The sequence below is a fragment of the Nesoenas mayeri genome, assembly GCF_963082525.1.
Source record: "Nesoenas mayeri genome assembly, chromosome: 3".
In the NCBI taxonomy this organism is placed as follows: domain Eukaryota; kingdom Metazoa; phylum Chordata; class Aves; order Columbiformes; family Columbidae; genus Nesoenas; species Nesoenas mayeri.
Window position 1 is genome coordinate 77,041,872 of NC_137544.1, and position 288,358 is coordinate 77,330,229.

At 40.0% G+C, this 288,358-nt stretch overlaps 1 protein-coding gene across 1 annotated transcript; it reads left to right on the top strand.

The window, feature by feature from the left end:
- Positions 1-15,314: 15,314 nt before the first annotated feature.
- Positions 15,315-197,219, top strand: DISC1 (DISC1 scaffold protein; the record flags this gene model as incomplete). The annotated part of the gene is made up of 13 exons (XM_080341259.1): positions 15,315-16,304; positions 19,934-20,003; positions 56,957-57,107; positions 60,580-60,703; positions 64,683-64,918; positions 80,009-80,063; positions 84,569-84,671; positions 96,563-96,751; positions 151,834-151,894; positions 174,117-174,360; positions 180,095-180,139; positions 189,869-189,979; positions 197,064-197,219. Exons 1-13 carry the CDS (start codon positions 15,330-15,332, stop codon positions 197,217-197,219), a joined length of 2,520 nt encoding a protein of 839 aa, XP_080197385.1. The 5' UTR covers positions 15,315-15,329.
- Between the last annotated feature and the right edge of the window lie 91,139 nt (positions 197,220-288,358).

Sequence of the window (288,358 nt, forward strand, 5' to 3'; positions counted from 1 at the left end):
ATAATGGAAAATCAGAATCAAATGATAGCAATGTTTTCAAGGCACCTGTAGAAGATGAACTTTGACAATGGCTTAGTGACTTTGCTGATGATGAGGTGAGCAGAGTAGTCCCTAGCTCAGTTCATCTATCTGGCAGCACTTTGAGTTTAAATTGGCAGTCAGGCTTTTGGGTCTGACAAGTATGTTTTGAGCATTGAAGGAAACCATTTTTAGGGTCTTCTTGTTTGTTTTTGGAAAACCACAAAGTCTCCAGAGAGCTTGGGAAGTAGAAGGACACATTTTTTTTTCCTGCTAGTAAGCTGCTTTCTTGCTGTTTTAGTGGTCTACTGAAAATATTTTGGTTCCTATCTTTAATGATAAAGCATCCTGGTAAGCATCCTTTCCACTGACACATCAGCTTTGTTTTATGGATTATCGCTACTGCAGATATACAGACACCTGTAATGGTGCTGGTGGAGACTACTTGCAAGGCCAAATGCCTACAGCCACAGGGTTTTTTCTTATATTGTGCTTACCTAATTCTTGTGGCCTGGTTGTTCCCCTTTTCACATGCACAAATGTTTTACTTCAGGGAAACACACTGAGGTTCCAAGGAAGGAGCATCACCAAGCCTGTTCATTGTGATAAGTCCAGGCAGCCTCAGCCCTGTAAAATATCTGACTTCTTTTTGCAAGGGCTAATATGATCATATCAGGAAGGCCTTGTTTTCCTGTGTTGTTGGAGAGCATTGCTTTGAGGACAAGAGCTTTTTCTTCTCCACCAGGGATGGTGGTAGGGATGAGGTTGAATTTTATGCACTGGGCTAATGTCCAGGTGCTTCCTGTTGCTAATGACCCACAGAGACCCAGGTGGTGGGGGAATAGGCAGCACAGCTGTTTAGTGGAGTTTGGCTGTTCAGATTGATTGAGTGCATTAACCTGTCAGTATTTGCACTGATAGCTCAGGCTGTGATTAGCAGGAGCTGAGCTGTGGATGTGTTGCATTCCCAGCTCTGTTCTTGAAGAGCGACAGGCACACCAATCTCATGAGAGCAGGACAGACAGCTGCTGAATTTGGTGGTGTCTTACATTGCTGTAGCAAGATTTCATTAATTTAAACATATTTTTGGTTGCTATGTCCCCAGTGGAAGTGACACAGAAGGGATGCTGTACATCAGCGGTGGTGTGGAGCATCAGGGGCATGAGATGCTCATGGACACCCTGGACAATCCGAGGCTATGTTGCCACTGTGGTGAGCAGCACTTTTTTGACAGGGTACTGTGCTGAAACTTTGCTTGTGTCCTGCCAGAGCCCTGCTTTGGGAGACCAACACCTTTTTATCTGTTTAGAGCAGTGAAAACCCTGAGGAGACCTGCTCTGAAATTGTGTGAAAAGGGCCTGGTCGCCATTGCCTGGAGTGCAGCAGCAATGCAGCTGATCCTGTGTGGTTTTGTGCCCAAACTGGTTAATAATCAACTGGTATTCCTGCTGTAGTGTTCCCATGCTTGTGGTCTGCCAGGGTCTTGTACAGATGTGGCCATGAGAAGGGCTGCTGCAGTTAATGGTTCTCTCTGAGCCGTGCAGTGATGCTGGCTGGCTGCTTCCTGTGAGAATGAAGATGAGGGGCAGGTGTGGGGGTGTGTGTGTAAATCCTGGTCAAGGGGTCTTGAATTGCTGTAAGGTGAGAGAAGACCAGGTCCTGCTTCTTCCCTTGTATGCAGTGAGCACTAGCAGTAGAGTGTTTGCTCTTTTAGCAGTTAGGAAATCTTCTGTCTATAACACCAGCTTTTGTCAATGACAGAATTTTCCATGGCATTATCTACTCCATTGCCAAGTAAGAAACAATTTTGTGTTAGCCAAAGAGGTATTCTTTGTCTGTCTGGAGTATAGTTGTAATGCTTAGTTTTTTTAGAGGTACATTTTTATCTTTTCCTTTATGAGGTAGCACTGGGAACTAATATCCAGTGTTACTGTTTTGGGAAGGACTTCTGATCATCCTTTGTGAAATCCACTGGCTTGCCTTGTTTTTGTTCAGGGCCTTCTGTTTATTCCTTAGAGTGTGGCTGGTAAGGTTTTTACTCTTTGCTGGGTTGAATGGACTGGGTATATTTATGCCATTCACCTTCCAAATTAATCTAATATAATTTTAAAATAACTTAGCATTGTTATAACTAGTGATAATGGTATGTAACAACACTTCTATTGGGTTTCATGTGCGCTTAGTGTAGCACTGAATTTCTTGATGAGGGTCCAGACATTTCTACTGGATCTGGACACACAAACTTCTTAATGTTAGTGCTTTCTGTGCTGCCAGGTCTTAGGGAAACTCTGCATGCTTTGCCTGGGCATTAAGGTGGAAGCCTAGGTCCCAAGTGTGGCCATAGTGAATGTAGAGCAGCTGTGGTTTTAATATTGAGCAGCCAGTATGACTGTTCAGTGCAGGCAATATGGGAAGTACACAGGGTTGTTGTCTTTATTTCAGGTCTTTGCTTAGGAGCAGTTGTTCTAAGTTAGCTGTCTAAAAATGATCTCTAATCACTTGCAAATCATGATATAAAATATGAGAGGAGTTTAAAAAGGAGGATTACAATGTAAAGTGCTAAATAGGGCGTAAAAGAAGTACTACTACAAGGTAAAGACAATGCAGAGGACAGCGTAAGTGTGTTCTAATAAATTCCGTGTAGCAGACTGGGTAGTGTAGAAGTGGTATTCCCTGGGCAGAGGTGGTCCTTCTCCTTCCTTTGCCAGGAAGTTTGTGTGAGAGGCAGGTTTTGTTGCAGCTGTTCAGAGATGATGTTAGATTTTTTATGTGTGTGTAATGCCCCTGGCACCATTTCAAGGATTATGTCTTTGAAAGTGTCTTCAGACAGTTACAGTCTGGCAGATGGCTCCATCCTATCCTCCAATTGGCAAACATCCTAGGAAAAGGTATCAAAATAATTTTTAATATACCAAACTGAATAACATCTTGAGATAAATGCCCTCCAATGTTTGTTTAGCCAATAAAAATCCTCAGCAATAAACGTTTTGTGAAATAACTGCAGTAGATCAAAGTGACATTTAAGTGGTGCTCATGAGCAACATTTAATCACCAGCTAACTATGAAAGGTCTGTTGCTGTGGAGCATCAGGGGTTTCCTATGTTATGCCATATTGTCCATGTCTTCCTTAAGGAAGGACCATCATTGAAGCTTGTGTTTTCTCTCTGTGTATGTGTGGATGCTGGATGCTTAAACACTGGTTGAGAACCCATTTATTTCAAGTACTGGATTTTAATCTTAGTTTTGTTACTAGAAAGTCAACTGTTCCCAGCTTCCAGGATGTGATGAAACTATTGTTATTGTGACCCCTTTGTGGAGTTAAATTGCATAAATTGCTTTCTTGCAATGTTGGATATGTCTTCACAGATGAAACTCTTGAACTTTTGTTGCATGTAGAGATAACAAATAGAATGCTACAAATCCTGAGACTTGTATGTAAAGCTTAGATGTATGATAGATAGTTTGTGTTGCAGGATACCTCAGGAGGTCCCTGCTCAAAGCAGGGCTGCCTGAAGTTAGACGAGGTTGCTTAGGGCTTTGTCCTGTTGGGTCTTGAAAACATCCAAGGACTACGCAGCCTCCCCGGGCAGCCTGTTCTGTAGAGCGAGATAAGGACTAAGCAAAACAAGTCAATTCAATGTGAATCACGCTAAGCCATTTATTACAGAAACAAGTCTCCTTATATACGTAACTATATTCTAATCACGTGTCCACGCTCCAAGCATGGATTTGTTAAATGAGGATCGTGGGCTGTCCGTGTGCTGGAGTCTCACTGATGATACGTCCGATGATTCACGCCATGCCAGGACCCCGGTGATTGAGGAACGCCCCTCTTTCTCACAGCAGAGTCTGTTCTCGAAGTGGCCTTGAGATACCTTTGAGCCTGACTAATTCAGCAACAGGTCTTAATCTACCAAAACCCATCCACACTGTTCCACTGCCTGGCTGCCCTCAGGGTGAAAAAGTGTTTCTTTGTACCTAGTCTGAACCTCTCTTGTTTTAAGTTATGCCCACCTTTTTCTCCTCCTCCTGCCGTGGGCTGCTGTGTGTGGATTGCTGTTATCCTCACTATTGGTCTGTCACGTCTCAGCAACGACCTTGCTATTAGAGGGTAATCAGGTGCCGTTTGTAACATCTTTTTAAGTTTTAGAGTACCACATTTGGCATTCTTTACTTTCCTTCTTATAGCATCAAATAGCACTGGGTTTGCAGAAATTTACTGTTGCTGCAAATATATCTTTATACCCAAAGAGGGCATTCTAAGCTTAAAGATATCCTTAGTTCTGTCTTCATGTCTCTCTGGTACAGCAGCCCTTGCTTATAGCTCTGACTTGAAGGTAATTTATGTTTAAGACATTTCATATGTTTTTGTTCAGTAAAGCACTATGACACTTTTATTGTACAGAAATGAAAATCCATGTGTCTTCTCAGTATCTTTCACAGTTTTACTGGCACCTCTTCGTTTTTGTAAGGCTGTTCATGCAAGATGTTCTTACTCTCTGAGGGCTGGAGGGAGAAGATGCTTTTTAGGTTGTGAAGCTTTTGCAAGTCCTTTCAAAATCCCATGAGTTTTCCTTTTACTAGTCAGCAGAGGATTTAAAAGACTTCCAGCTTAAAGGTAGCATTGTTTTACTTGGGAATTAAAGGAGTTAGTCAAAGATCTCCTTCTGTCTATGGACTATCATTCTGGACTTACTTGACACAGATATTTTATAAGTATACTTTCATGTATTAGATATATAGATTAGTATAGACTTATTTAGATTTTGAGTACAAAAATGTAGGCAGGCTAGAGTCATGTTAGTTAAGTTAAGGAGTTACCTAAATACGATGTTTCTATTTGCTTCCAATTTCTGTTACACCTGTTACAAATTTAAGTTACACTTGAAGTTTCCAATGAAATTTCTCTGTACAGAATCCCACATGGAATAGCATTATTGCAGGATCTGCCTTGGGGCGGACCCATGACTCCAAGGTTTGATAGTTTTGAGAATATTAATGTAAAATTATGTCTAAATGCTGTTTTTTAAATCTCCAATACTTTCAATGAAAACAGGATTTCTAATGGTGCAAAGACTTCTGTGTATTCTTATAGTGAAAATCCTTTTTTCCTAGTTGTCTGTCAGGAGTCCTGTGCAAGTCCTTAGCTCTTTCTTGGGTGTGTTTTGAGATGTGGGTAGGTCATGCAGCTTCTCACGTGATCTGTTTTAACCACAACCTAATGCATCCGATTACTGCTGTACCTCAGGACTGATGAGGTCAAATGTCTATGAAAAACCACTTTGCTTTCTTAGAAAGGAAGCTGCAGCAGTTCTGTCTGCTGCTTTTTAATATTAATACTTGTCAGTAGTACTGTGTGTGAACCTGAAAGAAGCAGGGGAAGGACGCCCCACTGCTACAACCCTAATACTGCCCAGAGGTCTGACTCAGACAACTGAAAGGGACAGGCAAATGTGAGCTGCTACCTCACCTATGACCCTGCTAATCCTGGATTCTGAGTTCAGGTTTTCTAAAGCAAGTAATAACTTTTAAAAATAATATCTATATCTATAGGAAATAAGGAGTTAACTATCCATATTTATTTTGGAAAACAATTTGAATGACACTCAAAGTTTTCCTCTGCCAAGCTTTTTGTTACCAAAGCAGGTCTTTTCAGGTGTGCATGTTTAACTCTATATGATAGAATCTGCACCTTTTTTTAATCCATTTTAAATGCTAAGATGAATTTGGAATATGTTGACCTGAAAAACTGTTTCATTAGCTTATTCAAGACAATCTTCTTTTTATATGGAGAATATTTTTGAAAGGTCAGTCTGATTTTATGTTTACTTCTCTTTATTTTTTAACTTGAAGTGTTTTGCTTAAGACTTTGCTTCATTACAATATCACTTGCAATCTTTGGTGCTCAAGAACTATCTGCAAGCTATCTCATGAAAGGGTACAAGTTCTTTGAAGGTTAATACTGTGCTTTAATTTACTTGGGTAATAAGAGCAGACAGGTAAGGGTCAATAAAAGATGGCAGATCCTGTGGCCTTGTACTTAGGTAGGAATACTTAAGTGAATTACAAATAGCATGTGACAGAAATAAGTTTAAAAAACCTCTGGCAAAAATCTGCTTTTGTTGAGCATCATAGGCATATGTTAATAAGCATAATCTGTGTTATTAGTTAATATATGTTAGCCTGGGGAGACTGTCAGAGTAAATTGTGGCAGGTAATTGTCTTGATTTCCTAGACATGAATAGCAGTGATTTACAGTCTTGGGGAAAGAAGATATTACAAGAGCATCTTCATTGAGGTGGTCTCAAAGGGAATGAGTGGAGCCAGTGTCTGTCTGGCTTTGAGCATTGTTTTGGAGCTTTATGGGTTGTTATCACTCCAGAATGTGCAGTGTTAAGTGTGACCCATGTAGAGTTCAGTCAAAGGTCCAGATCAGCAATTGGAAAGATTTCTGGTTCAACTGTCTGTTTCGCTGTTGGTTTGTGAGAACTACTTGGGGGCCAAGAAGATAAATGCAGTGGAAGTTGGTGGAAAACAGGGTTTGATGGCTGCAGTGGAAAGCATGTGCAGCGTTGGTATTGGCAGAGTTGGGATGGACACAAAACCAAGTGACAATCAAAGTAGATCTGTCAGTGTTGATGGTGTGCTTTGTCAGCATGGAGTCTGGCTGGCTGCTACTTGACTGTATCCCCTGATCCTTGTCTCCTGCTGGTGGGCATGGCTTTCAAATCTGTGTGGAGACAGGACTTTGGTCCTGTTGAGTCTTTAGTCTCCAGTTGTGGTGTGAGGTACTGAGCAGGCAGTTGCTCAGATCTTGTCTGAGTTGTCACTCCAGTAGTCTGTTACAGAGGCAGTGGTCCTGCAGTACCTGGTGATGTGGGTTGGAAATACCAAGTTTGGCCTCTAATGCCTGGACTCTTATCTGGGGAGTTACAGCCTGCGAGCTGTCTATCGCTGGTGGGTGCTGCCTTTGAGTGCTCTCCAACCTTTTGTGGAGGTCTTCTCATCCCTCATGTAGATTACCATCGTTGCTCTGTAGTGGCACATCTGCCAAAATCTGTAATCTACTGCAGTTACCTTCTAGAGAGAAACTATATTCTTTACTGGAATGTTAATTTGTTGTTATTATTGGGTATGTTTGGGGTTTTTTCTTTTTTAGATATCTAATTTGCTCTAGGTGGAGTGACTTCTGCCCAACCTTATTTAGAAGGAGCTGTGATTTGTGGGAAAAGAGAGGTGTTTGTGCCTGTAGTTAGTATTCTGCTGCAGTTTCAGCAAAATCTGATTCTTCCACAGTTTGTTCATAAGATAATCTCATAATTTCACCTAACGATCTACTTTTCTCTTTCATGGTAGAGGAAAAGCATATAGCTAGTATCTTCACTTCTATGTTCTCAGGCCCAATAAAACAAACTTCCAGCTTCTGTTTTGTCTATCTACAGGCTTGAGTAAGAGTTGTAACAGTTGAGCCATATTGTCACTGAACGTTTTAAAGGGGATATCATGTGCATCTTTGCTGCTTATTAGTGTAGGTCTCTAAGGGAACTGCACTTGGCTTGCTGGAGCCCAAAGGCTGACCCCTTGCAGGCTATACCATCAGCAGACTGATGATGCTGAGTAATCTGCTGGCTGTTAGCATGCACTTGCGTTAACTGAAGTTGTCTGTGTAGCTGTTGAGGATTGGAGAGCAGTGCTGCAGCTTGTGTCAGTGCAGGTCCAGCTGAGAATCTTTATCTCACCGCTCAGAGTGTCGATTTATTGTCAGCCAGCAAAAGCACAATCCACACAATTGCTGCTGCAAAGAGCAGAGAATGCCCGAGTACAGAAGTTCTGTGGGAGGATGAAGAGTTGCGGGGGTTGGTGCAAAGCCCTGAGATTTTCTTTTCAAGGGAATTGGGGTGAGGGACCTGTGCTACTTGTTTGTTGCCTTCTCACTACAAGTGGGCTCTGTGTCCCACGCGTTGCTGTAACTGCAGTTTGTGTACGTCTGGCTTTTGCAGTATCTTGTATTTAAGCTGCATCTTGAGGTGCAGTGCTTTCTGTGGGAAGTTATTCCTCAGGTTTCCTGATGTCTGGAGCTCCATTTCATCTCCATTGTTGTCTAGGCAGCATTGACATCGCATCCTGACAGCCCAGCTGGGGCTGTAAGGTAAAATTCCTTCAGCAGGCAAAGGAGGAGCATTTGTCCTGGGACTTCAATATTAAATTGTAAAGCTCAAAGCATTCCGACTCCTCACCCTTGGCAATATAGGAACTGCCATGTTGTTTTATTTTCATTATATGTGATCACTGCTGAGCTGTTAAGAGAAAATTACTTTCTATTTCAGTAAACTCAATTCTGATTTCAGACTGACTGTGCATCAGATGCTTAATTTGGAACCCACTCTCTTGGTGAAATTAAAAATTCAAATCTCCAAGCTGGAGCACTCAAACTGTGCTTGAATTAGAAATTGACTGCTGTCAATGTGCTCTCACACTTCACTCTCTCTTCTTATTCTTTTTTTATTTATTTTTTTTTAAATTCCTGTCTTCCTTGCCCCCTGATGAGTTTTATATTAGAGTCTTGCTGTAGATGATCTGACTGAGCAGAAGTAGTGGGAATCCACACTGTCACTCCATAGACAGAGTGATGAAAGAGAAGTGTGGTGTGTTAAATAGACCATTCTTGAAAAGGACTGCTGTGTACTAGTTTCGTAATTACATACATGTTTGGTGAAACACTTTTAGGAGATATGACTGCAAGCACAGTAAGTGTTAGGTGCAAATTAATTTAGGACCTAACCAAACTTCACAGTTTCTATGCAAAATCTTTGCTCCCCTATTTATGTGTAATATTTAAAGCTGTTTTCAGATCTTGACTGTAGGAACTGAGCTTTGTCTCTACTTGAGACATTTGCATGGACTGCCTATACAGACTTTCCAGCTTTCCAGACAAGTGGGAACAAGAGTTGTTTGTGGTTTTTTTTTTTGTATATGTGTTTGGGTTTTTTTTTCTGCCCAGGAAGAAAACTAATGACAAACCTAACAAGGACAAACCTAACAACAAATAAACTCACAAAAAACCCAAACTAAACAGCAACAACCTTAAAACTACAACAACATCCCCTCCACCCCTAACCAACCAAACCAACCCCCCAAAAAACCATCAACAAAAACCAACCAAGCAATTGCAAAACAGAACTCCTGAAGCAAGCTTCGGTTCTCTATTCTGAGTGTTCTCTATAGACTTGCAACTTCGATGTCCCCGTGCCTTTTTGGAAAATGGATAAATTATTCTCCATTATTTAGCTATAAGTTAAAAAATAATTATGCTGATGGGTGTAAAGTAGATTGGGGTTGGATATTGTGGAGAAGTGAAGTGTCTTCTGTTATTGGTTGTGCTGCAGGTACACAGTGCTGGTACTGGCTTGTGTTCTGCCCAGGGTGTTTGGTTGTCCATCAGTGGTGCAGGGGTTGGATTGCAGAGATGTGTGAAGGGGAAGCAATGACTGGGGAGTCTGAAAAGGCATCTTAAGTCAGGTAGTTGATTATGTGAGTTGGGCAGTTTCAGCTCTCCTAGGCTGATAGCAATGGATTGGGTGAAATATATGAGTGAGCTGTATAAGGAGATTGGGAAACACCTGGGGCCGAGGCTTGTCAACCAGAGATGAATTTTGAATATGAGATGTGGTAACAGCTGGAGAATGAGGTATGTGAGGAGTCTCTGGAACAGGATTATTCTGAAGTTTGTTGCAAAAGTCTTAGGCTTCTCTGGCTTTATCTTTTTTTTTTTTTTTTTTTTTTTTTTTTGGGGGGGGGGGTGCGGGGGAAAGAGGGACTTCTGTAATAGTAGCTTGTTGAGGGGGAGAAAAAAACCTGCAGACATAATTTTTTTTCCACATTATTGTGCTATCTGCGTGGTCCTATTTTCCTGAGACAGCAAGGAGTCACTTGGCTGTTCCAGAGTGAATCTGGCCACTCATTTTTCTGGTCAACAAAACTGAGTTTTCTTGTAACACTGCAGTGGAGAGGTTGGGTGGTGTAATTTTCATTCAGGCTGAAGGAATGCATTGGGTCTCAGGTTGCCAGCCATAGGGTGTTGATTAGTTATCAAGGAGACCTTCACAGTGCAACTGCGTGCTTTCACAGGCTAGGTAGTTACCATATTTTTAAACTTAAAAAGGTCAGAAAGGCATATTTCTGTTCTTTTTGTCACATTGAGGTGCTTAGGCCCTGATTCAGCAAGGAAAGCTTGAGAAAAAAGCCCGCTTATGTGCGAACTCAATGGACTGCTGAATACTGATGGGTGCAGATGTAATTAAGAAAAGGGGTGTTTCTTTTATTCCCTGACTAAATAGATTATTGTTACTGATACAAGAACTGTTTTGATATTTACCTGCTTACTTTTTAATATTTTTTTTTTTCTTGGTGTTTAGGCAAAGTGAGGTTTAACACACTTTTGTTTTTTTTCTTGAGAGGAAAAAATGTTGATGGGTGTATTAAAACTGTTATTGGCTAATGTGATTCTAACTCTCTCTAGGGATGCTGTGATTTCATCCAATGGCTTAAAATAAGTTGTTGCATTAAGGAGGTGAGTGGCTCAAATGTAACAACACAATGACAGATGCATTATGGGAGTGTGTCAATAAAAATATGATTATTTAAACACTGGCTAAGGAAGCCTACTCTGACATATAAAATGCACAACTCCTTGAAGGTTGTGGTGGTGGTGGTGTGGTATGTCTGTGTGTGATTTTTCTTTTTTTTTTTTTTTAAATGAAGAATAGAAACTGACATGTATTTATTGACTTCAGAGAATATTTTGTATGTGACATCTTGGAAATTTAACAACTGAATAACTGAAGCCAGCCTGTGATCCTAGAAATCATAGGAACCCTTGGTGAGGAAATAATTGGTAAATGGTATCATATATTATGTGGCTCAGCCAGCGCTTTTCTTCTGAAGGTTGGGTAAATCAAAGTGTAGTCAACATTCAGTAGGTAAAATGAGAAACCTGAATGAAACATTTGCATTTGAAGAGTTATAAAAATATGTATTTAAAAATAACTTTCTTTGAAAGCTGACTTGTGTAAAGAGATGGTGCTGGTTTGTTTTAACATAGGCTGCATTGAGATGAGGGCTGTCTTATTTTGAATATTTTGTAGTATTCTCAAAATTCAGCAAATGAGTAAAAATATAACTAATTAGGAACCTGCAATGTTATACGTATTTTTGATGTAGGACCTGAGCAGTAATGGTTATTGTTATGTCAGACTGATCAATTTCTCTGAGAATTATTTGGTTTTGTTACTGATATGTTAAGCACTTGTGTGTCTCTGTAAACAATAAATATTTTCATCTCACCTACTTTCTTTATGTACAGTTTAATGCAGGTGTTTAAGGCTTCCTTAATAGAAGCAGCACTACAGAAATTGCTCGGAGCAGTGCTTTGATATTTGGCTTTGAATATGACCAAGTATCTTTTCTTTCGCATCACAGTCACCACCCAAAAATACTCTAAAGGTGAATTTATTATTCTAATAAAAAACAACACTGTGTAACATAGGTATATTCAGATAGTTGAGCTCTCTTTAAAACTGCATGTATGATTTCTCAGTTACTTTCAGAGAGAACTTAATGAGCTTGCAAGCATTCTGCATTATATGTTTAAAGCAGGGGTGGGGAGGTAATCACTTCAGAGTGTCTGTGCTGATCTATAAAATCCTTGTGGACTTCATAAAAATTTAAGGTCCATCCGCCTGTCCGTCTACAGATGCTACTAGAGCATTTGATCAAAAACTGAACTGCCATTTTTGTGCCTGAAAACAAAGACTGATTATGTAAAATAAATTAGATTACTGTTCTGCTCTGCTTTAGCATTAGGCTGGGTACAAGAAAATGTGCTCTTTCCATCAGTGGGAAATGCTCTTTGGCTTCATGTCTCCCTCTTTCGTCTTAGTGGTGCGACTAAGACATGAACAGCATTGCTGGTCATGCCTTGCTTCAGAGCAATAAACTCTTCTTCCCCACTATCCCCCCCACCCCACTCTATGATTCTGAGTTGTCAGTCTTTATGAAACATTTGCCATCAGGAAAGATTGTTATGATGAAAGTTGTTATAACTAAGTTATTTTTGGGCTTTCACAGTATGGATTTGAAGCAATTTTCACATAATCTGACATTAGAATATATATGGTATCATCTTCTAGGATTGTAACATTTTTAAAAATTGATTTGTAATATTGCAATTGAAAGGACCTTCTTCCATTTGTGACCTTTCTCTTTTTCTGAGTGCTTGTCTCATCCAATGCATGACACACTATAATGTAGTTTTATTTTAATTACCTTCAGTTGTTTCACAGCGTTCCAACGTACCATTTTGATAATCTTGTAGTTAATTGCCATCAGTTATTTGATGTGCTTGAAACTAAGGGAATTATGAGGAAAAAATTGAGGCCTGTCTTTTTTTAATGAGCTAGCTGAATTGGTTCAGTGTAGTTTCTCTATCTGATGTGCAGACAAAGTGAGCTATGGTTGGAAGACTATGCAAAAAAACTAGAGTCATTGTAAGTAAATTTCAGATATATGATGGTAAACAACTGAAATTATCCTGAACTTCAGAAAAGCAACATTAAAGAAGTGTAAATGGCATGCCAACAGTGAGCCCGAAGCCATGGCACCATGCTGGCTGGATGTTGTGATGGCTAAGAGTGCTGTGACTGCCCGCTGGCTGGAGACAGGGCTCTGGCTGCGGCCACCTTCTCCCTCCTGTATCCTTTGGGGAAAGCATGGGTGTTCGTGTTGAGATGCTGCTCCCAGTTTTGTGTCTGTCCATCCTCTCCTTCTCTGCCTTGTGCTCAGGAGCGGCTATGCTGACACTAAGGACCTACCTGCTTTTCCTCATAGCATGCTCTGAATGACTCGTGGCTCCAACTACGGTCATGGGTACAGTTTGGGCTTGTGGTGCCCCTCTGGTAGCCAGATGAGGAGCTGGTGCTGCTGGGCTCACCAGGAGGCAGCCAGGACTATGTAAAGGAGCTGGATGGTAAACCGTTCTGGAGGATTTCCTGAAAGTGTGGGGAGGAGTGTGGAGGTGTGTCGTTCTTGTTCAGGATGTGGGCTAGTTGAGGACACTGGAATTGTACCACTGCGACCCCAATAATTTTTAGAATTGCATCTGGTTTGCTTGGTGTAAATGTCTAGCCCTTTGGCAAATTTAAACCTTACTTACATTAGCTTAGTTTAAATGTGGTGTTTAACGAGCTGTAATTATCTGTCTGCTTTTGAAATTCATAGTGATTTAGTGAGATCAGTTTAAAACTGATTTTAATTAAACCAAAGAACCTTTTCCATTTTTACAGATGAGGCCTCTGACAAGCCTTTGTAAACGGCGATAAAGTATATCCAGTCTTAGAATGACTTTTTTTCTACATGACTGATTTCTACTGAAGGCAAATTTAGGCTGTTATTTTGTATATAAACGAAAAGAATTAAATTCTAAAGAACATTTTGTTCAATTTTTATTCCTTTAGTTCAAGAGTGATTCCCACTTGTTAAGACTTCTATTAAATTGTTCCCAGTACAGCATTTTACTGTCTTTTTATAGTAGACAAGGTGATGGACTCCATGACCTTTTTTATTTCTGATTTCTCTGATGCTTTTTCCTCTGACAAAAGAGAATGTAAGGGACAGCTGGGGTATTCTAATCTATGGTGGTAGGAAGCAAAATACAGAAACATAACTGCAGTCCCATGGCGAGATGTGCCATTATTGTAGTGTGTGGAAAAAGTATAAATTGCTTCTGTTGAAGGTTATTTGGAGAAGATATAGGAAATGTTGGGAAAAGTCTCCTGGGAAGTTTCAGGTCTAGTGCTAGTGTTTGAATAGGATGTTGTTCTAGTGAGATGTGTACAAGACCTGGGTTAGGAGTTGCTGAGATGTGTTTAGATTATATACACATCTGTCAGTGTAAACTGGTCAAAGGGTTGTGATTAGAGATTAATATTAAATATATTGCATGTAATTTTTTTTTTTTTCCCCCAGAAACTTGTGTTTCTCAAAGACTTCTGTGCAGGTGATTACAGTATTCCTACCACCTGAGATTCTGGCATTTGATTCTGTTTCAGTGAGTAGAGGGCAGCTAATTGAGGGCATAATTCAGCTGGTCACGAAATTCCTTGGAAGAGAGATTCTGGCAAATAGGCCTGGGCAATATGTTTTTGTGTTACAAAATGGATGATGGTGCAGAGCTTGTATTCTCATTGATTCTGTACAGGACAGAAGGATGGAATATCATTTGATTAGCAGTGAATCCATAAGAAACTGAAAGTAGTCACCACGTAATCTTTTACCCGTAATTTCTTCTTGTAGAAATATACAGAAAACAAAGACAAGATACCATATTTTCATCTCTCACTTTTAATATTATTTCTCTCTCTTTTGTTTTTGTTTTTTGTTTGTTTATCTTGGTTCTTTCTGTTTTGCTCTGCAAGCAGCAAATTTGTCTTTTCGTCTGTGTAAGTAAGGCGTATATGGAGAAATTGACCTATTGAGGAGAGGCCCTTTCTTAATGATGTTAATACTGCAGTAATGTTAGCAAACATATAGTGGCTTTTGTTTTTTAGGACTGATGGTACTGCATGCAGGACTTTAACTTTACATTTTGGACATCAAATAGTACAGTAAATCTTAATGAAAACTTACAATCTCATTAGACTGACATATGCAGCCACAGACTGTTACAGGGTTGCATCTGTTCTGGAAGCAGAATCTGAAACACTTGCTGGTATTAATAAAACTTGTATATGAACACAAGACACTGGCCATGAGCAACAACAGATTATGTGCAAAATTTATTTGTAATTATGATTCTTATCTTTTTGAGTCAGATTTAGTCCTATCCTAGATGTGCTTGTAAATCTGAAAATAATTCTGGATCAGAGAGACTTGAACAAGGTCTGTGCTTTAGTGTACTGCTAAGCAAATTCAGAATGAAGTAGTTCAGGGAGTTGCTGTGAATAGGGAACATGATACGATTCATCGTACCCAGGTTTGTGTCCTGATGGATGTGGCTATGTTAGCGAGTTCGCTTAAAAGTGGTGCAAGCTCTTTAGAAAGTGAATGAATGCACACAGTGTTCTCTGGCAATAACTTTTCTCCTCTACCTGCAGTATGGTCAGTGTCTTTGCTTTGTTGAAATGGAAACTGATTTGCTGTTTGAAATTCCTGAAAAAATTATTTTCGGATGCTATGATATGTTAAGCCTAGAAAACTGCAGAAACATTTTAATGACTTTTTTCTCTCCCTCTCCTCCAGATGGTCAGGAGCATTTAATGCCTGCAGGCTCTTTTCGTAAAAAGAAACTGGCAAAAAGACCTGGATATATGAGGCCAGAAGCTCAGCGACAGGCAGAGTTTCAGTCCCTGGGTGCCTGCAAGCCGTTCAGCCCAGAAGAGTTCAGCCATGGCAGGCAGCATTGTGGAGACTTTGAGAACTGCTCTCTATGCAGACAGTGCCAAGATAACTTTGAATTCTTACACAGTAGTTCAGTTGCAAATAGTTCTGTAGTTCCTGCTAAGAGGGTAACAGCGTTGGCTGCTACTGGAAACACACCAGGGTGCTGCAAAAGTCTTCCATGTTGTAAGAGTCCATGGTCAGAAAACACAGCGATTGGGGTTTACCCTTCTGCAACAGCAAGCAAAGGAGATGTTTCTGCTGTATGCTGTACACGGCAGAAAAGCCACGGTGCTCAAGTGAGCAAGCCTGCAAACATGTATGCTTCGGATCAGACAGAAGTGAATAACAACTGTGAATATCAAAACAGAGACGTGGTTTCTTGTTCTGTTGGTGCACACGATAGTTTTAGTTCGAGTTTCAGCTTCATACAGCTCTCCCTGGACTCGGCCTCTGCAGTAAGTGATGCTGAAGGCAAGTCAACTGTCGAGGAAGCCAAGTATGCTCTGCATCCCAACACTGCTGGAAATCTGCAGAAGCCAGAAGAGATGGTACAAACTCGTGAGGACTTGGGAGCTTCGCATTGCTTCTCCAGGCCTGGTGAGGATTTGGAATATGAAACTGAGACCACAGCAAATGATAAACTACAGGACTGTGAGACTGTTTCTCTCTCGGATACAGATGCAACATTCTCATATTCTACAGATTCCTCAGATGCAGCATCTGCTGGCTCTTCTGTCACTTCAGGCTATGAAAGTAGCTTTACTGTTAGTGACCATCGCTGGGATACTTTGATGAAGAAATATGAACCAGTGCTACAGGACTGCCTGCTTGGTAATCGCAGTGCATTAAAGGTTAGTAATGTCACTTCATCTTTGATTCCTCCCCCTCGTCCTCAAAACATTTGTATTTATAGAGCCAAAGTCAAAGTTGGTGTAGGAGTTGGGATATTAATGGATTTTGCAGCATTTGTTCATAGAGGTTTACAGTAGCAGTCTGCATGATAAAAATAAGAGAACTGTTTGTTCTTTCTTTTTGATTCTTTAAAAAAAGGTGATGATGTCGCAGTACTTGATTCCTGTGTTCTACTGAAACTGTGATCCTCTCATTTTTAATATGTCGCACATCAGTTTCTGAATTCAACAATACCATTTTCTTTCACAGGTAGCTGTTTTGTCTGTAGTTTGGGGTATATGTAGTACAAAATTAAGGAGTGATAAGAACTCTTTTCTTGAAGCACCATGACCTAACAACACTAAACTTTGTAATTGGTAATGTGTAAGTTTAGCCAAAGATTTCTTGGAGTGAGGCACCTGTATGAAAGTAGTCTGTACTCTAATAGATGGGTGCTCTCCCTGCATGAAGAAAAATGGGCGTCAAGTCTCTGCTCTAACGCAAACTGGGAATTGAATCTTTTGGTTTTTACTTCTACCTCAGAGGAGTACTGGGCTGTTGAATCATGAGTCTTTCTTTTTGCGTGTGTGTTTACCTACATGTATACCTGCCATATATACAGACAGTCTCATTCACTATGTTCTTCATGGGAGAAGGGTGGGGAAACTTTAAGAAAGATCAGTTATACTTTTTTTTTTTTTTTAATACAGTTTTTGGAATGGTGCAGTGAGCATTAGAGGGAAGCCATTCTGAGTGTACCTATTGCGCATGCGGGAAGCAACAATCCAGAGATTAATGCAGACATGATAGATTTCACAAATTTGCTCAAGGTGTACTAAGTGGGTGGTGGGGTTTTTCTGGTGTAGTGGTTTTTGTGGGTGAGTGTGTTTGTGGGGTTTTTTTGTGTGTGTGTCTCACTAGTGTCCTGAGTTTCTGGGATGCCTTTCAAAAAACAGATTCTTGTCATTTCTCAGCTCAGATGTACCTGCTGAGATGCACCGTATTGTCTTTAGGCCTGGTCAAACAAACTGCCATGGGGAGGCTTTGCACAACCCTGCTGTCTGGGCAAGACAGAATGTCAAGAATCTTTAATTCTTACTTTACTCTCTGTGACATCTGACTGGGCTTATGATGCTCTCTAATACTTATTTTCGTAGAGGATGCTTGTAGGACTCACACTAGATTCTGTTATTTACAGACTTCGCATGCATTGATGTGGAGCAGTTTCTTTGGCCTCAAGCCTAGAGTGACAATGTGCCTGTAGTCTAGGATGGTTTGGGAAATCAATTTGCTGCAAATGTAGGAATATATAATATAATCAAAATAGGAAATTATTTTTATGTCTTATTTGATAGGCACAAAAGAAACATTGGTATCTTTAATTTTTGTATTCACTAATTCATTGAATGGAGAATTGGGGATTTGTGCCCTCTGATGTCTTTGCCCTTGGTTAGCCAGCTGTGTATGTTTAATTGGAAGCACCTTCCTATTGTAATGATAATGAGCAAGACTCAGACTTTTCAGAAAGGAACAAAGGCATCTGTAGTCAAGAAAAGAAGACAATACTGATTTTTATTTTTTTAATAAGCATGGAAAAAGGAAAGTAGTCATCACATGGTACAGATATAGGACATGCCACGCTGAAGCAGCTCTGATTAGTTGAGCTCCAAACATCTTGCCAGCCTGCAAAGAGAAAGCACTTTACTGTGACAGCATCAGTTGGTTTGCCGTGGGCATGCCTGGGCTGTGGTACCCAAACAGACTTTGATTCACCTGCCACTGAATGTGTGATGGGATAAACACTACAAACAGCAGCAAAGCTGTACTCTGGGTACAGATGGCTGTTACACATCAAATATATGAAAAAAGTGTTATTTGAACTATTCCTACTGCAGACTTCTTTAAAACTCTATCAAAAGTATGGTGTAAAATACAAAACATAATTTATGATGAGGATTCAGAGCTCCTCCCTTCAATATGTTACATGTTCCTCACCAGCCTCAGAGAAAAAAGATTGGACTTCCAAGATGTGAAAAATAAAATAAAGCCTTGAGAGAAAGGGAATGTATACAATGTTTCTGTTTGTTTGCTTTTGTTTTTCCTCTAGGGGATCCTATAGCCTATTATTAATTAAGCATTTTAAAAAATTCTTTCCTGGCTTTATTTGTATAGTGCTTTTCTGACTAGTCCACTTTCACATACCATATTTAGAAGGGATACCATTAATTTAAATGTCTTGTCTAATTTGTGTGTTGATTGTGTAGTCACGATAGAGTGTTTCTATTAAGTTGTTGACTGGCTGTAGCTATTTTTCTTCATGCAACTGAGAGTTTAAATATAGGGATTTAAATGTGAAAGAGTTTCAGGGAAGAGGGAAATCTTATGTAAATGCAGGATGTCTAAAGTATGGATTTCCTTGTGTTGGAAAATGCTTTCCCAAGTACTTTCAGGCTTTGGATAGGAGTTGAAAGGGACCCACAAGGATCATCGAGTCCAACTCCTGTCCCTGCATATGACAACTACACAGTTCACACCATATGTCTGAGGGTGTTGTCCAGTCTCATCTTGAACGATGTTGGGCTTGGGGCCATGACACCTCCCTGGGGAGCCTGTTCCAGTGCTCCACCAACCTCGTTTGGTAGAGGTCATGTATAAATATAATAAGAAAACAATTTTCATTCTTGTAACTTTAGCTGTGTTAGGCTGTGGTTGGCATGGCAAAGAAGAGAAGACTGACTAGCTTCTAATTAAATTCTTTTAACAGTAAGAACTTTTAATGGCTTTTGAATGCACAGCTGGCCTTATGAATTTTTAGTAAATTCAGAACTTTGGTCCAGACCCTTCATGTTAACAGAGAGAAGCGGTAACTTTTGAAATAAAGCTTCATTATGGTAAGTTTCTCTTTGGGTGTGGAAGGGCATGCTCTATGTGGTATAGGTGTTTTTGGTGTTTTGCTTTTTTTCCCATCTAGCATTTGCAATGTGAACATTTCTGAAAATGCAAACATCGATGTTATGTAGATGAGCCTAAATTATATTTAAATGAAACTTCATTGGCAGCATGTGAACACAGCTTTCTGTGCCATAACATGAACATACCTGTTCCAAAATATTCATACTGCATTTCTTTTTTTAACTTAGAGAAGCAGAAGTGGTTTGCATATGGAAATTCTCTATTTGTTCCGTGCAAAACTCATATAGGCAAAAAAATTGTTAGAATGGGCTCAAGAACACACTGTTGAGTACAATATGATCAGGAGTAGATGTCATGCTGACAGAATACTTTAATAATCCTTACTTTGATTTATTCAAAGGGCGAAATATATCCAACTATCACATGATCTCTTTGCTTTTCAAGAAATATTTTTTGTTATTCTCTGTATGTGTTTGGACTAGAGCCGTGCTTGGCTCACATAGCTGCAGTTCAGCTGATTTCCAAATCAGTTTGTCCACTTAAATGTTGGGCCTAACTCTCAAAATTGGGCCATTCTAGCGAAGTAATAATCCATTAAATATATATCATCCTAGTCTAAATAGGTTTAAAAGCAACTTCATAATAATTATCTTTATTTTTTTTTTCTCTTGCATAGATAAAATCCTTAATCTTCCAGCTACAGAGGCTTCAAGAAAAAGCAATAGAGGAAGATGACTATGATAGAGGTGAGAGATGCTCCCCCCTACTTCCTACTGGATCATGCTGCTTGTTTTTAATTTTCTCCCTCCTTCATCTACTAATTTTATTTCATATTTGCTATGTAGCAATGGTCAGATGTGGAAGACTAGTTCAATGAACTGTATTGTTTATTCTGTTGCATAGCAGGAAACAAATTAAAGAAAAAAGTAGGTCAGCAGCAGGTAGCAACAGTTTTTTATTTTCTTGAGCCACATCACCATGTGGAAAGGTTGAAATCTGAATATCCACCATCTGGATCAGCTGTTTTGAAGCAGCATGACTTTAAAAAATGCAGAAATGAATGAAAGCTTTGAAGGGAGAAAGGACAGGCGCTGGCTGCTGACAGTGTGCTTTGTTACTTACCACATTTAGTCATAACACTACAGCATGGCTCAAACACATAAAGGAGGTCAGTAGCTATTTTGAAAGTGAATGATATTGTCCTGTGGGATTAACTTGATGTCCACTGAGTTGAATCAAAACCAGATACGGAATATGATGGTGACACAGCTGCTGTCAAATATCTGTATTTCTTTTCAAATGCCTTGGCATTTCTGATAAGCTCTTTATGTGTTCTCATTAATAGTTAGAGCATCTATTAACACAGATCTCAGGTTTCTTATTGTTTCTTTTCATAGTACTCTGTCTTCATATACTGATCTTTTGATAATCTTGAGGTTCTAGATTAAATTCTTCCTGCTAGATTGATCTTTGGTTGGGAAGCTCTGCAAACATTTCAGCAAAATCTGTGTGGTTGCTTCAGAGAATAAGGCTGGTAAAAGTAGTTTATTTCCTGCTACTTTTTATTCTCAGCTTTTAGGGGTTGGAGAGTGGTCAGACTTGTGGTTTGCCTTTCAAAATTTATGTGTGAAACTTTGCAGATGCACCATGGCTCTGTTTCTCTACACCCAAAGGTGTCCCCCAAGATTATGAAAATGTGTTTTAATAGTGTCTGAGTAGTAGATGTGTAGCCTTTTGCAAGAGTGGTTTTGTTTGCCTCTTAAAGATCTGCCTATATATAGGAGAAAAGTCTGCTACTGTTGCAAGTCATATATTTAGTGTGGCATTTCCCAATGGGGAAAAACTTTAGGTATGTGAAGAGCTGAGGATGTTGTACATATTCATGGGTTTAATCTCTGTCAAATAGACATTATTGATATGTGTGCTTTACATGTGCAACACTCATAGCTCTTCTTCAAGTGCCTGTGGGTTGAGTTCTCAGTTGGAGACTTCCCGACAGCTGTTTACTCAGTGCCTGTGGTTCCCACAGATTCCAGCTGGGATTCTCTGGGCAGCCAGGCACTCCGACAGCAGTATTTTATGCTATCAGGTGTGACATCTGCATGCGATGCCATGTAGTCATTGACCACAGTGGAAAAAGGTGACTTGTCTAACCTTGCACAGAAAGCTCCTGTGTAGTTTTCCTGAGTGCTAGTCTTGTTTCTTCAAAACAGGACCATCTTTCTGTTGATCATCATTTTATCAATTACTCTTTTCAGTTTCCACACCTAGTTATCAGGCATGTAGCACGGAGGCCAGTTTGCAGTCTTGCATTAATTCCTTTCAGGAAAATGGTCTCGCTGAAATGTGATTTCACCAGGTGTTGTGGGCACAGCTTGCACAGAGCAGAAGTGGCAACAGTACAAAGGTGGAGAGCAGCATCCACAGGTGGGATTGCTGTTTGCTGTGCTAAGTCTAGCATATACAGGCAGAAAGCATTTGTCCTGATATGGGACTAGATACTGAGGTGCTTGAGAGACTTTGCCTTGAGTTCCTCCATCCCTTTGAAAACTGGAACTCTATCTTCACACAAATGTTCTCAGAAAATGGCATGTTCCCTGTACACAAGTGACCATGCATCCTCAATTTTATCAATTCCTCATTTTTATCAATTCCTCATTTTTTAGTCTTTGACCCACTTTTTGTCATACTGGTCTTTGTTCCTCTTGTGATACAACTGTCTGCCAGTATTTTTTTGTAATTAATTTTCATTGTTTTCCTCATATATGAACTGGCTTAGTGTTTGTGTGTGGTGGTGTTTATTGTGTTTTGTGGTGGTGTGTGTTTTTTTTTTTTTTGTGAAACGTGAGCAGAATATCTCCAGGGAAAGACTCACAGAATCACAGAATCCACTGGGTTGGAAAAGACCTCAGAGATCATCGAGTCCAACCCTTGGTCCAACTCTAGTCTGTTTACTAGATCATGGCACTAAGTGCCATGTCCAACCTCACTTTAAAAACCTCCAGGGACGGCGAGTCCACCACCTCCCTGGGCAGGCCGTTCCAATGCCTGATCACTCTCTCTGTAAAGAATTTCTTCCTAATATCCAGTCTAAATTTCCCCTGGCAGAGTTTAAGCCCATGCCCCCTTGTCCTATTGCTGACTGCCTGGGAGAAGAGACCAATCCCCACCTGGCTATAACTTCCCTTCAGATAGTTATAGAGAGTGATGAGGTCACCTCTGAGCCTCCTCTTCTCCAGACTAAACAACCCCAGCTCCCTCAGCCTCTCCCCATAGGTCTTGTGCTCAAGTCCCTTCACCAGTCTTGTTGCTCTTCTCTGGACCTGCTCCAGCACTTCAATGTCTTAATAGAGAAGGTGCACTGGTGCAAGAAGAAGTAGAGTTGTGACCTTCCATCCCATCTTGCAGTGTCAAGCTTTCCACCTTTGCTTTTAGAGCTACATCACTGCTCCTGGTGGAGAACAAAGTCTTGCGTGGTATGAAGTTTGAAAGCTTACTAAAGAACTCACAGATTGGCCCAGTCCCAATTTCTGTCTGAGTGAAATTTCTAATTGGCCTTCTTTAAATGGAACTTATTGCCAAATATTGCTAGCAGGGAATAGAGTTGCTAAATGTGCAGAGCTGTGATGTGGGGTGTAAATGGAAATAGATTATCAGGCAGTGGGAGAAACCGACATGGTGTACATGGAGGGCTGAGAACATTTTAACTATAAGAATAAAAAGAAAATTGTCCTTGTAGTTTGGGGGACTTGTTTGAGTACAGAGCTAGTTCTCTGTTAAGAGCAGAGCTGTTTGGAGCCAGAGAGTGCGGTAGCGCTGTGTATGGTGGTAGCGCGGGTCTGGCTGATTTGGGTGTGCTGCAGGGAAAGGGGAGGTCTAGTGTGATGCGAGTAGCTGCAAAGTGCCCTGAACATGTGAGACATAAGGGAAGGAGGGCAGGCGGAGCAGGTGTGTGGGTGACTGTACCCCTGAGTGCAAAACTAAATTGTCAGTAAATACATTATTGTGTGTAACTATGTGTTACTGCTTCATTGGTAGAGGGTCTTCTCCAGCTTCAGCCACAGACAAGAACTCAAGAGACTTTCTGACCTCAGCTCTTTGAGAGCCATCTAGTCTTGCAGGAGAGGGCTTGGTTTTTAACAGCAGTTCTGTGAGAGGGAGATGTGTTAGCACTTAACACTCCACAAAGTGCTCAGGACTAGTTTCTGCTGTCTGACACTGCAAATGTGGCAACTTAAGGAAAACCAAGCATCCACTGCCTAACATTGCTGCTTTCCTGTTCTCCAGAGCTTTTTGAAAGCTCCCATGGCTTACGGTAGCTTTTGAAACTGAAGTGTAAGTAAAGTGGTGCCCCTACAGAGAGGGGAAAGTGATACACTGTGTTTTTGGTTGTGGCAATGAGAGGAGGAAATGACACAGAAATAAAGGTAAGTTTTTCCCACTACAAAGTCATGGACAAATACCTTGTTGCAAACAGTTCAGGAATAAGGATATGTTTGTTTTTTTCCTTTGGCAGAAGCACAGAACACATGCTTGCTGCTTGGGTCTGTTAGAGAACATGTATGTTATCCAAGTGCATACTAATGAATTAGCATTTTTTTCCTGAACAGGTGATGACTTTTATCTTTTTTTTTTAAGGGATATTTGGAGCGAGAGCCCTGTGTTGTTATTTAGGAGAGAAGTGAATGCCTGTTTAAATCTTCAGCTTGTTTCTTCCCAGTTTTTCCTTTCTTCAGATGAATCTGTTTGTTCCATCTTCCTGCTTCTCTCAAGCTTGGGTGGAGCACAGCAGAAATGGCTTTTGCCATTGGTTGTTTATCTGTGCTGTGCCTTCTTGAACACCTGCCCTGGTATGGTTAGTGTGTTGCTGTAGAGGAGCTTCAGTCAGTCATTCAAACAACTACAGTTTTTCAGTTAAGTTGTGGCAGTGCCATATGTATGCAGGGGGGTATTCTCATTCTCTTGGGACAGAGGCTGCCCTCCTGTCCCATGTTCCTGCCCATCTGCAGGAGCTCACTGAGCGAGCACAGTGCTGCGAGGTGCCACCCGGGCAGCTGTGGGTTGTTTCAAATGCACCTTCACTGCAAGATGTTTGTGTCCAATGCATATTCAGTGAGACAAATCTCCTCCTCAGTCCTGGTTTAATTTTAAATAGGATACATTGGGATGTGACATATTTTATTGCTTATTCTGGTTTTGTAGGTGATGGAATATTGGGAAGCAGCTTATTTTTTTCTATATTTACTTGTGGTCTCCTCTTGATGGCCACATTACTGTATATTTTCAAAGCAGGTACAGTACCATGGGAATATGATAACAATGTTTTGCCTTGCATAGCATATAGTAAAAATTGGTCTATTTTCCAAGGATCATTTGGAGTGTTGTCATGGCTCATTTTTCGTGATGGAGCTTGACAGCTCCAAGGTTAAACACACTGGTACACACACTACAGGAGGGGAAAAAAAAAGGCAGCATATTTCTGTGTTTGTGGGAGTTGTGCTTGCAGTGGAAGCAAGTGTATTCTGCTTAGTGCAAATCTATTACCCAAATGTTTAGAAAGCCTTTTCCAGGTCTTTGCTTCTTGAACTCCTCAGCCTTACCTGGTGCAAGGGGCAAATGGATTGGTAACTAAGTGTCAGTGCTGAGTCGTGCTGCTGAACTCCACTTCTAGTTCACACGCCCTCTTGTTACTGAGAAATCTATCTGCAGTACTACTGTGGTGTGTTTTGGTGTGTTGCTGTTGTTTTTTGTTGTTGTTTTTTGGGATTTTTTGTTTGTTTGTTTGGGGTGGATTTTTGTTTGTTTGCTTTTTGTTTTTAATTCCTGTATGCAGGAATGTGAGTGTACAGATTCACTGCTTGCAGCCGGTAGGGAATAGTAACTTCCCTGTGCAATCAGGTTACATTTGGAGTTAGGGTTCTCAAGTGAAGGTCACTGAGTAGATCAGAGCAACTCCTCATTAGTCCAGTATGGCAGCTAGAATACAGAAACATTTATGCTTGTCATGGCAAAACCTATCCTATGTTGGCAGTGAAAATTCGTGCTGTAGATACACTTAACATCATGTGAGCCTTCAGTTATTTTAGCTGAGGTCTCAAAGCTTGAGCCACGTGAGTTGTTGAGCTGCTATAGGCTTACGTATTGTATGCTCTGCAGAAAAAATAGTATTTTTATGCTGTTTCTTTTTTATTTGCTTATGCTCTTTGAGACCTCTTCCTACCAACTGACCTTTCCATGTCTCAGGATCTACAGGGCATTAAGGACAGAACCCTATGCTGTGTAGGAGTTGAGGAGTCTCATTTCACACATTTTCCATTAATCAGAAGTGTAGGAAGGAAAAAGAAAGACTTTTTAGCTGTTAGCCTTCTGTACATGTGCACTAGAAGAGATGCTGTTGCTTGCTTGAACCAGCTATTTGTTTTAAGACAACTGCAGAGAGAGAAAATAATATAGCGTTGATTAATATCTGAGTTGAAAATGTCATTTGTTAAATGGTATTCAGAGGGAGGTCTGTGGTACTCACAAATGCTGAATTATGCAATAACCTCAAACTCCTGGCCAGATGTACAGTTATTTCATCTTTCAAATTTTCTTTTTGCAGTTTAAGCTGAAAAAGTGTGTTTTTTTCTGGTTTAAAGTGTTATTTCTGGTCATAGCTCTTAATCTGGTCATAGCTCTTAAACATTTGAAACCATTTGGTCTCCAAGGTAGGTGTTGGTGGTGTTGTTTTGTTCATAGTGGTGTGGGTTCTTTTTGTTTGTTTTTGTTGCTTTGTTTATTTTTTTCTGGAAGACTTATTTGCAGATAAGGGTTGGATAGAATCCCTGCTTTACTGTACTTCTATTCTTTTGAACAGAAATGCTTGCTTGACAGATAACTGTTATAACAGGACACAGAAATGAATGCAAGTCAACTTCTTCCTGAGGAATGACAGTGAATTTGAGGGAGAAGCTGCATCTGGAAATAACTCTCAATGAACGTGTTACTTTGGATTGTACTTGTTTTGGGAGATTGTGTATGTGTAGAATTAAAATCCCTAAACCCAGCTGTATGTTGAGTGAAGCTCAATAGCTGAGGATACTGATTAAATAAAAGGTGATGGGGCAGAGCAGAGCTTTTGGGACGCAGGAGACTTAACTGGGAGTTTGTAACCTGCAGTTGCAGGCCATTGAGTTGGAAACGAATTTGGGATGGATGGACAAATAGGGTCTTTCTGTTGTGCTGTACTCTCAGAGTCTTATTTGGTCAGAAGCTTGTAGAAGCTTCCTGAAGTCTGTGTGTAAGTCTTCTCAGGTTTCATTTTTCATTTCTATAACTTTCCAGTAAAGCTATTAAGAGGATGAGGGGGAAGGGCTTATACAAATTCTCAAACCCAAATCTTCTTTGCATGGATCTTGTTTATCCTGTCTTTCTCTGACAAATTCAAATAACCACCACAAAAGGGTTTGGGTGGTTGAGGAAAGCAAGTGCTTATGTGAGGAATAAATTGGACTTAATTTTCCTTGCAACAAAGCATAAGCAACACAAGCCTTGCAACTCTTCCACCTTGTCTGGGTTTCTCTGTTTAAGACACCAGTTTGAAATGAAAAGATAAGACTTTTTGTCTGTGTCTATTTATTGTTTGGTGCTAGCTGAAACTGTAGACCAAGATGCTCTCATTCAAATGCTTGGTCCTGGCTTCTGTCTAGTAGTAGCACTAACAACATTGCTGTTTCCTTTTGTGCAGCCTATGTTTGTAGTAGTTGGTTTTCTTCCTTTTTGTTTGTTTGATTGTTTGTTTGTTGTTTTCTTTTGTTTTTAAATCACAAACTTGGGACAGGAGTTGGGCCAGGCACAATTTAAAGGTCTGAAATTCCATATCTTACTGTCAGGTAGACAGCTGGAAAACTCTTAAACTTTTTTTTTAATACTAACAGAATATCGTAATAGCCAATGTTTGCTTGAGGGAGGCCTGGTAGATGTTTCTGGTACTTTCTCCTCCCATGTATTACATATGTAGCACATGCATCTTCAGCAACTTCTTGAAAGAGTTTTTGGTGCGAACCCTCATTTTGGCTCTGTTTTTCAGTTTCCATCACATCAGAGGGTGTCTTTGAAGTACATCAGGGTCTTGCTGTGGGTCTGCTTATGCCCACACATTGAAAATCCAGTCATGTTTTCTGCATCTTTAATTCCTTAGCCAACATTGAAGACAAGCTGCTGTAGTCATGCCGTGTCTCACTTCGACTGTGCAGCCTAAATATTTTTAGGAAGTGGTAGTATTTTGCGGGATTCTACTATGCTCTCTTATTTATTTAAATCTTGGCCAGCGTGAAGAGGTTCAGCTACATCTTGTGTTTCTGGAAGCTGCTTGACAAAAAGAAAATTGTTGAAGTTTTGGCATACCATGTGCTTGGAAGCTTTCTATACTCCCGGCCATCTGCTGTCTAAAACTGACACTGCGGGCTACCCCTCCTCTGGTAGCTGGGCTCTATTTCTCAGTCCATGATGCAGCCAAGCTGTTCCCAGACAGCCTGGCTAGTCTTTTACAAACAAACAAGCAATGAAAAATCTGAACAAAAAAGCAGTTATGGATAATCTAAGAGCTTGCTTGCTGATTTACAGTTTGAAGCATAGAGTTCTGATGGGTGTAACTCGGGAGAAGTGTTGATGTGCTATCTGGACAGTACCCACTGAGTGAGTGACATGGCTCTCCTGCTACCCAGCCCATCTGCTTGCTTTGCGCTTGCAAAATCATGCAACCCAATTTTATATTCAGGACAGACTTAATTTCCTTTACTTTTTAGAAATACTAACTCCAGATAAGAAAATTGTCTGTATTTTCAATGTGACCACTGGATGACTATTAATTCAGCCAACAACTAGAAACTGTTTGTGTTGCTATTGTCTTATCCTTACTGTATAAACATTTTAAGGGACTGGGAGATGCACCTGCTCTTTTTAATTATCGTCTGCTTAATACATGACTGAACATGGACAGAAACTTCTAGATGGCATGGTAACGCAACTTCTGTGTAATCTGGAATTAAAATATATGCCAAATGACTGTGACTATTATTTGAAAGCAAATATGAAAGACTTCCAGCGTGAATCCTCTGCAGGGAACTGATAACGCTCCTTGCTGATTGCTGGGTGGTGTCTGGTTGAATTCCTTAATAGGATGCTTTTATTGAAGACCTCTGCAGACCTTCCATTGCTTGTTGAACTCCTCTGCAAAGTGGGATTGCCACAAGTCAATTAACTTCTCCTTTCTCTTGAGATTTCCCTCCTGTCCGCATGCCCAGACCCAACTACCCACGCTGGGTCTGTCCATAGTACCGTAGGCATGTCTGCCATCTCTGATGCTTCCCCGCACTCAGCATATGCAAGCTTTTGTATGTTCCTTTCTTATCTTCACCCCATGGAAGGTAAAAGTAGTAAAAAGTGCTGGTTTATGGATGTCTTTAGTCCTCTTGGGACAGTGACAGGGTTATAACAATGAGCATTAATCAAAAAGGTGAAGAGGAGAAATTTCAAATTCTTAGTACTTATACAGTAATGTGCTTTGGACAAAATGTTACCAAGACTGAAGGAAATGTTGACAGTGGGAGCTTCCAAACTGATGCCAGGTAACATGAGTTTTAAACGTCTGCTATTGATACCATCTTGCCAGTCTAATACTAGTCAGGATTCCTGGTAGATTTTGATTTGTGGAGTGGGAAGTGATTTGGACATCTCCCTACTCACTGAGATTTTTTTTAAAGCATGAAAAACCAGTCCAACTCATCAATTTGATTTACTTTAATGTAAGGCAGAATTGAACGAAAAGCCAAATGCTGTGTATCAGAGGCATAATTCAGACATGGTAGTGGGACCAAATGAAAAAAAAAAAGATGTACAGCCTCTTCAATTGCAGAATGTACTGTTAATCTGATTTACTTGTGGCTGTTAATTTATCCACGCTTCTGGCGTTCTAGAGTGCCTCTGTGTGTCTCCCTGCTAGTGACATTTCACTAAAGTAGCATCTTGGAGGACAGACTGTAATATCTGAGTTGGTAGAAGCTGTCCAGGATTCATTCAACTTCTTGAGGAACTGTATCAGCGGGGATAAAGAGCAAAACCAGGCTGGATTTGTATGTGCTGTGGTGCCATACAAAGAATCTGTTGCATTGCACCCAAGTGTCAGGAATAGTGTTGCAAACTAAGGAACCTGGGATAATGGTCTCAACAAGAAGACCTGCTTATAAATGGGTGTGTCTCTATTAGATTTTTTTTTTTCCATTATGTGCTTATCTGAAATATTTCCATGCTGTCTTGATGCCTAACCCTAAACTTGGAATAGGTACAGCTGACCTAAGATCTAGAATTACAGAATCTAAATTTCAGATAGTCTTGTTTTCAGTTTCTACCTCTACCTGAACAAACTTTCAAAAGGCATGTTGTAAGGAGGTACCAACTGATGTGTCCAGAAAAGCCAGTATGTGTGAGGCATACTAAGTGAAAGCACACAGGAGACAGAGGCTTGAATTTGATGTGCATAACAACATAACTTGTCTACTTAATAAGCATTCTTGAACAGATGGGTTTTGTAACTTCCTTTTCTTAGATTTAGGATTTAAATTGTGCAAAAGATGATGTGGGAAAGTTTTTTATTAATTTTCTTCCTGTTGTGTTGCGAATTAGTCAGGTAAAATGAGGCTAGATTTGTAGACACAGGTGTTCACTCTCTGGAGTTAAGTGAACTGATTTCTTGGGGTGGTATTTTGCAGGGCCATTATGATTTCCAGACAAGGTTTGTTGCTAGGGGTAATGTCTTTAGGAGTCTAACCATAATTAGATAAGTTTTTGGACACACCAGTTTGAGGAAGGGCTGGTGTTCATCGAAGTAAGTCGAGTTATTCTAACTTAACTAGTTGCCTTAGCTGACCAGTTAGCAGGACAAGCCTTGTGCTACCTATTTCATGGTGTCATGGTAAAATGCATTGTAAGCAATGTTGTATATGATGCGGTATTGTGATGTATGTGGGGGAGAAAAACTAGTTCTAGCTTTGTGTTACAAAATGGCGGGCTCAGTGCTTACCCTTGAGCCTTCATGCTGAAAATATGACAGTTGCTTCTCTAAAAATGTCAGATTACAACTACTGCAAAGTATCAAAAAAATGGTCGTGTTGGTAGAGTAATGGGACAAAACTGAAGTTCTGTTTTGCCACTATTATACTCTGTACATACAGTTCTGGTCGCTGCATCTCAAAAATGATGTGGTCATCTGTAGTCATCAGGTCCAAAAGAGGATAGCAAAGATGTGCTAGTGCAGCTCTTTTTCTGTTACTGCTTAAATGCAGCAGGCAAAGTGAGGTAGAATTAATATATGCATATACAATGTGTTCTTCAAATGAAAAAAAAAATATATATATTTCTATGAGCTAACAGGTGAATCTGGAGTAAGTAGTTCAGAAGGGGAAACAATTCTGACTGTCTTGGAATAGCAATTGATAATAAGCAAGTTATAAGATCTACCAGCTTCATTACATCTGCATAAGCAAGAGAATGCATAGATAACTAAAATTTTCAACTAGAAAAGGTTTATTTTTATTAAAAATAATTTGTCATTATGTATTAGAAAACTGGAAATTCAGTAGAAAGTAGTTTGGAATTTCTTGTGCATGCCAATAGCAACAAAAGAAATGCTGCTGGATTTAAAGAGTTGGTTTTTTTTTCTTTTAGAGTCTTCTGGATGAATTATTATTATTAAACTGTTTGTTTTGAAATTGTACACGAAGTTCTCAGGTGTATCAAGTGCCAGGGAAGCTATTTCAGTTTTGGTTTTGACTAGCAGACATCTTGGAAAAGTTTTTTGTTTGTTTGTTTTTGTTGTTTTGTTTTTTGTTTGTTTGTTTGTTTTTTTAAGATAAAGTAGCTCTGTAGAATTAAGACCACCTAATTCTGAAAGAAAATAAAAAACATCTGTAGATGAAGAGTACATCCTTCAGGCTGTGGGATTTCTTTGGAAAGCACGGATGGAAGTGGTGGTAGCGCTCAGTGTGCGTCTTTTTAATTTCTAGTTTTCTTTACAGGGTGAAGATCAGCCATGCAGTCACACTGATGATCTGTCACTTCGAGAATTGTACATAATTTGAAATGAGTTGTGGCATCAGAAAAAGGCATATGAATAAGGGTGTGAATATCAGTCTAATTCTTGAACTGAATTATGCTTTATCTGGTTTTGGATTAATTCTTTTTAATCCCAAGAGATTTAATAGTTATAAAGGAAAACCTATGTTTAAAAGACCTGCCTTCCCCAAACAATACAACCTCTAAGTGCATTTTGCTCATCGCCAAATGCATATGAAATCCTCTGATGTTACTGGTGGTCTAGTATTTTCATATTTCACCAATGAAACTTTCCTCTCTTCATGTGTGGTTTTTCTGTATTTATGTTTTGTGATAAGAATTTCACTAATAGGTAATTATTTTTTTCAGAAAACTGCAAAGCAACTTACTTAAATGTAAGTACATACAGTGTTATCTGCTGAGGATGTGTTCCCAAACAGTATGTCACTTAGCAATGTGATGGATAGGAAAAAGTGTTTGTTTTTTTTTAAATCCCCATTAAAATGAATATAATGAGGGCTTATGAAATATAGTGTAAATTTACAGGGACAATGTAGATAATATGGCAGACAGAGATGCAGAAAGGACTGTCACCCTCATCAGGTGGAGGAGCTGCTTGCTTTCTGGAACGGATTGCTCTTCTGAGAGTTCTCTCCTGCTTCAGCTGTGAGACTGCGTGCCTGCCCAGCCACTGCCCTTTTCTGTCCTTCACTCTTAATTGGCTTTATTCTGAATCATTTTAGAAAGGTCATGAAAATGTAACGGTTAGGAAAGACGCAACGTGAACACTTTGAGTAGACGAATTGCAGAAACCTTTAGTCTCAGGTGAAGCAGCTGAGAGCTTTAAGAATGATAATCTTTTCAGAAAAGGCAGCATTTCTTTCAGCTGACCATTCTGCTGTTACCACTGTGCATCTCTTATCTTCCACATCATGTGTACAGTCCCTGTGCACTTCAACTGTGTGTTAAGTCCCTGCATGCATTCCCCTCTCCATTACATCAAGTCTTAGGGAAAAAAATTGCTTTGTTGTCTGCTCACCACAGCCATTTCATTTGTGCAATTTATGGCAGCTTGTGGAGTAGGATATGAAATCATTACTGATGGAATGATTTAAAATAATGGAGAGAAATGGCAGAGGCTCTTGTGGTACAGCATAAACCACATTTGGTTTCTTCTGAATAATGATACAAACTACTGGTCTGTCAATTCACAGTCTTCTCAGTCTCTGTTGGCTATGGTACTGCATTGAGCTGTTTGGTTCTGCTTTGGTTGGACCTGGCATTCAGCAAACTTGTGGTAGATTTGAGCATCAAGACCCTTGTTAGAAAAGAGGTGGGGGGCAGTCCTAGGTGAGAGCTATATGTCTGTGAACATGTGTGCACTGGAGGAGATGGCAGCATTTGAACATCTCTTATGATTACGGGAGGAGAGGAAAATCTCTAGCCAGGAAGCATTGTTTATCATTTGCTTTAAATCTAGAGGTTGAGTGAAGAACTATATGTATAGATCAGCACTAGATGCGGGTGTCAATTTATGTGCATCTCTAAATGAGGTCTATATTATGAGATATCCCAGGTAGGCTTCAGGAAGGGGTGAGATGAAGGTGGGTTGTAGGAAATCGTCAGCACAATTGGATTTTGTAGAAGCAAAGAAAATTCATGGAGCTTTAAGACTGCATTGGATCAAGCCTACAGAAACTGTGATGTATGTGCTTTTCTATTTGTTAGAGCTCAAATAGCTGAGGCTGTGGTTCTGCCCCCAAAATGACATTAAAATGTTTTACTAAATATGTTTTTTTTCTTTCTTTTTGTGTTTTGTCCATCACCTGCTCAGTCTCAAGGGCATGGGTGACTCCTAGTGCTGCCAAATACTCTGGTGTTGAAGTGGAATGACTTTTGGCTGCTGCTCTGCTCTGAGTTGAAGCTGTGTGCTTTTCAGTCTGAATCCTGAGTAACAGTGAGAACTTTCTCAGTAGCAGTCAGCTGAAATTAAATCACTCTTTTAGTGATGACCATATAGAAATAAAGAGAGAAAAGGTCCTTGCTTTACACTATAATGTAGTGCAAAGACTACCAGTGGGGTTTATTGCTGAAAAATCCTCACCTATCAAATACCATTCAAGGGGAACAATTTCTCAATCCTTAATATGAGCAAGAGTCAGACTGCTGAACTGGAAGCAGAAAGCTCAATAGCACATTTTTAATTCTATGGAGGTCTTATGTTTACAGGTTTAAGGTCTGGTGACTTAAGGGTGCTACACTGATCCTGACCTTCTCCAAGTGTGTATGAGAATTATCTTCTATATTCATAGGCTGAATGTTGCGCTTTGCCCAATTTCATAGAGAATCTGCTGTCCTGTCCTTTCAAAGAACAAACAAAAGTAATAAACCAGAAAAGCTCAGCTCTTTTAAGTGCACAGCAGCAATTAAAATCAAACACCAATTCATATTGAAGTGCAGAGGTGTTGGTTTGAAATATTTTAATCGTGACTGTCTCTTGCTGGAGAAAATACTTGTGAGCAAGAGCTGACATCACCCTAGTCACAGGGAGGCCTTAACAGCTGGTTATTCTGGTGTCATCTAGCTAATAGCAAGAATGAAACCAGTGAGGAGTTCTGAACAGACAGATTCCAGTTATGCTTCGTCACCTGTTTTGCGGGACATAGGGTTAGAAGAGTCAAGATGTACTAGCATTAAAAAAAAAAAATTAAAAAAAAAAAAAAAAAAATATATATATTATTCATGATTTTGTGTAAAATAAGGTCTTCCAAGGTTAAGAAACACTGAATATGGTGAGAAGTAGGAAGAATGAGAAATACTTTGGGGAAAAAAAAATTCTGAAGTAGAATTATTCAGAATTAAAATTTAATTCTGTTTCAGAGCACTGTGCCTGCAGAAGCACTGCTACTGGAGTAGCTTTCTGATATTAGTTATTCTTCAATCACAAGTCGGTTCATCTCTCCCTGTAGATAAGTCTTCTGAGTTTTGTGCTGTTTTATATTTCCTGTCTTGGATGCTTTTCACCCAGTGTAACTCCCAAGACTTGTAACAAGGAATACACAGGATGGTGTTATTTCATTTAAATGACCCTTACATTTCTTCTTTTGGACACTTTCAGAAACAATCATGCAGTTCCAAATAAGAAGGAGAGAAATCTGACAGAGGAACAAATAATCTTCATTCCCCATGCACTCTATTTGTACTATTATCAAATATCTTCATTTTTTTTCATCTATATGCCACTTTGCTTGTTGGTTGAACCTGCCTGTTTTGTATACAAGAGGTATTTTGTCTCTTTCCGTCTTCTGCTTTCAAAATACTTGGGCTCTGCTTGCCTATAGCTGGTGTATTGACTGACCCATTCAATCTGAATATTTAGGGGCAGCCTCACATGCCCAGCAAATCTATTTCATTGCCATTATTCTCCGGGCGGGCGGAAGAAGGAAATAAGCCGTTTCCTTTTAAATCAGGCAAGGAGAAGGCAAGGCTGCATGTCTGTGTGTGAACAGCTAATGCCTCCCCAGCGTAAACAGATGGGAGTTACTTGGAAACAGTGTGGGCAGCAAAGCAGCTGAGCTGTATTTGACTTACTCTCTTCTCTTGTGTCACACTTATTTGTTGAATGCAGGAAAAATTATTTGTTTTGTCAACAAATGTGAAACAAAGGGGTGGTTTTTTTTTTTCACTTGTTCAAACTGTCAGAAAAAATGCTACTGTAACTCAGATGAGGGAAAAAAAAGAATTCTGTTCCTATCTAAGTTGGAGCTCAGTTATGTGATGGCTACAGGAGGTGTAGGACATGTAAGGGCTGGAATCATGCGAAGGGTTATGCAGCAGGGCTGGTTCTGCTGGACAAGTATCCCATGGCTTGTAGCTTTAAGGATGCAAACTTGGACTTTGACTTCAACAAGCCTGTGGCGAGAGGTTTCTTGTATATGTATGCTTCTATAGGGACTATGCTATTAATATTAGTGGTGCCAGCCACATTTCCTGGCATCCTTTGTATGCAAGCAACAGCATTGTGTCTCCTCTCTCTCTGGAGTTAGAGGCCAACTCTGCCTTGCATTGTGTGCCTGCTTTAATTTGTCTAGAAACCCTTTCTTTGCTGCTTTAATTGCATAGGGTATAATTGTTTAATAGAAACTTCCTTGCTAAGTGCTTCTAGTTGTTCAGAGTGAGTGATGTTAAGAGCAACTAATAAAGAACTGAATGGTTGCCTCCAAAATTAATTTTTATTTCAGAAGTTAGGAGGGATGGCAAATTTGTCCTTCAGAGAAACTTACACTGGTTGCTTCTGAAAGCTTTCCTGGCTTTCCCTTCCCTAAGCAGCAGCATTTACTGTATTTCTATTAGAAAAGTGAACTTTTGCGATCCCACTTCCCTGCTCCAGAGTTCAGCATGCTGCTTGGCCTTCTCTATGCTTGCCAAAGTTACCTCTTTCTGTAGCAGATGCAGGCAGGTCAGTGGCTTGTGTATCTTCCCCGCTGCTGAAGGAGGGATCTTAGAAGCTGGGGTGTTCGTAGCCAAAATAGTTGGGTTTTTAAGTTTCTTTCATGTAAGCCAGATGCCTGTGGGGTTCATATTTCTTTGTCTATAGGAAGATCTAAAGGACTGTTGTTTGGATGGTTGGTAGTTCAGTTATGTGTAGTCAATGCCTGTTAGTTCTAAGGAGTGACTTTTTATACTTTTTTTTATATGATCTTAATTTCTTTTCCCCCATCCAGTACAAAGATACACTGTATGTCTGCCTAAAATTACCAAATACCTACTATCTCCAATACCTACCCAAAAGAAATATTACTAACTGTTACCTGTGGCACAGAATTTCTTGAAGTACCCTTGGGAAAAAAAAGAAAGCATTTACAGAGCCCTGGTAGGCAACCAGAAAGGCTACCTATACCAAAGTAAACTGGATAACCTTTGGAAAAATCAATAAAACAGTGTGAAATACTAGATTAGTTTTTTTTTTTTTCCAGTTTTCATCTGCAGGCCAATTGACTCTTGACAGTTGGAGGTCTTTTTTGAAGTGATGTACAGCGCACAAACCTATCATCTCAGCTTCCAAGCGAGTAGACAGAAGATACCAGGGCCAGCTAAAGGTCATGAAAAATACCAGTTGCCCTTTCCATGTAAAGGGTTTTAAAGCAACAGCCCAAAACAACTTGCAGAAGAGAGATATAGAGAGGCTGGATCTTCCTTGATGTTAATATTCTGCTCAGCTAAGATTAACTGACTGCTGCGGATTTCTTTTGAAGGTTAAGATGAAGCTGTGGCAATGCATATTTCTAGTCAGAGAATGTTCTTCTCGGCAGCTCAGAGTAAGGTCAAAAAGTTGAATGAGTATTTCATCACTGCCAACTCTCACAAAATTCATGACTGTCCTGCTTCTTCCTATTAGTGAGGAGGCTATTTTGGCCTCAGGTACCTGTTTGAGAAGGATACTGTAGATTTGGGATGCGTTTAGCAGAATTATGATGTCTTCAGTGACATACTGCCTGTGCATGTCCTTTGTGCAGGTAATGCTCTTGCCATGCTTGTTTTCCAATCGTTATTTAAACAGCCTATTCTTTATTGCTCAGCTGCTTCTAAGCATAGGCAACTGCTTGTTACTGAAATCTGTGGGAATGACCATAGTGAAAATGGAGTGTTAATTACCAGGGTAGCCCCAGTGGGAAATACAGATCTGTCAGAACTGCTGTTCCTAGGTGGATTTGTCCTTGGGGGTTTTTCAGTTGTATTGTTGAGAAATACACTGCTTGGGGTTCCTTTCTAGCAAAAGAGCTAACAAATGGCTTTTCTTTGCTGCTTTAACTTTGGCCATGGGGAGTTATCAGGGTTCCTATTGTGCAAATTTGGCCCCAGCAGGTGCTGTTTTCATAAATTAAGATTTCCAGGCTATCAGGCATGGAATTTGTGCAGGAAGAAGAATGCATCCTCCATGCACAAGAAGATATGAGGAATTTTAGTGATTGTAAGGCAAGAAGCTTGCTTTCCTGTGTCTCCTGCTTTTATGTTCTCTGTTCCCATGCCCTCATCTTACAACATTAGGATATTTCCTAGAAGTAACTTCTCTTTCCTCCACTTTGTGTTTTAGGAAGGTGGTTGGCAAGTGTCTTTTGTGTCCTCTGCTGAGTTCCAGGTTCTTTCTATCCTGTGTCCTTCTTATGTATTTATTCACCCTGCAGACATTGTTAGCCTGTGCTGCTGCTGTTTCTACCTGTCACCTGGTGAGGAGGGCTTGAATTTGCTCCTCACCTGCTAATTGTGATGCCTTGAACGTGGTAGTGGATACTATCAATGTACTGCTGTGCTGCAAAACTGTCCTCTGGGCTGAAGGCTCAAAGCTGGTGCAAAGCAGTCACTGCTCTCTCCTTGTAATCTTGAAGTCAAGATGGGGGCATGGTGTCGAGGTGCATCTTCCTTGTCCCCTTATCTCAATGAGTTAATTTTCACCAGACTGGAAAACTATTGACCTTTTCTTCTCAGGCGATGTTTTCCTGCATTCCTTTATTTGCAGCAGTGCCCCAGGAGCCTGAGGAACAGTGGTGTGTGTATGAAAGGAGCTGGAGGTCAAGCCACTGTGCTCTTTAGTATGGAAGGCAGCCTCACACAATGTATCTGCTTGCATCAGAATTAGATGCTGGTGGTTTCAATCTGTGCCCTCTGGAAGCTAGTAAAAATTATTTGGATGATGGTGCTGTGTGTTTCTGTGTGTTGTTTTTCTGCTGGCTGTGAATGGTTTGAGTCAGATTCTGCAAGGCCATCCTCAGCTCCTAACCAAATTCCCTGCCCCTTCTTGAGGCTTCAGACTTCTGTGTGCGATTGAAGGAGAATAACTCTGGCAGGAAGGTGTAGTGGGAAGAGCCTGGTTTAAAGTTACCCCTTCACTGTCCTGGTTTGTCCTAGGAGTGAGAGAGCAGTGGCTTCTGGCTTGCTCTTTACCTATACCTTTTGTCCTTGGGCTTGTCAGAGCTTCCTATTTTAGAAGAACAGTGGGATTGTTTTTGTGTGTGGTGTTTTGTGTTTGTTGGTTGTGGTGGAGTTGTTTTTGTGTATGTTGCTTGTTTTTTTTAGCACATATTTACTTTGAACTGTGTAATTTTTGCTCTCTTGTTTTGCCAAGAGATGGAGTATGCATGAAATGTTTAGCCTCAAATACTCTACTTTTCTTCTAGCTTTCTTTCTGCTTTCTTTTATTTCCCAGCCTAACCTCTCACCTCAGATCACATTCCTTGAAATCTCTCTGCCCACTGCCTGCAATCACTGTCTTTTGTGTTTTCTGCCATACCTTCTACTGCAGCTGGCAACATTTGCACCTTCTTAATGATTTGCATCACTGCTCCTTTCTTTCCCTCCTCCTTCTCTGTTTCTATAAATCCCATGCAGTCACTTTTCTCCCCCCAGTATCTCCAGGAAATTCCCAGGCTACCTTTGGTACTGGGAGCGGAGCACCCATGTTAACCTATTGCGGGGCATCTCTGCTGACCGGGCTTCTGAAGCTCACACACAACTTTTGTTCTTCTGTTCCAAGTCCCTGCCTGGAGCCAAAGCTGCTGGTGGTCTGATTGTGTCCTTAGTCCTGAGGTGATGTCAGGCATGCTGGCAGCCTGCAGGTCTGGGGTTCAGCTGGAATCATGCCTTGCTCTAACCACATTGGGGGAGTGCCCTGATGAGAGCTTTGTGGCCAGCTGCCAAAAAGCTTTTAATCCCCTTTCAGTCCTTTTTGCCAGAATTTGAGAAAATCTGTACTCATTTCACAGCTAGGGCTCATTGTTGGTGGATTTAGGTAAATAAGCCAAAGACTTGTTTATATGTGATGGAAATAAAGCCAAGCTAGGAGAGAAGAAGAAGCTGTAGTGCTAGAGAATATATTAATCGCTAAATATCTTAATCCTTTTCTCAGAAAATAAGTAATTTAGGGAGCTGGGTTAGTACAAATGATGGTTTGTTGAGTTCTCAAAGGAAGATTTGTGAAACTGGATGCAATGACCATGAATGTCTCAATTGGAGAAGATATGGTTTTGCTACTTACAAACAATTTTATTTCAAACTTTTTGGGAGTTTTATGTTAATTCTTTTGTCTAATAACAGTGGAAGAAGAAGGTGAATATAAAATAGAATTATGCTAGCAGTCTCAGGGAGAACCTCTGTAGAAACTAATAAAAAAAAAAAAAAAAAGGCTTTTGATCTCCAGTGAAGCTCATTAACAGGGTTATAATGTAGGAGACAAGGTAGTTGTACAGAGAAAAATATTCTGTAGGAGTTTTCTGAAAGAATAACATTGAGACTTTTACTTTCTTTAAAACTTTATGCAAATACTTTGCTTTTTTTTTATTATACTCTTTCATGTATTTGATACATTATTATACATGATTGCACCTTCTACTTGAATCTGTTTCAAGAAGTATTTATGGAAAAGGTTTTTTAAACTCAGCACAGTGGAATTTTATTTGGGGGTTTATTGTTTAACATTCTTCATAGCATAATTGCATTAAGTATCGGATATGGCAGCCTGGTAACTCCTGGAGCTCGCTGAAGAGATCCATAGGATTTCCCAGCACCAAAATATGTGCAGCATTCCAGAGGCTGGCAGGCTGCCCCTCCAAGACTTTCTCTCCATCCTTTGAAATGTTGAAACATCCAGGCAGCACTGCTGCAGGCAGCATCCTGTGCTGGATGGACCCGCATCTGATCTAACCTGGCAATTCTTGTCACTTCAAGACTGTTTTTGTTTCGTTTGCTAGTGTAATATGCCTATCTTGTGTTGTATGTACTTACATGCTGCTGCATTGTGCTTGGAAAGGTTTAAGGTACTACCTGTAAATTTTTCTTTGTATTCCTTTATAAAAAAAATTAAAAAATCAAACATGTTTCTTCCCCAGTTTAGGCTCATATACTCACTCCAGCCTGCAAATAACCTGCACACTTGAAGATCCCACAGACTTCAGTGGATATCACATTTTTTATATTTTGATTATCAAGTATGGATTTTTAAGCTTTCATTTCTTCAGGTAGGAGACAGCTGGCCAAGAGCAAATTTTGTTTACACAGTAATACATTTATTTGATGAAGTTTTCAAGTAGATATAAATAACATTCTCCAGAATGGGGGGAATATATTGTATTGCGTTAATGCAGTTACATTTAAAACATCCATATCTCAAGGGGCATTAGTCAAACACAGTCCTTTGTTAACCTAAAAGTAAAAGACTTTAAAATGATCTTTTCCATCTTTTACTGAACAGCTAGAAAACAAAGATATTTGAGACTAATTTTGTCTTCTTCTGGATGTGCTTCACTGCAGCTATTTGCAACCTAACATTGCAAGGCTGCCATTGTTTATAGTCCTTGTCACTGAAGAAACCTACAATTACATTATGGCTTTCTAAGTTCTTGATAGTGTTGTTATTGAGTATCTTTGAATAACTAGTTGAATTTGTCACACTTAGGAAATGTGCCAGGGGGTAAAACAAACGTCACTCCCATTCTTGCATGTGGCAGCTGAAGTGGCAGTGAAGAGGTCTGTGAAGAATGCCACCCCATCCCTTGGCCGCCTTCCAGCCTCCCCTTCCCTGTGGAAGGGAAAACCTATGAAAGGAGCTGTGTGTTACTATGCTGTGCCAGATCTTTTTTTAATGGAGCAATAATGCTTTGAAAGAGTAGTATGTGGCTTCAAATACCTGTACAGTATCTCTTACAGTACTTATTGACAGGTTGGCCTGGCTCTATTATTAATGTTGGTGGTTAGAATTTCCATTAGCCTCGTTCTGGAGATATTTGGGTAGTTAATGTTGATTCTGTATCTTAGAGACAGAGTCACAGCTGTCTCCTGTTAAATTTTGTTAAAGAAACAAAAGTTATTTCTTCTTGATTTAATCTAAAGCTTGCTTAGGGTGCATACAGTTCTTGGTTATACTCATCTGCAAGTCCAGAAGCCCAGTGCTTACAATCAGAGCACTGATTGCACACTATGCTGAGAAAGATCTTTGGCTTTTTTTGCTTTTAAACTATTTCTGCTGCACTTCCAAATAACTGCAAAATTTCTTCCAAACTTGTTTTGATGATACAAGATCTGAATCTTATGTGCTAGTGTTCAATTTTTAATCTTTCATTAATAATGGAAACTGAGAGTACACTGACTTGTATAAGAACTGCTTTTGGATTACTGTAGTGAGATGAGGTGAACCTGAATATCTTCCCTCTCCTCTTCCATCATTGTGCAACACAAACCAGGTTTCCTCGGGTGATGAGGGTCACGGGTCTGTAAGTTAGGTAGTTGCTCACTTAGCCTTAGGATTTCAGCTCCAGCTTTGAAGCGGCTTAATGCTAACTTCTGTATTTGTATACATTAATTTTACATTTCAGTGATGCTGTGGTGTTCCAAATGGTAGAGTGATACTTTCTGGAGAAGCAGAAAAAAAGTTTTTATAAGAGAGAATGAATTATACAGGAATAGGGAACTAAAAAAAAAAAAACCACCAAAAAACCAAAAGAAAAAACAACATAAACCCAAACCAACAGTTTTTGGAGTTTCAATTAAAGATTCTAAAGCCCATTGAGCTACTATAATGCTTGGAGCTTCAGAGTTGTAAGGTGTTAATGTAATTAAATGTCGACATTTTAATTTTCATGTTTTTACAGAGAAGTTGTCCTCGTGTAACTTTGTGTATTGTAATGGATGTACTTGTGAAACCTATAGAGCCTGTAGGTTAAGCTGTTCTCATTAGACTGTATAGGCTACAAGAAAATGACAGTAATGTTAGTTTGTCATGGAAAAATTGAAGGATTTGAACTGCCTTCTTTTTTTTCCTCTATCATGTAGATTACAACAAAGTTATTTTCTGTAATAGCAATTATTGGATGGAGTGACCTTTACCAATTTATGACACTGATGTAGTGGAAGGGACATTTTTTCCACTTGACCTTTATGCGATGTGTCGGCTTGTCCTGTAGCACCAAATGAGTTGCAATTGGCAGATTTGATGGAACACTAACTTGACAGGAGCTTATTGCTTGGAAGAAGATATGTGTTGAAAAGTGTAGCTTCTAGTAAATAACATGATAGAAGATATTTGCATATCCTCTGTCACTAAGGAACAACTTGCTTAGAAATGACCAGTGCCTAAATTGCAATTTGAACACTGATTAACAGAGATTGTAGTAAAACAGTCATCAAACAGTAATATTTCAGTGAAACTTAATTTTTTAAATCTTTCCTTTGTTTTGTAACCAAATAATGATATTTTTTCTGTATTTTAACCTTGCTTCTTGTCTTAATACCTCTGTTCATAAAAGGAAGAGGAATGAAAGTCAGATAAAGAGTATTCACTATACAACGAGGAAAACATCTCCTCATGTATGTATGTATACATTAGAAATGTAGTTTGTTTGGTTATTTATCTATTAAAGAAATATTGGTGATATATAGTTGTGGGAAGAGAGAAGTTCTGGTTGTGGGAAGGAACGAGGAGCTATGGGCATGCCATAGGGCGAGGATGGATAGTGTAAGGAGGACCATAAAGGAGGAGTAAGTTGTCTGTACCCTACTGTTCCAGTTGGGAAGTGCAGAGGAGAGCTGAACTGCGGATCTGTTGAAATAAAATGGGTGTGTGTGTGTGTGCTTTTTCGAGGAGAAATTTAAAAGCGAAGAACTTGTTATAATCCTCTTTCTGCCCTGGTTGAAGGATCTGGTACTTCCTGTAAGTAAAATAATTCCACTTACATAATGGATGAGATGAAATTGTAGTGGAACCCAGGATCCATCTGAGACTATTCAAATAATGAATCATCATGGCTTTTTGAAACTATTGAGCAGCAGGACTGATAAAAGAGCAGCAAATACCATCTGTCTGATCTACATATTTTACCACAGTTCTTCTCAAGCTGCCCAGCTGAGGTAGAGTAAAAAGGAGCTGAATGGGTGTGGGAGGGGAAAGCAGCTATCTTCTGTTGCATTTGCAGGAGGTATTTGGAAAAAATGTAGAGGTTGCTGTTTAGAAACATTAATCTTTACTCCTTATTTCAAAGACACACTGCTCAAACAATATCAGTAACAGAGGATGCTGCTGGACAGAATCAAGGCGAGAGGCTGGATGGAAACATTTATCTTGCTATAGTAAAATCACTTAATATTTGTGTAAAATTATTGAGCTGTTGGGGGTGTACTGCCATAGAGTGAAATTCATAGCAGGAGTCACTGTTGTAGTGATACTGTTTAATTGTAACTTTTGAAGAAGGTAGAGATTAGTTATTGTAAAAATAATGCTAATAATATTTTTGGCAGTGTGGTCATGTGTGGCTAATGCATGCTAAGGGAAGAGAGTAGGCTTTAATGCATTTATTTTACATGCTTACAGATGTGTAGAAAGCTCAGCTGCAGGGCTGCAAGCAGAACCTGCATCTGGTGAGTGGCAATTCTGGGGCCTGCAACAGGATCACACTTGGAAGATGGTCCTTTATTTTGCACGTGGGTTCATATTAAAAGGGCAAATTCTTCATCCTTTCCAGAGCTCCTGCTTTTTGAACCTCTTTGGGAGACCATGACAATAGCCAAACCTCTTTCCTTGAACTCTTTTTCCAGCAGGTGCTCCTGCATTTGCCCCTGCATGCCAAGTCCCATCAGAGTGTGACTGCTGTTCTTTCCCCTTTTCTCCTGGCTCTGGTTTTCACCTGGCTCTCAGTCAGCACAGATACTGGTCTGGGAGCTTTAATTTCCAGGCTGAGGGGCTCTGATGAGCAGGTGCAAAGGCTGCTGGAGGCAATGGAACTTCATGGGCTCAGGCTGGAAGGAGGCAATGAGCCTGTATTTAAAATTTTCAAGTGCAATAGCATGAAGCAAAGAGGCTAGTGAAGGTGCCTTGGCACTGCTGAGCTTCGCTCAGGTTGGATGTGTGAGAGGCTCATCTGCGAATCTGTGTGCTGGAGGAGGTTGGGCTTCTTTGCAGCGGCTGGTGTTGGCTGGGCTCTGCTCCTCTGATGTGACCGCAATCTGGCCCAGCCTTTTGACTGCATTTGGTAGTTGATGGGATATTGTCCGTTCATAACGGTGTCCACCCCAGTGAAGTTAAAGGACCATGGAACTTACCTAAAGAGACTTTCAGTTTTCTTCCTGGTGACCTCTGCTGAGATCCTTCTGAGCAGCCCTGCCCTGTGTTCTTGGGGGATAACTCTTGTGCCTGAAACGCTTTCAGGAGCTCTGTGCTGGGACAGTGGGGACAGCTGCAGAGCCCACATGAAGAGAACATCAAAACACTGAAAAAAGTAAAGCGTGTGTGAAAGGGAGAAAAGTAAGGGAATGATCATTTAAAATGAACAAAAAACATAACAAAAACCCCACAAAACAAACAAACCCCAAAACAAACCAACACCCCGGCTTCTCCCTCCCGAAACTCCAGGGTCCCTTTTGTTCAAAATAGGAAAGAAAGGCTGGGCTTTATCTGTATTTTGAAATTAGAATATTAAGAGGCGACTGCAGGAGGCAATATTCTTTTATAGGGAATGGAGTCCTATAAAAGAACAAAAGGGCACTAACTCTTAAGAAAAGGTCAAATTATGAAAGAGATAGTACAAGGTTTCTTATGCAAGAAGCAGTTCAGATTGTGTAATTACAGCAATCCTTTTATCTGAAGTTCTCACACAGGTGTTAATTAAGCCTAATGAGGCCCCTATAGTGCAATTGTCCTATCTACATTTTTACAGACAGAGGATCTAGAAGCTGAAAGAAATTGGGTTATTCATTTGAGACTGTGTAATGCAGCATTGTAGAATTGGTGCTCATGGGAGAATAGGCAGACTGTGACTTGAAGCTACCTGGCACAGCAATGGGCAGAACCATTTCCATGAATCTGTGTATCTCTACTTCTTCTTTTCTTTTTTTTTTTTTTTTTCCCCTCCTAAAAATGTATGTATGTGTAAATGCATCAAAAGAAACTGTGGACTAAGGAAGTTACTCTTTTTGATGTGCTGTCTTGATTATGCCTGCAACTACTCCTGTGTTTGTGTGTTTGGTTTCCTTTTTCTTCTTTTTACTTTTTTTTTTCTTTTTATTTTTCTTCTTTTTTCTGTTCTCCCTCTCCTTCCCTCTCCTTCCCTCTCCTTCCCTCTCCTTCCCTCTCCTTCCCTCTCCTTCCCTCTCCTTCCCTCTCCTTCCCTCTCCTTCCCTCTCCTTCCCTCTCCTTCCCTCTCCTTCCCTCTCCTTCCCTCTCCTTCCCTCTCCTTCCCTCTCCTTCCCTCTCCTTCCCTCTCCTTCCCTCTCCTTCCCTCTCCTTCCCTCTCCTTCCCTCTCCTTCCCTCTCCTTCCCTCTCCTTCCCTCTCCTTCCCTCTCCTTCCCTCTCCTTCCCCCCCGCAACATTATGCTTGAAACTTGCAGGTTCCTGTGATGTTTTGGATAGCATTCAGTGTTTTGAGAGCCTTAGGGGTTCTAGCAATAGGAAAATAAACTTATGTTGGTGAGGTATTGTATGATAATTCCTTTCATGTGTTCAGTCTTTCCAATGTAGAGCAGATGGATAGATTATTTTGTGAGCTCCCTACAGGGAAACCAAAGAACTCTGTACAAGTGCTGGTGGATGTGTGAGGATGGGAAAACACAATTTTTAGATACTCTTAGAAGACTGTTTGTAGGACATTGGGCTTCTGAGTGAGTCTTCTAAGCGTTAACTGCTGTATTTGACCACACTGAACATAGTGTGGGTGGCTGCCTGTTTTGTACTTGTTCACCCTCTGGGCAAATCCATCATTAAGCCTGTCAAAATTGCTACCTTCATTGTGTCTTGGAAGGCTCAATAACACATTGAATGCAGTGGGTACGTTTACACCACTGCTACCATGATGTGTTGATATGTATACAGGGGGATGGTGCCCCTGAGTCACCAGCTCTGTTTTCCAACCTATTGTCCTACTGCATGGACTGGATCACTTATAAATTACTGTGCTCTGCTGGAAATCTGAGTTCTTCAAGGCTTTGTTCTTCACATGCACAACGCACAGCTACTGTTTCAGTGGAAGCATGTTGTATCTGCTCATCTTCCATAACAGAGGCTTGCAGGCTGTGGAAGGGGAAATAGCTCAGCAAACCAAAGTAATTTTTAGAATAAGAACCTTCTGGGCTGGTTGTTTTTTAGTTTTTAAATGGGTCTAAATGAACAGTAGTCTGTGAAATTATGTCACTTCCAGTACAGAGTCATTGTCTGAGAAGGGGTATCTGGGACCTCTGCTGGTAGACAGCTATCTGTGCTACTTGTGAAAACATAACCACTTGGCAACATAATGGGTAGGAGTCTGTTTTGGAAGACTTAGAAAATATTTAGAGGTGAAGACTGATTGGGCTTCTGTGCCAGTTAAGGGGCGGTGGTCTCATTTTCACACAGCAGAACAGTTCATGGCAGTAAGGTGTTGGTGTGAGGGCTGTAACACGTGTAGGGAGGGGAAGAAGTCTTGTTTCAGGGCAGTGCTGTGGCAGAAGGTGATGCCTTGTGGTGCAATACATGACACCACTGCCAAGCTGCTGCTGTGAAAAGTGACTTGATAGTAGAGGAGGTGCCTACTAGAGGTCTCCTACTCTGGAGGCATTCAAGACCTGCCTGGATGCCTTCCTGTGTAACCTCATGCAGGTGTTCCTGCTCTGGCAGGGGGATTGGACTAGATGATCTTTCGAGGTCCCTTCCAATCCCTAACATTCTGTGATTCTGTGCCTCCTCAGAGGCTGCTGCAGTGAGGTGTGGCTTTGTTCCAGTTCAGCTTGAGAACCCATGTCTACAGATAGGTTTATTTTCCGTGGTGCTCTGAACCCCACAAACGTACTGAATTTTTTACAGAATTTGCTGCTACTTTGGGAATATCAGTAAATATTGAATATTTGAAATTGAGGGGTTAGGGGTCAATTGGACAAAGTATGCATGAGATAAAGTTTCCAGGGGGGAAAAAAAAAAAGAGAAGGGTTTACAGCTTTTACATTTGACTTTTTTTTTTTTTTTTTCCCTTCCAGAGTTGCAGCATCCGATGACAGTTGTCACTGCCCCAAATTATTTAAATTGCTTTGTGTTTGCCTCATATATGTTTTGGTACTAAAAGCAGTCTTGGGAAAGCAATGTTGAACATGGTAGTTAGGAAATAGGCAATATCTTAGTATTTTGTATCTATAAACCAAATAAAGCATGTGTAGGTCAAATAACTGAAAAGCTTTATTTTGTGTGGCCTTGTGTCTCTGTGCCCCAGCAAAAGTTAACTTTATTCAAACATTCGTCTGAGGTGGAGGGTGTGGTTAGGCAAGAGGATGAAGGGACAGAGAAACAGAGTGGGGAGAAACTGGTGTTTAAGGTTGTCAGGGTGACTGTGAACTGTCAAGAAGAGGGCATTGGTTTGTGAGGCCAGGGTCAAAGGGAAAGGTAGGAAGTAGGTCACCAGATAGTAAGTCAGCAACCATTCAGTGTTTAAATGGTTTTCTTTGCTATTCAATTCAGATTCCATGATCTGGTGAAAATTACTGGATCTGACCAGATGTAAGGAAGGAATGGTTTATAATGATGGTGGTCAAATGCTGGAATAGGTTTCCCAGAGAGGTGGTAGATGCCCCATCCCTGAAGACATTCAAGATGTGGTTGGATGTGGCTCTGAGCAACCTGATCTGGTTGAAGATGTCCCTGCTGATTGCAGGGAGATTGGACTAGATCTTTGAAGATCCCTTCCAAACCATTCTATGATTCTATGAAATTTTAAAATTTGTGAATTGATTTTTGACTTGCAGCAGGCAAAATAGCCTGAGAAATTACAAACATGGTAAACTGTTCTCCCTTATTGCTTGCTTTCTTAGAATATGGCCTTTTCGGTGTAAAGTAGAACAGCATAACTTCTGAGTGCTAGAACAGTGATGGATGGTAGAATTTGGAAATGTGGCTAGGCTCAACTAAGCTGGCATCTTTACCAGTTCAAGTTTTGTGTTTTACATCTACTGATCCAGAGTGCTTGGGAAGAGTATCGGCTTAATTTAGTGGTGAAATTTTAATTCTTGAAGAACATTGGGATTAAGGAAGGAATAATGAGAGAAGAAATTAGATGTATATATTTGAGATTATGTAGGGTACTAAATATAGGAGTGGAAACCTGGAATACAAGAAAACATTGAGCACTGTTGTTGGAACTCATGAAGGGTAATGCAGGGAGCAAGGGGAAAAAATACATATTTATTTATTTAACCAAAAGCAGAATTCTGGCATCCAGGTACTCATCCATAATGAATGGATGTACTGTTTTCAACCCAGTTACCACAAATACTTCCTTTATCTTTTCTCTCACCTTTTGTTTCTCGAGCAAAGTTTCAAGTTTCCTTGCAGAGTTCCCCACTGCAGTTTTCAGAGCAATCAGTTTAGGTTGTGTGCATGTATTTATATTCTTGTTATAATTCTCTGTGTGTAATATCTATTCTATAAGAAAGAACATTTGATACTTTTTCATCAGTGTGCCTTGCCACAAAAGGAAGATAATGTTGTCTAGTTGCATTTTTGTTGTGCTGATCTGTAGCTGGTGGCTTAAGCAGAGCTATAAGCTGATTTCTTCACATATTATATTCTCCAGGGAAAATCCCACAATTTAATAAACAGCATGCTTTAAAATCTGTGTTATTTTCTCCAAAACTTCAATGTAAAGCAACTCTACACCTACTTGTTGATGTTTCTTAGCCTATATTTTGTGCTGCTTTGTTGTGTATTTTTACAGCATGGCTTTTAAAAGTATGAAGAAAAATCTCTGTGGAAAACTTTGACTTCTATAGTATATATATGTGTGTGTGTGTATATATATATATATATATATATAAATCTTTCAAATGGTGTGCTTTAGGATGGTATTCTCAATATGTTCAGGTTAGGCAATAGCAAAGGAGTGTTTTCTTTGTTTGACAGCTGGAACAAAACACTTTAGATTCACGATAAGTACTTCAATAGTCTAGTACAAAAAAAAAACCCAAACCAAAACAAAACCAACATAATCTGACTGTGTTTCTAGTCATAAAATCCTGGCTAGAAAATCCCAGATGTAGTCCACCAGATTTCTTAGTGTTTTGTCAGAATATTTAGAATTTGCTTTATAAAAATTACTGGTATCTCACAATACAATGCAATTAGTTGTAGAGTATTGCATCGTTTTACTGTTAATTGACTGGCCTGTCTTCTAATCAACCCATGGCATTTATTCAGAGGCAGTGAAGAAAGGCAGATGTTGGCTTAGAGATTCCTGGAGCGAGGAAAAGGACACAGTGAACTGGGATTGAATTGTCCTCAGTCAACATTAATATATATCTGTCAGTTGTTCATGTATGTGAACTGTGCTGATTGGAAACCTTTACCAAAGCTCTTTCTCTATCTCCAATAAATAAGAAACTATTGCAAGCTAAGGAGCTCTGCATTGATTTCTGCTAGCTTTCTTGTCTTGAGGGATCTTTTTAAGAGTGGAATTTAATTCAGAATAGGGATCTATGCCATTGTGCTGCATAGCCTCACTTTTAAAAAATGCAGATTCATCCTGGAATCAGCAGTACGTGTTTTTGTTTATTTCTGTACAATTTCATATGTAGTGATAGTACTGTCAGCACTACTTACAAAATCATGTTGATATCAAAGAAATTGCACCAGCAATCAGCTTGTTTTTTTCTTTACTATATCTTTTAATGTTATTGTAATTTATTTTTACTGTGAAGTCATACTAGAAATGTAGGCATCTTGGTGGTTTCATTGGAAATTTGATGTTTATGGAAGAACATGAAAAGCAAGCAGTCAACAGGGCACTGTTTTGTGTTGTGACTTGACTAAAACAGAAATTATGTCTCCAAATGTCCCTATACATTTAAAGCCATGTGCTGTTCAAAGGAATTTACAAAAGCAGCAAATCTGAAAATAAGGACTGTATGGCATAGACACTGTATAGAATTGTACCTTTATTTTAGTGCAGTTACAAAGATGAATAAGGCGTTGCCACACACAGAAAACAGCCCACTATTTCAGCGACTTTTAAGCATGTCAGGCACTTTAAAAAAAAAAAAAGTCATTACTCCAGCATTTGGAAGATTGTGGAAGTGGCTAGTTTATGCTGTAATGTAAACTACTTATGAAGCTCTTACTTTCGAAGACTTTGCTATTAAAAATACTATAAAAACTTAATGTTTTTCGGAAGCATCTGATTAAAAGCAGTGACGATTGAGCTGTTTCTGGTACACTAAAATTATCGTACATCATTTTTACCCAGAGTGCATGTCTGATACTTCATTCTCTCCGTTTATCATCTTGGCTGTCATTTGTTTTGTTGATTGTAAATCTGTTGATGTAGGACAACTGGAGACTGCTCTGTGAGCTGATAGTGGCAAATAATAACTACTTTGCTTGCAGGATAGTCATGTTACAGGAAATTTAGTGTGGGTTTATCCAGATAGTCCTGATGTGCCTCAAACTCAGCCCAGGAAGAACAGCTGTGAGAATAGTTCAGCCTACATCATTGTCAGGTGATAATGAGAAAGAAACACGGGAGAGCAACATTTTTCTAACACTGGTCAAGTAACTTAACAGATTAATCACTCAAGTCAGGACTCCAACATTTCCCACTGGGCTCTCGCCATTCCTAGAAGCGTGCTAGAAGAACCTTTCTGGCTTTGTGGATCCTTAATAATCTTCCTGCTGATGTTGAAAGTAACTGTACCTACACCTTCACAAAACCTACTGACTCCTATGGCTTGTATCCATAAATCATGGCTCCATTTAACTGTTATTACTGAGAGACAGTGAACATGTTACAGATCTGAGTGACAATCTGTCAGTGGTGTCGCTGCTGTGGATGTTCTATGAAATAGAGGCACTGATCAAATTTATGCTGAAAGTCCACACTAGGCTTGCACTGGTGCCCTTCTGGGAAGAAATTTCATATATAGCACAGACTGTGCAGTGTTAAAATATAAACTAGGTGGGAAAATTGGTGTTGTGCTTTGGGGGAAGCATCTGTGAAACTTCTCAGAATTTAGCTTTTTGTTCAAAGCCTAAACGAATGCTCTCAAATTCAATATGAATTAGAGGGGGAAAATCAATATCTGCCAATGTGTCATGCTCCTTTTGTAAGAAGTATAACAGCCGAAATGTATTTGTTCTTGTATTTATGAAACCTTTCAGACTTCCCAACTCTGCTGCAACACTGACATTCAGTACCTTCAATTCTGAAATGTTAGATATGTTTAAAGGATGCAGCAATTTCCCAGCTTGTATGTGATACAGACTGGTGGGGGAAAATGCAGAGTTTGCTGGGAGGCAGAGCACCTGCTTCAGCAGTCCTTGCAAGAAATCCTTCAGACACTATTCTCCATTGCTTCTCTTGCAGGGTCTGTTTCAGTCACATACCAGATTTCCTTCGCTTTCCTCCCCTACCTGGTCTCTCATTGCTAGGGAAGGAAAAAGAGTGGAGAGACGGTAGACGGCTGATGTTGCCTGCAGCAGAGGAACCTTGTGGCATTAAATGTGATGTCAGGTCATCATCATATGTTTTGGCTGCTCTGATGCCTTGAGTCTGGCTGGGAATGCAGGAGACCTATTCTCTTGTACTCTTCAGGTTACTAGTCTTTTAAATTTAAATAGCACCAGAATCAGAGGCAAATATTGTTCTAGTATTTAAGTAGAGTAAAGCAGGGGTTAGAATGGTTTGTCAACTGTACTAAGAGTACCAAATAACTGAGGGATGCACACAAAACAAAGAATTATGGAGTTGTAGCACTCTACAGATCTTGGCTGTCCTGCTTTGAGGTAAATTCTGTAGCAGTTGCTTCCGACTCCAAAGGGTGTTCAGCAGCCAGGAGTTTGATTTGCTCAGCTGTTCCTCTAGGTTGTATTGGTAGTTCAGGAGCACAGCTGGAGTGCTGAATTTCACAATGTTGCCTTTTGGCTGGAGTGGAATAAATTAAGTGCTGGGTAAGCAGAGTAATTTAATTTTTGTTTTGCTCCAGGAGCCATTACACTCTAGCCTTTTATGAACTGAACATGAACATCTGGCTGTGGTAACCAGGGGGTTATAGCCTTGTCTGGAAAGCTTTAGCCTCTGCTGGCCTTTTCAGGAGCTACTTTTTCCACTGACTGCTGCAAGCATTCCACCTACCCTGGCTCAAACAGCATTTTAGTTCAGATGAGGTGTGAGAGCCTTTGAAGGGAATCTCCCAGTTGTCCCGTTTACCCCACTTCTTTTTGCATCATGGAGCAGTCTTGGAGTCCATGGACTGGTTTTCTTTCAGGTGGAGCAAAGTCTGAAGATGTGCTCTAGAGGTGTACCTGAGGGGCTCCAACTACTAACTGGCCTTTGGTCCATGGGGCTACACTAAACCTAGTCTGAAGTGCTGACGTTGGTTGCTCAGTGCTGAACTGTTTTGTTCTGCAGCTGTGTTCCTGTTGGCCTGTGCGGTCAGAAGAGCAGGCACAGCTCTGGGGTACAGCTGCTGCTCCTGTTACTCCAACAGGCTCTTCCACTGTCTGTCCCCAGCCCAATGCCTTCTTACCCAGCCAACCTTGCTTGGGTGTCCAGTTGTACTCTGCACTGGGTTTATCTTTTTGGTTTCCACATCCAGGGCTGAATGGAAGGCAGAAAAGCTTTTGCTCTGTACCACTGACCAGGCAGCACATGGTAAGGGCTAGCTGTTCGACTGCCCAAATGTAACTTGCAGCTCCCTTTTACACATAACTGGGGTGTTAGGACTTGCAAGGAATATCTTCTACTGTGTATCTCTTTGATACTGTTAAATGCTGAATTATTTTATTCTTAATTAAGAGCACATGCATACTCCGGTTACTTGTAGTGCCTTCATTTCTGATCACAGTACCTGTCTTTACATGTCAAATTTGTATATTAATTGGCCTACATGTTCTCCCGCAAGCAATTTTGCAGGAGGCCAATGCTAGTAATTGGGCTGTAGACACCTTGCTTACTAGTCTGTTCTCCAGCTGTATTTTAGTCACGTATTCAAGCTCTGCATTAGACTGCTTGCATTCTAGCCTTTGTAGCATTGCTTTAGCTAATGCAATTCTCTCTGTCCTGGCAAATGAGTGATACAATGTGAACATGGCAATGTCTAAGTTATTAATGTGCAGGGCATGTGAAGAAGGAATATTTTGTTTTATTTACAGAAATAAAAAAAAGGAACACCTTATAAGATCATCAGACCTTTGGTTTAAAATTACCACATGGGGTACATGTTTGTAATTCATAATTCCATTTTGAAGTTCTCGGTCATAGTATATTTTGGAGACCAAAAGCATAGATAGTTTGAGAAAAGGTAAGTTTCTGGTGGATAGATGTGCACCAGTTGGTGATTTCCCTGTGTCCCCCCCTGCCCTCCCAAGCAGTGCGGTGATCTGGGAGTAGTGTCTTGCATAGGAAGTCTTTCAGTTGACAAACATCAGAGTCAAAGGTTCAGGACCAATATCAAGGTAAATGAGCACCTCACACCTTGGTTCTTAGTCAGTTATTTAAAGGCCTGCTGCCATGTGCGGTTGGAGGCAGACTGCTAGAACACAGGTCTTTGGATCTGAAGCTCGGACTTTTTCAGTTCTTACAAAAGTGGTAGCAGTATCTTTACTGAGTATACAAAACTACTCTCTTCAAAAGAATAAAACCAATATCAGAATATGTAAAAGGTAGAGGGGTAGCCAGATGTTCTCATATGATCAATTAAAAATTATGGAAATTGCTACCCTTGCTCAAAGCTATTACAAAACGTGATCTTTGGAGGCAGTGCAGTTCTCCAACTGCTGTCAGTTTAGTTGAGAACAGCAGTTACTCATCATCTTTCAGACCTGTACCCTAGGTTGGCTTCAAACTGAGTGGGATGTCTGAAGTGCACCAGACAGTAACAGATTGAGATGGAGGGTAATTTAAGAGTTGACTCTTGGTGTCTGGTAGCAACAGAATAAAGTGAAATAAAGGGCTGGTAAAGAGAATTAAGCTTTGTGTGTGACGGAGGGAGGTATCAGATGGTGTGTGGTTTCTTTCAGTGTCTCAGTCTGTCAATGAGCTCTGGGATCCTGTGAAGGTCCTTTCCATGTTGAAATAATGTGCTGGCTGTCCCAAGCATTTAGGGCTTTTCTGTCTCTAATGCTTTTCCTCATCTCCTTTGCTGCAGCTCAGGTTTGTTACTGAGGACTCAAGTTCTGAGGAGAGGTGAAAAGTATTGTATTACTGCTTTCTTTGCACCTTCCTGATATGTAACAGTACTGGAAGTTACTCCCCTCAGCCTTTGTCTCCACTAGATTGAGTAACCCTGCTTATAGTTGTCTTTTTAATGTGCCCTGTTTTCTTGACTTGTGATCATTTCCATTACCTCTGCTTGATCCAGGTCTCTCTTGAGTTGCGGCACTGAAAGCTGGACTGAGATGAGCCTTATTTGCATGGTTCCCTCCTCTGCAGCTGGCACTGAGGTGCATTAGTCTCTCCATGCACTGTAGACATCAGCCAGGTCAAACCAAGGGGTCTCCTTTCCGGGAGATGAATGTGAAAACCAAGTGCTGCAGTGTTCAGCTCAGTGGTGGTCGAGTGTCTTGAGATGTAGCCCCTAACCACAATGCTGAAAGGGCAAACCATCATTTAGAGCTGAGAGATGACGAGCAGATATGGCCAGCAATAGTACTTATAAAATGCCAGTGAAACAAATTATTTAGAAACGTCTGTTAGTAGAAACTAATTGAATTCTGTGTAGACTGGAATGTAGAAAGTAGGATGCAGCCAAGAATTAATGAGAGAGAGACTGAAGTTGGCACGTGGATCCCCTCATCTGCTTTCCTTCTCAAAATAGCCTGTTTCTAGGGCCAGGATGGGTAGGACTGGAACAGTGAAACAACTGGACACACAAACACAGAGAGAGCATAATTAAGTCAAAGAACAATGACAACCTTGTTGAACGGCTGTAGAGAATTGCCACAACTCCTGCTTTGGTAATGCAGGAAGCCTGAGAGTGAATGGTTTGAGTAAAAGGAGGTGTTTCCATGTGTTTTGTCATTCAGTGGTCATTGGTCACAATCCAACACTTAGTTTTCTGTTGTAACAGTGGCTGTGTTCGAAATTCCACAAGAAATGTGAATTCTGATATGTTTTTTCTGGTCAAAGTATGGGTTTGGAAGTCTCATCTGGGCCCAAATTCTGTTTTCCTTGTGGTGACAGGGAAGGATACATCTGTTCAGCTGTGGTCCCTGAGAAACTCCTTGCAGATGTGGTTCACCTCCACTGCTGAAAAAGTGTTTCTCCTTTGCAGGAAGAGTACACGCACGTGTATATGTGGCTATTGGGGCAAGGCCTGGACCCTGCAGTAACTTGGGTGGTAATCATTTCAGCTAGAGCCTTCTGGCAGCATTTCGTGCCCTAATAATTAACAAAAACAAAATGAGTTTAACTACCTTGGAAGGGTCTGCTTGCCTAGTGAGAAGATCTAGTACATTCTGTGTCTTCATTCTACCCCGTCCTCACAAAAGCAAAAGGGAGATCAATATTATTGATAGATTATTGTACAAATGAATAATTTCACTAAAATGGCAAATGTAAACAACCTGTTTTCTTATAACTCCTTTGAGGATAAAGAAAGAAAATAAGCAGTGAAAAGACCGCACAGAAGGATGTTATTCTGATGGTAACATGTTGTATTGAAAATGTTAGAAGGAAAGGAACACTAATAATGCAAAATTGTAGACAACATGAGGAAAGTACTGAACTGTCAAGGTTTTCCATTTGTTGGCTAGCTCAAAACTCTCTAATTTCAGTCATGTATTGATAAAAGGTATTCTGTCTTGGACCAGCCAGACTTCTTCTCTGTCATTTATGTGATTTTGCCAGTATACTGACACTATGGAGAATATACGTACTGGAAATAATATTTTGTAATTTGAACTCTGTAGAAAACTTTGTTTTCTGCAGAGGAACAGCAAAAAAATAACAACTGATTTATAGAGAAAAGTGTTTAAGAGATCTATAGTTATGATAGAGTCAAAGCAATCTCTTTAGGTCGGTTGTTATCTTTTGAAGTTGAAAGTAAATAATTTTGTTGGATGATAAAGTAAGCCTAATTCAGGAGAGCCTGGAATGAGAGAACTCTTTACTATAATTGCACATGGATTTTTCTGCTGAAATATATTGCTGAGATATCGTCTGTGATTCTTCAGTTCTTGAGCTAATTACAATGAAGTTTTATAAAATGTCAGACTTTAAGTGTGTAGCTACCATCTAAGATTGTCTTAAAACTGGAATTGTGAAGAGTACGTGTTTTCTTAGCTTGTCCTAGAGTAACAGTTTGAAAAGAAAAGAGCACAGATGATAACTTTGAGTCAGTTCTTCGGAACCTCACCAATTAAAACTCTGAAAATGCTGGGAAGCCTGCAGATTTGTCCTTGTCATAGAAGAAAGTAGCTTAACATCCTGGTTATCTGATAGGTTCCATTGTAGTCTTAGTACTTCATCCTTGAGCAAAACAGACATATATTTTATCAAAAGGGAAACAACTGTCTCTGATGTGGATTTGACTTCTTGTTGATTGACCTTTTTTCTTCTTCAGGTAAAATGGAACCTTTTTGTCATTTAAGTAACTTTTGTTTTGTTTTGTTTTATTTTCTAGCTGATAAATTTAGACGGAAACTGGAAGAACTGGAGAAAGAGAAGAATTCTTTAAAATTTCAGCTTCCTTCAAGGCATCCTTCAGTTAGCAGTTTTTTGCATAGGTTCATTACCCAAGTTCAAGCAGCATTGCACTGGGCTGCTGAACATCGGTAAGTTTGTTAATTTCTTATTATGTAAAATGATGCTTCTGTTTTCCTCAAAATACAGAATACAATTTAAGAATAAATTTTGAACAATTTTAATAAGAGTTTTAAGGACCTTCTAATATATCAGTGTGGAGCTTGTTTATGGAAACCCTCCCTTTTTTTTCTTTCTTCAATTCTTTTAGAATTGCCCTAAAAACATTGATTGTGATGAACTGGTGAGTTAAATGGAACTTTTCTCACTGATGTCGACTGGGAATGAGACTGAATCCTTGACACGGCAGCTTGAGCATACAACGGCAAGGCAGCTTCAGAAACAGTTCCCCATGGAGTTAATTCTGATGCTCCTTTTCAGGCAATGAAAAGATATTTAAATATAAACTAAAAGCAGATTCTTTTTTTATATGAATAGATCTTTTGGAGCTTCCTTTTATGCATCTTTTGTTGGGTGGCAGTAATGTGCTCAGCGCTGTACAAAGTAACAAAAATAAATTCTCAGCCTTCTCTTGAAGGGATTAAAATCTTCAAAGATTGGGGGAATGTGAGATATGTTGGGTGACCCAAGGGAGGTAGTTAGCTTAGGAAGCAAAACTTGTCTCTACTTCTAGGTTTGTCTTCAGCTATGTCACTGGTTAATGTTGTTAGAAGTAAGAATTCTTCATAGGTATTAGAAACTATTCTCAAATATAATAGCACAAATGAAAGAAGGAAAACCTTTTGTTTTCTGGCACCTTGTACATGTAAAGGATGCAGTGTACATTTGGGTGTAATTTTTGACAGACATGAAGATTATATAAAATCAGTACAGACAGTAGGATTTTATTGTGAAATTTGAGACTTTTAAGGGTATTTTAGCCTCTCTTTGTAGTATTTAGTAATGACGCAGGTTTAAAACAAACCACACTTCTTCAGAGCTGTTTCCTTCTACCTCCTGAGGCCCTAAGAGGCTGTTTTACTGTTCCTTAAAGATTACAACATTCTGTGTTTTGTCATTAACACACATTTGATCTCTGCATTTATTTGTAATAAAGATTTCGGTTTTAGTGATGGTGTTGTCTTAGTGTTGTAGAAACTATGTCACTAAAGCATCCTTGTCTGTTTATTTATATATAATATATTTATATTTATATTTATATTTATATTTATATTAATATGTATATGTATATTTATATTTATATTTATATTTATATTTATATTTATATAATATATATAGTCTGCTTATGTATATATAATGTATTTTCATATATAAAATATATGTCTCATATAATACATACATTTATGAAAGGTTCCTGTCCTTCGGATGATTATATCTGTAACTCTTCTCTTTGCACAGATCTGAGAGCAGTGCCATTCTTCAGGGTCAGATGAATATCTTCTTCATTTTTCTGTCTTGGCCACACTCCTTTTTTTGAGCTTGACTTTGACTGTTGTTGTTGTGACACCTATTCTTTTTCTTACTTGATTCTTGTAGCTTTTCACACTGCTTTGACTGTGGTCTGACTCTCTTCTTGATGCAGCAAAAGGATACACTTGGTCTTCAATGGATGTTTAAAATCTTTCTGTTCCAATAGTATTTTTAAGCAGTACAGGGTGGAAAACATAACCACTTCTTCAAGGGAAACTTGTAGGCTTCAGTTTTTATTTTCATTTTGAATCAGGAAAAAAACCAATATACCCAAGATTTCTTTTTTGACCTGGAAAGTTAAAAATACAATCAGACTAGCCACAGAAGACCAAATCATTGCAGTTTTACTGTAGTTAAACCAGTCGCATCTTTTTGCAAATAAAGAACTTTTTTAATGAAAAGTGTGCATAGCAGAATATTTTTTTTACTACATGAGACTGGAATTCATACCCCAGTTTTGTTTGACTTAAATTATGGGGTGAATTTTTAGGTGAATGCATTTGGTGTCAACACAGGATATTTGGGGCAGGTGGTAGGAGCCAGATTTGGTTATGTTTAGCTTAGGAACAATGCTGTGTTTGTGCAATCACCCACGTTTGGTTTGATCAGAGAGATCTTGTTTCTGTTTCCTTGGTACCAAGTAGACAGATCCCATGTATTAATACATGGGATTTCCAAGGAGGTTCTGAGAATAACCCATGTTTATCGTGGAATGTTTCCAAAGTTTTCACTAGCTACTCAGGAGCTTCTAATGCATACAGCTCTCAGAAAGACACAGCCTTGCTAAAAGAAGGCAGCTTCAGGGCTGCTGGGCAGTGTGGTTGGGTGGAGCTGCAGCAACCTATAATGATTGTGAAGCACATATGCAGTGATGGCCTAGCACCTCCTGACACAGGTGTCTATTTGATCTGTGTTGTTATTACAGAAACACAGTTACACTGTCTTTATGTCTATTTTGTTGGAGTATTAATACTATCTGGTTTAGTTCCAGGATTTATTTTGCTTTTTCAGTACATTCTTAAGCCCACAGAGGGAGTAATGCATGTGTGTCTTCTGATGGTCCTGTAGAAGAGATGAGAACCTCTTGTTCTACACACTTGTTAAACAGCTGTGCATGGAGATCATAATTGTGTGATTAATCATGCCTAAACCAGACTTGTGATGCATGTTTTGTATGTGGCATGGACCTGTTTGCTTTGTAAGATTACAGTTGGAAATCATGGTTCAAACACATGCTTTGTTTGAGACAGTATTTTTTTAAAAATAAGATATCGAATAGCATCTGTACCCTTTATGTGGAAATGCACCAACTTGTCTCTAGAGATGGACAGAAATGCAGTTGGCCTTGTAAGCTCACATGCCCTTATGCAGAAACATGCAGGACAAAATCAGTTTGCATTGTTTGCAGGTGCATTTTGAGAGGCTGATTATAGACTTGACACTTAATGTAATGCACTGATTACCTTGGGGTCCAATCATGCAGAGATTTACAGCTGAGGGTTGTACCGACCACTGTGAGGAATCCCACTGACTGTGATTTGGAAAGAACTTGCTATGCAAGGGTGAAGTAAGATTTGGCATTGTGGAGCAAACACTCCAGATGATCTCTAAATGTAATCTCTTAAAGCTGACAGAAGCTGCAAATATGGCTTTGGCAAATTTCTAAACTTCTGTCTGAGAGTGATTTTTTTTTTTTTTTTTTCCTTTCCTTTCCTGTATTGATAGAAATGACATGCCTTAGTTTTGTCTCTTTCAAGGCAGTGATGGATAAATTTCTGAAATATGAAAAATCTGGGGGAAGCCTGAAGCTGTACAAGTTTTCCTTTTTCCTTCTTCAGTGTGTTGCAAAAACAGTGTAAATGTTTGAGGTAATAGAGGAAGATATGCCAAGGAAAAATCTCTTGTTCTCTAACTGTATCCGTTTACAGTGTAATCATGTTATCATTCTGGTGATGGAGTGTTATGACTCTGAAGGTAACATTGTAGCATTCTGATCTGCTTAATCTTTGAGATGTTGATACTCAGTGATAATTCTAATTTTTAACTTTTTTTTTTTTTCCTCCAAATGGTTAGACATGAAGAAACACAGCTTTGGCATGAAAACGAACACAAACTTTTGAGATCCGCTTACCAGGAGAGAATGCAGGTTTCAGCCACGAAACGAAACCAGCTTTTTCAAGAAAAGAAATGGTTGCAGGTAACAGGACTGCAAAGTTGCCTATAAAAAACAGTGCTGTGGGGGGAAAGCTTGTAAGCTGTCACACAGAATTAAATAAATTTATTCTAATAGTGACTTTGCTTCTGTGCAGCAATTATAGCCTTGGCTGTAGTCCAGTTGATAATCTAAGTGATGATTGGAGATGGCAGCCACAGGAGTTGTGTTAATCTCATTACAGAGAAGCAGAACTGGGAGGCTCGGTGGCTTGTGTTTGTGCTTTTAACTTCACTCATTATCTTTTTAAGTGTGCTCTTTATGTTCTAATTTGCCATTTTAATATTTCTCTGCTCTTCAGAAGTTTTGATTCAAAGACAAAAAGTTTCCATCCTTTTCTGGTTAGCATTGACTAGAAATACATGATTTCCTAGCTTTTGTTCCTGAAAGATGATTGATGCATTTCATAAGGATGAAGGAATCATCATGGAGGAGTCAGCATTTGCCAACAATAACTGTACAGTGACACGTGATGTCACAATGTGGTAATTTGGCAAATGGAATGTTTTTAAGATGGCTTCTCTCCAATTAGAAATCTGTGAGCCTTTTAAGCAAAATTTAGCTCTTTCTTTTCACTGTCCTTCAAAAATCTCAGTTTACTGTCCAGTACAAGTCTTTGTTCCACCTCCTTTTCAGCCTGGGTGATCACATTTGGCAATATGACACTTTGGAGAGCTAATAGGTCTGGTTTTCTTCTTTTGTGGTCTTGTCTTGAAATCTCATTATTTTTGATGCTTTTCTTCCTTTGGTGGATCTGATAGTATAATCATCTGTGTGTTTATGTACACAGAAATGTATCTATAAAACTCAGAAAGAAATACAGAAAAGCATCTTAAATGGCTATTGCAAAATCTTAGGTGAAGAAATGTCTTCTATATCCTAGACATTGCCTTTGTATTGTTTAGATTTATTTCATCAACATTTAAGAGGAGACATAGTGTAGTTCGACATTCAGTGTTCAGAAAACTATTTTTGATAATCTAGACATCCAGGCAGTCACCTCAGGATATTCACGTGAAAACTCCTGTACTTAAAACTCCAAGCCAGTTAATGATCTTATATGTGCTTCAGGTAAATCTTTATTTCCATGTAGTTATACTAGAGACAAATTAAACACATCATTGTACAAGCACAAAATTGATGAGCATTTGATCAAAATTATAATGAATTTGAGCTTCTGGAGAAGCTTCACCTCTAATGTTTGGTGGTTTCCAGCATCTCTTAAGGATTGCTCCTGCCCAAAATCTCACATGATCTGAAGTCATTTTTTCCTCAGCCCTTCACTGATTTTCATTTTCCTTCTACTCTCTCTCCTGTTGGTTCCACGTTTGTCTTGAGGGATTTGAAAGCCTGTGACAGTATCTAAAATTTACCTTATTAATGTTTCTACTGCAATCTATGCTTCCTGTAGAACACTAGCCTATAAGTGAAGCTGGAGGTTGACAATCGGTACTTGATTCGCCATTGTGTTAGAAATCTCAGCTTAAACTCAAATCCACAGAATAAGACTCCAGCTTATGTTTAGTGAGCTGAATATCATATGTTGCTCCATGCTAAAACTTTAAGTCCTTTTTATCTGTCCCTGGAGGCTGACCAAGAGCACATTAAAGGCTTCTTGGCATTTCTGGAGAAGAATGCGGAAGAATTCCAGTTTACTGACTAAAATTTCCATTCTCCCAAGAATACTTGTGAGCTATTCCTGAGCAGAACAGCTTTGTCTCTATGAAAGCAGATTGTGTGCTTCTGCTATCTATTTATGTTGTAAAAACATTTCAGTACTAAAAGTGTGTTTATAAAACCAAATTCTGTTCATCTCCCTTTCTGTTCCCATGCAGGTTCCTTTATTGCAGTGATTGCAATTACTACATTTTCACAGAATATGAAGGTCTTTGTATTAAGTAGGGCCTATTAAGATTTTGGCAGTGTTCCCAAACCAGTAATACAGAGACAGAATTGTCCTTTGTGCGTACTAAAAGCCTAATTTGAGATTGAAAGAAACAAAACTGATGTTTTTGGCCTGCTGACCTTTCTGTCCTTGGCAAATGCCTGTGGGTTGAAACACGGGCCACTGTGTTCTCTTGTCACTAAATCTAAAACCAAAAAAGGAGGAAAATATTTGACGAATGTAGTGCACAGCTCTAATATAAATTGAAAATTCTGAGCCAGTCAACCTTTCAACATGCAAGGACCGTTTCTTTTTTTAAATGATGCTCAGGGAGCTTGTTGTGGTGCAGCAAACCTGAAAATGTTTGTTAACAAAACGAGCATTAGTGAAGTAAACTTAAATTACATTAAGAACATTAAAAAAATGTTAAGGTTTCAAAGTGAAACACTCAAAAAGCAAAGAAGTGGTGAAGTCACTTATCTGTGCATAGTATGTGTGTTTTATGAGAATCTTTAATTGTATGAGCATGCCATTTTTTTTTTCCTGGATCTCTGTCTCCTACATTGCTGAAGATGGAAAATGCTTGTTCAGCTATTCAGAATACTGTTTTAATCTTAATTACTCGGTATTCGGCCCCAGAACTCTTCTACCATATGCCACTCTAACCCTCTTTTGGATGCAGATTTATTAATTTACGAGTGGGCTCTTTTTATAGCATTAATCAACATGGCATCTGAGTGATTCAAAACCATTTAATTTTATCTCCATAACATCACTTTGGGTGAAGAGATATTCTTACTGCCATTTAACAGATAGAGGGTGAAGCAGTGAATTACCCTAAAAAGCAATATGGTCGTGCCTAATGGTCTAATGTCGGTTTTGTAATGCCTAGTTATTTACATGAAAAAGGTGTGTGTGTGTGTGGGTTTATTATTATTATTTTTAAATACATTTTTATTTTTAGCTGGACTGAATGTGGTCAGAGCATGGAATTATATGCTATGATTTCTGTTGAGAGTCTATAGATAGTACTTGACAGACCTCTGTTGTTGGTTGTATGGAAAATGGTAAACATTCAATATGTGGCTCAAAATGTGCTTTAAACATTGACACTGTAAAAAATGTAGAATCAAATTCTCCAGTATGGCATTCAACTACTTTGACAGCAAGTAGTTCTCCTTTAGGGTTTTTGTTTTGTTTTGTTTTGTGTTTGTTTTCTTTCTTTTTTCTTTTTTTAAATTCACTTTTCAAGTTCTGGGACAAATGAGCCAAGGGCAGTATATTAAATAGCTTTATTAGCTCTGCAACCTAGACTCCTTCATGAGGTGCTCATTCCTTGGGTGTAAGGTATCTGTTGAGTTTTCAACTAAAAATTAGAAAATGCTTTTGAAAGAAACATCAGTATTTTAAAGCATAGGCTTTGAACCTCTGGCAAGATAAGTGCAACTGAGGTTGAAGCTCTGGTTATTTTAAGTCAAGGGAAGGATTTTGTACTTTTAATTAAAATTAGATATTAGTAATCAAAAGGACTAGCCAGACAGTCAGTGATTTACCACTTGCATCCTGTGCCTGATGTTGGGTTGGAAACCTAGAGGAACTATTGCAGGGACATTAGATGGTTGATCACTTTAGCTGCCAGTCTGTAACAAGAGTGTTTGCTGTCATTGTTGACTGTGATGTTGGTTTTTTTGGTGTGGTGTGGTTTGTTGTTGTTGTTTGGTGGGGTTTTTTTTTGGGGGGGGAGGGGGGGTGAGTAAACAAGGGGGAAGTTTTTAACTTGGGAAATACCCATGTGTTTTAAAGGTAAAAGGTGGCTGAGAGTTGGTGTTGGAAAAAGGAACCTGAAATGTGGTGTTGAAATGGAGGTGGGGAGTTTCTGACTGTGGAAGCACTAGTTTCTAAATACAACAAACCTAAGAATTTTTGTGTGTCAGCAAAATAATGTCTTCTCATTTTATGTTGTGCTAAATTGGACAACCTTAATTCATGCCACTTCTGAGACTTGTACTGCATTTTTCTAGGGGCAGGGGGGTTTATCTAACAGGGTTCAGAGTAAACTTCGTTTTCTGTTCTCTACAGAAAGAAATTGAAGACCTCCGAGCGAGACTGACCATATTAGAAGAAAAAGATCAACAGCTAAGAAGAGAAATTGAAGAGCAAGACAGGCTTATTCAGTCACAAGACTGTGAACTGACGGCTTTACTTGGCTGCATTTCTTTGAGAGAACTACAGGAAATAAGCAAGGCTGTGCATGACACTTTAGCATCCTCTGACCAAATTCCGTTCAGTCTGGATCTTCCAGGGACAATAAAGAGGTATTGAAATTTCAATATGTTGTCAGTGATGTAGAGTCTTGTATTTTCCCAGTGTACTGTTGAACTGACTGTCAGTAGTTTTCTATGTAATTGTGCCAGCTAATTAGCTGGATTCAGACACTTTAAAATTTTCTAAGAACAGTTGAAGTTCTAATATTAATATACTTGCTCAGGAAGGAAGACTTTGAAGTTATTTGAAGGTCTTGCACTTAATAGTTCTAATGGTAAAAAGCCACCTAGAGAAACAATGTGTATCCATCAGCTGTTCATACCTATCACCAGTTTCACTTTTTTCTCGTTAACTGGTGGAATTTTTTCTCCATTTTGGTAAAACAGTAATTACAACATGTTTCTCACAACCTGAAAGTGTGTACCAGGCACCGTCCAAATAAACATTGGAGACGCTTCTTGCTTCAGTGAACTTCCAATTGTAATAAAGTCCAATGTGATGAGTCAGTGGACTTGAGGTAGCGGAGGAAGGGATATAGTGTGGAGACTTTTGCGACACCTACAGTTAAATGCACAGCGTCTGGTTCCTTTAAATGAAAAAGTAGCTAATCTTGGTAACCTTTTGGAAATAACCGCATCTTTATTTACAAAAGCAATAGAAGTGCTTCAGGGCCTGAACTGTACTGGCAGTCAATGGGACGTTAATGATGGAACTTTGAAAGTGCTACTGCTGCACCAGAACAAAATAAAGTTCCTGTTTGTCCTAACTTGCATTTCTTCCAGATAAGCAATAACTATGTTGCTTGCATTTTTTTCTCCCTTCGGGTTTATTGGATTTAGTCTGGTTATATTAACATTCATGAGAAATTGGTGCTCATGTGTGCTAATTTATACACTTTTTTTAAAAAGTCAGCAGAAGCTTTCACAGAGGACATATTCCTCTCTTCTGAGGTTTGTTTAAAATTTTAAATAAGGTTATAGAAATTAAGTTTATTTTGTTTTAATGGTATTCTGTGATTCTATGATTCTGTGATCTTACACCTGTGTTTCTGTGATTGAGGAATAAAAGGTCTCAAGCAGTCTGTCTGAGAACCTGTGCTTTGATGTGAGTTTTCATTTAGTTTTGGATTTGCTTACTAAAGAATATTCAGATTTATTTTTTTTTTTTTCTCTCACATTGCTGATGCAACATTTGAGTTGCACTTTTTGGGAATTTTTTTAAAGGTGAGTTAAATTAGTATTGACTCTGGAGGAACTTGCTCCCATTTCTTCACTCATCAGCACCATGAATAACACAGTCAATTGAGGGAATATGGGCATTCATTATTTGAACTGGGTTCAGAACTTTCATGAAGATTTAGAATTAATTTCTTTCCTTTCTGTTCATTTTTACAAGATGCATTGAATGGAACTTTCCTGTTTTAGTTTTGTTTGTTGATCAAACCTTGTGTCACCAGGGCCCATGATCAAGTGCTTACGCTCTCTTCACCATAGCTGCAGTTCCCCTGTTGCAAGTGGGGACAAATAAATGCTGGTTTGAGCTGCACAAGTAAGCACACTTAAGCAGGCATCTGTGACAGTCTTTGGGAACAGTTTAAATCTCCTATGTCAGTTTGTAGTTGTGTGCTCTTGTCAAATTCCAAAACCTTTTCTGACCAGAATTAATGGCAATGGTGTAGATGCCCACCTATGGCATCGTCATGTGGTGGTGAGAGTCCGTGGTTCAGGAAGTGAACGTTTAGGTCATCTGCAGCCTGTCTGGATCTGAGCCTACAGTCTCAGAGCAAGCTCTTACCTGCCAAGGATTTCAGTGTCCTGGCAGGGAGTATGCTCCATCACAGTTCTTAAGCTGGGCCTAAATGTATACAGGAATGCAAAAGCAGAAATCTGTGAAAAGGCCAGAAGGCTAACGGCAAGAGGAGATCAGATGCAGGAAGAGTGACAGTGGAGAGGATTAATAGTTGTAGCACTCAGCTGACATGAGAGAGAGACCTGGTGGTCACAGTTGTTGAGGGAGTTGGCAATTGTCCATTGATGAAGTGCTAGATTTTTGTTTGTTTGTTTGTTTGTTTTTTTTGTTTGCCTTCTCTTCCCAACTTAAAAGCAAAGTGGCAGGAACGTCTCACAAGCTGGCTGATGCAGACTTTCAAAACAGCAAGGTACCACTGCCTATTCAGCAACTTCTCCCAGCAGGAGATGATGTCTCTTTCTGAATTAAAAACACCTTGTAGGTGTTCTCTTTACATGATGTGGCTTCTTGGTCTCGTAAATCCCATTCAGAATCTGCTCAAGTTTGTATATGCTGTGCCTGCTGCTTTATTGAAAAATGTACAAGCTGCTTGGGAGCACAGACTGAAATCTCCAGTCCAGCTGTGTGACTCAACCACTTGACTTTATCATCTGCCTCCTGTCTTGCCTTTAGTTCTCAAATCTCTTCCGCTCAAACCACTTGCTGCTTTGGGTGGCTGATAGCATCCCCAGAGCTGTGCTTGTGTGATGGTCAGCAGGCACATTTCCAGCATGGGTTCCATGCCACTTCGTGCTTTGAGGGCAGGCTATATATCCAGAAGGGCTGAGGGGAATAATATCCTTCTACAATGGTTGTGGTTAATTAACAATGCAAATTAAGGTCACTGTTAAACTGAAGAGAGTCATGAGTGTCTTCCTTTTCAAGCTGTGCAGTCCATCATACCTTACGTACAGTGATCTTACGTCTGCATCCAGTCATGTTCTCTTCTATCTTTCTGTAAGATGAAAAAGCAGAAAGCAGATAGTAAGACATCTTGTGTGTACATACTTCCCATGTGCCTATGGGCATCCCCTTCATTGTCTCACAATTATAGAATAATTTAGGAGGTCATCTTGTCAAAACCCTGCTCAAAGCAGAGCCGCAATTCCCAAGTGAGATCAGCTTGCTCAGGGCCCTATCTGTCTGAGTTTTGCATATCTTCAAGGATGGAGATTTTGAGCCTTGCTAGGCGTCCTGCATGTCACCACTCTTGCTGTGAAATGTTTTTTCTCTTATCTAGCCAGAATTTCCCTCATTGCAACTTGCATTGGCTTATCTTAAATCAGTACTTCTTGTGAAAGGCAATTGTACAATGAGGTAACAGCTTAAAATACTTGATGGAGCCAATTCAGCATATTGGTTTTAAATCCCAAAGTCTAGGGATATTTAATGTGAAAGAGATTTTTCTGGAAATGTACACTTTATTTTATGAGTTATTGCAGAGAAAATAAAATAAGTCTTCTAAAGGCTGTCTGTGTGAGAAATGAAGTTATTACTCATGCATATACACTAAAGATCAGTGCTTATGTAGAAAGTAATTCATTATTGATGGGCTGTAAATGACAAGCTTCTGGGTATTGGATTGCAAAATAGTGGGTATTGGATTGCAAGATACTATGTATTTATTCTAACTGTATTGTGCTAGTCAGTGAAGTACTGCTATAATGTGCTTTTGCATAATTATTTATTGGGTACATGAATTGCGTTCAGCACTGGAACAACATGGCTGATTCGAAGCATCTCCTAAGACAATCTGTGCTATAATGGATCATATTGAGTGGCTTGCAGCTCACTATAAAATACAAATTATTTTGCTTTTCTTGGTCTAAATGCCATTAAATAGCAACTTATTAAAGCAAACTTCAGGGAACATGAGAGAACATCTTAAATGAAGAATAATTGCCTAGATAGAAGTATGCAGAAGCAAGAGAGCAAGTCAGTGTAACGCTGGGCTGAGCATTGTTTCTAAGCGTATTTTTCTTGTCAAACATTGTTATTTTCAGGAAGATTAATAACTCTTTGTTTTGTTTATCTTTGGTATGTGGTGTTCTTTCTGAAAACAAAAAAAATCGTCAGTAATTATAGAATGTTTTAAATTTGAAGAACTGAGAAATATTGCCCTGCGCCCTTTCTTCAGGGCTGTTGGAAATTGAGGTTAAAACCTGCCTATTCATCTGCAAATAGATACGCTAGCTTGTGTTTTGATATTGTATTCTCATGGAGGTTTAGATCACAGAATGTGGTCATTTTGCCCATCCAGACGGGCCTACTTGTTCTTGGTAAACTGAAGGATGTAATCATTATTATAAAACGAGGAAAATGCAATGCAGAAGCTCAGTTTGCTTGCATTGAGGTTGCATGGAGATGTGTTTAAAAGGTGAGAGCAGCTGGTGTTGTGTGCCCCACCATGTGTCTGTGTTTTAACTAAACATGGCATATTGAAATCAGAGTAAAATAGGTCTGAGTGTTTCAGTGTGAACTACTTACTCTGGAGACTGCAAAAGGTACCAAAATATATAATTTCCTTATCTTCTACTGAAGAGGACACCATTTCAGGAATATGTTTTTAACTAGTGATTCTTCTGATTATAAAATAAGACTGTGTTAATTATTCAACTTATTCTTTTCAGTACCTGTTGTTTCCTTTTCTGTTTATTTTCATTTCACAATGAAAACTGGGGAAGTCTGTTATACTTCTGTTCATATTCAGTTTCACTTAGCATTTTCTCTTCTGGTTTTATCTCTATCTACATATGCATGTGACTGTACAGCATATCATCCTTAAAATAAACTGCACAGTTCTGTCTGGACTATTGTCTGAGAACTGAATGCTGGTTGAAAGAGATTAAATATCTTTGAGCACTCCACCTCTTCTTCCACTCTTCCCATGAAACAATTTTTAATTAGTAAGAATTTGTTCCACAGTAGGTATGGGGGTTCTTCCGAAGACAGGGACATTCTCTATTCCTTTATATTAGTTATTATAGTGCTGTCATGGCCAGTGGTGCAAGGAACTGAACTTGAAGCTTTATGCAACCAGTTGACTCTGCTTTAGTGATGCCTGGAGCTCATCTAACAAAGATTAATTCAAAGTGAAATACAAATGCTCATGGGGTTGAAAACCTTATTAGTTGGAATATACTCAAAGCATTCAGCAACTTCAGTTGAGGCCAAAGCATTTTAAAGCAAATAAAGGTGTTCCCTTTTTTTTTTTTTTTTTAGAGATGTTTGTTTAATTAGGAAAAAATGGAAAAAAATACTTATACATAGTTTCACATATAAACTTAGGAAAAGTGCCATTCAGAATGGGCTGTCATGTACTGTCATTAGGAGAGACTGATTTGTACATGTACAGTTGTCCTTCAAATTATATGTCCACATGAATTTTCAAGTCAAATTAGCAGCTAGGAAGCTATGTGAAATTACTGAAGAAGTGCAAATGCAGCCTTATTTATTCACATCAGCCTTTCAACAAAAATCTTAGCTTTAAAGAATTGTATTTAGAAGCAGCAAAACAAATTGCACCCTATTGTTTCAAAAAGATATCTGTTGTTTGCTACATAACATGCAGTCTATCCAGGAAAGACCTTTTAAAATACATTGTTTGAGGTTTTCTTTGGCTATTTCCATGAAAATGCGTACTTATCAAAAATATCCCCTAGAAATAAAAGGATAGCACAAATACAAAGAGCAGATGGGTGAAATGGCTTTATAGCATCAATAAATTTCTACTACAGTGCCCAGGCTGCTGATGTTCCTGACTTTTTGCTGGGCCTGTGTGTGAGAGGGCAGAGAACTGAACTGTACTTTTAATGGGAGTCTTTACCTTCTGAGTTTGCTTCTTGGGTATTTGGGTTGTTGTGAGATTTTCTGCTGTCTGCACTTTCTCCTGATTTCACAACCTTAGTAGTACTTAATTACAAATAGAAACTGACGTTGGTAGGTAGGTTAGAGGCAAAATAATTTAAACTTTTAAAAAGATCTTCCTGAATATTTTCAGGAGAGACTCCTATGCTGTGTTATGAGTTGGACCAGTATTTGCCTTACTGCCTTGACTTAGAGCCCTTTCATGCTTCTCTGTTTGTGTTTTGTTTTGTTTTGTGTTTTGTGGTTTTGTTTGTTTGTTGTTTTGTTTTGTTTTGGTTTTTTTTTTTTTTGGAAAAAAAAAAAAAGAAGCTTAATGCAGATTTTTAAAACTGTGTTAGGACACATGTCTCCATGCTACAAGAGATGAACCAAAATACAATTATGGGGTTAAAATACAGCCAATACTACTGCTGCTACTAGAGCTAGGTATACTAAGGATGATATACTGCCTTGTTTTTTTTTTTTCAATTGTAGTTCTTTTGTTTAGTGATCCATTGATCCATTTTATTCTGCATGCTACAGCTTCACCAAACTTGCAGGAGTGGGCATGCAGCAGAGGAGCAGAGCCAGAGAGTTTATTCCTCTGCACCTGGGGAGGGCTCTGCCCTGCAAATTCCCTGGCCCTCCTGCCCTCAGAGTGACTGGCCGCACAGCCAGCTTCCTCTGCCACATGGGGCTTCTTGAGGGGAACTCCAGGTTTTGTGTCAAATGTCATAAACCAGCCTGAGCTTTGCTAATAAAATTGTCTCATTTTTCAGCTAATCCCATGGCCAGGTTTGTGCTTTGAGGAGGTCATTGTCTCAGCTTTGTCCAAGAAGTTGGCTGCAAGCTTTTGTGAGAGGCTAAGACAAGTCATAGGTGAAAGGAGAGGTCTGCCTCTTCCTTTGTGATCTGACCGATTAGGAGGCTCAGCTTTCTTTTTGTAGATAGGTAGGTATTTTCCTCTCTATTTTGTCTACCTAGGATTAATTTTGTTCCGTTGTTCTCTCTAGGATTGAAGGGTAGACTCCTTGGGCAAGTGGTTTTGTTTATCTGGGGTTTTTTGTTTGTTTTTCACTTGTTGGAGCAACTCTAGAGGAAACTGTCTACTGAAATACTGTCATGCTGTACAATGAGTTTCAGCACACGAACTGAATGTACTTCTTGCAAAGGTGCAAAGGTTATTGGGGAAGAGCTGCCAGAGTTTGAAATTGTGTCAGAGCACTTTTTGATTGAGTTGCCTGTGTCTGAGCTGAGTCCTTTATTCTGTGACTTGGCAGTTCGTAGTGACTCTGATCCTATTGGGGCTGGTGGGGACCCCCTGTTGAAGGGGGGAAAAAGAGCTTCTGCGAAGTCTGGCTCTGCACCACAGGCACTGTCATTCCTTGGGAAGAACAGGAGAGGGTGGAAACACAGCAGGGAAAGGAGAGAGAAAGTCTTCCAACTTGGAGGACAGAGCCACTGCTAGTAACCTGAAATACTTTTGAGCAATCTTGGAGGCAGTTTTTTGTCTTCTCAAGGAGCATTATAGAAGGAAAAAGTCACAGCACAAAGATGAGTACTATCTGCCTGAGTGCCTGCGTGTGCATGGTAATGAGGAATCTGGTTTTCCCAGCTGAGCATCTGGTTCCCACTGCCTGCCTAAACAGCATCCAGTGGGATGTAGCAGCCTATGAAGTCTAGGCCATGTTTGTGCTGATTCCTCTGGGTATGCACACAATGAGATTTATTTCTCTTTAGGGGAAAAATGACCAGCTGTCCCAATCATTGCATGATACTGAATTCATTTGTATATGATAAAGAGAAACAACTATCAATGATATCCAGAGACAGACCCTTTTGGTCAGTGTAGTACAATGGCTGTTAGGAGAATAATTGCAGATGCTGTGAGCACGCTTTAGTTTTTGAGCACTCCAGACAGATGTAGCAGAAGAATGGGGATCTCTTAACACATCAGAAAATCTGGGCACAGTGTTTGGATGCACTGAACTGCTACTGCAGAGAGCTGTTTGATTGTGCCTTTGTTTTCAATCTGATGCTCCTGTTTCAAGTAGCATCTGGAACAACAACTGCCACAACCACTCTGCAGCAGCAGCTGACGCAAGAGCGGTGGGGAAATACAGCATCATGCAAAAGGTTGGTTGAAACAGGCAGCCAGTTCGTTTGTCTGAATGGTATGTTATAGGACCAGAAGATTTCTCAATACCTGACAATGAAAATTCAGCTTGGATTCATTGTTAAAGATGCTAGCAGCATCTTCAAGTTTCTGTTGGAGTGATTTTTATCTGAAAAAAAAAACAACAACCAACTACCATACTACACAGACTGAGGTGCTGCTTCAGTCCTCCTATTGTAAGCATTAAAAAAAAAAATAAAATCCTTATTAATCATTCTTACAAAAAATTGTGAAATGTCATCTAATGCCCTGATTTTTCTGCAAGCCACTTGTAACTGGGGCTAGTGTCTGGCAGCACTGCAGGACATCAGGGTCGTCTCAGTTTAGAGTTCTTGTGTATGTAAGAGCTTCTCGGCAGGATGATGAGCTATTATAGTCCACGTAGTCCGGGTATAACTCTTTGAGAGTCAACAAAGACAGGTGCAGTAACCCAGCAATCCATGTGTCAATGGGAAACGTTTTTGGTAAGCTGAAGTCATACAAAGACATTGGGAAAAAGTGTACTTGTAGTTCTGCCTCTTGATAAACACTGAGTGGAGGGGGAGCACATGTATTGAAGCCATTCTTGACATAAAGCAACAATGAAGAAATACTGCTCTGCAAATGATAGCTGGAAGAAAAGCAAATTGCTGGAGCAAAATAATCTCTCTAGTGTTTCAGAACTAGGTACATAATTTTGGGTTCTTATTCATATTGCTTGGAGAACTCAGTAGATCAAAATATGCAGAAGATCCAATGCTCCTGTACCTTAAAGTACATCTCTTGATAATTTTTGTCTCAGATTAGACTAATTTTTGGGGTTGGAAGCTTTCCAAGGTGACACTGCATTCTACTTCTATTTCAGGTGACTAGTCCTTGCAACTACTACAAATTTCATTTTCAGGGTGAATTAAACAAAACTTTTCTCTCTTTCTATTAGTGTCAAAGTCCACGCCTCAAGAGCAATGACAGGTTTAGACAGAGAAATTGGATTTTCACCACATCAGTTCAGCAGAAATTTTGTGTTTTTATCATTGTTTAACCAGCTCTATTGTCTTACAGAAGTTTTCTGTGGGTTGCGTTATCTAGGGAAAAATTAGGGTTTGTCTGGAAAACCTTGACTTATGTTTAGAAGATGATTTTGCTTCCCAACATGGAACTGTGAAAATACCGTTGTTTAAAATCCCATGCGTCCTTGCACAAAGATGGAAAGGAACTTATGTGCTTGAATGAAAAATTACTTTCCTGTTATGGTAATACCCAGATATGCAGCTCAACCAAGCTTATGAATAGATCACATAGAATGAAAACCTTGTTATCCAATGTCTTATTTTATTAGGTAGAATCAAACTTTTTGGTGGAGACTTTAAAAAGAAGACAAAAAGTACTGCGTCACCTCAGTGGATTTAGTGCAGTCTAGCTCTGAATATATTTAACTGAGAAGAAGTGTAGGACTGACACCACCCTTGTAGGTTTTTTCCTGGTAAAAGAACTGCACATGGTATCTCTAAATAATGAACCTGTTGATTTGACTCAAGAAAACTTCAGGTCCAAGTATGTTTTCTTATTTTTTATTTTAGCCTTAGTTGTTAAGTGTCTGGCTTAAAGCTGCATCTTGTTAAGTATAGTTTTGTTCGAAAGCTTTTCTTTCCTGACTTGTCTTTAAAGCTCTCTGAGATATGCACATCAAAGGAACTGTAAAAGTACAAGAAAGCTATTGATTGTTTGATTTGAGTTTATATTTTGTATTTCTTCCTTAAAGGCCCAGTGAAGTTCCTAGACTTAAGATTTCTGGTGGATTTTTGTTGGATTTTTGCCTTGATGTAGACTGTAGCAGATGTTTATGGCAAATGTTCCCTGAGTTGCACTTCTGATTTCTTTTGCAAAGGACTGGACAAAGGCTTTTTCGGAAGGTCAGCTTCTGTTTACTGTTAAAAGCAAGATTACAAGTGTAGGGCTTGGTATAAGTATTTTCATCTTCTAAGAGAGTACAGCTTCTTGTGACTTCAAAATCAGAGAAGGAATCATGTTAGAAGCCTTCAAGTTGTAGAAGTCATGCTCTGTGCAAGCTGTGACCATTAGAATGAGGTTATCCATTGCAGGCAGTCTCATTACTCTGGGCCAAATTCAGACATACTGCAAACTGTTTAAATTTGCTGATAGCCAAGAAAATTCTCTTTAATCATTTTATCTAGGAGGAAATACAAATCCATATGAAATGATAGTTCAGCCCATCATGCTTTCGCATATGTGTACAATCTGAGCATAGGCTTCTTGGCCATTGTTCTTGAATTAAAAATTCAAATATGGATAATTGTGGAGGGGTTTTGATAGATAAAGACTTTGTTGCTGAATTAGTCTGGCTCAAAGGAATCTCAAGGCCCCTTTGAGAAGCTGGGAACAGAATCTGCTGTGAGAAAGAGGGGCGTTCCTCAATCAGCGGGGTCCTGGCGTGGCGTGAATCATCGGACGTATCATCAGTGAGACTCCAGTGCATGGACAGCCCATAATACTTATTTAGCAAATCCATGCTTGGAACTTGGACGCGTGATTAGAATATAGTTGCATATATAAGGAGGCTTATTTCTGTAATAAATGGCTTTAGCGTGATTCACATTGAATCGAATTGTTTGCTGAGTCCTTTATCGCTCCAACAGATAATTTTAGTTGTTCTGAGCTGTGCTTAGTTTTAAAGAAATGAAGGTGTTTTTTTCTTAAGTACTGTATTGTGGTGTGGACAGGGAGTGAAATAACAGCATCTAGAATAATCTTTTAGATGACAACAAGGTAAGGAAAAATATTTGCTGTTAAAGGTCATCCTTTTGTCTTTCAGTCTCTTCAGGAAGACATTAGAGATGGCAGCTCAGTTTCTGTAGGAAAATAAGAATTTCCAGTACAGAATTTATTTATTTATTTTACACTTGTAACACACATGTATGTTCTATTTTGCAGTTATGGAAATTACATTCTGACTACGTTTTTTTTTTGTCACTGTATATATATTTTGTCATTAATACAGGAACTGTTTCTGTTTAAGCAGTATGTGTGTTTATATAACTTGAATGTAGAGAACAGCATGGCTTGCCTTTTGCCCATTTTCATTCTTTGAATTTTTTCTTAGGAAGCAAAACATAAATATACAATAGCCTGGAATGCAAAGGGAAGTATACTAGCAAAATGGAAGGAAAGACATTCAGAAACATGCTTTCCTGTAGTAGAAAGCCATTCTTCCCAGTATTGTGCTAGTCAGCCTTCCTCTGAACAAAGCCACTTCCATAGCATCTGTAATTCCTGCATGTAGATCATAACTTCTCAGAATATTCTTTAAAAGCCTTTTTAAACATTATCTCTTATATCATGACATTTTATGTCCTCTGTGGTCATTGGGAAGCCTGCGACAGAGTGAGGAATGTGTGAGCCAGACCACTCAATTCCCAGTCTTCCTTCTGTCCTCTGTTGCACTGAATTGGCTTTCTTTATTTTGCCAGCACATCATTCCTGAGTACGAGCACCAATGTCTCAGCAGGATCTAACTGTGTTATTACAATTCAACATACTCAGTACCTATTTATGCTCACAAAAATGAGATACCTAAAAAGCACTGGCCTGCCTGAAGTATTTGGATCTTAATTTTTTTCCCAGAGTCTATTATTACATGCCGAGTCAGCCTCAGCTCCCGAACATGCAGAATTCCCACATCCTTCTGCAGTTCTCCAGCTGAAGTCCATGTTTTGCCAAAGTATTACTTCATTTGTCATCCAGAAAGGGCAATTCCTCAGCTCCTGCTTTCCTATTCTAGTGCATATACGAGTCTACATTCCTTTTCTTCTCTCCTCATTATGGATCCTACTGTGAGTAAATCCATTGCAAGCCATTTAAATGATAGGCCTACATGGCTATCTGTGTGACTGAAGAAATTACACATGATGTATAGATTGCTGTCAGTTCTGCAAGTGTTAAAACCCTTTATTTTCCTACATTTAGTCAGTTAAATTTGCGTTAATTGAATTCCTGTCTTATTCTAGTCCTTCCTTCAGCTGGGTCAAGAACTTTGCTTTCTCTGTGATGGAGTTAGCTTATATTGAATTCAAGGAATAACTTCTGAATCGTCGCTATAATAGATTGCAGAGACTGTGAAGACAACCAGTCAAATTCTTGATTAGCTCTTCTGCTAGAGAAGAATAGCAATGAGTCAAAACTATGGACATCTTCCTAAGCAAAAATTTAGTGTTATTCCAAGGAGCTCTTTTTAAAGCCATTTTTCCTGGTAGTCATAAGTAAAGCAACTTTTAAACAGACAGAGTAACCCTCTTAAAATGAAATATGATGCTCCAGGGTAGTGGTAAAAGAAAATACTGTTTCTGGTTCAAGTCACATGTTAAGATCGTTGCTGTTAAAGCCCTTTGTTGGTAGAATGAATCTGTATTGACTGCTTGGTTTCTCTTGTGGGTCATTAGCTTGTCAGTTAATTGGAAAGCTTGTGAGGGGCTTCTCTGTGACGGTGGTTTATGGTAGAAGAAAATGACCCAGGAATAAATAGTTAAAAGCTCTTCTCTTGGTAAATGTGGCTGGTTTGTGCACAGTTTTGATTCCTGCATGTGAATTATATCATGGGATAATCTCTAAAAGAGATAAGGGATTTCTATACTATCTCTCTGAAGACTAACAAGGATCCAAAACGGGATACTACTGTGAAATTCATACCATAAATAATACAAACACACTTGTAAGAGTCTGCATGAGTGCTGTAACTGTAACAAAAGGATTCTTTAGATTCAAGTCTGTGGTTAATGTGGCTATCACTAGCTTGAGGCAAAATGATGATTTACTAATTATATCCTTTTTTATATGTGACAGATTAATACATAATTCTGTTAAAACTATAGTTCTGTTGTCACTGGAATGTCACTATGCAATTCCTTATTTATTTTTCAGTGACTCAATAGGTGCTCATAGAAAGGAAAACTGGGTACAAAAAGGGTATTTTTTTCTACTCAGCACCTGGATCTGAAAGCCCACGTATGCTTGTGCATCCTTCTTAGCAATATGGACTCTACAACTGGGTCTTTGTCTGTAGTGCTCTTTTGATCTAAAAAATTAAAAATTTATCTCTCTTTCTGTTAGCTATGTGAATTCTCCAGAGGAGTGAAACATCTATGAACCTGGGGGGTGGGATTTCTGTGAGGAAAATAAACAGATAAGAGGAAAGGCACATGGAAGAGATTTATTAAATAGAGGTGCCATCTTTATACTGTTATTCTTCTGGCTATAACTGCACTTTACGTTTTATTATGGCCTGGGTCTTTAGAGTTGACTTTTATAAGGCAGTTACAGAACAATTGGGTCAGTCACCCATTATTCATTCAATTGCACACTGCAGCCTTGCTGCTCCCTGGTGACATCTGTACACAAAGCTCAGCTCCTTTTTACATAACCTGACCAGCTCAAATGCCAATTGTGGGAGATGCTGAAAGTCACTGAGAGCTCCAGCGCCTGAGAAAAGAAATGGCTAAATAGTTCATTCCCTCTGGCATGCCCAGAGGCAGGCAGGGAGCTGATAATGGCATCATTACACATGTAATGTTTTGTGTTTTGCCCATATATTATTGTAGAAAAGGGAGAAATTGGAGACTGCTATGTGGGAAATCTTGTTAAACCACTTTTATGTAGCTAGCCAGCTGTATTTCTGTTTGTTGCCTTACACAGGCATTGACTTACGCTATCATGAGCTATTTCTGAGGGGTCTGCCTCATCTGGGGCTGGAGGGACCCCCTTGTGCTCTGATGGTAATGAGGTGGCTGGCCTTGCTGGGCTGTGGACTGCAAAGGTGTGTGCACCATGAAGCAGGGGGTTAGGGAAAGCAATGCAAATAGCTGTCTCATTAATGTGATCAAGTGATACAGCTGAATTCTGCCTCTGAGACTGTCTCGTGCCTCTGTGCAGCCAGGTGAGGTGCTCCAACTAGCCTTGCTCTAGGTGGTCAGTAGCTGAGTGCGAGTCCAACACTGCTTTGAGGTTCAGACTTACATATGTGCTGACTCTTGAAACAGGACTTAATTGGTTCCATGCTTGGAAAATATGGAGGAGCAAATTCTCAAAAGAAAACAGAGATGCACAGAGATAGGGAGCAGGGACTGTGCACATGTCAAAACGGGCACTCAGTTGTAACATGCCTCCTGAATAACAGTGACTTGTGTTTCTGCCAGCTGTAAAATGAACACAATGCTGCCATATCTTGCAAGAATTATCATTGAAATAAATCCAATGATGTTTCTGAAATGTTTGGACACTTCAGTGCTGAACACTAAAGAAAAGCTCAGAAATAAATTAGTAGTTCTTTATTTGGGAAGAACATCAGCGGTAGGTCTTGAAGTACAATTTTTACAATGCAGCTAAAAGGAAGCATTGAAATGCTGCTGGTGGGGGGTGCTGACTGTCACGTACACTGAATTGAAGTGATTTTCTTTTCTTGTGGAAAAGAAAATAGCTTGTGATAAAGTAGATGAATACTGTATAAAAGTGTATGCCTGCAAAGTAGGAGGGAGGGAAGTATTAAAGTTGCAAAAATAATCTCTATATTCCTAATGATTTTACTTGGATTTTTGAACTTTGTTAAAAATTAACTTGTGAATTTATTTACAAGCACCAAAGGCGCACGTTTACATTAGGTTTGCTAATATCAAAGTAATAAACCTACCTGGTTTTATATGTGGAAGAAAACCTTGGATTTGTTTGTATAAGCATTGACGATGCCTCAATTTCAGCTCACTGTTGAATCAATTTGGTACAAATATTTTGTAGGTTTTTATTAAACTAAACAAACTAAGTAGTGATATTTCATATAAAATTACTGTGAGAGCAAGTGATAGCTGTTTGAACTTTTCCTGGCAGGGTTGGAAGCTGGTTTATAAGAGAATAGTTAACTGCAACTGTCTGTGTAAGAAATGCCTTTGTGTCAGGTGTTTGGATGGTAGCTCAGGAAGGCACTGGTCCTGGATGCTGCTGAGAACTTCTAAGATATTATGGTTACACAAATGATCATAATTGTGTTTCAGATGGTAAGTAAAATGTGTATAAACTCATTAGTTAAGAACTGTAAAGCTAGTGTACAAACCATTTTGCAAACATGGAGGATTAAGTGGGTAGAAGTTGGGTGGAAGAAATATTGGTTAGTCACAAGCAACAGTGAAACCAAATATACAGATTTTATATTGGTATTGGCTCTTTTGTGTTACTATGAGTCATCTTAAAGCCTGTATACTTCCATATGAAAATGTGTCTTGTGTAGCAGACCACGATGAGCAAAGCAGAGAAGGTCAACTTTGTTTTATTTTATTTTAATCCCTTCTAGCCTTCAGGAAAAAGAACAATCGTTCAACACTTCCATTAAAGAGACTACTGCCAAAGTAAGTACAGAATTATTATTCAGAATATTTATAGAAGGAGATAATAGCTTGCATCTTAATAGATTGTGTATGTTTTAGAAAATTGGTTTTGTGATGTTTCTTCTGAACAGATTTTGCATGTAAATATTTTTACGCATACACTCCGAAAAACCTACTCCAACTTATATTTGGACAGGCCACATAAATTTTGCTTAAGGAAGCAGATTGAGTAATCTGATGTTTCTCGGCTTGTGTTCACTAGTGGTCGGTCTTCTCACAGGTTTCCATTTAGGAACAGACTCCTTAGCCTCATATAATGAAAGCGAATTCTGGTCAAGGTTGAATGTTTTCACTCTTGATGCAGAGCCTCTTACTTTCCTAGCTGACTGGCTTTGTTGTTGTGAAGGAAGAGAATAGATGAAGTACCTCTTTTCTCCACCCTTTCACTAATAATGAACTAGCAATCTAATTCTCATCCCACTTTAAAATATGAAGAAAATTGATGTGGCATATTTGGCATACATTTTGTTTCTAACCAGAGATGTTAATACTTTTCCTTTTAATTTTCTTATTTCTCATGGCCTCCTTCCAAGAAAGAAACTACTAAAGTTTTCTTTTTTATTTCAGAATTACTCAGTGAGCCACAAAGCATTTTTGCTCCAGGAGTGGTCTAGAAAAAGGCCTATTTATTGTAGCTAATTCATATAAGTCTACGTGGAACAGGGCATGGAAGACATTTCTGGGTTTTGATCAGTAATGAATTTATACTCTGAAACTAGTTCATTTTTCATGTGCTTTTTCTAACAGCACTCACCAAAATTAGTGAAAAACTTATCCTTTGTTGTCTTCTAAGTCACGTGGATCAACACTTTTAGCATGCACTGTTAAAAATACCATTTAAAGACTGTGTCTCAATACCTCTCCATCCTTCTCTCTTCTGCTTTATTTTGAGCTCATTCTCCTCTATTCCTTGGTTATGCACCATCTTGGAAAAATTAGTGTAGACCATTATAATATGATGTTCCTTCCTGTATATTTAAATTACTATAGAAAAAGCATCAAGGAAAATATTGTAACTGACCTACTACTCATCTACTAAAATGAATGAGACATTTGGTACCTCAGAGTGCTGTGTTTTTTCAAGCTATCTGCAAGCTAAAACATAAGTTACAGATTTTACCCTCTGCTCTGAAAATGTGTGCCTCTTGGACTTTTATTTTATAACTATAGTATCTAGACACTTTTTCAGTAAGAGTTGAAACATTGGGTAACAATTGAGAAGTCTCTAAGTTAGAATTCCACAGCCTGTTTTTTTCTTTAAATATTCAATAGATAAAATATTATTTTAATTTTATTCCATTCCTATGTTATGGCTTTTATTTATTGGAGCAGATAAATATGAAGCATGTAATAATACTCATCCAAATAATTTATTATTTTACTTATTCAGATCATCTCATCCTATTATTTTCTTCTCGAACTGAATAGAGCTGGTCTTTTAAAGCTCTTTGTTTTGTGGGGAAGACACTAGTTTGTCAAAGGTCTTTTCTTTCCCCATGTGCCACTAGTATTTATGTGGCCTTTTCTGCCTCATCTGTGTTGTTTTCAGCTGAGGCTACAAAAGCTGAGATTTACCTGTTAGTGAAGGGGGCAATCTACCTTATCCACCTTCTTCCTTCAGAAATTCGTAGGTGCTTTTGCTAATGGCAAGATTGCACTGTATGGGAGATCCAGGTGTGCTGCCCTTTTCTTCAGGCAGCGTAAAGAGAATTTCTGTGTTTTCCAAGTTACTGTTGTAAAGAAATGTGAAGGCTACTCAAAACTTTTTTTTTCCTTGACGTGTTTGGAGGAAGAGTAAATTTCAGTGCGTTAGTTGGTGTCCTTGTCCCTGTTTTTGCTCCTTTAGATCAACTTTATATGCTGGAGAGACGGAAGAGGATGACAATGGGCAAATTTGCTTTTGATATTTTGCTGCTTTTCATCTTGATTTTTCATATCTTTGCTAACCAGTGTCCTACTGGTTTCAGAGAGACTTCTTTGTGTCTGAACACAGATTTGTAAGGTATAAATCTAAACAAAAGTATTTTTTTTCTTTTTTTTTCTTTTTTTAAGTTTGAAAAAAAAAACCCCTGCAAAGCACTGAAGAGGATTTTGGAATTATGCAGTAATATTTGCCTGTAAAGAATTCCCTGAAATGGAAAGGGAGTTTTTTTAGACTTGAAGCTCGCTGCTCCATGGGTGGCAGCAGAGCTGATCACTGTGAACAGTCACAAGGCATTGCTGGTCGGAGGCACAGGCGCTGGCAGTCAGACTGGTCAGGGGAGGATAGCACATTCCCTGGGAGCAAAGGAGGCTTTGTGAATGCTCATCGTCCTTGTTAGCTAAAAAATAAGCTTTCCTTAGTGATTTTAAAAGCTACTGTAATGAATAACAGTAACTGTTATTAAGATAAAATAATTAGGAAAAAATGGAAAGAATTGGAGCTTGTAGAGTAGAACTGATGTAATGTGGAAGCAGTGCTATTAGTTTAGAGGATGTTACACTATTTGCCTCTCCCAGTTGCTCATTTAGTTTTGTTGAACTATGCCATATGATAGTTCTGAAGATTAATGTGGTTCATTTATCTACAGAATACATGTGACACAGATACAAGCAGAGGCTCTGAAACACACTTACCTAATGTTCCAGAAGAATCAGCTCCAAGTCAGAGGAACTGCCTTTCGGCCTCTGATCTCTGCATTTGGTCCATTAATAAAGCACACCAGTGAGCTTCATTCTGACAGTCGTGCTTACAAAGTGGACAGTGTTCACTAGAAACTGATTAAACCTCCCAGCTTATTTTGCGTAATCGCCAAACAGCTGTCTAGTGGTAATGACTTTAAGTTACTACCAGCATGGGATATATTCATGCAGTTTTCCTGGAGCTGAAAGAGCCCCCATCTAATTGCAATTCACTGAGCCATTCAGTACCCCTAAAGAGAGAGCGCTGCTTCAAAAGAAGTCGTTAAAAACTTTCAGATTTATTTTAAAGATGTGAGACTGAAATGGCCTTTGGGTTCTTTAGGTACGTTTATTCACCTCTGACAGGTTTGGATTTTTTAAAGCATTTTAAATGAATTAGTAGGCAAGTTGCTTAGGGGATACTGAAACAAAGTGAAATATCTGGGAACTGAAAAATTATAGTAGGTGCAGAAGTGATGAGATATATGTGTTTTTAAATTAATAGAAAGACTCTAAAGTCTTTAGATAGTAACAGTTACTGCTTGAAGGATAGTTCTGTTGACTCAAGAAAAAGATATGACCCTTTTATGGCTAACAGATGCTCGCAGCTAAAACAAGAGGATATTATCCATTTAAAAGGATTTACAGTTAGTGTCATATCTGAATTATTATAATTTAATTGTACAAACAGATAAGCCATTACAGCTGTAAGGCTTTTGCTCTTAAAAAGTGAAGTGATAGCTATGCTTCTGTTAATAAGCATGGTATATACACTTATTTTTGAGGGGGAGGTGTGGAAAAAGTCAAGGAGAGCAGGAAATCTTTCCTCTGGAGACTTCATTTCACATTTCATCTCTTCACAACTGGCCTGTGCTTCTCTTGATTATTGCTTTACCCTTGGTTCCAATGAGTGCAATGTTTTCTCAAGTGTCAGCTACAATTTTAAGCAAGTGTTTGACGTCTGCCTTCAGAACAAGTGGTTTGCCGTAGCTGGATGAGGATTTTTTCTGTTTGTTCATTTTGCTTTCCTTCATAAATGTGGAGTAAGAACCAACATCTTTTTTGTATGTGGGAGTTGTATGAATTGTGTATGCTCTATAAAGTCCTTCTGAGGTGGGTAATGTACAGTAAATGTAAAGTACAGAAACAGTTGAACTTTCTTTCTTTTTTTCTTCACCATGTTATTAATACTAGTCCTGATTCGTTGCTGAAGGAAATTCCAGCTAAAAAGATAAAAAAGAGAGAGGGAAAGTCAGAAACCTGACGCCCCATCAGCTGTGTGGTGAAATAAGTACAGTATTGAGCTGGTATAGCCTTGTTTGTTGCCTTTGCAGAGAATTAATGATGGATATTTTGCCTTTTTTTTTCAGTTAAGATGTGCAGCATGGTGTATTTTGTGGAAAAAATGCTGTATATTCTGTATTATGGTATTGAAAACTCCAAACATTGACTTATTTACGCTCTGCTATAGGCATCACTAATAATGCTGAAATAATTCCGAATTTGTTAGATGGCCTTTCTTCTTCTATGTAGAGCCTCAGTATCTAGTAGTGAAACTTCTTCTCTCATGCAGCTATCTAATGCTAATACCATTCCCTGTTACAACAGAATGTGTGGCAAAGCCTGGAAATTTTGATTCATATTGGGTATTTCTGTAGAGACATCATTTTTTATTAAGCTTCTTTACCTGGCTGTAGGATGTTATATCATGTCTGTAAAGCAAGAACATTTGCAGCCCCATTTAAGTTACCTTATACTTTTACATAACTGAATTATATGTATCATGGCTGTCTGCCTCAATCTAGGTTTGCACAAGTCAGAAACTCTGCAGTACTTTAAGGAGGAAAGTGAGTGATATCGAGACGCAACTACCAGCTCTACTTGAAGCCAAAATGCTGGCCGTTTCAGGTAAGTTTAAAGTGATGAGAAGGACTAACATTGATGAGTGGTCTGTCAGAGCACTCATTGACCCTATCATGCCTGAACGACTTGCTAAGAAAAGTCACTGATGTGCATTTGTGTTGATCCCTTGAAGTCATGGCAAGTTCAGCAGAACAGGGCTGTGTTGTATCTTGTGTAAGGTCCTTCAGGCCCCACTCCATGGTTGGGAACTACTGGCAAGTGGATGCTGTGTGGTAGGCAGTAAACATGAAAGGAACACTATGTTTTTCCATAGGTGAAGTTGGTAAATAATTATCAGTAGCTCTTCCTGGACCTTATAAGTTATATGTCTAGAGCTCTATAGCTAAGAACATAAATTTATGACAAAGGTATAACAATTAGAAGTGTGGCTTTAAATGACGCTCTCAAATGGGATACAATAATTGGCAGCTTCTGCTGTTCAGACCGTTAAACAACTAATGTTGATGGCAAAAGAGCAATTTGGTCCTTGGAGCACTCGTGCATGTTATTACAACCAGTAAAACACTGAAATGTGATTACAGAGTCTGATACATAAGAGCTTTACATGCCACTTAGTTGGGATTACTGCACTGCTCACTAAGAAAAAAGGTAAAGCACAGTTCTGCCTCTTAAGTTTGAAGAGGTGGATTTTCTAATTCAGCCGATTACTTGCAGATATGTAATTAGGTGTCTCTTTGCTGGACACCTGTCTCAGAGAAGAAGCTGAATAGGAGGGAGTGTGGACTTGGATGCAAGGAATTTTCCAGTGTTACACCAAGAAAAGAAAGGCTAGAGGGTTTTGAATACATCAAGGTGACATGTTGTAGCTATCTGTTGGTGATTTACCTTCTCAATTAGGTACAAGAATCTGGTACCAGCACACATGAATTATTTTAAAATGAAACCTTGTGCCATGTCACATGGTTTGCTTGCCAGAAATGGATAACGTCAAGCTCGAGCAAAATCCTAAAGGAAATTACGGATCAAATCTTGTATTGCTGCTGAGCACACTCAATTTCCTTACTTCTCATAACACCTTTTCAAAATGGAAACCCTCTCTGTTTCTCTGTGTCCACCTGTGAGAGGTGAGCTGAGCTATCACCCTTCTCTGCCCGTGGGCTGTTTGAATGTAAGTAATTTTCTCACTTTCAGAAACGGAGTCGAAGTTTTCCCCAACCATTTTATGACTTTCTTGGGAACAAAATAGCCCATAAACTGGATGTGCAACTGTTTCACACTGCCAGCAGGAAGCAGTTGGCCAGAAAAGATGTAACTCAGTCTGACACTTTGAGAGAGTAAATGACAACTTGAGGACTATTTCCAGAACATTCAGAACAATATTTTATACTTGTTAGCTCTTAAAAAGAGGTTGTTTGTTTCTGGAATGAATTCAAAAGACAACCTAATGCTGATGTTTCTATAAACTGTTTTCACAATATTGTGACTATGATTGCTTTTCTGTGCTTTTTAAGAAGTAGCAGTGCTCTTTCTTAGTACTGATAAGCATTATTTTCTTTTTTTTTTTTATTCTTACTCTGAAAAACTCGTACTTCAGGGAATTTTAATGACTTTGAATGGTACAATCCTACATTGTTACTAAGGCAAAATTCTGGAGGAAACTGGTTGAAATTCAAGGACAAAAGGTAATTTAGTGACAGTGGATACTGTAATTTCTTTACGTCATTGTAAGAAAAGGATGCATTTAGTTGATGCGATGGCACTCATCTATGTTAAATGCAGAGTAGTATCAGAAGATATAGGGGAAACTTAAGAATAAAAAAAAATAGCTCTCTAAAGACCTGAAAGTAAAAAACAAACAAAATCTGAGAAAATTGAAATATTTTTAGTCTTGGAGCATGTAGTGATAAAATCAGAAAAGCTAGGATGCAGAATGAATTGCACCTAGCAGAGAAACAAGTCAGGAAGAAAAGACTTGGTATATGCCGAAGAGGAAGGAGGTGATAAAAATAGCTTTTTATTTTACTTAACAATGTGGAAACAGTGAGCAGTGGATAATATAGAGAAGGCTGAAGCATTCAGTGTCTGTATATTCCTGTGTTAGGCATAAATTAATGACACCTCTTATATATGGCATAATTAAAAAGTGGGTCTTAACTTTTTAAATACTGGTTAAAATTTAGGCAAGATACTGTATTCCTGTAATCCCTGAACTGTCAGGCAGCTAACAGTATGTTAGTCAATAGCCTGAATATGTGAAATCATTGGTAGGTGAGAGAATCTTCAATTTGTTAATATAAAATTATTTAAGAACAATGTCAGAATAGCATGAAGTTCAGAGGAAATTATAGTGTATCTATAAATATGCAGGTAGAATAAAATTTGGTGGTCATAATTGGAGGTTTTACTTTAGTTTGGAAGCATCACGCAGGGATAAATATCTGTTATTTCTGCTTTTTTTTTTTTACCATAGCAGTTAGATCATTCATTCGAACAATTTCCTCATACAACTGTACTGATGGATACCAAGAACAACTGTTTTTGTCTAAATAGATGTTGCATCATTTTGGTTTAATATAGCATTTTCCTTGAGGAAACAGACAGAGTTAAGTGATTTTGGAACAGCATCGTAGCAAAAAGGTAACTGAATGCAGTTGCACACATCTGGATTCATGCATCCCAAAGGTTAAGTTAGATGAATTTAAGAATATAGTTATTGAGTGATGCATTAGTTTCAGAGCTCACATGTGATGACTTAATAATGTGGTGACTTGGAAAGCATAATACATACCTCAGCCTTTAATGGCTACCTTGATAGCTTCAGACAGCATTAATCTTTTATGTGAACTGTACTTTCTATTTCAAACACACTGTGTTTGCACCAGAAATTGGAAGAATACAGCTGGTCTTTTTTTTGAGAGGACAATGCCACAATAAATGCAATGTAAGCAAAGCAATTCTTTTAATCCTGTCAATACAATGCCTTGGATTTTAAGATTGTATAATAAACGATACTGTAAAGACATAAGAGATGATCCTGTATGTGTAAATGTCTCTCCTCACTAATATTTCTTCCTTGGAAGAGGTGTAAAATTAAATTTGGAGGAGAAAGAAGTAAGGTTTGAGAATCTTTGGATTGTTGAAGGTCATAGAATAAATATAATAGATTAATTAAATCCAAGTGAGATTTCACATGGGAAAAAAAAGAGAAGCCTGTACTTAAATGTTCAAGAGGTATTTCTATCAACAGTTACAACTGAGATCCTTTATATCAACAACTCCCTTACTTCTGATTGACATTTGCTTGTTGTGATAAATAACTTGCAGTTAATACTCCTGAGATGCTAGTCTAGAATTTTTCTCCAAACATAATTAGTAGAGTCTTATTATATTGTTCACGGTTTTTAAGTCAGTAGCTTTAGCTAATTGTAGCTAACAACTGCTGCTGATTGCATGAGGTGTTACTGTTGACATACACATTTGTAAATACTTATCAATGAAATCTTATGGTTTAGCATCTACTAGATTTTTATTAAAACAAAACTCCTTAGTGTCAGTACTTAGAAACCTACATGGGAGTATTATAACAGTTGCTTCTTACAGTAGCTCTTAACATGTTTATAAATTTTTTTTCATCAGTTATGGGAAGAACATGGCAGTACATGATACTCTGGTCTCTCTCTTAGCATCGTATGTCTATTCAGCATGAGATTTTTGGGGGGAGTAAATTGAAAATGAAATAGCCCTAAGCCAGTAAGAAAATTCAAATAGGGACGATATGTAAGCAAGTGTGAATGTGACTTTAGAAATATTATTAAAATTTATTTTCCTACTTTAGGCTGTTTTGCATGAGAGCAAGTCATATGTAAGAAATGGTGTATTTCTCATTTTTCCTTAGTAAGGAAATAATTTGAGAATAGGAGGGAGGATGTAAACTAAAATGAATTTTTAGCTATCATTTTGTCTGTCTCTTGAATGAAAGAAGTTGGTTGATATATTTTACAGTGTCTTAATATACTCTATATGAATTTTTTCCTCTTGAGAATGCATTGTAGCGTGGGACTAGAATCCAGAAAGTGACTAGCAGGGAGCTAAGAAGCCATGAATGAAAAACTGAATTCATTATGCACTATGATATGCATGTCATTAACTTTCCTTATGTCTTTGCAAATACAAATTAGATCCAAACACAGGAGTTAGAATGATGTGAGTTGGAAGTAGTTTAAAAAAATTAAATTCTGATCTTAAAAGTGTCTAAACCAGTAAGACCAGTAAGAGGTACTGTGTTAGTGTCCTAAAATTAGCTCTATCTCTGTTTCATTAGATACCTGCAAATGGGAGCTGGTTGAAAATGCTCTTGCAGAATGATTTCCAGCAGTACAATGAAAAGGGTTTTGTCCTTCTGTCAGTCTAGAATTGTAGTTTATAAATAGCATGACTTAAATACTAGATAGTGTATTTTCATAAAATTTGATGCTGGGACTGCTGTCTCTTTGCCTGCTCGTTGATGCTGGGTTAGGGCAAGTTCTGCAGGCTCAGAAAGCAACTGTAAACAAAAAGGCTCCAGCCTTCCAGTTTTGGTGCTATGCGTTCCTGTTGGGAATGAAACTGATGGCGAAGGGTCAGAGCAGTTGGGGTGGAAGGTGCCTGTACTGTATTCTGTCATTTCATGGAGAAATTTGTACGGGCATAAAGGTCTTGACATGATGTTGAGATCTTCCCCAGACATGCTACACGGAACTTGTAATTTGCCTTTCATTGGAATGGAATGGTGCTTCTGGCTTGCTTGTTTGTTTTTAATTTTTTTTTTTTTTCCAATCCTTTCTGCATCTAAGTACTGTTGTTTGGTAACAGTTGGAGAACTCGGCTGGTCTTAAAGGCAAAAATACCAATGCATCTTTTTGCCTTCTTATGAAGGCTTAGTTTGTGATAAATTGGATCTGATAGAGGCTTGTGTCTTGTCAGATGACATGGCTGCTTCTCCACTTTCAGATTCTTGTTTTCAGCAGCAGTCTGGGTTGATGGCTCAGAGGCATAATGAGATTAATTCTTCTTCATGCCTGTATCGCAATGTCTGGTTCCAGCATATAATGGTGTGTATTGGGGTGTCTTCCCACAAAAGTCACTTTATGCTCCGTGAAGTAAAATTTACTATCACGTATTGCTGCAAGTGATGTGCTTTTTAGCAAGCCTGTTAGCTCATGTTAAAAATAATGCCAGTGAGCCCCCACAAACCAACCTCCAAACAGTCACGCAGGCTGCAGACAGCTATGCGATGTGTCTTTTTATCTCATTTCTAAATGAGACTGCTGAATGTTACTGGCTTTCAGCGAACTTCAAGGATAATTTATTGTAGCTGAAGTTTCAGCATGGTATGTGACCAGACAGCAGAAAATCATTGCTTTTGTTGCAGAAGTCAGCCAGTCATGTAACAACTTACTCTTCTTCTCCCCGTACCTAGACCATTCCTGGAGTGAGAGAGAGGGTCAAGTAATCTCTTTGGCAATTCCTTTTCTGGGGTTTTGTGCTCAAAGGAGAAATGTTAAATGGAGAGAGCTGTGAAGGGAAGCCCCTTGGAAAAGCTGTGCTCTGGTCTGGCAGGGACATAATAAAACCCCTGTGCAATCTGTGGAAGGGGAGACTGATGTCCACCTTTTCACTGACTGTCCGGGGAGCCAAGGTGACATACCTCTGAACCTCAGTGCATGCACTTTTGGTGTCTAAACCTAGACAGCATGAGTATTTCCCTCCCTGGTCCTTCTCTGGTTTTCTTTCCTGGCTTTGTTGGTAAAAAATGGGGTGATGATTTCATGCATCCCTCAAGATCATGGAGATCAGGTCTGGGGTGCTTCCCTACCCTCTGGATACCCCTCCTCATCACTGGTAGCAGTAGTGAGTGGAGAAAAAGGCAGTAGAGGGGGGAGATGTCAGAGAACCAGAGACTGAAAGGCATAAGGTAAATGGGAGCTATGAGGGAGGGAAAAGTGATTATGTAGGGAAGCCAGTTTGCATACGTGTCGTTGCTGTTGGGTGACCCTTGAGCCTGGGAGTCACTTTCCAGTTGGGCATTCTTTACCATGTGGAAAGAGAATTATACGTAACTTGTAACAACCATTTATTGGCCAATGCACATAGGAAATTGCTGGGACTAATGTGCTCCCGGACTGTACTTGTCACCTATAGTGCAGGCACTTGACAGCATCTGGGGGCCCCGCAGTCACCAGTAGCTATTGCTCCTTGAAACAGGTTGTGTTCTCAGTATAGCTGAATTGCCATTTTCCAAACCTCTGCCTTTTTCTTCAGTGGTGGGTTTTTTTTTTCCTTTTCTCAATGATAATTTTCACTTGAGCCTTTGTGCTTTTATTACTGATTTAAATTGTTGTTATTGTTTGGATTTTTTGGCCCCTATTCTCTCCCCCGGCCCCCCCCTTTTTTTTTTTAATTCCTGGGTTGCTTTGTGGTGACTGATTCAGTCTGGGTACAAGAGACTTTCTGTGGTAGAGAATTCCTTTCAGGATCACATCAATCACTCACTTGCATTATGCTTCATAAAAGTGTTGGCACCTGTTATTGCTTAAAAGCAATAATTGCGATTCAAATACGCTGAAATTCTGTAAAATGTTTCAGGAGATGGTAGACTGTCCCTCACTTGCTATTCAGTTCTTCAGAGATGCAAACACACTGGCAGTCCTTCCAAAATTTTACATTTCTGTCATGTTTAGCTTTTTGTGAGCAGCTAAGTGATATTTATTTTCTTCAATTTATTTTCTGGTGTTGCGATTAGTTTGTATTATCATTTATTGCAGAGTGGAGGATTTTCAGCCTTGAATTCCAGTGCCATTGATAAATACCATGGTGGCAAATGCTCTAAGCTAAAATGTAAATTTTCACTTTCTTATGTATTATTAAAGGTAGTGTTAGTCTGTGAAGAATTAGCTTATAGATAATGATAAATGATGACTCGTCTGTTCTTTCCTGCATTCAAGCTAGTGTCCAAGCCAAGTATGTATGCTTTACTGTTATGCAAAAAATTGCCCTTTGGCTTGTACTACAATGAACACAGTTTCAGTAAGTATGGGATGTATCTCTCTGCTTCAAGTATGAATAATGGAAACTATAAGGATGTGTAATTTCTAGCATAAATATGAGAAAAAGTGGGAGTAAAAAAGTTGTGAGCCATTAGCTTTGTCTTGTATTTTGAAGGGGAAATATTTAACAAAGCTTAAATAACAACACATTTTTTGTTTTTTACAAAATGGGACAGATTTCAAACCGTATTTTTAGGCATTTGTTGCTGCCAAATGGTATCAAAATAATGCTTTGTTAACCCTTTCCCCCCTCTCTCAGCCTACCCCTCCCCACTAAGGCAAGGAAATAGGAGGGCAAAGAGAGGCAAAGAGAGAGAGAGGACTTGCAAGTTGGAAAAAGTTAAAAATGTTTTACTAATGCTACTAAGAAAATAGAGAAAATAATACAAAATACACAAAACCAATCTTGAATTCCCCAAGAAACCTCAGCACTGCTCCAGTAACTGCAGAGCAGGCACCTGGAAGTCCTGCATTGGACTCTGCAGCAAACTAGAGCTGGATTCAAGGATGCAGGGTCTGTCACTAGGCCTCAGGTCTCAGGGACAGCACATACGGTCCTTCCCAGATGCTGGCCATAGTTGAAAAGAAGCGAGACCTTTGTGATCTCCCACTTTTATATGAAGTATCACATGGATGGGATGGAATACTTAGTTGGTCAGGTTTAGTCACCTGTTCAGTTCATTCCTTCTTGCTCACAGGACGTGCATTTTATCAGTGACCTTGCATTCCACTACTATGTCTACCAAAACATGTATCCAACTTCAGAAAAGTGCAGTTACTAACAACTTAGCTGAAACAAAAATTCGCTAAAAGAGAAACTGGTCTTGTTTTTAACAAAACCAGGATAGGCTACTAAATGGGCAACAATCTGCCCAATATAGTAAAATCTGACCATGAGCTGTTATAATGGACATGAGTTTGTGGCATGTGACTATGTACATAGCAAATATCCTTGATATGCAGAGCACTGTTTAGCTGTAGTGTTTAGCCATGCAAGTAAAATTTTGGGAAGAGAGGAAAATAAGGTAAATATACTATTTATGTTTATGGTGAATAAAAGCAATTATATAACTACTTTCTACTTGGGGATAATTTTTAATTTGATTTTCCAATTTGGGTTGTTTTCTTTAATTTGGCTGGTATTTTTGGCCTTCATGTCATGCTGTTGGAGCTTACCTAATGTCACTATCTGTAGGGAGCAGGTTATGAAGGATGCACACAAGGGTAGAGCCCCAGAGGGCAAGATTAGGGAGGAAGTTTAAACTGGGTTGTTTTTTGCTGCCTTTTGAAGTAGCAGTAAGGTTCAGCTCCTCAGAGTTAAGTACACACACTCAGCTCCTTAGGGCAGTGTACTGCAAGCATGTTATTCAGCCTGTTCAGAGCACTGGATACTTCAAATCAACTGCAAAGTGCAAATATGACTTTTCAGTGTTGTACTTGTAGAAGTATAATCAGTTTGGCCAAGTTCTTGTGGACTGTTTCAGTTTTTGTTATAAACTCAACTTTACTTCATGTGATTATTCTTCCTTTCCCCCTCATTTTAATCAAGCACTGTTGATTCCATGTATTTATTCAAATTGAGACAGAATAGATTTGAGGTTCTAACAGAGCAATAGACTTTCTTGCCTGGATGCTTATAAACAGTTTTCTGAACTTGTGCGTTTCCCCATTTGGTGTACCACTTTGCATCACTGGGAGTCAGGGAGGAGGATGGGAAAAGTGTCATTTCACCCTTCAGATCCCTTCATAGAATCCCTGTCTTATGACTTGATTTAGACCAGATCACCAGCTTTGGTCTTAGACTATTAATTTCTTAGTTTTGTTGCCTCTGTACAGATTTTCTGAGTAAGCAGTCCTATTAGCTTCAGTGATTTTTGAGTTTTCTGGGAAGAGATAGGACTGACTTGTATTAATATCTAATGTCACCCAACTATAACTCTCCCAGTGGTATGGCTAAAGAAAACAGCTCTGAGTGGTTGACAAAGTAACAGTTACAGTGTTTACTTAGGTAAAATATTTATTTTATCCTCAAAAAGAGGAATTTTAGCATTTTCAGAATATCAGCAGAATAAAATACTTTGACACATGTCTTCAGAATGTTTCTACAGCGTCCAGTGTGACTTTGTCTGTTAATAAACAAAAAGCCCCAGGAGGGCATGTTTTTTAATGCTGGCAGCTAGAGATTATATATTAATTTTAAAACCAACCTTCTTATGGCATTTAGAAAGCAGTTATTTTGGTTGCTGTGATTGAGGTCAGAAGCTCACTGATGGCACTTGTGGTGCAAGAGTTTGTCTGTACTGTTTGTACATGAATTTTCACTGCAGACTTCCAGACATTTCTGCTGTCAGGGGGAGCTGCATCAGGCGGTTTTGCCTTTTGGGCATGTATCTGATGACATTTCTTCATAGCCTCCATTTGATATAAACTTCACTTCTGGGACTTATGATCCATTCAATATATATAAAACTTTCATGTGTGATATCATAGCTTTTTCCTTGCTGTCTTGTGAAATGTAAGAGCAGGCTCCAGATTCTAATGAAGAATCTCTTGCCTTCATGTTTTATTAAGGCTCTTGTGTGTTGGTGCTTAGGATGAGTTCAGCTGAAGTAAAAGTGCACTGTTTAATCTAAGTCTTGTTGCCTTAGAAGCATCTGAATGTCTACCATTTTCCAAGTGATTTTGTCTTGCTTATCTTGTTGCTGTTTTTTACCCTTTGGGAAATGTGTGACAGATGAAGAAAATAAAATTTTTGCTGTTGTTTCCAATAAGTTTACTGGTAAGCTGTAAGATCCTACTATTTGTAAAGCATATTAATGGTTATTTAATTGTATAATTCTTTGTAAGAGGGAACTGGCAAAGAGCGTATTAGCTGAGGATTAGAAATAGGGGAGTCGTCTCTTTTTAAGAGTTCAAAAAAAGAAGCCAGCTTTAATTAAGGAAAAGGGGTTGACTGAAACTACCATAGCCTTGGGACTAAATTAAAAACAAAGAAACAAAACAAAATAAAATTAAAAAAAAAAAAGAGCCCTCCAAAAACACAAGGCTACCCAACTTTGCAATGTTCAGTCTTTAAACCTGATTTATTTGATACAGGCTTTCCCAAAATTTAAGGAAGTGCAGTCTCCTGTTGGCACACACCTGTCCTCAGCCAGCCCCTGGGGTGTGCAGCAGCACTTTTCCTCCAGAAGGGCGGTGGTGATTCTGTGCGGGAAGTGTTCCCATTTGCTCTTACACTCCAATGGATGGAGCTGCTCCCAGCATCCGGTGGGGCTTTGCTGTCTGCCAACCAGTGTAAATACTTGTGGCCCGTTCTTGCTCCCCGTCCTGAAGGAACTGAGCAACAACCAAACCAGTCCTGTTCAAGGCTTTGTGACTGATGCTTTTGAGACACCAGATAAAAAAGGATGCAATGCCACAACTTAGGAAACTCTGTGGATTTGATGTTTTGGATTGTGTCTTAATATTCTAAAATAAACTTTTAAATTGACCTATTATGTATAAGCAACAGTTTATTATATTCCTGAAGCAAAAGCCAGAGGACACCTTTATATCTGAGTAATGCTGGTGGTATTAAAATTTATTTCAGGAGTCTAAAGTCATTGCACGTACTTCAGAAGCTGACGAGACATGTGTGTGGATGAGCTTTACATTAATATTTCCTGCAAAGCTAAATTTTCTGAGTGCCTTTACTTACTAGATGAATTTAATTATTAGATCATACCACCGAATTTTTGCTAAATTAGGATGATGCTAGAGTTTAGATCTTGTGCTAGAGATCTTTTGACTTGTATTGAGCAAGTTGACATGGAAATTATTTTTGAGTATTTTTTAGATTGATGGGGGGGTTTGTAATGTTGTGTGTGTGTGGTGTGTTGTTTTTTTTTTTTTCCCACCCCATCCAAGTAGCTGAATCTTTGAAAAGACACAGGTACAGCTGTATAAATGTAGCATTATAATAGTTACTATACTGCTCCTTAAAAATAATTTCATAGCTGAGCATTTGTCATCATCTCTTTATACTTAAGACTTCTCTGTGAAGTAAGGGAGTGTTCTCCAGCTTCTTAAAAAGGGATTTACAGAAAGGTTAAATGGGCAAATGTTACTAGGCTACACTGTAAACTGCTTAGGAATTGAACTTTTGACTCTGGATCTCTGTCCAAAGGGGCCAAACATTTTTAAAAAACTTCAGAGCAGTGTGGGCCGGTGATACTGAGGTATTCTCTCTGTCCCAGAGATTTTACACATCACAGAGAGCCAGAAGTGGAAAGTTGTGACTTCTAAATACATTTTCTAAGAAGAACACTAATAGTCTTTGTATGGGGTGCATGCCGTTTAAGAAATGCAACATGTCATTTATAAACTACCTTCTGGTGCTTGTGATGAACAACAGCATAGTGTTACTTTGTGCAAGGAGGAAATACTTCAGGGTCTAGCAGATTGATAGCATCTATTTCAAGACACTGTGAGTTGAGGTGTCCTCCAAAACAAGGAAATGGTCTGACAGTTCACACAGCAACGATCAATGAGTTACAGTATGACATTTTCTGAAGTGTGGACCCTTAGAAACAGCTTTTCTCCAAAAATGTGAATTGTATCAATAATGTAAAAAGACTGTTTCTATGTGTATAAGGTTAAATCTGCTATAATTATGATTCTTTTTATAGTATATTAATGAAGTGAATGCTTGCAAAGAATTTTTTTCATCCCCCTCCATATTGATCTTTCAGTTGCTATTGGGAAGCATGGTTGCTTAATTTCCTTTGTTTTCTGTGTAACCTACTGGTGTTGCAAGTGTCTGCTTCATTGTCTCTTTTTTCTCCCTTCTCCCTGCCCCCACAAAACATGCAGGAAGTAATTTTGGTACTGCAAAGGATCTCACAGAAGAAATAAGGTCATTAACGTCAGAGAAGGAGGGGCTGGAAGGACTTCTCAAAGAACTGTTGCTCCTAAGTGTCAGAAATGTCCGAAAATTAGAGAGAATTAAAGATGATTACACCCGACTGAAACAAGAACTTGAACAAGGAGAGGCTGCCTTTGGTAAGTAGTTCACAGGCTGTTACAGCTTTTGCTCAGTCATGAGCTCTTAAAAGTCTACTGGCTTTGATGAACCTTCATGCATTTCACAAAGCACACTGATTTTTCTGAGGAAGGTTTGGCCAGGACCTAGGTAAGCAATATGCTGTCGGTTCTTTCCACTGGAGGTGGGAGGGGCTCAGGGGGAGATGGGGTATCCCAACAATATACAGCTTTTTGGAATCTATCTTAGCCCAGTTCTCAAAAACTTTCTTTTTCTAAGCCTGTTTTTGTAATAGCGATGATGATGCTGTGCCTGAATTCACATACAGAGAAATGTATGTAGTCTTTCATGTGGAAGCAGTAGATGTGGTTGGCTGTGACAATATGAACATATTTAGTATATAACTAAATATTTAGTGTATACATGTAACATACATGATGATGGGTCTGAGTGTATGAGGTGCATCGGCAGCATGTTCTGAAGGCAAGGGTTCTCTTTGTAAATTTGTTTTGAGTTGGGGTTTAAGCAGCCTGCCAAGCTCAATTCACATGTAACTATGAGCAGTGTGCTTGGGTTGTAGTGTCACAGTGGAATTGGGAAGTTCACTGTCATTTCTGGGAAAGCTACTGACAAGTGAAAAAATAGCAAAGTCATTGCTAGACTTGGCTTATTCTTTTGTCCTCTTTACCCCTTCCTTAATTTAAGCAGATAAAGTGGCCTTGCTGCTTGATTAAATGAAAAGGCTGAGTAACACTTAATTGACTACAAATGTACAGTTACTATAGTTACCTCTAAACAGCTAAGTATAAATCTGAGAGCTATTTTAAAGCTCTAGGGCCAGGGTGTCAAACTAATTTTCACGGGGGGCCACATCAGCCTCACGGTTGCCTTCAAAGGGCCGAATGTAATTTTAGGACTGTATAAATGTAACTTGAGGACTGTATAAATAGTCCTAAAGTTACATTCGGCCCTTTGAAGGCAACCACAAGACTGATGTGATCTCTGGTGAAAATGAGTTTGACATCCCTGCTCTAGGCTTTGAAATGTCTTTGCTTTTTCAGGATCTTATGAGCAGTAGGTTGGTTGAAGAGAGGAAAGTGCCTCTGTTTTAAGAGTTTATGAAGTTTCTTCATAGGCAAGTGGAAAGGCAAGAGCTATTTTAGAAACAAAAAAAAGTTTTGTAGGCAATGGAATACATCTAAGACAATATTTAAAGATTAATAGAGCAATACATATACACACACTCTACTAGATAAGAACTTTCTTATCTACTAGGTGGTTAAAAATTTTAAGAAATGATTCCTCAGAATGGTGCACTGTTACCTAAGCCATGTGATTCAAACACATCCTCATTGCTTGGATTTACAAGTGAATTGAAGAGGATTCTAACCTAATCTGTCCATTTTGTTGCTGCTTTGTTTCTAGGACAATTTAACTTCCTATAATACACATGCACTTCTCATTTATGTTTTTCTTCAGTAGGGTTTTAAACAAAACCTGTGCAAGACTGTTGCTGAAGCAACGGAATTGGTAGCAGTTCGTAGACTCTTTTTTTCCCCTTTGCATTTATCTAACTGTAATGAGATGTCTTCTTGGTTTGACCTCTTCTGTCCTACAATTTATGACAGTAAATTGCAAAACACTGAGTGTTTACTGTGTGGATTCTTCTTTTAATTTATTGTAATTCTGTAGGCGTAAGGAGAAATTTATCCGTGTGTAAAATAAAACTCTATCAAGCACACACTAGTCAGAGATACACAAAATGAAATCTGAGATTTTTCCCTTTTCATCGTCCCTGCTCCCCTTGTATGTGATCTGTACCATTTTCTCCTTTAACAAATGGAAACTCACGTAGGTTTGAGAACGCTAGCATGAGTTTACTACCAACGCATTTAACTGAATATAAGCCTTCTGATACGCTCTGGAAAAATAACATATAGATTGTGCCTTGAAAATGGCATCCACTTTTATGAACCAGTTGTTATTTTGTACTGTCCTCTAATGTTTGGAGAATAAAGCATAAACAATTGGAATTTGATTTTGTTACTGTTTGGTTTTGCTGTTGTTTAAAAGAACTGGAGATAATGTATTGACTTTGTCTGCACTGTGAAAGGTGTGATTTGAGTTGGGGTAGCCACGCTGACTTACTGCCTGGCCTCAGGTTTTGTGGTTCATTTACACTAGTAAAATCTGTGTTCCTGGTGAGAATGGCAGTTTTACCTTTTCCTTTTATTCCTGCCCCATCCCAAATGCCAGCTCAGTGCTGACCAGAAGCTTGATGTAAACTGAGCATTAGCGTACCCATGAGAGCCACCAGTGCGCAGTGGGAGCACCAGCATCAGCATGAGGGATGCCGCAGGGGTGGGGGGCCTGTGTTGGGGGTTGTGTTGACCCATTTGTTTTGTGACAGTGTAATTTTTTGGGGAGAGTGTAATCTGGCAGGAAAACAACTCCTCAGATGCTTCTGTTCCTTGTACTGGTAGTGTAGCACGGGCTGAGCTGCTCTGTGCCATGGGTAAAATCAGCGTGAGTGGTTGGTAACATGTCTTGGTGCAGCTGTTCTTGGTTAGTCTGGCTTCTCCCTCTATAGCTATGAGCCAGGGAGGGAAATCCTTTTTCCATCTAACTCTACTAGCTGAAGATGGTACTGTCTTCTGGCCTTGTTACTAGCTGTCTGCCCAGTGTTCATTAGGGAGCCTTTCAGGCCAAATTAGCCATGCTAATTTAAACAGCAAAAATAATCGGGGCTAGACTGGCTGATCTGTGTCCTGGCATGTGGTTGGAATGTACCTGTGATTCAGTTGTGTTATGCTTTGGCTCAACTCTTCATGAAATAGGTATCTGTCTATAAACTAAACACAGGTTATTGAAAGTAATGCAGAGGAAGTAGTCTTCTCATCTTTGAAGGCTTATGCTGGTTGAAATAAGTCAATAGTTTAAATGTCTTTAACCGTAGAAAGGACCTGCTTCATTTTTCTTCAGGAAAGGTAATCAGATTGACTGGTGCTGTTGTCTCATCTAATTCTTGCTTTTGTATTGTTTCCAGGGCTTAATCTTATACTTCCTCTGCATTTTTTTTTTAGAATATTGTGCCTTTTGCACAGACATTCCTACACATTGCTATTTCTACATCATCTGGCCCTTGAACTGTTGTAACCTTTTGTGCCTGTGAACTTCTTGAAAACTTATTCTGAGATATTTTTTTATTAATAACTGAAGATAATACTGCTATGTCTAGAAAACATTAAACAAAAAAATTGAAATGCTAGAATATGTGTATGTTTGTCTTTTGTGTATAGATTGGTCACCTATTTTTTTTTTTTACTTCATTTATAATTGTTGATTTCTCACAGTAATGCAGATATAAGGAAGCAGACGTCAAGGGAAGAGACTTAATCACACAATAATCAGAGCTGGAATTTTAAATAGGACACATCATTAGCATGTTAATGAATTTTCTCACTTTGTGCCAGCTGCCCAAGTATAAAAGATATTGCAGATGTAGTGCAAAAATCAGGCTTGGCTTACTGTGCTGAGAGCTATCAATGCTCCCTATAAAGGAGATTTGGCAAAAATCCTTTCATATTTCTAGAGATTCTCAAAAATAAGTTTTTCCCATTGGATAATGGGAGCATCAACAAGTAACACAATGTATTACCATTTTAGGATGAATAGTACTAGATAGATGATACGTTTCTTATGAGGGCATCAGAACAGTTTTGTAAAAGTGACCAGCTGTTATGGCCATTTGACAGATAGAAAAGCCAGAGACTCAGGGGTCATGCAATTTTACCTGAAATGGTGGTGAAACTGTTTCCCAACTGATGCTCTAGAATCAATCGGGATTGAACCTAGTCACTTGCAATAAACAGATTTGAGATCAAGTGATATATTTTGTGTGAGCTTTACATTCTTCTAGACTGCAAGTATTTCTGTAGCCGAAGACATAACGGTTCTCAGAAAATCGCTGGAGGTTTTGAGTTTTACTGTTGAGCAGACCTGCCTTATAAAGTTAGAAGGTTCTGTTACAGCAAGGCAGAGAACTGCTTTGCAGCCCAAAACAACCAAACCCATGTTCCAGACAAGTGAAGCTTAATTACATGCCTGTCTGCCAAGCTGCTGGATTACACTTATAAATCCTGGCTTGCGTTGATTGGCATTTGTAACCCAAGGCTGCAAATGAAACCTACACTCTTGTCTCTGTTTCCTCATTACCAATACTGATGGGCAGGTTTTCCTGCCTCATTTGCTGAATTCCTTTCCTGGCTGCACTCAGCCATTTTCTGCCCCTATTACACTTTTGGGAGAGCGTCTCCTGCTAAATGATGTATGCACGCACAAAACTGGGGAGGACTGTATTTTGCAATCTAATTACTGGGTTGTACTTGCCAAGTCATCTTAAGTACAATTTCTATACTGAATTAATTTCTAGAGGAAATATAAAATAAAGGCTACTTGCACATCAAAATAGCTTTTTAGCCCCCTTTTTAAAACTGTTGTTTGGAGACTGATGCTTTAGTTTCTACTGCTCAACTCTCATTGACATCATTGAGTTCTTATTGTCTTAGAAGTTGCTTGCTAAGTCCTAAAGCTCTTATCAAACGGCTTTGTAGAGTGAAGCTTTCTAGAACTGAACAGATATATTTATTAAATAATGGATTAAATGTAGCAGAAGGGTTTCTTAGGAAGCTGGAATTTTTTTTCACACTCAGTTTTTCTCTTCAATACACATACTCTGCATGCTTGCACAGAATATCTCATAGCTTTTTGTCCTCTGACAGAAGAGAAACCTAAGTCCATTTTAAAAAATTTGCCTTTTAAAAAAAATGTTTCACTTAACTACTTAAGAATAAGATATATTCAGAATGTACTTTGAAGAATAACATAAATTCCCCTAGTGTTTTTACAGTAATTGTTCAAAAAGCTGCATATTTGGCCATTACAAAGGACGTAATTAATTAGTCTGAAGCTTAATATCATGTGGACTGCAGAAAAACCATTAGGGGTGCTGCTTAAAGTGATACTGGGTTTGCATGCTGAAATATTTATGAAAAGCAGCTTCTGTGCTTCATATACAATTGTATAAGATGTGATATATCAAACTATTTATGACCATTTACTGTGAAGCATTATTTTTTATCTTTTAAAAACACTTTTTTTTTTTTTTTAATAGATTCAACATTAGAAGTCTTATAACAGAAGCACATACAGTGTGCTTCCACTGGGAAACATTTTTTTTTTAGTTTAAATTTTAACAATAGCTGTTATAGAAAAGCTTCTCTATTTATCTTCCTAATTGGTTTTTGTAATGCTTCTTGAAAATGTCTAAAGATTATTAGAAACTTTATACCACATTTAATTATTTCTTAAACTATAAAGAGGGTGTCTGTTTTGCTTTACTGTGTTTTTGGTTTGTTTTTCCCCCCCTTTTTTTTGGGATAGTGGTGATTTTAATTTTTTTTCTTCGGTGCTGTTTATTTTTGCACCAAACAGGTTTTCCATATTGTTTCCACAGTTCATCCTGCATCTGAGTGATTATCTGATCCTTAACTGAAAAGCTGAACCTTTTGATTGCTTCTGTTTAAATAAATCATTAAAGGAGAACCACATAGCATGTAACAGATGGGCTTCCATGAGGAAGAAGCTGTTCAGAGTCTCATTGTGTATCCACTTCTAATTTGTGCGAGGTCATTACGTTCCCCATGTCACACCTATATGAAAGGCTTGTTGTCATTCAGAGGAGTGGCGAAATGGAACGGCTTATTGCTTATGTCTAACGTCATCGCTACTTGAAGAGTGATCTTGTCAGATTTAGGCAGCGTTCACTCTATTTAGCTTTCAGAGAAAGTATAAAACCCTTGGAGGAGATGCAGGAACAGGGCTGGCACTGCAGCTGGTCGCATCCTTTATTCTGAGCTGACGTTCAACTGATGCTCCAAAGTAGCGCTCTGCCTGCTGTCAGGCAGCGTGTGAAGCCAGAACAATGTAAGAAAAGGAAAGGAAAAAATAACAACAAAAAAAACCCCAAGAAACCCAACCTTGCAGAGCTCCTTTTGTGTTGTCATGGCCAAATATAGCATGAGTAATTGCGCTCTGCTCATCAGTATTCTCTCTGCTGTTTCATTTGAAAAATTGGTATTTTTGCATTTGCTTGGACTTGTACTGTTATGCATATTGTGTGCTTATCTGCATTTCATTGATTGTGAGCCTGATTCTCATGTTCTTGGGTCATTTTTGAAGCACTTGGAATCTTTCAAGTTAAGTACACCCATATACATCTTTTGGTCTTACAATTCTCTAATGGTAGTCACTGCATTTTGAATTGCTGTCGGGACTGATGGCTTTTGTTCTGTGTCATGCTTCTACAAAATCTATATAAAATATGTAAACTAATTTTTTAATAACATCTCTGTTAAATAATATTTAATTGTAAGTAGTTGAGGGGTTGTTGTGTTATGGAATTGCCTTTTTTGGTAAATATTATCTGTAGTATTTAGTAAGACATAAAGTCTAAGTTCTGCTAAGCATTTCCTATAACTAAAACGTGTAATGAATTTTCATTTTAGACATCAATTCTTGTCAGGATTGAAAATATTGGAAAACAGTCTGGTTTAGCATAATTAAGTTTTCCATATGTCTTGAATCACTTGTAATTGTGTTTCTTATAATGACGATTATAAAGGTCATCTTGTCTGCTGTTGTTCATTTAAATACGTAAAATACTTTATAATTTTCACGTGGAGGATAGAGGTTTAGTTTATATAAGTGCAATGGAGGTATTAAATTTAATCTGGCCATTCTGTATAATTAGATGCAAATATCTGTAATGCAGGAAATATGAAATATGTGTTCAGGCAACTTGGAACTGACACAGCAGCTTGGTTCAAAGCCCACTGATATCTGTGGGGGTCTTTTAATCAGGCTTTTTCTCTGTTGATGCTCAAAGGTGAACTTCTCTTCTGTCTCTTTCTTCTGAGATCTTACAGTATGAACTTTACTGAAATGTTTTATATACCTGTTTAATACCCTTTCTTTGTAGACAGCACTATGACCTAATTACACACAGAATAATAACTACTGAAATGACCTGGTACTGGTTTTCCAGTCATAAAGGTGGTTACCTACCAGGTGCAAGAAACAGAGCTTGGTCTGAAGTTTTATGCAGGCTCTCTTTAGGGAAAATGATGGTTTCATCTTTAACTAGGATAAGCAGTAAATAAATCAAGGTTTCCGAAGCTGTAGTGCACAGAAATACAGAGTGGCTCTGTTGGAATCATGGAAGTTCAGTCTGATGACTAAAAGTTCTACTGAGTAGCCTTCTGGTGCAATGAGATGTGCAACCTCAACCCTGTCACGCAACACACAGACTTCAACGTGCTGCTGTATAATACATAGAAACAATCAGGCAGAAGGTTCTGGTAGTATTCCAGGCAACTTTTTCCTTCACATCTGAAATGCAACATACACGGTGCATTAAACTTTTGGGGTGTGTGTGATACCACATTGTTCCTGGTTTGCTATTTCTGCTCTAGGTTTCTGCATTACTCCACTTTTTAGTTTAGCTGCTTCACTGGATTGAGCTGCATCAGGATAAATATGAAGCAACACAGTAGAGTGAATTTGGAATAAATTTAAAAGTGTATACCACCAATTTTAATCATTCTTCATTAGATTTTAACTCTGCAGCTGCATCTTCTGTGATACTAGGCTCAGATTGAGCTTTCACTATTTTTTTTAAATTGCTATAGCTAGTTTCAGAAGAAATGTGATGCTAAGATGCCAGAAAACTAGGATTAAAAAGAAAGAAAAAATGAAGTGTCTTGTGCTCATCAGACAGATAGAACAGGTTCCTGTATGCAATTCTAGCTTCTTTAGCATGGCACTTAGTCCCGGTGATGACCAAGAAACACTCTTTAAGATTTGCCACTTCTTGAGTTTGAGCAAATAGTACTGTCATGCTACTGAACTTCATGTTATTTCATTGTGAAGCACTTTTTTTCTTGATGGTGTACGGCTACTGTTTCTAGATCTTGCATTAAGAGAATTCCAGTTATGGTAGAGAAATGAAGTTGTGTCTGACTGGAGCTGCTCAGAGGCAGGCAGAAAGGTGGAACCTGTCTGAGCGTGGTGGGGTGCTCAGAAGATGACCAAGAAAACTGCTGACATAGTTACATTTAACAGATAGGACTGAATTAGTTTTTGAAGAAAATGCTGCTTTTCCTTGTCTCACAGATGTGGTAACTGAGATACTTGGGTAATTGGTTTTGTGGTTCTGTTTGTTTTGCTATTTCGTATAGGTATTGGCTGTATGCATTTGCTCCAGGACATGTTAGATGGGATTACAGCATGTATTGGATAACTTGATCCTGAAACACTAAGAGGTTGGAAGTATGCAAACAGTGCTTGACCTCTTAAAACTGTGAAGTTTTATTGAAAAAGTCAGTGAACAGTTGGCCTAGCATTCACAGGTTTCTGTACTTAAAGCTATATTAATTTTAGTTTTGATTTTCAGTGCCATACAGCAGAGGTGGTTGTGTTTGTTGTTGTTGTTTTTTTTAATTAGTTTTGTTTTGGTGGGTTTTTTTGTTGTCATTTTTTTGACATTATTGGAGTTATGTTAACATGGCATGATATTTTCAGGTCATAAAAATGTACAAAGGGACTCTTTAGGATGCTTTGCCTCATTTACTTTCTTTTGAGATAGAGTGTAGGATAGGATATTTAAGGAATAGTGTCAGTTTGTTTTCAAGTAGCACTTCACTGAGACCAGTCAGGCAGTTATTTTTCCAAAGATTCAAGCTCTCTGCAGAATGAAGATAAAAATAGTACAACATTTTACATTCAGTTAATGTTTTGCATTTTAGTGTTGTTGGTTGGTTGGTGTTTTTTGCTGTGAGCAAAAAAAATGTCGTTTTGGGTCATCTGGGGTCACTGATGTAAACCCAGTGTACCAGAACAGCATTATATTGCAGCAGAACCAGAGAGTGAAGATGTTGTTTAACTTTTTAGTTACTTTTCTTTTTTTTTTTTCAGATGTATGTATTTTGATTCAAAACCTTACATTTCCACCCCAAAGTTTTTTGTTGAAGAGTTTTGGCGGTCTTCTTGAGTTCCAGTGTACGAGTCTAATTCTGTGCTTGCATAAATATATGCAGTTTGTACAGAATTGTTGGTGGTGCAGATTATGTTGGTGGTAAAGTCACCTCGGTGGCTGAATGAAAAGTCAGATAATTTCTGAGACGTTACCTTTTATTTTTGCTTTGATCTTGACTGGTGATATTCAGATACAGCATCTAGGAATATGAACACCTAAGCAAAAGAAACCCCTGGGATAGCATTCTCTTTGGAATACAAGACGTCCCTCATGAAATACAGTTGTTCTTTTTTCAGTTTTTGTTCCTGTTGATTGTCAGATGCAGAGTAGTTAGATCCTTCTGTCCTTTTCTTTTTTTGTTATTGCTTGACAGTTTTCTTTCAGGTATGTGCAAATACAGTAGTAAAGATACAAGCTAAATGAAGGTTTCTGTAAGAAAGATATTGTAAAATAGTGACATTATCATTCTTGACTGACTTTTTGCTTAATAATTATATATCTAAAAGGAATGAAATTACTGTCTGCTGTATAGTTTGTTACTTGAATCACCATAGGCTTGCAAGCCTGCTGCAGACTTTATACCCACAGATATGCAGAAGTATAACCAAATCTGGAGTGATGGAAAATATTTATTGAAACACGGGGGAGGTATAATATCTGATAATAAAAACGGAATAAACCCACTGAAATTGTAATACTTTCTAGAACATCTGATTTTTGTCCCCCAAATTATTTTAATCCTGCATACATTATCCTAGAGGGCTTTACAGTAGAACACATCTTCCAATGCACAACTTTTACCAAGGTACAAAACTGGAAGTACAGAGAATTTAAATGTCAGTAGAGATTATTTGTTCTATGATTCCCGAGAGAAAGTACATTTACAGTTCTTGTTTTGTTTTGTTTTCTTTTAGCTTTTTTCTTTTTTTTTTTTTTTTTTTTCCCTTTTATCCATTAAATCCTGATTGCTCTGAGACAATGGAAATTTTATGATTTAAAGCAGAGTTAAGTACCTTATACCCTCCGTTCAGGCACTGGAAGTTTCCCCGCAAGAATTTTCTTCCTCCCTCTGTCCTTGGAGGCAAAGTGGTGTAAAATGCAGAAAACAAAGAACTGGTTGCCTGGGATCAGGAGCTGGAACTCTGTATCCTTCATTTTGATTTCTCTTCTCTCTGGAGCAGGAACAGAGATAGTTTGCTCATGTTTCTGTTGATTTGTGCCCCAGTTCCTTTGTTTGAGGAGGGGAGGGAACAACTTCTTCTGTTGCAATTACGTTGTAAGGTCCATGCTCAGCATACTCAGCACTTCTACTGCAGCCTCCTGCTACCATCTCTTGTGCTTAAGACCAGGGATTTTGTCACCTGTTATTGCCCAGAATGTGTGGTCTGTGTGCAGCAATGATTAGTATTATTTCTGATTACCTGCCAAATTTCAGCTGATAGGCAGAGATCATGTAAGAAATATATCAAACTGGGTATTCAAAGGTCTACTCATTGCTGTTGTTGTGTTTGAACCGTGGTTTATTTCTTTATACAAAAATATTGTATTAGATAGAATATAATTAAAACTTTGAATAATGAAAAATGAAAAGAAGATGCAGTCATCATATTTGTGGAAGATATGTTTTGTTTGATGTGCATGTTGAAGGCTTGGGTAAAGATAAATAGGCAATATTTGCCAAGCTGCATAAGATTAAACAGTTCATTACCTGTTTGAATTATCAGCTGGAAGACACATTGCATAATTTGGATTATAACCTTTCTACGCTTTCGTCTGGATTAAACCTCTTATCTAGTAAGGTGTATTGAAATATAATTAACAATGTGAACTGGAAATGACAGGCTGAAACTATGTGTATTTTTGTGCAGATAAACAAACCTATATCTAGATCACAGACATGGTAACATTTTCCCTATTAATTTTTTCCCAGTTCCTGTGTTCTAAAGCATTGTACAGAGAAAAATTATCTGTGTTCCATGACAGAGAAAAGCAAATAGGCACCAGCCATATCTCCCAGAGGCTTGATTTGAAGTACCTTTTGAAAAGGGTAAATCCTGCAGAAAACAGCAGGAATTGCAGATCTCTTGTGTTCTTGATTTTGAATTTTTTGTTTGACAGGTAATTTTGAAAATACATGGAGGCAGAAATTCTGGTCCATTGGTACAAGTAAGAGGTTTGCCTTCAGTTTCAGCGGAGTTCAGGGTTTTACCTCTGTCATTCTGCTATATTGAAACTGCAGCATCTGTTTCTGATCTGAGGTGCTTGGATGCGGATCCGCTTTGAGGGAAGTGCTGTCTGCATATGAAAGACCATTAATTGGTCAGAAATTCTCTTAATTAGAAAATCCTTCAGTTTGATACATTTTGCAGTTGGTAGGCCTCTCCTGTTAAAGAAGAAACAGATATTTTATTTTGTAGTTTTTAAGCTGAAAGCTAATTACTTTGAGCTCATAGCACTTTGCCTTTTGCAATATATTTTTATTTTAGTACAGCGTTTCCCTGTAGTTAGGAGGAAAATAGTTTTCTTTACATATCAAAGCATTTGCAATGTGGCATTTCCAACAGTCACCTGCAGCTTTCATTCTTGTTAGCACCACAGAAGAATAACATGAATGAAATGTATTGCTCTCGTATTTTCTGGTTTCAACTACACAATCTTGTGGATGTTTAAATGTTCTTGTTAATTCCCATCTAGTGATCAAAATATAAATTTGCACATCCCAGCAGAAAAAATGTTAAAAACCTGGTATAAAGTTTATTCCTTCTGTTCATTACCTATGAAAAAAGCTGTGTAAGTACCAGTGTAAAGTATCATCGTTCAGCAGCTCATGAAATGGTCCTGAAGCCACATTCTCAGATGGCAGGATATTATTGCAGCGAAAGAGATTTAATTTAAATAAGCCTTAGACACTGGCTGAACTATCTAATGTTGTGTTGTCCTTCTTAGCACCTTAGATGGAATTAGAAAGGCATAGGTGTGAAAATTTGTTAGCTTATCTCTTTTTTTCTCCATGTATTTTCTGTTTACATGGTAAGTAATGAGAATCTTGGGAAAACTTAAAAAACAGCAAAACTCTGGGGAGGGACACAACTTTTCTGGTTCTGAACAAAGCTTTCGGCAGTTTCTTGTGGGTATTTGACTTAGTCTTTCACTAGCCCGTAGAAGAATGGATGGATGGTGTTTCAGTGAAGCCTGAAGATACTTCATGAGCAAACTGGCCAGCAGTCAAAAGGATTTTGCCTAAAACCTGTCTGCAGTAGGGATTATAGACCAGAGAAAATCGAAAAATAAAGCTCCTATATCTGAATACTTTTTGTCAATGAGGGTGGTTAAAACCAGTTGCCCTCTTTGCTGTGCCATCATGGCAACCTGAGACAATATTGTACCTTTGTTCAGGTAGTTAAGAGCATTCATTCTCCATTGCCTGGAGTATGTCTTGTGTCAAATGTGAGCATATTTGAACTGATCACCAGCTGTACAATTGGTTTGTACAGCAGTTGGAAGAAGGAAAACATTTTAGCTACTTGTTTTTTTCTTTTCTTCGTTGTGAGTAGCTGTTTTCCTAATGTGAACAAAATATAGAACTTGTGGTTTTTTTAAAGTACTTCTGTTTTGTATCTTTCGGAACATCACAGCTGGTGATCGATGATGGAATGGAGTCAATACTTTCAAAAATCAAAGAGAATTAGTAGAGCAGTTATGGGAGATGAGAGGCCTGGGAGACAGGCTGTGTCATAGAAGGCCCGAGGTACTTCATGTGTCTGCTGAGCTTAATGAGCAGAAGCCTGAGATCACTGGATGATAGTCTGCAACTGCCTGCTCAGAGACCAGGGCTTGGTGGTGGAGAGATCTTTATGATGAGAGACAAAAGCAAGAGTGATCACTTCTAAAGGCTAGCAATAGAAGCTTGACAACTTTAGGTTAAAAAATGAGCCATTCACCTTTTAACTGACAGGACAGTTAGCTTTTGCCAGAGATTTTTGTAAAGATTTGCAAAGATTTTTGTAAATTCCCAGTAACATCCATCCATCTATCTAGTTCCATCTGGAATGAATTTGGAGAAATCTTGCTGCCTGTGTTTTGCAGATGGCCACGATCAGTAAATGCAATGGTCCCTGTTAGACTTGCGTTCTGGAACTGTTGTTTTATCAATATAATGATAACTAGAGAAGCTATTCTTACTTTGGAATTTTTTAGATGAATGAAGCCCAATGCAGCATGTTATTAACATTTTCTATTAGTTTTACAATTCACTGGGGTCTGGAGTAACTCCTAGTTCTCTTCCTTCCCCCCCCCTTTTTTTTTCATTTTTAATTTACTAGCTCCTGATACTTTTTTCAGTCTCTGTGTAGTTTATTTTCTTGTCCAGCTCACGCCATATGAAATTGTTTTCTTACAATTCAATAATTCATTGGAGTTCTGCTCATCAGAGCACCTAATAACATGGAACACAATTTCACACCTTTTCTAGGGCAGTGCACAATTCACCAAGACCACTCTCTCTACCTGATTTATGTATTTCTAAAAGAAGCTGCCATGTCAAAGTCTTCTCTGATTTGCTTAATTCCTCAAAGGCCCAGTATGTAGGTGTTATCTCATTCTTATCCTGCTTGCATTTTGCCTTTCATGGTGACCCCTACTGAGGTTACTTATGTAGTGTACAAGTGGATCGGGTAGGGAAATGGAGGCAGCAGGAAAACACAGAACCTTCTAAAAGTGTAGAGCATTTTACAAGCCCTCTACCTGACCTTGAAAACCAATATTTTCTGATCTAAATGGAAGATGTGTTCAGTTTTGCAGGATAAAGTATCAGGACACTGGGATCTTTTCATGTGTTAGAACACTTACTTTGTCATAGCTCTACAATACTGAACTGCAGCTGAGAACCATCAGGCTATACATTTATTAGCTAGTTCTGCTTCTGTAGCATCCCCCTAAGTAGGGTACCAGCTGTCCTTTTATGCCTTTCAAAGGAATATAAAGTAGTAAGAAAATCTATGTCTTTTAAAATTCTTTTGGGTCTGGGAAGCTGTTTTCAAAGTTCTGAACTCCCAGAGTCTGTTGTATTTGGTATTCCTATGTTTATTTTATACGCACTTTCTAGCACTAAGCTTTTTTTGTAAAGCCTGTACTTTAATACTTCTCCATCTCTGATAAATACTATGCATCTTTTCAGCAGAAGAAAGTTTTAACCTCTAAAGTCTGGGCATTGTATTGCTTACAACAGTTCCTTTTTTCTTAATTGTTCTTCCTACCTTTGTTGTATGTTTACTTTCATTGTAAGCCATCATCTTTCTAAGTCCAGTTGACGTGTATTCTTCCTTTATTTTTCTTTTCTCTTTCCTCATCTCTGTTCAACCCTTTTGTGTTTTCTGTAATCTTTTTCTTTGTATCTCTGTACGTGCAAAATAATTTCATTTAATTTATTATGCTATTCTCTCATGTCTAACGGTTTTTCTGATGCAAGTGGTTCCTGAAGAAAGCTGCATGGATAGACTTTGCTGTTAACTTCGTTTTCTATTATATTAATTCATTTTGTTAACTTTATTTTTCCCCATTTTAACTGAGCTTTCCACATTTGATACTTAACTACTTTAAAAAAGCCAAAAAAACCAAAACAAAACACCACAGTAGGCTGGTCCGTTGTTTCAATCTACATGTAGCGAACATGAATTACAGAAAGATTCTTCATTCTAATGTCATGATTTGTGGACGTGGTAATTAGGTGGATGCTCTAAAAACTGCGAGTACTTGCTGGCAAGTATTTTTCCAGCCTATAAGTTTAATGTAAGAGAATAAACCCAATGGGAAACAATTTCTGCTTCTTCCTCCTGTGTATGTACCTTTTCCTTGCTATCCCAAGGAATTTCTGTAGGTTATATATGACTGTTTGTGCAGTGTAAGCCAGCAGAATCTAAAGCACAGTATTTCACTCCCTGCTCTCAGCAGCACCATATCCGAAATTGTCAAAGCAGGAGATGACCCATCTCTGTTCAATTAAGTATTGCTTGATTAAGTATTTGCCAGGTCCTTTTCCTGCTCCAGGAGGGGCGAATGCTGTGACAAAATGCCTTCACTCAAAATACTGCTCTCCCTTTCTGTCAGGTGGTCTGCTCTTGTTGGTGATGGCCAGGCTAGAGACAATGCTGGGCAGCTCTCAGGTGGACATGCACTGTTGTATGGTTTCCTTATCACAAACCTGCTATTTTTTTTTTACCATGCCGATAAGCTGGGTAACCCTGGCTTAGTTGTGCCATTGCACATCACAGATGTGTGTTTCCTTCAGCAGAGCTTTCTAGGTTCTTTTGGGGAAAAAGGACCATTTTGAGCTGTGATGAAGTACTAGGCTGTCGAGTCAGAGTGTGATGATCCCATAGAGGAGTATTTCTCCTATGTTAAGTATCAGGGAGCCCAAGATGACTTGGGTTTGGAATTATTATTTCTTTCTTTCTGTCTTTATTTCCTCTGTGCTGTTTTGCTACTGAACAGTAGAACTAGTCATAAACTTGTATACCCAAGATATTTCTGGAAATTACATTAGCTGTAAAGTTTAAAAAGGCAAAAAGATTAATTTCTGGAAACAACCTACCTAAAATGATTTTTTAATGAAGAATTCTGCTTCAGTACATAGTATATTCTTCAAGGAATAGCCTCAGTCTGAGTATTGTGAGTTTTTAATGTTATGAAATAGGTAAAAAGCACAGTAATAGAACAGTTGCTATCCAAGAGTAAGTGTAATAAGAGGTTGGTAGGAAAAGTTATGTGACTGTCTAACAGTTCAAGGTCACTAGTGCTGGCAAAACTCATTTAGTTTTGTTCCTCATTCCTATTGTAGGTGATTGCTTTCTTCACACGTTATTTTTGTTATTTTGGCACACTATGTGTGAGTGACAGTAAGCTTTTTAACTCTTCTCATCTTCAGCAACCACCCCCCACCCTGCTTCTATGAAATCACAGTCTCTGCAGGTTTTGATAAGGCATTCTTTAAAAGAGAGCTTAATCTGCCATCATTTATTTCATTAGATTGAAATATGTTCTTGCTGCCTCCGTCGCTGAAAGTTATTGCTTCAGCAAACACAGGCAAATCTGATCTACTGTAAACTGTTATAACAGCAGAGTAGGTATGTGGGCTGTAAATTGGTTGGAAAACGGGAGCAATTTGCTAGCAGAGAGAAAGTAACATTAAGTTAAACTGTTGTAGCATTCACTGGAGTCTTGTATCATCAGCTATGCCAGCTTAACTAGGTATTATGAGAAGCCTTTTGCCAGTTCTTGTTTCGCTGCTTGCTTTGCATGCGTTATCGGAGAGCACCGAGAAGGCACTTCCCTGCCTGGCAGGGTGCGGTACCGGCTCAGCTCTGTTGTGACAGGTAGTAAATCAGCTGCAATGAAGAAGAAAAAGGGAAGAGGCTGTTCCTCCATTGTCCTGAGGGGGCAGCTGTGATTTGGATACAGCAAATAATTTATTTTTCATTTTGTCTAATGAACTGGAAAATTGAAGGAGGGGAAAAAAAAGCTTCAATGGAAGAATTTCAGCAGGGACAGGGGAGAGGCACAAAAACTAAGGATATATTTGAAGAAAAGGGTATTGCAAATGAGAAGCTCTTTATTTAGTAATGCATGAAATGTTTCCTTTGACCAAAAGCAAAGCTTAAGTCTTCTCCCCTTGCAAACCTCCAGAATCAGGTAAATTATTTTCCCCCCTCCCACCGCTTAAAGAAGAGGTGAGAGATCAGTGGCCCAATGTTTAAGACACTATCCTAGTGTGCAATATCTGGATTCAGTTCCTATTCTGTCTAGGACTGAATCCACCTCTCTGGTGACCCACAGGACATAGGGCCCAGGCTGGAGGAGGGTGATGGGTCCTCAGTAGCTGAATGTGCTCTGGAGGAGGGACTGTGTTATAACCTATGTGTCCCAACTACCACACTAGAGCTTTCTCCTTTTACAGGTTATAAAACTCATCCTGCTTTATCATTCATTGTTTTTCTTAGTGCAAACTGTCTTCTGGAGATGTGAGAAATTGTAATTATGCAATTTATATGATTTATTGCTTGCACTCAACAGCCACTCTGCACTGCTGTTTCTATTACTTCTGAATTGGATCCATTTAAAAGTTTGATGTTCTGACAAGTATCACATAAATATCATTACAGGTAGTGTAAAATTATTGGCCAGTCTCATTTGGGAAAGAATTAATTTCAATAAAAAGTATTTTCAAGAATGATTTAATTTAGAGAAAAGCTTCATGTTTGCTGAATTTTGTTTGGTGTGTGAGTTAAAGGGTCACTATTTTCATACATGGTAGAGATGCCTTGCTGCAGGGTTTTACACTGAGGCAAGCTCTGTGCTCATTAAGGCGGCAAATGTCACATTTTACATTAAAAAAGACCTCAAACTTTTAAACGTTATGTGTTTTCCACGTAACACCCTTTATACTGCCTCCCTTTGACCTTGGTGAGAGGCTGTAATTAATCTGCAATTAAAGTAATGCTCGCCTTTTCAGGGGCCGAGAGCCTCCTCTGCCGTGCCGGCAGCACAAGAGGGCGGCATTGCCGAGAGAGACTCGCGTCGCACAGTGCGAGTGGGCAGCGACAGGGGAGCCCCGCTCGCCAGACACCTCCTCTTGCTGGAGACCCCCCCCTCAGCAGCCTCCTGCAGAGTCCTGCCCTCTATTTTGGATCCCCAGCCTCGCCTCCAGCAAAAGGCAGGCTGGAATAAGATAAACCGGCACAGTTGCAGTGTTTCTTGGTGGCCAGGCAGCCTCTTAAAACCTGATTTAAAATTGTTATTCTGTTATGAATTGCATTTTGTTCTGTCTGGGTTCTTCTTTAAAGCGCACCTTGCTGTAATATTCCAGATGGCTGTCGTCTTAACAATAGATAAGAATTAAGAATGGTAATAGAGGATATTTTATTTAAATCCACTTCTTTATCTTTCATTACTTATTCACATTCTATTATACCCTGGTGCTGTATTCAAAACACTTGAGGATTTAACAAGGGGAAAAATAACCATTTAAATTAGGATATTATGTCAGCATCCTTCCTGATGGTAAATTTTTAAAGCGATAGTGCAGTATGGAAGAGCTGGAGCTGTTTCACATGGAGGAGGATGCTTCACAAACTCAAAATTGTACTCAAGTTGCATTTACAAGTGAAGAGTTAATTCCGAAAGAGGAAAAAAACAACTTATGTAGTTGGATGGGAAAGTGTCACAAACAGGTATGCTCACAGCCCTTGTGTGCGCTGCCGAAGTGGTACAGCTGAGCTGAACCTTGTTAATCACACTAATAATAAACTCTTAAGATTATCAGAGGAGCACAGAGAGAGCATACCACACCACACATGTATTTCGTGCTACTTTACTGATGCATGATGAAATAATGATATTGTGCGTTTCCTATATACCAATTCTGAAACAGGATACTGAGAAGTGTGAAGCATTTTTTGTTTCAGATGCTGCATGGAAAAGTGCACAGTACAGAGTATATAGTAGGTAGAACTGGTGAGAAGACATTTTGTAAAAACTTTGCTAAGGTTTTTTTATTTGTTGGAGCATCACAGAATGTTTTGCTGAGACTTTTGACTAAAACTTCCTCAGGTAAAGGATGCAAAACCAGATAGTAAATACAGTGGTCTCAGAAATGGGATATCCATGTACAGGTCTGTGTGTGGCATGATTTAAGAGTGATCTTGGATACTGATTTCTTCACAGAATGAGGTGGTGGAGGAGCAGAGAGGTCATGCTGAGCCTCTCGCCCCTGTTGTCTCTGCACCAGATTTCCTGGGGTGGATGGATTCACTTTCTTGCTTGTAAACAGACACTTTGAGAGAATTAATGTTTCTTGAGACAGTGACAAGAGGAGTCTGGGCATTGTCTGACCTAGCCTCAAAATATCAGAATTCTGCTTTGAAACTGAATTATTATCCGTGGTCAGTGCTGGTGATGCTGCAATGTAATGAAGCCAAATTTTGAAATGTCTGTGTGGTAATGAGTGATTGAGCTGCATAAAGTGCTTTTTCATAGAGGACAAATCTCCTCAAGTGTCACTACAGGGAGAAAACAAGTGGGTGCATTGAAACTGCTGGAGATTTGTTTCTGTGTAACCACTGTATACATAAACTTAGCATTTTGTCCATGTCAATTTTTAGTGGCAGAGGTAGAAGGACCATTTTCCTTTGTTGCTTGTGGGATCTGAGCTTGCTAAGAGTTTATTTGGTTCATAACAACCGTGCTTAGTTTCAGAACGACAGCCAACTGTTTCAGGTAATTGCTAATGAAAGGCAGGCCCTTCTATGTCTTGATTTTCATCTTCAGGATGGATCTACTCACAGCAGATTTCTGAGTTGTTGGTAGTCTAGATAAACTGAGTTGTTGGTCATTGTCCACTTTCCCACTGCTACAGCTCAACCTATTGTGGTATTTTATACCTTGATGAGAATTGCATGTGAGAACTAGCACTGCATTGTAAACATGTTACTTGAATTCTCTCTTAGTCTTGTTCCCTCAAAGTCAGGATTTAGGTTTATTGGAATAGTGAAATGGGATCAGGAGGATGCTGAGAGTACTAATACTCATGTTGTGGTGTGTATATACACTGACTTTAGAGTATCACATTTAATATATTTGTAATTATTAAGATGACGTATGTTGTTAATGATTTTAATAGCCATCAAGTGTCTGTCTCTTGACTGCTTACCTTAATAAAAAACTTTGGATGTTAGGATCTGTGTTATAAGTGCAATTCCAGTTTTCGTGAGTCTTATTACTCACCTGTATCTTGATATGCCCTTGCATCATATCATGTTGATATAGTGTCAGACGTACTATGTCGGTAAAAGTTAATGTATTATCCATCAGTCTGAACTGGAACTCAGTGGCAGTGTTCTAAGATGAAAACATATCTGGATCTTTATCAACAGGAACCTAAAATATCCGTAATTTGCCAAATAAGTAAAATGTGTTGGAAAAACCCTTCCTTTTCAGTAGTTACTCTCTTGTATTAGAGAAGACACACAGCTGATTGTTGCTGATAAATCTATTGTAGCATGCTTGTAGCAAGGAAGTGGATCTATAGAAGGAAACAGCCCATAATAAAAATATGGATTCTCTTTACTTACCATGCACTACCTGCATGTTTTTGGAACTCAACAAAATTGCAGGATGAGCATGGTAGCTAAAAGCCTCATCAGACTGATGGAAACATTTATAAAACACTCCTGATCAATGGAGTGAAGACAACATGAAATATGTTTTAGCAGGAGATATTATTATCTGTGAGAATCAATACAAATGTTGCAGATTAATTACTGTTTCAGAATATTATTTGTTATGTTGAGTTATGCAGCCATTTTTCTTTCAGTGCTAGTGTTTAGCCATTTGTTTAGGAATAAGAGGAAAATGTGAATTTCATAGTTGACTATACTGAGATTTTTTTTCCTTTTTTTTTTTTTTTTAATGAGTTCACTTTATTAATTTTATTGTATGGAAGACAGGAAAATCTGCAATTGGACTTGCAGTTGTATTGCATTGTTCTCTGGATTTCTCTTTTGTTTTCCTTTGGAGAAAAACACGTGCTATAAGATAGAATGTGGACATTTTTAATGAATGCAAGTTTCCGAACCCCTTTTATGCACAATTAAAATGACATCTAAGGAAAGAATGAGAATAGCTCTTGAAAGTTAAGACATCATCACCCAACTATCCTGGAAATATTGTATAAGAGAATTTCAAAACAGTGGGCAGGATCTAAAGCCTTTGTGTTTTTTGAACCCAGAGCCTTGCGGTCAGCAATTTATTTTGCCATGGATTTGTGTGACATGTCATGAGTTATTTAAATCTGCTTTATAATGGACTTCTCATCAAGCCTTTTTCTCTGATCAGCTTTGAGTACAGCTCTGTTTCGCTCAGTACAATTTGTTTGGTTTGCATATGCTGGGACACATCTTTGTCTTCCATCCAGAAAGATTATCTAGGTGAAATTACATTAATTTAGGTGATTGTCCTTAAAAGGCCACTATAAGTGTACTTGTTTGATATATGTGCATGTGTACAGTTAATCTAGTTTGTTCAGTGTGCCTACTCTGCTGTGCCCTATGTCTCCAGCTCATGCCAAGACTGGACAAGGGTAGGATTATGAACCTGAAGTTGTGTTATTATGTGTGGCTACTGGAAAGCATACATCCACATCCCTGCCTGTATACATGCAAGCCGTTTTGTCTGTTCAGATTGCAATTATTCATGCAGCAACAGGTACTTCAGCAGGGTATGCCCATGAACCTGTGACAAACAACAAGATTTCTACCAGGATCATAGAAACCAGGATTTGTCCTTCTGTATCTCAATTTTAAACATTATGCTGTGAGCACAACTGAAAACAATTTGTGAAAATCAGTTTAGGAAAAAAATCAACCCTTAATTACAGCATGACGCCCTGAAATACTTGGCTATGGTTTTGCATGGAGATGATGGGAACTTCTAGCACTAGGGTGAAATGAGGGAGCTGGGTATGAATGAGATAGAAATGTTAGAGGGTGATATTAATACAAGATGTTGGTAGTCTCTTGTTAAAACTCTTAGTAAGCAGGTTACTGTGTTACTGTCCCGGTTTCAGCTGGGTTTGATTACTCAGGACCAGGATGCAAAGCAAGTTCCTGTGAAGCTGCTGTGAAGACAACACTCTTCCGTAGTTTGCTCAAATGGTTGGTTTTGTGTCAAGATTTATAAAAGTAGTTGCAGGAGTTGCGTTACTGCGTTTGCTGTCAGGCATGGGTGAGGTTGAAGCCGTTAAACTATTTACAGAAATCTCTGGAATTCACAATAAAATTAAACTTCTCCACTTGAAAGATTTTATGACAAAACTGCTTTTGGGGAGGAGTTTATGGTGTGTCTAGAGTTTATGTTTGATAACTAACCTGTCTTATAAACTGTCCTTAGCATGTAACATACTATGTGAATACAAGATATTAAGCTGTAAAGTTATAGTCAAGCTAAAAATAATGTTTTGATCTTCATGATAAGTTTGAAGGGCTGCAAAATCTTGTGGAAAAATGCTTGTTAGCATTCATTGCAGGGGACTCCACTGAAACATTAAGTAATTTTTGGCTTTTTGTCACTTTAATCATGAGAGTGGTGTGATAGCTCAGAACTCAGAAGGGCTAAACTGTGTCTCAAGGGCTGCTGGGGCTGTCAAAACAGTAGTTAGTGGAGCTTTGTAGCCATTGTGTTGAAGCTCATTAGTTTCCCTCTGTCTCTGAATTGTCTTCTAGTTTTTTGCTAGAACACGTATATATTAACAGCAGAACAAGTAGGTTTTGGTTTAGATTCTCTCAAGATAAAATTGTGTTCATGTTAGATGCAGCTGCTGCATGATGGTTTTCAGAGAGATCCAGTGTGGTGGGAGTGGGGCTCTCACTTGAGCTCCAAACCAGAGAGCCCCAAGTAATGTTCAGTTTCCTTGTTTAAGTCCAAAAGGTCGTGAATTGAAAGGAACAAAATAATATTGGCCTTCACAGGGAGAACTTCTCATTTGTATGGTGTCTGTAGTATCTAATACCTTACATAATTGCTGCCACTTCTCTTTTCACCCATCTTCCTTCCCTACATTATTTTGTCCCTTCTTTCTCCTGATAATCAACTCATTCAGACACTAATGATTTTCTTTGGGTCTTTAACTGATTTCTGAATAAAGAAACAAAAAATTGCTTTGGGAATCTTGCAAAGATGGGCTTTCCAATGCAAGCTCAATCTCAGATTTGTTGGGTAGAATTCATTGCAGTTACACCCTTACTTGTCACTGTGGTAGGAGTATGCTAAAATTACTTGGTTTCAGTGGAATTGGCTTATATTTAAGGCATCCTAAAAAAGTATTTTAAAAAGCAAAGAAATTAAAGAAAAAAGGCCTCCCAAAAGTAACAGTGGTGTAGGTAAATATTTAAGGCTGTGCTCCCAAAATTATTTTAAATTCTCCTTTTAATCTAAATTATTTAGAAAATCAGATACTGTGCAACTTTTGGAGTGGCTGTTACCACAAATGTCTAAGTCAGTTGCAGGGCTCTGTGAAAAATTCAATTAGGTTTGACAAAACTGAATGTAAGGTTAGAAGTTGTTCATCTTCAGTTGGGTTTCTGATTTTTCTGGCAGGCACATAGCAGTGTAGAAGGAATTTCTAACCAATACTGGACAAATACTATTAAAAATACTTAAACTTACTTGAGATGGCAAAATTTTTCCTATCCTTCTTTATTTAGATCTTATTTCTCACCAGTATTACAAATTCTATCTCTCATTTTGTTTGGTTTTGTCTCTGACTTTTAGGAGCTCAGAAAAAAATTGATTTGCCTTATTTGCCTGCCTGTGCTGCTTGACAGCTGGAGTGTTGAAGCTGGTATTGTGTGTCTTGAGAGTCTCCTTTTGCTTGGCTTGTTCAGTGGAGTAAATAATCCCAAGTGCTGAAGTCCTATTGACTTGGACTAGAATTTAGGCTGTCTAACAATACAAGTGATTATAAAAATTAGATTTACATCTTATTTTCTATATATTGCTTCAAATATATTTTCAGACAGGTTTTTTTTTCATCTTGGATCATTAATTGCTTAATGAAAAATGAGTGAAAAATGTATTATTCCGTCTCAATAAAGTCTTGCAATATTTTTTAAAGGTGTATTTGTCATACTAAATGATAATTTGTCAGGAAAAATAAACTTCTATAAAAAGAAAAAGCTCCAAGTTTTCCATCAAGACCTGGGATTCATTTGATCTAGTATTAAGGATTCCAAAACTGAGCCAGAGAAATGCAGTTTTCTGAATATGTATTTTAAATTCTTGTAGCTAATGTTATCCTTGAAAAGAGAAGCTACAGTGCAAATGTTTCTGAAGTTAGCAGCTCTGTAAATGTATACAGTGTTTGCAGGCTGTGGCAAATGAGATAGGAGTGTTCATCTCTCTCACTGTACTACCTAATGTAAATTACTTCCCTGAATATCTATTTAGCATCCAGGGAGCAGTATACAACAGATGCTTCATAAACTTAACTAGGATCATTTAAAAAACAAAACATGTACCTAAAACTTGTCCCTTCCTTCGCCATCAGTATTTCATTTGGTACTGGCATTGCCTCTCAGAAGAAACATCGCCTAAGCAGCACAGGCAGCATCTTTGCACAAAAGCAAATGTTGAAGATGATAGAGTGTAATTAGTGGTATGTGATCCCAAACTGGAATTTATAACCATGAGAAATCTGTAATATATGTGTATGTGGATGAAATATTAAATATTCAAAGGAGTTTGTCAGAGTAGTATCCAGGTGTGCTATGCAGGCTGCCAGCAATAACTTGCACCCAATGATCTGATAGTCTGTGGCTTGTTATGTTTTGATTTAGAACACCTTAAAGGGCAACATATCAATATATAACTATGTATGCCCCTATGTGGTCTTTCAAAAATTATCTCTGGCAGATAATAAAATGGAGAGCAGACTTGCTGGCTGCTCTGACAGGACCTGCTTCTACAAGAGTTTTGCATGAACCAAAGTAGTGTCAATAGTGTGATCTCTGGATGACACATTTGCATGGGAAATAGAGAAGTACACTGGTACAGCTTGTTTTAAATGTACCACTAGTGTTGAATTGTTGTTATTTCAGAAATGGTGCCCGAGTGTGTTTTTAAAGATGATATCACAATGCATACAAATTGTCTGTATGTGTCTTTAAATAGTGTCCTTCCTTGTGAGTGCTAAATTTTAGTTTCAGTATTATTGTCTTCCTTTTCTAAATAATTTTTATCCTCTTTGTCACTACTTCCTGCCAATTTCCATACCTACACACATAATAGATCTTTTTGAATGTTCTGATGCATTTTCTGTGTTTGTGAAGTTATTTTTCTTCCTGAGAGAAGCAGGAATTATTCTTCTACTGGAATGTATGTGAAGACTCCCAGCTCCATTACTATATGTAAGAGTTCATCCCTTGAAAATAACACTGCACAGTGTGTGCTAGCACAGACTTCTTCCCTCCCTTGGAACTAGCTATTATTCGTTGAGCGCTGTCAACACACTCAGTGCTGTGTAATATAAAGAAAGAGGAGGATAGGATTTCTGCCCCAAAGGGTTTGCAGTCTGTTAGATGCACAAAACAGATTAGATAATGCTAAATATGGCACTGGTCAAATGCACAGATTAGTCTGAAAATGCCACAGATCTTTTTAATATAGCTTCCTTCTTTGATGGATGTAGTCTGTGTTTTAATGAAAGTAAAAAAATACTCCTGGCTTCCCCAAAGACTTTACAAAAAGCTACATCTGAATAACTGACAGGTAGGATCTATCATGCCAAGCTTAATCTTATTGCTAAGCCAAAATATCTGATAAAGATGGTTTGCCTACTGGCAAAGAATTAATTGGATTTCATACTTTGAGTCCTTTCTTTCGCTCCATCATTATTATCATGGAGTTACAGGAGGCAGAGATACAAAAGACCCATTAAGTCATCCAGGCGATAGACTTCTCAAAGCCTGCCTTCTATTGCCCTTCTTTTTTTTCTTGAGAGTTAGACCTTTCTTAATTTCATCATGTTATTTGTAATTGTATCTAGTTTTTGCCAGCCTAAATAATTCATTTTCCTTGTTGGCATACATATCCTCCAAATATTTACAGGCTGTTACTGTGTCCCCTGGAAGGTTGTTCTTTAGCCAACCTTTATGCTGTTAACTTTTAATGTCTTGATATAATCAATCTCTTCAATCTCCACTTATCATTTTTGTTCCATCTCTAATAACTCTTTAATGTGTTATCTTTCTAGTAATGAGGTGTCCAGAGCTGAATGCAATATTTCATATGTGCCTGCACCAGAGCTTTGTGGAGAGGGACTTTCAGCTCTCTGCTCTGGGAATTGATGCATCTGTAAATGTGGACAAACCCCCCTGAGCTTTACTGTGCTGTATTGTCTAGCAAACAGGAGACCAATTGATTCAGATGACAATGGCTTTATATCATTTTAGGTGATAAAACCATATTATGTATGTTTTTCCACGCAAGTGTGAATGGAATTGTCTAGACTTTTATCTCTGCAGGACTGAACTATATTCACAGAAAAGATTTGTTTCTCTTATCCCCTCTCTATAACGCAAACAGTTGAAAGCTGAACAGAGAAGGCAGGTTAAGATTGTGAGATGATTGGCAGTGTCCTGCTGCTGGTTTCTCCTCTGAACATCTGCTGGCAGCCTCAGGGGGGAAATGATTGGGATAGGAGTGATTTCTGCTGACTCATTATGGTTTATTAACACCAAATTGAATATATTGGTGGTGGAGATATCCCTGGGGAAGTGGCAGCCAGAAGAACCAGCTCTCTGTAGGAGTGCCTTATTTATTTGGTGATTAAAAATAAATAAACCCTTACACTGGAAAGGGTGGGGAGTTGCAGTGAGGATGTAAGGCCTTGGGAAGGATAAAGGGAAGATTGCTCCTGCCATAAACCCTTATTATTCCAAGGTGCATTGAGAGAATTGCAGCTGCGTCTGTATCCACAGTGTAGCAGAAGGTACAGAGTGATGGGGAGGAAGCGGAGGCTGGGGACGAGCAGGCTGTCCTAGCAGTGTCCCCCAGGCCTCTGTCCCAGGCAGCCCAGCATCACATCAGGCCACTGAACCCAGCCACCAGCTACAGAGCCCCTGCCAATAAACCAGGATGGATTTAGAACCAAAGCTGAAAACAAATGGTCTGAAATGGGGTTTGATATTATTATGTATGAAGTAGTAAGGCACTAAGCTTGCTATGATGTTTTAAATACATTTTTCATTTTCATTTTTAGCTTCTCATGCATGGAAGTTAAAATTTTAACAGGAAAGTGCAGCCGCTGATCTGAAAGGGAATTTGGAATCCAAGCATCCGGGATCTGAGTTTGTTTGAAAAACTGAACTTTTTGACAGCCTCTTGCCTCTCCTGCAGGAGCTGTGAGATCGTTTTCTCTTTCGGTTTGTTTGACTGATTCAGTTTTGTGGCTGGTCTGTTGAATATTGAGGAACTGACTGTGTTAAACTAGTAACAAACTTGTTTTCCATCTTCCAATCTGCAAATAAAAGCTATGTGTGGACACACAGGGCTGTGATCTTAGAAGGATTTGGGACCCAGAACTGGTTGTATCTGCTCTCTGATTTGAGGCAATGTTTCCTTTTGGTCAATTTTAAATATAATTTTGGATTCCATATGTACTCAAGTCACTGAAAGTAATTTATTTAGTGAATTAACACTGTTCTGCAGTGTTCTTGTATGCATTTTAAAAAGGACTCACTTTTCCTTCGAACTGACTTTGGTATAAATATTAAGATCACTATGGAAACTTAGCTGACTCTTTTCTAATAAAATAAATATGAAGATAATAAAGATATAACTCTAGTAGATTATAACTGTAGTGTTTATGTCATGTGCTTTTAGAACATGAGGTATATATTCTGACATACAGCATGATTTGGTTGCGGATGAACATGTTTTAATGATTGCTATCTAAAGAGAATCATGTCTTTTGAAGATGAGCTAAGAAGTAGAAGTGTGGATTAAGACTGATTTAAAACCAGTCTTTGTTCTAGTTATAATCCAAGATTAAAACTGTCCCAGAGAGCAACAAGGTAGTTTTGCCTGCTCTCCAGTTGTTTATTTGATGCAGTGGGATTTGTAACTTTGATCATTGTGTTCCTGTGCAACTCCTGTCGTCTTGCATGACTGGCAGGATAAATTGTTCTTGTACCTTTCACTTCAGTACAAAAGTGTTGGTGTAGAGTGTCTGATTGGTCCCCACACTGGCAGGCCATGGTCCTTGTTCAGCACGGCTTTGGGTTAATTTGTTCAGGGTGCCTGGATTAGTATCCCAGTATCTAGAATTGTTGTTCTTCAGTGTTTAGTACCCTCCCTCGAGTACCAAGTTGGAGTCAGATCCTGATTTTGAGTAGAAGGCATGGTATGAGGCTCCCAAAGTTTTATATTCCACTAATTTGGAGCAAGCTTGGATCTCCTGGCAATATGAAAGGAAATTAAGCCTGCCAGCTGTACCTAGTTCTCTTTTTGTTATAGGTGATCATAATCTGCCACAGATGAGTGGGCATGTATTGTTCCTAACCTTACAGCATGTTGAGGACAACAGAGAGGAACAAAAGGCAAAACTGCTTGCCTCATTACAGTCTAAAGTTTTAATTTATTTCTTAGCTGTTCAGTCAGCCTAGCATATAAAGAATATAAAAACAATGTGTTGAAGTAACATATGTAATCATCAGCCTTGACTGCAAAATGCCTTCTACTTCCGTGCTTACTGGGGGATATACTGATATATGCTAAGGGAAAACGAGTCTGAATTAAATTAACCAGGAACAATGAATGATTTACAAGCAGGGTAGCATCATTCTTCCAAGTTTCTGAAGAGATTTTTAAAGCACAAATTAATTAGTCTCTCAGCCCCTCTGAGATAAAGATCCTTTTACATGGGGCTGAGGCCAGGAGAGACTGTGATATTGTTTAGTCTGACTTTCCCCTTTGTGTGTGTGTGCCAGGCAAATGCTCTCTTAATGTCTCTCACAGACAACCTAATGTAGCTTTTCCAACTGGTCTTCAGCAAGGTATGGAGGACTTGATCTGAAAGAACTGTATATGGCAAGGCAGGGCACTGGCTTCTACATGCTAGAGCCTCCAATGTGTGGTACAGCATCCTGTCATGTGTATGGGCATCCTATACAGGGCTTGGGAAGGATTAGTGCCTTGGACAGGGATCTGCGGCAATTGCTTGGAGCTAGACAGTAAGAAAGGCTAAGGAGAGAGATGAGTCCTCAGCCTTGTGTCTCTTCAGAGCTTCAGTATTTAGCCCAGACCTTCAGGGAAAATGTTTCTTTTCATTCGAGATCATAGCCTGGAGCTTTGTCCTGAAGACAGGACAAAGTGATTTCTTTATTTTATTTTTTTTTTTTTTTTCCCAAAACCCCAAGCAAATCTGATTGTCCTGGAAAGTATAGACAGTATTTAATTTCTCTTATCAGCTGGAGGGATAGACACTGACAGGTTTCACTTTATTCAAGAATATCGAGACTGCTAGGGAAGGAAAGGGAGCCCAAGTTACTACCAGTCCTCCTTGTCTCCCACCAAGTGGATGCGCAGTAATACTTCCTGGTGATCTCGTTTTCCTCTTTGATGAGCAGTGGAACATTTTGACTAGACTGACACCTGAGATAGACATGGAGCATTGTGCTCTTGGCAAAACAGGAACACTAAACCCAAGAGGCTTTAGCTGATGGTGGAACTCAAAAGTTGGTGAACTTGGAGGCGTGTTGGGTAGTTTAGACCACCAACAAATTACCAGGATGATATATTCTGTGTCCTCAGAGAGCTTGTGGAGTAGGTTACATTTTAGCAGAGATGAATATGTTTGAAATGAATCCTTTATGTTTTGCTATGAAATGGCTCCTCTTGGTTAGATAGACCAAAGAGTGTTCTGTGTCAAATCACTTGTTTAGGAGGCTTTCTGCAAGGTTTCAATGTTACAGTTTTCAGAAGTCCTTAATTACTTCCAGTTTAACACCTACATATTTTTAAAACATCAAATGCTAGAAACAAAAAGTAATAACATAGAGAATATATTTGCAAAAAATTAGTTTCGCCTAGACTTTTTCTTCAAAATATTTTTCAAGTTTGTTTTTAAAGCAAAACCTTTGCCAGTTAATCTCTGCTGAAACATTGTCAAAACTCACAGTACAAAGGATTGGTAAATTACTTTTGAATCTATTCCATTCTTGCCAACTGTGAGTCAGAGCTGTCTGTCGTTTTTGTTAAGATAGTGTTGTATTTCTTATGTGACTGCTCTAATATCCTATCTACAAATTACTGCAGACATTATGGAATAAATTATAATGTAGAAAAACATCTCCTGTAAAGAGGGCACTTTTAATATAAGACGCAGGACTTTAGTATCGGGGTATACTGCACAAGGCTTGCTTTTACCTCTCTCAGGAATTAAAGTCACCATATTCTCAATAAAAGCAGTTGGCAAAAGACCTTAGCTATAGTGTTGGAGATAGAGAGAAAAAGGGGGAGAGGTGGAGGTTTGTCTTAATCACAACCACATCTTTCCAGTTATGAAAAAAGTTTTGTCTGGTTTAGAATTTCTTACAAAAGCATACTGGTGACTGAGCAAAGAGGTCATGGCTTTCAAAAGGTCCAGTAGGATTTGGAAGCTGAAGTCATATACAGTGAACAATTTTGGCACTTTTGAGTATTTCTCTGGATGTTAGTGAAGGTTAGACTCCCTAGTATCTATGTCTTTTGAAATGAGAATGAAGTATCCTGTGGAAAATCTTAAGCTTAGTTTTAATTCCTTTAATTGCTACATTTCACTCCTGTCCCTTTGAAAAACCTTTTTCAACACTGTTGATTGGAATGACTTTGAGGGTCCCTTGCAGTACCAGTCCCTTCTCTCCCTCCTCTCCTGCTTGTTTCTCTGGACAAGCAGATGGTTCTTATAATTAAGAAATAGGGACTTCTGGGATTTGGGATAATTACAACATCTCTTTTCAGGATGATGACAACTGATATTTCAGAAGCTTTCTAAGTCTGAAAAGGTTGTTAGCATGGTATCAAAAGTCAGCATGTAATTATTTTTTTTCCTTTCTCCATTATTATTGTACCATTTGAATTGTCATGTAATGATTTTGTAGTGATCCATAGGAGGCAAACTGTGTAATTCTTTTATTTTTGATAACTTAAATGAGGTTTGTGGCAAAATGGATCTTAGGGTTCTGAAGAAATTTGCAGATCCTTGCTGAATTCCAGTCTGTGATACTGAGGAGTGGTGTGGTGGAAATATCAATACCGTTATAAGTGAAGGATGGCGACTTCAGAAGGTAATTGAACAACTGCAGTCAGAAATAAAAAATCAGGCCTTGCAAAGTCATCTCTTGACAGAATAGCTGTCATGATCTGTAGGAGACTGTTTCTAAACTGATCAAGCTTCCTGTTAAACACTGTAGTCTAACATTAGATTTTATGAAAGAGGAATTCATACTTGATTTTTTTCCCAACAACTATAGCTTGAAGACTTGTGCTGCTAGTTTTAACTACTCAATACATGACTTAGGGAAGTGTGTTCAGAGCAGTCGCTCCTGAAGAGCACCAATGTCAGGGAGATCTCAATGAAATGTTTTTTCACATCTGATAGGTCTTTTTATGTTACAATAGTTGGGCAATCAAGTGACTTCTAGTATGCTGATGACTGCTTTGCTATCACTTCAAAATGAATGTATCAATTATCTTCTCATGCTTTACATTTAATGGTCAGATCAGTCTCTGCACTGCAATTTTAGTTTATTTTTAGTGTACCCTTTTAGTCATTGTTCTAGATGGCATACTTCAGATGAAGTTGTTTTATTGAATCTCTTTGGGGAAATTAGAGGAGGAGGAGTTTAGAATTCAATTGTTAATGCAAAAACCATGCTTCACTATGTTACTAAGCGAACTACTTTTGGGATGTTTATTGCTGCAGCATGAATGGGTATGAATGTATCAATCATGCACAAAGCAATTTTCTGCAGACCCTCCCTCCTTTTTGCCACAAAAGAAAGAAAGAAAGTCTTATTGTATGCATGTATGTATATCTAGTTTTGTTTATTTGTTTGTTTTTGTTTGGTTTTAATTGCTTTATTTTCATTCTTAATTCTGTCACTCTTAGACAGCAGTGGTAGGGTTTTTTTTGCTTTCAGTCCCGCCTTGTACAGCTTGGTATAGATGCATTTTGAGTTATCCTTCAATGAACAAGTACAGGCCATAATTTCACACAAAAAGTGCTGAATGAATCATCCTATTTTCCTTCCTCTTCCTTTTTTTTTTTTTCCTCTCCAGTCTTCAGCATATTTGCATTGCTTGAAAAACAGCCTTGCTGTGAAGTTTTGCAGAACTTCATTATATAATCTCCGAGCCTGGGTCACCATCAGCAGTGAACTTGCCATAGTTGCTGTTGTTCTTCTCCAGTTTGCTCTGATAATGGTTTTCAGTACCTTCTGTGATATCTTCTTCATTTACCTGGAACAACAAAAGGGATTGTAACGGATGAAGCTGTTGTGGAGATTCAAACTATGTGGCAGGTGAAGCCCATCATGGTATTTGCCCACCCTGGTGACAGTGAAGAATAGTTACACACGTTTTTTCTTTCTTTCTTTTTTTTTTTTTTAATCTTTCCCTTATGTTAAGAGGGAGTTTCCCTGCTCCTGTCCTGGGAAATTGCTGTTTACAGCTCCAATGTGAAGACTTTTTTTTTTTTTTTCCAATGCATTTGATTACATTGATTAGTAAAGCAGAATTCATGTCCACAGCAGGAATCTGTTTTTCATCTTTGTTTTTCATCACTGTCAATTTTGCCTAATTAAAATCCTCTCAATTTTTAAAGACTGTATCAAGTCACCAATTCTACTATGAACTTTTCTTTGAATCACTCCTTATTTACCTTTGAGATTTAACTATTTCTGTGTGCAATAATGCTAATAGTAATAACCTAAAAAATAATGAACCTTGGAACTTTGCCAGTATCAAAGCACATTAATTATGAGGTTTTTTTATACTTTTGAGATGTCTTTGCAGTTTACTTTTGAGCTTAAATATGTTGAAGGTGCTTCCTTTTTGTCTAGGTTGGTACATAATTCTTGCCTCCATAGATCAAGGCACAATGTTCTAGTGTTGCGTTTCATCCTCTCTGTCTTGTAGCCTGGTTGTTGCTCTCACTTCAGCATCTGTACTCCTGGGAGAAGTAACTACCATGGTTGCTGATGTTGCCCCTTTCAAGCTGTCTGTCCTCTTGCACTAACCCACAGTTGCATTACTGTCTTCTGAACTTTTCCATGTTCCATTAAAAAAAGATAAAAATTGTTGTCTGGCACTCCATTGTCTGTAAAGAGTAATTCATTTTTACCTATCTCTCTTAATATTTTTGGTAGAATGTGTGAGCAGAGTGGGAATACTTGGAAGATGATACAGGCTGTTTTTTCAAATAAGAATTTTTTTCAGTGTTTTTAAAAAACATAACAGTGACTGTAAGCTAAAGTATGATTAATAACAAATTAAGCATGAAAGAATCGTGTGCACCAGCACAAAAGCTTTGTGATGAATATAATGTTCATATTGCAGCGTTATCCCCTAGTTCATAGTAATTATTAAATTTCAAAGTATCTGAAAGAGAAGATGGAGCAACTGTGTTTCTAATGAATCTGTAATGAGTTCTAAGGCTGAGTAACCATGCAGAGTTGAGAGATTTGCATAATAATTATTATAACTGGACTAAAACTATAGAGCTCTTTTCCAGAAGAGATCAGAATTGTCTTAGAATTTACTGGAAATTTAATTTTTGTAGCTTGGTGAGCAATTTCACAACTGTAACTAAGGAAAAAGAGCTGTAAGGAAGATGAAGTGATGGCACTTCACTTGTGCCTGTGTAAAAATGTGCCTGAAAGCAATGGATTTTATGGACTGTATAATTACAAAGAAATAAATTTGAATTTTGTACTAATTAGATCTCCTTCAGACAATATTAGGATGCAGAAGAATTGAATAACTGAGAAGTGTAGAGTGTAGGTAAAAACCTCCCCAGCATCTTTACACACCAATAAATGGAGACAATTCTTTTTTAGTGCGAGGATCAGTTGCAGGAGGAAGGTCTTTGCTTAGCTCTGAAGTGTTGCATGCTAATGTTGATGAGTTTCTTTCGTTTAGTATTACTTTCTACTTAGATTTCTTATAGTCTACGGTGAATGGTTCAAAACTGCATTAATTCATTTTCTGTAATATGGCAAGAAAGAGCTCACAATTTGTCTCTTAGTTAATACTAGAGGATTCTGAGGTCTCTGAAACAGTGAACTGAAAATTCTGATTTTCTTATGATATTGACTTTGAATTTATATTTAAAAAATACAGTTGTACAGTTTTCCAGGCAACCCATGTTTTACAACAAAAATATTTCATCTATATGCTGCCTGGTTTTGTTTATTCCATCTTTTAATCTGTCAGGATGTATTTTTTTTTTTTTTTACTTTGTAAAAGTGCAGCATTTTCTTGCAGGTATTAAAGGGCAGCATTAGAACCAACTCTGATCATCTCTAAATGTTATGATTAGAGAACAAGAACAATTGATACACAATATTATGCTTATGATTTAAAGCACTATGCTAGCCTAAGAATTTGCAGTCACAACTGTGACTGCAAAAATAAAGCTCTTGTTATTATTCTCTTTGCTTTTTTTGTCTCCTTCTGCTCCACCAGGTGACTGGTTTGTGCTGCTTGGCCTCATCTTATTGGCTGGGTTGGTCCTCTTTTCTGCCAAGATCCTTTCTCCTCTCATTTTCCCATAACACTTGGTAGTAGTAAACTCATAAACTTTCTGTGACTTTTCTGGTCTCATTACATTTCTCCAGAACATGCTGCCAAGAGTAGTTTCTGCTGCTCTCTACCTCCTGATGTTCCACAATTTGTGCATGTCCACGTTTTTCTGTTCCAACACTGGTTTGACTTTGGATGTTGAGGTGCACTGAGAGTACAGTCGGTTCGTTGGAAAAGTTGGCAGACAGTGAGTGAAAGTTGCTGAGGTTCACCCCACCCCAAAATTCCCCCTGATCTGTAAGGATGGATAAGACTCTCTCTGCAACTCGATTGTAGACCTCTTAACAGAGTGAGCTCCTTGCGAAGGGGTGGTTGGACAAATAGTAGGAATAGATCAGTCATTACCCATATGTCCCAGAAAGTGTTCTCGTGTCTTAGGTTTGTTCTAATACCAGTTTTGGCTTTTCTTCTTTTGGCTCTCTCTTTTCCTTCTCCAAACAGATCCAGCTGTGGGATGGTGGATGTTGTGCAGCAGTGCAGGGGCAATCACGGATATGTTATAAAAACCTGTGTCAAGCCAGGTGGTTCCTCACTAAATGTAGCAGATACTGTCACATTTCATTCAGTTTCTTTGCCTTCCAGAGGCACATTAAGTCAGGCCTCTCCTTTTCTTTTTCCTATGCCCTAGATGTGAATGTACCACGGTGATCTGTTAATCTCGGGCTGCTGAAGGTTTGAGGGCAGCAGGTACCAACAGTGCTCAGAGCAGTTTGCACATCTGAGGTCAGCAAAACCAACCGGCTCACCTCAGCCTCAGATTGCAGGCTAATGAGACAGTTAAGCTCTGTGAGATGTGTATTCTCTCTTCCACATTGTCTAGTTGTCATGATCAGTCTGTTACAAAGATGGAAATTCCATTTTCTGACCCCACCATCTCCAGCCTGAAATCTTAAGATCAAATGGGGTCAACATTACCTGTGCAGTCCGAAAGCACGTGGCTTTATACCATGCTTATCCCAATCTCATAGCTCTAGGACAATATAGGAGCAGTTATCATTTCCTTAAAACAAGAAATGCCTGAAGTGATTTCTTCAGATTAAGTTTCTTTTTCGGAAGCTCTTTCCTGTGTTCTGAGTCCCGATGAGCTGATTTGAACTCACAAAAATATTTAATTCAGATTAATGCATCTCTACTGCTAAGCTGAATTGCTCTGTTAATAGCATCCAGAATAGTGAATGACTTGATTAGGAAGAGAAAACCTGATTGATAAACTTATTTTCTTGAAGAGTTATCTGTTTTCTTTAAAGCTGCCTTGCTTTTGAATCATTACTGTGATATCATTCGTGTGTGTCTGTCCCCTAAAAACATTTTTCTTTAAAATGTGGTCTCCAACAAGCTTTATCAAATCCTCTTGCTTAAGTGCAACTTTATGAATATTTTGAGATGTTTTCTACAAGTGGATGGTAGTATTTTGAAAATACCCATCACAGTTTTTAGTTTAGCTCAATTGAAAACAATCAAGAGATTAGCAAGCAATGCTTTTTGTCCCTAATTCCCATATCAAAGTTGTTTGTGTTAACTAGATAGAACGCATTCTGAGGCAATATGTGTAAAGGCTTGTTTATTAGCAAGGATGAAGTTATCCTCACTCGACCTGAATTTTTTTTCTTTGTTTTGTGCTTTTTCCAGATGCTTCCAAAGCATTTAAATGGAAAATAATTTCTATTTGAACTGCACTAGCATCATTTTATCTTCATGTTTTGTGGTTTATTGCTTAATTTAAAACAAATCTGTAAAAAGTAAAGGTAGTATTAATAAAATAGTGCTGTTCTTTCAAAAAAATATTAACACTACTGACAGTCATACATACATTTTTAAGTTTAGTCAGAAAACGGTGTTGTTCAGTAAAGAAAATTGTGACTTTCTATGTAAAATTATTATAAACATAATTCCATCTATGATTAGTTGCATGAGTATAGCTTTAAGGGTATTATACAAGAAGACTATTGTCATAGCTTTGCTACCTCATTTGAGCCCATTCTGTGTATCCCAGTTGAGCCCCAGCACTTGTACACTTTGTATTTGACTTCCCCTTCCATAAAGGTTGTTATTAAGAGGATTCAACCCTCTGACCCCTCTCTCTATCCTTGTTACATCTTCTTGTGCCAGTCACCCACTGTGCACCATGAATGCTCATCAGGAGTTGAAGCAGTAGGCTTCCAGACTCGGTCTGGGAGTTTTATGTAGGTGGACAAAGGAGCTGTGATTGAGGCAAAGAGATTTTTGCTTCTCTCTCTTCTTTTTTTTTTTCCCTTCCAGTGGCAGTACTGTGAGCACTCTCTATTTGAACTCTTTGATTCAATCTGCAGTGCCTCATCCCATTGGTAATTTGTTCTGGTGTTCTCTATGTCAAATCTCATACAATCTTCATGGAAGGGATGAGACAGTCCTTTTAAATGCTGGAATGAAGAGATTTTATTTCTTTAGAAATGTAGGGTTTTGCTTCTTGTTCCGGTTAACAATTTTAAGTGCATGCTGCCTTTAATGGTGATTATTTTTATGCAGTATGCTGATACTTTGAAGCAGAACTTGAGTAACATCACTGAATGCTATGGGTGGTTGTTGAACTCAAAATCCATTATTATTGGAGAAAAGGTTTAATTGCTCAGGATAAGCAATTAAAGGGAGGTCTTGGAGCTGTAGGTTTGTTCCCCAAGAGCTGGAATTGCTGAGAAGTGCTGATCTCAGCAGATGACCAGAAAAAAGGATTAAAAGCGGAACACCATCAGTGAGAGAATTAGTAACTAGACTTTCTAAAAATGAACATCAGGGTGAATAATGGGATAGGTGATATTTTTTTTTCTTCATTTCTCCAAGTGTGCACATGCCTTCTCTGGAAGGAAGGGGCTTTCTGTCTCTTATGACGGATGTCACATCCAGATAACATAAAACTGTTTGAAACTTATATCTGAAACTCAATTTGTGGGGTTTTTCTTGAAAGACTTTGGTGTTTTTAAGGTGGATCTCCTCTCTTCTTTGTGTTTTGTGTTGCATTGATTCTTAAAGCTGTTCTTTTTTTTTTCTTTTTTTTTTTTTTTTGAGGGGTCTCTGCTAAGCATTTTTTTTTATTAGTTCTATTGCAAAGTCTATTGCAAGGGATCTTCCCATTTCTGTTTTACTGTTTTCCCCTTCTTTTCTAACAGCTGTTCATCAGATTCAAAATGAAGTGCCCTGGTACCTCCTAACCCCTCTCTCTGCAGCAGTTCCTGTGCTGTGATATGCCCTGACATGACTCCTTCCTTGCCTGCCCACATTAGATGCAAATGTCCTGCATGTGCTTTATGGGTTAAGGTGAATGCTGACACTAATGCTACAGGAACATAGGCCGTTTATGCACATACTTAATGCTGTGACTGCAGATAGGTGAGACACCTTTGTTAAGTCTTTTTGAAGAAGAGTGAATGAAAGTGGAAAAAAAAAAATGAGGAAAAAATCAAGTCAGAAGCAGAGCCGTGTTGAGAGGATGAGAGGAGTGAGAGTTTGTTTCTGTGGTATGTACCAGCCGATTAACTTCTTGCTTTGACCTCTGTAAGTTACAGTCTCTCTTTGAGGTGACGTAGAGGGCCCCCTTGGTAGGAATTGTCAATCACAGTCTGTCGACAGATCCACTACCTTGGGTGCTCTGCCCTTCACAAACTGTAGGCAGGTCTCAGGTCTCCTTTGGGGAGAGGTGGTGTATCCCTGTGCAGGAGGCAGGAATGCAGTCTCCCTGAACACTGACTGTTTCTGGTATTGAGGACATCCCCACTGAGCTTCTGAATCATTCTGGTCCTTCAGGTGACACGATGATCTTTCCCATCACCTGTGGTGAAAATGTACATTGGCAGGATGCAGCACACCCCCTTTTACAGATGAGGGGTGGAATTTGGTTTCACCTCGGTAATGCTTTTAGAAATGTAACACCAGAAATTGCCTTAATTTTGGTTATGTGTTTAATAGGCTTAGGTTGTGGGTCTGTTGAAGCAGTGTGAAGTTTGGAGCAACAAACTGAGCAGTTGGATGCTTGGATTCAGCTGTCTCCTCACACAGTGCCTATACCTTTCTAGATCTGTTCAGGTAACTGTGAAATGACAAAACAGTTCCTCTCTCCCTGAAGAACATCACTTAGTTTTGGGATCTGGCAGTGAATGGTGCTCATTTAAAGGCGGGACGCTGAGCAGTTCCTTGGTGCAGGAACTTCCTTGTGGAGGAGATAAGATGCAGCCATTGTCTGAAAACTCCTAGGTAGGGATCATCTGATCCTGGGCAGAACACTGAGGAGCCTGAGAGCTGCTCTCTTTTTGCCAGGAGATAATTCCCAAAGAGGTTTTCTATTAACTGTCATAGCCCATCCAGAAGAAATTTCACCCCCTCATTGTTTTGGGCAAAAATGGGAATCCTCGTTTTGTTTCAGCAGCTGTAGAGGATAAAGCACGCTTAGGAAAAGCTGAGATTTGCCCTTAAATGCAGTAAGACATACAAGCTGTCACTTTACTCCAAAGCTCCTTGATCTGAAATAGTTGTGGTTCCTATCAGCTACAATTCCCATCTCAGTGGCCAAAGTACATTGCTGCCTCTGTGCTTTTTTTGTAAGATTTTTTTTTCCTGAAATAGACTTTTTTGAACAGTGAAGGATTTATTTTTTTTTTTTTTTCTGTTGTTCATCTGGTCCTTTCCTCCACATCTGGAATGCCGTGATTACCCAATCAACAGCACCAGAGATAATTTAAGAGTCTTAAAAACCAGCAGAAGCTTGTGGGAAGGATTTATAGCCTATTAGGGTGCCTGTATGTTTTTCCTCTGCCTAAAGCACCTTTGCATTATTGTGCTGTTTCTCAGGATGAAGATACCCTCAAGGAACACAGAAGTTCATCATAAAAATGTGCTTGAGCATTCTTTTCCTAGAAATCACTCTGAATAAAAGATGCGTGTTTCTTGGACAGTTTAGGTCAAAACATCAGATATTCTTCAAATAATTGACAAGGTGCAGGATAAGGACTTTTTGTTAGAGATGAAATGAGTTATATCTGTGTTGTATTTCCCATGCTCTGGTAGAAAGCAGACTATGTTAACACCTTACAAAATGGATGAATTCTCAGGACAGTCCAAATCACATACAAGAAATCCAATGTCACTTAATGCCTTGGTTGCTAATTCCTTAGCTAAAGAAGTCAAGAGATAATCAAAGATGAGTCTTTCTAGATTACAAGCTGATTTTTATGGTGGGTGACAGAAGCCCTTTTGCAAGGGTCTCCTTTCATTCTCTTTCATTTTGTCTGCTTCTCCACTCCACTCCTCCTTGCACCGTCTGAGCTGGGCAAGTCTGCCCGGCTGTCAGAATCTGGATAATTCCTTGCATGCCAGACTGACTGCAGAGGGCTGGTGTGCCCCAGGAGTTTGGGGCAGAAGGTGGCACTGTTGACTCTCTGTAGGGCTTGAGTCCTGCCAGGGTGCCCTGAGCTGGAGACTGACCGCTAGGGTATCTGCTACATAGGATGCTCCTGGTTCTGAACCTTTATGAATGAGAAATTCCTGTTTTCCAAATAGAAAGTGGATAACTGTGGGAGTAACTGAAGGCAGGATGGAAAAAGTTTTGAGGAGAGCTCCTCAAACCATTGAGAGTGGATTTTAAGAAATTGTTGAGAAGCCCAGAAGGAAGAGGTCATAACTGCAGGCAGTATGAGTAGAAGTGTCAGAGTTTTCCAAAATGACCGTACCTGGCCTCCTGTTGTCTATTTGACCAGTTTGCCTGGCCAATAACTCTTCAAATCATCCAATTTAGTGGGAGAACAAGTGTTCAGAACTCTGTTAAAAAAATTTATGAAAACCTCAATATGTTAATGCTCTTCAAAGAATCATAGCTGTCTAAATGTCAAAGAGCTTCCCACAAGAATATATTTGGTACGAAGATGCAATTGCAGAAATCGGGGTAAGGCAGTTGTATTTTCCTTTGCTGACATGTTCCAGTTTTAGTGAAGCTGTGCGCGCTTTCTGCTGCTGACTGCAGCGTTGTACCCTGTTTAAATATCTTCTAGGGAAGACCAAGGAGAATGAAGCTATTAAAAAAGAATCTGAGGTTCTCTGGGATCATTGGAAATGAATAATTATTAAGCAATTCTGCCTCACAGGTTTTTAGAAAGTGAGTGTTTAATTGCTGCTACTCCAATGCATTTTCATAGGGAATGGTTCCCCTCTGGACATCTCCATTCTCTTTGGGTAATTTAGTTTTAAAAATGCTGAAAACTGGAATAATGCACAATTAAGAGTAATAGGTAGACCACTTGTTAGGGAAGTGATAGCAGATTGACAGTCTTATGTGAAACACAGAGAAAGCAGAGCAGCTTTTTTCCCCTCAATACTTGCCCTAACCCTGAGTGGATGCATCTTGAAGAAAAGTCTGACACAAATTCCCATACATTTGTGCATCTGTATATGTTAAAGAGAAACTTCTAATCAATATTTCTGTGGGGATATAGAAATGCAGAATGACAGGTGGTGGGTTTTGTGTTTGTTTGTTTGGTTTTTTTTCTTTTTTTTTTATGAGTTGATGATACAAAATTTGAAGAATTCAAATTCAGCTGAATAGTCCTTTAAAGGCAGAATTTTCTTCGTAGTATTGAATATTACAGTAATATGTTGTTTCTCTGCCTCTGTAAATTCATTTGTGCTTGTAATCTAATCCTTCCAAGGCTAATCTAAGCCTTCCTGTGCTGCTAAGTAGGTAGATATAATAAGCAGTCTATTGATTGGTGTTGCTCTACTTGGTTCCAGAAGCACTTATTATACCAAATAGCTTTTACTTTGCTGGGCACTCTAGCTCATCTGGTTTTGCTGCTGAGTTTTCATGCAATAGTAAGCATCTTATAATGCTTACTTTCTGAAATACGCATTTTGTTTGTTTGTGTTCTGACAATATATTCATTTTCTTTCAATTTACGTATGGTTTCTGATCTTTCATGTGTTACTGTCTTCCATATAAAACATTTTTTGCCTAGCTGAGTATTCATAAGTCCTTGCCATCTATTTATAATTCACTAAAAGCCTATTTTCTGTTTCACAGATCAGTTTGCATTGCAGGTAGGGTGGAAGCTGTTATATATTTCTGTGATGTTTTCTCTCAAAAAGCATGCCCAGATTATATAATTTTTGAAGTCGCCTGGCTGTTATTTCAAGTATGTTTCTGCAGAGAATAATGATTTACTGTGAGTTAGTAATTTACAGAATTAGCAGTTTTATAAGGCAGTTGTTTAGCTAAAATTTCAGAAGTTAACTATTATGTAAAATGATTGAAGGAATGAATCTTAAAGATCATCTTTGGCTGGGCAGAGATGTGGCCCCTGTACTGTGCTGACTTGATGGCTTGATAAGACTGACCTGACTTGACCGGAGAGTTTAGACCGACCAACTGACTTGACTAAAATAATATCCTTTGGTCTTTTCTTTTATGTGACATACTTTGGCTTCATCAGAGTTGTAGTTCTGAGGTAGAACTCCATTAGGATACCCCTTCTCCTCTAGCATCTATATGCTTCCGTTCTAGCAGTTTGATCCAAAGATGCTGTTTGTGGTCTCTGAAGTTTATGAAGTTCATTAACTACTTCCATAGTTGTGTGCCTATATATATATGTATATACATATACACATGCATATACATATTCATGCAGTTTGCCCAAAAGTTAAGTAGTGTCCTGCAGTACTTGTTCTGGGAACTTCTTACCTTAATTTCTTGTGGGCCTTCTCTCATCATTATTAAACTATGACTTTTTGGTCTGTGATTGTGGGCTTTGTTGTGCTTGGTTCATCTCTACGGTAGAAACTAAATAGCTTTTCTGCACTAGTTGCATTTTCATGTAAGCAATATATTCTGTGTTAAATTCCCAGATCCTCCAAGTCTTCCTCATACTCACCTGTTCTTTTAAATTGAATGGGGAAGAAAGTGTCTCTGTGGGGTTCTGAGGATTTCCACACTCCTGCAGGTTAATTTTGCCCTCTCTTTAGAACAGGCTTATTTTGCTTATCAGGCATCAAGGTCATTGGCATAAGACCACACTGCTGTAAGCTGAGGCATTGTGGTCTCTCCCACGAGCAAAGCCAGACTTCTTTTAAGAGGTACTTAGCCCAAGAAGGGAGAGGATTTCCTAGAATTTTAATCATACCCCTTATGTTTTCACCCAAACTAATGTGCTTTAGAGCTGTGATAATTGACCTGATGTTCTGGTTTTAGATTCGTGGTAGTAACCCTCAGAGCTAATTTACACAACGTGCTTTGAACTGAACTTGGTAATGCAAATATAATGTCCTATTAGCAAACTATGAATAGTTCCTACTGGGATTTGTACAATGATTCTGAGCTCATTATTGCTGTCATTCAATACTGTGGATGAGTACAGGAAAAAATAATTAAACAAAATAGTACTTTAAATCCCAAAAGGAATGTAAAATCAACAAAGTTGAAAACCCAGAAGTCTTAACTTGTGTTTAATATATACACCCTGTGGAAAGGGAGAGGGAAACATGGGTATGTGTTAAACACTCAGCATAGCTGCCCAGCCTAATTGGGTGGAAAAACTGATACCCAGTGAATCATGTATTTTCCCCCCAATGATTCCATATTTCTCTGAATTTAAGACTGATAATGTTACATGGAAAATGGTATAAGAAGTATTTTCTTCTAATCCTCCTTTAAATATAAGTTATTTTCCAAAAGTGTTGCTTGGGGATTTAGCTGTGTGACTCTTGCTGATATCACTGGAAGTTCCATGGCTAAAATGCACAAACAGCGCTTGCAATCCGGCGCTGCGAAAGGATTGCTGTGTGAGCATTTCTCATTGCTATGATGTGAACTAGTGTAAGCAGCAAAATCTATGGGAGACCTTAAAGTTCAGAAAACTGTTGGATGTTTCTCAACTCTACATAAACTTCCAAGTCCACTTTTGGGTGTTTTGGCCCAGACTTCAAAATTCAGTTGAGCAGGGGAGGAGGGGGTGGAAGACAGGCAAACCACTCTGTTCAACTGACAGTCAGCCAAGCAAGGAAGCGGCAGCTCAGCTGAAAGAATGTTGTCCAATCTGATGCTCTATAGTACCTGGCTCCACTCAGATTTGAACAAAGTGCCCTAGAAAGTGACCTGCAATATGCTCATCAGCTGCAGACCAGCTCAGACCAATGGAGTTCCTCTTGGGGTCAGTTCTTTCAGCAGCACTTTGCAAACTGCTCTTCCTTATGACTTTTTTTTTTAACCTATTTGACTCTATCCACTTCTCTTTCTGGAACCACTCCAGTCTGTTCCTGGGCAAAGTGTCTCTCTTACGCTGTTCACTGCCCAATGATTAGACCAGATACTGAGCGGGAAACCCAAGTCATTCTCTCTGTGTTCAGGCTGTGAGACTGGTGGAAAATTTCATTCCTCAGGCATCACAGCCCAAACTTTGTGTGATCCAGCTGGTGGCTTGCAGACAATCTACCTGTCACCTTTTCCATAGAGGACAGATGAGAAATGGGTGGATGTTGTTTGAAGAACGGATTAATTTCTCCTGAGACTGGCCAGAAAAAGTAAGAGCTATTGCTGCTCTTGCACCCTTGTGAGAAGAGAAGGTTGAGAGAGGAGTTAAAATCCTAATTTTGTATGTATTGGAGCAGCCTCATAATACTGGTGATGCTTTTGCTATGGGTTTTGGGATATCCTGAAGATTTGGACCTTGACTTTTACCAGAGTTGGACTTCTAGCTTATGTCTTCAAAACTTAATATCTTAAAACTTTTCAGGTACTACTTGAAAAATAGTTTGGATCAGGAAGAATAGATCAACTAAGCATGTGAATTCATACCTAAAGAACATTCAGTATTAGAAAATGTTAAATTAAGCTACTGCAGGAAGAGTCACTGGGAAGTTATTTCAACATTACCAGAATGACCAGTAAAATGTCTGCAAAGTACCGACTTGGGAGTCCTTATCAGATTGTGCTAAAAGTTTTATTTTCTGCCAGGAACTTAAGCACTGGAAGTTTGATATGGAGAGCAAAACCAGAAGTAAAATTCCCTGTGGTAATGAATGATTTACAGCTTAAGTGAAAGAGCAAATCTGACAAGAACTGAAAAAGATAAATTTGAAAGGCAAAGGACTGGAAAGAAAAAAGAAGAATGGAGGAGAAAATGAGACACAAACAATGTAGACTTAGGAATCACAGAAGGAGATAGCTAGGGTAATATGGCAGACAAAATGTACAAAAAAGAAAATCATAGTCTGAAGTCAAGAAGAAGTGTCAGCTGCATCAGAAATGGTTATTTTCAGTGGATTTTTTTTAAAGAAGCCACTGCATTAAAGCCTTGTGCTGCTTTGAAGAATGAATACACTCATCCTACTTACAACATAGCAATGCTGAGACTCCATGTGAAGGGCAAGCTCTTTAATTCCCTTCCTTTATGTACATTACTCAAATAGAGGTCTTAGAGTTTAATTCAAATAAAAGATTTTCTATTGATGCTGTAACTGTCTACTTCAGTCTAGAAAGAGATTCTGAATTAGTAATAAGGCTGCTTTTTTCATCATCTCTCTAAGTGAAGTATAAAATAAGTATATTTTTTTCCTTCTCCCCTCCTCTCTTTCCCAAAAAGAGGTTGCAGGGAGCTCAAGTATTTTATAGTTTATCCAGATAAGGGGAAGATGCAGATTTCTGTCTGGCTCTGGTGACAGAAGAGGTTATCAAGGAAAAAAATACATGAAATACAGAGTAGCATAGGTGGAAACTGCATGGTTATCTGCAACGTAGTAGGTTTTGTCTTCTATTGGAATGTCCTTGGAATCACTTGTTTATTGTGCAGTTGGAAGTGATGTGCGCAACTTATTTATAAAATGTACTTTATCATATTATATGAAGTTTTATGCCTTATGTTTCTTTCAAGTGCTCTAGTGTGGTAGAGTTTTGCACTGGAGAGCTAATAAGAAAGCTAACAAAGATTTTGTAGCGTGAGCAATGTTTTTAAGTCAGCCAATTTAAATTAATGATCCTGTCTTGAAAGCAGTTAAAAAAAAATCTGCCCACTCAACAGTGTGCACTTGTGTCTGTGGCTCTGCCCTTTTGGGTGCTTGGGATTAATATGAGCACTTAATGCACATACATTCCTGTAGCTACATCTGTTTTGCTCAGCTGCTGTAATTTTCCCAGTTACCTTTGGTAAATCCCTGCTCCAGCTTTGTATGTTAGTAAGAGAGAGCCTTTTAAGGTGTCACTGCATGTTCATGGTCAAAAGCATCATGTTTACATTGGTATGTCAAATCGAGCCAAATATTACTGATGGGTTTAATGAAACTCAGAACCAGTTGTGTGCAGGTTGTGTAATGCCAGGAGGAGGAGGCCAGGGCAAAGATTATTAGGGATTTAGGAAATAGATATATTAAGGCGGTCTGCTTTAACCCTTGTGCCTGGAATGGCTACAGAACAGGCTCTGCGTGGCCTCTCTGCTGGGCAGCTTCACATTTTTTCCTGTTTAGAAGCCTGTAATTGCGTTGCAGAAAAGATGCCTGGTATAGCCAACAGTGGCCAAATAATTCACAGAGGGTTTCTGAAAACTGCAGTGTATCAGGCGATGTGGGGCACTTTGCTTCTCTGTATCACTGCTCATTGTCAGCTATTTTTCAAAAAAGAAATTGCTGCTTCTCTGTAGTTTGAAGACCTGGTCTAGATCCTTGGAGAGAACAGCAGTGCAAAAATGCAAGTTAGTGCTATTTGCAGTTATCGTTTGTAAGCTTTGGTACAGGAAGTCACTGCTTTATTTGATGTCATTTCAAGGTTGTTAAAAAATAGCTTGCAGTGCTGAATAGTCCTTTCTTGTCGCTATTGCAATTTGTATTACTTCTAACCTTCAGTATCTACCTTTGAGCTCTGCTTTGCTTTCCTTAAAATAATCTGAAGGACTGATGTCTTAGCAGCCATTTGTTCTGTTGGAGTGAAGATAAGTGTTTTTCCTTTGTCGGTGGTAACTCTGGCCTTCTTTTACTACTTTTTTTTCTTCGTTGCTTTTCAAGGCACTTAGAGTTGTATTCGACTTTCCCTTTCATCTATTTTATTAGCCAAATTCTATGAGAGCATTTGGGAACAATTATTTTTGTTCGATTGGGTTTTTTTTGTTTTGGGTTTTTTGTTTGATTTGGTTTTGTTGTTGTTGTTTCTTTTGTTTTGGTGTGGGTTTTGTTTTGGGTTTTGTTTTGCTTTTTTTTGGGCTGTGCTCCAGTGCTACATTTTTGTTCCATAAAGAAGTTTTGAGCACAAATATCTTCTGCATTAAATAATTGTATTTGTTGAAGTACAAAATGTGTTTTATCCTCTGACTGAGGGCTGTCTCTCAGTAGGTGCCTGAGCTCTTGCTAATTTGTATAGCCTGACTGGCAAACATGTTGAGCTGGAGAAAAGGTAATTAGCTATATTAAGACTAGCGTGAAATTTTGCAGAGTCCTTTTGAAAAAACAATTCTGAGGTTGTTAGGGTAATTCAAAGAAATCTTTGACCATCTTTCCTTTGTGACCTTAAATTAAAAAGCCAAAGTGGGTTCCTCTTTTAATGTAATTTTTTTATTGCAATTCAGGGACTAAAACATTAGGTGTAATACTGAATACTGAGAGTTCAGCTGAACATCTGCTATGGGAGATCTTAAACCAACTACTGTATATTTTAGAAGCCTTGATGTTGACCGGTTGTGACATACGTCCAATGGTCTATGTATCGTCCCTATTAGCCATAAGCCAAAAACTCAATGATGATTTCACTTGTCTTATAGTTTGTCTCCTGAGACCAAAAAAAAAAAAAAAGAAGGTTTGAACAGTTCCTGCTTTTCATAATCTAGTCATTAGGTGGTGTCAGTTATTGTCATGGAGCTTAGCCCCTGCATAAAGCCTAATTGTTCTCTGTTGTTTGTCTTGGATAGCTGCATAAATGGCTCATTCTGGGCCTTTTTGTTTTATCTAACTGGTGTTAAAATAAATCTTACTTTCAGGAAAAAGTTGTGGCAATTCAAGTCACAAGTTTGAACTCTCTTGGTGCCTATGCACATATCGTGTCTGGTTGCCATGTTAGTTTGCGTAATGGATTCCAGATGATCTCTTGTGACTGCTGACAATCCACAGAGGGTGAGCTGGACACATGGCTCCCCTTGATGTTCAGGCTTTGCTTTGTGAGTAGAAATGAGAAAGAAGAATTGGGGCAGTCTAGATGAACAGCTGGTCAGCAGAGGATTGAAGTAATAGGTTGCAAACAGGCAGAGAGGGAAACCAGGTAAGAGAAAATGTGAAGAAAATATAAGGAGATTGCTCTCTCTCCCCCTCTGCCTTTCCCTTCATTTCTCCCAAATTGCTGAGTGGAGAATGGAAGGGAAATAGGAATGGAAAGGGAAGGGAAACTTTCCTCATGTTTTTTGGAGAGGGTATGATACTTTCAGCACTAAGGTGCATTGATAAATGATTGTTCGAGGTAAACACTCACTTGGGCAGCTGTAGAGAAGCTAGCAAAACAGTTAGGAGGGTCCTATCTGTGTGATGGGATGGAAGAGTAAAACTCAATCCTCACATTGTCCATAGGAGAATTCAGGAGCTTTCTGCCCCTGCGGATGTTCTCAGTGCAAATAGAATAGAATAGTTCAGTTGAAACTTCAGCATCGTTCCAGAAGTGGTGCTGTGCAGTCATGCTGGAGTTAAAAAATGCACATGGTTTCATGTCTCAACTAATTTAAAATAAAGTGAAACGTGTCTGTAATGGAGAAAACCTTTCTGGGAGAAGCTGGCTTCTTTGTCAGTAGTGCAAAGCAGAGGGATAGTTTGGGTTTGGGGTTGAGTGCAGCTACCCCAGCACTGAGAGCATCACCATCTGGTCCCAAGCACAGTGAAGAGGCAGTAATGGTTTTCTCCAAATCTGCAGCCAATTTAAAGCTCCTTTTGGTGATCCCCAAACACAGCATTTGTAGCTTTTGAGTAATTTGTGGAAAAGTAACCAAACCTGTGGTAGGGGGTCTGCACCTGGCCTGTGGTTACTGCAGAGGTGGTATGAGCAGGAGAGAAGGTTAAGTTGGAAAGCCTGGAGCCTGCTCTAGACCCATGGCTGGACACATGGGTGGTCTTGAACTGATCACTTTATAACCCTTCCTACACTTTATACAGCTCTTTAAAGTGTTGAGGCACATCTGTTGTCATCTAACTTAAGTGTTTTGGTCACTTTTGGGACAACATTTCGCCTCTAGCCCCTTTAATTCAGAAGCGATGTGCTTGCTTTGATATTGCATAATAAAACAATTCATAACATTTCAGCTGATGTTTTTTTATTAAAGGTAGATTATTTACTGAAAGTACTTATAAAGCAATTTGCCTCCTTCCCCCTGCTGTCTCCTTCATGCAGCTGTGTGTCTGGCACACCAGATTTTAAAGAAATCTGAAAGAAGCTTAGAAACCCTGTCAGGGTGGCATAATTCCCTTTAATATAGGCATTTTTGTCATCACAGATCTTGAAGGGTCACCTGTCTCTTTGGATGAAAGGTATCACATACAATGAAGAAGGTTTAGGAGGTAAATTCTGGGAATGTCTGTTTTCAAATGTGCTGTTTTATGCAGGGTGGTTCCCCCCACCCTCCTGTTCTGCTCTGCAAACCTTTTATGCCATGCCCAGAGAGACAGAATTGTAAGTTGTTAGAGCTGCTGGCACCTCCTGTCATTTCTCTTTTTTAAGATCTAGTTTTCTGGTTTTTATTTCTGTGTCAAACTTCTGTTCACACTGAGATTTTCTATGCCTTATATCTGGCCTGACATCTAACCCAAGGGCAGGACGTGGCCTCTCTGTTGAAATCAGTAATTTCCGTATACTTTATATGTTTAGCTTCTAATTTTTTACATCAAAGGCAGGGTCCCACTTGACTCATTGCAGGTTCATTTTTGCACCGAAGCCTGCAAATTAAGCCAGCTGTAAATATGTTGAGGCAGAGAGACAAGCAGATGGAGCATGTTCATTGCCTGCTTCTGCTATGTGTTGAACTGTGCCGTCTCTCCAAATGAGCTGGTACTTGGCCTTTCTGGGGTTTCCTAAAGAAAGCAAGCTGGTTGTCTTGGGTCCTCCAGTGGCCACCCACTCCCAGCATGTCTGGAGGCTCAACTGTACTCTTCTTCCTGTTCAGGATGTACCCACGAGTTTGAGAGAAAGTTAACAGTGGACCTTCTGCGTCAACAGCCGCAAAGGGAACTTCCTGAGGAAGATTAATTGTTCACTCTATACTTTTCCTCTTTTCCTGTTTCAGTGCAGCAAAAGTGGGAAAACACTATGCTGTCTTGTGTTCTGCCAGTTTTGTTTTTCTTCATTACTTTTTGTATATTTTTATTCTCATATTTTTACCTAGGTTGAAGGTATGAAGTGGAAGCTGGCACCATGCTTTCAGGTTTTAAATGTAAGAGTGAGCAAAATATTTTAAGACAGTGGTGCTCAAGCTAGATCCTTCAATTCTTTCTTTCTGTATATCAGAAAAGTTGCCTTATGGTATCAGAGCAGTTGACTGTCTAGTGCTGGAGAGGCAACAGAAGCCAGTGGTGGAAATATTCATACAGACAAGATGCAACATGGTGCATTCCTCTGAGAGCCCCCGTCCTCTTATGGGATGAGATTAGGATAAGATCGACATTACCTGATTATCCAGTGGTTGCCACATACTCTCCTCCGTGCAGAGGGACCGAGGCTTGTCTGGCAGCCCTGCACAGTGCAGCCCTGGTGCATTCACACAGCGCAGTCCCAGCAGAAATGCTTTGCTTGAGCTCCCTGCTGGTGGCATGTCACCACCAAGCACAGCTTTGCTTTGCTGTGGCAGGACTGTATTCTATTCTCCAGACTCAGATGTTTTCAGCAGGAGGAAAAAAACCTTACGTTTGTGTTACGGAATCATCTCCTATTTGGCAGATAGTATCTCCAACTCCATTGAGTTAGAGTGGATTTTGTCTTTAAATGTAGGTCTTTAATTTCATTATGTTCGGTACCAATTTTCTTTGTGTAGTCTTCCTATTCACAGAATAGCCAATCCGTGTAGTCTCTTCCTAAATTTTGGCCACCTCCTCTCTCATGTCTTTTTTTTTTTTTAAATTTTGTGCAGTTCTGTAATGATATTTTGAGGATTAGCACATTCCTTAGAACAAACCACAACTGCTGGAAGACACAGATAGTGACTATGTATCTTGGTATTTACTTCATTACTGGAAGACAGTCAGTAAACCAGAATTTGGTTGATTGACTTGACCCCTAATGTTTGCTTTTTTGGAGTATTTGCACATCTTTATTGAGCCACCTATTTGCCTCACTTTAATCCTGGCCTTTTCTGTTCTTTTTACTTGAGTTCCCTGGGAATAATGCACTGTAGAGAGGCTGTTGTTCTTTACGCAGAGCTACTTCTTTGGGTTTTTTCCCCACTGTCTGCAAGATGCAAAAATCCTTGCCATTTTGTAAGCCAAAATCTTGTTACTGGGGCTTGATAAATCATCTTGACATGTAGTTGAGTAGCTGAGACGTCATCTCTGAAGTCTGAAGCCTTTCCATAGTTTTTCAGACAATGTCACACATTAATGCAGCACATCTTCCATGACAGAAAAGATCAGATAATTTCAAATAAGCATGTTCTGCTTTCACTTCTCTCTTAGCATTAATAATAATTTGTACATTAAAATAAAATAGGTTGCTTGCCCTGTCACTATTCTATCAACCTTTTCTTAAGAGCCAAATCTCATCCCAGATCTTTAAGTCAGGCAAAATTTTCATTGAAGGCAGCGGGAATTTTCCTCTACCTGACTAATAAAGTGTTTGAGAAGGAGTGTAATGCTTGTGGATCAGAGAGGCTGGTTGTGTAGGCTTCAGGGACTGACTGACAGGGGGGACTGGAGAGAAGCAGGGTGGAAGAGTTAAAAAAGAAATAATGCCTTTTAGAATGAAAGGCAAAAAAATAACTTTGGGCTTTGTATCTCTGGGACTCAAGATGTGAATCACTAGTCTGTAGCAAACCACAAAGCTGTAGGCTGGCATTTACAAACTTCAGTGATACTGACTGCCTATATTTTTAGGCACCTAATTCAATTTTTGTTCTTCTGAGGTGCCAAGCATCCACATCTGGAGCTTCCATATGGACACTGGGTTCAAGGTTTCTCCAGTCAGATATTCAGTTTTAGAAAGATTTTCAAAATATTGATGATAGAATGCAAAGCATATGTCACGGTCCATAGGTCTTTGTAATTTCAATTTGTGAGGGCCAAGACTGAAGGATAAAAATGATGATACACCTTTATGTGCTGGCTCAAATAATGTTTGTAAGTAAGAGAAATAGCATCACTCCAGTGGGACTGCTTTCAGATGAGAAACAAGGGATGTTGTTTAGAAAGAACTCTGTATACATTAATTATTGGAAGAGATTTATGCAGCTTCTAAAATGGCAGACCTACATTCTGTAACAACTAGGCCACCAGAGCACCTTCACTTCTGCCCTTCAGCTCTTTCTGACCAGGACTGATTCCAAGACCAGACTTTGCTGCTGGAAGCAGGAAGAAAAATATATGATAAAATAAGAGAAAGAAATGCTGAATCACTTTTCTTCAATTAAGACTTCACCAGAAAAGTCTATTTTTAATCTTAGCAAATACCCTCGTGTCTGATCTTCCATGAGTATTTATACTTTTTAATTTTAATAGCTCCCCTCAAGGACAATATGACCTAAGCATGTAAAGCACCAAAGAAGTGATGAAAAAAGCAATCCCATTTACTTAAATGTAAAAAAAAAATTGGCATGTTTATGTAGAAAAGAATCTCATAATTTTTTTTTTTAATCTGTCGTTTAGTACTTTCTTAGCAAGATTGAAGGCCTGCAAAGCTTCCTGTTTGAGATTTTTGCTTTGAAGTGAGGGTGAATAGATTCATTAAATTAGAACAAAAAAATCAGCTAATTTGTTGCTTGCCTTCTATTTCAAATGGATAATCTAAAAGGCTGAAAGCATTTGTGTATTTCTTGCAGTGCTCCTTGCAGTTTGTTATGAGGAAAGTAACCTCTATCAAATTTTTAAGCAGTATTTTCCTTCCAGCAAAATCTTCATGTCAGAGCTCTTCCAATTAAATGCAGAAGGTGGCAGGGAGACAAAGCTAGACTGGGTACCTTCTCTTTAAGCAGCAAAGTTTGCATGTCTTTTAATGTAGTTAAAACATTTGACAGGAGAGAGTAGAGTTTAGTGATGTGAGGTGATTTCCAAATGAGTGTTAGCTTTCTACTGACCTACTTTTGACTAGTGGTATATTCTTGTCCATTACTTTTTGTCATTGAATAATGCTGATATATTAAGCTGTGTGCTTCAAGGGCATTGTAGAATTGCATGTAGGGGCAGGACAGAACTGTGAAAGTGCGAATTATTCGATCAGATCATACCTAATTAAAAAGCGACAAGCCCAGCAGGAGAAATTGAAAGAAAGGTTTATCTTTCATGTAACATAAGAAGTCACTATATCGGTTAGAAACAAAGTGAGTGTGAAACAGATTCTCCACCTCTTGTTATCCCTCTCCAGAAATTAATATCTGCTGACTTTATTATCTGAAAGAATAAGCCCCTGAGTTGTAACAGCTTATGTTGAGGGACATTATGACAATGGCAGGAGAAGGGGAAGTACAGCAGCCATCCACCTTTAACTATCCACTATCAAAGCCTGCAGCACATTAGGGACTGACGGGCAGGGAGTTTGCAAAAAGTGGGTAGTTTATATAAAACTGTAGTGTGTCATTAAAGGAAGACTTGCAGTCTTGCAGGCTCTCCACAGTTTGGCATGAAGCGTAGGAATAAAAGCAAGGTGAAAAACTGGGAACTTCTGCTAAGCCCAGTAGTTTTTATAAAACTGCTACAAGCTAAAGAAACTTCTCCAGTCTCCAGTGCCATTGCAAAAGTCCTTGTACAACCTTTTGCATAACATTCACCAGCACTCTTCTAGTGGTGAGATGGTTCTGGGAATGTATAAATAAATGCAGTTGTCTATGTCCAATATAGTCTTCCAGCATCCTGCTGGCTCAAGATGTTGCATTGCAGAACCTGGTCTGATGGTGAATGTGGATCAAAGATGTTATGGACAAAATTGTGGTGCTTTCTGCAGTACTAGGATTGTGGTGGTGGGTTGGTTTGTTTGGGTTTTTTTTTTGCTCTCTCATAAAATCAACAACAACAACCAAAAAACCCAAAAAGTGATTCAGCTTTGCAAAATATGTCCTTTATTTGCTATTGGGATGCAGACCACTTCAGTGATGTGTGGCTGCTGTGTGACCAGGTGACCACCACCTTCTGCAGGCAGTCTATGTTGCATTGGCCCTGGTGCTTGCTGCTAATGGCATTACCTGAGTGGCTTCAGTTAATGAACTCCTGTGTGTATGTGTGTGTGAACACAACCATAGCACAGCTGATTTGCTTATCACTGAGTTTTCAGATTAGGCTTTTGTGTGTGATGTTCTACTTTGTGAAGGAAAAAAAAAGACAAAAACTAAAAGACAAAAGAAATACATGAAGAACTAGATATTTGTAAGCTGTGCTTGGAGCTGTTGTATTGTAGGGAAGATAGGGGGAGATGAATAGGTAAACTCAGAGAGTGCTTTATCCATGTAGCGAGTTTTGCCCATAAAACCAGTACTGCTCTGTAGAATGCATCTCCATATAAAATGTATATTTAATTGGTATACAACGAGTTAAGAGTTTAAAGGACTGATTAACAGTCCTACTAGACGTGGAGTTGGCAAGCAGATGTTAGGGAGGCAAAAAAAAATAATCATAATATGAAAATTATTATTCTCTAAAAACCTCTGTTTTCCTGGAGGGGATTTACCTTTTCCCCCATTCACACCCATGATGGAGAACCAAGGGCCATCCAAAAGAATGGGTTTGTTTGGTTTATTATTGTGTATTATGGTAAGTAGTTTATCAGAGTTTCTTCTGAGTGAAGAAGTGGTAGGGACTCATATACAGGCAGTATCGAGGTCCAAACAGAAATCTCTAAAATACCAAACCACAAAAAACCAACCCAAATCTCATAACAAGATTGAGTGGCAATACTTTCAATTCTGTAGTGTTTCAGTTCTATCAGAAGTTTGATATGAGATTCATAACATTTTAAAGGACTGATGAATTAGACTTACTTGTGTGCTTCTCCTGAAGGTAAAGGGGAGGACCTAGCTGTGTAGGTTTTTCTTCTTTTTTTGTGTGTGTGGGTTTTTTAGGTGTCTGCAGTTTTGTTTGTTTGGTGGGTTTTGTTTTGTTTTGGTTTTGTTTGTTTATTTGTTTGTTTTTGTCAAGAGGAAACTTCTACAAACTCTGGCTTTGTTAGCCTCACCATTTTTCTGCCATGACCAAGATATATTAATGTAATACAGATGCAATACACTTTCAAGAAAAAAAAAGAGAGAAGACACCCACACTGTAATTTGATTGTGGAAAAGATTAATGGAATTCTCATTTTAACTGATATATGTAAAATTTGTGGGTAAGAGATAAGTTGGTTAAAAAAACCCCAAAAACCAAAACTAAAACACCCACACAAAAAAAAAGAAAAAAGCCCCAAACCAATAAACCAAGAAAACTGTAAAGTTATACCACTACCTAACTTTGACTTTTATTTTGCAGTAACCAGCATAAAAGAAAATGCTGAAAAGTACATGGAGTTGCTGGAGGATAAACTACATAGGTAAGGATGATGCCACGGTAACCTTTGAAAGCTTAAAAATGCTTTTTAATGCAGCACTGACATGCATTCAAGTGCTAGGGAATGCTTTGGAACCTGCATTAAAATAATAATAAAACCAATTCCAATTTGGAAATCCTGTAAGTGTGATTGTTGAGATCTCTGTTCATGGCTGTGGCAGCTTTGCCACCAGCCTGCCCACGGATGCTGGTAAGAGAAGGAATTGCCGTGTTCTGTCATGTGTCAGAGGGCTGTGGAGCAGCTTTGTTGTGGCCAGAGCACAGGGATGGTGTGTGCAGCTGGTGTGCATCACTCCAGCTGCAGGTGTGGGAATCCATGGTGTGAGCTCTTGAACACCCAGAAGCCCTGAAGTATCGGGGATGTGAAAGCTGGTTGAAAAATCGCCCATCTGTTCCTATGCAAAACCTAACTCTGAGCAGAGCCAAGGGATCCCTTACCAGAATTCTGGGTATCTTTAACATGTAATGACTCTTTATATAACAGTTTTGAAAGAACGCCACTTCGGGGAATTGTGGAAAGCAAATAGAAACGAAGACAACAATGGAGATATTTTAAGAACTGAATGAAGAATATACTTATTTTTATGCGCCCCCCCCCCCTCCTTTTTTTTTTTTTCCAGAAAAAAAAGCTAGCACTTGTAGCGTTTTTTGTGTGAAGATCACCCCTCAAAATTTAGGCTGCTCTTTGAGACTTGGTTAGCAAGTGTTGCAGTGCTGTTGTAATAGAATCTTCTATGGTAGTGGGACTTTGCCTTGGACAAGTATATTTATATGGAAGAAAGCTTTCATAGACAGTAATTGGAGTTTGTGTCTTAATAAAATGCAACCCACCAAGTTAGCATCACTTCCATTTCTATCATGAAGCAGGTATAATTAAGAAACTTGTTGCCCTTATTATTTTTTTGTTGTATTGGTAAAGAGAGGGTACTAGATCTTTTAGTTTTGCTCATACTTTTGAATATAGACATGTTTATTTTGCATAACTTTTAATTTAGAAGTAGTTCAGAGCTGAATGAGAAGTGATGCAAACAGACCTCGAAAGAATAGGCTCTGTTTCTGTGTCCTGCCTAATCCCTCTCTTAATAACATACTCCAATCCATAAGTGTAAGACAAGTCTTAGGAACTTGCTCTGCGTTGTCTTTTTGTAAACCATACTCTTTGTTAAAAAAATAAAATATAAGATATAACAACATGTATTGGTGCTGCTGGGCTATATGGATTTAACTAACATATCAGATTTCCAGAAATGACTAAATTTCTCTTTAACTATTAAATACTTAGAGAATCTGAATAGAAATTTTTTCCTCCCTCTGAGAATTTATCAGATAGAATTTGCAGTTGTGGTTTGATTTACTTTATGTCTTTATATATAATTTTTGGGTTTCTACCTGAACTTTTCTGCATTGTTTTTTTTAATTGCACCACATTTTGATGTGTCTTGATAGGTGTTGTTAATGAACTTGTAGCATGCTTTTTTCCCCTCTTCATTCCATTTGTGGGAGAAATTTCCATGCTGAACTGCTGGTATTCATCATGTTTCTTTGGGGAGTAGCATTTCAGAGGAATAATTAAAAGTTAAACCCTCTTTTTGGCACTGCTTTATATTTTGGAAGCATTTTTTAATGAACAAGTAGTTGACCATTTCAAGCTCCCCTTAGCCGATTTAAGAGTTGTCGAATATTGTATTCTAATTTGTTGCTTTTGTATGCAAGGGTTGCCTTTCTCAGTACCGCACAGACCTGTACCTATTTTGGTCTAGGTTTTCTATTGCAACCAGGCTACAGGCTTCAAAGTTTCAGTGTTGAGACAAGGGTTCTTCCCAGCTTTTGCTGAGGACACAAATGTATGAAGTCCAAGTACATCATTGCAGCTGTACTGATGCTTCTAACTTGTACTTCAGAGCTTGCCATCAGCTTCTCTGTCTCTAACAGATTGTGGCAGTGCTCCCAAGCTTCTAAAATTTCCCTTCCAGCCCTTAAGAATTAAAAACAACAACAACAAAAACCCAACAACAACAAAACTCCCTAAAACTCACTAAATAAACCCAACAAAGAACTCCACAAAAAACCCACCACAGTGCTGGCCAAGCCTCCAGATGGCGAAGATTCAGTCCTGAACCAGTGACAGTTTTCCAATATGTACAAATGGTATTATTCTAAAAATAGCTTATCCCAAGTAATTAAGGGCTAAGAATTTCTTTTAATATTGTGGGAAGAGAAAATCTGTAATGTTTTTACCAGAAATACTTCTCTAAAATACTACATTTTTATGATCTTTTTATATTTATGCTAATAAAGTGGTTATAGATACTTGTTTGTTTAAAGATTCTTTGGACTTTAATTAATTCACTATTCCTGCTTTACAGCTGGAGTAATTAAAAAAAGTAAGCAAGAGCACAAGAGGCCTCCTCTCGCCTTAGACAAGTAGCTTGAAACACTCTCTTTTTTTGCGGGGGGTCTTCATATGGATGCTCAGATTGCTCCTTTATGTATATTGTAACCTACAGAAAGACTCTCTAAGCAAAGCTTAAAGAGTAAGTTTCAAGTTTGCATTGTAGACAGAGGTAGAATTTGCATCTGGCACGTAAGTGCTCTTTTTTGGATGCCTTTGACACCACTAGAGGATCATGTCTGTACAGTGTGAATTCAAATAAGCTTCTAAAGTTTTTCTACAGATGAAACACATCATTTTGCTACGTAATGTTTCAAATGGAAACATCCTGGATTGAAAACCCTTTGATTTAAGATATAGCTTCAAAATTATGTAGAACTGTCAGAAATATAGTTTTTGACCACTTTTCTGATAGGAGAGAATTAATGAAGAAAACTCAGACCAAAACAGATTTAATGAAGATTAAAGTTAAAAAAGTATCAATTTTATAAATTAAAATGTTTCCCCCCCCCCCTTTTATCTTTTGTTTATCTGAAGTTTGGAATATATTCCTCTTGTGATTTAGAAACAAGAACGACAATGAACAAACAAACAAAAACAAAACCCCAAACCCAAACAACTGCAGTACTTTTGACTGGAGCCTACAAAATGCTTCTGTTCTCAAGTAGCTTAATAGAATGTTAATCTCTTAGTTTAAGAACAGTACTCTTTTTAATAGCCTGGCATCTACAGAATAAAAGGGGAAAATATGTGTTGACAAAAAAGGAAATATGTTCACTTTCTAAGAATTTCACCCCGAAGTAGGCTAACCACCCATTAAGTTTACAGATTACTCATCATTGTTTTATTGTTTTAAAATATAGCCTGTATTCTGAGTAGTGGATTGACAGCTGTTGAGAACAGTATCCTTCAAGAAAAGAATAAATAGCATGTTTAATAATCCTGCAGGCTGTCTCTTTTCCAGTCACTAATATGTATCAAACCAGTCCTAGAATTTGCAGTTTAGTTCACCAACTGCTCTTTTGAGGGTATAAATACCATTGCCATCTCTTCCATGGTAGACCTTGCCATTTGTTAGTAAACAGATGTGCAAAGGGGTCAGAGTTAGGATAATGAAACTGTGTTCAGTGAACACATCTGTGTCTATGAATATCTGAAGTGCAAGAAGTTTTGCTTAAATAACTTCAGTTCATCACTTGAGCCATTTAGTAGGGATTGTACGGGAGAAGTTTACTATAGCTGTCTGATCTAGCTCACTAAAAGTCAGATGAGCATCCCCTGGTGAGACCCTTGTTCTTCCACAGCAAGTGCATTTCTTCATCTCACTGCTTTTGGCTCCAAGGGAAGGTTCTCTTGGGGCTTTATATCATTACCATGACTAAAGTGGGCTTCAATGATCCAGCTCTTTCAAGAACCACCGAGTTCTGCTCCTAAATCAGTACTTAAATAAAATTGACCACATTTTACACAATGTGTGGGATACCAATAAACACCTTTGAAATCAATGGAGGTGGAGAGAGAGTACCAAGTTACATCTATTTAGGCCCTTAGATGTGGGAATCCAAGTCTAGACTTGGGGTTTGTAAAAATTCGCTTGTTTTTGAAGATGTGAAAAAATCACCTGCCTTTTAAATGGGTAAGAAAGCTTTCATATCAATTTCTGCATGAAAAGTCATCATCATCTGAGTTATTTGCTAGCTCTCACATATCTCAGTGAAGGTCATGTGATGTGAGCAATTGTGTGTCTGACACATTTTACATGCGCCCTGTATCTCATCAAATCTCTGTCCTGGCTTCAGTCTATTTCCCTTCCATTGCAGAGAGTTTTGTGAGAATGCATGTGCATAGAAAGATTGATCTATGTGAGAACTGTATTTGATAGCTGGAGAAATGAAAACAAATGTGTGGAACAAGGTAAAATTAAAAGAAAAAATTATCTTTCAGACCATTGCCCTTGCAGAAACTAGTAAATGTTCCGAAGTAAATACAGTTATCTTACAAAGCGTTGTGCAAAACCAGGAATTTGGTTCCATTGCTGAAATATGCAGCAAAACGTTTTGGTTCTTTCAGATCAGTCTTACGTTTGGAGACATTACTATTCTATTCTTGCAGTATTAGAGGGAAATAAGCCATTTTATTTAAAAAAAAGATTTAAATTATTCTTTAAAAATACTTTTATTCCTGTATGTTTCCTTTTTTTAAGTTTCTTCATACTAAAGCAAACTAAGATTAAATTAATGGTGCAAATCAGCTTCATGAGATTTAGGATGAAATAACAATGCTTTTATTTTTTATTATCAAGTGTCCATCTGGTAGATATCCACAGAAACATATTTGGAATACATTGCCCTTGTGAAACTTATTAGAAACTGATCATCTGTGAAAGTTTGCATTCTTAAGCAGATGGAGTAAATGTGATGGAATTGTTAAAAGAGAGTGTCATCTGAAGATTTCTTTCTTGTATACTGTAAATGATTTGACACTTGCCCTAAGAACTGGGGTTTTTGGCATACCAAATACTTCCTGATCGGCACTGCGTGTTAACATGAAAGTGATGCCTGAACCATAGCTGGAGCAATTAGTGATAGGTACGATATACAATGAAGGAGTGTCTCACAAGTGAAAATACGTCTTGAGAGGAAAGGACGCAGAGAGCAAATAAAATGTCAGGAGAAACCAAAGATCTTGGGACCATCATTCATCCTTCTGCACACATGCAGAATGTAAGATCCAGACCTGTCATGGAGAATTTAACCCTGAGGCAGCAGAAGCCACAGAAGGAGCTGCTTGCATCACTAATTAAACAATTAGGCATTTAAACATTTCTTGAGACTGTAATGATTTTTTGCAGTGAGAGGAGGTCCCTGTTCGAGCTTTTTAGCTTCCTGCACCCACTCAGAGCCCTGTTTGAAGTCTGACACTGTACTGTTGAAGAGCAGCCCGTGGTATCCAAACCTACAGGTACAACCTTGCAAATAGCGAACATTTTAATGACAAAGCCCCTCTGTGGTTATCTACAGACTCTTACCCTGTGTAAGGGTAAAACTTCATCTTGGGCTGTGAGTGTCCTTGATGTCGTTGTGTAGAAAGCCTGATGTCTGCTAGAGGAGAACTGCTGTGCTCAGGATGCTGAGCAAGGCTTTCCAAAAGCTTTCCCCTCTGGTATGCGCAGCAGCACAGGCGTGCTTGGGAGTGCCAGGTGGCCTGCGGTAACTTTGTGTAACCCGTGAACCTCCAAAGTTGCACATTTCAGCTGCTGCTAATATGTTAGAAGTGCATAGATAGGACTGAAATGCCATTTTTGCCTACCTTCCCCCAAGACTATGTGTTTTCTATTACAGTTCCAAGAGACCACGCAGCCCTGTCCCTTGCTGCATAATGATCTGATCTTCTTTTGCTTACCAACAGTTCTGCTGCAGGAGTGTTAAATGCAGGTTAGACAAAATACTAGATCCTTCTAGTGACTCATTTAGTCCCTTTCTTCTTCCCAGCTGGTCTAAGTCATACACAGCTGTGAGAACGTTAGCTCTGAAATTGTGAGCATCAGACACTTTATATGCAGTGATGCATTCCTTTATATCTCATGGCCCACATGGTGATGGCTTCTAAATCCCTTATCATAACTGCCTCAGGCTGGAAACAATTTTTTTGTACCAGCTGATGTAAAGATGACATTTCTTGAGCTGAGGGAATTTAATGTGATTGTGCTGTTCTCCAGGCCCCAAAAGATTATGCTGTGACTTCCATTCATCACAAAACTGGGGCTTTTTAGTTGTTTTTTCTAATTCCCAGATAGGAATCATGAAATTATTTTGGGGAAATAATACTGTTCAAGAATAACTGGTGATGATTACACAAAGGTGTTTTATTGAGCTATTTTCTGTGTTATTCTGCAAGAATGGAGAAATGAATAAATATGCCTGCTAGTGAGATGTAATTGTTGCAATGGCTATGCTTTGCCATTGTTGAATGATACAGCACCTGGTAACTCTGCAAATGCATGCAAAACCTTTCCTCTTTAATTGACTCTCTTTCACTGTTTGTCTTGATTCATTTTCTGTTCAACGGTGTTTGTTTTCTTGTTAATGGTGGCTTTTATTCAAGTCATGGATGCACGGTCCAAGAAATGTAGAGGAGTCTTACCCTGATGTAAGGTGGGCTCATCTGCATGGTTCCTTGCTCTCTGAAGTGTGAAGGGGATTGTGTGTGTCTAGGACAACTTGTATTTACTGAAAAAGCAGAAGTCAAGGCCAAGGTGTGTTTTACCTGGTCTTGCACATCTGTGATTTTTTTTTTTAAGGGTTTCAATCAAATGTTACTCGACTAGTTCAGAACAGTTGTGGCTACGACATGGTTGCTCAGGCTACTGGTGCATACATGCATGCATTCTGCATTTGAAATCTCTGGTTTGCTCAGGCAGACACTGTTTCTCATGCATTTGAATGTGTAGTCTTCACTGAGCTCCATTCCTTCAGACAAGACCTCCAGTGTCCTGAGAGTTCCATGCCATAGAACAAGTCAGGATTAATTGCCACTACATCACATTCCAGTTTACTTGAAAATGAACCATCTTAAAACAGTTATTCTCTTCCCTATTATTTGTCCTGTTAGTTTACATAACTTGTGTCTCAGGTCTCCTTTATAGCATACTAATTTTCAGAAATGTTTTTGGGAGCAGAGTTGGGTATGAATGCTCTCAATAACACAGCACACCGAAGGATAAAGCTGGTCTAAGGTGGTCTTAGAATGCACCAAAAGAGCTGGGTGTCCTTGTGGATGCATAAGCCCCTTTCTCATGTGGTTATGACTTCTGTTCCCATTTGTATGGGATATATATATATTTTAACATAATATTGATTCTATAGGGATAGTTTCCCCAAATGTGTTATTTGCCTGTGACTTCAAGCTGTTGCTTATGAATGATCCTTATCTCCCTGAAAAAGTGCCCTTGAATATCAGTGTGATCACTTGGGTTGCCTGTCCTTGCAACAAAGGGCTGCAGCACTAGGCCCTGAGTGTTTATCTTAGATATTGAAAAGTGGGAACATGGTTAGAAGTTGATGCCACTGAAAGTGAACATGGTAAATAACTTGCAGATTCACAAAACTGGAAGGAATTTTTGCACACTTCTGTGACATCTGAAGGCATTCTGCCACAACTGTGGTTTGCTGTTCTTTAAAGTACAACCGTCTCTTTTGAACATTTTGTGTAGTTTTACCATGAGATGGGTTCCCAGACAGCTTTCAACCACTACCGCCAATAGAAAACTTGTCTGGGTTCAGTGATGTTCAAAAAGCATTACAGTGTCACCAAACCCACATGGGGCCGATCAAAGACTTCACTTTAGAGAATCAGTTCTCTTTGTTGTGAACAATACATTTGTTTTGTTGCAGTTAACCTTATTCTTCAGTCTACATGAGAGACACTGTCAGGAAAACAGGAGTATTGTCTCTTAAAGGCTCATGTTTTCCTGATATTCTTTTCCAGCCTGAAAACAGCAACTTATGTCATAGCACTTTGCTGTGGAAAGGTTATGATATCATGAAATGAAGGATTATCACTTCAGCTGTGCAACTGGTAATGAGAAAATAAGAACTTGTGAACAAAAGTAGCCATTTTAAATAGATTCCTGTAGGGGAGGGAAAAATGGCAAAACCAGCATGTATATGCAAAGTTGCTTCCACTCAACACTCAGAAAATAGTATTCAAGCTTTTTTTTTTACTATCCCACTGATCTTTTGTTTTAGTACTATTTTAGTGAGGGGAAAGTTCACTTACTAAAAATATTCATTAGTAAAAGGAGCTGTGAATAATGAAAAGCCAAGAGCTAAGTGTGCTAGTTAATAAATTACAGGTGATTTTTTTGGTTGCTGTATTGGCCCAGTCTTATTTGGGGGATCCATCCTCTTTTTTTCATGGTTTTGGAAATTTAATTGTCACAATGGTGCATCCAATAAACAAATAAAAAAAACTTAACTATCCTTTTTTACTCTCTTTTTTTTTTTTCCTCTGCTTTTAATGCTTATGTGCTTTCTTGTTTATTGTTCTTTAATTGTCCTGTCTTTAAGTTAGCATTCTTACAAAAGGGGCTTTCTGATTCTCCTCCTGGTTTTGTCGTTTATTGTGGCTTCTCTGCTTTCCTTCCACGTGTCTTATTTCCACTTTGTAAACTTATTCTTCCCTTCTTTCTTTCATTCCCAACTTTATTCCGTAGCACACCTATTTTTGTCTGTCTCTTCTTTGTTTGTCATGAGGGTGGCTGGATAGTAAGAATGTAAGAAAGCACTTGATTCATAGACGCCCTTTCTCTCCTTTAAAACGCAGGAGATTATTTTTCGAGATATCTTAGACTGCATGACCACAATGCAGGTTGTCATTAATTTTTTTTATTGTCTCCACAATCACTTGCAATATATTTGAAAATATCTGCAGTGTCCCGATAGAGTATAGTATCTTGTAAGTTCTCAGTTAATTTAAATAATCTCACAATGAATTTGATGGTATGTCTTCATGGAAACGGATTAGCCTAGATTAACTGGGTCTGGAGGAAAGGGGAGAATATTTGCTGTTCTTTTTGTTTCTGGATGTGGAAAGTGTAGCTCATGCCCAGAGGGGTTGGTAACTGAAATCATTCCTCTAGAAGTGCAGCAGATTTGAGTTTGTAATCATGTCTCTGCAGCATAATATGCCTTTCATCTTCAGGGTGTTCTGGTGCCATGTGCCTTCGATAGATGTGCCTCATGGCTCACATGAGGATGCAACTTTGAGTTCCCAACCTGTAACTTGTGTTTTTCAGCACTGACAGAACTAGTATTTTTACCAGTTTATAGATGAAATGCACATTGCACAAGCAGTAAAAATGGAGGGTAAAGAATGCAATCTGCTTGTCAAACAAAAAAGCAAAACAAAACAAAGCCAAAACCAAACCAACAAACAAAAACAAACAACTCCCCCCAACAACAAACAAACACACACCACAAAACACCAAACATCTTTTCTGACAGTAGCAAGGACCTTCTGAGTCTGCACTGTTAAAATCAGTACATGCTGCAAGGGGCAGAGGACTTTGTTTCAATTCCTAAGGAATCATCTGCTTGTTGAAGGTGTGGGGGGAGATTTTTGAAAAAAGGGAAGGATATAATGGGGAGGCTTTTCAGTCCAATAGTTGCCAATGGGTCAGGTAATATAACACAAAATTTCCATTTTATGTTCTAGTGGACAGTTAGTATTGCACCAGTGTGTATTTGGTATGCATTGTGCCCAGAACATTTTGTAGTGACTGTTTGGCTTCTATATGAGGCATAAAGAAGTGAAGAATGGCACAAGAATACCAAGCTTAGCAATGTTGTTGTCTTGTCTTTCTTTGCCTTTTGCCTGGGTCACAAATATTGATTTTTCTTTTTTTCTTTTTAATTGGGAGGTGAGGGGACTGTAGCATATGTCTGTACTGTTTTATGAGAAGTAGGGGGAAAGTTCTGTTATTTTTAAATCTAATCTCAGCATTGAACTAGATCTTTTTAGGGAAAGAAAAAAAAAAGGAGGTCATATTTGGGGACAGTCTCTTAAAGCTTCAGAAAAAGCAAAGCACATGGTTACACAACCTTTAGTATTTGTCCATATTAATTCAGGTTTCATGCAGGTTAGGGCTTTTTCGAAGTTACTGAATTAACTTCAGTAGTTAGTGTCCAGCATTGGCAAAGACAAGGTGACAGGGGATTTTGCGGCTCATTCATGGAAAAGCTTGCTCACCTCCCCCTCTTCCCTCCAGGCCCTTTGTCTTCCATTGATTTGATACTTGGCGTAGCAAAAATCATCAGAGGGCAAGGCTGTGTCTCTCCTTCCAAAAGCAGAAAATGTTGCCCTTGCAATAGAAAATGTGCTGAAAGTTCACATCCTCTTTAGCTTGTTAGTAATTGTGTATTTTTGTTAGGATCTTCTTTTATTCTGTATTCCCTATTCTTATGCTGCACTGTCCTGGTGCTGCTCAGTCATGCTGCAAAGCTTGTGTTCAATGCTTTGCCGAAACTCATTAACGTCATGGTAGTCCTCTCTGCTGTGAACTTTTGCCTCATCAAGAATAAGTAATTCTACATCACTTTGCTGCCTTAGTGTGCTGAGATTTCGCTGTTTTGGAACAGAAGTAATGTTTTTCTATTTTTTTTTTTTTTTTAATAACTTGTGCTCTTCCCTGTTTTCATCTCTTTCTATTTGATTAATTACAGGAATGTTATTATGAGTTTGAAATTAATATTCATTAACTTTTTTGTTTAATCAGTGGTACTTGTGAATGTGTAGAGCAGGGATGTCAAACTCATTTTCACCGTGGGCCACATCAGCCTCGTGATTGCCTTCAAAGGGCCAAATGTAATTTTAGGACTTTATGAAGGAGTAGTCACATTTATACAGTCTTAAGATTACATTCAGCCCTTTGAAGACAACTGCGAGGCTGATGTGGCCCCTGGTGAAAATGAGTTTGACACCCCTGGGTGCAGAGGATCCCATTTTGTGAATGGTGAGTGTCTAATATGATTGATATCAGTCACACTGGCTTCCTCTTCCCTGAGAGTAGGCTGCATGACTTTTTCACCTGGAGGGCTATACCAAATTTTTTGTAGGTATCTATGCTAGGGTATGTTTTCATTAGTGAAAGGAAGGTTGATACAATGAGCTTTTGTGATTTGCTTTTAATAGTTTTCCATTTCCTATGCAAAAATGCTTTGGCTGTGAGGTATTTCTATCTCACAGCTCCATTGTGCTTCAGAAAGATTGTTCAGCCACAGACCTAATCCTGGGATTTTCAGAGTATATTTGAAGATAAGGTTCAAGACCATCAAAATGAGGATGCATTTGCAGTGTGCTATAGCTGCAGACATGTTACCTTTGGATACTCTGTCAAGCTAAAGGACAGTGGTTTCATCATCCCATCCAGATAATGGAGAAAATGCATAACAGAGGGTGCTAGCATTATTTGCAGATACTAGGGACTGAGTTTGAAAATTTATTAAAAAGGTATCTGGTTAAGCAGAAGGCTGTTACCAGTAATTTCACAGGACTTCTCCAAGTCTTTCATTTTTATGGAGTAAAGGGTGAGTGTATCATGGCTGTGAACTCTTCAAAGTGCTCCTCTTTGCCCATCAGCATCACCTGTGCTTCACCCATCTCTGCCCTGCTGTTGTATTCTCTGTGAGTTGAATTCATGCAAACCTCAATCTGCCTTAGTCATGGAGATACGATGGTGTCAGGAGATGGAGGGATGCACAAAGCTGTTTGTCACATCTATGTCTGTGGCATTAAGCTTTTGCTCTCTTACCAAGTCCCCTTGATGGCTACATGTAGGTGAATGTAGGTAGTGAGAAAGACTTGATCCCTTCTGAACTTGGCAGGAAAATTGTTCAGAGGTGTATGTGTATTTTCCTACTGCTACTGTTTTTGATTGTGTCCCTGAAGACAAGACTTGAGACCAGTTTGTGCATTTTTCAGCAGCTTTGTCATCTCTCTTGTGCAGGATTGCCATCAATAGTAGTAATGGGTGCAGAACAATCAAGGAAGATGAGGATGTCATCTGCCTGCTGCTAAATCCTCCTGTCCTCTATGTGGACAACACTTTGCACAGAGTCCTGACTAGCATCATGATAATTAAACAAGTAAAAAATTAAAGTTAAAATAAATAGAATTTTAAAAAAATAAATAAACAAGTAGGAAAAAAATATCATCACCTGCATAGCGTGAGTATGAAGATATAGGAGAGCTCTATCTTGCATGCAACTGTGACAATCCTTCCCACTCACATGTGGAAGCATTCATTACTTAATGTACTTACTGCTGGGAACATACTCTGCCAGTTTGGGAAGACACGCAGGCCTTGGCAATTTAAAGTGTGCTGTCAGCAGCAGCGCAGAGTTTGTTGTAGCTGACAGAGCCCAACCAGGGAGGATCTGTAGACCTTGCCCTTTCTCTCATGCTCTTTTTGAGCCGGAATGGGATTTGGCTTCTGATCTTTTGACCCTGCAGCTACAACGGACCATATCATGCCCACGGACATTTCAGAGGAACTCCGTAAGCACACAGCTATTGACATCAGTATTTGGCCAACACTGATTTTTCCAGGTGTGTCTTCCTGGTTACAAAGGTTGAATTTCAAGGTACATTCCCACATGATGGCAATAAATCATTTCTCCAAATTGTATCTCTTCTAAAAGGGCATTTCTTTGTCCTGTTGTTTTTAATTGTTATGTGTGCTTAGTTCCTGCTCAGTCGGTAGTACATACAATGATTCACATTCTCAGACTCACTTGACACTGAAAGTCTAAATCTGTTATCCTTTCAGAGAAGGGAATATATTATAAACTGTTGAATTTTATATTGGAGAATGGAGGTGAATAAAAGTGATGGGAGAATTGTAAATTCCTTCTGTGTGCTTCCTTACACTTTTGGTCAGAGACTGTAATGAACAATAAGAGATCAGGCTCATTATTTTAATTGCTTTGAGATAAGAACACATTCTTCTCTTGGTATAAATAGCTATTGCTGCTATTGCAACAGTGCTGATGTGTGGCAGCTGAGAATGTGGCCTCAGTGCAAATGCTGTGCTTTCTTCCTGTGGTGTACTTTTTGGAAACAAATGTATTTTCCTGGATTAGAACTTATTGTGACTTTGAAAGCTGCTGAGTTGCTTCAGTTTCAGTGGAAATCACAAGATGTCGGATCCTTTGCGGGGTTCAAGCTCATGAAAGTATTTAGGCTTGTGCAGCAGCTCAACTGTTTAAATGGAGCTTAGATGAATACATAGATCCTGAGATGCATGCTTTCCAAAATCATAGCCTAATGCCTCTCCTTTAAATCTGGTTTGAGATCAAATATTAAATAGTGAAAAAAAAAAAAAAATCATATTACAGCAATTCCCATCCAGTAAAAAAAAAAAAAGAAAAAACCCCAACTACTTAATGCCATTGTGGGGCTCTGCCGTTATTGCAGGAGCCAAAGGCAAGCAGGATGCAGACTGAGTTATCAGAGTTAGTAGCAAACTTGAAAGTGCTTTATCAGATTATGAATGAGGTGAATGATAAACTGGAGTTGAGAAGCTGGCTTTATGTGGACTGCTTAATAAGAAGAATTCCCTTGTAGCTTTCTCCTCATCTATCAAAGTTAAATTTTTTACTCTTAGAATAGATTATTTATAACAGAAGTTTCAGTGAAGGTAGGGGCAGAGGAACATTACACCATTCATTTTTATAAAGAGAAATAAATAGCCCTGAAAGCATGTAGTAAATTTTTACATTATAAATTAGGCAATATAGTAAAAATAAACTGTACACTAGATGTAGGGACAAAATTGAGTAGTAAATTCTTACTACAAGGTGCCTTCCTTCTTCCCTTATAAATTACTTAATTTCCTGCATTCGACATGTCGGTCCCATTCCCGCATCCACCTTGCATTAAGAATCAAAGTGAAACCCATCAACTGCAGCAGTCTATCATTTTGTGTTTCCAGTGGAGATAATTTAAGTATAACACAGTGACACTGAGTATTGATAGAAAGATGACAGGCCATGATTAAAGTTTTGTGCTGGGTAAAATAAAAGGCTGGAGGATTGAAGAGAAAACGAAAAAAATATTGTTCGGTATTGTGTGGTATCTTGTTTTTTAATAACACTAATCAAACGTCCATTCTTGGTTTTAAGCAGTATAGAAATTGTTCTTTCTCCTTGTTTTGAACAGGCGTTTCAAGAAAGAAAAAGCAGACATAAAACATGTACGTTTCACATAAAATACAAGGCGGTAGTTCTAGCCTTAAGATGCTAATATCAGTTTGGTTTTTTTTTTTTTTTCCATGGGCAATAGAAACATGTCATGATTCTTAGCAGATTGTTTTTAGATTTCAGTTTAGATTATAATCCTTTGGTATCCTGGATGCAGTAGGTAATGTTTTATTGATTGGACTAAGTTGTGGATAATGAGTGTAGTTGATAAGCATATTTTTTTTGAAAACATCATTTGGCAGAAAATACTGTCAGATATTTGCTTTTCTCTTTACTGGGGTTACTGTGAGAGGCCATGTATTTTTATATTACTATTATTATTATTTCTTATTTGTTGTTGTTATTTTGTTTTTGTAAAAGACCTCAATGTCTTAATGGGAAAGAATGTTTTAAGAAACGTTATATTAAGTCCGTTCAAGCTAATAGCATTTTGAAAGGTGTCAGAAAATTCCTTAGGAATCTTAGAATCCATCTATCACAATAGAATGCATTTATACATTTTTACTTAATTATACAATTTATAGAATTGATGGTGTGATCTTATTATGCATATGTACAAAATTCTCAAACCTGGTTTAAAATATTAATGTGAGAATGTAATGATTCTTCATATGAGAAATATTTTGACACATTATATATTATTTAGATTTTCTTTAGGGTGAGGTAGAGAGGGATTTACGGGCGAGGGTACAACTTACATCTGGTTCATCACTTTGTTAACGTACAGTTATTGCTACAAAACTTAATGCTTCATTAAATCAAAACCTATGGAACTAGAGAACCACTTGCAGTTGGTCCTGAGCAGTGCTTTGCTTCCAGCAAAGTAAATGCACTAAAGACTGTATTCTCAATAATGCATCTCAGCTGCTGATAGGAATCATTCAGTGACAAATCCAAAGTAGGAAACTGCCTACACTCACAGCTCCTCATCGCTTACCCTGCTTTGAGAATTTGGTATGCACATTTGAAAACTCTGTCTCTTGTTTTGTAGCACTGTGAAATACATAATATCTAAAGGCTGCATTGATTTTGGTTCAATGTCACTACCATTATGTTAAAAGCAAAATATTTGTATAAGTTAGAAAGGTTTAATTCCTTTATGTATGTACATCTTCACATACATCCGTCTTCACATACTGTGAAGTCCTTCATGCAAGGGTAAAACAATACAATTAAAATAGTTTACAAATAGAACCTAATACATATAATGTGTCATTTAGATGCTCTCAGCTAGTTAATTCTATAGTGCAGCACGTGCTATTCTGTGCACTGTCTTTCATAGGATCTTCATCTGAAGACACTACCTGGAGCTACCACAAATAATAAAATGGCAGCATAACCTGCTAGCTAACAGCAGAGAGCGAGGGGGAGAAAATAGAGGCAGGAAAGAAAAACGTTTTCAACTGAAAGCAGTATAAAGATGTGTGGAGTTTGTCCCTGCAGCCTGGAGTGACAGCTCAGAGAGGGATGAGGAGGGCTGCCAACGCAGCAAGGTCTATGCAGTTGGCAGCCGCAGCCTGAAGGAGGTCGTATAGCGTTTCAGTGGTTGTATTCCAGCGTGGCATTTCTCCTTTGAAAGGGGTTTTGTTACACTTTAGCTCCACTCTGTAAGTGTTTTTATACTGGGTCTAGGATGTCTATATTGTTAAATATCTCAGATGAGCAGGTGTCTGCTTGTATTTGGGGTTCTCTACTAGGTATCATCTGAAATCTGGCAGATGTTGGCAAGGAAGGAATTGAACTGTTGCTCTTGTTTTCGCTTGTGAAGCCAAGAAGTGATAGCCCCTAATCCCAACATAACTTAAAAGACTGTGGTGGGTGTTCCCTAGCAATATCATAGAGGTTAGATCACTCAACGAAGACCCAGGAGACCTGGCTCCAGGTACTCTGCCTTCTGCACCTTCAGGTATACTCTGTCCTGCTACATCCCTGAATAGAGGAGAGGAGGACACCATAGCCACCACCACACTGAGGGCTGGGCTGCGTGCTCTGTTCACCTGCTTCCTCAAATTTGTCCCTTTCTGCATGTTTGCCTCTGCTCCCAAGATGCTGTAAAAAGAAAAGCCACCGCTGTAACCTGTTCTTCCAGCTGCTTGAAAATAACATCCAGATCTCCGTGTTGTGCTGTCTTGTCCCATCTGGGTGTCTGGATGTCTTTTGGATAGGACTGTTGTGCAGAGGTCTTGTCTGCGACTCATAAGGTTCAGATGTTAGAAAAGTCATCCAAGAGCAAAATTTTTAGGTGAAGATGTAGTAGTTGAGAAGTTAGGTGGGGATTGCTTTCTTGGGCTTTGGTGGTTCTGGTCCAGAGTATTCTCCAGTAGGTCAAACATCACATTAAAAGAGAGTCAACTACTTCTTTTTTTTCCTAGATATTATTGTATGTTTTATAAGGGAGAAGACAAGGTCAGAGAAGCAAATTTGTTGTGCAAGAGAAAAGCACTACAAGCTACTTTGCCTAGGGATTCTGGCTAGTCTCCAAGGTAGGTGTTAGGGCAGGTTGTCATCTGACAGGGGAGCCTGGAGTCTCCTGACGTTCTGGGAGTGGGTCCTGTTTTTGCATGGAGAAGTACAATAACAGAGCTGAACAGCAAACAAGTGCTGTTAGTGAGCTTTGAAATAATGGACTAGGAAAAAAGTTCCCTGCACTGGAGGAGAGCCACATGATGGGAACAACACGAAGTCAGTTCATGAGGTTTTCAGTTCCTGAGGAGATTGGAGAGAAGAGACTCAATGCAAGGAATTAAATTGTGAAATTGGGGCTGTATGAAGGGGTTTGGGGTTTATAGGATGAGGGAGACTTGGACGAAAAAAACCCAAAAGGTTTTGGTTTCAGATGTTTAGAAAAGGTGACTTTCTAGTGCATGGGCCAAGAGAAAAAAAGTTGTGTGATTTGAGCAGAGTCCAGGGGTTTTTTGTCACTTTTCCTGCACCTTCTTTCCTCTCTCTTTCAAGTTTATCAATCTGCTGTTGCACACCAGCCAGATGGGGAAAACAGGGTTATATGCCTCCCTTGCCTTAGAGCCTTGTGTGACCCACTGATAGCAACATTGCAGTCCTTGGTGTGTTCAACAGATTGGCTGTAGGCATCTTCAAATATAACAGCTAAGGTTAAAGATCAAGAACTGATCAGACTGGAAAATGTTTTTCATGAAGGAGAGAAGCAAAACATATTCCTGAAATAGTAAATACTTGTAAAATGTAAGAAGGGCTATTAATACAGGACTGTGAATTTAATACGATAAACCTAATCAGAGGGGTAGATTTCTGCTAACAGTAAAGTAATATGGTTGTCTGCCTTCCTGTAAGTATTATTACTCCATAGTTTCCTTTACATGCCTCCTTTGTTCACTGCATGGCTGTTGCCTCAAGAAAAGGCAACAAAGACAACTAAATGTAGAGTAAGAAGAATTAGTTCCTTCCCTGTGGTGCAAAATATAAATAGAACTGAGTGAAAAAAATATAGAGAAAGTTCCCTAGTTTGTACAATAGATCAGCAAATAATGGGGATATAAAGCAAAGTCTTTTGATTCGCGTTTGCCATTTTCTGGAAACCTCAAAACTTTCCAGTCATTTTAATTGTCTTAATGAAAATCCCTGTTGTTTCTGCCAGGCTATTTTTGTTACATTTCATTTGCTTTCTTGCCAGAGAAAACTGCCTTTAGGGTCAGTGAATGCAGTGTTAACACATGTGCCAGGTATTGGCAAAAGGTAAGTACATGCTTTCCTGAATCTGCACCTTAGTGTGGCTCTCCTATTAGAAGGAAGTTGTCTAGAGTATTTCTTCTTAGTGAAGGTTAATCTCCCCTCATAAATTAGCTTTTGTTTATCCAGTTTCTAAATGTATATCTTACTATGTAGCCTTTTAGCTTCAGTCTCACTCTCTTGGCTTTCAATATGTGGCTTCTTACAGGGATTTCCCTTAAAATAAGGAACATCTTCTATCAAACACACAGTGTTGACCTGAGGGTGTTATAAACCACTTTTATCAATTCACTCACCAAGGGACATTCCTAAAAACTAGAGATGATAAGATTTACAAGCAGTGACATCTCCCCATGTTTTGCTTTTGAGGAGATTTCGGGGGACTTTTTTTTAATAGGATTTAATATAAATTCTTTTTGCTATTTTTATGTGGGTATGTTTTCATTAAGGCTGTAATGTTCAGGAACTGAATGTGCCTTTTGTATATATGCAGGGCCCTCAATAGGAAAGTTGTGTTCCAGTTAGCACTAAAAATAGCTTTTGAGTAATTTTGTGCTGAGAGCCACATAGAGAGCTCCCATTAATATCTCTGGGAATCTTGTGAAAAGGCAGAGAAGCAATGTTTTTTGGACTTCAAGGAAGAGAGAGAGAATTCTTGCTGGGTTCTTCATGTTACATGTAGGTTGAAGATATCATTTGGTTTCCTTGTACCCTCTGGCCTCCGCTGTTGTTTCCTAGAAAACTACTTGAGACTCGGTAAAGGCCTCTACAATTACAGTTTCAATTGCCACTTTACGAAGAGAACTCAAGGATAAACCACTCTGTTCCACATTCATTTCCTCCTGTCCATAAACAGCTCTGTTTCTCTGACAGCTCTTTAATCATCATCAACTTGACCTAATCCAGAATTCTCCCTGCTGTGTCCTTTTGTGTTGCTGTGGATGTCTCAGACATTCTTCTAGTCAACGTAGACCTGCTCTTGTAGATTCTTTCTGCATAATGTCCTTGAGATAAGCCTTGTCCCGTCTATCTATCCAGCTAAAAAATTACTCAGGTTGAGTCTTGCATCTCACTTTAACATCCGTTTCCCTGGCTCTGAGTTGACAAAAGCAGCCTTGCCCTACTCTCATCCATCTAAAGTGCTGTTGCCACTGCAATGACTGTTCTTTCTTTCCCCCCACCCCCCCAATTCTGTGTTTCTCCTCATTTCACTTTGTTTGCTTTTTTTCCATTGGTTCCCTCTGTTCTTTCACATAAAACATAACTACAAGCCTTCTATTTTTATATACACACACACACACACACACACACATATATATATAAAACACCTGACTTCCTTAACAGATGTTAAACCACATTGGTATCAATCACTTGCCCATTATGTTTTTATAGTACCATCTTTTGCCTTTCTTATATTATTCCTTTATGGAGAGATGGAGATCTTAGGTATTCACTGACTTGTTTCATTAGCCCCCTGCAAGTCCTTAAAATGCTCATTCACTGTGATACTACCTCAGTGTGCTTGACAGTCATTAGACTACTGAGTTAGTGATGTAACTAATTAAACTGTGATACTGTAGCTAGCATGCCATGTTAAGTCCATTGTTGTCTTAGTGTTTCTTTGAACATCCTCATCTGGATCCTGGCTCTTGTTGCTTGTTGTAAACTTAAACGTCTTTCTGAGAAAAGGGCCATCATTGTAATCTGGTGTTTTTTACAAAGCCTGGCACTTCAGACTCATGAGCCCACTGGTACTTGGAAGGTCAGGATGAGTAGGTGATTAAGGTATTCTTTGCTCTTGCTGGGTCTGTATAAATGGTTGATGGATTCTGATTTGTTGTGGATCCCAGCAAATTGTTCCTTGGACCTCCACTGAACTTGCCACGTATTCCACTTTGATAGTGATGTACGGACAGGCATCTAACACCTAGAGGCTGATATGTCATAAAGTATTTTTAAGTATAGGAATAGTATGAAATCTGATCCAATCTAAATCCATCATTTTGAAAAGCTGCATACCTGAAAAAAATCACTGGGTTCAGTACAGGCATCCACATACTTTTGACTTCATGAAGACTGCAAATGCACTTTTAGTGTGGATTGAACATGAATGAACCAAATTCTGAAATTCAGTTGAGCATGATTTTACACCTGATAGAAAAGCTAAAGATTTTTGCATGCTGGGGACAACATGATTTCAAAAAAATTATTTGCTGTGTGTCTCTGTGTCAGGTATTTGCAACTTTCAATAAATTTTCATTCAGAAAGTGTTTTCGAAAAATGCTTCTAGGCACTGAATTTCAAAATACTGAAGAATAGTACAAAGACAATACTAAGAGGTCTCTTGGGCTTGGGTATGTTCAGAATATACAAGTATACAGGTGTTCACTTGTGAAAAGTTCAGTGTAACACATTAGTGTCTTAGTTCTAGACGTATTAGAGTTTTACAGATAGAATGTTAAAGCAAAGATGTCCTTAAAATAAAAGCAAGCTATTAGTGGTATGTTCACTAATTGCTGATTACTAAAATGGGTGTGAAACTTACAGATGCAATCAAAAGCATGTTAACCAATGAGCTGAGTCATGGCTGAATAAGAGCAGCATAATTTTAATTTTGTATTAAAATATGCTATACATCATCTCTGCTGTGAATACTACATACATCACTATGTCTGCCCTAGTTTTTTCAATAGAGCTCTTCATTAAATTGAATGGCCAAAAGAAGCTATCCATTGGAATTCATGATTTAGGTCTCTAGTGTATTTTCTGAGCCTTTAATAATAAGCCATATATAGCTGCAAACAGACTTTTTCAAAAAGCAACTAAGTGGGCTTATATATGTCTGCAGGAAAATGATCTGATTGTGTAACCATGGCAAGTGAAGAAACAGTTGGGGTTATTTTAATTTTTCTGGCTTGGTAAGTGAAATGCTACCTGGATAGAACACAGAAGTGTAATTCAGTGAAGACTTTTTTCTCTTTCTAATTAGTGATACTCTGAACTCCTTGGGGGAGATCAATTTGTGGACCCCATGCTGCATTCTGCCTTCAAGAAACATATATAGTGATTCTAAGCACAGATCAAGGAGCTCAGCTTCTGAAGCTTAATTTTGCTCTCAGTCTCAAAATATTGCTGTGTGAATTTTACAGCTTGGCATTTTGTAGAATTTGTAGAGTTAAAAATGTGCCTTTGTTAGATTAATGAATTCATTGTGAGCAGTGCAGCCCCTTTATCCTTCATTTAGAATAAAAGATAAGCTGGTATTTCATTTAGTCAGAAAAGTTAAAATCAAATAGTTATTTTCCTTCTTTTAGTCACTTATAATTGCTTACTATTATATAGCGAATTATATAATTTGAAAAGCACCTTGAAAAAAATATTGCGGTTATTAGATATTAACGTTCAAATCTGTCTGGAAGCATGTATTGCCATGGGAATCAGTTCTTCTTAGTCCCATCCCAAGCTCTGCCACTGGTCTGCTATATTTTAGCAGGCAATCTAATCTTTCGGTTTCTTAGAGACAACATGTATTAGATGGAGATGTGACCACATCTCTTACGAGCAGTGTCTTGTTCTGAAATACTGTCTATGCCTAGAATTCCCATTTACTTCAGGTGAAGATATCTATTGGATGGTTCTTTGGAACAGTATCTGTGGACATCTCTGAGAGATAATCAATGGATTAAAAGTATTGAGAAGATTGGTATTTTGAATGTCATAATACTTCTTATTTTTTCTTGTGTGGGATAAGTAGGTAGACGAAAAAAAAAAAAGCACATAAGAGATAAGGACAGCACTCAAAGTATAAGACTGAAGGAAAGGAGGAGTATTTTAGTTTAATCTAATTTGATTCACCAGAGCCAAAGCAAGCACATTTCAGTCCAACAAGAAATTTAGTGTACCTGTTTTCCAAAAATTAGAGGTGATGTAATACAGTAAATAGTTGCTCATACGTGATATTGTACATCAAATTCAGGAAACCCACAGGACTGCTTTTAGGATGACAGGCCTGACAGCATGAAGAAAAATCCGATTGCTATTGCAAGATCCCCGGACTTGTGTCCGATAAGGAGAAGGTCACATGCAGCCAGTGTGCGCTGTACAGTTGGAAGCAACATCTTAGCACAAACTGTTATTTTTATGTCATTAGCTTTGTAATAGGGCCATAATTTTACTGCTTTTCAGTTTGAAATAGCTTGTGTTGTCTCTCTGGAAGTATTTGAGCTGCTGTTGTTTTTTTGTTGCTTTTATTTTCCTATCTAATAATAAGCAGTCACCCCTAAAGTTACTTGAAATAGCAACCATTCTCCCTGAACTGCAGTTTTATTTTCTTTTGGCTTTTATTTCAGCTGCGGGAGCCAGCTGCTCCAAAGAGTGTGGGAAGCTGACTTGGAGGCCTGTCAGCTGTTGATCCGAGGGTTTCAACTGAAAGAAACCAGTTGCTGTGTGTTTGAGGAAGAGGACAACCAAATGGATGACATGGAGATGACTGCTCATGGCCCATCTGATTCTGAAAAGAGAAAAGAAGGCCACTTTCCAAAGGGCACAGAGTTGAGGACTGTTCCCTGTCCCAAACACAGCGAATTAAAAGAGGTATCTGAAATATTCCACAGCTACGTTTCAGGCAATACTGCTGGTTTCCTTTTGAGAGGAGCTGAGTGATGGTTCAGCAGGGCAAGTTAAGTATGAATTTAACATCTGGCCTTCAATCTGAGATATGAATAAAATAGCTTATTAGCTTCTCAGAAGCCCTTCAACCCTTTTTCCTTTCACCATCAGTCTTTTTAAAATGTGGAAATTATTCAGGCAATGAATACAGAATGTACATCAGGATCTGAAGTAAAAACAATTAAGTATTTGACAGAAATTATCAGCTGTTCCTCATCTCAATGATGAGTTTCAGTCTGAGTTGGTTCTGCTGACTTGTTAGTCTGGATCTATGTTAGCTGAAGTGAGGAGAGACTAGATTTTCCTCCCCTCATTAGATGGTCAAAGGCTTCCTAGCTCAAATGCTGGTAGGCTTCCAGCATCCAAAAAATATGAAAAGGAGGAAATAAATAGTAATGCTTAAAAGGTTTGACTTTTTTTTTAAAGTTTTCATGTTCTGCTTTGGAATAGTATCTTGTTTGAAAAATGTACAGTTACCTAATAATCTTTTAACTGCACTGCAAAGCTAAACAAGCTGTTAAAAAGCTTCATCACCCAACAGCACCACTGTGACAAAAAGACCATCCAACAGGAGTTGTCAGTTTTATTACCTAGGAATTTGGTGGACAAAAATTAAAAGTGTGCTTAATTGCACCTGATGTTAAGAGCCATTGAAATGAGTTATGCTGAAAGCTGATGCCATTTGTACTGGCTGAGACTTAGTGGAAAGCAGGCCACTACCTTATTGCAAAATCTCATCTTGTTGGTAAAATAATGTTTTAAAATTGTGCATCAATAGTTCTTGCAGCCTTTTCCTAGGGAAAATGGTTTACAGACTGACTCTCCTAGAGATAGGGTTTTTTTGTTTTTAATAGTCAGCTGTGGCTTTAATTCTGCCCCCCTCCCTGCCCCCCCTCATTCTCCCTTATTCCTGATGAGTCCACTAAGTAATACGAGGAGTTCTGTTGGCTGTGGAAAGCTGTGCTCCCCTTTCAAAAGGGAGAAGCCCTGAAGGGTTTGTGGTTTTGTGACTGTTTCTGTAGTTTTCTTGAAACTTGTGCAATAGGTGACCAGCTATTTTACCCCTGCAAGTCTTAATCATTTCCCTGGAAATCGCCATTGGCATCCTAGAATGACATCTAGGCAAATGAAGTGAGGTGACTTCTGGTTCTGGAGAGAGGTGCACACAGGTTGTCCATATGTTTGTTGGAAGAGGAAAGCATATTTACAGTTCTTTCTTTAAGCTCTTTCTTTTGAATTTGCTTTTTGATAAGTTCCTCTCTGCCTCTATCAACCATAGGGGGAACTTAGAGAGACTATTCCCCTAACTTCAACTCTTCATCTAGGTGCTTAAACTTTGTGGTACAAATGCCTTTGCCTGGGATCTGTCCTATCCAGGTATCCTGAATAAACTTCATTTTGAGAACGTGCCAAAATCCATTTAGAAGCTGACGTGTGAATATAAATGTGAAAACACCCATCAGTGAAGGATCTGTGGAGGTGTTCCTGCTCCTGTTCCCACAGTGCTCCTAGGACTGACAAACTTGACAGAAAAAAAGCAGCAGTTTGTTAATAGAAGAATGTTCATTTGTTTTCCAGCTTATAGCTGTGCTGCTCAACTTCTATGTTTTATCACAGCTCACTCAACTAGCCTTCCTCTGCTTCAGTTCAGACTGTAGCTTTGACCATTGAGGCAAAGTTATGCATCAGTGATGACTGCAACCCATTGCAACCATAAAAAAAAAAACAAACAACAATATAGACTGTATTCTGGTTCTGGAATTAGGGTTGGTCCACTTGCTTTTATACTTTCAGGAGCTGGGATTTTTACCTTCTTGTGGGGTGTAGAAGTTTTACCCAAACAAGTAGACTTTAGGTAATAAAGCAAGTAGGATCTCAGTAGAAGTGACAGGCAGTATCTAAATTTTCAGAGAGAAGCTAGAACATTTCCTAACGTCTCCTAGTAGCTTAGCAGAATATAAAAGCAAACAAAAAACTTGACTTACTACTTACAAATTAGGCTAACTTCTAGTTTTGAATGTGTTGAAGTGCAAGACAGACTATGTCTTGACTTATAAATGGACTTAGTTGGAAGACAAACCACTTCTGTAGCATTTATTTACTCTGTTCTATAGTATCGCTTGGTTTTATTTAAAAATAATGTAATGTTTGTGGCCAAAAAAAAAAAAAAAGTAGTGGTGTGGATTTTATTCTCTACATTTAGCCATTCATATGACTTTCATGAAAAATCTTTGTTGTCCATTAGTAATGAACCTTTTTGTAGCCATTTATCAGGAAGTCGGGATACATAATAGAAATGTATGTATTTGCAAAAAATACCTGGTTTGATATTATTTAACAAGGCTGTGGTGTTCCTGTGAGAGGAGTAGCTTGCTGTGGTTGTCTTGTTTCTAGAAGGACTATTCCCTTCAACTGTGTCACCTGTGTTCTCCGGTGGGGAATTTCTAGAGAGACCTGTTGGTCACTGAAGCAAAAGGAAAAAAGAAAGAGTGTTCTTTGTATTTAAAGGTTACCGAGTTACCTGCTTTAAAACAGTATAGCAAAGGGTAATAATAGCATATTGTGCATATATGCTGTGGAACTTATATTTCATTCCCAGGTGATTGATTCTCTTTACAGTGAAATACCTATACATGAAGCTCTCCAGTTATTCATCATGTCGTATCTGGCTAAGGATTACTGCGGAGTGGATATCAATTTTATTGATGTATACTATAAACACAATTTTCTTGCATATAACTGTATCTTACTGTATAGGCTTCATTAGAAAACAAAGAAACAAATAAGAAACATAATAATAAAAAAAAGCAAAACAGATGAATGCAAAGAACACTTCACTTAGATACTCAGATACTGCTTTGCAGAGGGGCTGTTTTTCATTTTTAATTAAATATCCTCACTAGATCATAAAATATGACATGTTCTGGTATGAAATATGTAACGTATAAATTCTTTGAAAGTTCAGATATTTTACTGTCATGTGTGAGCACAGGTTTATTAACTGTCAACAGTTACTTTATAGTCTTCATAACTGTGTTTTCTAAGGCAATACAATTTTTTTTTTTCCCCTCGTTTGTTTATGTGGTAGACTGTGGCATCCCAAAATAAATCAGTAAATCAGGTTTCCTTTTTAACACTTGACTGTTAACCAGTGAAGACAATCGCCTGCTTTGGCAGCTCAGCTTGTTGAAACATCATTACTAATTTTTTGGTCAAAACTACATAAAGTGAGGCTAGCGAAAGCCATCCTGTAGAACACTCTGAGTTACGTAAAAATTAAGATGTACTTCTCTCAGTGTCAGATAACTTATTAGATTATAGTATTTTTTAAAATGTTGAGGCAAAGTTATGGACAGTCAGTTTGTTATGTATGAGATAGATTCTCGAATTTTTGTATAAGCAAGTACTCTCCAGCTAGTGGTTGTCTTGCTGAATTTAAGGTGCCCCTTCAGTGCAGTTCTAGTTTCTCTTGATTTTGTCCCAAGTCTCTGAAGAATTAAAGATAGGTTCTTGTTTTCATCCCAGAAATGTTCCATACTTTTAAACTGACTGCAAGTTATTTTGCACAGGTGACGTGTGAATGAGGTGAAAGTCGCTATGATCGTTATTACGTAGTAACATACGTATCTGGGTGATTTCTAAAATATATAGTAACATTTCATCTCTCTTCAGATATCAACGCCTGCTTGTTCCACTCCTTATAAAATCTTGCTCTATTTTTTGCTTGTTGATAATGTCTGTGTAAACAAAATGCTTTTATAACACCTGAAGCATTGATGCTAACTAATAAGCAGAGAGATGTGTGTGTGCTGGGACCTCCCTAACACCAAATATCTTGATGAACATGAGTATTTGTGCACTTGCAGTCTTGAGTTCCTGACCTATCCTTTTTTCTTCTTCTTCTGCTATCTGGCATGCTGTGCAGTGCTCCCTCTTAATCACTATGAAGGAAAGAAACACCTACTAGATTTCAAGAAAATTGAGGTGATAAAAGTTACAAGGTAAAAACCAAAATTCAGTAGTGTTACCTTTTGTAAGTCAGCATTTTTGGTAGTTAGCCCATCAGAATTCTTTGTAGATCATTTCTGAAGTTTCTTCATAAAAGAAGCAGAGAGTGCGTGTTAGAGTAAGGGCTGCTGTGTTTCCTCACCTCTGCATACTTCAGTTTTGCCATCTGAGGAGATGTCTGAGGGTCTTTTGTAGAGCACCCTGGTGTTTGGAAGATGTTCTGTAATTGCAAAGCCTTCATTTGATTCACTTCTTTTAAGATACTGAATGTTCTAAGTGATACTAAGTGGACAATCATGAAAAAATAATAATTAATATTTAATGTGGTGCCTGTCATTAAAACGAAGCCATCACAGGATATGACACATCATTTTTCAGAATTTAGTGATAGCAAGCACCAAGACAGCCTCTGTCAGCAGGCTGCAACTCATTACTGCGCATTGAGATAGCCTGTGGTCCAGGAAGCAAACGTACAATGTGCAAAGGAAAGCCTTTAGAAAGCTAAATAAACTGTGCATTCATTTGAGTTTTAATTAAACATTGTATTTGTAGAGCTTCACAAGTAATTTGGAAACTTTAAATTTAATCTTAGTTTTAAATGCCAGCATTAAGCATCAGTGAGAAGTCAGCACTTGAGTGGTTTTTGTATTAATCCAAGCTGGAAACTATTTTTGTAGCAACAGGCAGCTGGTTTGTACACAATGGTCAGATCATCATTGCACAGTCACACATGTTGTTGTGCAGTAAGATGCACCTTAGCTGCATGTGATACTGTTGTGTAGTATCCACTGGTAAAAGGGCTAACTCTAGCTAGGGATCGTAGCATCTCAGTAAGCTTAATGATTAGATATATTTTTCAGTAAAAATATAATCAGAAAACTAACCTTACAGGTAAAAGAAAGCTAAACAACCTCTTTTCAAATAGATTACTGAAAAAAATACCCAGTAATAATAATGATCTTATGGCAAAGTAATGATTTTGCACTTTATTATATATAGATGTATGTACCTACACAACTAAGTATTGTCCTACCAAAACAATATCCCTATCTCAGTTTATTCAAAGATTATCAATATTGTTACATGTGATAAGTATTAATGATTTTCCAATAATGTTAACATAAAATTCTTTGCTCCTCAGCCAGTCAATGAAATGTTAGCTAATTTCTTATAGACTTTACATATTAAGCAAGTTTTGAGAGGAACTGACTATAATTAACACATGTTACCGATACAGAACATCAGTGAGGTCTCTCATTTCTCATGCCAAAAGTCACTTACAATGTTTGTGCCAAAAAAATTTCTTTAGACTCTGGAATGGTTTATAGAGCTGTAAGAGCTTGATAGAAAAGTTTGTTTCAGTCTATAGTTAGTCCTTGACTTCTAGAGACAGTATTCTTCAGGGGTTTTAGCTAGGAAGCCAAAGACAGACTTTAATAAAATATATTCAAATTTAGCTTTAAATATTGAGTGGCTGCCACTGCTCCATTATAGATGCAATTGAAATGTTTCATGTATGTGAAACAAAATGATGTAATTGTTCAGCTTATATAACCTTTTAATGTGCTATATGGTTTTTATAAGTTGAATTGAAATCTTACTGTTTATATAGCATATATCTACCGTATACTTAATAATTTATCTCTAACAGGTTATGGAAGACATTTCATTTGGAGCGGAGGGTCATTTATCTGAGGTAAGTGTTTTCTAGGCAGCATAAAGTGGTGATATTGTACAGACTTTTTCAGGTCTCAATTAGAACTAATGACACTTGTTTTTATAGTATTACCTTTGGGTAAAAATTGCTAGAGAGCGTGTGAACAATTAGAAAAGCAACAGAGGCACAGCCAGCCCGGGCCCATTCTTTTTTTTTTTTTTTCCATTGAACATAATGGCAAAATTGCAGTGTATTTCAGGAAGCCTATAGTTGAATCCTATGCTAGTGCCTTTAATATGTACCAACAACAGAATGAATGTGTTAGGGAAAAGTTGGACCAGTAGTATTTAGCCAGCCTCACTGTAGTGATGCTTAGGAATGGAATGCCTTACTTGTTTCTTCGTGTACCACTAAAAATACCTTTGAATCTACTTTTGAAGTATAAAGGCATATTGCAGCAGAATACAGGGTAATAGGAGTTTCATCTGAATAAAAATATGGGATGCTTGTCATTTTGCACTATTTGCATAAATCAAAAGGTGTCAGATCCTAGTCTATATATTTAAGAAAGTTTAGGGTAATTGAGTAATGTGAGATTCATTTCCTTATGAGAGCAAGTGATGGGAAAAACCTGCTTACATACAAAAATCTGCCTACTTACAAACTAAGAGTTTAGGTAACATATCTGTAAGCAGAGTTATACTGATTCTAAGAGCTGTGCTGATTCAGTCTGGTCCATCTTTATATCTGTATGCCTTGGGCTGCAACTTACATATTAAAGGAATTTAGTATCCAAGCATTGTGTCCAGCCAGAAAATTAATTACATGGCTAAGTAAACCCCAGTTCACCTTTCATAATAGGATACATGCCACCTGTCAAGAACAAGTGACAAGTGCTCAGCCAAGCAAATATTAAATAAATAAAAATTGCAATTTGGGATAACTATTCACATGAGGCATTTTTTTTTTTTTTTGATTCCCACCAATGAATCCAAAGATTGTGGAGCAGCGGGAACACTCCAGGAAAGATAATCTAACTATAGGACCAAACTCAGATTGTTGACCTTGTATACAAGGAGATTATGATGTGAGAGCACACCTAGGATGGACTGCTTGGCTGTGTGTGATTTCAGCATAAATAAAAACAGGAAGCCTTGAGAATAAAGGTGCAGAAAATGCAGATAGCCTTTCTTATCAGTGAAGTCTGCTGTGAATTAAAGCAAAACTGTGCAGGTGCTTGTGTCCACATGTAACATGAAATAGGGGCAGGTAGTCCCATAGGATAAAGGTAGCAAAACGTACTGCCAGCAGGGCAAAATACCAAGGGCACGTTGGTAGTAATAGCTGCCAAGAGAGCAGAATGTTTGTTGGAAACTAAGAATTGTGTCTGATCTGCACCAAAGCAAATGAGAATACAACTGCATGCTTGTGTCCAGCATAATATGCACTGAAAGCTGTGATACAGCCCAACTCTTGACTGAAAAAGTTGGTTTTTTGCTTAACAGATGTGCCTGTAGCGTGTGTCATGTGTGTGCTGGGTTTACAAATGCGTCAGAGCTCCAAGGCGCAGAGGGCTGCCACTGTACAAGTATTCACTAAGAGGCCTCATGACCAGAGGAACTTTGACCTTTTAAAGTTTTGAGGGGGAAAAAAAAAAAAAAGGTGCATAAAGAGGATAGAGAGCAATGATACAAATAAAGGAAATGGAAATTTGCTAGAAAGCCAGGCTCTACTACACTGCCACAGCTGAGTTGATGCTGACTTGTAAACAGCACTATAAAAGCACTATGAAACTGTCAGCGCCCTGTACCATGTCAAGTTTTTGCCTAAATGTTCCTTTGACGGTCTGGTCCCCTAATCCACTCTTGTCAGTCTCCTCACTGTCTGCAGGAGAGCATCCTGTTAGTCGTTCCAGATTGTTGAATCTTAGCGACTCGGGAGCAGAGATGGGAGTGAACAGTGCTAGGAACCACCTATAAATGATACCCAGCTATGCTGACTCCTAGCACAGCAGGGTGTGGACAGCAGAAAACAGTTTGATGCTTTTGTTTCTTTTCCAAGTCCTGACCCACTGTGAATTTTTATTGATAAGTCAGTAAACAGCCTCATCCTCCCACAGTAGGAACTGGAATTGTCCCAGTTTAATTAAATGAGCCAGCGCGGTAGTGCGGACTCAGGAAGTCTGCGCTCAGAGAAGTTCTTCAGTCTACTAGAGATGCAAAAGGGAAGACTGCCGTCCCACAGACCACAGCAGGGTGCTGGAAGGAAGAGGAAAGCTCTGCTCCTGCATAGATGCTTTTCCAAGGACACTCCTCCATAGCTGTAACGGAAGATACACGAGGGGAAGAATTGCCAACATCAGGCTGTAATTTTGATGAGTCATTTAATGCTCCCATGTGTTGTAGTATTCCTGTGGAGGAGGGAAGGGGATCAGTTCAAGCAAAGGGAATGTGGGAAAAGCATGTGAGGGTGGGGAGGAGGTAGGTCACAGTTGCCAAACAGCTGTCTGGAAAATTTTATGCCTGAATTGTTGCATGTGAGAAACCAAGGAGCATGTTGTCATGCTGCAGTATTCTAAATATACATAAACATGCTGATGGAACAGGCTAGCAGTGTGTAACTGGAAGGTGATAAGGGCAAAAATAATTGGGAAACAACCTTGATTCCTTTTCTGATAAAAGGCAGGTAATCACCTCAATGAAAGCAAAACTCACCTAAACAGAATCAGGGAAGCAACAGGTGGGTTTCTGTGTGTCAGACTCTGTCGGAAGAGGAATCAGCGGATGATCTTTGGTACCCTCCAGAAAACGTCACATTTATAGGACAGGATCATCTTCTTTTGGTTCAGAAGAGAGCAAACACAGTAACAGACTATGTCAGAGACTTTTTAGTGGCCGAAAAGAATTTTCAAAAGGAAAGGACAAGAACGTTCTTAAGGATGAGCCTGAAAGGGTACTGCACAGTGTAAGACTGAGCCAGCAAGACCACTGAGCAAAAGACATGCAAAGTGCAAGGAACTTCAGGCATAAGCTGTATGTAAGGGATAGGTGAAAGAAAGCTTGTCATCTAATAAGAAAGGTGATTGAAAAAATAATGAGAGCAGAAATATTTTTTCTTGTTTTCTTTGCTTTCGGTCTTTCTGAAAAACTGTGTCCATATGTCTAGTGCTCTTAAGCTTCCCTACAAGGAAGCAAGAGATGAACACAGTAAAAGGTCCTGAGGCAAATGAGATGTACTCAAGTCAGGTTAGACTGATGAAATTTCTTCTGAGTGCATATTAGCCAAGAAAAACAATCTCCAAACCATTAACAAGCTTCTTGGAAAACTAGAGGAAGCTTGAAGTCCCAGGAGATCAGTAAAAGGCAGACTTGGTATTTGCCTTTGAAAAGGAGGTAGGCCAGGAGTTTATGTGCCAGTCAACATAGTTTCAATTAGGATTAGAATTCCAAATGCTCTTGATAGATTGAAAGAATAGCCTGAAATCAATAAGATGGGATATGTTAAGAGACAGGTGCAAATTACATTTGAGGAAGAAAAAAAGTTGTCTTTATGTATACAGATGGTAAATAGCAGCTAAGATGACAACACTGCAGAAGCAGAATCTAGGGTTATAGTGAACTACAAATAGAGTGGGATTCATTACTTTTACCCTGTTGCAAGAAAGGGCAAATGTCATTTGCAGCCTCATTAATGAGAATGTCAGTTATAAGACAGAAATAATTACTATGCTTAGCTGAGAATGTCAAAGCCTCTGGAGGACCATGGCACTGGTCTGTATGCCTCACTCTGCGTAAGACAGGAACACATGGAAAAAAAAAGAAGAAAAGGAATAAAAACAACAGCTTTAAAGTCCTAGTCTGGTTGAAAGCTAAAGTTTTCAACCACTTTAAAAATAATTATAAAAGGAAAACTATTAGTTACTGTTGTGTGCTATGTAAGGGTAAAATGAAATGTAACCATCTCTGTTTGTAGCAAGGAAAGTTTGCTTTAGGAAAACGTGCTCACTGCAAGGGCAGTTTCACCCTGGAGCAGGCTCTGCCTTGCAACCAGAACCACAAAATCCCAGTCAGCTACTAAGAGCCATGTGGACAGATACCAGCTGAGCACCGTGACAGCAGGCTTGTTCACACTGCAAGTCAGAGTGGGCTTTGGTGGTCCCTGGTTGCTTGCTGGTCAGCCTTGCCAGGGTGCTGGGATGGTGTTTGTCATCAGTAACATACATTATTTTCAGAGTAAAATATTAGGTCTGATCTCAGTGGCCTCTTTGCTCTCATCTGTGACACTGGCCCAGAACAGTGCAACACAGGGCAGGAAATCTGGGATTCAGAGGAGGGACAAATGCTTCCTCCACCTGCACTTTGGACACACTGTGGCCACACCACGTAGCTCATTGAGGGCACATGCACTTAGCCTGCATGTGGGTGAAGCATCTGCTCACGCATGACCAACATATGAATGGTTGCCTTTTATTTCTAGAGATTATTTAAGAGATGCCCTGGCCTGACTTTGTGGAGTTTCAAGTGCTCACAATTTCCATTGACTTCTGCAAGGGGTGAGGGTAAGCATGCAGCACTTCTGCCAACAGTAAGTCACTGTTCTAGACCTTGTGCCATAATGTGAAGTATCTGTAAGGGCAACCTTTTGTAGTTGTTATTTTGGATGATTTTAACTATTATAGGAGAGAGAGGATTTAGTACAGGTAAAACAAATCTGGCTTTGATGTTCTCCAGAAGATCTTCTAAGACTTTTATTTTACATATCTTATTGAGGTTATAATATTGCTAGTTTGAAGTAAAGCAACTCCTTTTTTATAAAGTTCCTCTGTAGGAAGAATGAATTTTAAGGATCTATCTGGGAATCCTGCTTCTCAGTACAACCACGGAAGTATCTAATGGAGACTCTAATCCCTAATAGAGTTAGGTTAATCTAGCTACCAGAATATTGATTCTTCTGTATAAAATTGTCGAACTAGATCCAAGAGAACCTGGAAGGTGTTTGCACCAGAAAAGCTGATCAAACGTTTAACTTGAGTAATGTTGTCATGGAGCTATTGCTCACAGATCACTGAAGTGGCTAGTAAAAGAGTACATTGAAATGCAGAAGGCTAAAGTGGAAGCCATTCTCTCTGCTCTTAATTCAGTGTGTTCATGCTCCAGCTGTGCATCAGCTGGAACATGGTCTGTTCTTCCTCTTTCTTACATCAGACTCTCACATCTCTGGGAGAAAATGAGAAATTCTGCTTTGCATGAGAAGACAGAAGAAATTCACCTTAAAAAATAAGCCACATTTGAGCTGGTTTTACCTGCTTAAGGATTTAAAGGGGAAAAAAAAAATCCCAACCAGCTACATTGCCTGTTTACAGCAAAATCAATAAAGCAATATTGCATCTCAGCTCTTTCCTGACTCCTGCAATCTCTCCTAGCTGCCTCCTCGAAGTGCTGTTAGTGCAACAATAACCAAAGGAGTCTTAAGACTTACAGTAGCTTGTAGCATTGACATAACCTACAAGCTTGGATGAGTTGTATTTTATTAATTTATTGAGCTGGAGGCAGAGTCCACTCTCCTCTCAGAGATGCTGTTGATCAGTGTAAAGTGCCACTTCCCAGCCGGGACCTGTTCTGAGTAGTTTGTGCATCACTGACAGCGCTTTCCCTGCCTACATAAGCAAATGTCAAATAAAAATGTTACCAGTGGCGTTACTAGGCATGAAAGGCACTGGGAGAAATCTTTCCTATCTACTTCTCTGAGTTATTGAACCTTTTTTTCAAAAGAGAGTCTGGGGGCAGAAACTGTGGAATTGGTTAAATATTTGGAATTATTCTTGTATATTTTAGAGAGCACTATATGTTTTTTTCAGTTTTATCTATTACTCTTCCTGATGTTAAACTAGAGTTCTGTGCCTGACCACATCTTTCCAATCCAAAATAAGAAAGGGCATATATATGTGTGTATATATATATATACATATATGTTCTCTAAAATCATAAGCATATGATATGATCTTCCTGCATTTTTCATGTGATGCCTGCAAGTAAGTTCCTGAGAGATGCTGCTTCTCAAAACTGTGAAGGAATTTCTTATTTCAACTACAAAGGCAGCTCTGTGCTATGCAGATGCAAAAAGAGTTTATCTGTACACTATTACCTCTGCATTAGAGGTAATAAGCTGCAGAATATATATTAGGAGTTTAAGATTAATATAATATAACCCCTACCCTATGGAGATACTTTAGTTAAGCTCCAGTGCAACCATAGCTTTAGAGTTATGATGGCTTAAATGTTAATATTAAATGGGTTTCAAGTGTTTGAAGACCTAAATAAGTTTGATCTGATTTTTACTTACTTGAATTTTCCTGCCTCCCTATATTGTTGTAACAATTCTGTTTTAAGCACACATTTTTTCTTAGTCCTCATTATTCATTTATTTCCAAAGTAAACAGAATTTCTTTTAATTTTTTAGACAATTCATTATGTGTTCAAAATGTATTAATTCAGGAAGAATACACTATATTTTTTACACATGAGAGAGAATGGAGTTTTTCTGCTAAGTGGGAATCTAAATATTCAGTTGATCAAGAAATTAAAGCCAGTGAGTTAAGAACTATAGTCTTTTATTTCTAAATATGTTTAGTGTGAGATCAATGAAGTCCTTGCCTGGAATTGCAGCAGGGTAGAAGCTACTAGCTAAAGCTTAGAACCCAAAAATACAGGTTAGTACTGATGCAAAGCACTGTGTGAGATGCCTTTGGTACAGAACGAGCACTTACCTGAAGTCTCAGGTGCTTTATCTGGCTGTAAGGTTTTATTTGAAAAGGAAAAGGAGGTGTCAAAAATGAGATCAGATCAGGTAGCAGTACACTGATAAGTGTAGTCATCCAGCTGTGCTATGACTGTGGATTTTGTAATGTCATTATATTTTTCTCTTGGGTTTTCAGGATCTGTGCACCTTAGAGCTAGGCCACACTTGCAAATTAGAGCCGTTGCTGCCAAGCAGGTATCTAAATGCTCTTTTGTATTGCCGGCATCTCTCAACCCACCTGAAGTTCAATGAGGGGTTAGGTCTGAAGGGCCCGTTTTCCCCTGGACATACACAAACACAGTGAATAGGGAAAGATTTTTCACTGTGGATCTTCACAGCAGGGCTATACATATCCAGCCAGTGTGCTTATCATTTAGATTAGCTGCCCAGTGAACTCCTTATATTTGCATGTACAAAACAGGAAACATGAGGGCAGTTTTAAAGCGGAGGAAATGGATCTCTTCTTATAGCAACTGACGATAGTGCTAACTGGGTGAGCAATTGTCTGGATAAATGTTCCTGACATCAACACTATCCCAAAAAAGGAAGTGATACCATCCTGTAATGCATATCTTCATAATGCTTTGTATATTTAAATATATTTAATGGCAAACATATTCAGGAGAGTACTGTAACGTGCTTTTTTAATTTGCTGTCTGTAGTAACAGATGACTTCAAGCCAGGACTAGAAATGTCAACATGTCTTGAAAGCATGAATGTGAATCAAAATCTCGTATACTAATAGTTCTTGATAAAAGCAGTGACTGAATCAGAGTAAAGTATTCGATATCTTGACGTTGTTGTAAGAGCAAGAATCTTGTTTTTATGATACCAGTTCTTCAGGATCTGTCCAGGACTAATACATTTTGTCAAAGTACACAATCTGTAGTCTGGTTTGAAAATTTGTCAGAGCAATACTTGGAAGTTCTTGCATTAATTAAAAGCTGTTCTTCCTAAATTAACTGTTCAATAATTGTATAGCACTGAGTGGTTTTGTCTTGTCTTTCTTGCATTTGAGATGGTGGTCATGTGAAAACCTAATTTTCTTATGTGTAATTAACTGTTAACGAAAAATCAGTGTTCGGGGTGGAGCTTACTCTAGATGGTCATCATGCCAGATGTGCTTTCAGGGTACCAGGTTTTTACAATTTACTGACTCTCCTAGCGTGAGACCTAAGTTCTTTTAGACAACTGTCTTCTGTTCTTGCATGTGTGTCACAGAAAGATTCCCTAAAAGCTTTCTATTGATATAAATTGCCTGGGTTATCCCACTACTTAAATGGATATCGAGTCCTGTTGGTGTACTGAATGATGATTTAGCAACTGGACAGAAGACTTGTTTCTTGTCTTCTGTCCCTGGTCATGAGAGAAGGACGTTCCTAGTTGCCATAGGGAGAATGTGTACCTTTATCCTCCCCAGTGCTCATTTTAAAAACAATGGCTCATTTTTATATCTATAAATTCCGTGGAGTGCTGCTGTAGGTTCTGATGTTCAGTAATGGCTCTGAAGAAGGCTGCTTGGGTCTCCTACACAGAGCCAGCGACTCAGCCAGGTGGTTCTCACATTGTGCTTCTCTGCAACTAAGCTGTGGGTGTTTGCAATGTAACTTCTTGTAGCCAGAGCCAGCTTGCTTGTCCAGAGTTACCCATGTCTGGTAGAAAAGCTGGGAAAGCAAAAAGGTCAGCACTCTGTGCTGTAACAGAGGATGTGTCAGCAAGCAGAGCTCTTCTGACCGTGGACTCTGAGGTCTGGTAGATGTGTTTAACAAAAATGGGCAGCATTCCAACAAGTATTACCACGATTTCTTTGGAAGGCCTTTGAAAGAAGGCTTGGTTTCTCTTAAATAACCATTGATGGCTGCTGTTACAGAAACAGATCAGTGCAAAGGACTCCAAATGCTTTTTTACAGAAGAAAAACTGGCCACATGTGCAGCTTGCTTTATGGACGAGTGCATAGACTACGTCTAGAGAAAATCCAGTTTTCTGGATTCCAGATGATGTATGACTCTAGTTTTTTCAACATAGCTCCAGCAGAACTTAATTGTGGCACCATAATCTTTTATTTACAGAGAACCCTTGTCATTCTTTGTAGACAGCACTATGATGTCTTCAGAGGGAGAGGAAAGGCTTGCCTTCGTGCTGCACAATTTTATTTTTCCCACCCCCTTCTTATATTTGCTGATTGAGTAATTTCTCAAAGAAGTACTCAATACAAAATATAAATACACAAATTACCCTTGTGCAGTATATCTGAAGGCAGACAAACTTATGGGAAGGACTTTGCAACTGGTTTAAAACACTCAGTTTAAAGTATAAAAAGTGTTTGTCTGCAAAAGTTCTAAGTAGAGAAGCATTAGCTTTGAAATGTAGTCTTGTTTCATGATAACACAGTAAATAAAAGTGTATTTTCATCTTGTAATCTCTAAGACTTTAATGCATTTCTCTGAACAGTTGAGCAAAGTCCCTAAGTAGTCTAGCCAGATTTTTCCTCAAAAACATAAGTACATTTTGTTTTTATAAGAGATACTAAAAGTGATGCTGGTTAAAATATTTAAATAGCTTAAAAGTGTAAATCATATTTATATGAGCAACTTGAAATTTAGGAACCTAAATGGTGTAGTCAGTGTGAGATTTCCCTCCCCTGCTGTGGTGAGACAACAGGGAAGAGGGAGAGCAGTTCAGTCTTCACACCCCTTTAATCCTCCGCTGAAATTGAGATCATGACTCTTCTGCTGGGAAATAGACTGACACCACAAGCTCATTCCATTTTATATAAATCACCATATTATTATATAGTAACAACTTTTTGTCTCTCTGGTGGGAATTTGCTTTCAGGCAATGTCTCAGCACCACAAAGTGTCATATCCCCTTACTAATATTTTATTTTCCCTTTAATTTGATGCAAATTTGATGTAGAAAAGTGCAGTCAGCAGCAAACATGCTTTCTTCTCTTTTTCAACTTCCTGTAGGAGTTCTTCATATTTTCTGCAGAGTTGGGAGAAAAATGTGAAGCAATAAGTGAGAAATTGGTGCATCTGGAAGATCAACTGCAGACTTCTTCCTGCAGAGTTGATGAAGGAGTTATTCATATCCTTTTTGATATAGCTATAGATATGTATCAATCTATGTAAGTATGTATGTATGTGAAATACTTGTCTTTCAGATTCACGTGGACTACTAGTTCTTAATGTAGATTAAATATCTTAAGAAGGGGAGAATTTATTGTCTTGCTGAAGTGGGCGCTTTTGTTGTTGCAAGTTTTGCTGCGGTGTGTTTTCACTGTGATCTGGTCCAGCTTTAACTGATTTAAACAGAAATTAGTTCTCTGTAAATTGAGGCTAGGCACTGAAATGCCTTTATTCTGGTGTTATAATCCTTTTGTTTGTAATACTCTTACAGTAAATACCTAGTAGACCAAAATCTGCATGGATACAGGCATCCATGCAACTGCTTTTTCCAACCTGATTTAGCTAAATTAAAAGCTACATCATTGACTCAGACTGTGTGTATTGTCACATGTATTTTAGGTTTTTTTCCTTTTAAAAAAATGAGCAGTAGATGCATCATGTGTCATCCTACACAATGCAATCTACCTCTAGCACTCCAGTGCAAGCAGCCAGATGAGATATTGTCTTAAACAGCACCCTTATCTCTTTCTGTGCCTCATCTGTCAGTCAATATCTGACTGAACATTGCTTAACCTTTATGATGCGTTTGTTGGGCCTACATCTGTGGACAGTTTTTTCAGAATTTACGAGCACAGAGTATTTTTTCATTTATAACTTTCATAGAAAACTTATCACAAGAGAGATTTTGTTCTTTTAAGAGAAGGAAAAGAGAACAAGAACCAACAAGGCTGAGGAAGATGAGAGTACTTAGCTGGTTAGGTTTTAGTGGAGAAGTGGTAGCAGAAAATGCGATAATGAAGAAAGACGAATAAATTGAGTTTGGAGAGATTAGCAGATGTGCCCTTACAGACGCCTGAAAGTGAGCTGAGGTGATGATGGTGCTAGAAGGATTCAGTTCCTCCTAAACTGTGGTGGGCAGTCCTGCAGGAGAGAGTTTAGAGAAAGGATAATGAAAGGAGTGTGTGGAAATACCACTGTGTTTTAGGTAATTGGGCATCTCTTGTGATCTCATTGCAAAATTACTATTCTTGGTTTATTTAAAGGTATCAGAATGATAACCTTTAAGGAGGGGGTGGGCAGGAAGGTGCTGGGGGGGTGCATCAGAAGGGACATATCCAGTCACTAATTTATTACTACTTCAAATGTGTATTTTCTAAGCATTTCAATGTACAGAAGGATTATTTTTTCTTGTATTTGCCACAGTCCATTTTACAGTATTTTTAATTATATTTACAGCATGTGTGCTCGATTGCAGTTGTGTTTCACAGGTGCTGTTTGTGAGTATCCTTTGCAGAGCTATATGGATATGTGAGTGCAGAACATCTACTTCCTTCCTCTCTATGTATATTTGCTCTCAAATTTGCTTTTCTCATTGAACCTAGTAGAAGAATACTGTAGTTATGGGTTCTTTGCATTGGACTTACATTCGTATTCAAACCAGGCAGACAGGTCTGATCACAGTTACAGCTTACTAGATAAGGTGAAATAAGCTGAAAAACTGCTTTTTTTGATTTCTGAAGAAAATACACTACAGCTATGTAAAATAGTAGTGTTTTTATTTTCTGTGGAAAGTGCATATTTCTTCGTAGCTGTTGAAAATGCAAGAGTTAATTGAAAAAATAAAATCTAATAATTGAAAGTTTGAGAATAATTGTAGTTTAGTCCGGTTCTAAGCCACAGTTGTCTGATATAGGTCTGATTTCCTCTGTTGGTGAAATTCAGCTCGCATTATCTAAGCACAGAAATGCACACTGTGTGATATCCCAGCACTAGCAAGACCATCAGCCACAAAACAAGAAACCATGTTTAAAAGATAGGGACGTACAGAGAAGCAGTTCAGGCATTCAGATACCCTTCATTAACATTCAGCTGCTGGTTCAGAGGTAGTCCGGATCAATGTGCATAATATGTTACCATCTGGTACATGTAATCGCTGCGCTTTACTTCAAAAAGCGATGAGAAAAATAGCTACCACAGTGCTATAGACCTGTAGATTGGTTTTGTTTGTTTGTTGGGGTGTTTTTGTTTTGTTTGGGTTTTTTTTAAATAAAAACCTCTCAGTGCCTATAAAGTAAACCTTCAGTCATTGGTAACATTTCTATATTGCAGGAACTAGCACTGAGATTGGTGAAAGTAATTAGAAGAATTTATGTTTAATAGATAGATCTGTTGTTTGCATGGTAGTTTATTTAGCTTTAAGTAAAACAATTTCTTATCCCAAATATTGGATAATGGTGCAGTCTTCTTAAGCAGGAGCTTAAAGATCTAAAATTGTAATGAATGCAGGATAATTTTTTCAACCTCTTGTTCACTGGTTATTTTCACCCTTCCTCTCATCCCCCCCCAGAAACTGCCTTACATGTGAATGTTACAAACTGTATTAGGTCAAAAGTCTAACTGGGGTCTGCACAGATGTAAATTAGTCCTGGTGTCTGATTATTAAAAGACTTTTAAAGACTCCACTGAGAAAAATAAATTCCTGATGCTCTTGAGCCATTTGCCAATGTTTAGTGCGTGTCATAGCTTTGATTAATAATTAATTTGTATTAGAAGAAAAATCCAAGATGTCATTGTTTTTCATTCTACATTTTGATGGCATAGCACCCTTAAATCAACCATGCTGCTTGTCATAATTGCCAGCATGAACAAAGAAGAAATCCAGCTATATTTCTTAGTCCTGAGTATAGGCACAGACCCACTTGGAATTCTCATTAATTATTGAGGCTTTTCACAGTGAATATTAAACTGCACTTTTGTATAAAAAGCATCAAACGATGTGGGGGCGGCAAGGGAAGATCTCTTCTGTAGCACCATGACATATTTGCTAAATTCTATGCAGTATAACCGAATAAACCCACAAAACATTACATTGTGGCTAAACATTGTTGAGTGTATGAAAACAGTCCACGTAATTAATTGGAAAAACCAGAGGACGAGCGGTGACTCATTTTGGTGTCTGTATTGCTGATGAGAGGTGTTACTTTCCTGACAGTAAAGGCCTGGAATTCCCAGAAAAATTAAATGGAGCCTATATTGTAATTTCACAGTCATTTTTGTTCTTAATTAGCAGTTACATTTTGATAGACAATTTGAATGCGTGTAATAATTCCTTCTGGTGAAATGCTTTTGGTGGAAGAAAACCTGGCTGGACTATTATTATAAAAGCAATCTCCATTCCTCTCCCTAAAATGGGCATTTTAAACAGTTATTTGGATAACAGAATTTTGTGCCTAAATGTTCATTAGGCACAGCAGGTCACTTTGCTAACCCCTCACCTTTATCATGTGTCAGGCTCTCATACAAGTCTTGCTTTACACCAGCATAGTTTTTTGACAGGATCAGGAGCGTACAATTTAGTGCAGATTGTATCTCACTGAGGAATCTTGCTCTGGGTGGACTCAAAAGAAATCTTGGGATCCCACAAGAGTGAGAGGTGGCAACAGTGCTCGCTTTGGTTTTATTTTGGTTGGCGGGAAGGTGGGCTGTTCTCAGTGTGCATCACATGGAGAGAACGTGATTCCACCTTTTTATTTGTTCATGTTGAGATGGAGGTTGGTGAGTGCATTTCCACTTGTGTACTACAGCTTCTTTGTCTTCCATTTGGTGCTGGAACAAGTGGTTTAGAGACAGATCTGATATCCAGATTCCTAAAGTGAGCAATTTTTCAAAATGTTGTGGTGATTCTGTTGGGGATTTTTTTTGTTGAGTATTTTTGGAGAGAGGGGGTATTTTTTTTTTTTTTCATGGGAGGGGTGCTATGATTGATAGTTTGTAGAAACACACTGGCTGTGAAGGACGTAGACAGGAATTGGGAGCGAGGGGAATGGAAGAATCCTAATCAGGTTTCATTACCATGAGCACACCTGTATTTTGTAAGAAGTGATGGACTTCCAAAGGTCATTTTGCTTTCTTGCTGTAAGAACACGCAGGCCTCATATGGGAGCAGCAGGGACTTACTTGATGTCTTTCCTTCGCTCCCAAGAGCGCTCTTCTAAAAGGCCAAAACCCAGGTCATTCCAAATAGACATGGAATTTTCTTGCCTCTTTGCTTGTCCTTTGGCACATAGCACACACAATCACATAACTGTTTAGTTGGAAGTGACCTCTTGAGATCATCTGGTTCAATTCCCTGCTCAAGCAGGGTCACCTAGACCAGGTTGCTTAGGACCATGTCCAGTCAGATTTTTAATATCTCCAAGGAGGGAGACTCCATAACCTCTCCAAGCAACATGTTCCAGTGTTTGACCACCTTCACAGTAAAAAAAAATTGTTTTCTTTTATTGCTTGTAGTGCTGTTTAAGACAATATCTCATCTGGCTGCTTGCACTGGAGTGCTAGAGGTAGATTGCATTGTGTGGGATGACACATGATGCATCTACTGCTCATTTTTTTAAAAGGAAAAAAACCTAAAATACATGTGACAATACACACAGTCTGAGTCAATGATGTAGCTTTTAATTTAGCTAAATCAGGTTGGAATTATTGCTTGTTGCTTCTTGTTCTGTCAGTGGACACTAGTGAGAAAAGTCTGGCTCCTTGTTTTTCTTTCCCACCTTTCAGGGATTTATACAAATTGGTAAGATCCCCCTGAACCTACTCCAGGTTAACAGTCCCAGCTCTCTCAGCATCTTCTTCATGGTGGCCAGAAAGCTGGACACGAGCCAGCAACACATCTTGTGGTAAAGGTGGCCAACAGCTTCCTGAGCTGAATTGAGAAAAGCCTTGCCAGCAGGTGGAGGGAGCTGATCCTTCTGCTCTACTCAGCACTGCTGAGGTCCCATCTGGAGTGCAGGGTCCAGTTCTGGGTTCCACAGTACAAGACATGGACTTAATGGAGCAAGTCCAGCACAGGGCTTTTTCTGTCTACCTGAAAAGAACTAAATAATTGCTTGGGATATTATAAACAACAGCCTGTAGTCTAAAACTGCATAGAAGTAATTTAATTTCAGAGGCTTCATGGTGTTAATAAATGGAGGAATTTCTGCTTTATCAGTTAGGTTTTTCAGTAGAGCATCATGATTAAATTGCAGAGTTGTGGACAGTTCAGTAGCACTTGTGAGAGAATGTTTCTTCTGAGAAGATGCAAAGCATAATTAATTTTTCCTTGTATAGTGCTTTGAGATCATAGGATAAGATACTGCTATTACTGGTCATCAGAGACAGAATCCCTTTAGATTAATAGAGCTGTCCAGAAATTAGAAGTATGCATGAATACTCCTGGTGAATGTAAGACATCATAGTAAATACATGTAAATACATAAAGATGAAATTTTCAGGAACAGATGACAGAATCAAAAGCAGCTGAAAGGCTTTCAAAGGCATAACTGTGACTGCCTGAAATAGCAGTGATTTGTGTAACTTTCCCATGGTCCTTTCTAGTCTCAATTTTTCAAAAGCAGCATCTTATTTTTTACAGTCACATAACCTGAGGGTGCCTTTTTTTTTTTTCTTGACTTTGCATTGACATCAGGGTCAAGTAAAACAATGTTTCATAATGGATGAGCTCTGTGAAGGGTAAAACCTGTCCTTGTGTGTTACCCTTCCTGGGTGTTGGATTTTTGAAATTGTTTCAGTGTCAGCCTGTTTCATTTCCCTTGAAGTGAATTTCTGGCTTTCTCAGAGATCATCTGATGACTTACCCCTAGAAATGGATCTATTTCTCTCTCCCTTGATGTGCTTGGATTAGCCTTTGGGGGTCCTTGCCCTCCAGCTATACTTGTACTGGAGGCCTGAGTGTGGATGGGTTGGGCGCTAGGTCTTGTTCACATAGACTTTGGACTCATTGGTTTGGACCTTCAGCAGGATCTGACTTTTCTCATGCTTGCTGTGCTCTCTATAAGCCATGGAAAAGAAGGTTGGTTGTCTCACTGAGCTACACCCAGTCCTTGCACTTGATTCAACAATGAATAGTCTCACTGACATGAGATTACCAGAAGAAAGGCTGATGTATTCCATAGTACAAAATGTGCTTATTCCCAGGAAAGACAGGCTAGTCATCAGAACAACAAGCTGTACCGCCTAGGAGGCCTGGCCAGTTCAAAACTTGTGCACGTCTCAACAGTTGCCACTGTCTCCATGCATGTCCTATCTTCATCTGCCAGTCTGCTTGCTGCTGCACCCCTCATCATCTTGTTGCCACCACCCTACACCTTCTTTCTGTTATTGTGGAGCTGGGGAAGGGAAGTAGAAGGTCTCTTAGCAGGCTGAGGCATTTGCCATCTTTTTCTTCCCAATTGCCTCGCAGGAAGCCTGAACTAGATAATGGCAAATAAAATGGGAAAAAACTCCTTTCTTAATGAAGTATTTTTAGCGAATTATCAGATTATTTTTCTGGTGGCCTTTTTCCTTTTAATGCATGGCAGCACAACTTTGATGCTGCTTATCGTGTTGCTTTTCAACTTGTTCAAAGCATTCATTGTGGAGCTGTGTGTTGCATTATATTTGTGTTTTCTGTGCTATAATTATACAGATAGTTCAGCTAAGATTAAAGCCTTCTGGAGGTAAGTAGAGCAGAAACATTTTCTCTGCTATAAGCTAATTTTGCTGCTTACCTGGGTTCCCACCCTGCCTTTCAGAGCACACATCGTCAAGCCCGCTAATGCCATAAGAGCTGTGGCCGCTGTCCTGGTGCCTTCACCTGAGGGGTCTGATCCACTCAGATCTGCGTCTCTGGCTCAAAAAATCTACCCTCCACCCAGGAGGGAACTCGAGGCTGGTGCTGCTGCCTCCATAGTGCAATTTCTTTCATCTCCTCCCATCCCACAGAACAGCAACCGAGCACTATCTGCCATGCCATCCCCTTCCTTTTTTCAAGTGCTAATGATGCTACTTGAGAACTTCACTTTGCCTGGATTTTTTTTTTTGAAAGCAAGTGTGAGAAATGTGTTAATATTTAATCCAAACAATTTGAAAGAAATTGAAACTACAATTAGATAGCCATGGCCATCTGTTGTGAGCAGCAGAACAAGAATTTATTTAATAACTTGGAAAGAGAAAAGGAACTGCCAATCACCTATAGATTTGTTCCTTAATAAAGCTTGCACAGTCTCTACAGAGGGAGATCCAGGTGGTGAAGGAGACACTCCAGACCGTGCTGGTGCAACTTCAGCCAGCCAAGGAAGAAGGAGAAGAAAAGGCTGGAGGCTTCCTCTGTGACAGCTGGTGTCCAGGAAAACAAGATGTGAAGGAATAATGAGCAGAAAGAGCTGGTAGGATGACATTAATTCACAAAGGGCTGCTTTTAGTAACTGAATACTGTTTTACCAAGCCTCAGGGATCTCTTCTCTCCCTGCATAACTAATAACTAAATCAATTATGGAGAAACAGAGCCTGGAGGTCTATCATCAGAAGTATTCTACACAGCCTCACAAGCTTTGGCACAGATTGGGAAACAGCTTTCAGAGCAGAGCATCCCCTGTAAATGTGTAGATTACAAATTGATACATTTCAAGTGAGTCTGCAAAGTTGCCTTTAATGTCAGTGAAATGTTCTCCTTGAAGACTCAAACAGTATCTGTGTTCTTTACTCATGCATTTTTTTGCCTGATTTTAAAATGTAGTGTTAAACCTGGAACATCTAGTATTTCTTGAAAAATAGCTGTAAGAATAATAAACTCTCTTCTCCCCCGTCCCCTCCTCCTTTGGCTTGAGCAGCTTTCTTACACTGAATATATTTTCACATTGCTGACAATAATTAAATCAATAGGATCAAATTCAAACTAACCAAGTCCTTTCAACTGAAATTTGGACTTCAGTTACATGGTGGTATCGAGTACAGTGGAGGTAACTAATAGCAGCCCCTATAGCAGCAGTCTATTTTAATACCTGCATGAAAAGAGTTAAACTTGATTTAGTATTACAGGGGTTGTAAAGCACAAAACCCCCCCATACTATATATTTATGACCTTTGTTCATTATTTTAAATATTGTATGAATAATAAGTGATTTAGGTCTCCTTGTAAGGTTTATTGCTACTATTGTATTACTTCGATCTTCCTCATAAACTTCAGGAGGAATGCAGATACTTTTTGCAATATACATGTATGTATATATATATATATATATATACATACATACTTAAACATGTATTTTCTATAGGAAATAAAAGCAATGTTCAGCTGAAGCCAACTAATACAAATGTCTTATATTTAGATTATTATTCAAAACTGTTAATGCCTTTAGGAATTCATCATGCATTTATACTTGGATACCAATATATTTGTCACAAAAAAATTCTGCTTCTGCCATTTTATTGCAGAGGGAGAATTAAAAAAAAAAAATAAATTTTTTTTTTTCATTTTTAAAGCCAGCAGATGACAAAACTGTATTGCAACTCAGTACTGTACTTTTTTGTACAATTTTTCTGACATTTTAAAGATGACTCTTTTCTGCTATTTCTATTACTTGTTTTATAGCCACATTGTGAAGGTTTTCACAGCTTTTCAAGGTCATCATGTTCATTTTCTTTGTGTGTTTTAATACTAGTTGAAACTTCTACCTCAATATTAAGTACATAAGGAGGGAGGAGAAAAAAAAGTGCCAGGCAGCTGAGACATACAACAGAGTTATAATTGCATCCAGGAGTATATGGTTGTCAAACTAGAGGAGCAGATCTGGGATGGTTCCTGTAGTCATCAGATCCTCAGGATAGAATTACAATCCTGTAATTCAGAACACGGTTGACTTTTCTCCGTATATAATGTATAGGTCAGCACCCTTGTTGTGGTGAAGACTCTCAGATCTTTACCTTGCATGGACTCTGCTACTTGGTTCCCATCCCCAGTCTCAAATGCAGGTCTCTTCCTGCTCTGCTGCTGCTCTGGTTGGCAATTCTCTTTCTCCAGGCTTTGATGGACAGTCCTTGTTCAATACCTACCTCCCCATAGTGGATTGGGCACTTTCTGAAGCTCCCCTGGACAGATGAGCAAGGTGTGTGCCTGCAGCTCCTGGCAGCAGCCTGTGCACAGAGCTGGCTCCCCTGGGAAACCCTGGCTGGGCACAGGGAGCCTGGCTGCCTGGGGATGGCTGTCAGACAAGCACTCATGGAAACCTGCGTGAGGGCAGGTAAACAGGAAAGCAAACACACTGATAATATAGACTTTTCTTAGAGGTGTTACCTTAAGACCAGCAGAAACTGTGGGTTAACACCACTGAGTTTCCAGCAATGAGCATTTATATAGGACAATGAGGACACCCCAGAGATGCTGGCCAGTACACCAAGGTTGCATGTCCCTCCTCTCCCACACACTGAGGGATGTGCAGAGTTTTGTCCTTTGAATACATAGTGCTTATAATGTAAACAGTTGAGTGGGCACTGTGTGTACCTTAAACTCAGGATCAGCCACAGCTGCCAGGGCTCAACAACCTGGACAGTAACCACCCATCACATGGGCAAGAGGAGAGCACCCTCATTCGCACTAGCACGATTTCTTTAAGACATTCCCATTCAATTAAAAAAACCTGTGTGGCTTCTGTGTTTCTCAGATTCAGAGCACTGCTGCATTTTAATAAAAACTCAACTTACTTATGCAACCACTCTAATAAGACAGTGAGCTCCTGAGGAAAAGGGAAACTGAATCAGTCATCATTCATGTCATTATGTATAAAATAAATGTTAACAAATACAAATATGTGGACTACTACTACTTTAATTTATTATTCCATTAACTTCACTGTTTGTTGTGGGAACTTAGAGCCAGTAATCATTCCTTTTCTCAGACATGCTGATTAATAAGTGTACTAAAAAGAAAATAAAAGTATTCTATGCAATGATGTATCAGCTGCCTTTTATCTGTGGATAGAAAACTTTCAAATAAATGGAAGTATGTTTTTAACTAGCCCAATGTCTGTTTGCATTCTGTGCAGTGTACAAGATTTTATAAGTTTCATCCTGGTGCAGCGGGATGGATGGGGAGGGAGGAGAGGAATGAAGAAATCATGTGTATGGGCTGTCAGCAACAGCAGTTCCTCTGCTTGAGAAAATTTTGTGATGCCTTCTGGAAGCAGTCTAAAGATGCATTCAAGACTAGAGTCTCACAGTGAGATGTAGCTATTTTCAGTGTGAAAGGGAGAGAAATATCATGCCATGAACGATACAGGTAAACCCACACTTGAATCCTGGCTGGACTGAGCCAGTCTTGCTGTGCAACTAAATCTTTCCTACCTAGCGTCCCTCAGTTCCTCACCCATGGAGAAAGGTCAGGGGAAGGGAAGTATGACTGTGTGCTGGCTACAGCAATAGCTGAGGTCCAAGTCATGCTGTCACACACCTGCATTGCCACGATAACAGGTAGGAGAGTGCCTGCAGTGTCCTATGTGCTTGCTATGACTTGCCACCTCCAGGTGTACTGGTCTCCTGCTATCTGCAAACATGAGTCTCACCAGAAATACACCCCTTTCCTTAAGATCAAGTCCAGCCAAAAACCGCTAAACCATATCCCTAAGCACCACATCTACATGTCTTTTAAACACCTCCAGGGATGGTGACACCACCACTTCCCTGGGCAGCCTGTTCCAGTGCTTCACAGCCCTTTCAATAATAATTTTTTCCTAATATCTAATCTAAACTTCCCTGGTGCAACTCTAGGCCATTTCCTCTTATCGCTTGTTACCTTGGAAAAAGATACCAACACCCACACCTCACTACAACCTCCTTTCTGGCAGCTGTAGAGAATGATAAGGTCTCCCCTCAGCCTCCTTTTCTTCAGGCTAAACTGCCTCAGATGCTCCTCATAAGACTTGTGCTCCAGACCCTTCACCAGCTTTGTTGTGCTTCAAAAATGCATGCAATGGACAGCTGGAGGAGAGCAGCAAGATCAGGAGACAGTTCACCTCAAGCAGGCCATTGCATGTGCTTTGGAGGAGGAGTAGTTGGTTGTGTTTAACACACACACACAGAGTATACAAACATAGTCTCAAGAGACTAAAGAAAGGAAGGAAGGGACAACACATCAAAGGGTGTTTAGTTCCAGCCTAATATTTCTTTTTGCAATCAATTATCTAATCCATCCTTTCTAAAGCATGACAGCTTGGGCTCTTGATTTTGCTATCATTATTTGTTAAATCAAGATAAGCACACATTTTCTAGAGAACTGGAAAAGGCAGTTAAATAATGGGTCCCAGACAGGCAGTAGTGCTGCAGAGAGCTCCAGGGTGAGATTAGAATAATCCTCATATATCCTCTCAGTTTGGTATCCTATTAAAAATAAGACTGGGACCAAGAGATTTTTTTTTTTGAAGTGTCAGATATTAACATGGTACAAAGAAACTCTCAACTATTATACACGTGGATATTTTTCTACACTGTTAAGGAAGATAATACAAGTATCTAGAGAGATATTAAAAATAAGGAGGAAAAAAAAAAAAAAAAAAAAAAAGAGGCCTGTGAATATAGCAGATTTTTTCTGAACCTGAAAAACAGCCAAGGCAGCAACCACAGTAAAGCATTTCTCTCAAATGTCTAATGAAAGCTTGAATGCAAGGCCTGGGAAAAGAACATCTGGGGCTGAGTGAGTGAGGAAATGTTTGAGATCTTCACATGCATGGCATTCAGTCACTCCTTGTTTTCTTCTCTGGAAGAGCACTATCTTAAAGAAGGGGGTGCCGGGACATCATTGTCAAAGACACGCACAAAGTCAATACTCAGTGGGCTATTTGTTCTTATGATCGCCTGCAAAGTTGAACAAGTAGTTTATAATGATAAGCAGCAATACAGGAATACTAAGTGAAGGAAGAGAGAGAATATTAAAATAATCAGGGCACAGCTAGGAGACATGATAGATCTCACTAGAGAACTGGAAAATAAAAGAGGCCTTTCCACAGTGACAAACCAGTTTACAAGTGGGAAGAAAAGAACTTAAAATGTATTACTTTTCTGACAATGAGACTGTGAAACACCAAAGGAAGCCACTCCAGGGTTTTTTTTGCTGAGTTGGCTCAACATTTTAAGTCTATCAGCTCAATCCTACAACGTAGAGGTGTACACCCTCTCTCAGGCTTCCATGTAGGATCAGCCCTAGTGGAAGACCCAGGAGCAGGAGCCCAGAGCCACGCACAGTTCTGCATGTAGGATCTCCTCCAGGACTGTGCTGGGAGTCACTGTCACAGGGACAGGGTTAGAGAGACCAAGGCCAACCTCTTCTGCTCCTGGGGGTTGTGATGGGCAATAGGGAGACATCCATCTAACTGTTTCTGTGCTTTTCTAGAAACTTAACATTTTCTTTTCCTATTGTTTTTGTTTCAAAGTGTATTTTCAGAAGGTTCCTCATGCATCCGCCATGACCTGAAATTTAGAAGGACCAGGATTGTTTAAGTTCTCCTGGCTTAAGTACAGTAAGGTTGAGCAGTGAGACCTATTTTTTCTTAGCTGTTGTCTAATGGGCTTGGATCACAGCATACTCCTTTACTTTCAATAACATGGGTTCCTGGAGCAGCAGCTGACTGGTTGACCAGGCTATTTCCCCCACTTATATAGGCAACATCAAAGAGCAGGGACATGGCATTGCCATCCGTACATGGCACAAGACTCCATGCACTTCCAGCTCCACTGTCCCCACAAAGTAAAAGAAGACAAGGTTTCAGGAAAAGAGGCACAAGAATAATTGGAGATTAGGAAAAGCTAACTTCCTTACAACAGAAGGCCAGCAAAGCTCAGTAGAAGTAGCTTAGCCAACTAAAGACCACAAGGGGATTCATTCATGTCCTTTAGTATTTACTTGGGGAAAGATTTCCAGTGCCCACTGGCTGTTTCATCTACCAGAATCCTTCACAGCAAAAATATGAGACATTTCTAGCAGGGAGAGTAATTGACTGTTGCAGCAAGAAAGTCTGTCCCTCAAAGTTAAAGCAGCTTTGGGATTTTTTTAGTTTGTTTGTTTGAAGTAAGCCCTCCTGCATCCCAGATGTAACATGCTTGATTCAGAAAACACCACAACGCAGGTTCATACAGCCTACACGATACATATAGCACCAAGGAACAGGCACAGTGCTTTACCTTAAATGTAGGCATTTTCCTTAATGGCTTTTAAAAAAGACACAGAAGAAATGTTTTAATAAACAGTTGTTTAGTTGCAGAGGTGGAGTTGGAGGACAGGGCAGATGTGTGTCTGCAAGCTGGAAAAGCCTATTTACCTACTCTCTGATCTTGACCTTAGCTCAAAAGGTCAAGTGAAACCAAACGTTAAGGAAAGGCTTATTGTAAATCTTTCCTGGGATGCCAAGACTGAAGCTATTACAAAACAGTTCAGAGCCTGACTAGGCAGGAGCCTAGGGATTTTGAGCCAAATGTCCTCCCTCCCAGGAAGGGGAGGTTAAAGGAGGCTGGGGCACATTTCACAGTGCAGCACCTGGCAGGACAGGGTGATGCTGGAACTGGGCTCAGTGGCTGGAGATCCAGCCTAGGCAGCACCACAGCACTCACACTGTGCTCCAGCCCAAAAGGCACAACATCCCCTGCAAAAGAAAAACAACCTAAAGAATCTCAAGCAGCACTACAGCCATCAGGCACTGCTTGTCTTGGCTTGTGGTGCTGGCATTTGATCAACCTATTGCCCCTTGTTTTCCTTAAAGGAGAAGGAAAAGGTGAAAAGAGCACCCTGGCTCTCACAGCCATACGTGATTTGTCATTGCTAATTTTCTATAATGAGCTGCAGCAAGTGAAGCCAGTCTTTCTCCATTAATCCTGACGGGAAACATTTCTTCTTTGTCTTCCCATCAAGTGCCCCAAATTCTTTAAGTGAATATGTGCTGCAGCTGTACCAAACCCCCAACTCTCCTTGAAATGTCTCTCTAGCGTCGTGAACAGAAGGCAGCAACACAGAGCAGCTCTTCCAGCACAGTAATACTCCCTTGTTAAGACATAGGAATAGTAAGGCATCACCAGCTTTATTTCCTTCTTTCTACTGTGCTTGGTTTTTATTATCCTGAATTGGAAATGCAGTATTGATTGGGCCTGCTTAAACGTCAACGCTTAATAATCCTATTAAAAGAAAGATCTTCTGTAGTGGAAAAAAAAAAATTAAAATGAAGCAGCAATGCTGTCTCCTGAAAGATAAATAAATCACCAGGCCTGGTTAATGTCTCCTCTTCTGCAGCCCTAGCTCTCAAGCTTTAGAAAGTTCTTCACAGAAGATATATTGAGGCCAGAGGGAACAATCATTCAGGGATTTCTTTATTCACTGTCCCTATAAATTGATAAGAGAAACTGCTTATCTGTCACAAAAGATATTGGTAAGCTCCAAGTTTTGCCTTTAAAACTGTTAATGGTTACCAGACCATTTATTATGGGAGGTGGTATTTAGCTCCAGGACTTGAATCAACAGTAGAAAATAACCCCAACCCCTGCGTATGGACAATCCTCTACAGTGACCTATGCAAAGTCAGTTGATGTCTTATGCTCAGGAGCTCCCAGGGGGCTTGTCGTTCCCTCCTGTCAGTCCAGCCCTGGGTAAAGCCTCTGGCGGCCATATGTGCTTCACATTCACCCTTTTAACATATGGATTATGGGTGTCCTAAACAATGCACAGATTTTGAAGAAAGGAGCAAGCTTCCTACTGGAATTCAAGAATTTTTTTCCCCACTGCTCGTCATCTTTTCATTTCAGCTCTCTGATTTCTTTGCACAGCATCCTGTCTCTGCCATGGGCTGGCACCTCAGCTCTGAGATACGGGTGGTTGTAGCAGTCTTCGTCTCTGTACTCTACACATCTACATACACGTGAATCCTCACACACACACAGTCTGAGGGGACAAACAGAGCCTAGATGCTTCACCCTGACTCCTTTGGGCCAAAGCCTGCTGAATGCCTGATGCTCAGGAGAGGCTGGCATGCTTGCCAGGGACTCAGGATCTCCAGAGGTCAGCTCAGAGAAAGCTGTTATCAGCTGAGTCTCACATAAATCTGCCTTTTCAGAAGTTGAGGCCAGCCAGACACAGAGCAGAGCCATTTGTCTCTAACCACAAACCCAAAGTGTCTACAAGTCGTCTTCCTGTCACTGCAAGAACACTGACAAACCACCACCGGATAGGCAGGAAAGTTTAGTTGCACTGGTTGAAGCAGTCCGCAGAAGGTAAGTTTTGGGCGGTCAGGGGCTTGCCCTGGTAGTGCCCCTGGAGGAGAAGAGCTGTGTGACCATGCACTGCACATGGCTGAGCTACTGTGCTCAGCCTCTCACGGAGGCTTATCAGCTGCAGTAATACACAGGTTCACATACTTTTCCCATCTTTGCAAGGGCAAAGAAAACTCATCTGCCTGGACATGCAACACAAATTCAAGGGTCACGGATGGTCTGGTTCTCCACCTGGCCCTACCAGAGCTCAGCTGTGTGATCACAGGCTTTCCTGCACCTCTGTGCTCCAGGCTCGGCTGGAATTAATATATCCATCCTTATGTGGTTACTGTGTAGCTCACTTATTGGTTGTGAAGAAATTTAGAGAAGCAAGAGAGGGTAACATCTCATACTTGATAGGCAGCTCCTAGCTATCTCAAATATTTACTAGTGCTGCTCAGCACGATCCTCACTGAAGGGAGATGAAAGGGCAGAGGTCCCTGTCCCTCAGGGCTTAAGTGCATCAGTGATGCTGAAGATGTAAACCCAAGCCCCTAATAAATTTTACCAATATACTTACTTCAAAGGCATTGCATACTAGATGTCAAGGCTGTCCATGTTGAAATTCTAGTCAGTCTTACTTCACTAATGCTAGGATGAAATCCATGTGCCTCTTTATTGTTGTCAATAAAGTCTCCTGGCCAGTCTGTGGGAACTCTGTATGCAAGGATGCACTGTGTGCCTGGCACAAGCTGTTCATCAGACCCTTTTTTGAGGGTAGTCTACACATCTTCTATCGTGGGGTACCAGTTTGATTTTGAAAAATGCCTACAGTGCTTCAAGGAGGTTTGAGGTAAAAGAAAAGCATCATGGTCATCAATAGTTAGGTAGGGATTTGTGTAACCCCTGGGTTGACAAAAAGGAATGATGCTCATAAGACATCTTCCACAAAGCATGTACTGTGGAAAAGATAAGCTCCATGTGACTACACAAACTGCAAAATTCAGCACTTATTAGAGTTATAGTCTTCCTTATGACTTGGTGACAAGATTTCAACCATATGGTCTTGTAAATCTCTCTCAGAATGTCTCTTGTCACCCAGAGTGAACAAGTTGTCCCAACAGGAGCCTCAAGTACAACATTAAATGCTAGTACTTCAACCTCCAGCTGTTGCCCAAGAGGTTATGGTGCTAACATCAAGTCTCATCAAGAGGTGGAATGACTTCCCCCATGCTATTTTTGGGTAAAAGAAGGGCTCAGCAAATTCTACTACAGCTTGTGTGCAGGAATAACATTGTTCCAGAGCAGATCTCAAGCTGGGAGAGACCTAGACTGAGTTGCAGCAGGCACCACTCATGTGGGTGACTCCATTAAAGCAGCTTCACTTCCCACAGTCTCAGGTGGTTTCTGAGCTCCTGACACTGATTTTCAGCCGCTCTTTCTACCTGCTGATGCCCTCTGGAGACCCTGCCTCCTTCTTCAGAGTTTCTCCTTGCAGATATCCAGCCTCTCTAGCAGGGGACACAATATAAGAATTCATATCAATGACTGTTGAAGGAAATGGCCTCAAGTTGTGCCAGGGAAGGTTTAGATTGGATATTAGGAAAAAATTCTTCACAGAAAAGGTTGTCAGGCATTGGAACAGGCTGGAGGTATTTAAAAGGACTCGATTATCCTGAGGGTCTCTTCCAACTGAAATGATTCTATACCACAATACACACATTCCCACCTCATCCCCTTCCAGGCTAAATGTTGAGTCTTGAACCAAAACTCACCTGCCCTCCTAGCCCTGGTAGACAATCTGACTGCCTTCAAATGTAAGTAAGAGCCCCCCACCCCCAAAAAAAAGCCCAGAAAGCAAATTGCACTGTTTTGTTGATATGGCAACTGTTCCCTGCCACTTTTAATCACAACTCAAAGTAATTATTTAAGAGGTTTTGCTGGAAGGAACATTACAGCATGCAGGATCATGTAGAGCTCTCCAAGGAGAGTCACAAAGTGATACTAGGGGAAAATAGAGGCAAGAGGCATGCCACTGATATGGCTTCCAAATTCTTCTCTTAAAATGTTAGGGAAACCTGAGATTACATGAGTGTTCACACAGGATGCTTGTAATGGCAGCCAGTATGTGCATTTCATTTCTGAATTACATCTTTACAAGCAGCACTGACCCAAGCATAGGATTTAAGGACAATGAAGAATTTACTGTCCCTTTTTGAATAACAGCTGAGCTGCTTAAGGAAAGCTTGACCTAAGGTGACAACAAGATAAGGAGCTCTGATGTCTGCAACCACAACTCCACAGCATCTGAATTCTGCTAGGGGTCCTTGTGTGTGTCTCCCCTTTGAATCTGGCATAAGACAGTCCTCTTGGTTCATCTATTTCTTGCTCATAAAGTAACAGGAACGAGGACACTTGTAACTGAAACTTTGCACCAGAAGGTAGGCATTGCAGAAGTAAAGTAGAAGCCTGTCTCCTCTAGCTCGGAGACTGATGTGAAACTTTCAGAGGGCAATAGGGTCTTATTCTTCTTGTAACAAAAAACAGACATAGGCCAGACACTGTAGAATTTCTACAAATTACACACAAGTCTGATCCTTTTAATCCAGTGAGGCAGGAGATGCGAGGCTGGCCCCTTCAAAGGGCACAATTTAGCATGGCTTATTTTATGCATTCCTCTATGTAAGGGCTTGTAAGCTCTCAGAGCCCATTGTGCATTTCAAGGTAGTGGCACTGCCATCATTGGATTAGCTAAAGAAAACACTATCTCACTTTTTTTTTTTTTTAATTTCAACTCTCATCCAAAAAACATTGTGAATCTTTTGCCCCCAGCAGAAACAAAGTCCCTTTTGTAAAGGGCATTTGAGTCATTCTCATGTAATGATACTGCACAACTGTTTTGAAAAGGAAAACAAAATATGTGGTCCTCATTTTTAACTGCAAAAAGAGAATAAAATGTAAGTCAGCAATGCTAAAGATCATTTAGGAAAAATAAATACCTTGCTCTTCCAAAACAGGATCCATCTGCAGCCATTTCTCTTTTTAAATAATCGACAGCCACAAAAGGGTACAGACCTATCTTTTTAGCAGCCCTATCATGACAGAGATGTTTACATAATCATATGCAATGCCTGCCCGCACTGATCCACAAGTCACTAGCCATTGCTATGTCAACAGCAAGACAGTGCAGAACAGAGGTGTATGTCCCATTCTTTGCTTTATGCAGATTTATAATAATAGCAATTAAAAACAAACTATAAACCTACAAAAAGAACAAGCCCCCACTCTTCATGAGGAGGTGAACCACCATGTCCTTGCACACCTGAAGTTAACAATGATACCATTCTTGACAGACTATTTTTTTGTGGATGTTTTATGCATTACACCAAGCCAAATACAGTAGTTTTTTTCTCCCTCAGGCAATTTGCGGTCTTGCAAACCTAGTGTAAAACAGCCAAACAGTCTCCTTCACTGACTAAGACACAAAACTCTGTGCCCAAGTGTGGAGCTAATCCAAAGAAGCAAGGATCCCGCAGCCATTCACCTGGTCTGCACAGGGAGCTCCTACTGGAAGGGTTTCCTCCACTTACTGCTCATTTCCCTTCTTCAGCCCACACTGGAGACACCTTTCTCACTCTGTGAATATCCTCCAGCCCATATGACAAAGTGAGTGATGTACACTTGCCAAGCCACAGCCCACTCCAAGGCAGCAAAGAAACCCACCATGCCACCCACTCAGAGGCAGGAGTAAGGAGCTCACTGTTCCCACCCCTGACTCTCCTCAGCTTCACAGCAAGAGGGGCCCAGGGAGATTGCCCCACCACTGACCCACTAAAACCAAAAGAAGTGAATGCAGAAATCTGCAAACATCAGCTCACAGGCAGATGTACCATGTTTCCTCCAGTGGTCAGGGCAGAGGTTATCTAGATAAGGGCAAGGGAATCGGTACTGGCTGGCAGACCCCACAGTTCCCCCTTTGGAGGGCACAATATCCCCAGTTAATCTACAGGGTTGTTTCCTTCTTCCCCACCTCTCAGCCCCTTTGTACTACTTCTTCCTATCTGCACACCCAGGACCCTGCTTTCATCATGACATGGGCTAATTAACTGATTTTGACACAGTAATTAGCTGATAAAAGTAGGTCAACAGTTTGTTATTTAACACATAAATGCTGTGGTTCTTGCACCAGGGTAGCTGCAGACAGCAGCTGGGCACACATTGTCTCTTTGCACTGCTCCACGATGCTGAAGAGCTGCTGTGCACATGGTGACAGGGTGTGCTGTGTCAGGAGAGGCAAGGGAACATGACAAGACTAAGGGAAGGCACTGACTCAGAAATCACTCCACTTGTGCACCCCAGACATCCTATTGAGCCAGTTCACAGTTCAAATGCATCAGACATCTTTTGTAAGAAGGCTCTGGCAAATCCACATCTGTGTCAGACGATGCTTAGCCAGTTTAAAAGTAGCTCTGTGAGAGTCACAGAACCCATGGACCCATTTTGACTCAGTGGCCTTGTCATGAGTTGTGGTGCCAAACAGTGAGCAGACAGCAGGTTATAGCTCTGTTGAGCCCCACTGAAGCAGAGAACAGGATGCACATCCCCAGGAGTCCTGGCAAAGCAGCATTTCACATGCTGTTTTGAACCACAGATATCAGTTTACTCTGCAAATGGTACTGAGTTTTAAATATCAAATGTTCTGCATGAACATGATATTTCTCCTCACCTTCCCCCCCCTTCCCAGGTCATATTGCTCTCCTCCTCTCTATTTCCATACTGCAGACCTCTTAATGAAGTTTCAGTACTTCTCTTAACTCTCTGATCAGCAGTGATATTGAAGAACAGTCACTATTTTCTGCCTGGTGCAAATGGACCATGTGACTAAAATGGACAGAATGTGTTATCTTGGGAAGGCGCTTCTAAAATTTGTCAGGACAGAAAATATTTGGCTATTTTGGAGCAAGCCAGGACTGAAAGACGAGTAATCACTAACGCTCATCAGTCCCTGCACCCTGAGTTAGGAAGTGTGGCTGTCAGGAGGTCACTAAGCACTAGACAGGTCCAACCATGGTTCTGTGAAACCAAGTAGGGCAGGGTTGTCTCCCTGCATCCCTGTGCTGAGTGCCTGATGTGTGATCCAATGTCGGTACAGCTGTCTCTCCCCTCCATCCATACCCCTCACCAGAGGTATTGCACCCCAATCCTACATAAATTAATGGCACTTTACTGGCTGGTGTCTGGGACAAAGGCTGGCCATGCTCTAGATGTGCTTCTGCCTTTTGGCTTGACAAAAGACCTTTGAGCAGCCTGGGTAAGGTACTGAAGGCACATCTACATTTCAGGAGGAATACACAACCCTTGCTGAGAGAAACCTCATTGTTAGCCACGATGAAGATGTTTCCATCTCGTAGCAGATGGCAGCATCAAACGCTGAAGCTTTTTCCAACACTGATCCCTACAAACACATAACTTTTCAGAAAGGCTCTGCAGGATGAGTTGCCCCACAGCACAAATCATCTGCCCTGCCTGTTTCTGTACATCTTTAAAGAAAATACATTGAATAGATCCAGGGTCCAACAAGTTATGGCTGCAGAACCCACAGGAATGTGACCTCTACAGGCTGCTTTCAGTCCACACTGTAATGCAAACTCTGTAACACAAAACATAGTACAGACAAATAATGAGCTTATGTTATCAGCTGATGTTATCTCACTGCTATTCCCCAGTTAAGCATGAAGTGTTCAATACTGCAGGTGTTAGATGTTCACATCACAAGCGTCTTCAGGATCCTCAGGTTCAGGAGGTATGGAGGATGCTCAATGGCTTAGTGGAAGAGTCAGATACTTTAACACACCCATGCCCTGATTCCTTTAGGTTGATGATTTTTGTATTTATCTTTCAGTACCATTTAATAATGTGCATGGTGTTCCAGCTTGACCATAACCTCTGTTGAGTACCGTTTGCAGATGAATATTTAAGTAGTCACACTCCTCAGTAGCCTCTGTAGTTTTAAAAGTCTTAGGTGAGCATATGAAATAGTGTTCCTTCTGTCCCAGCAGAGGCATTAGCAAATTATGTCAGATAAAACATTTTTAAAAGGGTGCAGTCAGGGATATCCAAGCATTTGTCAAAGATAAAAGGGAGAGCTGAGATTCAAACAGTGAAATGCCAGCAAGCAACCTAAGCTGAGATGTCCACTGAAGGGAATGGGACCCTGAACTTCCAACACTAAGCCAGAGACTGAGAAATATTAGAAGTCAAATAGATGAGTCTGGAGTGAGTTTATTCTCCAAGGTGAACAATGTAAACCATGATCTGCACCTTTAAGATTGCTTGCATTTTCTTGGTTTTTTACCTGTGGTGTTAGTTATGTAAATGCAAGCAAATTCCTGAATTATATTTAAATAAGCCCCTGATTATGCTGTCCCTTAAGGACATTTTAAAGGGTGATGAGGTTTCCCTGGCTCCTAAGTGAGCAATTAAGGCTACGCTCTCAAAAAGACAGAAAAGTTGTCACTATCAGCCACAGCCCCATGTATTGGAGGACAGCAGCACCTTACTAGGAAGGTCCTACAATGGTTAAGAAAAAAAGCAACAAGATATGTATAATACTAGCACATCACAAAGCAGCTTCTGATAGTTCTGTGTTTTTCTAGCCCAACGTGGCCAGGTTCCATGGGTTACAAATTTATGGATTAGTATAATCCATACAAATGTAATTACAGACATTAATGGCTTTTAGCAAGCTCTGCATACTGGCCATGTGAAGAGCTACAAGTACTCCTCTAATCTTTTTTTTTTCTCCCCAAAAAGCACATAGCCAACTCCTCCTTTATCCAGATTAAAGTTTGATATTTTTGATCTGCCAGGATTGAGAACTATATGCTGCCCAGCACAGAAGCTTATTTTTCTTCTCTTCCCCCACATCCCCTTTAGTCTGTCTGGCTACAGGAAAACAGGGCAGACATCAGGCAACAAGGTCTGTAACACCAGTCAGGTTTTAGCTACAGGACAATTGCAGACTTTGCACAGACACCATGCTCCTCTCAGGTTAAGTGCCATGCGTAGATATACCCATCAAGACCTGGACATTGGGACTGCTACCCTAACAGAAGTGGTGGTAGATGGCCCATGCCAGCAAGCTGTACGGGGCAGAAGGGCAGTCTCTTTGCCCTGCTCTCCTATCTCAAATGCCTCATGCAAGGGCTAGCTCAAGGCAATGCAAACGTGAGAGCCCAGGCACAAAAGGACCAGAATATCCCTTCTCTTCTACAGTCAGAAAGGAAAAGGGTTGTTTTCGAGAAGAAACAGATCTCCCTGGTGGTCACCATCATTTGAAACAACTTCCAGTTGCCAATCCAAGACCTGAACAAGTCTGTGCTACACATACCTCTGGCTCTACATGCATCTAGTTCAGGTAGCTAAAACTCACATGAGGTTTTCAGGTGAAACAGCTAACCCAGGATCACCCTTGTAGGATCTGCAACTTACTACCAGAACAAGCATATGGGACTCCACTATCCTTGTATTTTCTCCATCAAATCTTGAGCCCTGGCCTGAAACTTAGGTATTCCCAATTCTGGAGAGGAAGATGAGACTTCAGCATGCTCTGTCATGCCACTGCAGGAGGGAGCACGCTGAGTTGGCTGCTCAACCTAGCTCCAGTGCCTGGTTACTCTGGTCAGGCAAAGGAGAAAGGCAAGCTCCAAGGGCAACTCAGCATCTCTTTTACCCACCAGCTCTGCAGGAAACCTTCAGAGGCCATTCAGGTAACAAGCTACCAAGCACCGGTTCACCCCAGAAGCTGCTTCAGGAACAGGCAATTAAAGAACAGCAGACAGGGGAAGTTCCCAGCCTGTCACTCATATCACTCTCCCAGACATGTGTATGGGGGTTTAAATGCTGGTGAAGGATGCCCTTAATGACAGCCCCAGGTCTCAGTGCTCCCTGAGCAGATGGGGAGCCAGACCAGCTCCCTCTCACACAGCCAACATGCTCCATCCCCACACTGCAGGGACACCTTGGAGGGGCATGGGCAGAACTCACTTTCTCTGACCTATTATGTTAATGGCCCCTGTGATGGAGACAGACAAGAACTATGTCAGTTAATAGCAATTATAATGAGGGAAAGAAGCAATCCTTTTTCCAGTTGAGGTCGATAACAAGGCTCCCATGGGTACCTATGGGAAGTGGATTAGGACTGTTACAGGAAATTAAGATGTATGCAGAAGATTGTTGAAGGAACCCTGGAGAGGAGTTCTGAAACTTTTGTAGCCTGATGAGAAATGATTCACTTATTTTCCCAGATGGATTTTAGGAGAAGAGGCAGAGTTGCACATACAGAATAAGTGACACGCATTCGCTGGAAACAGGTATGCTACAAATGTTATTTGCTCAGCTCTAAAACTCTTCTCCATACTCCAATAGATACAAATACAGATAGTGTTCCTACCTTCCCCTCCAGCTAACAAACACCTCACTTCCAGTGAGCTTCACTTGAAACAAAATTAGGGAGCCAGTAAGGATTGGCCTTATTCCCTAACAGTTTATCAAATCCAGAATGTTTCTTTAGCACAGACTCACTTTTTCAAAACAAGCAGCATTTTTTGCAGGCAGAAAGGTCTTCATTTCAACAACCTACAACATACTCTCCCAGCTGGGGAGAGTTTACTTCTTCCCAGTCTGGAGTCAGGCTTTACCTCTCACTTGATAAATCATATCTCCAGCCAGTGTCAATGGCTATTAAAGTAAATTCAGTGCCAGTCTGACTTCTCTGCTTTCAGTCCAGTCAGCAGCAGAGGCAGCGACCCCAGCCCGGGGCCATCTTCTCCCAGCCCATGTGCTCAAGACCTGCTCACCCCCTCTCTGCACACAGATGGCCAGCTGCCATGCCAATTAGCACGAGTTGTGATTTTGCCTCTTGATGTGAACACGTGCATTTGGGACAGAAACCAAACACCCTGCCTTGCTTCACTGAGCAGCCAGGTCCCAAACAGCTGATGCTGCATTATCAGCAAGGACCACATCTGAGCACTGGCTCATTATTTACCAGTTTTCTAAGCAATTCAGTGAAAACCAAACAGAAAACATTTCTGGCCTCTGAAGAACTGGTCCTCTTCCAGTTCAAGACTTACCTCCATTCACTGTCTTTCAACACTTGAAATATGTTTGGTTTTTCCTTTGAGGCATGGCTTTCATCTTTTGTAAAGCAGGTGCTGGATGACAGTTTTCCAGGTATCTAGGCCTGGATAATTATACAGCTCAATTTAAGCCAAAATACTGTAGTTTGTACCACGATGAAGAGCTTGACACTTCTACCCAACAGCACATTCAAGCAGGTAGCATTTATAGACCCAGGCATGCCAGAAAGTGCCCCAATGTGCTGGGCTGCTACCACCTCCCAAATTCTGCATGAACAAGAACAACAGAAAACTATAGACCAGAACTGACTCAGACATCAGTATCTCAAGTGAAAAAGCAAGACCTCCTTCGTCCTACATGGCAGTTCCTTACTCTCTACACCTCAGGCTGCAAAACAAAACAGCATGACCGGAGGCCAAAGTAAAGGCTCTGCTTATCGTTTAGTCATGGCAGTGGGAAAACGCAGAAAAATTAGAAAATAATAGGAAAGATGCTCCCCAACCCCGCTCCAAAGAGCAGTAAAAACCCGTGATTGGATTTTCTCAGCTACATCTCACTAATATCTGAGATCCCATCCCTTAAATGGACAACAGGTATGTTTCTCCTATATTGTCTCCTTCTGTTTGGCTTCAGGAGCCAAAGGGGCTGTGTCAGTTTTCCAAGGAGAGAAGTGTTGGGGCTTCCCAGCAGTTTCTATGGGAGCTGTGGGTGCTATGACCTGTGAAAATCAGGATCCTTCAGGTCAGGTGCTTACATGCATTCTCTGAGCCAAGTTTGTTCCATTTACCGACAACCTGGATCAGGGTTCAGGAGGGGAGCAAAGCTATCATAAGGCAGAAAAAGGCTTGGCAGTCCCAGGAAGAGCCATCCCCCAGAAAGTCTGCAGAGAGCACAATCGAGTGGAGTGCAAGTTCCTGTTTTGGACCATTCAGTATCACACTGAAAACACTTTGGTTTGTAAGAACTATTTGATAGAAGATACTCAATGAATTAGTGATGGCAAAAGTGTCTGCAACCTTTTAATCTGACTTTGAGTTCCTTCAGTTCGAATTTCCAGGTGCTGTTGCACTTGCATGTGGCACTTGGAAAAGAACTTAAATCTACGCGCTTTTGTTCTGTCTCAGAAGTCATCCTCTATATTTTCTCTTTTATTGTAGTTACAGTGAAAAGAAAGCCTTTGGAGCTTTCTGGAAATGCTGACATCAAAGTCCATCTAAGATTAGCAAAGCACATGCTTGCTATACAGCTTTAGGAACACCAGGAAACATCTCCCTTATTTAGCTGCTATATTCAGCTCTCAAACATTGAGTAGTCTATCTTACTCCTATAGATATTGGGGGCAGATAGAGGGGAGAGAGCAGAAAAGATGTAGGGGATGCCTAATTTTTACCACACAGAACAGCAGCAAGTTTCAAATGAGAGCTCCCATCCATCCTAATCTTATACAGCAAATGCAGCTGGCAAGGGAAAAAATAAAATGCGCATTCGTGTCATGCAGGTCATAAGCAGTATCGCCCTCTCCCCCCTTCTCCATTGGCTCCGTCACAGATAGAGCATCTGCAACAAATTAATTTCCCTTGGTGCGTTGCAGCCCCCTTGGCTGCACACAGACCGCGCACTCAGCATCTGCTGCCTTTCCTCACAAGTTCGTGGCTGCTTTCAGCCAGTCGTCACAGAGCCTACAACTGAGGACTTTCAAAGGCTTTTACAACTGGATACAAGATGGATCTTCAAACTCAAAGCCAAGACAAGCCAAATATGTTACTTTTCATACACTGTCCAGACGAGAAATTGAACCTGGCTCTTCTTACAAGAAAAGCCAGGTACCAAACTTCAAAAGGACCCACATACCTTAAAAAGCCATAACATTATATCTTCCTAAGGAGGCTGGATTGTTAAATTCCTACTGTGAAACACTGTTTTATACTTCTCTTTACCATTTCAAATCCAAGATAGGTTGTAACAATATCAACGTACTACATGTTTTTGCTGCTGTACAGCAGCAGCTATGAGTAACAAAGGAGCAATAGTGTTGAAATTGCACACTAGAAACCCACTGTTGCATAAAGGTGGGGGTTTTTTTCCCCTTTTTTTTTTTAAAATAAAACCTAAAAATTAAAAAATAGGCAGCTTAAAGCATAGATTTCAGAGAGGGTGTTAACTTTTGAAGACGCAAGGTGCAAAGCTCATCTGTACCTGATGTAGACAGGGACAGAAAGTAAGATCTCTAAACATACAACTGCCAGAGACTGATATAGGTTACAGTGAGTCAACCAGATTTGACTTTTCATCCCTTACATTCCTACTTCTCATAGCTTCCTGCCACAGACATGCCCTTCCTTCTCTGTTGGCACCTCCTGTTTGTTTTGCTTTGCCACCAGCTCAGAGGAATACTCAAGGACACTCTGCAAACATGCTCCAATTAGGAATTAAGTCATCGAGCACTATGTTCCAGAAGGATGAGATTTCCCTTTCTTGTAGAAGGGACACTGTTCTAGGTATGGCAGTGCTATTGTCACTTGGAGGTGGCTGGGGAGTCAAGAAGGCAGGAAAGCAGCTTGTGAAGGACAAGAGAAGAGGAACAAAAGCTAAAACCTGAGCACTCACATGCCAAAAAGCCATGGTGGCATGCAGCAGCCCTTGGGAGACCGCAGCTGTGAGCCCAAACCCATGGACAGAAAGAGCTGCTTCTGGACCCACACCAAGCTAACTGATGTTCTTGGGCATTATAACATCCGGTCTTGATGACCCAATTGTTAGGACCCCCTTGTTGTGGTCCTGTGCCTCCAGCTGAGTGTGGGCCCAGCACTTAGCATCCCACCCCCAGGCTGCAGCGGCAAGGCCATGGGACATGCCCTTCCCTCTGCTTCTGTCCACAGGTTAATTTTATGCTTTTTTCATTTACTTTAGCGTGAAATAAATGAAGAAGCCTGGACAGGAATGTCCGAACATTAAGCAAGGGGTCTGGGATATCCATCACAGGTTTTCCTCTAACAAACCAGATAACCACACTGCTCCTTTAGCACGTGCAGAATCTCACAGTTAAAAACCTCTGATATTCAAATGCTTCCTCCACACACCTGCCCTTCCTAACTGTTTCTCCAGCACAATCTTGGATAACTTGGGTCTTCCTTCTTGCCCAGTACTTCACAGCATAGCTTAGGTGGAAAACTTTGCTAGACGAGAAGAGAGAGGCTTCAGCCTCCTTTGCCAGGGCCAGGACCCCAAGATGTAACCCTGTGTAGATGTTCATTCTGTTATGGCTGCAGAGAAGCACATGGTAAACACTTAAGAAGAAATAAACAACAACGAGAAAACAAGACCAAAAGATACACCACCAATAGTATCACCATTTACAAGGTACGTGCATGTGACAATTTACACAGGCTGAGGCAGCAGATAACATTTCAATTTTCACTGATAATACAGATGTAAATGTGCCCAGCTTTAATAGTTTTCATCTGTCATCTGATGCTTCAGCTTAGATCAGCAAAGGCTCTGACTTCTTTTAATGACATTTATCGTGTTCCGTATTCATCTTTGCTGTGCACTAGAAACTGCTATCTGGGGGAAAGCTAGCAGGGCTCAGCTCAGCAACAAAACCACATTTGCTTGGGGTAATGCAAGAGGACTTTTAATAAGGAGGATCTCCACAGCTAAGCACTGAGGCACAGGGTTTGTTTGCAGGTCCATAGGATGCCAACGCCTGATTGAACCAACTTGCACACATAAACCCCTGCAAAGACTGTTTCCAGCCTGGCTGAGGCAATCCAGCAGGGACCAGAGCACACCCTGTCCAGAGGTAGGCTGTCTCCACAGTGGTGCAGGAGCATCAAACAGCAAAATAGCCTGTTGAGAAGCTACAGAAAATGCTGGGACAGAGGCAACAGCATGTTCCAAGTGCCGAGTCATCCCTGTTCTTCCCCGTTACTCATTGCCCCTCCAGAAAGCTTTCTGATTTGCTGGTACTTGCTGCTCTCAACCAGAGGAAAGAGCCAAGTTCCCATCATCTTTGAGGGAACTGATGGCTTTCTCTTCTCCACTAACAATAACACCTAGGTACAGGCTCCTGTAAATCACTTTGATTAATTTGAATGAGGCAATTGGTTTTGACAGAATAAGACCCATTGGCCAAAACAAAGTTCAGCTCAGACTGAGGCTGAGCTGCCTTTCAAGCCTGGTTAAACACAAATATGAACAAAAAAAGCCTTCCCTTCCTGCACACTTTCTGCCTCCCTTCGGGTCTTGTGAGAGTAGGGAGGGGACATAGATGAGAGGCCAACTTTGACTAGTTCTAGATTTGAGCAGGAGCCATAAAATAATGGAAACATCTGTTTTCAAGGGAAATATTTTTTTCCTAGTAGTTTCCCAATGGCCAAGGACACTGCTTACCTGAAATACTGTCTGAACTAATGGAATATTGCTATTAGAGCTGGATAGGAAATATTTTTTCCTATCCTAAGAAACCTTCCTTTTGTATCCCTCCTGAGGAAATCATGCTTTGTTAGTCATCTTACTCAAGGAAAGTAAAACAAAACATCAAAACCCTCCATAATTAAAAAAAATCACCTGTGCTTCCCAGGTGCCAATAGACAATTGCTAGTAGACAAGCAATTGTGCACTTCCTTGGCATACAGGAGAATCAGGTTCAAATTCTTGAAGAGAGATATTTTAGTCTTGCTCTTTCTACATCCCTGATAATCACATAGGTCTCTAGGCTGTTTATACTTCACCAACAATATTTTCAGTATTACAGTTTTGGACAACCTGAAATACTCTGCAGTATGACAATCCACCTGGAGCCTGACATGCACTATTGAGTTGGGATCCGGGAGTTTATACAGCACCTCTTGCTAGTAACTCAGAGCCATGGAAACTGCCAAAACAAAACCCAAAAAGCCTTCTGTGGTGCTGACAAGACAATTCTAGATTGCTTATAAGCCATGTCCTAGGTAACAAAGTGTGAGACATCACCAGACTTATGCAAAATACCCTGCATCTTGTGAGGAAATAATTTATCATAGACAGTTTAGAAAGTGCCTCACCCTGCTGTTCCCACTATGTTTCAGTCGAAATATATTCATCTTGCTGATGAAACCCAACAGAGAGTTTCACGTCACACAAATTCAGAGAGTCTTCCAGCTCACTCCTGGCTTCATAAGCTGAAACAAGTGAACTCCACAGGCAGGATGAAACTAGTTTGGCAGCTTTGCATAGGGAAATGGTTGTATTGATAGACAGGAGATTTTGAAATAGCAGAGGCAGACAACCAGGGTCTAGAGCTACTATTATGATCAAGGTGTTTTGGAAGGACTTCCAAAACTGCTGAACTAGAAGAAGAGTGCTGAAAATTATTTGTCATACTGCTTTGTAGTTTTGCAGGAAATGTAAGGCAGAACTTCCCTATATGCTTCTCCCCCACCACTTCTTTACTCACACATGGGGAGTACCAGGAATAGCCTGGATCAAGGACTTCTGTAGGTGGTCCCATATAGCACTCAAGTAATTCCCACTTTTGCCTTAGACTTTAACCTTGTATCTTGAAGAACAGCACTGAGGACAGCAGTGCACACTTCAAAGCATATAATGCTCCAGTATAAACAGGTTAACATCTACGGGCAGAAGAAGAAATGCCTTAATGTTATGGACAGAGAGATCCCAAGAACAGATTGAAGTTCTTGGTTTCAGAAATAAAAAAAAAAAAAACCTTTTCTCAGGGTCTTTAACCAGCTTGTGAAGCATAAAGGCTTTTTAGACAGAAGTCATCATACAGGCAACTATAAAACTCACTAAATTTGACCTACAGATCAGAAAAAATAGTCATTTGTCCTGATCTAGACTGAATCAGATTAGTGCCAATATACTATAGCAAGAATTCAAACTACAGGCTGTCCTTTCCATTGCAAAACTGAAATAAATTTTCACATGTACACATGAAAAGGTCCTTTTATACAATTTACATAGATTCAACCAAGACTGCATCAGAAATGAAGCCAAATATTAGTTAATCTATATGTTTGTTAATTAATGTATAAATCAAGATGTCTCAGATATCCATTATATCTACTTTCTTAAAAAGACATTATTTTTGATAGGGGATATCTAACAACAGATCATATTTTTGGCACTGCAAGTCAATGTGATTATAGAGTAGTTAAAGGCATTCCTGGGTAAAACCACAGTAATTCTTGATAAAATATGCACAATCCTAATTTGGATATGCTCGGCTGAGGGAAAAAAAAAAATATCAAATGGGCTCTCTAAGGGTTGTTATTGTTTTGTTTGTTTGTTTTTCCTACCCTCATGAATGAGATTGGAAAAGCAGATTGTATTTTTATTATCTGTTCACAGGGCCATTTACTAGAACTTATCAAAATGTGAGTGCCCACAACAGCACTACCAAGCCTTGACTTCTTTCCATCTACTAATTCATGCTATGTGGAAAGTTTTTGTGCCCATTTCAAACTGAGGAGAAAAAAAAAGATATCCATGGATTAAAAAATAATTTAAAAAAAAATCATCAACACACAAGCTTAGGGTGAAAGTTTCCAGAGATTTTAAAAACTGACAAATTCTCTGAAGGTTAAGTCAGACACTCCATCTCCTTCAAGTACTAGCATCTTAAACAGAATATCTCAAAGTTAACCTGGTTTTGTAAACCCAAGTCAGATACCTCCCTAATCAGACTTCATGTTCACCATTTACATGGCTGTGGCAGTCTGAAGCCAAAAGGTTTGGTAAGTGAACCCCTTGAGACTCAGTCTTCATCACTAAATGCTCACCTGTTGCCCATCATCGTTGCTGGAAGCCAGGAAACCCAACGCTGCTCCCTACCATGCACGTATCACAAGTTTCCTTCATAAGCCAACCAGTAACAATAGTCTCTCAAGTGTTGTTTATTTTTTAAGATTGGTTTGTCTGTTTTCCCCCCCGCTACCCTTTCTCTTGATAGGCTAATTCTTTTGTTCAAGGCTTGTAGAGCATAGTCATGTTAAAGGCTGCAGCAAATGACAAAGATGCTTTATGGGAATGACAGCAAAGACAGCGGGATGCACACGAGATCAACACAAAGGAGTACTGAATAGTAGCGATACTGAACTGTGGCATCATTTATCATTGTAGAAGGCAAGACACAAGGTTATCTTGGGGGATTAATTGTTTGAAATCCCACTAGGTCCTTCCAACAATCACCCTGCAGTTTCAGCTGTCGAGCTATTCCATTCCCTGTCCTTCAAGCTGGCTGGTTTGGTATTGGGAAGGGGGAGGTGCTTTATTGTCAGTGTATCTCTGTATAAAGAGAAAAAAGCAGTCTTACACAGCACTGAGAGATGAGGAAGTAAGTACTCTCAAAACTAGGCAAAACTGACAGAAAGCAAAATTGTCTATATAAAGCTACAGGGCAAAAATCAGAGGCAGAGCAGGAACACAGAGTTACTAGGGCCCTCAAGCACTGCTAATTCCTCTGGGTGATGCCTACCCCCACTTGCAGAAAGACTGAACAAAAGCAGTTTTCCTTTGAATGCCAATCAGCTCCTTTACCAGATACTCTTAAATCTAACTTTATCCCCTGATTGCTGTGATTCTGCCATATTAAAATGATTCTCTGAAATGACTCTGATTTGTTCACAATACTGCTATTTAGCAGCCAGAGCATCAGAGCAATACAGTTATGTTTTGATTTCAATTCAATTACTAGCAGAGTAGAAGCCGTAGCACAAAGCCGAGATACGCACAGCACAGCTGCAGCAGCAGTCACACACCAGCAGCTCGATGCCACCCATTCTTCAAATTAAAGCCTTCCTGGAAATACCCCAACACCCCACAGCCCTAGACCAATGCATGAAGGTTCACATGATTTATATGGACAAACCCCCAAGTACAAGGAGGCAGCTTTACTTTCTGAGGAAGAGATGGAGACCCCTCCTCACTAACAGGGACAAAGCTTGATTCTGGAAGCAGCATCAACTAGAGAGGCCATAGGGGCAACGGTTTGAGGAAAGGGAAATGTCATATCCAAGGAGAACAGAGGCTCTTCATGTGAAACAGATCTTAAAGCCAAGACTAAACAGTTCAAAAGAAGCAGTTCTCTTTTCAGAGGAGAAAGAAGTCACCTCAGGCCAAATCAAACACAGCTCTTCCAACAGACCCATTTCAGCATGGCTGGGACCAGTCCCTCTGAGCAAAGGGGACAGGTGCTCAGACCTCAGCAGGGTTGAGAAAAGCCTGAGCAGGAAAGATGTCTTGAAGATTTAACTCTACTTCAAACATCAGAGCACCAGAGTTTCAACATGCAAAAATACAATCACCTTCTTTGAAAGCAACACTTCTCAAAGATCCCTGCCAATCAGACAGCTAAAGAGATGCTCAGATACATTTAAAAAGAACACTTTCAGCAGTCAGCTTTTACCATATTCTGTTCTGCTAATTGTTTCCAAGTTGCTGTATGAGGGATTAGTAGATAGAAATCAACACTCACCAATAATTTTTAGTAGAGATCTATGAAGTTCAGTCCAGGAAATTACCTCTTTTGCCCTCCATACCTACAGCAGGCACAGCGCTTCCCATCAGCCAGCCAAAGGTGATCAGGACCCACCATGCTACTCAGAGGAGCTGACATCCCCACTCTAAACTGCACAGCCAAACAGCCCTTGCAGAGGCACCTTATGATTAGCTACAGCTGATGAGCACTCACCACTGATGGAGGCTCTAGTGCTTGCAAGTCATGAGATTAATTACAGCTTTAGCTACCACACTGGCAAATTAAATTACCTCCTTCAGGTGGCCTGAATGAGCAGAAATACCCCCTTGCACAGAGAGTAAAGGGAATTAAAAAAACCAAACCAAAACACAAACAAAACCGAGAAAACCCCTCAAAACCTTCTAGAAAACGACAACAGCAGTAGCTCAGGTCAATAGCTCAGTTTATCACACTACCAAAAGTCTTAGTGCTTGTTTTTTTTTTCCCAGTGCCTCTGAGTAATCAAGGATTTAATTCTGTATGTCCTAGATACCTCTTTTTACCCAGAGTTGAAGGAGCTTGCTGTTTTGGGAAGGTCTGTATTTTACCTGGAGGGATGAGCTGCCTTTAAGTAGAACTTGCCAATCTGAAAAAGCTGTGGCATGAAGGACTCCATCAGCTCTCCTTGGGGAAATGGCTGGGTTTCTTTACAGCTTCTCTGGAAGCTGTGTCAGCTCTGCTGGTTCCTTCAGGGCTGCTTCTGCAGTGCTGTAGGGCCATGGTGGGCTCCTGAGAGCAATTCTCCTTCTCTTCCTTTTCTCCCCAGTGCCCAGGAAAGGTCTTTTTACTGTGACACTGAAGACTGCAGCCCTAGCTAGGGTGATACCTCAGGTTCTGTCACCCTCAATTCAAAAGTAACACTGTTTAAATAAAAGCATCCTGTCTTGCCACATCTTGGAGACAGAAATAAGGAGAAAGCAAGTATTTAATGTATGTGTTGAGGACCCTGGGAGTTTCCAGGAGCTCAGCATCCTGTTCTTGGAGGCCATCCCCAGCCAGTACCTTGCTGGTTTACAGCTTACGATTTACAGAAGCAATTGAAATCTCTGAGAGTAAACACAATTGTTTTATTTTGCATCTGGGTTTCTGTGAAATCACAGAATACTGTGATTTTTAATAGGTTAAAGGGTGTTTTCTCAGAGTAGGATTTTATAAACCAGTTTCTTGTTTAAAGTAAATTTAACTACAGAACCACAGAAATTCCCCTTACTAAATTTTTGGTGTTCTGAATTGCCAGCTGCCTGGCTGGTAGGGGGGAAGGCCAAGGACTCAGATTCAGACTGGAGGCCTCACCCAAGAACACTAAAGTTACGTGGGAGGAATCCCAACCAAGATGCTGCATCAGCTGCTAAGAGTATTTGTGGAGCAGCCACAGAATGAAATATAACACAATGTTTTTTAACAGGGCACACTGCTTTTATTAGAAATTAAGCTTTCCAGCCCTGTTCCTGTTTTGGAATTCATTTTGCTTATGGAGATGTGGGACGTGCTTCGGTTCATCACCTCCAAGGAGCATAGGTACCTTAATCCCAGTGATTTCAGTATGAGCTGAGATCTTCCAAATCTGGGGCTTTGTAACCCACTTAATTTCCCTCTCTGGTGACCAGTTAGTCTGCACACATAACTAAACATGAGATTTAAATCTTTAAACTAAGGAACAAGTTGGTAGACTCTATGATTTTTTGCAAGCAGGATTCACTTAAATTTGGGGGAAAAAAAAATTCTCTCGTATGAGGCGTGGGCCGAAGCAGTTGATGCTCCCTGCATTGTCAGCCCGGCTGAGCAGGCCCATGTGGGTGGTGGGAGGCAGCAGGGGCTGGGTGCTGGGCAGCTCTCCTCTGGCACCCTGCAGCTAACCTGGCTGCTGCCTGCTCTACCAGGTCCCTTTTGCTGGCTGACACTGCCAAACTTGGTGTAAACTTTGTGGATTTTTTTCCATCCAGCCACACTTAACGCTACTGCTGGATAGCAGCCATAAATAAATGAACAGATTATGCTATCTGTGCGTCCTGAAGTTAGCTACTGTTAGCAGTCATTCTACGCATCCTGTTACTGCACCGATATCTAGCTAGTTTGAATTCTGAATTTTTGTTTTGTTTTGTTTTATTCATCCTTGTTCATGCAGACAAACAGGGCAATACTAGATAATTGACCAAATAGGTTTCTACAAACTATTTCTGTGTTCAGTGAAAATGAGCTATGCACAGCCCCTAAACACTAGATCAATAACTGACACTGTTGTATTCATATTTGGGATCTACTGAGATTATCATAGCTACATTTACTTACACTGAACTCTGCAACATGTGAGCTATGCTAGAAGGAGTTGTCATTTCCTAGACAGTATTTCTTGTAATATGACAGCTTACTTATACACTTGATACCCACTGGAGTAGGGTGAAGGTGTTTTAAAATTATTATTGGTTAGAAATTAAAGAGATCCTTCAAAGATTCTGAACCTAACCTTTCCTAGGCAGTTATTTTGGTCGAATTTTCTTATTTTTAGCTGCAAAATGAAACAAAACAAAAATGCACCCAAAAAAAACCCCAAAAACAAACAACAAAAACCTTATCATATTTGTGACAGTAGGTTGAGAAAGATCCTGGGCTGATAATTTAATTTGCAAAATCAGACAATGTTGAGCTGTGGGGTATAAAATTTCTCAATAATGGTAGTTCTCTGAAATGTTACTATTATTCGTGACAGGCATTAAACCAATGAGTAAATTAATGGGGTAGGAAGCAGTGATTAGACACTAGTTTATTTTAGTAGACCATCAAGTGTTCACCAGATATTTGGGTAAATCAGTTGTCTGTCAGGCGTGGCATTATAACGTTGCTGGATGTAGCTCTGCACAGATGGCTGCAGTATTCTGCCTGTAAAACAACATAACAACATAACGTGACACAACATAACGTGACACAACATAGCATGACACAACATAACATAACATAACATAACATAACATAACATAACATAACATAACATAACATAACATAACATAACATACATAACATAACATAACATAACATAACATAACATAACATAACATAACATACATCTTTATCTATTTCCTGTATTACTTGAGACCAAGCATGGCATGGTGATGGTCCTTGTGCCCCAGTGTCTCCCTGCCAAGAGATGGTCTGAGCACAAGATGGCAGAAGCTCAGAGTCAGCTTCAAACATGAACAATAAAACAACAGCTACAGAAATAAATGCTGTATTTTAAACCATGACAAGTTGCACTCAGAAAGGAGCCCAGCTGGAGTTCAAATAAGACATGACTACAGATTTGAAAAGACCTTTTTGCTGGAAAACAGCTCGATCTTGACTGAAAAAACATAGCAGACTGCAGAAATTCTATAAGCAATAAGAGGAATCTGGCTGTGAGTGAAGCGATTAAACAAGAGCTTTAAGGTTCAGTGAGAAATGTCTTAGTGGCATCTGGAGCCATTTGAGGTGCCTGACACTCCTCATTTTACATCTTTGCTCACTCTCAGCCACCACCTTTGCTCCAGGGGAAGGTCCTATTTTAAGCTCCTTGAAGCAGTAGAACAACTAAGCAGCTTGCTGCCTGCCAGAGCACATGGCTGTTGTGCCACACAAAGTGGCAAGTTGGGCTGGAGAACTGCTTGACCCTTCTCAAGCCACCAGAACTGTTGTTTTTGGACTCCTCTTATTATGTGAAAGTTTCCTGTCCTTCAGCTGCTGGAGCAGGAAGGTAGACAGTGGAACAGGCAGAAAAGAAATTATTGAGTTCCCTCTGAAATAAAGAATTGGCTCACACACACATGCAGTTATATATGGTTGTCACCGGCATAAGACAAAATGTATGAAAATCTATCTCAAAAGTAGTTTAGCTTTTGTAAGTAGCTAAATTCAGGCAACTGGACTGGAACTTGATTTTAAAGTAGATACTAGTCAGGCATGATATAGTATGGTCTATTTTAGGATACTTAAAAATTGTTACAATCTTTCTAAGACCTGAATTCTTCCAAAAATGTCTTGCTGTGCTTGGGCATGAAAGCTGTGAGGCTGGATTCTCCCAATGCGTCTCTCCAGGGAAGGGCAGCATTTGGGGGCTCAGTCTGGCTGACCCTTTCCAAGTGCAGGGAGCACTTCAAGGAACCAGCTAAACCATCTCCCTCCAGGCATCACAACCCTTCAAGGCTGAGCCGACATAAGAGCCTGTAGAGTCCGAGACTGGGGAGTGTGATTTAGGACACGCCTTATATTGTTCTGAGAGATAAGAATTAGAAAAACTGATTCCCTTATTTCCAACTCAAAAGGCCAGTGACAGAGCTGTGAGTCACTGCAGTGATAGGAAACATTGCTGATGGTTGGCTTCTCGGACAAAGGAGACCTGTTGTCTCCATGTTGATTGGTGTCACAGACTTTGCAGGAGGAAAAGGAGACTTCTAACTGTGCCTTATGAGCCTCAGCTGTTGGGGCAGGCAGGGGATCATTCAGCCTTCAGTGCAGGCTGCAAAGTAGTCCAGCCGTCCGCTCAGGATTTGGTTGCTACAGTACATTTTGAAAGACAGAAAAATGCATGTTTAGAGTAAGCCCTGCTTTGAAAACCCAGTCCTCAAGGCTCCATGGACAGATCTATCCCTTTGGTTCTTAATGGAGCAGAGCTGACAGTGGTGGGTCAGTGGTGGTGGGAAGGAGGGCTGAGCTAAGACTGACTGCTGTGCCCAAGAGAAACTGCACTTGGGATGAAGTTTCTGTGACGCTTCGGCAGAAGGGGAGTATCAAGGACTGGCCATTGGTGTAAACTCCTTTTATGAACAGAGTTGAATGCTCTTATTTGCTATTTTTAATGATGCCACTTTTTCAGGTGTGTTGACAAACTAAACTCGCCAACCCAGGCTCTTCCCTGTTGCCCTCTGGAGGGAGCTGGGAACCATGGGTTCCCAGCCACGCCTGTGGCCACAGGCGCTGCACTGATGCAGGTTGTAACACCTGTAAGACTTGCTGGCATGACAAGCGTCTGCCTGTTTACACAACATGTCTTTGTACCTGGATGATGTTGAATGAAATCCTCGATACCCTCAAAGCGTGACTGGGATATCCCTGTTTATAGTTGCTTAATTGTTTTGCATGGCTTAGAACAGCAACTGCAACAAGCACAAACAAGCAAACCATGACAAGGGATGCTTCCATCCAGCTCCAGGCAGTGCCTATGATCTTTCTGCTGTATGCATTTGTTTTGAGGGGGAAACGAAGCATCTAGGTCAGGATATGATTTTAATAGGCAGGACTAGTGCAGAAAAGCCTTGTAATATGCTGCTAGTGACATGCTAGGCAGAAATGACAGTAAGCTCATGGAAACGTATGGAAATTAGGCATCCCGCCTCTCCATCCCCCTCTCCTCCCCACCCTCTGGTATGTGTGACTTTGAATCTGCTTTTCAGAGCCCCTGCTGTGCAGGGGCTGTCCATCCATCTGGCAAGGTTACAAACACATTTCAGCACTGTTGACAACATGCCTGATGTAACCTCCTTTCTATAGCCTCTGCTCTCCTCCTTGCAATCTTTGTTTGACATGGAGGAATGTATCCCTGCAAAGTAAAACCAATGAACCATGAAGAATCACAGGGCCCAAGCTCTCCCATCCCAAGAGAGGAGAAGGTGGAGTGTAAAGCACAAAAAGAAGAAAGGGGAAACGAGGTGGAAGAGCAAGCTAAAAAATAGAAAGAATATCTTACAAAAGGAGGAGTAGGGGAGAAAGGATAAGGGGAATGCCAGCAGAGATGGGCTGCACACTCACTACAGGGGTTTAACACTTGGTTATTACTTGCTTTGCAGCTATGTCACATCTGTCAAAATCTCGGATTCTGCCTGTTGACATATTTACATTATGCTCACCCATGACAGCAGCAAGCCTGTCACCAGCTTCCCCTCTCCTCTCCAAGGCTGTTAAAGAGGGAGAAAGTTTTTGTTTATTTGTCAGTTGCATTTCTTTTTCTACTGGGACACTTTCCTTAGCCTGGTCACAGAGTGGGCCCCAGCTATAGAAACTGGGGACAATGATATTGCAGATGTTGGTAGTTGATATGGCAGCTGGGACGCGATGTTGAAGCTCCCGTGTTAATCAAGAATTCCATGTACTTATTTAGCTAAGAGCTAAAGTGTTTATTTAGCTGTTCAGTAATTTCTTCTGCTTTCTTTATGGCAGTAAGGCAAACTATTCTGTACACATTAATCAGAAGTTCTACCGCTCATGTCTTTAGGACATTTCATTAGAAATTAGCTAAGAAATAAACAGAAACAGTCAAATCTCTCCCTGATACAACTCAGTGGAATAGCTGTTTATATGTTAACAGCCAGTGTGGTGAATACAAAATATGTAAGTCAGAAGCATTTAAGATTGAAACAGACCCTTGGTTTTGTTTTCCTCGGAAAGAAATTTAAATTGTCCTGATCATTTATGGAGGAAGCCTATGGCTGCCTAGCTTGATGCATGAATGAGAGCATAAACAGGAGAAGCTTTCCTGAAGAATCTGCAGAGGGAAAATTTACTGTCAGGAAATACAGAGTTTCCCTGGCAATTTACTGAGGGATGGTGGTACACTGGCCAAGGACTGATCTGCAGAGGGTCAGCTTCTGCTTCTGAGTGCAACTGCAGGCACTGTTCAAATGCAAGCACCAGTCTAGGTGTTCACACGTCTGTAGCAGTTGAATCAAGTGTGTTAGCAACCAATTCAGGAGCATCTTTCCATTTTTCCACCTCATTTTTTTTTCAAAAGCAAATCACACACTGACTGAGCCTCACTAAATATATGCCCTTCAAAAAAAAATTATTCCCCTGTGCCTTAACTTCTGAGACAGAGGAGCTTCCTGACACAAGATCTGATATGGACCACCAGTACCTGTCTATCAACTTTCAAAAAGAAGTTAATTTATTTGAGCCTCACTATTTGTATGTCACACTGCTTGTACTAAAAACTGAGCACCTAAAAGACAGGGAGAAGGGCTGTATGGTTACCGCTTTTGCTTTTATTTAGAGCTTCAAAGGCGGTTAGAAAAGAAAGGCATGGGCTGCAAAACTCACAGCCAGGTCTGCAACCTTGAGAAAGTTGAGAGTTCAGCTGGAGCCAGTGGAGCCTCCTCCCTCGGTAACAGCTCAGGATCTGGCCCCAGGCCTCTGCCTTTCAAACTGAGCCAATATGGAAAATACTCCACAGTGGTTTTGCAGGTTTTTTTCCCCTATCTTTCTAACAGGAATCGAAGCTGAGTTTTGGTTATTCTTTGCTGAAGCACACAGGTTACCACAAAGTCAAAACTTGCTTACATAACTGTAGAGGAAGATCATGTAGCTACTTGCAACATTCATATCTACTATACTTAATCAAGTTTGCCAGGCAGCAAATGAGAGATGGGATCACTCATGTGCTGTATTACTACACTTAAAGGCCTTTTAACAATTTGCTATTGTTTGAAAAAAATTGCATGTCATCTGTTATTAGTCACACTGTTCCTCCCAGGAATATAACCTTTATTGCTGTTACTAGGTGTGTGTACCTAATGTGTTTGGTCCTACCTCTTTTGCTTGTGAACCTGTTATTTTCAGTCACCACATTAAAATAGAAGTACTTCATTATTTGGACCGTGTTGCTTCTGCACAAAATGCCATGATATTTGTTTTCCTCTAGGCTATTATAGCAAGATGAGCAGAGTGTTTCGACTGCATTGTTTGGCATGGTAGCATCCCTGTTTTCCCTTGTTATTTACAAATTATAAATATAAATGGTTCAAAAAAAAAAAAGTGATGCTGGATTGTTCTCATTTTCTGACTAGCTGAAACTGAAACCCTTGCTTTTGGAATGGGAGCTTGGGAAGGAACACGGTAGCAAATGTCCAACCGCAGTAGCTATATGCTCCAGTGAGGCACTCAGAAGTAACCCCTATCATGTACAAATATGGGGGTTTCTTGCACATGTTTCACCATGCTCCCCCTTGGCACCTGGGAAGCTACTTAACAAAAAGGTGGCACCGTGACTCCTGTTGCAGGATGTACAATGAGAGATTCTCTCTGCGCCATACCATGGTCACAATGACCAGCTTCTTTACCACACTGCTGGGCTTTGTTTTGCTTACTTTCTGATTGTAATATCATCACTTTAGTGTGTGGCCTGAGCACACAGGGTAGGTTCCCAGCCTTGACGTGACTTCTTTTATGATAGGTTTTCACCTTTTGTTGACTTTGCCTGTATTTTGAAAGGCATTCCTACTGCTGTCACATGGGCTGGGTCTTCTTTTCCTGCACTTAATAGGAAATGTGGATACAGATGCCACAAAGGCTAGTTAGCTGACCAACCTGTGCTGCAGAGGGACAAAATGGCTGGAGAAGATCACAAATTATCTGATCCAACTACTTTTTTTTTTTTTTTTTTTTTTTTTTTTTTTGGTGGCATTATCCTGATTTACAGTGTTTTAATTAGAATTCATTACCTTAGTTGCAAGCAGTAGTTTCTGACCTACCAGTCCCTTTCTTTCTCCCTGCTGTGAGACAGACGCAACTTTCTGAAGAAATTTCACATCTAAAGCTGAATACTAAATGTCACAGGAGAAAAGGATCTGGAGAGAAATGTTTGCTTTTCCCGAAGATGATACTTTAGACTGGTTTTTCCTTTGTCCCTGAAGGTGTCAGCTTTGGAGTTCATTTTCCATCAGCACTCTTTGCAGCTTAACACTGAAAAGTGTTATTAAGGTTGCCAAATTATGTGCTCAAAAAATTAGGTAATTTGGAATACATCATGTCTGAAATCATCTTACCCACATCTCTTTTCTTATCACAGGGCCTATCACAGTGACTATACATGGGAGATTGTGTTCCCTTGATGGGCAAATATTCAATATTTTCTGTTTCAAATGCAGCTTTCTGCAAATGAAACCTCCTTTTTTGTGCACAATACAAACCCTTCTCAGAAAGCTGAGTGTTTCCTCATCTGGTTGTTTGCCAGTTGAGCACTACAGTCTTTGAACCCATCTAAAACTTTGATCCAACAATTCCCAAGCTGCCTTCCCAGTACAGCCTTTCTGGTGAGCCCTGTAACACCCCTCTTCCTTTGCACCATGGCTGAGACTGGGCAGCATCCTCTGCTGTTCTACTTCCAGCACTGGGGCCAGGCTCCTGGCTTCATGGTGCTTCCCACGGGCCACCCATCACCCTGCAGGCTGATTCACACCTCAGGACCTGCTGAATTTGTACGTGACTTTGCACCACAGCAGCACTACAAGGGGTGGAGGTTGTCTGATTCCTGTTTCACAGCTGAGGTATAGGAAGGGTAAGGTCAAAAGGTAGCACTGATTTCAGCACCTTGTTTGAAGTGACGAGGGTATGATGATTTGGGCGTATTTGGCAATTTACATCATGAAACACACTTACTAGCATTGTCCGTTGTCAGCCTCCGCAGCTGGAAGTGCTCCAGCATCTCAGGTCAGGCACCAAAAAACAGAAAAAGAAACAGGGCATCAGTGACTACTCATGCCAAATTTGGATTAAGAGATGTGTGTCAAGCATGACACAGGATCTTTTTGATGACTGTAAGGACAGAATTGCATTTTTCAGAGCAGTCATCAGTTGCTTCAACCTTGACATAAGCTTTTAATTTCCTGTACTTCAATGTTTAATTCACCCTGTAGCTCCCGATTTCTGCAGAAGATGAAGCTTCTTGCTCTTCTCTAGTCTTCCTCCCACCATCAAATTCACTTTCAATCCCATCCCATCCTAACCCATCTCATTTTCTGCTCCCTGGATTTCTCCTTGTGCTGGTGCCTTTGCCCAGGCTGCTCTCTTTCACCCAGTCCCAATCTCCCTTCTCTCCAGGTCCTGTGAAGCCTCACACCTTCCCAGTGCCCTTGCTTCATCTGCAGGGCCATCGCTTACCTCCTCAGTTCTGCCTCAGTTCTCCTTGCCAGCCCCATCTCTGCTCGGTGCCAGCTTTCCATTCCTCTTCCTCCCCACCCCAGCTTGCCCAGTCCATTCTCCAGCTTCTCGCCTCAGAGGAACGAAGGCAGAAGCCGTCACACCAGCCACTGCCCACAATAAAGGCGGTGTGGGATGAGCTTGTCCACAGTGCACTGCGGTGGGATGACACCCTTCGCTTAGCACAATGTCTGGCTTCAGTGTCTGAGGTGGGCCCAGGGGAGGCACCTTAATAGTCAAACTAAACTAGCTAACTAACTAAGGTGGTTACATGTATAGAAATACAAGCTGTTTCCTGCTGCACGCTGGGAGAACACAAAGGCTACTTCTATAAGAGTTGTCTGTCGTAGATATGTTACAAACTGAGAACCTATCACAGAAGTAAAAGGGAAGGTGCAAGTACATAAACTAAAACACATGTTCATTTTTCAGATGTGGTCATTTGTTGCTTTTTTTCTTCTTGTTATTCTCCTAGTCAGAGGAGAGGAAGCAGAAAAAAAAATTATAAGGTGATAAAACCAACAATATACAGCACTTGGTATTTCCAATTACTTGAAAAATCTGCTCAGAATTATGAGCTACAGATAAATACATCTATGTGAGCAAAGACCACTTTTGTCCCTCAGCAAATCACCATCTCCTTTTCATCTCCCTACAGTTTCTACTGCAAGTTATGGCTGCACTTTCCTTCAGCTACATTCAATGTTTATTTTTTATTTTTTTGCTCTTGGCTCAAATAATTCCATGATGCTTGCATGCTTTTCCCCCAGCTATTCTCTGTGGAAATACTTTTTCTTTCCCTTAATATAGAAAAAAGTCCCTCTGTCAAACAATGAATCATACCACAGAAAAAGAAAAAAGGGCAAAAAAAAAAGCAGAGGACTTTGCAAGACTTGCTAGTGCTAAGAGTCCCCATAAAGAGTCAACAAGAAGAAGTTAAAAAGGTAATGAAAATACCACAGCCACGTGGCAAAAAGGAGAAGGAAGTTGATAAAAGAGTGTATATGCTGAGAGAGTGGTCTTTTAGCCTTTTCACTGACTTTTACAATTTCACCTTAACAATTTTATGAAGCAGAAGCTAAGGAATATTAGCTCCACATTTGGGCTTCACCAGGAAAGCACTCCTCCTTGTAATAATGCAGAGACTTCAGAATACAGAGCTCCCTTCAAGACTGTTTTCCTGGTGAGTACCAGCCACTGATCACCTGCTGCACTAGTACTGCAAGACTATGACCAAGGTGTCCTGGTGGATAGTCTAGGGGCAGTTGAGATTTTATTGTGCTCTGACACAAGCTGTTGTCAAGACACCTGCCTTCCTCTTGATGTTCAAAAGTCAGTGATGCTTCTACTGAAGGCTGGTTTGTGCTAAGTAAGATGACATGAACTGAGACATTGTAAAGGCAGGCACCTATTCTCTTCTCATGAAGGACTTGTCTCCAAGAAAGGATCATAACTCAAATGATGGGGAATTGTAAGGAGTTATGCCACTACAACTGTTTACTGTAGGAACAGTAATCAATGCCTTGTCATTACAAAGCCTGTAGAAACACTTTGAATATGCAAAGCATGCACTGAATAACTGACACAGGGCTAGACCAGAACCTAATGGGCCCTCTGAAAGAGGCTGTTCCTGGCCTAGGAGGCCAGGAAATGACCAGAGATGAAGATATGTACATTGCTTCTTGGATACCACTCTAATGGTTACACCTGATCAGGGATAAACTAAAGTTCCTCAAGTCTTGGTGCTCCTTTCCCAACACAGGAATTGGGAAGTATCAGTGACAACACCACCACTGTCTTTTCAAACTCTGAAGTCATACCTTTCGTTCACAGGAGCACAATGTGAGCAATAACTTGCCTTCATCTCTTTGGTCCATAACACCAAAGACAGGTGGGTCTTTAGATATTTGTGAAGATTAGAGGTGGAGTGCTGCAAACTTTGAGCTGCCACAGATACATTTAAGACAGTGAAAGCCAGTCAGTTAATGGTACAAAGTCAATAAGAACAAGTTAAAGTGTATTAAATTCCTGTACAGATGCCCTCCTCTGGGAATAAAGTCATCCTCTAAAAAGGATTATGCTGCAGTGAAAATATAATACACATCTGAATGAGTCTACTCACCTGAGGATTTAACACACTCTACACCTGTAATTTGGGTAATTTAATATTAACATTACACATTGAGTTGGTGTGCTCTGTCTTCCAACTTCTGTCTCTTTTGAAGTAAGGTCTTCAAAGTCAATACTGGAACCTTTTTTTTTTTTACCATGTGCATCTGCACTGACTACCACTGACTCTATATAGCTCCATGACACTTCCATAGTGCAGCAAATACATGCGGTGGCCCTATTTCATATTAGTATTTTCAGGAAACAGGTCAAAAAGTATCCCATATGGTATGTAGCATATATTTTGCTTAGAGCACTTCTAAGAATAAAGAAGGCCAAGTTTGATTCACGTGAGAAGACACAAGCACTGCACAGACACCCATCCGTGTCAGCTCCAAAAACGGAAGACCTATTGTCATATCATTATGCTATCACCATTGCTATAGCTGATTAGTTCTGCTGACAGGCAGGACTAATTACCTTAGGCACAGCCCTGTTATCTTCCAGCTATGCATCCTTAGGGAATCAAACTAACATTTGTTATTGCTAATAAACTGCAGCCCATGTCATAAGGTAGCCCTAAATCAGTCAACAGTAGCCTGGGATTTGTGGCACTGTGTTCATGCGTGAAATTGAGGTAGCCCCAAAATCCCCCTTGAGCACTACCCAGTGGTCAGCAGCAACGCCTTCCCTTCATCAGTCTTAGTGCCACCTTTTGTAACATTCCCAGTGACAAAATTTCAACCTGATGGCCAAAACAAGTCTCTTATGTTCCCTTAGACACGATCAGATATTTTTTTCCTGATGATCTATCGATCTTATGTACTGCAGTTTCATTGATATTCCCATGTTAATTACACTTTTGTGTGGCATCACAGAAACTTGTGCTTGCTCATGCAATGTAAAGTACCTTCAGCTTAATTAACCCCTTGACATACATTGTTTTTTCCAATTTGTCTTCAGATCAGCTGGTTTTCCTTCAGACCATCAGCACTCACTTTCTTTGGTGAACACTCCTCTGCATTGCAATAACGGTGCTGTTTCAGCAGTGACTGCTATGACACAAGGGCACAAAGCCACTTTGCAGCACAGTTTTCCGAGGAAGGCAGCTGAGTGCTCTGGTGCGTGGAAGCCCCTGGCCTCTTGGTCCAGAAATTCTGCATTAGCTCGGTGAAAACAGAAATCAGAGAATTGAAGAGCACAAGAGCTAAAGGCCCTGAAACGAAGCTTGTAAACTTGCATTTCCATTTAATGCCTATCCCTACATAAGAAGAACTTGGCTCAGGATTGTCAGGGTTAGCTGTGTACAAGATGCAGCATACTGAAGTGGTTTACCCTATTAATCTTCATTAGCTCCTTTCCTTTAAATTCCCCCAAATGCAACGTGAGGACCTCCACTCATTATGGTCAAGAAGGCTGTTACTGCATGTGAAGAAGACACAGGTTTCTAATGGTGAGCTCCTATTTAATTGAATTCAGTGAATGACAACACCATGACATTGCTAAGATTAATGACTCAATAATTTTTGAGACAAGGCAAAAAGTGAAGTAAATTGATTGCATTAATTTTTTTTTCCTTGGAAACAGCACTGCATACCAGCTCAGCGGTGTCCCATGGAGGACGCTTTCCTGTTACACTGTGAAGCCCAGCTATCCCTTCTCTGTTCAATGCTTGTACTCTGACATCACTTTGGAGTAACTTTTAAAGTAATTTCCTAGTTGCAGAGATGCAGGCTGACAATAATTGAGCTGAGATCTTGACAAACCAAATGATTAATGCCCAGGGCTTTTTGGAGCAGAAACTCCCGTTATAATTAGATTATTCAGGAGAAGGAGAGAAGGTGTCAGAGCATGAAACAGAGGACTGCAGTGACTGCCCACCTCACTCTTCAAAAAGTATGGATAGTTATTAATTTCTGCCGTCTTGTTAGTAACTCTTACTCACATAAAAATCAGTTAATGCCTAAATGCAATGTCAGATGTAACATCTTGTTTAAAAACCCATTTTCAGACAATGAACTGGCTTCTTCTTTCCTACATGTGGCAGAAGTTGAGATGGCTTTTCACATAGTATCTGTGACAGTGTCTGTCAGAAGTGCCTCTGTAAAATGTAGAGAGCAGTGTTTGGTATTGCTCAACATCATCTGTAGTATCACATTTGTTTTTCACAAGAAGCTCACAGAAAAACAACAGTTTCAAATCTAGTGAGAAGATTGGGCATTATTACACAGGTGTAGTGTTTTATTTGCCTGCAGAAGACAGTGACAATGACAAGTATTCCAGAACGAAGATATTGCTAATAATTAGGATATAGATTACAAATGTTAAGCAAAGGATCCTGAGAGTAATGGAAGACAGAAGTAAGGTAACTCTTCATATGATACCATCTGGAGTCCAGAAACTAATCACAGGTGTTGAGAAGTGAGCTGTGTGAAAACTGGGGTATTTGAGCTTTGGATGACATAGAAAAAGAGTCATAGCATTTGCCCTCTAGTCTTCCCTCCCTTGGTTGAATGAGGAGTGACAGGGGAGATGGCAGCAGGCAGCAACAGCTGTCTCTGACAGAGAAACTCCATCTTATATCCATAAAGGGAGATTCTGGTGCCTATTTTAAGATAAAAGAAAAACATAAAATGTCTGAGATCCACGAAGGATCTTTACCAGTAAGTATAATCTTAACAGTGGGATTTTTATTACTTCGTCTGTTTGTATCCTGTTGCATTAGTGCAAGTACTTTTCCCTTAAATTTTGTCTGATAGTTAAGCTTACCTGGAGTTAACACATAATGCATGACAACATGTTCTTCAGCCAAAGTTTGGAGGCACAGAGAGCAATGGTCCTGGCATGGATATCCTGCTATGGAACACAGTCCTTTTAGGAAGAGAAGGCAGCTCAGGATCGCAGAAGCTTTGTTGGCCTCTCCAGGATCTGTTTTCTCAGGGATCTCCAAGAAGAAGAACATTTTGGAAAGCAGGCACAAAAGAAAACCTCCAGGCATGTCTGAAGAGGAGCACTCCCAAACCCTGCAGTTCCTGAAGGATCATAGAATAACAGAATACCAGGTTGGAAGGGATCACAAAGGTCATCCAGCCCAGCCTTTCTTGACAGAAGTGCAGAAGGTGATAACAATGCTGTATCTCTTGCCATTTCCCCATTCATTCTCTGGGCTTCTGGGCTTTAAATCTCAAAGCAGATCCAAATGGTGTGCAATGGTGCAGAACAGACACAGTTGAACCAGAGCATGAAAAGGTTAAAGCTGGCCACCACAACTGAGCTCCCAGTTCCTGTGGCAAAAATTGGAGAGGGTCCATGACATCACTGCTGTGACAACTGCAGCAGAGCCAATACTGCTGAGAAATTGGGTCCTTACAGGCTATCTGTGTCCCCATGGCTAGGGGCTGTCTTCTTGCTAATGGGCTCTTAGATGTAGGGATTTGGGTGGTATTTAAGGAAGAATAATAACATGAGAAGAAAGATCTGAATTCAAGCCTACTGCCATGTGATAGGCCTTTGAAATTTAATGCAAACCAGTTGTTTATGCAATTTGGGGACACCTGCAGCTTAGGATTTCATCTTTCTTGTTTGTTGTCTGACTGAAGGGAATTTCATCATTGTAGACATTTATATGAATTGCAATTATGTTTCTGCCCCAGTGTACTTTTTTTTATAATGGCCAGTATTGAAGAAGAAAAAAGAAAAAAAGGCATTTTCAATCTGAAAACAGATCATATTCTACCTCAATGGCTAAATGCGACCTCCTTGTTTTAGTGCTGTATCATTTACCTTGCTATCCAACTGCAAACCACCTCACTCAGTCCTAAGTGCACAAGACATGACATGAGCAGGGAAAACTGCTTCTTCCAATATTATTGCAGCAGCACAGAGAGTTTATGACCCTGAAAAGATGGAGGTTTACAGTTACAGAACACTGAATCATTACAAGTTTTAAAGAAAAAGGGGCAAGAACAAGTTTTCCCTGAACAATAAATAATCTTTTGAGGTTCAAATACCTTTGGTATGAGCTGATGATCAGCACTCAGTGACTGAGACTCCATGCCAAGGCAGAACCTGTGCATTCAAGAATTTCTGCAACATTGTTCTGACATGCCTGGACAGAGACTTATTGCACACTTAAATCACATTTCCATTGATGCCTACTCCTTCCTTTGGGGTATTGTCATCTGTGCAGTCCCAACTGTAGGGAAGATGGCCTGTCTCTGAGTAGTGCTAGAGGCTCACAAGTCTGCGTGAAGTTCACAAGAACTGAAGTTAAATCTCGTCACTGCAATTCAGAGCATGCATGCCACAAGCCAGGCATTCAGAGGCAACCAAAACCATTTCAAAAATTACAGCCTTTGGGAAGATCATGTCATGTGCAGACTGACATGAATTCATTGATGTTTGGCCAGGAATTCCAGCCATTTGAAGGGACTGCTAGCAGAGAAGTATGCTAGTAGTCTGCCTTTTTCTCAACCAGAGGAAAAAGCACTTCTGATGCCCATAGTCAGAAGAATTTTCTCCAGTAATGTTCTCCATTGAATCTAGGAGCAACTCTAAGACATGGCTGAAGGAAGAGGCAAACACAGGGACGGAGCAGAGTGAACACTGTTCAAAGACTCCCCAGTCATGTACAGATCCATAAGACCAGCCTTATTGCTCTTCCTGCCACTGAGGAAGTAGGTACGATGGGGACAATGACTGGCCTTGTTAAAAGGGCTGTCTCAGCAACAGTCACTGCCTTATACACTCTTGTCTTCTCTTCCTGGCAGGTGCAATAGGAACCAGTCTGGTGTCACAGGTAGAGCAGGCAGAAGGAAAACCAGCAAAGATATGGACTAGTGGGGTGTGAATCACTTAGAGTTGCTGTTTCCTCCCACCTCCACAACAGCTGGCTCTACAGCTTTCCCCCTCCCTACCCTCTCATTTATTGGAGTTAAAGATTTTGTAAGTTCTTTGTTGACAAAGAACATCTCTAATGTATTCCTCATTAATGCGGCACAAGTGGGCAGAACTTTGGGGAAGCCACACACAATATATAGAGCTCTGGGGTTTATTCTGAGACAAAAGGCAGGGATCCCATCAGGCTTACATTTGCCATCATTAATCAGCAGAAGAAAATATCCTTCAGCAGTGCTGACAGTTCCAGTTTTGGCTTCCTACTAGATTTAGACCAGATGTGACTCAAGGAACCAGTTGTGGAAAAAAATAATAATAATTTCTTCTTATTTTGTAAGCAAGAAACCTGCAGATGCTTAGTTCCTAAACAAGCTTAGTAGTGACAGTGAAGCATGCAAGTGGAGGAGTCGTCTAAATGGGTTGCCAGTTCTCAGTTGTATGTTGCCACATGCCTTCACTGACTTCAGCTCAGTCAACGGCTAGTTTAGATGGAGCATTCTCCTTTGCTCTTCACCATGGGACAGAAGTGGCTTCTGTTTCTCCTCAGGGGCAGAATATGGACTACTTGTGCCCTCCTACGAAAGAGAGGCTGAACAACTTCCATCACAAGAATTTCGGGGGCTTGCAAAGATGACTGAGTAACCCCTCTCTTTTCAGTGCTAACAGCTCCTCTTCCCACTTCCCACCTTCTCCTCCATAGAGGCAGCAGCATCAGTGTCTCCCCGGCACTCTGCCACCAGCAAAGCAGGACATGGAGCCAGTCTTCTTATTACATGCTCACAGACACCTACCATAGATAAACATTTACTGTGACGACACCCACTCCTCGCCACACTCTGCCTTGTTTTGTGATGGTGCTGCACTAGAAGGAGATGACTGACAGAGTTCAGCCAGAGTCCCTTATCTTTCTTCTTTTAACCCTTTACTAAGAGTGACACCACCTATCCAACACATTGTCTGCATTCCCTCCAAATGGGCCTGCACCCGTCTGGGCTTCACAGGCATTGGAACTTGCCTGGAGTTCTGTATTGTGTTCAGTTTTGTTGTGCCACAACTAAGAATGGTACATAAGCCACTGCAGGACATTTGCAATACTCCTATGGTACAAACCAACTGCAAACCCATCTTAATCCTCTTTCTAATTTGGGTTGGGCTTTGCTTTGTGTCACCACATAGAGCAGTAGTATCAGAAAGTCTTAGTGAGTTTTGCCACACTGTTTATCCAACAGGGAAAAATGCACCTGGGTTATGCTCACTATGAAATCGGTAGGAATGTGTGAGGTAAACACTGAGTACTACCTTAACTGATGTCACATACTGTTTTTAAATGTGCTGGTCTTACACTGATTGCACTAAGTATGGAACTGAGCTTACCAATAAGAATATGAAGTGGGTTTCAAGATGGCTTTACAAAGATTTCTGGCATTAACTTTCTTCTTGACAATGTCAGCAGGACCCAAACTCATGAAGAGCATTTACACAGCCACAATAAATTATATTTTTATTTGAGAAAATTTGCATAAATTTTTCCAAGTGGCTGAAACAATAGGAATGGTATAATTGACCTTCTAGGAGTCTTTGGTTACATTACAACCAACAAATGATATGGATGTTGGTACTATATGGTGTCTTTCATCCAAATAAGACAATGTTCTCAAAATGTTAAGCAAGTCGAACACAACTGTACCTGGCCACAGAAATACTCTCTGTCCTGCAACTCGTGATGAAGGGCAGAGAGGAAGGTAGGAGGACATGTCCCAGAGCAGTGGGTGCGAGTTGTGCCTGGCAGCATTATGAACACAACCAGCAGAATGGCGAGTAATGGCTCATGCCAAAAAATATCTTCCAGCTTTGAAGTAAGTGGTAAACTGCCAGATCAGGATAGATCTGAGGCATGCACCAGAGTGGGTATTTCTCTCCTTGTCTGTGTTCAGTGAGACTGTAGATGGGGACTGATGTGTGTTTGTGTATGATGTGTGCATGGGTACAGATCACTCAACCATCACTAAAACAATCTGCTCTGAAATGGTAGACAGATGCCTCTAAACTGGATGCATGTCTACACAAAAGGTTTGTGATCAGTACTTCATATAAATAAGTTATAAGGAAACCGAGATGTGTAAACTGTAATAATGTGACTGGAAGTTACCCAGGAATCAAGGCAGCAACCTTTCATTACTGCTGTGAAGACTGACGTGGAAGCTGGAAGAGCTCTACGAATGGTTAGATGTTTATAGCTTGCTAAAAAGACTATATCTCTGACAGCCAGCTGTCCCCTGGAACTATTTTATTGCACTGAGTGAGAAGGGAAAGAAAAGACCAATTGCTGACCTAATTCTTGTGGCACCTATATTTGCCATGTGTCATTCCAGGGACTGAAAATGTTCTAAACTCGCTTCACTTACATTTAGCTGTGCTTCAATGCAAGGAAATGCACAAATATAAAATAAGTGTGCTACAAATAAAATCAAATAACTGAGGCTAGAGAATAATGGTGAATGGCCAGGTAGCACAGAAATAATAATTTTACTACTTTGAATTACATCATATCAAGGGAATTGTCGTTGAGTCCAGTTTTATTAATGCAATACGTAACTGATGCAGAGGAGGCAAAATGCGAACTCCCTCCTGAATTAGTCTAACCAGTGTGAATTGAAGGTAGACCAGGCCTCAGTCAGAACAAAAGAGAAAATAATCCCCTTGTAATGTTGCATTTAACACCTAGCAGGCAGGTGATAATTGCTTCAGTCCAAGGGGATTAGCACGTTGTAACCTCATTATAATGTAAAATGTAACTTCCCTATATGGGGTTGTCTACATGGAAAACTTACAGTGGCATAAACAAAGGCGTGAATTCAAACTGATTTAGTTTTACTGGAATAATTCCTGGTGTTTATTTATTTGGAAAGAAGAATGTGTTTTATTTGCGGTGCTTGCTTTTTTTTTTTTTTCTCTCTTTCTTTTTAATCCTTCTGTTTAGTCAATGATGGTTTAGAATTAATTTAAGTCAAAAACTACCACTATTATTCCTGAACAAGAATGCTCATGCAGAAAGTCCAGTTTGATGTAAAATATATTATTTGACTCTACATGTTTTATCAATGGGACTAATAAAATCTTCCTGCATAAACAAGCTTTAGGCAAAATGAAACTTTGCTTCAAACAGATTATGCATAGATCATGATAGTCTTCAACAGGCCTGGATTCATCTTGCCACTGCCCTTAGTGCTGCCAGTAGCTTTTGGGGGGGGGCGCTATATATCCAGACAGATCAAGTACCTTTAAGGTAATCTTACAAGAAGAGAATAAAGGTAAAAAAGGGGGCGGAGGGGAGGGTGGTGGGGAAGGTTTGGGGAAGGAACAGTCAGGGTAGGGAGTGAGAGATGGCAGGTTCCCTCCAGCTAGCAGGGGTTTAGACTGATGTTAGCTGACTGCAAAACTGTAGAGCAAGATAAGGACCAAGCAAAACAAGTCGATTCAATGTGAATCACGCTAAGCCATTTATTACAGAAACAAGTCTCCTTATATACGTAACTATATTCTAATCACGTGTCCACGCTCCAAGCATGGATTCATTAAATGAGTATCGTGGGCTGTCGGTGCTCTGGAGTCTCACTGATGATACGTCCGATGATTCATGCCACGCCAGGAGCCCGGTGGTTGAGGAACACCCCTCTTTCTCACAGCAGAGTCTGTTCTTGAAGTGGCCTTGAGATACCTTTGAGCCTGACTAATTCAGCAACAGGTCTTAATCTATCAAAACCCATCCACACAAAACCACACAGTACTTTTCTTATATCCTGAGTATGGAAACTTAAGCTGCCTAAAAACCAGATACCCTAGTCTGAGTTAGTAATTTAGGTTTTTTCTGTTGTCAATGGAGAGACACAGACCTCACAGGCTCTTGATCTGCCTTAGGCTCTTAGCTTAGTGAATCTTGTATCTCTTCATTATTTAACCCTAGGTGAGATGAACCCCACCTTGAATGTCCGATGAAAGGTACTGAAGCAGTTCAGTCAACTTCACTTTAAATAGTGTGTGTTTTTTAAGAGATTTTCCAAAATGAGAAACACTGAATGTCAGCCAAGTCTCTCACCAGCTAATGGCACCAGAGCATTCCTAAACTAAAGAAGTATATTATTTGAGGGCGTCAGTTTTTATTAACTAGCAAGCATGCTTAAATCTAACACAAATTGTAATACATTTAAGGAACACGCATACTAGACAAACATGCATTCTTGCTAAAGCAAAATGATTTTTGATCTCAGTGTGAATGCTGGCTTCATTATTGGTTGTAGGATGAGGTGCATGGAATACTTGCAACATGAAGATGTATGAAAAAAGGCAATTACCAGGGGTTCGGTGCAAAGTGAAATCCCACCACTAGAGCTGGGGCCTGAGCCGGCTTCCAGGGCTTCCTTCCCTGGTCTGGGTTACCCAGAGAAGGGCTGGAGCTGACAGATGGATGAAGTTCTGCTAGAGAGATGCACGGCGCTAAGAGCCTCAGTAAAAGTTGCTGTTGAGGAATAGGTATACTGACAATTTCATGTCAGTCTAGCTGCCCTTACACTCTGAAGCGGCTCTGCTTTGTTTGCTGGAGCAGTAAAGTGCTAATGCTTTTTTGTAGACAATTCCTGAGGAAAATTTACAGATTAACCCTTACTCCGATGTATATCTCTTGTTTATTGCATCAAGCCTGTTCAGTAGGAAATAGCAAAAAGTCATTTTATCAAGGACCAGCATTAATTAAGGCTTAAGTCTACTCTGAAAATGTGCAGTGTCATGCTGATTTCGTAAGTGATCTAAGCAAGGAAAGGGGTTAAGAGAGCTCTGTCTCGCAGCCACAACATGTGGGAGTGGAGGAGTGCTGGTTCTGAGGGTCTTCTCCCAGATAATGGTGGAATCAAGAGTTTTATCACACATTTCTTTTCATTTTCGCCCTAAGGAGCAAGCCCTGAAGAGGTCTTACCTGGCTGTTATTTTATGCGTAGTCAAGGTCACAACAAAGAGTAAAATATGAAAATCTAATCTACTCTGCTAATGCAAAATAACTTCTTTCTGTATGTAACCTCGCACAGAGTTCAACCACTCAGCTATAACAGGCTAAAGATTGCTTTCAAAGGCTTAATTCAATTTCAGCGAGTTTGCTCTGAACTCTCAGAGAACAATGTGGGGGCCACCCTGCCTTCCCCAAAAGGGATACATCGCAAAGCTCTCCAGGATGAGGTCTTTGATTTCAGATGCACTCGTACACACATCAGTTGGCTCAGACGCTTCCTTCAAATTTGAATCACCTGGGGATTTGGCTGCCTTATCAACAATGCATGTTGCCACTTACCAGGCATTTACATACCAGAGAAGCCTAAGGAAAATTCTTCTTCCATGTGTTGTAAGCTTTCTCTTAGCAAGTAGAAGTGTACACAAGGGCACATATTTTTCTAAAAAGGAATTTATGTTACAGACAGAATAGTGTGTAATAGCTCAGCTATGTTTTGCTCTAAACAAGTACTCTAAGGTTCTTTGGCCCTTTTTGTACATGAGTGATCAAAAGCATTTGTTAACTGTTTGGTTATTTTCTCACTGCTTACTGCATTGAGTGGAGCTGGGCACCAAGGAGCATCTGAAAATCCAAGTCACGTCTCTTCAGCCACTCTGAAAATACTGTTTCAAACACCTGACCAACAGATTTTTGCAGCTTCCTCTGAAGCATGTGTCGTTGTTAGTACAGAATACTGGCTATATATGTTAACCTTTTCTCATATTTCTGCCCCCTGTATATACTACTGATACCAATGGAAGCTTGTAATTTTGGCATATGTGGGATCATACATGAGATGAGTATCAAGGCCTGCATCCCTTCCTGGATTCCTGCAGTGTAGCTGGGAATGCTTCCTGAGCTCCCTGCCCAAGAACCTATCAGATGGGCTTTGTTGCCAAATACCTTCCTTTATAGTGGCACTACTTTCAAGGATTTAGGATTTGCAATTGTTTTAATATAAATCAGTATCTAGCAATAAAGCATCTGTAAAAATAAACATGTTATTCAATTTAATTGGAAGTATCTAATGGATGGGGCTGTCTAGGAAAAGGTCTTTTGTCAGGAAACAAACACTTATCTCCCTACAGCAAGTGCAGTTAACGGTTTGCTAATTCTTTATAAGAGACATTAATCTTTTTGTGCTCCTTCCCCCCAAACAACTGGAAGAAATTCAGTTTATTTTTAATTACTCTGCAGCATCTTTACTACATTATTCAACTCAGCTTTAATAATAGTAGTACTTAGCACATACATAGCATTTTACATCTTCATAGTGGCCTACAGCATTAACTAATGCATCTCAAAACATTTTCCACTTGAATTAAATAGGTGCACTACTGCAGGTAAAGACCTATTTCCTTTGAACCTTTTGTGGTGTAATTTAAGACTACATAAATGTAGCAGAAATCACATTCCTGCTATATTTCTAGGATGAGACTCAGGTCAAAGGATTTTATGGCTTCCTAGTACAGGACCCAGGACAGGATTTTCTTGTTTTCTCTTTCCCTTTCACCACACTGATGCTCCAGGAATTTGTTAAGCACATAGCAGTTGCTAACCTCTGCAGTGCTATTTTTTTCCTTCAAGATGGGAGTGTTGCTAGGCCTGCCCTGTTGTGTCCCTTAAAACTGTCTTTTCCGTCTTGCCTACAGAAACCCTCGCAGCGGTTGGGCAGCTGGTTAACAGAGTTCGTGGCATCCCATGCAGACAAGATTTGTGCCTCCATTTCCTACCTCATTCATCTCCTGCCTCTTAGTGCCATCCCCCTCCTCCCCCCGCAAGACCCCTGAGTGGCAAGAGCTTCCCAGTGCTGGCTTGGGGAATGCCAAAATGAGCACTATCACAAAGGAATAGGTAACATTTTCTCCCTATTCTGTTTACCTTCAGCCATTGTTTGATGTAACTTTCGCACCACATACTCCTGCTGAGGAAAAGAGCTCTTTTGGAGTGAAGTATATATAGCGCTCTTTTAGGAAACTGTAAACTGGAGGCAGTTCTCCAGCCTGGGAAAGGAGATAGAGAGTTATTTTTACTTTTAAATTCCTTAGGGAGAGGCGCTCAGATATGAGTGCGACGAGAGCCATACAAGTACATAGAGTGAGAGAGAGCAAGAGAAGGAAAGAAGTGATTAATGTGGCTCAGCTATGCTGCTAGCTAGAAGATGAAACTGAACCAGCAAAACTAACATTTTGACAGAAAGATTCCTTTCCAACTATGGTCACTTTCAAGTTAGAGATACCAGCAGTACTAATAACCCTAATTTCAAACATCTCTGACAATAATCATCACCACCAGGCAGGAATAATTCCTCTTTCTAAAGCAATATGTCTAGAGATAACCAGCACCAGTTGCTCTTCCTCAGCTGCCTGCTATGCTCAAATCACTTCCAGGCCCCTCTCAGGTTGGGCTGGAAGTGGTCTGTCTCTGGGGAACCCTGCCAGAAATCAGCTGAGTGGCGATGACTCACTTGTGCAGAAATTGGGAAAGAGCTGGTCTTCGATGAGAAACAGTGCAAGAATCCCTGCACTGTGCCACAGCCAGGACCCTGGGGTGCTGCATCCTCCCCTCTCCTGCTCTGCAAGGTTGCTAAGAGAAAATTGCCAAGCTGGGCCCCTGGGCAGTGCTGGACTGCAACACATACAGCTCCACTGCCAAGGCCAACAGCCCAAGAAAGTCTATGGGACATACAGGCATATATCTGCAAGTACAGACAGGGAATGGTTGCTTCTTCTTGACTCTCGATTTGACTCTGGAGCAGGTGCCCCACCAACTGTCATGACACAGACCAGTTCTGAAATTAGTAGCAGAATAGTGGACTTGAACAGTGAGTCTCGTAGTCAGTTTTGGTTTTGGTTATTTAAAGAAGACAGAAATGTCTAGAAAATTCAGGCAGCAAAGTCAGCTGTGTTTCTAGAAAGGTTATGCATTTTTATGCTTTGTTTTTTTGGAGGGACATTGTATCTGTGAGACTGTAAATATAATTAGTGTATGTATCAAATTGCAGCCTAAAAAACACTGAAACATTTTCCACAATGTGGACATTTCTCTTCAGGAGCCGTTTGTGACTCACTGCTCCTGTCAAGCACGTTAATGTGCCTCTAAATTTCACCTGGCAGAAAATGTATCACAGTGTCAGCTGCATTAGGGAATGATAAACATAGCCTGACGGTGGTAGTGTCGGACACCTCGAGGTTGCTCTCAGCAAGCACAGGTGGAAGAGCTAACCTGCCTCAGCTCCAACAAAATAAAAGGACGTGCCCAGCTCGAGGACACACTAAGACAAGTTCAGCAACTTGAAAGAGCACTCATTAATCTCTCTATAATGAACCTTCTGTGTTCTTGCAGGGAGGGCATGTTGAGGTGGAATTTGTGTGACCTGCTTATAAGCAGCAAACTGACTTAGAAACAGTGTTTGGTCTCTGAACACCTTCTGCTGTTTCGAATTCATCCACTGCCCTTGGCAGGTGCAATCTGTGCAGTCACCAGAGGCTTGTTGGCCCCCACGAGTGGCTGGGATGTGCTGAAAAGGGACACACTCTGCAGCATGGGTGGCCAATCTGCTGCAAAGGTGCCTGTGTTGGTGTTGACCAGAGGAACTCCTAACACCTTACCCTGCTTTTGGGACACATCCTCGTAGCTGTTTGCTTCAAGGGTGTGCCAGTCTGCATGGCATTAGTTGGAAATATCCCAGTGTGTCTATGAACTGTTTCTGCCTCTAAGTGAGAAGACCAATGCCTTTAGCTTTGCCCATACCAACTTCAACTTCTATATTGAAGAGACAAGTTAACTCCCTGTACATATCCTAACTGGAATTAAGATCGTATGCAGCCTATCCAGAAATTTGGTTTATCTTTCAGGAACTGTGATTTCCAAGCCACAACATTTCTTGGTTTTATACTCAGGTTCTTGGCTGTTACGGGCAGGATCAGGTACGGAATGTTACCATCTCCTGTACTGATGGTCCCAGGGACATGCTACATGAATGACTGAAGAGCTGGAGTCATCTATCTGAAATGAACTCAGATGCAAAGAGGAGAGCATTCCAGCCCTGGTCATCTCTGGCTGCTCTGGGAGTTGTTACAGCACATTTTGTTTGAGTTAAGACTGCTGCCACTAGCTTCCATGGCAAGATTTCAGTTCCCCTGCAGAGCTTGATTTACTTACCTCATTTTTTTAAATCTTTTTTTAAAAAATGCCTGAAGAGTAAAAAAAAGTATACTAAAGCAATTGCAATCAGCTCTTGCTGTCTATCTATATATCTTTATCTATTCACTGATGTCTTTTTTGCATACATCTCTAAGTAACAGATGGTACATGCAGGGCAATGAGTGAACACCTCCAGTCAGATTCTAAAAAGGTTTAGAGGTAAAAAAAATCACATATAAGCAAGCTGGTTTTGATCTAATGACAAAGGTCTCAATGAAACAAACTGTCTGTACTGTGCTTGTTGTTCTCCATCCCTCCTGATCCAACCCAGACATCCAGCAGCTCAGTAGAACAAACCTCGGTCTGTGGTGCACCTCCTCAGACAAGCTGCTGTGGGAGCTACAGTGGGTAACCCACTGGCTTCAGTCAGATTTGTGGTGAGTCTATTCCACGAGTTATCTGCAAAGTCTTTGGAATCTCTGGCTTTCTGGATTTCTTCAGAGTCTCTTCCTTCACACTATAAACAAAGACAAACACTGTAAAAAAGATTTACTGGAACGACAGTATCTATCTGCTGCCACATCGCCACAAATCCACAGTTGATAGGTTGAGATTAAGCAGGTGGCCAGACAAGATAGCAAATGCATCAGCAAACATAGCTGCAGCATAAATAAAAACAGTGTGCAAAGGTACTTAATGAGAAATGTGCTTGTTTCTCAAAATCCCTGAAGTTCTCCTGAGAAGAAGAGGGGTCTTTCCAGCTGTGTTCCTCCTAACCCTACAACTGCCTTGCCACCCAGCCTTTTCTCACCCCCAAACAGTTAGACTGGCTTAAAAAAAAAACAAACCAAAACAAAAGGTTGCTTTCTTTTCAAACTCAATTTCTTGGTTGGTTTGTTTGTTTTTGTTTTTGTTTTTGTTTTTTCCCTAGGAAAACCAGAAATGTCTCTGTTGAAAAAAATAAAAATAATAATAAAAAAAAAGAAATGAGAAAATAACCCTCAACTGTTCAGGTAACCTTTTGTTTCCACAGCTATGCTCTCATTAAATCATCAGCTATCACAAGACAATGGAAGCAAGATAAAATCTGGCAACATCGAGATGTCACATTAAATCACAGCCAGCAGAAGAAGGCTGGACAGGGCAGCTGCAAGTGACTCCTTGGAGGGTCCCCACGTTGGGTGGGTCTACTCTCCATTTGGGGTGATGCGTTACATGCTGGGGATCAATGGCACTGCATAAGCAAGGGGAAGGACATGCTGCAACCTCTGTCAAAACCTGTGGCTCAAACCCCTTTCTTGCCAATGTCAGTGAGGACACTGCAGAGCAAGAGGAGAAATCCTCTCTTCTTGCAGACTACATGCAGTGGTTTTCAGCAGAGCTGCCTTGGCCCCATCTCCTGTGTGAATGGTAACAGCGAAACAGTTTTAGAGACAAGCTCATCTGTCCAAAAATTATGGGGAGAACAGAGCAGGCAAGTTTTACTATCTGTCACCCATTATATTTCTGCCCTGTTGCCAGAGGAGTACACTTCTTATGCAGCATAACATGACAATAAAAAACACCAAAACCAAAACTTTTAAAGCCTTGGGGGAAAAAATGCACTGGTGCTCAGACCAGGTTTTGGTCCGCTGCTAGAAAGGCCCTGAGGAAAAGGTGCTTATTTTTATATCTGTGTCTCAGGTGGGAGGCTAAGTCACTGCTCCAAGGCAAGCACACCACCAAGGCCACAACCTCTCCATCTGCACGTGGCGTATTCCACCTTGGTTGCAGCCATGGTGATACCTGTATCTCTAACAGTGGGGTTTTCCTTCTTCTCATGGGGTAACTGCATGTGGATGCCAAGCATTTCTCATCACTACCGGTTTAAAGCCCATGTTTGTGTGAGGTTTTCACTCTATCTGGTGAAAAGAAATGGTGGGGGGCTATGGAGCTGTCAGAGAGAAGCCACTTCACAACATCTTTGGTGGCTGCTGACTCAGGTGGATTTAGGTTACTGCATATCATTGCTTCTTTAAAGTCCCTGGCTCACTATTTCTCATTTTTTTGTTTATTGGGACACCATTTTCACCCTCATTGCTGTCGCACTGCCCTCTACCCTGTACACTTTCTACCACAGAACCATGGGATGCAGTCTTCCATAGCAAACTTTGCCTTCAGGCCACCAAAGTGTTAAACCCTTAATGTGCTCACAGACTGGCTGTGCCTTTCCATCCCTGAGGGCAAATTTATATTAAGGTCCAGAACCCACCCCCTTGGGCCACTCCAAATGCCATTAAAGATAGTGGAAATGCATGTTGTGGGCAGTGATAGGATCAGGTGGGCAACATCTTCATAACTGAAAGGACTTAAAACCATCACAACCAGTTCATCAGAGGTAGGAACTCATTAGCAGGCAACTGACTTTTGGGATGCTGCCAGCCTGACCTTCAGATAGCATTCTTAATTCCCAGTGTGCCAGCAAGGACAATTTGTGTTTGGCACAACTGAAATGAGTCTCAGGAGCATCAGTCATGGTCAGCACCCGAAGTTTGGAGCTGGTAGAACTCAGAAGTTGAACTCATCCCCAAAACTTTGTCTCCAAATGTTGGTGGAAATGCTTTGCTGCATATAAGTGAAATCTTTTTGCTGGAAGCCCTTGTGGTTACCCCTGCTGCTTTACTGAACACATATTGTTACTATTTTTGAGAAACAGCATCTCACCAAGTTCTTCCCTTAGTCTAAGAATAGGAGGTTTTAGGAGAAATAGCTTTACTGCAGAGTGGCCTTGATGCAAAAACTCTAACTGTCCCTGCTCAAGACAGAGTGTTGTGAAAAAATACATGCTTTTGACAATTTTACTGTAATTTATTGTGAGTGTGAAATAAAATAGGGAGATTTTTGTGGTTTGACTCACATTTCTGCACTTATATATGGTAATTAAATGTTAAAAATGCCAATTAAAACCAAACTTTGGCAAGAGATTAGTCAAGATATGTGCACTTGAATCTTTTAGGGGCTTGAGGGGGCATTCCTTTGACATTTGCTTTTTAAAAAAGCCTAAAAATATGACACTTCAAAAGCAGCTGCTTTGTGTGGTCACAAAGTGGTTTCCATATGCAGAGTTCATGTCAGATACACAAATGTATGTGCTCAAATGACCATAACTATTGGTAAAAGGTTAAATAACTATTTGCATAGTGCCTTCTCAAGGCTGGTGGGTGTCCGTTAGTGCTCTAGTTTGTAAGGAAAAATTAAAGACAGAAGACGAACCTCACCAGTAATAAACGCCCCTACCTAGTGCAGTGTGCTAGGGAATGAACTAGTGTTGGTGCCATGAAAAAAGAACAAGCAAACTTGTACATCTGTCTGGATTTTATGGCCTTTTGTACCTATTTCTGTAAACGCAATTGGGCTTTGATCTGGTTGCTTAACTTTTCTGTATCTCATCTTGCACATTTGCAGAGTGGGGATAATTGTGTCTATGTGCTGTCCAATATAACAAAGCAAAGTGCTCCAGGAGCGCACAAAATCATTATAGGAAAGGGTTGTTCATTGTCATACATAAAAATTGCCTGATTAGCTAGCACTGTTGTGAAAGACAGGAAGGCAAAGTGCTCAGATAGAGTCAGCACTCATCAAGGTTTTTGTTATTGCAAAATATTGCTTAAAAATAAGCTGAAGGTTGAGATGTGTTGTTGCAGGAAAGGGTTGTACCCAGCCTGCTGTGCTTTGTTTCTGTCCTGTAGGCCTTTGCTCTCTCAGTAGGCAGCAGCCCCAGCTATGATAAATCTTCACTCCTGCCAGAAGGCTCTTTCCAGAGATGGTCCCACACCTGCCTTGGGGACCACTCAGCTGCTGGGCTGTAACAGTTCCTCCTGTTAGAAAAAATGCAGCCTCTGAGAGCAAAACCATCTGCTCTGAGAAAAGCCCTGCAGGAAAGCCAGGCAAGTGTGGGGTCTCGTGGGGACTGGGAGCGTTAGTGCAATATACAGTCATCACTTGAGACAATTAAGAAATCTGCTCACAGGAGAAGCAACGGTAAACACAGTGTTGTGTGCTACCCAGTGTTTATCATAGAGATTTTGAATTTAAAAGATAAATGAACATGTAGTCTGTGAGCAGCAGTCAGAAAGCAGGCACAGAGCTGAGTCCGATCAGGATGCGGGTCTGGTTTCGCCAGGGACAAGGAGACTTGTCTTGCTTGTGCCAATGCATTTATGCACTTTGTCGCTGAGATCTCTTTGCTTTGATGCCTTTGCCAGCCTGCAGCTCCCTTCCTCTGCTCAGCAGCCTATCCAAATGTGGAGGTATCCTCAGTTCAGCTCCTTTTAACCCCAGCTTGTCCTTTGCTCCAAACACCCTTGCTTTCAAGTGTGCAGTGCTTTCTGGCCCCTGAGGCAGTGGTACCCGGGTACCCTCCCTCTCCCTGTCCCAGGGGCTTACATCTTGCTTTCTCAGAGACACAGTACAGGGTGAGCTGGATCTCCTTTCCAAAAACAGAGCATGTGAGCAGCCAAGTCTTCTCTCTGGTGACTTGGGGAATTTATGACTGCAGAGGGTGTTTGCTTCTTTCTGCTGGGCGTGGGCAGATGTATGATTTTGTATCCCCTTCCTAGTTCTAGATTTGCATGGCCCAAAGTTGTTAAGTATAATCTCTCCAGAAGGCCCCAAATTCTTGAGTCACACACATATTGTGATGCCATTTCCCCCAAGTCAGCAGAGTCTATGCCAGCACTGGGAGGTGGCAGGCTGGTGGACATGTCCTCCATCTCTGCTTCTACATTGCATTTAGGACGAGCTGAGGTCTGATGGCACAGACACAGCCTCAGTGAACCTGCGGCAGCTGGCAGGGAAAAACTTATGCCTTCCCACCCAGCCCTGCCACTAAGGAGTTCCCAGTCTGGACTGGTCTGCAATTGATGGTGAGAGAACCAACCAGATTGGTGCACTTCAGGAAAAAAATGGCAAATAACTAGACATCTGCACTAGAACCATGCCTAGTAGATTTATATCTAATATCAATGTTGATATAAAAATGAAATAGCAAATATAATCAGCACAGTGACCACAGACATCTCCAGAAATCAGAGTGAAAGGAGGAGCATACGGGTAGGAAGAAAGGAAACCATTCTTTGTCAAACAGGATTCAGACATTTCCTTTATTAAAAGAGGAATACAACCTGAATATCCAATCATGGACATTAGCACTCAGATGAACATACTTCTGAAGAAGATAATAAACAGATAAAGATGTAATTGCCCCCAAGCATTTTTAGTGCATGTCTTCATTGCACTAAAGCTCAGAGGATTTGATGGAGAATTTTTGTGGCAGTGCTTACGAGGAATGTGTTGCAGTGCTCAAGGGAGGATTTTTCCATTCAGTTCTCTGCCACTCTGGTGGTAAGCACCAAAGAGGCACATCTTTTCCTACAAATGTTTTTTGTTTGTTGGTTTTGGTGATGGTAGTGCTGCACCAGCAGTGCCTTTTCAAGGTGGCGTTCTGAAGGCTGTCTCTCTCCTGGCTGAGCCATCAAAGCTTCCTCAGAAGACAGAAATTGCCATAACCAGCTGGAGGGCACATTGAGTTTTCCCACATCCCCGTATCTGGCAGTCCCCTACATGGACTACTTAGGAGTAATACAGCAGTAATCTTGTGGAAGGCAATTACAAACTGCCCTGCTTCACATTTCCCGTTCATTGCTTTTTGAAAATTGCTGTGGAAAGAGGCTTCCCACCTTCTTCAAAATTCCCTGTTTCTTTATAACACTTACTTTCACCTTTTGGCAAAGAGTTTCACAGGCCATGAGCCCATTCTTTAGGAAAGCACTTTCATTTTCCCTTTGTACTTGTCGGTTCATCACTCATGTGGGACCAGATGCTGAGCTAGGAGAAAGCCGTTTAAAGCTTGTCCAAACTAAAATCTTCTTTTAAAACTCACACTTCCAGGTCTTGTCAGCAGCTCCAGGCATCACCAGAGCATATTGAAAAGCAATTTGTGACATCTGCGTTCAGCAATTTAAGTCTGGGTCTTGCCACAAACAGCTTAAACTGGAAGAGCATTAAAAGGTTAAAAGGACAAAGCTTCACAGAGTAAGTTCTCCCCAGGGATCCAATATTAGCTGGTTGCATGGTCCTGGAGATAGAGGGAGGTTAAGGAACAATTGCAGACATACCACTGAGTGTGGCTCAGCAAGTCACTCTCCCGCTGCTATCCTAACTGGGCAAGGAAGAAGCTGAATATCAAGAAAGACCACCACTTCATCTTAGCTAAACATCTTCACCATTCCTAAGCAACTTAATTGACTTTTCTTGTAAATGGTGAGGATGGTGTAAGTGCATGGAGGAGGCAACTGTTTACTAAGCACAGAGGGCCGAGCTCCCATGCCATCTCTGTGGAAAAACACTATTGCCATGCAAAGTTTGGCCACAAATAGCCATGCAGAAAATGAGAAGCAGGAGACACAGCACCTGTGCAGTGGTGGAGAGGAGCCCTCTCCTCTTGCCCCTTCCTTCTTCCTGCTCCAGACATGTTTCCCTAGACCCCCTCACTCAGGCATTTGGGTGTGGGGCTGGGGCTACACCAGCTGCCCACCAGCCATATCCTCCTGAGTGACACATGGAGCTCAGCACTTCCCTCCAAGCGTCCCATCCTGGCCTAGGCAGGTTCTGCATCCCATCCTTCCCACCTACCCCAGCATCCACTTGGTCCTGACACCCTGCAGTCTCAGCAGGACAACCTGCATTCTCAGCAGCACTCCCTGCAGTGGAGCAGGGACAAAGGGAAAGCAGGGACCCTTTCCCTGGCAACTGTGCCTGGAGGAGTGAAGGAGGCCTTGCCTGGTTGTGGGGTGGTAATGGGAAACTTCATGCCTGGGATCCCTCACACATAGGGGCAAAGGAAATCAGACACAGTTCGTTTTGCTCTTTTCCTCTTTCCTGTGGTACTGCCACTACTGAGCACTCTAAATATTTTCAGTGGTTTTTAAATCAGAGTTTACAGACTAGGCTATGATCTTAATGTATAATATTTCACAAAACTATATCAGTTAAAATTCTGTCGCTATAATTCTGAATTGAAATGTTCTTCTGCATTTAAATCAAAGCCAGCTCTTTTCTCTGGCACACAGGAACTAGAAAAGCAGGAAAGAAGACAACTCTGCCTTAATTCTCCAAGCTAAAAAAAAGCCCACTCAACACTCCTAAAATAAACGAAAGAAACTTAATCAATTAGAGGAAAAGGGATTTGATTTTAAAAGCTTATCTGTGTCATTTGTAATACAGGTAGACAATTTACTTAAATATGAGTGTAAGTCATATTATTTGCATCCATCTAATTGAAAACAGCTTGATCCCTACTATGTTACCTGTAATTGTTTTACATACACAGGCTACATATAACCACATGGTAACAAACAGAAATTTGCAAAACCTGTTTTTATGCCACATGTGGTAAAATCATCACTTGTTTACTAGCAGTTACTGTTAGGAGATAAAAACAAAGAGCACAGGATAATAGCCATAAAAAAAGATTCTTTGTCCACCAACTGTCACCAGAGATGAGTAAAAAGATCCCTACACAAGAGCCAGTAAGGCATGCGGGACCACTTTGAATTTCTTCTCATTCCAGATATAATTTGTTCCACATGCTGTTTGCCCACTGATTCTTCTAAACCACGTCTTGGCCAGAGGGCACGTGATGACAAGTCATGGAAGAAGCAGAATAATTTTGCAGCTTGTCTTGGCTGTACCGAATATGCCCTCATCCTTGGAACAAGTAAAATGCTTCGTGCCATTAACAAACAGTGGCGAGTCCAGTGAACCTTTCTTCCCGGGCAGGGACTGAAAAGATGCACCAGTACTATAAACAACAGCAAGTTATGGAATGGGTTCAGTGCATTGACATTCTCAGTGGAGATAACAAGGTATGGCCTGCCTTTCTGAGGAGATGTGCAAGTATACTTTACTTTGGATGGGTGGCAGGGGACAGGGTGATCCATAACCAGTATCTTAGGCATCTTCCTTTACTGCCTTCTTGGGAGCTGACCTTGGAGCAACAACAGTGCCTTCATATGTCTCCAGATTGCAAAACCATCCACAAGCTTCTCCAGCAAATTCCTTGTCCTACATGCCACTGGGGTGTCACTTGCTAAAGATACACTCTGGGAAGTAGCTTGCACAGTTGATGAGTATGGCAAGTTTTACCTGTTTGTGTGGAAATTACACAATTGCAGTTGGTACCAAAGCTTCACAGTGAGTAACATCTAAGTAACAACACCACGAAAATGCGTAAATTATAGTTCATGCTGCACAAACCCAATCTTTTATAAATAGATATGAGGAAAACTCCCTTTTTTGTAAATTGCCCTTACTCTGGAATATGCAACCCATATACCTGTCTCCATTGTCTCCCTTGGAGAGTAGAAAAGCTATGTGCTTCCTTCGTAATAACTTCTCTGCTTCTCTGGATGCCATTGAAGGAAAAACCCAAGATTTCACATGTCCAGGGTCTGAGCAGTGGAAGTGAAAGGCTAAGAAAACACGGTGAGAAATGTGACAGAGGCTGCATGGCTCCACTGCCCATGTATGTGTCCCTGCATGCACATGTATGGAAAGGGCAGTACAAACAATGGGACTGAGCTTGACCATGGACTCAACAGCAGCTGACTAAATGTGCGCGGATTTGCGTCAGTGTGTTATTTTTGCTGTTGGACACTGCTGAATTTATTTGACCTGGAAGTCACCGATCGTCTCCCCAGCTGGGAACAGAACAGCAGTGCATGGTGTGATCTGTATAAAAATCTAAGCAACAATGGCTGAGAGAAAGAGAGGAATTTGTTGAGGTATATTTATGTGTCTGTGTCAAAATATCAAGTCTACAAAATCACTGGATTGTTATACCAGTATGATATGTCTCTGTAGCTAAAGATGAATAGAAACAGAGATGAAAAAAATGCCTTTTGTGCCATTCAGTTCATCTTATTCATCTCCATGACAATGTATGGCTATTTTCTGCAACTCATTTCCTGATTTTGGCTAGTTTTTTGATGTCCCAAGAAATAAAACTTCCCCCCTTCCCATGAAAAGTTCATTCATAGACCACGTTACCTGGACTTGTGGGGTATTTTTTTTTTTGGAAGTTCAGTAAAAATTTTAAACTGCCTCATTCCATCTCAGTGCTAATAGACACATCATTCTTAATCTTGCTAAATGCGTGAATCTTTTAAAAATCTGCAGATAACCAGCCCCGTACCAGTATGGTTCTTTAATTAGTCTTTTAAGTGACAGAATTATTTTGTCCTGCTTGAATTCTATCATTTTTTGCCTGGTAATACAGTACAACAGTTCCTGAAACCCCAGACACCAGCTACTCCGCGGGTCTGTTTCCCAGGATAAGTCAGCATCTGTGATTGCCTCTTGGCTGGTTAAAGAGTCTAGAATATCTTAGATTTCATTGGAGTTCATCAGGATCTACTTTTAGGGGAAAATAAAATAATCCAGCTCTTCCAAGTGTTAGAATCCAGCCATTTACTGATATGCATTTTCTACTCAGTTATACATCCTTGTTCAGCTATTTGACGTGCACATTTCCCTTCCTGTCTCCAAAGATGTGAGTACATCAGAGGCTGTCCAAAGGAGTGAACTAACTCAATGCCGTGCGCCCACGATACCTGAACAGCCTTAACTCCCAATCTTCATCTTTCAATTTATTTCCCTGGAAGGGCTTGTCAGTACATTGAAATCCAGATGCAGTCATCCAGAATCCAGCTGTGCTGATTCTGGGAATAATTAATTTAAAAAATATTTCTATCCTAAAACCTAGTAAAATTCGTTCCTTCTTCAAAGTTGTCTCCTTATCAGGTTGCGGTCAACAGTTTGGAGTTGGCATATCAGTATTTCCTTGCATGTGCCAGTATCAGAGGGAAAGTACATCCAAATAAGAGACATTTTCCATATGTGAGCTCTCTACTCTGTCCTTCTTCATGACTATACATTGAGATATTACTCAGGAAAGGTTGCAACGTTTTTGTAGCGTATGTCTGCGCAAGTGAGAAGCATGTCTCATACCTGCTTCTTGGCTTTGGGACGTTATTCCTCAGAACCTTCTTCCAGCCTGGCTGACTTGTGGTGATGCAGGGTTCGAATGGTAAGCCAGGGCAGTACAGCAAGCTTTTTCCTGCCTGGGGTGGCAAGTTATGTGAAAACCTGTGGTCCCTTTCTTCATCTCTTGCTGATGGGGAAGGGATGCTCTGTGAGAGGTAATGGCCAGGCTCCTTCAAAACAAGGCTGGCAAACCACTTCCAAACAAGGCTGACAATTATTCACATGGAAAACTGCTTATGACTTATTTTCTCATTTGAAATTCAGAAAGCTGGTCTGAAATAGAGACTGCTTTCCTTTAAATAACATATGCAGTGCTGGAGCAGGATTACATCTGTCACAGATAAAAATCCTCTATTTATGCCTTATTGTAATCCATTCACTGGTTTATGGTCCTTGTATCCTTCAGGGAGTGTTGGAAACCAACACGGTGTTTCTGAGTGCTACATTTTGCATTCAGATCTCCGGTTCTGTTGACAGATGTGTACAATCACACACAGCAGTCAGACAACTCCCTCTTGACTCTGTATCGCAGGAAGAGCAAGAGGGCAAATTATTTCAGCTGAGGTCAGCATTAACTTAAGCTTAAAATAGCTCTCTCCAGATCCACCTGTTTCAGACAGAAGCATGAAAATGAGTGGTGGTCTTCGGTGAATTCTAGCCACTTCTCTATTTCACATCCCTTTTGGAGCTCTGCCATCATATATATAGACAACACACATGTACTCCATTAAGCAAAGTAGACTGCAATCAGCCTGATAGATGAAAAAAATACCCTCACTCTGCAAGTGTAAAGTAATGGGTTAGTAAACACATATTTCCCACATGTATTAGCATTGAATATGTGAACACAGGCATGTTCTTGGATGCTTTTGGGAAAATATTATAAATTTATTGAAAACAATCCATTAATAAAAGAGAGTGTTGATTGCATTCTTGTTAATTTAAACAAGGTTTCTGAGAAGATAACCTTTAAACAAGAGAGTTTCCAGTTTCTCTTAGTTTCAATAGCTGAGAGTATCTGCTTCCTTCTTCCCTATCTTTCTGTATCAAAATTACCTTATTCTTTCATTCCTTATAATGGACCATTCTTACTAAAGTTAAGTGGTTCTAAAGAAATGCAATGAATCACTGACCCTCATAGTCTGAGACCTACCTGTCCTCCAGGGTAGGGATTTATTTTCTTTCACTATGTTCTACCCAACTTCAGGTTGGATGTCTCCTGGTCTCACTGTATCTTGCTGAAGATGTTGAGGTACATCTGGCAACAGAATCATGTTTTTGTCAGTCCCAGTTATCGATACTGGTGTGTACTGGCTGATGTCTCCCAAGCCCTTCTCAACTGCTTCTCAGGTAAAGTCACATTAGGTTTAAGCAGAGGTTCTCAGAAGGGAACAGGACTCTGTGCTTGAAACCATCATAATTCTTGAAATAACCCTTAGTAGTGTAAAGCTGTTCTCCTTTATATCCACTTAAACTAAGGTTTAAACTCTCAAGAACTGGGAGATTTTCCCTGAGTAACCACAAAGCTGCTTATAGCTGGAGGCCAAACCTGAGGGGAGGTACCATCATGTTAACCTCGGGCAGCTTTGATATTTTTGTTGGCTGTGTCCTCAGAAAATAATGGTGTTAGCAGCTCTGGCTTAAAATACAGAGAGCTGCGGCTCCCTCACAGCAGGTAAACAATCTGTGCAATTGGGCACAAATGCTGATAACAAGGCCTCCTTCCAATTAGGAAGCAACAAAACAAACTGCATCAGCAAAAATTCCTGTGAGGATATTCCTTAAGGGTTCTTTGTGCTTTTTAAAAAATACAAACATTTTTACCATGCAATACCCCCAAGTTCATCAGCTGCTAACAGGAATACTTAAGCACAGCTTCTTTGTGAAACTGCACAGAAAATATTGCCTGGTGCTGCTGCAGCGAAACCTTGGGGTCAGAGCCAGAGGGACACATTTACACAGGAGAGGCATAAGATGCACATGCACAGACACAGAATTGCAGCCCCTCTGTGCAAAGGGAGTTTGCTAGGGTAAGCTGAAACATCTGTGTAGATGTGTTAATTTTCAGAAAGCTGCTTGAATGGAATGTACTTGAAAAACAGATGTGTTTCGAGAGCAGCCACAACAAATATCAGATGTGGGTGACATGAGTCTGAAACTGCACCATCAGAAACATCCCATCCTTGGTCCCCTTTTGCCTGAATATGGAGGACTGGTTTCTAATGCTGCAGAAAGACAGGAATGTTCCTAGAGATATGCAGAACACAAATTTTGCAGATTGTTTTTCATCAGTTCCCCAGCACAGACAGTTACATTGTTTGACTGTCTCAGCAATTTATTACATTGCCAGAGCTGCTTGGCCCACAGGTGAGCCTCTCTGATGATGGTGTATCCTGTGGGTCTGTGATCTCAATCTTCCCTAAGGCCCAATTCACCTTCATTGGCAGCATGTCTATTCAGTGCACATACAAACCAGCTGGATTTCAACCTTGGACTGGAGTGGTAAGGATGGAATGAAGGGAACCAAGGAGGACGTAAGACTGTGAATTACTGGACTCATGATAAAACAGTCATTGACTGTACTTGAGGCTTATTCCTGATCTCTGGAAGGTCATCTGTGAATGACATTGATGACTCTTGGATGAATTACTGAGGAACAGTTTCTTGAGGTAAGACAGGGTTCAGGGGATAAAACACATCATAAAACAAAGGCAAAAAAAGAAACCAAAGAGACAGGTTTATAAGAGGACACATTACTTGATGTCAGCATTGGTAACACTGGAAAATACCCCTTTTTTTTACAATGTGCAAGCATGGCCACTTTTTCATTGCCTGAAGAAGTGTTACCACCACTCACTTGGATACAAAGGGCACTTCCAGAAGAAGCACAGCTCCTTCTGGGGCCAGAGGCACCTGGAGAGGTTAGAGTGGGACCACGAGAGGGGCCTTAGCACAGCAACCTGACAAAATGACCTCACACACCCTCAGTACAATCGACTCAGAGACTTCCAGACCAGAGGTTTAGTGGTGGGCTAGGAAGAAGCAGTTTTATTAGCAGAGAGTAGCAGCACTGCCTCTGGGAGACTGGAGTTCAGTGGCAGGGAACACAGCTTGCCAAAAGTAGTTTTTAACAGCCTGTTTGGCTGTCATCTTGACAGCCATTTCTATCAAACTGGGCTGAATCATCTCCAGCACAGCTCTGTCTAGGCAAGAGACATAAGATTTATAACAACCTCTTGGAACTGTTTTGTAAGTGCTTTGTAAATGGCTCCTTTGATTTGCACATAACCTTCTTCAGTGGAGATACTTAGCATCATTCAAGTGATGTAGCTGTCTGTGAACTGGGTAAATATGAGCTAATCTCCTGGTGGTGAAGGCCTTTACTGCAGCTCACAGTAGGAACGATCCCTTCAATTACTGTAACGATTCGTGATTATGTTGAAAGTTGATAGCTCAGCATGCCTGTACCTATGCCAAAAGCCTGCATGAGATGTCTGGACAGTAGCCCAGGTGGGGAAGGAAAACTATGGTTGGTCTGACTAAGAGATCTAGCCAAGTCCCCAGGATTAGTTGCAACCCAGATGTCACTGTAAGGTAGTTCAGGGTGAATACTCGTGTTTAGATATGGGTATGAGGCCTAGACACCTCTGCAATGTTCAAATGACTGCCTCACAATATTAGAGAGGGCTGGATTAAGTGGGAATCATTCTGTACCAACAAGATCTGCCCTCGTGCAAACAGTGTGGCTACGTTTTCTTCACAGAGTAATTAGCAGGCCCATAACCTTTAATAGTGAAGCAGCAAGCAGAAAGAGAGTTCATTTGTATTTTCTTCAGGGAGTTTTCCCTTCTGCAAGAAAGCCCATGTGTAAGTGCAGAGCCCTTAAATCTTTCAGGGATGGGGTTAAAGTTCCTTTTAAATATGGAGTTTATCACCAAGATCACCTGAGAAGCTTGGTTTTTCCCATGTATGGACAGGGTATCAGATGGGGAAATGGTTGCAATTTATTTCAAGACTGGTATTTACAGTCTTCAATGCTAACATAAAGGGCGTCAAAGGTGTTCCACAACCAGTAAGAATTATTTTAATGGTCCCTCTCCTGAGGAATTCTTAAATCTAATGGAAAGGTAATAATGTGAAAACAGAAAAAGAAGTAAATGGGTTTAAGTGGTGGAAGGCTGAGAAGAAGTGTTTTGTTAAAGAGAAGATGAAAGGCAATCAGATATATGTCTGAGATCTGACTGCTGAAAACCCTACTAGTCTTTGCAGGTTTTATGAAAGTGGGCTGTTGTATAAAGTGAAATACTAGACATATTTCTAACACCACAAACAAAGTCAAGGGCAAAGTTAAGAAAAACACCCTTGTTTTTTTGATCTTCATCAAAGAGGCAGGGAACAAGAGCAGTCCCTGGATGGAAGGATCCAGGACAACAAAAGCACATAGAAGGACAGGGAAACAAAAGGGTGCACGTCCAGAGCCTACAGCAAGAAGCGTTAGCCTACTGCAAGAAAAGAAAGAATCAAAATCTGTAAAAGGCTTTACTGAATAGGACGAAACAGATGCACCATCAGGAGTTAATAATAAAGATCGTTGCAAACACATTTCATACTGTTGAGGATCTCTGCAATTTCCTTTGATTAAAAAAAGAGCTCTTTGGTGGAGAAGTCCAGAATATTTCTGTTGAAAAATATTCAGTCATAAAAAATCTTGTTTCAATGAAAGTATTTAGATTTTTGTGTGTGTGTGTGTGCATATGCACGCCTGTGCATATTTGGACTGACATGGGTGAAATTCTCCAGGAAACAAATAATAGTTTTTGAACTGATCTACTTTTCAACACTAGTGCTAATTTTACAGACTTTTATTGCTTTTCAAAGATTCTTCTTGTACAAGCAGATTAGTCGTAACAGTTCTGCACTTTTGAAGAGGTGTTCTTGTGTGCTATGAGGATTGTTTATATCCTATTGAAGATTTTTGTCATTTTTTAAAATTGAGAATACTAGAAGAAAGGTATACAAGAGTTAAAAACTGACTGTTTTGACTTTCACACAGGTCTTTGTGTCTGAAAGTTGCCAGAGATACAATTGTTATGAAAGAAAAGAGGAAGCACCTTATCTGTTGCCCTTGGAAATTTCCACTGATCCATACGTAGCTATTTCTAATTGCACATGCTGCAGTCATGGAATGGAAATGTGAGTTCTCTCTTTTTCACCATAATAATGGCAAGTGAATGACATGACTGAAAACTACGAGTGAGAGTCTTGGTATAACCATGATAGCACAAGGACATGGGTAAGACAAGGTATTTATTTAGAGCTGCCTACACAAATAAGTGCCCCTGGGTTGCGCTCATGTCCTCCCCTGCGCTTTTTTTCTGAGAGCCACCCTTCTGCAGCAAAGGGGCATTTAGGACTGGTGGGAGCTGGGTGCCTCACTACTCTCTGTAACTCTGAGACTTTCCCCCACAGGCTGGCTTTTATTAGACTAAATGGCATGGCTGGAAAAGATTAGACAAGGTTTCTGGCACATAGCACCTTTGCTAGGTCTGAAACACAGCAGCTGACTTCAGAGCTAAGAGCAAACCAAAACCAGTTGCTCAGAACTTGGTTCCTCTGTGTACATTGCTCCCTTACCATAACATTGCTTTCAGCCACTTCCTCTAGCTGAAGTCAGCTGGCATGATACCGAAGCCTGAAATATTCGCCTGAAAGAGTCTGTTCAAATGTGGCACCTGGGAGAGAATAGGAACAACAAACAGGCCAAATTCAATGCAAACTTAATCGGTACCAATAGTGATCTCAGCTATAGGCACAGCACTGGGAAGGAGCAAGCAAAAAACTCAGTGTATAACTACTTAGAAACTAAGTGTATAAGTGCTTTGTCATGTTCTATACATCAGTCACTCTATTCATATATATATATATTTTGAAGGGGACATCCCTGCAGCAAGTAAAATGATGCTGGAGTGTCTGGTACTGGGGGAATGCTTCCCTCAATTAACAACAGGGCCAGGATGGCTCAGCAGTCCACCACTCTGCATCTCTAAAAGCAAAGCCCAAACTCCCTCAGCATCCTCAAGCCTTCCCCTTTCTTAATAGGTTCCTGGCCCTTCAGTTTTCCCCACACTTCCCCAATTAAAATGTTCCGGCCCTGGACATGGGAAGCCGTGCACAGCTGCATGCCTGGCGTTCCAGCCCGCCACTGTGACAAGTGGAGCTGCTGGCCAAAACCTTGGAAAAAGATTTTTAATTTAGATTTTTGGACAAGTTGTGGCCTATTTTAAGCCTTTAAAAACACTCTGGATCTCATGTAGAACTCCATTGCCTTGATCTGAACCAGCAGCAGCAGCATAACCCAGCTTCTCAGCAGCAGCTCCTAATAAAAGCAGGGGGAGAGAAGATGGGGTCCTGCCCATTGTTTTACTGTTTGCACAGAGGATAAGGTAACTTCAAGTTTTGTTCTAGGGTCTCAGCAGAGACAGATGCTCTGCTATTTTGTCAGTTTAATGGGAATTTAATATATCTTTTTCTTCTCTCCAGATGTGTTAACAGATATGGAGATCTGCAGCTTTATAACTGGATCCCTGAAAAAATGTGCAAAGAAGATACGGGTGCAAAGAGCTTTCCCTTGTCCTCTCCAGAACATGTCGCAGGCTGTCCCAACCCCCAGGGTGTCCATGTTACCTACCCTGCTGCCCTATGGGACCTGATGGCCAGACTAGGGGGTGACTGCCCAGGCCCGGCTGCCCCCACGTACCAGCTGAGTCCTGGCAAAGGAGCAGGTTCCCTTCTCCAGAGGCCTGTGAGCAGCCCTGTTATCAGGCATCACGACATTGTTATCAACCCTCTTCCAGCAATCTCTGGTATTTTGCACTAAGTAAGGTCCCCCCTGTGCCTGGCAGGGTAAGAGGAGGCAGTGGGCAGGGAAAGAAACCACATGGGCCTGGCAGGCTCTTACCTGTAGGTCAGGGTGAGTATTTCCCAGTCAGGAAGATATTTAGCTCTTCACAGGAGGAAAAGCGCTTTGCCTCGACTTTTACACAGGGCAAGTAGACATTCAAACATTAACTTCTCTCTGTTGCCAGTGAGTGGGGTCAGAGTTTAGATCAGGAAAATAGTTTGAACATGAACTCTGCTCCTCTTCTTTCCAGCACTAGCTTTAGGGCTGAAACTTGCCTCAGCTCAAACTACAGTTCTTGGTACTTAGTTGCTCTGTGCCTTAGTTGTCTACAAATGGAAATCCTAAGATGATGGCAATGTTGAAAGTCTGAGGCAAGTATAAAGCATCACTCCTTTGCTCTGGATGGCACTACTTATTGAGTATATTTATGCAGCAAATATGCTGGTTTGTTTAGCCATCTGCAGTTGGGCTGAGGTCTCTGGAACAGGTTAAAATGCATACAGCATTTTTCATTTTCAATTACTATTCCTCTCTTTTGCTGTTAAAAAGGCGGCATAGATCCATAGTTCAAATACGAAGGCACCTGCTGACTAACAGGTAGCACTGGCCCGCAGACTGGGCTGTTCTCTGCCTTCAGGTGCTGCTGTGGAGGCTGAAGCATTGCTACACTCAGTGACTTGCTTTTCTCTGTGTGCAATGACTGAATGAAGATCGTGAATGAATTTGCAGCAGTAGTTTTATAAATTCCTTCTCAGACCTAACACTTACTAAGATTGTGTTCTTCTCAGCTGGACTTTCTTGCAGTTGTGTCTTGATGTTGGTGCATTATGTCACCCATCACTGCAGGGAAAATGACAACAGCCAATTTATGTATGTTGGAGTGAGACAGACTAGTTATAAGGTGTCCACTGTGATTCAGCATTTGCTGAACTGTTAACACATTTCTTTTCGGCTGACAGTGCTCACTGTAACTGGAAGTCTAATTGGAGTAAGATACTGGGACGAATCTGCTGTCCTGTAAAATTTGATTTTGAAATCAATGTGCAGCACAGTCAGCTCCACTGACGTTCTGATTTCTTTTTTCATCAATGTTTGTCTTTTAAATAGTGTGCTGGTTTATGTGCAGTCAAAATTCATACAGAAAAAAAAGCTAGGGAATGTGAGTCAGACAATACAGCTGCACAGCAGCCTGGAAAGCTCTGAAGATTTAGGCAAGTAAAGCAGACATCCTATGATCCTTTGACCTAACAGCTCTCCCAGTAATGAAGAAATGTGTCATGAAAGCTTTTGAAAGGAGTCAAGACTTGTGTGCTGCAGACAGCCTTGGTTAGGATCAGATTTTAACATGAATTTTCACCAGGCTGTAGCACAGCCGAATGATGCAGGGTAAGATTTCTGTTCAGTGACAGCCACTTGCCCACTCTGTCCCTGTGGGGTGGCCTGTGGCCTCTCTCCTGTGGAGCTGCTTCTGGTCTGTTTTGGGATTTGGTTAGAGGAGTGAAAATGCTGAGGCCCCAGAGTGGACATTTGGGAAAGAGACAGAGAGTGATTGAAATGGACCAGAAACTAGAAACTGATGGTCCAGGAGAAGGAAGCAGACAGAGTCGCAGGTTTGGAAGGCAGAGATGAACTCTTCAAGGGATATACAACACAAACTGATAGCTAGCAATAAATGCAGGAGCCCAAACAATATGGTGAGTTTCAGCCAATATTTTTCAATGAAAATAAATAGGGAAACCTTCCACAAGGACAGCTACAACCAGGGAGGAAGTCATTTCACAAACAAACATGAACAGAGATCAGCTATTCAGGCTGTGAAAAGTGACAAGCATGGTCCCTTTCAACCTTGAGATAACCTTGGGGTAAGGTCCAGACTGGGAGGGAAACTGTGGAAGTCAATGTGACTTGGCACTAGCCATCGCCAAGGGAATGTGATATGTCAGACTCATTCCTAAAAATCCTGTCTCTGTCTGTCTCAATTATCAAGGACTGGAGTGCAGGCAGTTTTTGTGCAGATTGCACAGGATGGGGCATAGGCGCACAGTGGCTTCCCAAATCTGTTCTTTGGTCTTGCCAAGGTCCGTCCCCTCAAGTAAGGAACACTTGTCCCTTCTTTCCTCCAAGGCATAAGTCTCTTCAGAAGAAGATGGGAAATAGGCCAAGGTTTAGCTGGTCTTAACCTGTTCCCTTCTACCTCCACCTTATGATCCAGGTCTCAGGAAGGGATGTGGCTCCAGTCTCCATCATACAGCCACAGCCAGGTTATGTGGCAGACAGTGCAGATACTGCACAGACACTGGTCAGTGGCAGTGGTGGGGTTAACTCCTACAGCACCCCAGAATATCTATGTTTAGTCTTTAATTAAACATTCGCTTACCTTTTGACCTTCATTCAGTGCATGGGCTGGGTGGCAAAGGATTGATACAAAAGTTTACCAGCACAAAACTGTAAATAAAGCCTCTCTGAAAGAGCAGTTACTTGCTTCTTGGGTGCAAGTTAGCTGCTGGTTTACATACAAAAGGGACAGACCACTAGTATAAGGATATTAAGTTCTAAACTCAAAAGAAGATTTACTGCAGAGTTATAGGACTGATCAGCTTTGCCATTTTGCATTCATCAGTTTAAAAATCAAAGGAAAGACTGCTTGCTTCTTTCTGGTTTCTGAGAAAAATGGTTTAAGAAATAAAAGTATAAAAATATATTGCATTTGCAAAACAAACCATAGTAAATAATATCTATTCATATTCTATGTAAATTCATGCCCTAGATACACAAACAGTAGTTTAGAAACTTGTTGGCAGGAGCTGCAATAGACAAATATAAAGGCTATTGGCAGAAAAAGTACTTCCATTATTCATTTGTCACTGGTACGCAGGACTGTGATGCTATTCAAGGTAATGTACTGTCTCAAAATAAATCTTTTATCTCTACTCACTTCAGCAGCTGGAGCTGGTGATGTATACAAGCATATACAGATACAAGGCCAAAAGACAGCCTTCTCTTGCTGGAACTGCTCTACTGCAGCACAGTTTTATTTAAATACTATGCAGTGTTCTTTTGGAGGGTTTTATCAAGTTAGTGGTCAGAGGTATCTCCTGATGTACACACTGCTGATGTGTACAGTGCTTTATGTGCACAACATCTAATAAGGTACTTTTACAGTAAATACCAGAATCTGTGGAAGTCTGCACAGAAAAGCAATAATGGTGAGTGACTGACAGCATTGGAAAAGGTGAAGGAATTTTGTGGTAGCCTGTGGTCTGGACCACAAGAATTATAACAAGACTCAGAACAGAGAAGCAGTAAGATTTTTTTTTTTTTTTAAAATCATTCTTCAGTAGACTGGATTGATGCCAAGGTAAATGAAAACTCTTTTCATCCCTGAAGAGCTGAAAGAGTTCAAAGTGTTAATAATCTTGATCTCAAGTAAAGTCAGTAAAATCAAATCAGGGTTTTCATCAATTTAAATGCTGGAATAGGCTTGAAAATTGACAAAAAGAGCAAAACTTTTCTGCTGAAGTTTTGCTTAACAGGAAGACAAGAAATACATATGCACAATCACATTTAACTACAACTCCATATAGCAAAAAGAAGAATGGCAACCTTTTCTATGCTCAAGAGAGCACTTAAGTTTGAATCTTAGCATTCAGAGTACTTTCTTCTGTCTGACGCCTTGTGGAGAGGAATTGATGTGTGGAATATGAAGAATAGCAAGGGAGATTATTTTACGCTGTAGAAACTTAGGGAGACAGAAGAAACAAGGCAGAGAAAGATGGTTCCTGCAGAGATTGATTCACTTTTTTTCTAATTAAGTGGTGTTAAAGGTCTTCATACCAGGCTAAAATACTAAAATGGGAAATACTAAATGCTTTCTAAAAATGTTAGTGGTTATTTCATGCAATGATGGAAAGTGAACAGGGCATTTCTTGTATGCCTTGGGTCCAGTTCATAACACTGCACCGACTTTCAAATGCAGTTGTATTATTCTGCTGTCTCCTCCTCCAAACACAGAGTAAGTGAATAAAAAGTAGCAAAGAGAATAAAGAAAGACTTTGGGAGAAAAAAAAAATCTGGTTTTGAGGAGGGAAAGGGCAATGTTTGTGGGACATGACGCACACAGGGCTGCTGCTCCCATAGTCATGGGACAGGAGAACCCTCCAAAGAAGCAGAATTTGGGTCCAGTAGATTCACTTAGCAGCTGGTGGTGGCAGAAGATGGGGCTGTGCTTTGAGGAGGTTGAAAGCAAGGTTGGTTGCAGGTCATATCAGAAGGCATGGGTGCTCCAATAAAATGCAGGGCACTGTGCAAACAGCAGTAAGGGAGGGGATCATAGAATGTCCTGAGTTCGAAGGGACCCACAATGGTCATCAAGTCCAGTTCCTACCCCTGCATCAGACAGCCCCAAAGTTCACACCATGTGTTTGAGGGCATTGTCCAGTCTCTTCTTGAACACTGTCAGGCTTGGAGCTGTGACACCTCCCTGGGGAGCCTATTCCAGTGCTCCACTGCCCTCTGGGTGAAGAACCTTTTCCTAACGTCTGATCTAAACCTCCCCTGGCACATCTTCCTGCCATTCCCTCGAGTTCTGTCATTGATCACTCTGGTGCCCAGCACTGCACACAGTGCTCCAGATGAGGCCGCACGAGTGGAGAGCAGAGTGCGACAATCACCTCCCTCACCTGGCTGCCCTAGAGGAACATCAGGCCCTATGGGGACTTTCAGGGGCTTTCACCTGCTTCCTTGCTGCTCTTTGCAGCGCTGCCAGGCATTGCTGCTGCTGAGCCACTGCTCTGCCTGTCCCTTGCTCATGCTGCCAGCTCGCACAGGTGCCTGCATACAACACAGAGAGGTTGCAGCCCCTCAGGTGCTCTGCATGAGCCCTTGAGGGGCTTCAGTATGGTGACCAGAGACAGGGGTAGTGACCAAGACCACCATCTGCAAAATCAAATTCTTTCTGCAAGCCCTGCAGCTTGCAGGCCAGCCTCACTGCTGTCTCCCCTCCACCACCAGCAGCCACACCAGAGGCTGTTCTCATATGGACGGGCTGAAAGAAATCTCTTTAACAGCACCCCTCCTCTCATGCTTCTCCCTTTCCAGGCGCAGTTTTATACAGGAGGGACAGAAAATGGCATTTAGATACACAGATGGGTTGTCTGGGGGCTAGGATATGCAGTGTAGCATGCTTAGGATAATTGCTATGTGGTTCTTGGAAACTTACTCCTCCAGGGTTCGATTAATAAGAAACTCCTTCTCAAAACGCTGATGAGGGAAGTTGACAGGGATAGTGCAGCTTTAATACATACAGTGAAAATTCTGCCTTTTAAGTTAATTTCACAGTTCCCATAATTTGCTGCAAAGACAGCAACAACAGTTAGAATCCATTTAGTAACAGTAAACACCTTGTTTTTCTTGTGCAATACTTCCTTCAATATATAGATGTTTGTCCTTCAAAGTCCTTTGAACACTATCCAGGTCTCCATGTAATTTGAAATCACTGTATTTCTTGATCTTATACCACTGTTCACTACAGTATGTAAACACCACAGTTTGATACCCTAAATTTCTGGTCTGTTTTCCAATGAGTGAAACAAGATTGCCCACTTTGGCTGGAGAGGAATCATTCCTGCCTGTTATGCTGCATGCCTGAATGAGCTGAACGTATCTGCTTTTTGTGCAGTGTGGCCATTTCTTCTGAGGGTGCAACCAAGTGGTCTCGCTCAGCTTCTGGGAGCCATGCACAGGGTGGCCCCCAGAATGTTTAAGAGCTGTCTGAAAACTGCACTGCTGACAAAAAGACAACACCAAAAATAACTACACTTTTAGAGCTATTTTCCACACAAGCAGTACTGTATAAATTTCATCACAAGTGATATGAGTCGTGCTAGTCCTGTTAAGTGCATCTAGGCTTAGCATGCAGTTTATACCAGGAAAGTTTCTTCCACCTTCTAGTGGTGACTGGGCCATGAGAAAAAGCTAAGGCAGCTGCTTCAGTTTTGACCATCACTACTAAGTCTTTTAACACAGGCAGTAGAAACACTGTCTGTGTGGTGGGATGGATAACATTTTTCAGTGGTTTAGATCTCAGACACTCTCAGGAGAAGTCAGGTGAGACTTGGAATAATTGTTCAGAGGAAAATTCCTGCATTTCACCATTAATATTCTATAATTTGATGTCAAATTCCTGGGGGGGCAATATATTCCCAACAAGATGTACAACATAGTTAGGAGCTTCACTTTCACTGGTCTAGTACTGGTGGTTTATTGTAGATGTGGGATTAGCTGAAAGGATCTTTACTGAAAACCAGAAGCAAACAACCAAATTTACATGCAAGTACGTAAGTCTCTTAAACCAGACAGTGCAGTAACCAGGGATCCTGCACTGAGGTTTTAAAGTGTTTGCCAGCATCTGTACAAACAAATAAACAAAATTACTCATCAGGGAGATCCACTGGGCTTCCTCAAAGTTTACTCCTCATGGAGTGAATGGTCATCTCAGCAATGGGAGCTTCCCTGGAACAAGAGCCGGCCTGAGCGCTTGCCTTCATGCCTCATGGCAACCAGAGCAGCTAACAAACTCATGTAGGGCCTTTCAGCTAAATAATTAATCCTTCTTTTTCTCTGTCCTAGAGAAAAGTGGTGGCATAGAGGTGGAACTGGTCTCTTCTGCTTAGGGGAGAGAGGATGCAGCTGTGGGTTCAGATGGCAGCTAAGACACCAGGCAAACCTAGTGGGACTCTACTTTCGAGACTGTCTCTCTCTTCCTGCTGTGTATCCTGGATGATTACTCAGTTTCTGCTTTTCCCACCATGCCCCCCCCCCCTCCACCTCCTGGACTGTCCGTCTTCTTTCTCTCCCCACTTCCCCCTTACCTCACTGCTTGCCTCCTTTGCTGCCTTGCCTGCATGGGGAAGTTTTGACAAAATGAGCTTTATTTTACACATAATGTGGCTGTGGGTCACTGACACACAAGGCCTGTTTTGGCTGAACACCACCACCTTCCATGACAGCATGAGCCCACACACACCTTCTGGCTAGCAGGACAAAGCCAAAAAGGGCACAGTTTTGCTCCTACTCCACAGCATGTCACAGTATCTGCTCTGGCCTTGGCTATGAGCTACAGGATCCATTCCTGCTCTTTTGTTGCCTTGGCTTCAAACCAGCATCCCTTGTTTGCCCTTTTACCATTCAAGTAGAACAAATGCAAACCAGCATTTCTGTGATGTGTTTGTAAGAAGGACTTAAATGCAGTGTGAATATTTTCCATGAGGAGAGAAAATGTGGGAGAGTATGGGCTTTTATATGACATCACACTAATTAAGGGATAAATGGATGCAGAGAAAAATGGTATTGTGGGAAGCTGAGCATATGCAAGTCCCTGGGCTCATCAGCAGCCTTCTATAATACATCATTCCTGTGTTACATGCTCAGGAGGTGTTACAGGGGGCATCAAGTTGTTTGGCTGGACAGTACTGATGGACATTAATATGACAAAATTGTTGTGGGTGGGAAGAGTTTGTGTTCTGCAGTGCAGGGAAGGTAGGCTGCCTGTGTGAAGCAGGGAGATCACAGACAGAGAGAAACCTGCATATGATCCCCATGTCAGGACTGAAGTGTTGGCACCTGTGTAAGGCTGGATGTGTGCTAGCTGTGTTTCACCCTAATTGCTGAAAGATTATTTCACCTTAAGGACTCATAGTCAGATCAAATTTGTCATTCCTTTAAAATGTTAAGCTTCACCTTCCCCATCTCCATGTTTTCTCAGGATACATCTTTGGGGTGCATTCACACAGCACAATACTGCCCTCACAGCCAGTTGCTTTGCTAAAACTAATATAGTTCACTCATGTGGCTAGATTTTTCCCAGGGGTTAAGCCTGTTTGATCAGAACTAGCTCTGCCTGATGCACCCCCATGACATGCCTGTACATAAAGAAAGCCTGTGAGGCACCTCCACAAGCAAATTTCCACCTCTCCGCAGACTTAATTTTTGAGGCATTTTTGGCCTTTGTTTTACAAATCTGAGTCCTTGTTTATCACTTTGATGGCTATTTAATCAGAGATAGTTTAGCCTAAAATCAGAAATCTGAAAATGGCGCCAGATGCAACTCACAATTGATTGTAATCCATCTGCTTAAAACTTCTTCATGGTAAGAAATTATCTTGCACTGTTTATGATATTATAAAATCTTAAATAAGAAAACACAGATGTTAGTTTAAAATGAGAAGAGAAAGTTTAATGAACAGCTGCTAATCCAATCAATCCCCTTATTAATTTGGCATTCAGGTTAGTTGTACACATCAGTAACCTGATGGGTAATACCTTATAAAGACATTTGGGATCCAGGAAATTCAGAATTCAGATTGAATGAAAAAGATAACATCAAATAACTCAACAGAAAATATGTGGAAACTCCTAGCTCTTTCACAGAAAAAAGAATGTGGAAAATTCCAGAAGTACTGAAATACCTTGTGCTGTTTTGGACAAGGAGTGTAGCTGGTTCTGCCCCAAATGAAAATTCTTTGTAGTAAAATGCAGAGCAGCAGCATCAATTAATACTTTATTTCTAGCCATTCATACTGTGCTGAGAAAGATGTTATTGCTAAATAGCTTCGGATTTTCTCATATATGAGTATTGCATAATTGCATACATCTATTATTTTTGGCAAATACTTTTTTTTAAACAGATGAATAAAAGCCTGTCCTTTTGTTCATATTCTGTACTCATGGTGCATATATGTTAATGGATTTTGCACTCATCTAGGGGAGTTTTCAGAGCAGCTTGTGGGGCTGATGAGCAGTGTTGTTTCTCTGTCCTTAAAAGTAAGAAAGGAGTTAAAAAATCACAGTACATTAATTGCCTATAGACTTCAGAAGTGGTATTGTTGCTGATGTAAGGGAAATGTTGTGCACACAACCTATCTCTTATATTTGGAACTGATAATCCTGAAAAAAAACAAAAACAAAAACCACAGGCATACACACATGCACACACACACACACAAATCCCTGCTCCTGCAAATTCAGACAAAAACTGCTTCTGTGTGCAGTTTCACTTCTCAGTGCATCTGGAAGAATGAGGCCTAAGCATCGCTGGGGGCTGTGAGTCACTGAAACCTGTCCCCCAGGGACTATAATTACCCAGCCCCAACTGTTCAGCAAAGGGTACTAAAAGCAAAGGCTTCTGAATAATGCCATCTTCCTAATTACCTAGGGGTTTCTATGTTTAAGAGACTGACTGATCAATTCTCAGAAACTCTAAAGCTAAAGTTCATGCCATGCTAAGGAAACAGCTTGCTGAATCTGATCGTGTTTGCTTTCCTCAAATATCTGCAGTGGTGAAAGCTGTTTCTCATCCTAGTGGTTCTGCCAGAGAAGAGCAAAGCCCCAGCTGGAGGGTGCTATATATACATAAGCATCCAAACATCAGATGTTCTTTCAGAATGTATCTATAAAGAACCTCAGCCTCTTGTGTCTGCAAACTTAGATGAAAATCTCATGACAGTAAGCTTTTATTTGGAATTTCTGAAATGTTTGCTTCTTAACAGGCCAGAAGTTCCTTATGAACCACTTTGACTGCTTTGCAGAAATCTGTCCCCTGGTTGAATCCTGCAGTACACCTGATCTTCAGGAGCTCCTGCAGTGTCACATCCACACATCTCATTAGGCTGTAGCTGGAAATGGATTCCTTCACCAGGAATATGTGGCCTGTTATTTCTAAAGTCTGTTCCCTTTTCCTTTTTGCTATAAAAAGAAAGAACAGAAGGCCCTGAAATACTTTATCTGTACCAGTGGTTTCTTATATTTTTAGTTCACGTTCCCCTTTCTTTTCTATGTATATTCATCCCTTCCTCTTCTCCCTTCTATATGCTGCCTGCTCAGGCCTATCCTGATGCTCTGCACCCCAACCTCTAGCTGCCAACCCCCAGATCTGACAAGTAAGCTGTCTTTTCCCCTGAGAAGAAAACCTGTGATCTCCAATTTGCAACACAGGGAGCTGCGCTCCCCTTTCCTCAGCCCAGCCAAACTGCCGTCCCCCCCTGCCTGGCAAGCCCCCTCTGCCTGCCCCTGCCTGCACAGCCGTGCTTTCTCCAGCTGCGGCCACCAGCCCTGCTGGCTCCCGAGGTCCAGATGATACGTCTGTCTGCAATGAAGCATAGCTCCCTGTGGCCTGTGTGACCAGCCCTGACTGAGAGACAGATCCAGTCCCTGCAGAGTATCCTCTTGGCAGGTGCTGCAGAGGAAGAGGGGACAGATATGGAGAGGAGGCAGGACCATACCCACACCCACAGGCAGTGCCATGACCACAGGGCAGCCTCTGAGCCAATGCACACTCCAACCACCACCCCATCCACCCCTGGCTCCCCACAACCTGTCCCTGTGGCTCAGGGCAAATACTTTGCTCTTCCTCCTACTGCTTGGGAAACAAGAGCACCTGAGTGTGGGGAGAGAGGAGACAAAAGGGCTGGCAGAGGCTGCAGGGCCCTCGTTCCTCCCGCCTCAGCCCCAAGATCTGCCTTCAGCTTCAGTGTTGTGCCTCTCCCCTTCAGGCAAACCATTCTTAGCAGCTGGGTGATTCCTAAGCTGCTCGTCAGAACTGCATCCCTACCTGCATGCCATTATTTATTTGTTATTCAAAGCATGTCAGCTTTGAATTTTTTATTCAAAGCATTCTTGCTTCTGCAGTTTGCCCGGGCAAGTGAAGCCATAGAAACAGGCCCAAACACATCAGTGTCAATGCTGAGAAAGTTGTACTCTTTTAAGGAAGCTTATGCGGTGATAGATCTCCAGAATGAAACACTACCTCACAATTAACATTCATTAGATGTATTTATGTCAGCATGTAGTCCCAGACACGTAGGTTGACGTTTAGTGAATGCATACAACTGTGCACGTACTAAACAGATGTTCAGTCGCTTCAACTCTTGATGAGTTAAAGCCAACTTTGATGGCAGTCGCATTTTTAGGTTGGTCTGGCTCATAAGAATGAGTCACACACTATTTTTCATCTGAAAGGATGGGATTTGATTCTGTTTCAGAGGAAAGATAGCAAAGCTCTCATTGCCTTACTTTAAGCTGGATATAAAAAGACAAAAAGAAAAAAGAATAAATATATTTTCTATGCCATGATTAATCATTGCAAAAAGATTCATTTCTAGTAAGTTTCATAACTTTCGTAGAACTGAAAAAATAGATGTATCAGCTTGATTCAAACTTTAGGAAAATGTTGTCTTTGGCTTAAAGGAAAACACACCTTTTCAACTGAAAACAAGATTTTTTCATTCTTTTACAGACAGAAGAAAAGAGGATTTTATAATGGAAGTCCAGAGCAAACTCGGTTAATGCTTTGTGTAGCTAGGCATGATAGAAAGAGGAAAAGCTTGGGTTCCACATACAACAAAAGCACATTTTTAACAAGCTGTTCTTTATTGTACTCAATCACACTGTTTATATGTTTTTCCCTCTACAAACAATTTTCTGTCCTTTAGACAGAGAAGGGAAGAACAAAGAAATAAAAAAAAAAAAAAAAAAAAAAAGTCAAAACAAAGCAACTTATAAATGAACTCAGATTCATTCAACTGAGATAATCAACACATGCTGTACTTCAGAACTGTTGGAAAGGACAACAGAATGACTCCATTAGACAGGCTATTGTATGAAAAACAGACCAACTGAGCCAAAATACCTTGTGAAAACGTAAAAAATATGCATCAGCCATTAGGGCTGGGTTTCCTTTCCTGTGGTACATTCTGTCCAGAGTGGACAAAATGTGACGTTTGGGTTAGAACTAGCAAAAGCCAGCAGAAAGGTAACCCATTTCACATTGGACCCTTCTCAATAACCCTTTTCCCAAGTGTATTCCCTCTTCCTTCTCACTACGCTGCTTAATTGGTGTTTTTGGTGCAGCACTGCAGACTCTGGTGATTTTCTCAAGTCACTGTTTTGGGCCTTAAGGAGCCCATGAGAAAGGCAAAGCACATTAAATCCCATAGATTTCACCCTGAACCACAGCTGCCACATATTTCCCTCAGCAAAGGGAAATTTTCCCCCTGGCAAAGGAAAGAAGAGCTGTGGCCTTAAAAATCTACTGAACACAATAGTCTGCAAAGAGTAAAGATGATGGAGCAACAGGAGTGCTTCTGACTGGTGTTCCTGCGCATGATAGTTTGTTCTTCTTTGGCTGTCGCTCACTTGCCAGATACGGAAACACTGACTCCTTCCTCTGTGATTGTCCACCAGCCACTAATTACAAAGATGCAGAACCACAGGATGTTTTTAATATTCATCTGGTCAATTATAATTACCTTACAGAACTGGCTCACAAGAAGGGGGATTTTTTCCTCTAGTCAGTAATTCTGTTGCACACATGCATGGAGGTCACACAAACCCCAAGGAGCTTATGGGCCAGAATGCAGTGAAGCATGAGATGGACTTCAACTCTGCACAGTTTGCTTGCCTACGCTAGCAAAAATGGGGAAGAAGCACCTGAGTCTACCTGCTTTAATAAGCAACATCTTGCAATTGATGTGGCAATGAAATCCACACATGAATTTGGAAAACACAAAACAATAATGAATAAGACTGATATGTTTTCCTGGGTGACAAGTGAAAAGGTGTGGAAGGAGCTATAACCTGCAGAAAACTGATTAATTCAATGAGTTATGTGAATTTGTGGAACTCAGGGATACAGCCCTGCTTGTCTGACAGCAGGGGGACTGCTGTTCAGAGCTGCCATTGGGTGCCAAATCTTACTAAGAAAACTGCTTGTTTTTTATACAATTTTTGTACATGTTACTTTAACCTGACTGGTATCTTTGAGGTAGCCCAGTCCTTTAAAAGCAACTTAATTACACTGAGTATGGGAAAGAAAACCTGCTACATGTATCTAAGGTATCGTTTAGCTTAAGGTGCCATTCTAGCCTTACTAGAAATTGCATACAGATCTGTTACACTGCTGTGCTGATCCAGTGTGGAAATCAGTTCACAGCTGATTTAATAAGAGAATGTCAGAATCTGTCTGAGAGGGCAGGGAACATAGCAGATGGATCTATGGAGCTGGCCATGAACAGAGTTATGAGGGTGGAAACAAAAGCTGGGTGTTCTCAGAAGGTTTTGGCTGACAGATCAGACAGCCTTTGTGCTCTGGACAGCCTTTTCCAGAGCATGAGAGTCAGGAATCTGTGGACAGTGTGTGGCACTCTGTGCTGGGGATGCTCCATCCTCGCTACAGTCAACTATTGCAGAGGGTGTCCCTAATCTTAATCCAGGACTTGGCCTCCACAAACTGGACAGTTCAACTGCACATGGGGTTCATCAGCAGGTTTACATACCGGGCCAAAATAGGAAGAAGCTACAGGTACACTTAGCGTCAGTGATCAGGCAGCATATCTTCTATCGCACACTTATTTTATGTTGTTTTGATTTGCAAGATATCCATATGTTTAGTACATATAAATGTTACAGTCACTAGTGATACCTTTATTCAATTAGTGTCTTATCATTGGATATTGTATCTGGGTATTGCCCCATCCACTCAGTTTCCTCCGCACAATAATTCAAGTATCTTGTGCAAACCTCAGCTGAAGACAGACAATTTTTCTGCTTGTTGGTCTGTTATTAGGCTCCCTAGTACTGCCTTTGTACAACTGCAACAGTTAGATGTCACATTTCTCAGGTCTCAGTAGCAGTGTTTTTACCAGCTGAGGTGACTTCTCCTGCTTACTTGCAGCGCTTCAAGGCACAGCTGCTTATGCAATGGATAAAGACAGCGTGGGAGGATGGGGCACCACCTCTTCATAGACAATCTAAGAATCAGAAATAAAGGAACAAATCATCATGTAGATGACACTGGTAGCTGATGTGGAAGGAAGAGTCATGAGAAACTGAATTGTCCAAGTAGATGGAAGCTGAAAACTGGCAAAACTCAAAGTTACTGAATACACATGTGGATTGCTGTTATGTCTTTTACACCCAAAAAAGTAGAAAGGAGGAAACTCACTGAACATCTCCAGATGGCAGAGAAGAGAACTTGGAAATACTCCAACAGTTCTTAGAATAGGAGACCTGTTTTGGAGGCAGGATTTGAAGTATAAAAAGGTCCAAATGGGGCTGCCATCTTGCCTATGAAGTATTGACTTTTAGAAGAATTGACATCAAACCTCTCCCTGATACTTGGGTATTCTCCCATTTTCCATGTGCAGAAAATGCTGATATATCCATTTCAGTCACTGGTAGGAAATGCAAGTGTGCACCAGCCTCTTGTCAGCCTGCCCTCAGGACTGGGTCTGCTGTGTGTGTCAGGCAGGCTAAGCAAAACAGATGGGACTCACACAAGGATACTTCCCAGTAATAGAAATCAAACTACAAGCGTGCTCCTGTGGCTGCATGAAAGACATAAACAGGCAGAACAACTAATAAACCCGCATGGCTGACAGACAACCTGAATTTCTCATGCACAAGCCCTTCCCAAGTGGATGTGGCTGTGACTGCAGAACCTGTGTGCAAACATGTGGACTGGATTCTAGATTGGGCAAAAACATGGGATTTCTGGGTCAAAGAGAAATTGATTTTTTTTTTTCTTAATGTCCATTTTGTTCCTCTTGCTCTTGTCTCATCTACTCTCCCTTATCTATTCTGCATTCATTATTACATTTATCTTACCTGAACCTATTTAACCTATACATGTGGAGACAGAAATAAAAAAAAAAAGACACTCTGAGATCAATATGACGCATGAATGTTTCTGCTTGTTTGTCGGATGCTTTTCCCAACCCCTTCTCTGATCATTGAACTGTAACTTCCATGGGTCAGGGACCATCAGCTAACCTTGTACAACAAGGATCCATCAGTGGCAGGTCTTAAGACAGTAGCACAATAAACATGAATGACAGTAACGATGATACATCCTGCACGGTGTCACACAATTAGCTTCTCTTTGACCTATATCAACTCAGTGTATTGCACTTGAGACCTGGCCACTTACTCTACAGGGTCCTTGGGCTTTGCACCTTCAGGAAGTAAAGTTTGTTCCCTCAGCATCTCTGGGGCTCATGCACCTCAGAACCATGTCTACTCAGGGCAATAATACCATTATTTCATCCCTAGGAAATAGCAGAGATGGAAAACAAAGCCAGATTTAAATACACTTTGTCGAGTTTTGCATTGGCTTTTCTTTTACAGCAATGTGGTGTAAAACGCACTTTAGCTAGGTGGCTCATGCCTTCTCCAAAGAGTAAGAAACAAATCTGTTCCTGACAAACCTTTGTAACATTATGCCAAGTTTCCTGTGCTGAGACTGAGAGGAATGGGAATACAAAATATTTTGTCAGAAGAAATACAAACAATGTCCTATGGTGTAACGTGTATGTCATCTGTCAGGGTGGTACTGCAGCTTCCTGGGGCCCTGTGGAAACAAGTCAGAGCAAAGCACGGTTGGAAACATGTGAAGTGGGGTGACTCTGTCTTCTCTGCCAGTTGTTACCTCAATTTCTATGGGACTGGTGACTGTCCCAAAGGAGCCAGAAATCACTATCTCCAGAGCAGAACATTTGCAAAAAGAAAACCCTTTCAGATGGGCCAAAGTTCCCCACACAAGTGTGAGGAAGGGCAGTGCACAACCTCTGGTCCCTATGCTGCCAGGCTGTGGTGGAGGGGAGGCAGCAAGAATGTTACTTGTCCAGAAGCAAGAGCAGTGGAGATTGCTGCAGCTGGGAGAAAGGAAGCCAGAGAGTCCCAAGGGCCCTGCCTTCATTGGGATATCAGATGAAAGGTCACCCTAGGTCACTCTAACCGTGTTTTTCGCTGCTGTATATAACATTTGGGAGCTTGAATGCATATGTGAAGCAGGGGCACCCTCAGAGACTCTGGAGGTGAAAGGAAGTGCTGGATGGATAGCTCAAAGCAATTAAATGGTGGGTTTTGAGACTGGCTCATGCGTTTCCCTGTACAGCAAGTCTGTTGTTGATAAGTGAAAATTAAATGTCTTTTGGTAATCCCCTCAGGGTGATGGTACCTGTCAGATGTATCCATAATTTGAACTCAAATCTCTCTCACTTCCTCTCTCTCTTGAAGGGAATAGTTATCTTCAGCACCTCTGGGCTTTCATACTGTCATTGGAAGAAACCTGAAGCTGCCATCTACTCCTGCAAGATGGAAGCAAAGGAACAGAAGGGAAAATAAAATGAAAGGAAGATTAGGAAAAAAAGGAGGAGCAGGGAGCCCACATAAAGTTTGTTTGTTGGTAAACTTTCCAAGTTGTGCACTGCATGGCCTTACTGGGCAAGTTTTCTATGGTCTTGCTATTCCCAATCCTGGAAAGCTGTTCCTGCTATCTAATCTGCATCTCCCTTAAACTTATCACTCTTTGTTCTGCTCCTGATGGATTTCTACGTTCATCCCATCCTGCAGTACCGTACTACACGGCTGATGATTCTTAACATGCTTTCTCATTCTGAGATCTAGATCTGCCCTCCAGTGCCTTGCTGAATGGCTGTGCTGTTATCTGTTGTTCAGGGCATTAACAAAAACACAAAATTGTACCAGGAACAAGAAAAAAATCCACCTCTTTTAGTTTGTCCTTCCATTTCTGGAGCAATGGAAGTTTTCCCAATCTTTTTTTTTCATTCCTCCTATACCTGTATTTCTTTATGAGAATCTGTGTCATATGCTGCAAAAACTTTTCTAAGCTGAGATATAAGACAACAGTGCCTCACCTGTATCTGCAAAGCCACAAACCCTGTTGCAGCCGGAAAATAGATCAGTTTAACACAATTTCCCCTTGACAAATTTACACCAATTCCTACACTTCCGCCCACTTTTTTTTTTTTCCCTTTTCTTGAAGGGGCATACAGATTGTCTTACTGACTACTTGTTACTGTATTTTAGCAACTGAACTGCCAGCTCTGTCATCTCTGAGATCATCCAGTCCCTAAGACTTTCAAATAAGATGCACTATTTGCCTTTTGAACCATCTTCTAGTACCTCTCCTATTCTTCACAAATTCTTAATGTTAATGAGTCAGGTTTAATTGGATAGGTCTTTAAAGGGCCGAGGATGAAATACGCTGGACCCCATAAGTGTGGAAATATCATTCCTCTTGGTGTATTCCTCTAGCCTAGGCAAAACACCTCAGATTTCTGCCTTGTATTACCTCTGGTCTTACTTCATGCGAAACTGCATTTTCCCTGCCTTCAGTTGAGGTTCATAGCATTAAGGTTCACCCCTAATCTAGTCAGAGAAACAAGGACAAAGAAGAGAAACTTTCTGATTTGGAGTGTATTTTAGTTTTCACTCTTTCACTGAAGCTTTGAAGAATGGCTCCTGCAAAGGAAGACAGCTGGGTAGAGGGCTGTGGTGTTTCCCCAGCCCCTCATACTACCAGGGAGCTGTTGCAGCCTTGGAGCATCACCTTTCATGGGACTGCAATGCAAAGAGAGGCACACTTTACAGTCAGGAGGTGTGTCCATGGATGCCAAATAAGCAAGGTAAAGTACCAAATAAAAGGAAGGCTGAAGACTTAATCTGCAGCAACAAAACTGAATCTCCAAAAAAAAAATTAGAAAAGGCCTTTTCCTTCCAAGATCAGATTCATTCACAGATAATTTGTTGAGATCACTGGCATTGCTTCTGGTATAGCTGCTCTGAGGACAAAGTTCCTGTGCAGATGTGGTTACAAAACATTTTGGGAAAGGGGAAAATGGAGTCTAGTGTTTAGGGCAAACAACTGTCCTTGCTGGAATTTCCTTGTCTAAAAGATATGCCTGAAGTACAGACACGAGCAGAAAAGAAAATCTATAAATGAAGAATATATAAAATAAGAGGTCAGTGGGTTTTCTTGATCTAGAGCTAAGAATAATCAGAGCTGCAGCCAAGGTGCCTAGAGATATGGGTGGTAGTAATTAGTTTCATGCTGTGTTTAAAAGATAACATATTAGATGTAATCATCAACAGCTCATGAGCCAACAGAGGACAGGTTCAAATAACTGGTACACAGAGAAAGAAGGTACATCAGGTCAGCACTGTGTGAAATAAACAGTTTTCCTTTTGCCTGTTACTTATTAGTGAAACACATATAACACAAAAATATGTCCAAATTTGATGAAAATATTGCTTTACCCATTATGCATGGAACATAAGCTTTCATGGTGGGAGCAGCAAAAACTGCCAGTGCAAGGTTTAAGTTTCAAACTTCACGTTGTTCACTCTCTGCAGACTTTTAAAACACTTGTTTTAGAAAAATCCAAGTTACTTATTTCTCTGCTGAGTGAGGATCTTCAGCCTGGGAGGTGCCCAGCTGGTTGCAGGTATGTGGTTAAAAATGATTTGAAGATCCACCTCCCTGCTTCACTCACTCCTTCACTCTGGCCCCCAGAGTAGTTTGTCACCCAGCATTGCCATAGCTGTTCCCATCAGCTCTGGGATAACGGAGGACATTCCTAGCCTGGGAGTACTACAGTTGGAAAGTAGGGTTTGGAAGAGGGAGGAAGGAAGGAAATAGGATCTTGTTTCCCCTTACCACCAGAGCAACACAGAAAGGATGGAGAAGGCAGTGTTAGCAGGCCCTGTGTTTCTGAGTATAGGAGGAGGCAATCTCAAGCTGGGTTTTGTGTCACGGTGGACTCCTGTCTCCAAGCCCTGCTCCTGGGAAACCTCTGGCTGAGGCACGACACAGCAAGGGGGAAGGCAGCTCAGGACTATCCAGGAATGAAAACTATTCTCACAAGGTGTTCAGGAACCAGGAGGTGAAAGCCTCTTGGTGGAAGCAGGAGGAAGAGGTTAAAAAAGGCAGACAGTGTCAGTTACACAAGCTGGGTTCGTAAGGCTGATTCTTTTCTGAGTGAATATCAAGTACCCTCACTGTGGGTTTTGAAGTAGTAGGGCAGTAGTTTATTCAGCTTCACATTATTCTGCTCATCTTACATTTGACTTTGTAACCTTAATTACCCAGCAGGATGAAAGAGACACTGGGGCCTGAAGAGACACTATGCAAACTGTACACACTTTAGAAGGCTTACTGCATGTATGGAATGTGTACAATGTGCACCTTTTCTTCTTGGTAAATGGAAGAAATATTTCTGTTTCCAGCAAAAACCAGGCAGAAAGTTTTCCACTTGTGCAGAAAAAGCCATTTCCTTTGTGCTGTATACAGGTAAGAGAGAGTTTCAAATGCAATAGCTACCTGATGTGAAATTGGTAGCAGGTATCAGCTCTGTACCACATGTAGGGACTGCTATGTGTCCCAGAAGGGGATTCCCAATAGTTGATAGGCTGGCCATGGTCTGCCTTCATGAACCACAGATTTTCAGGCTTAGGTGGCTAACCGCTGTGCATAACTAGTTAGGTGAGATGTCTTTCCTAGAAGTAACCCTATAAGCTTAAAGAAATGCATCTCAATTAATGGACAAACTAAGTTCCTGGGAGGGCAAGAATTATATTCATATTTTTTTGACAGGCTCATTACCTGAGGCAGTACAGTAAAGAAGAAGCTGAAGGTCACCAAAAAGAAAGGAAGATTCAATCTGAAACAATTCATTTTGTCACTCTGAAATTAAAACACAGATAATGAATTTTCCTGGATTTTCAAATCAAAATATCCACTATATTTCCTTGATGCTTAGCTTACCTATTCTCTTAGCTTTTGCTATTGGCAAGTGAGCTTATTGGGATATAATTACATTAGAGAATGATAGCAGAATGAGGTTGTTTCTTTGTCCAAGAACTTCAGAAGACTTCCAGCCACTTCGGGATCATACAGTAGGGTTGCTAAATGCACTTAGTTGGAGACACAGATTAAAAGCTCTGTTATGCATCATAGGCTCATTTTTCAGATTGTTTTGTTCAATTGTAATAATGTGATGCATGTTATTTCATATAATACAAAATGTGTGAATGAATGACATTTTGTCTGGTTCTATAGGGGTTTTTCTGGGACAACACTTTCATTTTTCAGCTAAATGTTCCCAAATTCCTTCAATAGCATCCTGAATTACACTTATACTACTACTAGCAAAAATACCTCAACAGAAAACAAGTAAGAGCACAATATTGAAAAAGACTATACAAAACATATGGGAAGAGAAACAAGGAAAATAATCATGACCTCTTTATTTATCCCAGGCAAGCTTTATGATATATGTTACATATACTATATTTTATCAGTGCCTCTGGGACAACTGCCAGCTTAGCCAATGAATAGAGAAAGCAAAGACTACTCCTTGAACATCACTGCGATAGCAAACTTTCCATTTAGCAAGACACACAGGAGACTGGAAATCCCAAACAGTGGGATTTAGACAGAAAAACTGTTAAATCAAGGGCCTGATGCATCAATGCATTGCTCTTATTTCACACTGGATTACCTCTGTCAAGCTCAACAGATTTCTACAACCATAAAACCCAAATAAAGGTGTTTGTGAGTCAAGGGACCGAGACTGATACAATAAATAGTTTTTTGTTAAGGGTCTGTGGTTTTTTTAAATTTTTTCTTAGTTCATTTAAAGTCTTTCCAGACTCTTTTTCTGCCTCAAGGAAATACTCCTTTAGAACTTGATACTTCCCATAACATGTATGGCTTCCACAAGTACATGTTATGATAAAGGCAAAGTAAGGAGCCATGTATTAAATACAGCAAGCATGTGTCAAATAGATGCACAGCAGTCAAGTCACCCTGCCTTGTAATGGCCATGAAGACTAAGAAAAAGATGTAAAATTACTGCCTGACTCAAACTCCACTGAAAGTAGTGAGTCAGGAAGCACAGAGGGACTCAATTCTTCTGCTGAGTTTAGAGTCTGATGCCTCACAAACACCATGATCACATTTACATGTAGAGCCTCATCTCTGCACCCTCCGCTGTGCAACACACAAAGGCGTGGGGAAGAAATGCTGCCAGTCAGCACAGGAAGGTGCCAGGCTATTTTAATCTAAGACTGAGTAGAGTGGGATAATGACTTCTTTGTCTCTGCTGGTGATGCTCCTGTTGATGCAAACTGACACCCTGTTGGCTTTCTTTGCCACAGCAGCAGCACACTGGTCATTCATACTGAGCTTGTTGACCACCAGGATCCCCAGGTCCCTTTCCACTGAGCTGCTCCCCAGCTGGGTAGTTCCCAGCCTGTGCTGCACTCCTGGATTTTGTTCTTCCAGGTGCAAGACCTTACACTTGTCATTGTTGAACTTCCTTGTTAGCTCACTCTTCCAGCCTATCCAGGTCTTCCTGCAGGGTGACTCTCTCTTCTGAAGTGTCCACTTCCCCACTCATTTTAGTATAATTGGCAAACTTCATCAGGGTGCACTTGATTCCATCATCCAAATCACTTATGAAGATATTAAACAGCATTGGGCTCAATATTGATCCCTGTGGGAAGCCACTTGTGACAGGTTGCCAGTTTGAAAAGGAGCTATTCTGGGTGTGGCCTGCCAGTCAGTTCCCCATCCACCATGTGGACCACTTGTTTAGACTTTAACACATCTGTTTCTCTAGGGGAAGGCTGTGGGAAACAGTATCAAAAGCTTTGGAGAAACCTTGGATTTTTATAGCGGATAATCTAGTAAAGACAATCTAAGTAATCTCTCTACTTTTCCAACTCTGAATTAAGCCACTTAATTCAGATGAATTGAAATGAAAAACAGAGGATGGGGTTTATTTTAATTCTGTAGTTCTGTGGAGACAAGTGGTTCAGCTAACATGTAAGCTACTGACTAAACATTTAAGTGAACCCTCTTGCAGGATTAGAAAAATCTCCAAGGAATGGTGTGACAAAAGTCACAGGGAAACAGAAATATACTGTGAAAAAGAAAACACCTCTAGAATAGTTGATATGGAAGTTTTGAAGAACAGATGAAACACTTAGCAGAGAACACAGAAAAATAATTGATCCCCCCATGAACTGGAAAGATTGATTCAGTGGCATGTTATAGACTTTCTAATACTTGATTAATTCCCATGAGAGCTCTCAATATACCATGATGTTCTTCATAACCTTACAAATTCTTTGTCCTATGACTTCTACACAAACTATTATGTTCACCTATTTTTACTTGTTTCAATGGGTTTCTTCTCCTTTTAAAGTGCCAGGCAGTAATTTCTGTAAATAAGATAAAGAAACACAGCTTAGATCAAGTCCAAGTGATTAAAGCTGGGGTTTTTGTCTTTTGTTTTGTTTTGTTCTGTTTGTTTGTTTGTTTAATAGGAACAGACTGGAAAAAAAATAATATACTCTGGATGGTAACTAATGTTTTTATTTAGTTAGGTAAACAAATGAAAGGGAACATACGTTCAAAATATCTTACAATTTAAGATATGTAGGAAGACAAGTCATTAAAAATCCAAGTTATTTAACTCTACAGTGTGCTTCAACCCTTGTCTTTCTGCTGTTGAGAATTGCAAAGGGTGTGAACTGCCTCTGGCTCCTATTCTAATCACACTTGTACTAATGTAAATCCAAAATAACCACTCTGAAGTCAGTTTAAAATGCTGTAATTGAGAGCAGGATTAAAACTTTAAGGCCATTTTTAAAATAGGGATT